Below are 288,358 nucleotides of genomic sequence, written 5' to 3' on the forward strand. Positions count from 1 at the left end.
TCTTTGTCTGGTCACATAACTTTATTACACTGATGTGAAGAGGGTCTACTAAGTGCCGGGCACTGGGGATAGAGAGAGCTTGCAGGCAGGATCAGACCCAGGAGCCCTGCTTCCTAGTTCTATGTTATCCTATAGGGATGCTAGAACTTAAAACTGCAATGAACTTTCTTTTTTCCCCTTGTGAATTTGTTTTTCTTGAGATATAGGGGATGGGTTGGGGAATATCTCCATGAGTTATGCCCCATCAGTGAAATGTCCATTCTAGTCTCCTTGGGATAGCTTTTGGAACTTTCTCTTGGAGCTGCTGATCTTGCTACTGTTAGCGAGTTCAAGTTCACTCTGCTTGCTGCATGGCAGGCCAAGGACTCAGAGACAAGATGTTGAGGCAAGGAATTTTATTTGGAAAACTGGTTGACCCAGAAGATGGCAACATCTCAAAATAACCATATTGTCCTGGGTCTGGATACCAGGTTCTTTTATGGATCAGAGATAGGGGGCGGTAGTAGGTGAGGAAACAAAGTAAAAAAAAGGCCATTAATGTTGCAAATATCTCCTAGAATGGCAAGCCTCAGGCAAGGGGATGTGTTAATTTCTTTCTTCCTGTAATCTACATGTGGACAGGGTTATGAGCAAAGGCACTTTTGCTTAACAGTGAGGCAGAGAAGCAGAATTCTCTGAAGTAGGGCTTTATATATGATTATAATAACAAAAACAACGGAAAGCAAGTCAAAGAAACAGTTCCAACATGGAGTCAGAATTGACTTCTCCCTGCAACACTACCAGCAACCTCTTCAAGTCCATTGCTGAGCAGCTCCTCCTCGGAAGAGCGTTTCCACTTTTTCTTGGGGATTCAAATTAACTATTATAGGAGATCCCTCCTTTATTAAATTACTAGCAATCAAGGTGAGGTTGACTTTTTTCCTTTATATTTTTACAGCTTTACTGAGGTATAACTGACATACAATAAGCTGCACGTAAAGTGTACAGTTTGATCAATTTTGACATATTTATTATAAAGTCATAAGGGGCTTCCCTGGTAGCTCAGCCAGTAAAGAATTCGCCTGCTATGCCGGAGACCCCAGTTCGATTCCTGGGTCAGGAGGATGCCCTGGAGAAGGGATAGGCTATCCACCCCAGTATTCTTGGGCTTCCCTGGTGGCTCAGACAGTAAAGAATCTACCTGCAATTCAGGAGACCTGGGTTTGATCAATGGGCTGGGAAGATCCCCTGGAGGGCATGGCAACCCACTCCAGTATTCTTGCCTGCAGAATCCCCATAGACAGAGGAGCCTGGTGGGCTGTAGTCCATGGGGTCATAAAGAGTCTGACACAACTGAGTGACGAAGCACAGCACATACACCCATAAAACCATCACACCATCAAGATGATGAACATACCCATCACTTCCAAAGACTTTCCCCATCTCTCTTTTTTTTAATCTTTCCTATTCTTCCCCTGAAACCACTGAAAATTCTAGAAGATATAAACTAGTCCACAGTAACTTTTGATATGTTGCTGTTGTTCGGTTGCTCAGTCCTGTCCAACTCTTTGCAAACCCATGGACTGCAGCAGGCCAGGTTTCTATGTCCTGCACCATCTCCCGGTGCTTGCTCAAACTCATGTCCATTGAGTCGGTGATGCCATCCAACCATCTCATCCTCTGTTGTCCCCTTCTCCTCCTTTGATATAGAGGACTTAACAAAAAAATGAGCTCAGGGTTTGATGAAAACTCAAGTGTTGGAGGGAGCAGGTGGGGTTTAGAACCAAATATTTGAGCTTGAGGTTCCACTACTGCTGGCAGCAGAGCAGCAAGGAAAGAACCTGAATGTCAGGAGAGGGTAGGCATCCTCTCTAGGGACAAAATCCACAAAGTAGTTGGGCAGGGTCCAGTTCAGCAGGTACCGGGGGATGTTGGTAGGCTGGCTTCAATCTTACAGTTTTGGGGTCTCATGGGAAGGGTTATATTGAAAGTAAGCAAAATGAGAGGATTATTCATACTATTTACTAAAGTACTCTTTCTGTATGCCAATTATTGGTTTAACCATCTGGCTGCTGCTAGACTGGAAACTCCTGCAAGGATTTTATGTCCTCACCACCTAACAATCTTTGAACAGTAATCAAATATTTGTTGAAAAAATGACATTATCACTTAGGTCCCAACCAACTAAGTACAAAATGCTGTGTATTTTTCCAATACCTAGTTTGGGTAAACCGCTCTCATATTTTCAAGGGAACTGTCTGCGAGTGATTAGCTTAGTTGAGAAGGTCTATGGCTTCGGAGGAAGGAGAGTAGGCAGTTCACAGAGAGGCAGAAAAAGCGCCCTTACTCGGTAAGAAAACCTCCCCTCAAGACCCAGAGGAATCGGGTGGAGAGGGAGGTGGGAGGGGGGATCGGGATGGGGGAATAAGTGTAAATCTATGGCTGATTCATATCAATGTATGACAAAACCCACTGAAATGTTGTGAAGTAATTAGCCTCCAACTAATAAAAAAATTAAAAAAAAAAAAAAGAAAACCTCCCCTCCATTCACCTTCAACTACATTAAAGCTCTTAAGTCTCTGGTGACAGTCTGTGTATTTGAGGTAGGAAGTAGGGGACCACAGGTGGAGGTAGGGTTTAGGTACACTTCGGATTTTAGCAGCTCATGTTTTCTTTCCCGTAGGGAGAGACTCACTGTAAGTAGGTACCTCTTTAAGCGATCGGATTTCTGGCCCACACCGTCTTATTTGCAGCGTACTTCCACTCAAAACGCATACAAGGGTTTGCTTGCAGAACAGTAGTGAGAATGATGAGATCCAAGAACGTCTCTCCCATCCGCTCCCTGGAGGAGTTAATCTCTCCTCCGCAGACTCAGAGTCCCGCCCTCTCCCGTCTCAGACTCCGCCCCCTCCCCACTTCTCCGCTGTCCTGGCGGGCTCATCCAGGAGGGGGCGGCCCCAGCCCCAGCGCTGGGCCGGGCTGAGCTCCCGCCCGGGCGGAGCTGCGGCTGCAACGTCCAGCTGCCGGACCGACCTCCAGCCGTGCAGACCTTGGGAGCGGCGCCGGGCCCCCTCCCCCCCCATCTCCCCAGCCCACCCTCTGAGCGTCCCGAGCCCCCTCCCCGCTCCCTGCAACTGTGCTGGTAAGTCCCACTCTCCGCACGAAACTTTTTTGCTGGCGAATTTGAGTCCTACCGCGGGACCAGGAGATACAATGTAACCGGTGGGGGGGGGGGAGGGGGTGAAGAATTGAGAATAGCCGTCTTGAAACAAACTATTTACGACTCCATAGAGTCCCTAAAATGGATTAGATCTCAGCCATTTCCCGAGTTCGTGGAACTCTTGAATTTGGCTGGTTAAATTTATAGATAGGGAGATGAGGGGGTTTGCTCCAACTTCGCTCTCCCCTCCCCCATTTCTCTGAGATTAAGCCCTTCTCGAGACTTTTCCCTCCATATCCCAAGTATCTTTGGCTTTCTCAAAGCTCATCCCTTCCCGACTCCGGCGTGGCAAGGCCCCCCTCCCCCAGGCACTTCGGGTTCACCTCCTCTCCCATGCCACCGGGGACCCCGCGATCCTTCGGACTGCACACTCCCTCAGGGTCTATGGGTCTGGCACCGCGGCCAAAGACGTGCAGCGGCTGGGTCCGGCTGTGGAGGGAGGGGCTGAGGCTGGGGTTCGTCCGAAACCCGGCGGGCGGGGCCGGGAAGGGGAGGTGTAGGGGGCCGGACGGGGCGGAGCAGGCGGCATTTGCGGCCGGCGCCGGGGTGGAGAGTTGTGCGCCGGTCCCTGGGCCTGAGCTCCGGCTCGGGCTCGGGCGCCTGCGATGTCTCAAGATGGCGGAGCTGGGCGAATTAAAGGTACCGGCCCCCTCCCCCATCCCCATCTGGACTGAGCCCGGCTGTACGCCGAGTCTGGGAAGCGACCGAGACTGGGTGCTGAGGGCTCGGGTGTGGGCCGGAGACGTGGTGGGGACTGGCTGCTGGGGATGGTGAGAAGTGGCTGTGGGCGAGGAAGGGGCTGCGCTGGGCTCCGGGGGCGGGGCCGCGGGGCAGATGTAGGGGTGGGGCCGAGGGGAATTGCAGCTGCTGGGGGCCGAGGCTCAGGGGGCGGGGACGCGGGGTAGAAGTCGGATTTGGTAGTAGGGGCAGATGTAGGGGCCGGGCGGGGAGGAAAAGCTGCTGTAGAGGCTAAGCGGGCGAGTCGATCGAGGCCTAGAGATGTGACCGTAGGGGGCAGATGATGGGAATGGGGCTGGGGGGCCGATTACCGGGAGGCTCCTGGGGGAAAGGCGCTGAGAGGATAGGGACTTTGGGGCTGCTGTTGGGATCCGAGCCTTGGGAAGTACCAGTAGGTGGCTGAGATCTAGGGGGCGGGGCTGTACGGATAGATCGAAGGGGTGGGGCAGAAGCATCCTGAAGGCTGAGAGGAAGGTCCTCTCTTAGTGAGTCGGTATCTCTGGGCAGAGAGAGAGAAGTGTGAGACTATGGGATTGAAAAGGAGAATTTCTTGACAAAGCTAATGGAGAAATAAAGACAGGACCAAGGAGATAAGGATGGGGATAAAGGTAGAGGAGCAAGTTTTTAATCCTATTCCTCAAAAGGGGCCCAAAGCCATAATGCCTCCATAAGAATTGCAGATGACTAGTTAGATCAGCCCGTGGCAGGGTCTCCTGGAGATTCACAGAAGTGAGTCCTGTAAGCGGAGAGCTTACCACTACCAGAATCTTGAGGATAACCATCTCGCAGAATCTTTAAAAACCACGGGGTTCACCCCCTTGCCTCCTGGCTTTATTCTGCCTTTTGAAATGGAACCAGAGTCATGGGAAGGCCTGAGGAGGTCTAGTCACTGGTTCCAGCTTCCTAGGAGAGCGTGCAGTTCTGCAGTCTGGCTCAGGGGCTGCTTACCTTCTCCCCATTCTTCCAGGGGCTCTCTTTAGAGCTTTCTCCTTGTTTCTCCCACCCCTGGGGAGGAAGGGAAGGATCACTTACTTTCTCTGGGTAGGAGAAGCAGGTTATTAGTTCCTGGCAGATGAAATAAACAGGTAAACAGGAAGAATACCTGGACTCCACAATTCACTGTTAACCCCTCACCCCAAGATTTGGTCCTGTTTCTCTCCCAGAAAAAATAGGACTGAGGGGTGAGTGGTTATGTAAATAACACCAAGAAAAGGTTTGGGAAGTTATGAGCATTGAACCCTGACCTGGCCACAAAAGCTTGGGGAAAATAGCTGATGTAGATTGAGGTGTGGAGAGGAGTTGACTTTGAGGCACAATCCTCCAGCCACCTGGCCCCTTTCTTCCCTGCGGGGCTGTCTGGCCTGAATCCTCTTCTCCCTCTCCTCCCTATCTCCTGTCCTCTTCCCAGGAGGCTAGGATGGGTCTGAGAGTCTAAGAAAGAGCAGGAGAGGAGATAAGCGGCTTAGAGGAGGGTCCAGGCTCAAGGCAGGGAGGTGGGAGGAGGCTGTAGTGGGCTCAGAGGTGTGGTGTAGGGTGGCATGCACCCTGCCCCCACCTGGTCAACTCACGGGATGGGGAGACAGGATTGCTCAAGCCTGGGGTTAGTGGAGAGGTGACCTGAGGGTTGCTAGAATGGGACTTAGATGTCCTTTTGGCTCGGTAGGCAGTGTGGCAGTAATCCACTGGCTGCAGAGCATTTTTCAGATCCGTGCTGGAGGGAAAGTGCGTTGCCCACCGAATAGCTCAGCCCGTGTCTTTGGCAGGACAGGCCTGTGCAAGGTAGGATCCTCAAGCTTCTCTGATCTCCACAGCACATGGTGATGAGTTTCCGGGTGTCTGAGCTCCAGGTGCTCCTCGGCTTTGCTGGCCGGAACAAGAGTGGACGGAAACACGAGCTCCTGGCCAAGGCCCTACACCTCCTCAAGTCCAGCTGTGCCCCCAGCGTCCAGATGAAGATCAAAGAGCTTTACCGCCGACGCTTTCCCCGCAAGACCCTGGGGCCCTCTGATCTTTCCCTGCTCTCCTTGCCCCCTGGAACCCCTCCTGTAGGCTCTCCCGGTCCTCTGGCTCCCATCCCCCCGGCCCTCTTGGCCCCTGGTACCCTGCTGGGCCCCAAGCGTGAAGTGGACATGCACCCTCCTCTGCCCCAGCCTGTGCATCCTGACGTTACCATGAAACCATTGCCCTTCTATGAAATCTACGGGGAGCTCATCCGGCCCACCACCCTCGGTATGGCTCTTTGTGGTCCCTGGGTCTTCCTGGCCTCCCTGCCTCTTCCTTAAGCCTTTCTAAGGCTTTCGTCCTGTGGGATCAGCACGCTGGGATAGGGGCCACTTCTGTGGCCACCTGGGCATGGGCTTGGGAGTAACTGCCCCTTTGTGTCCTCAGCATCCACTTCTAGCCAGCGGTTCGAGGAAGCGCACTTCACCTTTGCCCTCACCCCCCAGCAAGTGCAGCAGATTCTCACTTCCAGGTATGTCTCTTTGAGTCCTCCTGGCACATCCTTGGGTGGTTACCCTGAGACTCTGCTCTCTGACTTTCTTCTTTTCTTTTTTGCCCTCCTCACCATCTTCCTGCACCTGTTTTTTCCCTCATTCTCTTGTATGTCTCATCTCTATCCCCTGGACATGTAACTCTCTGTTTATCTGTTCACCCCTGTGCTACCCGCCAGGGGCCACATACTGACATCTCTCCTCCCTCCCTGTTTCAGAGAGGTTCTGCCAGGAGCCAAATGTGATTATACCATACAGGTGCAGTTAAGGTGAGTTGATGCTGTCTCCCAGCAGGACTCCCACTGAGGGTGGGAACAAAGTGAGGCTGTGAGTGTTCCTATTAGGAGATATCCCTGCTCCGTCCACATCCGCCCTAGCCCTGGAGTTCTTGTTTGGAAGCTAAAGGCTACAGATATCCTTGACTGATTTTCTGAGATTGCCTACCTCTCTCTGTCAGATTTTGTTCCAGAAACTGCCTCCCACACTTTCATCTTCTCTTATCTGTTACCAGGTTCTGTCTCTGTGAGACCAGCTGCCCCCAGGAAGATTACTTCCCCCCCAACCTCTTTGTCAAGGTCAATGGGAAACTGTGCCCCCTGCCGGTAAATGCTCTTCTTCTTCTCACAGTCACCCTGTCCTTGTTTCAGTTCTTCAATGTTAGCTACACATCTGTTAGAGACATGCCTAGCACAGTGCCTGACACATAGTAGGTGCTCAGTTTACTGCCTGAATCAATATAGTCTAGTGACAACTAGGATAGGGCTGAACAAAGGTTCTCTTAGAACTCAGAGGAGGGACATTGTTGTTCTTGTTCAGTCACTAAGTTGTGTCCAACTCTTTGCGACCCCATGGACTATAGCATGCAAGTCCTCTGTGTCCTTCACCGTCTCCCAGAATTCACCCAAGTTCATGTCCATTGAATCAGTGTTGGTATTCAATCATCTCATCCTCTGCTACCCTTTTCTCCTTTTGCCTTCAATCTTTCCCAGCATCAGGAGGGATATTAGTTCAACCCAAAGACTCAGAAGATTCTCAGAAGTGATGATCCTAGAGTTGAGGGTTAGAAGAAATCAGGTATCCCTACTCTTCCTTTTTAAGAAGGCAGTGAGCAGTTTCCTTTATCTTTGGTCAGTGAATAAGCTCTCCTTTTCCCCCAGGAATGAACCTCACTCCCAACCCTAGATAGTGCCCCAGTTTTTTGAGTCACTGAATGGGCCCCCATCTCCTTGGTCAGAGAGTGAGCTGACCTTTTCTCTGGAAAGGGAGTAACCTAAGACAAGATGTGTTGACCAGTCTGTCCCCCATCTCCTCCAGGGTTACCTTCCCCCTACTAAGAACGGGGCTGAACCCAAGAGACCCAGCCGCCCCATCAACATCACACCCCTGGCTCGTCTCTCGGCCACTGTTCCCAACACCATCGTGGTCAACTGGTCGTCTGAGTTTGGACGGGTGAGCATGGTTGAGGCAGGGAGCCTGGAGAAGCCCGCAGGGAATGAGAGGGAACCATTAAGTGTCTTGGGCTGGGGAAACATCCATCTCTTTGTGGGTCTCTCTCCCTTAACTTGCTGTCTGTGGCCCTCGTGTGACAAAGTGGAGGTGGTGGTAGTCGTGTACAATGCAGAGGCTAATTGTTTCCCCCACCTCCAAGTAGAATTACTCCTTGTCTGTGTACCTGGTGAGGCAGCTGACGGCAGGGACCCTGCTACAAAAACTCAGAGCAAAGGGCATCCGGAACCCAGACCACTCCCGGGCACTGAGTGAGTAACATCTTGTCCCTCTTCCTTCAACCCAGATCCAGTTTTTCATGGCCCCCTGGTCTTTATAGTTAAACTTACACCCTTCTTGTGACAACTTACTTTGTTACCTTTTACATGAACTCTCACCCTTGTGGTACCCCCTCTTAACCAGTCTTTGTGGTTGAAAAGTGGGGCCATTCCAGGCATTGAGTGACACTCTTGCATTCCCAGTTATACATCTGCTTTGTACCTCACAGACCCTAACTGTTGGAATATGGGTTCTCCATACCAGAAAGAGTCTTTTTTAAACTTAAAATTTTAATTATTTATGGCATGCAGGTTTAGTTCCCTGACCAGGGATTGAACCCGTGCCCCTTGCAGTAACATGAAGTATTAACCACTGATCACCAGGGAAGTCCCTAGAAAGTCTTAAGTATCATCTACTCTAACCCTCTTGGCGATACTTCAGTTCCCTCTAGCTTGTCTCTGCTGAGTGTCTAGGTCGTCTCTGCCAAAGATGCTAAAGATTAAGCATCTGTAGGGACTGGGAGATGCCCTTCCCCCACAGCCTTCATAATGCAGGTCCCAGGCCACCCCCATATGATATCCCATGGGCCCCCAAAGGCGCTCTCCCCAGCTACTTCTCAGCCAGGGCCATCTGCTTCTGGCTTCAGCATCTCCCAGGCCTCTCCAGCCTTGCTGACCCTGCGGCTCTGGCCCCACTCTTGTTTCAGTCAAGGAGAAGTTGACTGCTGACCCGGACAGTGAGGTGGCTACTACGAGTCTCCGGGTGTCACTCATGTGCCCGGTGGGTACCAGGGACAGGAGAAGGAGGAGAAGGGGGAGGAGAGGTGGGATGAACTTCTGGATGCAGATGAGGGTTTGTAGGGCAGTTAGCAGAAAGCTTTCTGGGACATGGGGACTCTGACCAGAGAACTTGTCTCTCTCAGCTGGGGAAGATGCGCTTGACTGTCCCTTGTCGTGCCCTCACCTGCGCCCACCTGCAGAGCTTCGATGCTGCCCTTTATCTACAGATGAATGAGAAGAAGCCAACGTGGACATGTCCTGTGTGTGACAAGAAAGCTCCCTATGAATCTCTTATCATTGACGGGTAGGACCATTCTACATTCTGCTTCCTTTTACTGAGAATATCTGCTAGGAGTGCCCCCCCGCCCCATATATAAATCCGTATCTTTAAATTACTTCCCCTCCCTTGAACCCGCTTACTGGTCTATTTTATATAAATATTATGTATCTTCCCAACATTGAGGACTCACTACACATTGTGCTGAGAACTTTGCATGCCTCATCTCATTGAATCCTGTGAGATGCCAATAACCCTGTCATTATAGGTGAGGGAAGCTGAAGCTTAGAAAGATGGAGTATCTTGCTCAAAGTTATACTGTAAATAAGTGGCAGAGCCAAGTATATGAACTGTTACATAGAACAATCCCCTGACGTCTTACTGTACATAGCAGTCAGGTTCTTTTGAGGGCCTGGATGTGCTGATCTAGCAAGTTTTAACTCTCTTTCAGATCCTCTGTTATGGTTCTTGTTACCAGTGCCTTTTTTGAGGTGGTTTATAGAGTTCTGTACAGAGGGCTTCCCTGGTGGCTCTGAATGGTAAAGAATCTGCCTGCAATGCAGGACACCCGGGTTCAATCCCTGGGTCAGGAAGATCCCCTGGAGAAGGGAATGGCTACCCACTCCAGTATTCTTGCCTGGGAAATCCCATGGACAGAGGAACCTGGCAGGCTACAGTCACATGGGGTCACAAAGAGTGGGACACGACTGAGTGGCTAACACTTTCGTAGTGTTCTGTACCTCTGCGCCTTCTGTCTTGTCCCTAGTAGCACACGAAACAGATTTCTTAGAATGTATTTCTTTTAAAACTTAGCATTTAAAGTTTTCACAGCTCTCTTGTACACCTTGGGCTTCCCTCATAGCTCAGTTGGTAAAGAATCCACCTGCAATGCAGGAGACCCTGGTTTGATTCCTGGGTCGAGAAGATCCCCTGGAGAAGGGATAGGCCACCCACTCCAGTATTCTTGGGCTTCCCTTGTGGCTCAGCTGGTAAAGAATCCACCTGCAATGTGGGAGACCTGGGTTTGATCCCTGGGTTGGGAACATTTCCTGGAGAAGGGAAAGGCTACCCACTCCAGTATTCTGGCCTGGAGAATTCCATGGACTCTATAGTCCATGGGGTTGCAAAGAGGCAGACACAGCTGAGCGACTTCACTTTCACTTTCTTTATATACCTTACTTTGATTCCAACAACCCAGAGAGGTCAGGAGAGTGGATAACAGCCCTAATTTACAGATGAGGAAACAGGTTCAGGAAGGTGAGTCCTAGAACTCCATGGCCACTGTTCCAGCCACCTCCCAACCACATGAATTCCCATCTTTCCTCTCCCCCAGTTTATTCATGGAGATTCTTAATTCCTGCTCGGATTGTGATGAGATCCAGTTCATGGAAGATGGATCCTGGTGCCCAATGAAACCCAAGAAGGAGGCATCTGAGGTTTGCCCCCCGCCAGGGTATGGGCTGGATGGTGAGTGACCCCCTGTCTCCCAGTTGAGCTAAGTCTTGTGTGGCTTCTTCTCTGAGACACAGTCTTCTTACCACCCACAGGCCTCCAGTATAGCCCAGTCCAAGAGGGCAATCCATCGGAGAGTAAGAAGAAGGTTGAAGTTATTGACCTGACAGTAGAAAGCTCCTCAGACGAGGAGGACCTGCCCCCGACGAAGAAGCACTGTCCTGTCACCTCAGCTGCCATCCCGGCTCTACCTGGAAGCAAAGGGTATGAAGAAACAGACTGAATCTACAGCACAGGGCACAGAGGGAGAAATCAGGAATGCGCAAACCCTGGGGCAGAGAGGGGACTTGGGATGCTGAACTGGGTGAGGGCACCTGTGATTCCACCTCTTCCCTCACAGAGTCCTAACATCTGGTCACCAGCCCTCTTCGGTGCTGCGGAGCCCTGCTGTGGGCACGCTGGGCGGGGATTTCCTGTCCAGTCTCCCCCTACATGAGTACCCGCCTGCCTTCCCTCTCGGGGCTGATATCCAAGGTATGACCTGGGTCACAGCATGGGGCCCTGCACTACCACGTCCTCCCCCAAACCTGTTCAGAATCCTTGCTCCTTTTCAAAGGTTTTTGGCTCTTTTGCAAAGGGCTACAATCCAGGGAACTTTGAGAGAGAGAGAGAGAGAGAGAGAGTGAGTGTGTGTGTGTGTGTGTGTCTGTGTCTGTGTGATGTTTAGATAGGAGGCTGATTTTAATTTTTCTTTTCCTACCAGGTTTAGATTTATTTTCTTTCCTTCAGACTGAGAGTCAGGTAAGCAGTCCCTTCTCCACCTCAGATCTCTGAAGCTTCCTCTCTAGGCACTGATGGGGCTCCTCATTTTCCAGGGAGACCTAAATCGGCTTCTTCATGAAGGAAGGGTGGGGTGGTACGGGCAGTTTATTTCCCTCGGAGGCCCCGCCTGGGACGTCCTCAGATTCTCACCCATGTCTTCCTCTGTCGCGTTACTTACTGTTTGTCTCTAGTTTTTGGGTAGTTCTGCTCTTGTCTGCTCACCCCCTACCCTGCCCCCAACCCATGTGCACTTGAGCACCGTGACTGCCCTAGCCGGACATTCCACACATTTCAGACGCCCACAGGGCCAAGCTGGTGGGGCTGTCTCAGGGCAGGGAAGAGGGATGGGGTGTGGGGATGTGGGGGAAGGAGTCAGAGGAGCGCTCTCCTGCTTCTCAGAGAACTCTTCGGGATTCTGAGGGGTTGATTTATCCCATATGATATTTGTGAGATAAGTGACTGGGAAGCGGGTAAGGAAGGTCCGGATAAAATCTTACACCACACTCTTGCTTCCTCCCAGCACTATGGTCCCTCCGTCATCACCTCACTAGATGAACAGGATGCCCTGGGCCACTTCTTCCAGTACCGAGGGACCCCTTCCCACTTCCTGGGCCCGCTCACCCCCACGTTGGGGAGCTCTCACCGCAGCGCCACGCCGGCACCCCCTCCTGGCCGTGTCAGTAGCATTGTGGCCCCTGGGGGGACCTTAAGGGAGGGGCATGGAGGACCCCTGCCCTCAGGTCCCTCTTTGACTGGCTGTCGGTCAGACATCATTTCCCTGGACTGAGTCTCCCAACACTGAACAAGTATGCTGTGGAGTCTAGACTCCTGGCCGCTCTGACCCCTTGGGGTGGGGAGGGGGCTTTGGTCAAAGGCCAGAAATACCTTCATGGACACTGGTTTTTTGGCCTTATCTCTGCCTGATGAGGCTAGCACCCAAAGGGTTAATATTTAACCTCTTTTTAAGGACATTTGGAAACGTTTTTGGAAACGTTCTTTGACATCCAGCACATTCCTTTGGGTCCGTTAACCTAGGCAGTGGGAGGCAGATGGGATGGGACGTGAGTTGGGGAAACGGCTGAGTCCTCAGCCTTGACTGTCTTGAGCCTTGTGGGGAGGGGGCTTTTCTCGTGTCCTCCAGATGCCCTCTCTTCCCAGCCCCCACAGCCGGCTCTGTTCCTTCCCCACTCCATTGTCTCTTCACGTCCATTCCGTTTTCTTTGGCCAAACAGACAGGTAGAGTAACTGAGATAGGCAGACACGTGGAGGGAGAATTCTATTTTGGGTTGCAGATATTTTGTGCGTAAACAAGAAAAACCAAAATATTCCAAAGATGACTTTCCTTGCCTCCTACTGCCCAGTATTACTGAGGAGGAGATAAGGCCTTAGCCCAGATCCCCAGGCGTTTGGGAGAAGGGCCTGGCTGACTGCCTGGGTCTCTATTTATATATTTAAGTTCACAACGTTGCTTACGCTGACCAGCCTGGGGCCTGAGCTTCTCAAGGCTGGTGGCCCTGGGGTTAGGTCTGGCTCATTCTGCACCTTTCCTGGGAGGGGGGAGCATCCTTGTGCTCTCTCCTGTCTCCCTTTTCAGGCTCCTCTGGGGCCTAGGATCTATGTTGTAATTTTACTTTTTATTTTCACAGTTGTAGCAAAGTTCTTACTCATAATAAAGGTTGTGAATGTTCTGAGTGTCACGGAGGTGGGCTGGGGAGGGGATTAAGCACTCGGCTTTCCAGATCCCTCGTGTGGGGAGGTGGGGAGGGAGGTCCACGCTCTGTTCTTCCCTTGCTGGCCCTGGGTCCAGGTGAGCTCCACTTCCTCATGGTAGGGATGTTACACTGAGGACTTCCCAGGGCAGTTGCTCTTTCTTCCCTTCTTTTCCCCAAGCCCATAAGCACACTAGCCCCTTCAGCCCAACACCGTGGAGTCCTTATGTCCTTCCTCATCCTTACCTGCCCAGATGTTGCAGCCAGAGCGTGAGGGCAAACTTGGTCCCAGAGCTGACCCTCTCTCTGCGGTCTGCCGTGGCTGGCGTTGTCCGCAGCAGGGTGGATGTGGGTAAGGCCAGAGGTTGGGCTCCTCCATTCTCTGCTAGTTCCACTGCACTGCAGAATGACGGCTCCTGTCTGGGCTGGGCCTTGTGGCTTAGCCAGGCCCGCTTCCATATCCATTAGGTCATGTGATCCTCCAACCACCACAGGAGAGGGGTGGGTGGGGGGGTTAACCTCATTTTACAGAAAGGAGGGTAAAATGACTTGCCCCCAATGAGAGTGTGGGACTGAAACCCAGGGAGGTCTTCAATGCTAGCCAGTTAGACAGGAACCCCTGGGAGTAGCATAGGCAGTGTCTTTGATCTATGTGCTTTCTTCATTATCAGCTGACCAACTCCCTCCCTAAATCTCCCCCCACAACACGTATCTTCCCCTGAGGAGGAGACAGAAGGTGAACTTCTCAATGTCTATGTGTTGGAGGGATAGGGAGAAGTTCCTACTTACGGGACAGAAGATGGTAGGTCCTGGGGAAGATGTTTGGGGGTCTCTGTCCCATCCTCTGTGGCAGCCACTGCAGCTGCTATGTCTGGTCCCAGCCACATGAAGGCACTCACCTCTCCTGCATTTGGCTGAATCCGGGCCTGGGGCCAGACATGTTGATCCTTTAGTCATGGCCTCTCTCGGAAGACCTGTTCTTGATCACAGCCTACCCACAGGTGGAATGGAGAGACTTGGAGCAGGGACAGGGGAGAGGCTATTGTATTTCGTGGTTATCTCTGACTTTCCCCCCACCTTAGTCATCGTTGGAACCAGTCTGGGCCTCCTCAGCCCCGTTTCCTTTTTGCCAGCCCTACCTGGAGCTGCTGCTGTGACTCCTGGGAGATGACAAGTAGGTAGAGAACGATGTGATGGTATTTGGGGAGACCCCAGCTCAGCTTAGGGGGGTAGGCAGACTAAGAAGAAAAATAAAAAAGAGAACTTTCTGTCCCTTTTTGAGACTGAAAATGCAGCTGAGGAAGTGGAGAGTAGAAATGGTATAGGAGGGACGTGGGTAAGAGTCATGGGATTGGGGACTCCAAACCACCCACACTCCATCAGTTCCCCTGTGGTCAAGGCAAGTCGGGCTGTTCTGTGGGCTTTGGTGGGTTAGTAGTTATTATGTGCTCTTGGTTAGATAGGAAGGAACCACTCCCAGGCCCCTGTCTCACCTCCCATAACCCCAGAGGGACCCAGGAGAACTGGCCCTGGGGCAGCTGGAGTCCACTTTCCTCCCAAAGCTCTCGAAGCCCCCCATCCAGCAGCTGGAGGGTGAGAGGATAGGAGGTCAGAGAGGCCAATGCCTGGCTCCTACAAGTCCTGTGTTTGCCCTTCCCCCAGCCCACACTCCAGCCTGGTCCCAGACAGGGTCTCTCCTTCAGCAGAGGGTGCAGGTTGGCTGGGTTGATTGGTTACCTCTTCATCAGGTTCCACATGCCCACCTGCAACAACAGTGGGACCAGTAGGTGAAAGGTAGTGTTCCTGTCCAGGGACCCCCACTCACTACGCTTGCCCCCTCCTCCAGTGGGCACAGGTGCAGTTGTAGCCCCTTGTGATTCAGGGACCTGCCACACTTCTGGGCCTACTTCTGTCATTCTGAGACTGGGAAGAGCACTGTGGGGTAGAGGCAGACTTCTTTCCTGGACATTGGGCCTTCTCCAGTCACTCACCTGGCGGTACCCAGAGGTTGGGCGAAACTTTGAGGGTGCTTGTCCTTCGCGTCAACAAGACAGTCTGATCGCTGGACTGCAGAATGACCGCCACACCCAGATCCACACCTCGACTATTCGGGGGCAGCTCGACCCCTGGAGCCCTGGGCTGTTGGTCCAGGGCCGCAAAAGGGCAGAAAGGGGGTCGCTGGCGGGAGGGAGCCACTGGGGTTAACATCGCAGAAGAGACAAGGAACTGGAGGAGCCCGAGGCAGGTGACCGGCCCAGGCCTCTCGCCTCCAGCTCCCGCCGGCTCCCGGTCCCTTCCTTCGGCCCTTCACCCGCCCCATCGCGTCCCCTCCGCCCCACCTGGAGCGGAAGCCTGGCCGACGCGCCTGGGAAAGGCTTGTCCGAGAGGACCAGTTGTCCGCGCTTCAGGCCGCAGTGCGTGGGCCACGGCCCGAGCCCCGACCCGGCGCCCAGGAGGCCGCACACACTCTGCGCGAAGCTCACCGACTCCGGGCGCCCGGAGAGGAGTAGCAGCACCCGTGCCGCCGCCATCACGGGCTCCGGCGCGCTGGGCGCCCTCTGGTGGCCCAGTAGCGCTTCCCCTCAGAGCCTTCCGCCGGCTAGGAAGGAAGCCGGGCTTCCGGAACGGCCCAGGGGGAAATTTAGGGAAGAGCCTTGGGGATGATCCAGGAGTGTAATAAATAAATGACAAAGTGGAACGCCTCTAAATCCTCAGCTCCTCTTGTCCTCCCATCTTCTGTTTAGGAAAATGATCCCCAGACTGAGTGATTTCTGGACTCACGTGTCATTTCCCACCAGTCAAGGGTGGAACTATGTAAGTATCTCTCCAGGGCACTCTGCACACCTGTGCTAGCAGGTAACACCTCGGATTAATTACATCTCTTAGCCAGACACCCAGGAAACATTCTTGACACCTTCTCTTTCTTTTCACTCAAATGGCAGCCAAGTCCACCAGATTCTACCTCCTTAAATGTTCTCAAATCCGTGTCTTAATCTCTAGCCTCCAGTGCCCTAGTTCAAGTCTTCCTCATATTCTGCCCGAGATATTATTACAAGTCTGTAAGTAGTCCATCCTAAAGGAAATCAGCCCTGAATGTTCTTTGGAAGGACTGATGCTGAAGCTGACACTCCAATACTTTGGCCACCTGATGCAAAGAACTGATTCATTTGAAAAGACCCCGATGCTGGGAAAAACTGAAGGCAGGAGGAGGGGACGACAGGGGATGAGATGGTTGGATGGCATCACCGACTCAGTGGACATGAGTTTGGGTAAACCCTGGGAGTTGGTGATGGACAGGGAGGCCTGGCGTGCAGCAGTCCATGGGGTCACAGAGTCGGACATGACTGAGTGACTGAACTGAAATAGTCCTGCCCCCACCAATTCATTCTCTACAGTTCAGAGTGATCTTTCCAAAATACAAGTCGGCTCATCTTGCTTCTCAGTGCTCTCAGGATAAGCTAAGCTACTTACCGCAGCACAGCAAGGACCCACCAGTCCTTGCTCCTGCCTGCCAATTCTGGCAGGACTTAGGCCGTTTTCTAGTCATATCCTATTTATGGTTCCCCTAAAAAACGCTCTACTTCCCTCTGGGGTCTTTCCCCCTTTCACCTGGTAAATCCCTATCTTTCAAAATACAGATTGTGTCACTTCTCTTTGCTTCCTTTCTTGCCTAGCCCTTTCCCCCTTTACTTCTATACTACAGTCCCCCAACACATCCTTGAACTTATTTGTCTCCTTTCATTATGTTTGTGCTCGAGGCTATTCATCATTGCATCCTAGTACTGGGGACGTAACTTGTGCTGAAAAATGATGCTAAGTGTCTTGAAAGCAGAGATGGTATTTTATTAAGAGTTATCTTTGTATATTCTATCTACAGTTAATTGGCATTTCAATGTTTAATGAATCAGGACTAACACTGGTAGGAGCAAACTGCAGTGATTATGAAACAACACCTAACTGCTTTAAATGAAATGAAGCTGCTGGGACAAATTATACCAACTAGAATAGTCATCTATCCACAGTACTGAGAGAGGGAAGTTACAATTGCCAGTTTTTAGGAATAATGGTGAAGAGAAAGGCAGTGATTTATTGAGTGCTTATCATATGCCAAGCACTGTGCTAAGTGTTTCATACACATAATTTCAGATGTGTTAGAAGCCCAGAGCTGGCAAATGTGACATTTATCCATAGATTCTAGTATGGCTGCTTGGGCCAATCCACCTGCTAGCCCTAAAAATAGCTTTTATCCCCCTCTCCATGGTAGTCTTTCACATTCTCTACACTGTGTGTGTTTAATACTACAGTTTAACAAAGTAAAGAGCAGGTGCAGCTTTTTGAAAATGGAATAAAAAGCTTAGGAAGAAGTTTTTCTCATTGTCAGAGATGTTCAAACACAGCTTTAGCTGTGTTCTCGGTGGGAACTGATGCATCTAACAGATGATTAATCTAGTTGATTTAAGGTTCTTTCTCCTGCCAAGATTTGATGAGGGTAGAATATAATGATGGTTCTAAAACAGGATTAGCAAACTTGAAAAAAAGACAGGTCACACTCTTTCTGGTGTACTCTGGGTGGTAGGGAGAGGGAATGTCAGTACAGAATCTGGATCCTCTCCTACTCCTTTATTCTTCCTTCCAATCCCCTCAGATCTTTGGAGGAAAACTTTTCTTCTGGGTCACTGTCTCTTCATGGTGCTCTCGATGTATGACTCCAGCAGGAAGATGGTTTCATCCACCTGGATCTCACAGGCATCCAACCTGAATGAAAAAAATGAGAGCATTTGTCCAGACTGAACATTTATCAGCACATTTAAGATTAGAGGCTGGACTGGTTACTGGGCAGAAAGCAGGAGAACTAATAGCTCATTCTCCCATTGACCAAGCATCTCGTATGTGCTAGGCACTGTGGAAATTGCTGAGGGTTCAAAAAACAACGCCTCTGTCCCAGGAGAAGTTATAGTCTAATTTGCAAGGAGGAAAAAGCACATGTTAAGGGCACAGGTGTAAAAGGACCCAGTGTCTTTTAAAATAGAAGCTGAGAGTGGCTGAGGCTGAAAGTGATTAGGAATAGAAGGGAGTACTGCTTCTACTGATATACTGATAAAAATCATCTATGAAAAACCCATACTGAGCATCATACTTAGTGGAGAATGACTGAAAACTTTCCCCCTATGATTAGGAACAAGACAAGGATGCTTTTTACTTCCATTCAACAGTTCACTGGAAGTTCTAGTCTGGAAATTAGGCAAGAAAAACAGACAAAAGGCATCTGGATTGAAAAGGAAGAAGTAAAGCTATTTCTAATTCACAGATGACATAATCCTATGGACAGAAAAATCTCAAAGGATCCACAAAAAACTTACATCTAGTAAATGAATTGGCAAAATTGCAGGATGTAAAATCAAAACACAAAAATCAGTTCTATTTCCACACACTGGCAATGAACAATTCAAGAATGAAATTTAAGAAAACACTAAAACAGCATCAAAAAAGAATAAACAGGAATAAATTTAACCAAAAAAACTATAAGACTTGAATAATGAAAACATCATTGCAAGAGATTAAGGAAGAACTAAGTAAATGGAAGAAGACCTTTCATATTCATGGATTGGAAGATTTAGTATCATTAAGATGGCAATCTTCCCCAGAGTAATCTACAGATTCAAAGCAATCCCTATGAAGGTCTATGGTGAGGAGCGAAAGGAAATGAGGATGAAGGGACAGGCTAGTATGAAACCATGAAAGGACTTGTATGTTACGCCAAGGAGGCTGGTCTTTTTGTTGTAAACAAGAAGTCAATAAAGCATTTAAAGTAGAAGAGTGATGTTATCAATCCCTTTAAAGAAACTAACTTTGAAAGCATTATAAGAAATGGTTTGAAGGGGGAGGTGACTGCAGAGGTCTGGGAAAAAGGTGAGAAGGGCATGCATGGAGAGCAAGATAAAGGCCAGATTTGGGACACACAGCTGAAGTAACATCAACAGTTGTGGTGAACATGAGACAGAGAGAGACAGAGAGGAGAGAGAAAAGAGATGAGAGGAGAGAGAGAGAGGTGAGGGACGAGAAGCTGAGAATATCTTCAGAAATTTGAGCTTAGGAAAATAGGTGGATTAAATTCTGTTAATTGAGGTGAGGAAGAAGATACTGAGTTTCAGTTTGCTCATGTTAAGTAGGAGGGGCGGCAGGACATCAAAGTGGATTTGTTTGGAGGGTACTTTGAAACACAGCTTTGAAGTTTGTGAGGCTTACTTGTTGACGTTACGTTTCAGGGTCTCTAGCTGCTGGCGTTCGGGGGCTGTGATCATCTCCTCTATTTCTTGTAGTTGTGCCTCCTCTGCACCTGTAGCCTGCATAGATGCAATGATGGCTTCTACCCTCTGAGACTTTTCTAGTAGACGCCTGTCAGAACAACACAACTCTGAAGCATGTCCCCTAGCCTTGGAAATTCTTTTATCCCATAGACCTGGGGCGTAACTCCCCCTTTACTATGTTCCTGGTCAAAGTGGACAGTGTCACTCTCTAAGGATGTTTTCTACGAGTTTAATTAGAAATGTGACTATTCCTGAAACTCTTGCTGCTTCTCCCTTGTACTTAAAGTTTGGTGCCAGTTTATATGTTGCTCATAAATTCAATCTGCAAAACTATTTCACTGGGGATATATGAGAAAAGTGTATATGAATGCATGATTATGCCAAACTAAGCCAATAATTCAGTGCAACCAGACAGGTTATTATCTCTATTGGTTTCCATTCCTATAGGAAATTTCCCCATAAGCTTTTTGGCCTTGAAAAATGTAATTACTCAGTTGAAAAATGTTACTCACTTGTTTTCTTTGGTTTCAAATTGTCTCCTTTCTATTAAGTTGGCTACACTCTGAGGGGAGAGAAGAAATGCACATTTCTATATAAGCAGCTCAGGCAAAACAACTAAAGGGGGTGTGAGGGTGAGACATCTCTGTAGAGGGAGTGGGGAGGAGTTACCTTGTAGCACCTATGCAGCAGCATCCGGGCAGCTGACAGGATGTTCACAGTGTATAAATAGAAGGTCCGGGATGGGGCATGGTCTGGTGTTTTGGGAATTTCCTGTTTGTCCACAGAAAGAAAAATAAGGGACATTATACTTTCCTTCAGAACTGGCAAAGTAAATACCTGTGCCATCTGGAGTTACTAAGCCCTCTCTTTCACCTATATTCCCTCTCCCCCAGGCATATAGCATCTGTGTTTATAGCATAATCGGCCATATGGAGCACTGGGATGTCCTGTTTTTCCCTTTGATTGTCAACATCCTGAGTGGGGAAGAAAGAGAAGGGACTTAACATTTACTGAGCAACTCTTATGTGCCAAGTAGACTGTATTTGATTTTTACAACAAACTATATTATTTCTGTTACCTCCACCTATCACCATTTTGTAGGTGGGAAGAAGGGCGGTAGGTAATTTGCTTAGTGTAACTGGGTGATAGGCAGAGCTGTGATTCTGATTCCAAAATCCATTCTATCTTACTTCCTTTTAGGGTAGAGTACATAGCTCTGCATGCAGTGAGGACCCAACAGGTGCTATTGATAGACTGACCGGTAATAAACTTAAGGCTTGAGGAAAGGATAAGTCACAGGAACAAGGAGCTAAAGAAAAAAAGGTAGGGTGATTCTGGGGTGATTTCTTGGCTGTGCCTCTTTTTTACAATTCCAGATAAAGCTCCACAGTTATTTTGCAAGTGCTTGCTATGTCTTTGTCAATCTTTTTTTTTTTATTCTGTCTCAAAGATGGATACAGAGTTTGTTTGAGGTTCAGAATATTTGCTTCAGGAATTTCTCTCATCCGTCACCTCTGCTGGTTGGCAATTATTGTTACCTGCAGTGATATGAAATTTTCTGAGAGCATCTTATAAAGCATATCCTTTGCCTCCTTTGCTGGAATCATTGCAAAATCTTCTACTTGCTTCTGCTCCAGGTGTTTCTTTTGTAAAACTAGACGGAATATCCTGGCACAGCGAGATCCAAATCTGGAAAGGAATAAAGAAAGCAAATGGCATGCCAACATAAATTAGCTTTAGTTCTTAGTCACAGGGGGTTGTTTAGTGTCTTATGTGTGGAGCAAGGACCTGAGAGGAATAGCAATCAGAGAATCCTTCCTAACTCCACAGATCAATGACAATACTGCTTATCATAAGAGCGTCACCAACTGCTGACTCGAATGCCTCAGTTCCCCCATTTGTAAGGAAAGGTGTTAGGAAGGATGATGAATTGGCATCCCTGGGAATTAAGCAGCAGGGTATTTAGGGTAAAGAGCAGTAATAGATGGGATCCATAGCAGTCCAATAGAAAATGGGGCAAGATGTGCCAAGGTGTGCCTATACTGGTTGCTTACCTAATGATCAAATCACTTGTTCAAATGGGGTGTGAAAGGAAGTACCTGACCCCCAACCCTTTCAGGGTAACCGTCTTACCTCTCTTGTACGACGGACTCCAGAGTGGCCGTGGCTAGAGATCCTAGAGCCTTATGCAGGTCTTTATGTAGAGGGTAAAGGTCACTCCATAATGTTTTGGCCTGAATATTGTGCTCTTAGTTTCATTCCAGAGTCGTTAATTTAAAATTTAAATACTCTTTTGTTTTTCACATTAGTCTCATTTATGTTATGTAAGTATTTCAAAACCTTAATTAACTAAAGGTGCTTAAGTCAGGGTTTTGCTTAACTAAAATTTAGTTAGTTAACAGTCTGTTTTACTTCTTTATCATCAGTGTCTTAGTTCAATTTTCTAACTTACTTAGTATACTGTATGTGTATGTTAGTTGCTCAGTCGTGTCCAACTCTGCGACCCCATGGACTGTAGCCTGCCAGGCTCTTCTGACCGTGGAATTCTCCAGGCAAGAATACTGGAGTGGGTTGCCATTCCCTTCCCCACTTAGTATACTAAATATCAAATCTTTCCTAAAGTCACCCTTCTGTTTCATAGTTCAGGCTGCCTGACTATTAAGGAAATAACCACCCATAAGGATACTGATGACATACATTCCTCCACCACTGTCGCCAGACTTTCCAACAAACTCTAGCTATTAAAAAAAGAGGGAGAGAGAACATGTGTTATCTGAATGGAAAGTCTAGTGATTCTGTTTCCAGAAGAGCAAATCCGCTAGAGTCGGTAGCAGGAGGCTCTCCCATCAGGCAATGGTAGAGAAATTGTCTGAGCTGGCTAGGTAGAGAATGAAGCCGCAGAAGACTGCTACCAGTTATCAGCGGCAGAAATTAATCCTAAACACAATAGAAAAAAGAAAGAAAAGAAAAAAAAAGAAAAAAAAAAGACTTACTGGATCATCTGCCAGCAGAGTGAGATATTGATCAAGAACTTGCTTAGAGATGTTATAGCCAACAGGTAGGGATCTGAAGATCTATGGAGCAAAAAGAGACAGTGAAAATGGGTTTGGGAACTTAGAACTGGTGACATTGCTGAAATAAAGATGTTTTAATTTTAGATATCACAAGTATAAAAATGTCCCAAAGCACAGCAGCATTGTTGATAAGAGTAAAAAACTAGAAAGAATTCACATGTCCAATAATAAGAAATTCATTAAAATATAGTACAGTGTGGCCACATTAAGTGGAATGTGATATGGCCATTATAAAGAATGAGATAGATCATGAAAAGGAAGTTTATGTATACTGTCATATGAGAGAAGCAAGTTTAGAATAGTATGCAGAGTATAATCCCTTTTAAAATTTTTATTAAAAAATATACATATACCCACATTTGAATGAGACTATATATAAGATGTCTGAATAAAGATATGTACCAAACTACTGACAAAGATCTCTGGGGTTGGGATTAGGCAAAACTACATATGTATTTAAACTAGAGTATGTTACACACAAGAAGCGCAGATTGTCAGGATTCAGTCTGATGAGTGCTGATAATTGTATACACCCATGTAACTACCATCTACAAGATACAGCACTTGCCTGCCATTTCTGAAAGTTTGGGGAACTACAACTTTGAAAAACTATACATTTCTAGGGACTTCCCTGGGGGTCCAGTGGCTGAGACTCTGTGCTCCCAAAGCAGGGTGCCCACGTTCAATCCCTGGTCAGGGAACTAGACCCCACATGCTGCAACTAAGAGTCTGCATGCTACAGTGAAAGATAATGCATGCTGCAACAAAGATCAAAGATCCCACGTGTAGCAACTAAGACCCAGTGCAGCTAAATAAATAAATAAATATTAAAAAAGAACTATAGATCTCTAAATACAGGTCCATATAATTATTTTTGTCATCGGAAAAACATTTGTATTTAAATTTTTGTTATATGATAACTTAAAAAAAATCTAAACACTGTAAAAATACAACTATATTTAACATGGGTAAATATTGGTATGATTATAAACAGTAACAGAATATAAAGTATTTGATATATTAAATATTTTTTCAATCAACAAAACTTAATAAACAAAATATTAAAACATTAAAAAATATATAATATACTGAAAAAAAATACAAGCAGCCAAATAATATAATATCACTTTGCTGTAGAGCAGAAATTAACATTGTAAATCAACTATACTTCAATAAAATATATTAAAAATGAAAAAAAAAAAGAATTACTTGTACTTTGACTAAAATAGTGGTTTAGGTTTTTAAAGGCTGAATTCCTAAGAGGCCAAATGTTTCAGTACGTACCACCTGGGGATAATCACTGTCCCACCTCAAACGGCAAAAACCCTTTCTTTCAAGGTCTGGACCTTAACCTAATCCCAGGCTCTACGTATAATAATTATAACATCCAAGAATATGTCAGAAAACTAGTATAAGAAGCATGAAGCTCACCTCATTGGAAGACAATGGCTGGGTGAAGGGGGCACCAGAGGGAGTGGTGACCTCACTCATCCGGAGCATGGTCCTCACGATCTCACTACTGGTCTAGGTTTGAACAGTGAACTGGAATTCAGAATTCACTCTGCTGCGTGGGCTCTGGCTATATGCCAATGGCCACATCCAGTAAACAGTGTCATGTTCCTGACAGCCACTGTCCCACCCATTTAGATATCACCTGGTCCATCCTGTTGGCAACTGCGCTGACAATGGCTTGGTCACGGAAGTGCTGGTGGAATCTGTCAAGGTTGGCCTGCCAATAAATCCCATCATCTGGAATGGGCTGAGGAGGAGAAAAGTATCAGAAAGAAACATTTAGATACAGTGAAGTTTTCAGGGGAGGGGTTTGGATTTCACTGTTCCTTTTCCTATACAATAGTGACTAAATTGGTTGGAGAAAAAAAGCATTCAGTTGTGTGAATTTAGTGAAGTGAAAGTTGCTCAGTTGTGTCCGACTCTTTGTGATCCCATGGACTATACAGTCCATGGAATTCTCCAGGCCAGAATACTGGAGTGGGTAGCCTTTCCCTTCTCCAGGGGATGTTCCCAACCCAGGGATCAAACCCAGGTCTCCCACATTGCAGGCGGATTCTTTACCAGCCAAGCCACAAGGGAAGCCCAATCAGAGGTCTACTTTTCTTTATCCTGTCATTACCTTATTTTAGGCTCTAATCTTGACTCACCTGAATGACTATAAGTAGCCTCCTAACTAATTTTCTTTTTTTTTAATGAACACTATAAAAGAGGATAACTTGGTTTTCTGTTTTTAATCTTTTTCTTTTTGCACTGTCCTCCCTGTTTCTCATAGAGCTGTGCTTTTTCAGCTGAGGTACAGTTCCCCTGAAGAATCTGAAAAAAGCTATGAGTACTCTATAGAAAAATGTACATATGAACAAGTACAGGTGGACTCTCTGAAATGCATCCATGAAATTGTACAAGTTATGAACCACTGTACTATAGTAACATTTCTAAAACTTAAATCTAGCTACTTCATTCACCTGTCTATGACTCCCCCTTATCTTCAGGGTGAAGTGTAAACCTCTTTAGTCAATCAAAAAATACTTATTGATATTATGCTAGTATTCCAGGTACCAGGGACAAGATATTGTCCTCAAAGAGTTAGTCTATTGGGAGCACAAATAATACATAATTTCATCTACCTTTAAATGCTGTGAAGATGAAATAGGAAAATGTGGTAGAGAATGGAATAGAGAGTGGGCAAAGGTGCGCGAGCTCTTAAAAAACAGCATTTGAACTGAGATCGGAATGAAGAAAAAGAGGCAACTACATGAAGATCTGAGGAAGAAATCCTAGGGATGAAAGCCAAAAGACTAGAAAGAGCATGTATGACACATTTGAGGGACGGAAGGAAGAGCTGAGATTGGAAAGCCTTGTCTCCAGCAGATCATGCAAAGACTTAGTTCATGTAAAGGATAATCCATGGTAAAGATCTAGATTGCTTCTAAGAGTAATGGGAAGTTTTAAAGGAGTCAAATATCAGTAATGGTTTTTTGTTTTCTTTTTAAAGAACAATTTAGGAAGTCATTTTGGCTCTTATGTAGGTATGAATGTAGGCAGGGAGACTGCTTAGGAGAGCGTTGGTGAGGTCTTGACTACAGTGATAGTGGTTTGGATTAAGGTGACTGGTAAGAAATAGTCAGATTTGAATTAATTTTAGAAATTGGGTTGACAGGTTTTACTGTGAGGTCAGATGGCTCCCAGGACTTTGGTTTAAGCAAATGGTATCCTAGGTGGTTTGTCTTGGTGATGTCCCTAAGATGAGGAAAGCTTAGGAGGGAATAGATAGCTAGGAATGAGAAATCAATTACTCTGTTCTAGTCATACTACTTTTGGGATGCTTATTAGACATCTTTATAGGGATGCTGAGAAGGCATTTGAATGTAAGAGCTCAGGCCTACTTATATCTTTCTAGACTCATTTGTGTCCACTTATCCCTGTGGTCTCTATAGTCCAGCCACAGTGATCAATTTAAACTTTTTCTAGGCCCTTTATTTTTGCATAAGCTACTACCTCTGTCCAATGAGGTTAAGACTCAGAAGGGAGACAGTAATGGACAGTAGAGAGACAGTAATGGGGTGCCCTCTTTGTTAGTCTGTCCCTGGCCAACATTTGATGAAGTTCATAATCCTACTACTTCTCAACTCAAGAACCTTGAAGCTCTTTCGGGGCTTGTTATCTCAGTGTTCTTCCTGGCTGGCCTCAGGGTGAAGACTCCAAGTCCAGAAGCATCATTACCTCTTTGTTATCTGTGGTCTGTTTTGGTCTCTTGGCCTTGGGCTCCCCAGTAGCATCTTCGTCAGACGATCTCCTCCTTTTACCTTTCCCTGCCAAACAGAACAGTTGCACTGATAGGCTACATCTCCTATGATGACAGGAAACGGCGGAAGGTGACAGCAGGTGTCGCTATCCCAAAGACATCTGTAGTGGCCTCTAGCTAAGAGATGTTGAGGAGACGGAGGAACTACCAGAAATTCAAGTTAATGATGAAATCATCTGAAACTCAACATGTTCAAAAAGAAACTCATAGTCTCTCTCCCTCAAACTGCTTCTGTTCCAAGGCTTCCTTTCACAGTGAACGGTATGCTCATCCTTCCATGTATGCCAGCCAGATGTCATTCTTGATTTCTGTTTTCCTCACCCCTTCTATGCCTGATTATCCATTGGTTTGTCTACATTTACCTTTGCCCCATCCTTTCTGCAGACAGAAACATATTTTTAAAATGCAAATTAGACCAGGTTACTTCCTCTAAAATCCTTTAGTAGTTTTCCTTCGCATCTAGGATAAAGAACAAATGCTCCATGAGGTCTTGCATGATCTATTCCCTGCCTATCTCTCTAACCTTATTGTATGGCTCTCTTTCCTTTGCTCTCTATGCTTTAACTACACTGATCTTCTTTTAATTCCTCAAATATACTGTTTTTTTCCCTCACTACATACAATTCCTTTTGCCAAGAATGCTTATCCTCTACCTCTTCACACCTTACCTCACTGACTGGCTCCTACTTCTGCTTCAAATCTTGGTTCAAATGCCATTTTCTCAAAGAAGCATGTGTCCTCAACTCCCAGGTAAATCTGGTCCCCTGTTATATATTTTCCTAACACTGCTAACACACTTTTCATACTTTTTCTTCACAGTACTAATCACAGTTTGTTAGTTACATATCCATGAGACTATCTGATTAATGTAAGCTTCCTACACTAGACTCAAGCTCCATAAGGGCAGGGACCATAATGTTTTTTTTCATCACTTTATACCACAGTATCTGGCATAGAGCAAATCCTTGGTAACTGCTTCATTGATTAAGTCATTCATTTAACAATCACTATGAAACTTTCATGAAAGAATCTACAATTAGGGCAAGTCACAGATCTCGGGGTCAAAATTCCTTACCTATCAAGCTCAGTTTAGGAACCAGGTACATGTCCTTTTCACTGATGACAAGAGTGGGGGCAGGTGGTGGCGGCCCAGTATCTGAATTCTCAGTGGCAGGCACCAAGGGGCAACGCTGCACAAAGTGTGTGTCCACTAGTCGCACAAATGTGTTTGACACCTCAGCATAGTCCATGGTCTTGCCATCTGTATGACAGGAGGAAACAGGCATGAGACGGCCTCAGAGAGCTAAGGGTTCACTCCTGCAGCCAGTCAATCTATGCTTTTGTTAACAGCCGTGGACACAGTACTGACCCTCCATAGTCTCTGTGAGCCTATCCGCTACTTTCTTCACAACAGCTGACATTGTCATTTTGCCATTCAACAACAGCTCCTCAACAATCAGCTCTCCCGTGTCACTGTACAGTGTTTTGGCGGTATAGATGTACCGGGGATACCTAAGCATTCGCAACACCCGGTGGCACTGGGCTTCATACTCCACCACGCCACGTTTGTGCACTTGATATATCACCAAGTTGTGCTGGATGAGGACACAAAGAGCTTTTTTTACCTAGAGAGGATATAAAAGAAAGAGAAGAAAAATCTGAAGATGCAGTTCATTATTGCTGGCAAGTTTTGTCCAACAGTTTCCTAAATATCAAGAGACAGCTGCAAATTGCTCCCTCTCTCCACTGGAATAGTTAGTAAGAATCATGAGTGGAAAAAATCAGGAAGATTCCTTACTATGATGTTCATATTTCCTCCAATCTTTATCTTTCAAAGTACAGTTTACTTCCCCTCTATTATTCTCATTCCTAAGATGTAGTACTGAGATTAACAGACTCATTATGAATAAATGAAGTATGGGATAGAGGGGGAAAGATTTGCTTAAGAAGATACAAGGAGCCAGAACTCTTTGAGAAGCAGAACCTTGGGCCCTATGTCTCATTCTCTCTCTCCTATCAAATAACACCATTCTGATCCTAGGGCAGACTTTGTTCTTTTCCATTTCGTGGGGTTATCCAGTCTCTTACTCATGTCTGACTCTTTGCAACCCTATGAACTGCAGCACAGCAGGCTCCTCTGTCCTTGTGGGGCAGGCAGTAACAACATTCAAGGGTAGGTAAAAGAAATTAATGAAATGAAAGCAAATTGACGTGATCCAAACATACCTGATCCAGCGAAGTTCCTGTGTCATGGGCAATAACTCTTAGGGGCTGGCTGCCAGTTCTGATTAGGTGGACTCCAATTTTTTCTACAATCTCTCCAAAATGCTCTTGCAGCAACAAAGAACACAGTTTAATTTCTGCTTGAGTCATTATGCTGAGGAGTCTCAGAGCTAGGAAAAAAATAAAAGACAGTATGATGGGAAGTTTTTCTTTTATGTTGGGAGCAGAATTGCTGAATGTAAATTCATGTTCTTCCTAGATGGCAATTTGACAGCAGATATACCAAAAGCCTTAAAATCCTGCATATCTTTGACCTAATGCTTTTGTTTTGGATATTCTGTTCCAAGGGAATGATAAAAACATGTCACTTTAGAATACTGATATTCTGGGAACCTAATAAGTGATTATTTCAATAAATTATGGTATATGCATACAATGGAATTCTATGCCAACATTCATAATACAATATGTATTAGTGTAGAAAATTATTCATTAAGTGAAAGATGCAGGTTACAAAGCAAAATGTAGAGGAAAGTTTAATTACTGTGAAAAAACCCCCACACACATGCATCGAAAAAGAAGACTGGAAACCTATGTATATGAGATTTATCTTTATGGGATCATGTATGGTTCTAATTTTCTTGAAAGATTGGGTGTAGATGGTTTTGTGACCTATCACAGACCTTAGATTCTATACTTCATTGTTTCACTCCTATTGGAAGTGAACAGGCAATGACAACTTTGCAAAGTAAGTTAGGAGGTAAATGATAGCTTTTCAACAGGGTGTTTCAGATAGGAGATGAAGTATGTTGTTAGCAGGGCAGTATTTAATTCTGAAATTTCGATTTCTTCACTAAGTAGACACAAAAAGAAACAGACATGGTTGACTACACAATCACAAGTGCTATTAAATACTGGTTTGTTCATTTATTTCTCCCAATTCCTCAGAAGCCAACCCAGACTTTGCCTTTCAGCTTCATTATTCCCATCCACAGGTCTTTCGGGACACATCCCCAGACCCTCTGCCATCCTCGAAAAGGATTTCTAGAGAGCCTGGGTCCTGGCTCTTCACTCCCTTCCCGCTGGTTCCGGTTCCGGATTGGATCCCCGGGTCCAGGGACAGGGCTGCCTCGTTCAGACCGCATTTTCCACTAACCTCTGGGTCAAATGCAATGTAGCGCCGCTGAGCTCCCCACGACTGCTCTGTGAGGTTCCCGCTGACCGCCGGGGCAGAGGGGGAGCCCAAGGTCCTTTCGCGCAGGAGCACGGCAACCGAGGAGGACCGGCGAAGAGGAAAAACGTGTGCCGCTCTACCCCAGCGTTTCGGTGGTTTCCGGGGACGCTCTTTCTTTCTTCTCGCTGGGAGTTTGGAGGACCGGCGAGGGGCTGTTTGAGAAGCCGGCAGGCGGGCGGCGGCGGGCGGACTCTCCTTCCTGCGCCTCTTTGGTTCTGGGAGGCGGGCCGCGGGGTCAGCAGCCGCGCCACCGCCTCTGTGGGCTGGGCGGACTCACGTGACTCACGCGGGCTCTGGAGAGGCTGGCAGCACTGAGGAAGCGGCGGCGGCGGCCGAGGAGGCGACAGCAGCCGGGAGGTAGCGGCCTGGCGAAAGACCGGCCGGCTGCCCTCTCGGACAGCCGTGGCGAAAGAGAAAAATGGCGGAGGCTTCGGCGGCCGGGGCCGGCGCGGGCTCTGCGGTTGCCGCGCACCGGTTTTTCTGCCACTTTTGCAAGGGCGAGGTCAGCCCCAAACTACCGGTAAGAGCCCGGTTTCTCTGCGCTCGGGCATCGGCCCGGATTCCTCTCCCAGATGTCCTGGAGTGGGGGTTAAGCTTCCCATACAACCCCGATTCACCTGACATCGGTCTCTCCAGTACCCTGCTGCCCGGGCGTCTCGGCCCAGGCTCCGCAACTCTCGCTCGGATGTTCCACCTGCCCCTCACTTTCTCTCCCCTCTTGACCAGCTCCTCCCTCCCCCCTCCCGCGCTCCATTTTTAATTTTTTTGACCTTCTTTAGCAAGTTCTCTTCTGACATGTCCCCTGTTTTCATGCACTCTTCTTCACCTTGTCTCCTTCCCACGATGACCTCTGTTTTCCTGCAATTCGATATTCTTTCCGCTGTTGCCTCTCACCTTTATTCCTTTTCCACTTTTTACCAGACCCTCCCCCTTCCCCCTCCTCATTAAAGCAAAATAGCGGATTGCCGAGAATTGTCCTTATTCGGTCGTCCCTAGGAAAGGAAGCAAGAAAACGCGGAGAGAAAGAGAGGGTTGGAAGGTAACTGGGATGGAGATGGGGATTTTGCTCTTCAGGGGTTTCCAGTGTTCTTCTGAAAGTGAAAACAGCAGTGTGCTAATGACTTGCAGACTGCCTGCGCTCCCTATCACTATTGAAGGAAATGGCTTTAGGAAGAAGGCAGAACATATTGTTTCAACTTGCTTATTTTGATTGTCATGCTGCCAGTGTCTTTCGCACCACCTGCCTTACTCACCCTTCCTCCTCTGGTTCTCTCTTCGCTTAATAAAAAAGATCTAGGACAGAATGCTGGGGACTGCATCATCTAATGTAAAATTGGTTTTCACTACTCTCTGCCAGATTTTGTTAGTCCCTAGAGAGGTAGTGCTATGGCTGTGAAAAAAAGTGCTTCTGCAGCAAGCTCGCCAGCTACAACACCGAAACCACACAGGCTTTTTTGGCTTGGGCTATAGACCCACCAGGATGAATGTTAATCCTGCCTTTGGCCAACCATCGTTAGCTAGTTATGATTGTTTTTCTCCTTAGAAGTATCTGTGTTCAGCCTTAAGTCAGGGTGCCTAACAACTTCCTTTGGTGTTTACAGCGTCTCTGATAAAATCTGTAAGAAAGCCTACTAAAGTGTGTCTGTATATCTTATTTCTTAGAAACACCAATGGAGGCCAGGCAGAAAGTGCCTAAAGGTAGAGCCTTTTTGCCTAAAGGTTGTGCTTTTTCAGGCTCTTAAAGCATTTTCTTTCTTCACTATTTGCCCCACCCCCAATTTTGTAGTCATAGTTTCATCTACATGCTGTTTTAGTTTTGCTTGCTGGTTTTTGGCTGTGTTTGTGTCTGTCTGCTTTTTGCCATACTGCTCCTTACTGCTAATCTTGATCTGTCTATCTCAACGTCGTGTGTTTTTGATTTGGATCCTTTCAGATAAGAAGACAAATTTCTTTTAGAAAGGAGGTACTAAGAAATGAGGGGGAAATCGTGAAGGGAATTTTATTTTTTATTTTTTCCTGGAGAAAAAAGTATAACAACATGTATACCTCCTGTATACAGGGGAGATGCCAAGGAAAACTGAATCTCTCCCTGAAATGACTATAAAGCCATCTCATTAAATAACATCTTCAGCTAGAAACAGAATACTTTGGGGAAGAGGGGAGACCAGTTTTGGCAGATTATCATGCAAAACACGGTGAACAAGCATGATTGCAGATTTAAGTCAGGACTTCTCCATTGATAAGAATTGAGATTTCACTATCCTTCTGTTTCTGGTGCAAAGAGGGACAAACCCTTACAAATGGAGATTTCTGTGTTATAAGTGTTCTTCACAAAAGGGCAATGGCTACTCAGTTTTTTTGAGATTTTAGAATGAAAATATTATTCAGTGGTATTGTTGTTAGGTTTCAAAGAAGTCTTCATTTTAGAAGTGAATAATGATTCAGGAATTTTCTTTTTTATTAAAAATGTTTCCCTGTTTGCAGTGAAAATAGTTTTAGTAAAATTTAGTGAATATTAAACTTGGATTTTATTTTTAAATTAATTAAATTTTTTGGAGAAGGAAAGAGTGGCTTTATTACTTTACCAGGCAAAGGGGGATAGTAGGCTAGTGCCTCAAGAACTGTGCCCTCCTCCCTGGTGAGTTGTTATTCAGTCACTAAGTCACTGAGTCAACTGTTTGCGACCGTGTTGACTGCAGCACTCCAGGCTTCCCTGTCCTTCACCATGTCCCGGAGTTTGCTCAAATTCAGGTCCATTGAGTCAGTGATGCCATCCTACCATCTCATCCTCTGTTGTCCCCTTCTTGTCTTGCTCTCAGTTTTTCCTAGCATCAGGGTCTTTTCCAGTGAGTTGGCTGTTTTCATCAGGTAGCCAAAGTATTGGAGTGTCAGTTTCAGCATCAGTCCTTCCAAGGATATTCAGGGTTGATTTCCTTTATGATTGACTGGTTTGATCTTGCTGTCCAGGGGATTCTTAAGAGTCTTCTCTAGCACCACAGTGTGAAAGCATCAGTTCTTCCCTCTCTTAACCTTCTTTATGGTCCAACTCTCACATTCGTACATGACTACTGGAAAAACCGTAGCTTTAATTATATGGACCTTTGTCGGCAAAGTGATTTCTCTGCTTTTTAATACGCTGTGTTTTTCTTCCGTATGAAAGACAGAAGTCTTTCTTCTGTCACAGCTTTTCTTCTAAGGAGCAACCGTCTTTTAATTTCATGGCTGAAGTCACCATCTGCAGTGATTTTGGAGCCCAAGAAAATAAAGTCTGTCACTGTTTCCATTGTTTCCCCATCTGTTTGCCATGAAATGATGGGACTGGATGCCTTGATCTTCGTTTTTTGAATTTTGAGTTTCAAGCCAACTTTTTCCCTGGTGAGTAGGGAGAGGTTATATAGTTGGTGCTGCTGTTGCTAAGTCGCTTCAGTTGTGTCTGACTCTGTGCAACCCCATAGACGGCAGCCCACCAGGCTCCTCCGTCCCTGGGATTTTCCAGGCAAGAATACTGGAGTGGGTTGCCGTTGCCTTCTCCGTTATATAGTTAGGCAGGGGTATATGATAAAGATCAAGGCAGTAACAGTCTTGCACTCTTCTGCAAGATTTCAAGAGGGTGGGGTTGTGTGCAGGGTCCTAGGTGGTAGGTGTTGGGGTTTCCTAATCTTGATGAGCCTTTCTGGTCCCTTCATCTTGCCTCAGGTGGTTCATTGGCTGCTCCTCCTTTGATTAGCAATTGTTTTGCCCTGTGGAACTCAAGAGAAGGTCATGGAGGCTGGAGTCTTCCCTATAAGAAACTGGGCACAAAACAGCCTCCATGTGTAGGAGCCCCACAGGACCCTGCTTGGCATCAAGCTGAGAGTGAACAGAGAAGGGTCCAGAGGCCTCTAAACAAGTGCATCCAGGAAGCCACTGATAGCTTAAGAGGAAAGGAGAGGCAGATCACTTAGGCTGGGGTCTGAGTCAGGGAAGGTTTCTTGGAGGCATTCCCGCCTAGAAGAATCAAGACAAGTGGACAAAGATAGGTCAGCATATTCCAAGTGGCCAGCATGGTTGGCGCTTAGGCAAAAGCAGAGCAATGCATGAGCTCTATCCTTCATTCAGGTGTGCCCCCTCTTGCCAATTTTCCTCTGATTGGCATTGGGTGAATCGGGCCTTACAGCTGTCTTCTTTGCCGGCTCCAGATGAGTTAGGAAGGGAGAGGGTGAGTCCTCCTCTAAACTTGGATTTTAAAATAAAGGATTTTGATTATATGGTCTGAAGCCCTAGTATTTCAAGTTTATATTAAGTATCATTGGGTAAATTGGTATTATATGTTTTTTGATCATCAGATGACAGCGGAAATACTTAAATAACTTAAAGTTATTTTCAGAATATAGCAGAAGCTTCTGCCTCACCTGTCTATCCATTGAGAGACACTGTGAAGCCAAGACTGATGGAGTTAAGTATGCAACACTGAGAGACGCCCCTCAGGGATGACTGGGTGGTGCCACAGAGGACTGTGTCATGCAACTACACTCCATACTATCCTCTCCCCTTTTAAAATCAAGGTCAGGGAATATTACCTTACGAGATTAAATTCTGTAGAGTCATTGAACAGGTGAGATAAATCATGCAGAGTAAACAACTTTTAGTATTGATGAAACTAGGGTGGTTCCTAAGTGTTTTATGGAGATCAGAGTATCTAGACTCAGAGAGGAGACCAGTCTCCTTAAGACTGCAAGTGTATTACTCACCTCTGAGGCTTTGCCTGAAGAAAGTAGCCAACTTTTCTCCCTCTTCCGTCTCTTTATTATATCACCTTTGGACTAATAAAATGTCGTCCTTATCAATAAGTAATATTACCTAGTTTGTTTCTTTGTTTTCCAGGTGCTATACAAATCCCTTGTAGCTCAGTTGGTAAAGAATCTGCCTGCAATGCAGGAGACCCAGGTTTGTTTTCTGGGTCAGGAAGATCTCCTGGAGAATGAAATGGCAGCCCACTCCAGTATTCTTGCCTAGAGAATCCCATGAACAGAGGAGCCTGGCAGGTTACAGTCCATGGGATTGCAAGAGTCGGACACGACTTAGTGACTAAACAACAATACAAATCATTGTTATTGTGCTATACTTGTAATGACTCTAATACAGGAAAACTTTCTAACCACCCCATAAGAGAAGCTAGAAAGTAGACTTCTTAAAGACTTTGTGATTCTTAAAACTCTAAGCTCCCTGTCCTTGCTTTTTATTTTTTTTAAATTTACTTATTTATTTTTGGTTGCAATGGTCTTTGTTGCTGTGTGTGGGCATTCTCTAGTTGTGGTGAGCGGGGCCTACTATTCGTTGGGGTGCATGGACATCTCATTGTAGTGGCTTGTTGCAGAGCACAGGCTCTAGGCATATGGGCCTGGTAGTTGTGACCCAGGGGCTCAGTAGTTGTGGCGAACGGACTTTTGTTGCCCTGTGACATAGAATCTTCTTGGACCAGGGATCTAACCTGTGTCCCCTGCCGTGGCAGGCAAATTCCTATCTACTGTACCACCAGGGAAATCTGACCTAGAGTTTTAAAGGTGCATGACTCTTAGGAAGATCCTAGAATGGTGTCTTAAGTAATATTAGTAGTTTTGTTGAACTGAAGGAAGGAATTAGTGATTTGAACTGGATTTTAGAGGTTTTAATTATTTAGATTTCTTAAATTCTGCTATTGGTGACTTACCATCTAAAAAGTCTGCTTGATAATCTAGCATCTTTCTGTGCTTTATAGCAGTTGCTTATTAAATGTCTCTTGAAATATTCTGAGTTGAATTGTTGTAGAGCTGGTAAGTTGTGTCTGACTCTTTTGCGACCCCACGGACTATAGCCCGCCAGGCTCCTCTGTCCATGGGATTTCCCAGACAAGAATACTGACGTGGGTTTTTCCTTCTTGAGGGGATCTTCCCGACCCAGGGATGGAACCTGCAGCTTCTGCACTGGCAGACAGTCTTTACTGCTGAACCACCAAGCTGAGCCATCAGGAAGCAAGCCCTTGAGTTGAATACCCAACAGTTATTTTTAAAAAGTAGTGGTGTTAACGGTATGAGATCTTTACCTAAAAGGCTTCGGTGGAACAAAATGCAACCACTATCATGTGAAGTTTGAATATAACAGTGTCAGTAATTATATTCCCTGCAAGGAGCTAGAAGAAAGATATGCATGTTCTTATGGGTAGAAGGCTAGTTCTGGTATTGAGATTCTGCTGATAAGTTGACTTTTATGTATATCTTGGGGAAATCTTGGGATTTTTTTCAATATGAGGAAGAACAAAAACCTTAGACTCACCACAGGTGAAATTCCTTGTATTTTTAAGGGGAAGTAACACTTTTTGGTTGCTAATACTTTTTGTTTCTTTATGTTTACTTGGCTTTTTATGACCTTTGCTTACATTAAGGGAGAGGATGCTGAGGTCTCTCAGACAGCCATCATATCCGAAGAGGAAAAACCATGTGGATTGTTTCTTAGTCTCTCTAGTCAAATTAGAAGGGTCTGAGAATAAGCCTGTGAATGCTGACTTCTTTTCATCTCCCCACAGCTTAATGCTGATTAATAAAGGAGATAATGTAGAGCAGTGGTTCTCAACTGGGGGCAGTTTTACTTTTTAGGAGGAAATTTGGCAATGTCTGTAGACCTTTTCTACAGCAGGGTTGTTGTCGCAGCTACGGGAAAGGGAGGGTTGTGGCTGGCCCCTGGTGGATAGAGGCTGGGGATGCTGCTAAACCTGCTTCAATGACCAGGACAGCCCCGACTGCAAAAAGTTATTGGGCCCAAAATGTCCAGAGCACTGTGGTTCAGGAACCCAGGTGTAGAAGGATAAAAGGATAGTCATTGTCTTGTGTCACTGGTGCTGAAGGTTTTGTCCTGGGGTAGCTTTGATTTCTAATTCTGGAATCCTGTTGAGAGTTTTCTGTGAGATAAAATTGAGATAATTTTAACTAAAGCCCTGATGGTAAGGATTGTTTAGAAAGTAGTTAAGTGGCATTCTATTATAGCAGTATCGCTTGGGGTCACTTTCTCACCTTGTGGTTACTGAGACCAGAGGAATTGGATCATGCCTCTCAAGTTACACACTGTGGGGCAACTTCTAAAAGTATGAAGATTTTTTGTCAGTTGGAAATTAATTGAAGTAGTAACACAACATGTAACTTAGTAAGACATCTGGAAATTCCAGTTTGAAAACAAAGTAAAAAGCAGACACCAAGTCTAACTTTTAGTTTTTCTATAGCTCATCTTTACATTAATTAAGCATTACTTTCTCTGTTTCTCTTAATGTTCTTGAGAGTTTTCATGAGCTTAGGAGATTTTGTGCTTAAACTTTTAGTTTCCCCAAATTCTTGGTCGAGTTGGTGAATTGAAGTTATCAAGCCTTGTTTTAATACTGTTTGTTCATAGGATTGAAGTTGAGTCATCTGACCCTCTCAGTTTGTCTTGGTGTATCCCACTGTAAAATAATACTGAGGTGTGCCCATTGAAAGCTTGAGTGGGCGTTCAGAGCAATGGAGCTATGTAACCTTTGATTGAAAGGTTGTGTAGGAACTAGCAGTCCTTATTTGTAGAGAAATAAGACCTTTACCATAATAGAAACATTTTAGGTGGTTCTTACAGTTTCACATAAAAAAGTTTAGGTTAGATCCTGAAAGATTTTTTTGAAGCCTTTTTTTTTTTTTTTAAGTTCAGTTGTTATTTCAGAGTTCCTTAAAGGTATACAGATACATGTATAATAAATAGAAGTGACTGGTGATTTTAAACCAGGCACACTTTTCTTGTATGTTAAATCGATTGCCCAGCCTCTTTCCCCAAAACAGGCCAGTTAGTTTTGTTTTCCTTGAAAATCTGTTAAGGTACTGATCTCTTTCCTTGATGAGTTCAACAAGTATCACAGGAACTAGGCAAGGTATCCTATATTCACCTACTTGCCACTCACTTTGATGCTGTGCAGATCTGAACCTAAACTACTGTTTTGATTGCTGATATAGTGTGAAAACTATAATGGTGCATTTACTTTTTGTTTAATAACATGTAATAGGTAAATTCAGCAAATTAGCTTTTACTGCTGTTTTTAATTTGCGTATTTATGATTAAAAAGTGTTTGGAAGTAATATTCACCAATAAGAATAATGAAAGTGTTTAATTCTCTAAATTTTTCAACCTTATTTTACTAATCACTAAAATTATTGGCTTATTATTATTCTGTGCCAAGTGTAGGTGCTAATTCAGTTAGGGAGACTTGTTTTAATAATATACTAGCATTTTGGTTCTTTTTTGTTTGTTTTTGAAATGGAAAATTTTATTTGGGCCAAACTGAGGATTTTAACCCTGGAACAGTCTCTTAGAAAGCTTTGAGAACTGTTCTTTACTAGCATTCTCTTTTAGCATACAATCTGTATTCGATGAGCAAATTCAGAGTTCCCAAGGTTTTTAATAAGGTTAGCAATGTAACATTGGTCTTTCTCATCTTGCAACACTCCTGCCATAAAAGGATTTCAGAAATCTGTTACTGAGTGTGAATTAGTTCTCTGAACTTAAGTATTAAGTGATTGTCCCCCTGGCTGTTATTCAGGAAGAAAACCAGTTTACAAAAACACAAGTCTACCATCAGGCCACAGTTTTTTAGTGTTATACAAAGATACCTATACAATTTAAATATTTGGAGAGCTGTGATTGAGTTCCAGGCCATTAGAACTGCCTTTGTTCCCTAAGAATAGTAACATTCACAACCTTCATCATTTTGTTCCTTCATTCCAGACCTGAAAGGTTGACATTATCAGGGATTCCAAACAGGAATATATAGTCAACCAACTTTCTTTGGTTCATTGTGTAACAAGGCAGAAAATCAGGTCAGGAGACAAAGTGTCATTTGATATAATTTGATCAGATGGTCAAGAAGCCAGATTTTCTAAGGAAAAAATAAATTGACTAAATTACAAGAATTATCAGAGTTAAAGTTAATACAGTGTAGCCAGAAAGGGTTTAGTTATAGTGTTCTTTGCTTGCTTACAGTAAAGGCAGCAAGAAGGGGAACAACTCGGTGGCATAGATATAAAATGGTAAGTGATCCTAAAAGTTTGCCCGTAGTTCTGTTGTGTGCCGTCATAGTCTGAGGGAAAAGTTTGTCTTCCTATGTTCAGTTTAGGCTGATAGACTCTTCTTACTTAAATTGACAACCTTCATTCATTCAGCAATTATATTCTAAGCTCTACATTCTAAGCATTGTGCAGAAAGAAAAGCATACTTGGTGGGGAAAGAAAAATAACCTGGGATTAAAAGTCACTGAAATAATGTACAAAGTTTATGTTCTAATAATAAAATTCCACTTAGGGAAGTAAAGACATATAAAACAAACTTCTGTGAATATCCTAATCTTAAGTGTGGTTGTTGTTCAGTTGCTAGGTTGTGTTCTTCTCTTTCACAGCCCCATGGACTGTAGCCAGTAAGGCTTCTCTGTCCGTGGGATTTCTGAGGCAGGAACACTGGAGTGGTTGCCATTTCCTTCTTGAGGGGATCTTCCCAGCCCAGGGATAAAACTGGCATCTCCTGCTTGGCAGGTGGATTCTTTACCACTGAGCCACCTGGGAACCCCCCAAATCTTCAGTATTATTTAACCTCAAAATAAAAATTGAATGAATGAGACTTCGTGTTTTCCTGAAGGAGAGTTAGAGGAGACAAGTAAATGAAGACAACATTGTTGTCTAGAACAAACTGTGTTCTAGTTTTACAGATAGAGAAACAGGTCTTCCCAAAGACCGTGAACTGGTGGAACTGGGAATAGAACCCAGAAGTTCTGTTACCGACCTGGGTCTGTGGACTCATTAATCAACAGAAATTGATGAGAGGCCAGATGAGAAGTTCAGGCAAGGCTTTATCGGGACTTGTGCTTCAAGTAAGAAACAGGTGCTCTTGCTCATTTTCTGAGGTGAGGTGAGCTAGTGGTTCCTTAAATGAGGTAAGGGTAGGGGTGGATGGGTGGGTTGGGCAGGAAACATAGTTTAGGTGGTCTGCCCACCTCAGGTGATGCTGTGTGCAGGTACCATGTGCTTTTGTTCCCAACACCGCCTGCATCTCCGAAAAGTCAGTCAGTTTGTGGCCTTTTTGTATCTTACTATTCATAATTGCCCCAACTACACGTATATGCAGTTACTGTTCAATTTAGTTCAGTCGCTTAGCTGTGTCTGACTCTTTGCGACCCCATGGACTGTGGCACCCCAGGCCTTCCTGTCCATCACCAACTCCCAGAACTTGCTCAAACTCATGTCCATTGAGTTGGTGGTGCCATCCAACCATCTCATCCTCTGTTGTCCCCTTCTCCTCCTGCCTTCAGTCTTTCCCAGCATCATGCTCTTTTCCAATGAGTCAGTTCTTTGCATTAGGTGGCTTCAGCATCAGTCCTTCCAATGAATATTCAGGAATGATTTTCTTTAGGATCGACTGGTTGGATCTCCTTGCAGTCCAAGGGACTCTCAAGAGTCTTTGCCAACCCCACAGTTCAAAAGCATCAATTCTTTGGTGCTCAGCTTTCTTTATAGTCCAACTCTCACATCCATACATGACTGCTGGAAAAACCATAGTTTTGACAAGACAAACCTTTGTCAGCAAAGTAATGTCTCTGCTTTTTAATACACTGTCTAGGTTTGTCATAACTTTTCTTCCAAGGAGCAAGCATCTTTTAATTTCATGGCTGCAGTCACCATCTGCAGTGATTTTGGAGCCTAAAAAAATAAAGTCTCTCACTGTTTCCGTTGTTTCCCCAGCTATTTGCCATGAAGTGAGGGCATGATGATAGTTTTTTTAATGTTGAGTTTTAAGCCACCTTTTTCACTCTTTCACTTTCATCAAGAGGCTCTTCAGTTCCTCTTCACTTTCTGCCATAAGGGTGGTATCATCTGCATATCTGAGGTTATTGATATTTCTCCCGGCAATCTTGATTCCAGCTTGTGCTTCATCTAGGCTGATATTTCGCGTGATGATTTCTGCATATGTTAAATAAGCAGGGTGACAGTATACAGCCTTGACATACTTCTTTCCCAATTTGGAACCAGTCTGTTGTTCCATGTCCAGTTCTAACTGTTGCTTCTTGACCTGTATATAGATTTCTCAGGAGACAGGTAAGATGGTCTGGTATTCCCATCTCTTGAAAAATTTTCCAGTTTTTGTGATTCACACAGTCAGAGGCTTTGTCGTAATCAGTAAAGCAGATGTTTTTCTGAAACTCTTGCTTTTAGTTGCTTAGTTTGTCCAGGTGCAAGCACTCCAGTAAAGGGTCCCAAGTCCCAGCCTATTTCAGATCTATTAACTTTGTTTTGGGGTTCACTTGATGCTTTTAAAAAGGCAGAAAGTGTAACCTGGATTGTAAAAGAATAATCATAGGAGATTATGGAAAACTTAAGGGCTTCCCTGGTAGTTCAGCTGGTAAAGAATCCGCCTGCTGTGCAGGAGACCCCATTTCGATTCCTGGGTTGGGAAGATCCACTGGAGAAGGGATAGGCTACCCGCTCCAGTATTCTTGGGCTTTCCTGGTGGCTCAGATGGTAAAGAATCCGCCTGCAATGCGGGAGACCTGGGTTTGGTTCTGCGTTGGGAAGATCCCCTGGAGAAGCGAATGGCCATCTTCTCCAGTATTCTGGTCTGAAGAATTCCATGGACTACATATAGTACATGGGGTCGCAGAGTCAGACAAGACTGAGAAACTTTCACTTTCTCTAGGAGAAAAGCAGTGTGGTTGATGTTAGAGATGTAAGTTGACATGAAATTCATGGTATGGTGGGTTCTAGCCTAGGTAGGAACTGTGGTGTGTTTCAGTTTGTTCCTAATCCTTCTAATTAGGAGTCCCAGTAATTTGCCTTGTGATACTCTGGAGAATATGAACAATAGAACATGAATGACTTAATATTGTGATCTTAGATTTGGATTCTGTCAAATGACACAGAAAATAGGCTTTTCTTTTATCTAAAATAAAAAACTGACTTTGATTGTGAACACATAGAAAAACAAAGCTGTGGAATTAGAAAATAAGTAGTAAGTTTTTATATTGTATCTCATATTATGAATAAACATTGGACATAAATTTGCATAAGGTTCAAGGGTATATAAATTTCACAGTATGGGATTTAATATAAATAAGTCTTGGCTTGTAGGTTATTGTTTTACCAAGACCTCACATTTTGTGATGTTAGCCCATGAAATATAAGAAGGAAAATAAAATAATGTATTAAAACCATCCTTTCCCCCTAAAAACCACACACAGAAAAAGAAAAACCGCAAAAGTCCCTTTTCAGTTACATTCTGAGTGCTTTGTGTCTTCTAGGACTATTCTTCTAAGTGAGTAAACATCAGGGCTAAGCTGTACTTAGGGAGTTGTCCCTGATTCAGATTATTAATGGTGAAAAATACTTCTCCTTGTGGATATTTTTAGATGAAACTGGCAGTGGATCATCCAAAGTAGTTCATTCAAGTGAACCTGCCACTGAGTGTCTTCACTGGAGTTGTATATAATAAATATTCAGACCCTGAAGGAAAGCAGTTTAGTTTGGAGACATGCATAGTGCCAGACCTATAGTGAGCCTTTAATTCACTTTTATCCTTGCTTTTGCCCTCCCCTCCAAAACCTATTATGCTTAAAATTTAAAACTCTGTTATCTGGATATATCAGGATGATATACTAGGACCAAGGCTTGGGTGTGGGAAGAGTGTAGAGTCAGAGACTGGGTTTGGTTCTTGTTTGATCTTCTTAGAAATTCTCCTTAATTCATGGATGTTCCCCCAAAGTGAACTTAACATTACTTCTGAAAAAAAATTAGGAAAAATTAAAATGCCAAGTTAGCCATCTTTAGAAGTGACCCAAGAGATAAATACTTAAAATCTAGTCTGGTTGTAATATCAGTGTAGGGCAGGACTGAATTGTGATTGTAAGTAAGAAAATATAGCCAAGTAATTGTATTATATTCTTTTTTTTTTTGTATTATATTCTAACAGGAGAAAGAATGTACTTGTTCGAGGAAGATGTGGAAATTGTAGATCAGCAGTGAAAGAATAGAAAAAAGAGTCAGAGGCAAACATACGCTGTTTTCTTCCTGCTCAGAGGGAGAAGAAACACAGATAATTGATTTTGAGAATCTGGTTTTATGCTGATAGTGGAAATGGATATATTAGGCTATCTTAGCCTGATGACATAGGCTATATATTCAGTTGCCTACTGCTCTGAGTCTCTGCTTTTTTAACAGGTGATTATAATCTGGAATAACTATAATAGCTATATTATATGTCTAATGTGGCAATCATTGAATTAGGTAATTTGCAAATAGCTTAACCTTTATAATAATACAACTAATAAATAGAGACTTGAGTTTAGAATTCAGGTCTTGATTCCAAAACTCCTCTATTCATGTGTCTTTCCTCTGTTCAGGTAGAATTATTTATTGAGGAAGACTGTGCTGAATAGTAAAAGTAAATGAGCCACTCGGTAACACTTTTTCATTGAAATTAAATTGGCATTCTGGTTTTTATATACATGGCCTCTTAATTTGTTTTTATGTGAATCTTCCTCTTAAGAGACAGGTCTTCTCTAGGTGCTAGATTAAATTTCTGATCTTGTAAGATAGAAGGTTTCAGACCCTGGAATGTGTGTTCATCAGGGTAATGCTCTCCTGTTAAGGAGAGGAGGGGGCTGGAAGGTTGCTGAATCTCCCAAGTCCTCATTTGGCCTTGACATAAACTTTTCCATTCAATCATCAGCAAATTATAGTTCCTATTCCTTTCTTTTAAAGGGTAATTATTGTCAATCAGTGAGGTGTAATGAAAAGAATATGTGGTTTTAAATTCAAAAAAGAGCAGGATTCAAAGCTCTTCATCCCTTGGTCAATATTCTGGTTTTCTCTTACTGCCTAAACAGTCACCCCAAACTTTAGTGACTTGAAACAGTATTATCTTTCATGTTCCTGTGGATTTATAGAGTTGAGCTGGTTAGTTCTCATTTGAGATCTTTCATATGTTTGTAGTCCTCAAAACTAGAGGGAGCCGTCTGAAGGCCCTACTGGGATGGACCTCCAAGGTAGTTTTTCCCTCTTACAATCCAGTCCTTCTCTGATGTCTCAGTGCTTGTCTGTGTGACCTTTCTGTCCAGCAGAGTTGTTGTTTAATTGCTAAGTCGTGTCTGACTCTTTGTGACCCCGTTGATTGCAGCATGTCAGGTTTCCCTGTCCTTCACTATCTCTCGTAGTTTCCTGAACTCGTCTGTTGAGTTGATGATGCCATCCAACCATCTCATCTTCTGTTGCCCCCTTCTCCTGCTCTCAATCTTTCTCCACATCAGGGGCTTTTCCAGTGAGTCGACTCTTTGCTTCAGGTGGCCAAAGTATTGGAGCTTCAGCATCAGTCCCTGCAATGAATATTCAGGGTTTGATTTCCGTTAGAATTGACTGGTTTGATCTCCTTGCTGTCCAAGGGACTCTCAAGAGTTTTCTCCAGCACCATAATTCAAAAGCATCAATCCTTTGGCACTCAACTTTATGGTCCAACTCTTATATCCTTATATGATTACTGAAAAAAACCATAGCTTTGACTATACAGACTTTTGTCGACAAAGTTAATGTCTCTGCTTTTTAATATGCTGTCTAGGTTTGTCATAGCTTTTCTTCCAAGGAGCTAGTATCTTTTTATTTCTTGGCTGCAGTCATTGATTGGAGTGATTTTGGAGCCCAAGAAAGTAAAATCTGTCACTGTTTCCACTTTTTCCTCTTCTGTTTACCATGGAGTGATGGGACTGGATGTCATAATGATCTTTTTTTGACTGTTGAGTTTTAAGCCAGGCTTTTCACTCTCTTCTTTCACCCTCATCAAGAGGTTCTTTAGTTCCTCTTTGCTTGCTGTCCAGCAGAGTAGCCCAGACTTGTGTTGCTGCTCAGGGCTTTAACACTCAGAAAGCAGAAACTGTTAGGCAGTTAAGAGCATTGTCTGGAATTAGCTCAGTATTCTATAGGTAAAGAAGTCACAGGGCTCTCCAGATTCAGTGATCTGGTTCTTAGAACTATGTCTGGGATCACGAAGAGAGAACTTCTCCATTTCTCTACTCTAAATCAGTGTGATTCTTGCTTCAAGTCTCTCTTCTGTCTTCCCAATTATGATATCTACCTTCTGAAATTATTTTCTTTTTATCACAGTTCTAAACATCATTGAAAGCTCAGGATTAGGGTAGATGACCCTTTAAAGACCTTACTTACTCCATGGTGGGAATGTAAATTGATACTGTCACTAGGGAGAACATAATGGATAGTGCTTAAAAAACTAGGAGTAGGATTGCCATATGACGCAATAATCCCACCACTGGGCGTATACCCTGAGAAAACCGTAACCGAAGAGCCACACACACCCCAGCTTTCGCTGTAGCACTGTTACAATAGCTGGGACATGCAAGCAACCTAGATGTCCATCGACAGATGAAGTAATAAAAAAGTGGTGGTACATATACACAATAGAATATTACTCAGCCATGAAAAAGAACACATTCAGTCCTAATGAGGTGGATGAACCTAGAGCCTGTTATACAGAATAAAGTAAGTCAGAAAGAGAAAAACAAATAACGTGTATTAACACCTATATATGGAATCAAGGAGCCTATTCGCAGGGCAGCAGTGGAGATGCAGACATAAAGAACAGACTGTGGACACAGTGAGGAAAGAAGTGGATGGGGTGAATGGAGAGAGTGGCGTGGAACATAACTTAGCATATGTAAAATAGATAGTGAAAATTTGTTGCATGATGCACCAAGCTCAAATCAGGTGCTCTGTGACAACCTAGAGGGGTGGGGAGGGTTAGGAGGTGGGAGGGAGATTTGAGAGGGAGGGGACATATGTGTACCTATGGCTGATTCATGTTGGTGTATGGTAGAAACCAACACAATATTGTACAGCAGTTATCCTCCAATTAAAAATTTAAAAAATACATGTATAATATTTCTATACATGCTTAATGTTGATTATGAAATAAATGTGATTATACAATGATAATTGTATAATTATTACACCACCTACTCTCATAGCTATATCTTGGACTTTGTGATCATCCAAAACATTGCTTCTTTTGAAATCTTAGGCTTCACTATCCCCTGAGCAGGCCCCAACTTCTTAAACTTCCAGCTCTTTTAATTGTTTACTTTCACTCTAACCATTCTCTGATTGTATTAGATTCTGGTACTTTGACTCCTAGTTGTGAGGTGTGTGGCAAGTAATTTCAGGTTTGTTTATTCAGTAAGTATTTATTGAGTACCAGACTGTCTTAGAGATATAATGGTAAACAAAATTGATCTGAACCCTGCCTTTATGAGACTTAAAGCTTTCTGAATGGTTACAGATATTAAGAAAGCATTAAACAAATATATAATTACAAACTGTGATAAGTGCTATAAAGGAATGAATTAGGTGCCATAGGAGAAAATAAGAAGAGGAGGGGACTTCCCTGGTGTTACAGGTGGGTAGGAATCTGCCTGTGAATGCAGGGGACACAGGTTCAATCCCTGGTCCGGGGGAATCCACACGCTGCAGAATGGCTGCGCCTCCTGCACCACCGCTCCTGACGCCTGTGTGCCTGGAGCCTGTGCTCTGCAACCAGAGAAGCCACTGCAGTGGGAAGCCCATGCACCTCAACGATGAGGAGCCCCTGCTTGTTGCAACTAGAGAAAGCTCACACACAGCAACAAAGACTCAGTGCAACCAAAAATAAATAAATTCTTTTCGAAAAAGAGGAAGGCACTTTAGACTGAATGGTGAAAGAGGGGTTTCTGACATGACCTCAAAATGGAGCCCTAAAAGACTGGAAGTCCCTTGCCATGCAAAGAGTTAGGGGAATAATGTTTTCAGTTGTAGGAGCAGAATGTGTGAAAGCTTGAGGCAGGGATCAGCTTGATGAATTAGAATGATTGAAAGAAGGTCTTTGTGGCTGGAATTCACTGAGGCAGCGTAGCCTAAAATGAGGTTGGCAAGTTAAACAGGGACCAGCTGAATCAAGGCCTTGCAAGTCATTTTTAAGAGTTTAATTTTATTCTTAGTGTTTCTGGAAATAGTTGAATGGTTTTAAGATGGGATGATATGGTCTGTTTTATGTTTTAGAAAGATCATTCTGACTTTATCACGCAGAACAGATGGGAAGAGCCTGGAAGAGAAGCAGGACAGCACTTAAGAGGGAACTTATTCATTGTTTAGAGCCAGTGCTGGCTTGGGTTATGATAGTGTGGCAAAAAGGCAAGGAGTAGATTTGAGAAATGTGTTCCTCAGTAGAAGTCCCAGGATTTGGTGGTTGGATGTGGAAGATGACAGAGAGGGAGGAGTCGGGAGTGGCTCCCGACTTTTCTAGTATGAACAAATTTGATATGCCACCTCTTGATAAGTGTGTGTGTGTAAGAGAGAAAGAGCATGAGAGAGAATACATTTGAGGATAAATGAATCTGGAGTCCAGAAGAGTGACGTGGGTTGGAGATAACACATTTGGGAGTTGTTGCACGTAGAGGATATTTATTTATTTTTATTTTTTTATTTTTCATGTAAAACAATGGGAATGAATGAGAGAGGAAGAGAAAAGAAAGAGGAGGACCTGACACTGGGATGCAAATCACAAATCACAACATTTTTTAATTGATTTTTTTTCTTTTTAACTTTAAACATTAAAATAGATTTAAGGTAGCCTTCTGTAGGCCATCTCACTTGCTTTCAGATAACTTTCTTTGTGGGAGAGAAAGGAATATAGTTACTGCTACCTGGGAGGATAGGGGATGAAGAAGCAGAGGGAGGGGCTCAGGAATTTATATGTTCTCCAGATTATTTTCTGCCTGGGGTAATTCACAGTATGCCCATTATTAGTGTTTCTCATCTTTCATGTGTGTAGAGAAGAAAAAAGGTTGAGAGTTTCTGCTCTACAGGATAAATTTCATGGTAATCTAAGTTTTCCATAGTCTGGTTTCAGCCTGCCTATTCACACTCATCATACCATTCCCCTCCAACCACCATGCATGCTATATTCTATTATGATTTTTAACTCATAATTTCCTTTTTTATTGAGCAAATAGACTAATATTTTAAGTCTCTGTTTCAGATAAAGCTTTCCCTGATTCCCTCAGGAGAACTTCGGTATTTGTTTATATTCCCAGTGTGCATTGCTTAAAGCAATTGTTTTATTAAATTTAAATGTTTTTCTTACATTGACTGCTCACCAAACTAATCTTCTTGACAGAAGGGATTGATTTTTTTCTTTATGCCTCTTTTAAGAAAGCATTTGAATGTTTGAGTTACATTTCTAACTCTGTTTGAGTAGGCAAATACAGCTTACTTTTCCTTCTGATAAGACGAACTTTGGGGTTTAGAAAATATAGCGAGCAAGAAAATAGTTGAAGATGTCTTTTCCAGATCTATTTTAATAGGTATTAATAGTTAAAATATACTTTTTAAAATTGTGGTAAAGCAACCTCTGAAGTATATTCTTTCTTATCAGCCCCAATGTTGTTCAGTCACGTCCAACTCTTTGTGACCCCATGGACTGTAGCCCGCCAGGCTCCCCTGTCCATGGGATTCTCCAGGCCAGAATTCTGGAGTGGGTAGCCATTTCCTTCTCCTGGGGATCTTCCTGACCCAGGGATCGGACCCCCGTCTCCCGCATTGCAGGCAGATTCTTTACTGTCTGAGCCACCCAGTTAGAGCCTTGGAGTGGAGAAATCCATCAAGTTAACCCAGAAGTTCTATACTCAGATAATTGGCCCAAAAGCTTGATATTTAATTAAAAGAAAGATTCCTGGTAATGAAGGAAATAGAAGCTGATCTAATGGAATTATTCTGGTTAGTTGAATTAACATGTCTATAGAATACCTGAGAATATTTAAGTTTTATTTGGAACCATTGATAATCAAAAAATAGGTTAGAAGTACTGTAAAACTTCACTGTAAATTCCCTGTCTACAAATTGATTTATTCTGTGATTCAGTTTATGTCTCCTGTCATTGTTTAGAGCCAGTACTAGCTTGGGTTATGATAGTGTGGCAAAAAGGCAAGGAGTAGATAAAGGAAAAAAACAGCATAGCAGGAAAAAAAATAGCAATGTCTATGCCCATTGAATGTTATAATCTTTTACTGCTCTGATACATCTCTTGGAGCTTTTTCACTAGATTTGAAGAGAAAATTAGATAATGAACTCAGTACAGTTAAAAAAAAATTTAAGTTAAAAAAACAAACTTTGACATTCTTCCTTTTAGCTTTCAATGGGAATCACTTATGAAGCCATTCTCTAATTATCACATGGAATTCATTACTTGCTGGAGTATAACAGAAAAAACTATCCTGAGAGTCAGCAAGTACAAACAGCATTTCACAGCATCAGCTTATGTACTGCATATTGTTCTGTAACTGTATACTTAGCTTTCTGGTGAAAGACTCTCATTTTTGTCTTCCTTTCTTTTATAGGAATATACTTGTCCCAGATGTGAATCAGGTTTTATTGAAGAAGTGACAGATGATTCCAGGTACAGTACAAGCCCATGAATAAATCAGGCATTCTGTTATCAAAATTATGTTTTTTAGCATCAACTGAATGAATAGAAAAATTTGTTTTATAACTTACACTCTCTGCTGAGAGAGAGAAGAAAAGGAGCAGAGCAAAGGGGAAGAAAAATGGGAAAATTAGGAAAATGTGATAGTAGGTGTCTTGAGCTCTACTGTGGTGTTCTTGGGAAACCTCTGTATCCCTATCAGAGTAAATTTGATGAGTTTTCATATATTTTCTGAGACTTTGGGGTTTCTCTTGGATTATTGGTTGGTTTTTAGTGACTCCTCTGTTGCCTGAAGGTAGATTGCTCTTACACCCCTTTGGTGGGCTGGGGAGCAACTTGTGACAAAGATTACCTAGTAAGATAAACAGGCTGTTCTAGCCAGGGAAACTGAGTTGTTATTCTTGAGGAAGCCTTGGGTCCTTTGTGCTTATTAGGATTATTGTGGTCAAACATACCATCTTGCCAAAGTAGTATTAGTGTATTGGTAATGCTTGAAATTGGCTCTTGTTGCTCTTACTGATGGTATAAAACCTATAAAAGGGGGAAGTTATTTCTGAAAGTGACAATGTTATATATTCCTTATTGATTAATATGATTAAAACTATGAAAGCTTAATAAAAAGTAGAATAGTGTTGATAGGAGGGCTTCTTTTAATCTTGGAGTGACTTTGGGGGTTTTAATGGCAGTAAATAATTCCTTTACTGTTGCTGTTGGCAGAATATAAAGTTGAAGTTCCCTTCCACAATCAGGAAAAACTACACATTTTACAGTATGTACAATTAGTTTAACTTTATTAATGATCAGTGATTATATGTATAATCTGACCTGGAGCTTCTGGGGCAACATATGGCATGAGGATCTAGTTTGCTACAAACACTTGATGTAATAATCTTGGTTTTAAATAACACAATACCAGCTCAATCTACAAGATTCGCATGATGGCAAAATTAGCAATTTTGTGTGGATGGCATGCTAACTTGGGATAGCTTTTTATTTGTGCTGTTATAATTGCATCATATACTTGTTTCAAGCAGGGTATGCTCTGCATGTGTTATAGAGCATGTTAGTTGTTTTCGGGGGGAGCATTTTTTCAAAGGTTTTGAATACTAATTTTGGTTTCTTTAGCCATGAGGTTGGTGATTAACTACAAGATGAATCTTTTCTAGAAGAAAACTGAATTCTATGGCTCCTGCTCTCACTTGAGTTAGTTTTTTATTTGTGCTTTTGTGAGTCAAAGGTTGGCTTGTACAGGTGCTATTGGTAGCAGATATTCAAATGCAAATATCATGTCTTTTGAAAGATCAGTGTTTTAAATAGCTGAAGAAATCTTTGCTTAGAATCAGTGTCTTAGACGTAGCAGGGTATTTTTTCCTTCTATAAAGTTTATGAACATTTGCTGGTTTGAATACTTAGCAATTACAGTGTTAAGTAGTGGATGGTAAAAATTAATGAGAGCATGTCCTTATGTGAACATTGGATAATGGGTTCCATTTGTTGTTAGACATTCATCTGGAGGAGCATCTTGTACATTTTCTTAAGCTTTGTAACATTTCTCAGAAAAATGTGTTTGTTTTTATTATCCCTTCTCTATGATTAGCCCTATCATTCTTTTTTAAAAAATTATTTATTTATTTATTTTTGGCTGTGCTGGGCCTTTGTTGCTGTGCATGGGCTTTTTACTAGGTGCTGCGAGCAGGGGCTACTCTCTAGTTGTGGTGCTCAGGCTTCTCATTGTGGTGGCTTCTCTTGTGGACCAAGGGCTCTGTGGCCTGTGAGCGTCAATGGTTGAGGCGCGAGGACTCTAGAGTGGGGCTCAGTAGTGGGCTCGGTAGTTGCAGCTCCCGGGCTCTACAGCACGGGCTCAAGGGTTGTGGTGTACAGACTTGGCTGCCATGCTGCAGGTGGGCTCTTCCTGGATCAGGGATTGAACCCGTCTCTCCTGCATTGGCAGGTGGATTCTTCGCCATTGAGCCACCAAGGAACCCCAGCTCTGTCATTCTTAATATACAAAGGAATTTAAGGAAAGGGAAGGCTGGGGGAGTTGCAGGGATAGAAGAACCCTAAAAGAAAGAGTTAATAGCTTTAATTACCAAAGATACCTGAATCCTTGAAGCTGTCAATATATGGTAAAGGCAGTAGAGCCCTGGAAGCCTGTCTGCTGCTGCTAAGTCGCTTCAGTCGTGTCTGACTCTGTGTGACCCCATAGACAGCAGCTCACCAGGCTCCCCCGTCCCTGGGATTCTCCAGGCAAGAACACTGGAGTGGGTTGCCATTTCCTTCTCCAATGCATGAAAGTGAAAAATGAAAGTGAAGTCGCTCAGTCATGTCTGACTCTTAGTGACCCCATGGAATGCAGCCTCCCAGGCTCCTCCGTCCATGGGATTTTCCAGGCAAGAGTACTGGAGTGGGGTGCCATTGCCTTCTCCGGGAAGCCTGTCTAGGCTTGAGCAATAAAATGGATACAGTGGTAATTTAATTATTTGTAGAGGCACTGGTAATTTGGGGCTTGTTCTACATAGGAAGTGTTTTTTACAAAAGACATTTAAACTTTTGAAACAAAGAACAGTTGTTAAATGGTTTCTAATCAGAGAATAAGGCTTGAGAATGATGCCATAGATAGAGAATGGCGTTAGCTTTCGTTTTTTCACTTTTGGTTCCAGACTAACCAGGGTGTGTGTGTTTTCTCAATGAGCTGAGTGCAGTGCCTGGATTGCTATTGTAATTCTGAAAATGAAAGCTGCTATAGTAATTTGTGGACTTTATAGCATTGGGGTGAGTGTGTGCATGCTTGTGTGCTAACGTGTGTACTTTTGTGCCCTTGTATGTCTCTTGAAGTAAAAGTGATATCCAGCAGTTCTTGGTATTCTTTCCATCCCCTTTCTGTCAAAGTGTTTTAGCCAGTTTTCTCTCTTTGCAAATTTCGTGAGGACAATGGGATCTAATATTTTTTCCTAGTCTTTGGGAATTGGTTTACACATGCAGTATTAATTCAATAATGTCTACTTTTGAGTTATCAATGCAGGATATAGTAAAGCAGCATTATCAAAAGTGGTGAGTGCTGTGTATAATGGCTGATATATAATAAATACATATATTTGTGGTATTAATAAAATACAGTATTTATCCTCTGAATTTTATGTTTCTGAAAGAAGGGTAAGAAGTAGAAATGGATGAAACAAGTTCTAGATATGTATAATATAAGGTCAAATTTAGAATCACAGTCAAGAGTGCAGAGGGCTGTGGATGAGTCTTGTCTGGTGAGTTTCAGTTCAGTTCAGTTCAGTCGCTCAGTCATGTCCGACTCTTTGCGACCCCATTAATCGCATTACGCCAGGCCTCCCTGTCCATCACCAACTCCCGGAGTTTACTCAAACTCTCATGTCCATCGAGCCGGTGATGCCATCCAGCCATCTCATCCTCTGTCGTCCCCTTCTCCTCCTGCCCCCAATCCCTCCCAGCATCAGGGTCTTTTCCAATGAATCAACTCTTCGCATGAGGTGGCCAAAGTATTGGAGTTTCAGCTTCAGCATCAGTCCTTCCAAAGGTGAGTTTAGTAAAGTCTTAATGGAGGATGGCTCTGAGGGGTGGGTAAGATAATCATCATCAGAAGAAAAAAAATATTTATTGAGCCCTTTTATAAGATGCTAAATATTGTACCAGACCCCTTGCATTACTACATTTAATCATTTCTAGTAGTTTCAAATGTTGTGTGTTCATCTGATGGTTAGTGGTTTTTTAGTGAAATATTATTTGGAGAATCTAGTTTTATTTTTTAGCTTCTGAGAATAAATATTTTTCTTCCTTTGCTCAGGTTTGAGTTGCATTGCTGGCTGTGGGTCCTTCTTCCTTCTCTGTGATGGCCCCTCTCTCTAATTTTTCACTTGGTTTTCCCTTGATTTTGTAGTTTGTTATAGTATTTTTCATAGATTAATTCACATGCAAGTTCTTCATAATTTCCTTTGTAGGTGTCACATTGGAATGAGCTATTTTTCCTTATTGGGATTTGTTCTCATTGTACCATTCTATATTTAGGTTCTGGGAGGGAAGCTTATTCCTGGGAATAGAAAATAGAATCACTTCTCATTGCTTTTTCTCTTCAGTTTTTTAGGTGGTGGCAGCAGCACATCAACACAGTTTTCAGAGGTAAGTTTTTCTTTGGCTCTATGGATTCTTTAGGTAGTGGGCTCGTGCTAAAATGGTGACAGATTTTCACTTGCCAGTGCAGCAAAACCTCAGAATGTTTAAGGAAAATGTAGGCAAGAGTAGTCTTAGAAAGATTTGTGTTCAATAGTTGGGGCTTTGGTATGTTATTTTTAGTAAACCTTTGATTAGGTGGTGTTTTCGGTTATTTTCTGCTTCTGTATTGTGTATGTAGTGTGAGATTGTAAAGCTTGTGTTTTTTTTTTTTAATAACTGTGTTGCAGACTCAGTGGTGTGACTGTCAAGTAAAGAGCAGGGGATGAGTTATAATTGAAGTCACAGTGAGGCACAGCCTACAGTTTTACACAGAGGTACTGGTTTCTAGAGATTACCTTGAATGAATGTGGTAGTTTGGTATATGTATTGGAATTTGGGTGCCAGATTAAGGATAAGATATTTACTTGCCTTCCAAGTCTCAAGATAGGACCTGTAGTTAATTTCCAGTTCTTTATATAATGTGGGTTCTCTTCCTGCGAAGCAAACACTCTGGGGCGTGTGGGCTTCAGTGGTTGTGACAGGTGGACTCAGTAGACGTGGCTGTTGAGCCTCTGGAGCATGGGCTCAATAGTTGTGGTGCACAAGCTTAGTTGCCATGTGACATGTGGGATCTTTCTGAATCAGTGAGCAAACCCATTTCTACTGCATTGGCAGGTGGCTTCCTTACCCCAGAGCCACCAGGGAAGCCCTAAGGTGCACAGTTTTAAGTGACATTAAGTACTTTTTGTTTATAAGCATTAAGAGACTGTATCTCACAAGGGTAGGCCCCCCTCTGCCTACGGAAAACACTGGTTTGCTTTTGCTCCTACTGCCATATAGTTTGGTTAGCCCTAGAAAGCTAACAGATGCTAAAAGAAAAAAAAATTAAATCCCATAATCGGAATTTGTCTGTATTTCAGGATCACATTAACCTTTTTTGGAAACAGTTCAAGTTTTGAGAACAAGCAAAAGTTTTTAGTGTTTATTTGTGTATAAATTAAAACTGTATTTGCAGGTGTTTCTGAAAACTGGTATTCAGTAAGAAGCCCATAAAACCCTAAGCTTCTCTCCTTTATCCTCTGAAAATTATTTTTAAGACTTGCAGCTCCCAGACTTTTTTTTGGCCACACTGTGCACCTTGTAGGTCTTAGTTCCCATCCTGGTTAGTTCCTCGACCAGGGATTGAACCCAGGCCCCAGTAGTGAAAGCACCAAGTCCTCACCACTGGGCCACCAGGAAATTCTCAGCTCCCCAGATTTTTTATGTTATTAGATTTATAGTCAAGAAACTTAATGTTTGGGTAACAATCCTGTTTTATTAAGGGTATTTTCTTTTACTTATGGTCTGTGGTACTTCCCAATATCCGGTATTAAACTTTTTACTTAACTCTGAACTGACTTGATACGTGGGTTGGTTAGTGTGATTCAAGATAGATTATGTCTTTGAACTCCCATTTTATTGTTTTGATGGATGAAAAAACATTACTTAAAATTGATTGTGCTCACCAGGCCTGGAAGCCTTTCCAGTTTTAGTATGTTTTTTCCCTGTGTGAGCTATTCCTGATAACACAGATTGTCACTTAACTGGTTATACATATGCAGAGGAAAAACTTCATCTGATTATCCTTAAGTGTTCTCTTTTAGGAGATAGAAATACAGGTTTTGTATTTATGACTCACTAGGAGAAGATGCATTCAGAAGAAAAATAAATATATATATTTAGTCAGTTTCCTAACTTTAGTAACGCTAAATCTGACACTGCGTGAGTTATCCTTCAGGTGTTGAAGTAATTTTGCCTAATCATAGCCTGTGACATCATGTTCTTCAGGATTTGTAGCAAGGGCATGATTACACCCAGTTTTCCCTTGTCATCAAGGGGAATATTTCAGTTTTCTCCTTTTAAAATATTTTGCACTTATATAGAAAAAAATCTGTCTTTTAGTATTGTAGAAGTTGTCAAGGATTAAAATCAGCTAAGAAGTATGTTGAGTGCACTTCCAGCACTCTGCTAGAAGTTGGGGCAAGAAACAAATGTTACAGTTGCCTTGAGTGTGAGGAACTTATAATTTAGTTGGGGAGCAAGTGCAAACATATGAAACAAGTATGAATACGAGAAAGAATGTACAGAGGGTATACTAAACTTATTGTGGGGTGTATATGACAGACAGCAGAAAGGACAGGTTAGGTGGGCTGCAGTCTTTGAAAAGACTAAGATGTTTAGGAATAAAGAGGTCAAATGATGTAGTGATATGCCCAGATCAGATTGCCTGAGTTTAAATCCTGGGTCTACTGCTTACTGACTGTGTAACCTGGGCAAAATTACTTAGAATTTTTCAGTGCCTCTGTTTCCTCCTTTGTAAATTGGGGAAAATAATAATACCTACCTCAGAGAGTTGTTCTGAGGATTGAGTCGATATATGCCAGGTATGTGGGCCAGTGTACCTGCCGTATAGTGAGTGCTTAATAAATTTTAGCTGTTATTAATACTTCATGGAGAAGGTTAAACAAGGCTTCAAGTACTAGAGCCTTAAAGGGTAGGTGGAATTTAGATAAGCAAAGAGATGAGAAAACACTAACACTTTTCCTCTAGACAGTGTTCATAGGCTTTAAGTTCATAATTTTACCCATATCCCTAGAGGAAAAGCTTAGAAAGAAAATATGTTTGGAAACAAGAGTTGTTTTTCTTTTCTATATTTCAGTTTATAATTCCAGCAAATGCTTATGCTCAGTTTTGCTCTATTTTTCTTCAGATTTGCTTGTACAATGAAGAGATTATTTTCTTAATTAGTATTTATTAATGCTGGATTCTTAAAACACTAGATATATTAGAAGAGGCTTAATCCAAGCATGTGTGTGTGTGTGTGTGTGTGTGTGTGTGTGTATTTTTTTTTTTCTAAATGAGATCTGGGGTGGGGGAAACAGAAAGAGTGGATGAGGATGGAGAAGAGTTGCCAGTGAAATGGGAATGATGTTTTGAGTAATGTGTGAGGGTTGGTGGAGAGTGAATTTAGAAATGTTGCTAACAGATTGTAGAGAGAGAGGACATAGCTATACTGAGGTCCCTGTTGATAATCTGGGGAATTGAACCCATTGCTATCTGAGCATTTCATTGATTACTTGAAAGCTTCTGACCATGACCTGGTGCCAATGAGACATCTGATCTGAAAGTTTCAGCTTTCCTGAGCATATCACTTCAGTGCAAGAGTGGCTATGGCTTCTGCCTCGGATTAGCAGAAAATAAGATAGATGGTTTTCTAGAAAAAGAACTCCCAGGTGTGCAAGAAGGCAAGGTACTCTGAGCAGCCTGATTTATATTTATTTAAATAAAATTTGTTTTGGTACATATGCAGCACTGCATTGGGCAATAAAAAAGGTGTTAAAATACATCTGGAGTTCCACTGTTCTAAGAGCCTCCTTTCTTTATATATTTCCTTTCAGGTTTTGTCCTGAGGCATAGATACTGAAAGATATTATAACAACATGAAGAAGATTTTTAAAAAGTCTTCCATATTATCATTACGTTATTTTTTATTTCGTCCTTTCCTTCCCTCCCTTTCTCATTTTCTTTCTTTCTTTCTCGTACTTTCCATTTCTCACATTCACGCTTCATAACCGTTTTCAGATGTATCATAGAATATGCTGTGTTGTATTTCTGATTTTTAAAATTTACTTAGGATTATAGCATAAATTTTTTTCTTGACTCTTCCTAATTATGAGTTATCTATTTTATGGCTTCATATTCTTTCATGCCTTCTCTATAATAAACTTATCCTGTGTTAAAACATGTCTGGCTATACATGATGGTTGATCATTGATCATACCTCTCCACTTCATCTCAGAGTCTAGAACATGTTGAGAAGTATAGATGCTAGAGAGATGGAAATAAAGATTTAATTTTTGTTCAGTGAAGTTGGAAACCACATTTGATCTGTGGCCAAATGGACATCCTAAGTCTGCACAGGATGTCCCTCCTGAGAATTAGAGGCAGCAGAGCAGGCACAAATACTCAGAATCACTTTTTTGGCCTTTGTGCAGAGTCCTTATACATGAACTCCACCAACTGGAGAAATGTGACTTAGCAGATGTTAGGTTTTTGCTACTTACTAATCAGATGCATCATTCCCCTGGTAGGAAAGAGTAATGAGGAATGAATAAAGAGATTAGACGTGGACGTGGAAGCTCTTGAGTCTTCCCTTCTCTCCTTTGAGTTTAGTAATTGAAGTCTGTAGTCTGTAGTTAGCAAGGATCTGGGACTAGTACCTCTGGCAGCTAGGCGAGGAGATGAGTGGTCTGGGAGGGCGATATTATGTCTGCCTTCATGAAGTGTCTCTCCAGTACCCACTACGCTCTTTTGTGTGTGCTCCTGGGACCTGTGGAGAAGGCTCTGAAGTAATCAAGAACAACAGTAAATTAAGCTGAGCTAAATAAAATTGTTGATATTCTATTGTTCTTGACCTAAAAAGATGGTAATTTTAAATGATTAAACCTAGTAAAGACAGTAAAGATTTCAAATCTTTAACTTTCTTTTCCCAAGTAAGTTTTCCTTTTAGCTGTTTGCTGTTGTTCTCAGTCTCAGCCAGAGGGCTTGTACTCAAATGCCAGGTAGAGTTTGGATTCTTTTGAGTAGCTGCACCCTGGATGTGATCTTAAAGGATGAATTAATTCAAGCAAGTCTTTCATCTGTCTCACTTTTTAGTATAAAGAGTTAAAAGAGCTCATTTCACAGTGCTGCCTGCTTTACATCCAGTCCATTTGGAAATACCAACTCCAGAACTCTTCAGCAGTTGTTCAAAGAATAACTGTGTTTCTCTAATTCAGTACTAAGTTCACACCAGTAATTCTGTTGCCAAGCAAAGAACGTAATGTAAACTCAATGGTAACTGAAGGAACAAGAATGAAACAGAAAATAGGTTTGGTGTCAGCCCTGCCAGTTTTTTGTTCAGTGACTGCCAGTTGACCACATCTATAGCCTGTAAGCTTAAACTCATTTGAAAAAAGGTGCTTTCAAGACATAATTTATGGCACAGTGTTTAGATTTTAAGGGGTGGGTGGGCACTGGACATCGTATTTTTTTTTCTTTGTGAATAGCATTTGAATACTCTTTATTTTTATAAAATTTAAGAATTTTATATTTGATTGAAAACTTGTATCCAGGCTATGTAGAGACCTCTTAAAATGGAATAATGAGAAAACAACCCATTTTTAGAAAATTGCAAAAGATTTAAACAATCTCCTTTACCAAAGAAGGTGTACAGATGGCAAAAGAAATCTCAACATTGTTAGTTGTTGTTTGTTGTTGTTCAGTTGTTTAGTTGTGTCTGATTCTTTGTGACTGCATGGACTGAAGCATGCCAGGCTCCTCTGTCCCCCACTGTCTCCTAGAGTTTGCTCAAATTCATGTCCATTGAGTGCTTAGGAAAATGCCCATTAAAACCACAATGAGGGAATTCCCTGGTGGCCCAGTCATTAGGACTCTCGGATTTCCACTGGAGAGGGCATGGTTCAATCCCTGGGTGGGAAACTAAGATCCCACATGCTGTGTGGTATGGCCAAAAAAACAAACAAACAAACAAACGAAAACAACTCACCAAAGTGAGCTACTACATAGTTATCAGGATGGCTAAACTTTAAAAGACTGACGATATTAACTTTTGGTAAGGCTGTGGAGCAACTGAAATTGATTGTAAAAATGGTCCAACCACTTTAGCAAACAGCTTTTTTTTTTTAGAAATATTAGCCATATGATTTAACCATTGTACTCCCCTAAGATATGTACATAATTGTGCATAGCAACTATTGTAATAATAAAAATTAGAAACATTCCAAGTGCCCATCAACAGGTGAATGGATAAACAAATTGTGGTATATCCATAGTATGGAAATACTACTCAGCAATATAAAGTATGTGGAATGCGACTCAACATAAACCCTTGGTTCATGTAAAAGTTAGAATGAATCTCAAAATAATTAAGCTGAGTGAAAGAATCCAAAGAATACATTTAGTATGATTCCCTTTACATGAACTCCTAGAAAGTATAAAATTCGAGAAAATGCAAATCACAGTGTGATCAGTGGCTGCTTGAGGGCAGGGAAGGGCAGGAGGAGGGGATTACCAAGATGCATTAGGAAACATTTGGAGGTGATGAAAATGTTCTGTATCTTGATTTAGTGCTTTCGTAAGATTGCTTGTGAACTTTTTTCAAAATTGCATTTCTAAAGTCAGTAATTTAGAAATCACCCTCAGCTGACTCATCTCTGTAGATCATAATTTTTTTTTTTTGGAGATATAATTCAAATCCTGTGTAAAGTATACATTTTGTGGTTTTGGTGTATTCACAAACTTACATCACCATCACCACTGTCTAATTCTAGAACTTTTTCATCACCCCTGGAAGAAACCCTATATCCGTTAGTAGTCACTCTGTTTTCTCCGCGATTCCCCCAGCTCTAGGAAACCATGAGTTTGTTTTCTGTTTCTGTGCTTTTGCCTGTTTAGGACATTTGATATAAATGGAATGAATGATACAGTATGTGACCTTTGTGACTGGCTCACTTAACATAATGTTTTCTTGACACATCTATGTTTTATAGCATGTATCAGTACTTAATTCTTTTTTATGGCTGCATGACCTGCTGTATGGATATACTACATTTTGTTTATCTGCTCATCAGTTGATGGACATTTCCATTATTTACACCTTTTAACCACTTTAGATAACATTGCTGTGAATATGTATAATTTTTTTCTGTATGTATTTTGTGTGTTCTTAAGTATATAAGTAGGAGGGAAATTGCTGGGCCATATAGTAACTCTTTAACTTTTCAAAGAATTGACCATAGTATTTGAGGTGCTCATATAATCATGGTTCAGTTCAGTTGCTCAGTCGTGTCCCACTCTTTGCGACCTCATGGACTGCAGCACGCCAGGCCACCCTGTCCATCACCAACTCCTGAAACTTGCTGAAGCTCATGTCCATCAAGTTGGTGCTGCCATCCAACCATCTCATCTTCTGTCGTCCCCTTCTCTTCCTGCCTTCAATCTTTCCCAGCATCAGGGTCTTTTCCAAGGAGTGAGTTCTTCTACATCAGGTGGCCAAAGTATTGGAGCCTCAGCTTCAGCATCAGTCCTTCCAATGAATATTCAGGACTGATTTTCTTTACAATTGACTGGTTTGATCTCCTTGCTGTCCAAGGGACTCTCAAGAGTCTTCTCCAAAAAAAAAAAAAAAAAAAAAAGAGTCTTCTCCAACACCACAGTTCAAAAGCATCAGTTCTTCAGAGCTCAGCTTCCTTTATGATCCCAACTCTCACATCCATACATGACTACTGGAAAAACCATAGTTTGACTAGACAGAACTTTGTTGACAAAGTAATGTCTCTGCTTTTTAATTTGCTTTTATGTCTAGGTTGGTCATAGCTTTTCTTTCAAGGAGCAGGCGTCTTTTAATTTCATGGCTGCAGTCACCACCTGCAGTGATTTTGGAGCCCAGGAGAATTAAAGTCTGTTACTGTTTCCATTGTTTCCCCATTTATTTGCCATGAAGTGATGGGACTGGATGCGTGCCATGATGATAATTTTTTGAATGTTGAGTTTAAGCCAGCTTATTCACTCTCCTCTTTCACTTTCATCAGGAGGCTCTTTAGTCCCTCTTTGCTTTCTGCCATAAGGGTGGTGTCATATGCATATCGGAAGTTACTGATATTTCTCCCTGCAGTCTTGATTCTGGCTTGTGCTTCATCCAGCCTGGCATTTCGAATGATGTACTCTGCATATAAGTTAAATAAGCAAGGTGACAATATATACAGCCTTGAAGTACTCCTTTCCTAATTTGGAACCAATCTGTTGTTCCATGTTCGGTTCTAACTGTTGCTTCTTGACCTGCATACAGATTTCTCAGGAGGCAGATAAGGTGATCTGGTATTCCCATCTCTTTAAGAATGTTCCACAGTTTGTTGTGATCCACACAGTCAAAGGCTTTGGCGTAGTCAGTAAAGCAGAAGTAGATATTTTTCTGGAATTTTCTTGCTTTTTCGATGATCCAACGGATGTTAGCAATTTGATCTCTGGTTCCTTTGTGTTTTCTAAATCCAGCTTGAACATCTGGAAGTTCATGGTTCATGTACTTTTTAAGTCTTGCCTGGAGAATTTTGAGCATTACTTTGCTAGCACCTAATTGACAAGTTCTGTCTTGAAAAACTGAAAATGTTACTCTGCATTGGAGGTAAAAAGATGATGCTTCAAAAAATATGTGGGCTGAAATACTTACATGTTTCAATATAAAAAAGATGGAGTGACTTCCCCAGTGGTCCAGTGGCTAAGACTGTGTTCCCAATGCAGGGGGCCTGAGTTGGCTCCCTGGTCAGGGAACTAGATCCCATATACAGCATACATCCTCGATTGGAGGATTTTGAGCATTACTTTGCTAGCATGTGAGATGAGTGCAACTTCTGTAGTTTGAACATTCTTTAGCATTGCCTTTTTTTGGGATTAAAATAAAAACTGACCTTTTCCAGTCCTGTGGCCACTGCTGAGTTTTCCAAATTTGCCTTCATATTGAGTACAGCACTTTCACAGCATCATCTTTTAGGACTTTGAAATAGCTCAGCTGGAATTTCATCACCTCCATTAGGTTTGTTTGTAGTAATGCTTCCTAAGGCCCACTTGACTTCGGACTCCAGGATGTCTGGCTCTAGGTGAGTGATCACACCATCATGGTTATCTGGGTCATTAACATCTTTTTTGTATAGTTCTTCTGGTTAGCTTATATAATCGTGGTTAGTGTATAGCAAATTTTGCTAATTCTCCATATTATTTATTTATTTCGCTGCACCAGGTCTTAGTTGCAGCATGCGGGCACTCTTAGTTGCATGTGGGATCTAGTTCCCTGACTAGGATAACCTATGTGAGTAAAGAATCTAAAATAAACTGAATATCTGTTTTTAACTTGTCTTGAATACCCAGTTTTGTTGTATGAGCTATTTTTTTCTCTTAGGTTTGTCTTAAGTCTGCTCAGAGGCAAATGACCTGAAGCTATTGTTATCCTTAGTGTTGATTTGGTGTAAACTTGTGTGGTGTGCTCTTTTTATCAGGTGCTGTATGGTCAACATACAGTAGTATCTTGGGACAAATACATTGACTACTACTGTCTGTTTGCACTAATTTGCAGTTCCAAACAAGTAGAAAATGCCTTATGCTGATGTTGAAGCTGCTTCTAAGCTTGGGTTCCTTCAGAATTTTTACAAATGTTAGATGCCAATAACTCATGTGTAATTATCAATGCAGATTATTGATATTATGAGTTTGGTGCTTAATTTTTCTTCTAATCAAAAATTTCAAATATTTATCCAAAGAAGACATATATATATAGATGACCAGTAGGCATATGAAAAGATGTTCAGCATTACTAATTATTACAGAAATGCAAATCGAAACCACAGTGATAGCTATCACGAACAAGTCTACAAATAATAAATGCTGAAAAGGGTGTAGAGAAAAGGGAACACTCCCATACTGTTGATGGGAATGTAAATTGGTGCAACCACTTTGGAGAACAGTATAGAGATTCCTTAAAAAACTAAAAGTAGGGCTTCCCTGGTGGTCTAGGGGTTAAGAATCTGCCTGCCAGTGCAGGGGACATGGGTTTGATCCCTGTTCAGGAAGATCCCACATGCCATGGGCCGATCAAGCCCGTGCACCACAACTACTAAGCCAGCCCTCTAGGACCTGTGAGCCACAACTACTGAGCTCATGCTTCATAACTACTGAAACCTGCGTACCCTAGAGCCTGTGCTCCTCCGTAATGAGAAGCCCACCTACTGCAACTAGAGAGTAGCCCCTGCTATCCGCAACTAGAGAAAGCCTGTGCATAGCAATGAAGACCCAGCACAACCAAGAGGAAATAGTCTTAAAAAAAAAACCAAAAAAACTAAAAATAGAATTACCATATGATCCAGCAATCTCATTCCTGGGCATATATCTGAAAAAGACAAAAAGTCTAATTTGAAAAGATGTATGCACTCCAGTGTTCATAGCAGCACTACTTAACAGTAGCCAAGACATGAAAGCAACCTAAATGTCCACTGACAGATGAAAGGATAAAGAAGATGTGAGGTACACACGCACATATACATATGCACAATGTAAAATACTACCCAGCCATTAAAAAATAATAATACATTTGTACCAACATAGATGGACCTAGACATTTTCATGTGAAGTAAGTTAGACAGAGAAAGACAAATATCATATAATATCACTTATATGCAGAATCTAAAAAAAGATATGAGTGAACTTATTTACAAAACACAGACCCACATAGAAAACAAACTATCAAAGGGAAAAGGATAAATTAGGAGTTTGGGATTAACTGATAACAAAGCTATATATAAAATAGATAAAAAACAAGGAGATATATGTCTATATATACACACATACATATATTACACACATACACATATATAAACATATATAACTGAATCACTTTGCTTATACCTGAAAGTAACACAACATTGCAAATCAGCTATACTTCAATAAATTTTTAAAAAAATATTTAGTTTTTATATTAACACAGCTCCACCCATCAACAGAAAATTGGATTAATGATTTACTGAGCATGGCCCCACCCATCAGAACAAGACCCTGTTTCCCCCTCTGTCAGTCTCTCCCATCAGGAAACTTCCATAAGCCTCTTATCCTTCTCCATCAGAGGACAGGTAGACTGAAAACCATAATCATAGAAAACTAACCAATCTGATCACATGAACCACAGCCTTGTCTAACTCAGTGAAACTATGAGCCATGCCTTGTAGGGCCACCCAAGACAGATGGGTCATGATGGAGAGTACTGACAAAATGTGGTCCACTGAAAAACGGAATGGCAAACCACTTCAGTATTGTTGCCTTGAGAATCCCATGAACAGTATGAAATGGCAAAAAGATAGGACACTGAAAGATGAACTCCCCAGGTCAGTAGGTGCCCAATATGCTACTGGAGATCAGTGGAAAAATAACACCAGAAAGAAAGAAGAGGTGGAGCCAAAGCAAAAACAGTACCCAGTTGTGGATGTGACTGGTGATAGAAGCAAGGTCCGATGCTGTAAAGAGCAAAATTGCATAGGAACCTGGAATGTCAGGTCCATGAATCAACGTAAATTGGAAGAGGTCAAACAGGAGATAGCAAGAGTAAAAGTCGACATTTTAGGAATCAGCGAATTAAAATGGACTGGAATGGGTGACTTTAACTCAGATGACAACTATATCTACTACTGTGGGGAAGAATCCCTTAGAAGAAATGGAGTAGCCATCATAGTCAACAGAAGACTCCGAAATGCAGTACTTGGATGCAGTCTCAAAAACAACAGACTAATCTCTGTTCATTTCCAAGGTAAATCATTCAGTCTCACAGTAATCCAAGTCTATGCCCCGACCAGTAATGCTGAAGAAGCTGAACAGTTCTATGAAGACCTACAAGACCTTCTAGAACTAACACCCCAAAACCATGTCTTTTTCACTATAGGGGACTGGAATGCTAAAGTAGGAAATCAAGAAACACCTGGAGTAACAGGCAGATTTGGCCTTGGAGTACAGAATGAAGCAGGGCAAAGACTAATAGAGTTTTGCCAAGAGAATGCACTGGTCACAGCAAACACCCTCTTCCAACAACACAAGAGAAGACTCTACACTTGGACATCACCAGGTCGTCAACACTGAAATCAGATTGATTATATTCTTTGCAGCCAGAGATGGAGAAGCTCTGTACAGTCAGCAAAAACAAGACCAGGAGCTGACTGTGGCTCAGATCATGAACTCCTTATTGCCAAATTCAGACTTAAATTGAAGAAAGTACGGAAAACCACTAGACCATTCAGGTAGGACCTAAATCAAATCCTTAATGATTACACAGTGGAAGTGAGAAATAGATTTAAGGGACTAGATCTGATAGACAGAGTGCCTGATGAACTATGGATAGAGGTTCGTGACATTGTACAGGAGACAGGGAACAAGACCATCCCCAATAAAAAGAAATGCAAAAAAGCAAAATGGCTGTCTGAGGAGGCCTTACAAATAGCTGTGAAAAGAAGAGAAACAAAAAGCAAAGGAGAAAAGGAAAGATACACCCATTTGAATGCAGAGTTCCAAAGAATAGCAAGGAGAGATAAGAAAGCCTTCCTCAGTGATCAGTGTACAGAAATAGAGGAAAACAACAGAATGGGAAAGACTAGAGATCTCTTCAAGAAAATGAGAGATACCAAGGGAACATTTCATGCAAAGATGGGCTCAATAAAGGACAGAAATGGTATGGACCTAACAGAAGCAGAAGATATTAAGAAGAGGTGGCAAGAAAACACAGAACAACTGTACAAAAAAGATCTTCACGACCCAGATAATCACGATGGTATGATCACTCACCTAGAGCCGGACATCATGGAGTGTGAAGTCAAGTGGGCCTTAGGAAGCATCACTACGAACAAAGCTAGTGGAGGTGATGAAATTCCAGCTGAGCTATTTCAAATCCTAAAAGATAATGCTGTGAAAGTGTTGCACTCAATATGCCAGCAAATTTGGAAAGCTCAGCAGTGGCCACAGGACTGGAAAAGGTCAGTTTTCATTCCAATCCCAAAGAAAGACAGTGCCAAAGGATTCTCAAACTACCGCACAATTGCACTCATCTCACACCCTAGTAAAGTAATGCTCAAAATTCTCCAAGCCAGGCTTCAACAATACGTGAACCGTGAACTTCCAGATGTTCAAGCTGGTTTTAGAAAAGGCAGAGGAACCAGAGATCAAATTGCCAACATCCGCTGGATCATCGAAACAGCGAGAGAATTCCAGAAAAATATCTATTTCTGCTTTATTGACTATGCCAAAGCCTTTGACTGTGTGGATCACAGTAAACTGTGGAAAATTCTGAAGGAGATGGGAATACCAGACCACCTGACCTGCTTCTTGAGAAATCTGTATGCAGGTCAGGAAGCAACAGTTAGAACTAGACATAGAACAACAGACTGGTTCCAAATAGGAAAAGGAGTACGTCAAGGCTGTATATTGTCACTGTGCTTATTTAACTTATATGCAGAGTACATCATGAGAAACGCTGGGCTGGATGAAGCACAAGCTGGAATCAGGATTGCCTGGAGAAATATCAGTAACCTCAGATATGCATATGACACCACCCTTATGGCAGAAAGTGAAGAGGAACCAAAGAACCTCTTGATGAAAGTGAACGAGGAGAGTGAAAAAGCTGGCATAAAGCTCAACATTCAGAAAACAAAGATCATGGCATTTGGTCCCATCACTTCATGGCAAATAGATGGGGAAACAATGGCAGACTTAGTTTTTTGGGCTCCAAAATCACTGCAGATGGTGACTGCAGTCATGAAATTAAAAGACGCTTACTCCTTGGAAGAAAAGTTATGACCAAACTAGACAGCATATTAAAAAGCAGAGACATTACTTTGCCAACAAAGGTCCATCTCGTCAGAGCTATGGTTTTTACAGTAGTCATGTGTGGATGTGAGAGGATAGTATAGTATAGATGAACTGTAAAGAAAGCTGAGTGCCGAAGAATTCATGCTTTTGAACTGTGGTGTTGGAGAAGACTCTTGAGAGTCCCTTGGACTGCAAGGAGATCCAACCAGTCTATCCTAAAGGAGATCAGTCCTGGGTGTTCACTGGAGGGACTGATGTTGAAGCTGAAACTCAAACCCTTTGGCCACCTGATGTGAAGAACTGACTCATTTGAAAAGACCCTTATGCTGGGAAAGATTGAAGGCAGAAGGAGAAGGGTATGACAGAGAATGAGATGATTGAATGTCATCACCAACTCAATGGACATGAGTTTGAGTAAACTCCGGGAGTTGGTAATGGACAGGGAGGCCTGGCGTGCTGCAGTGCATGGGATCGCAAAGAGTTGGACACTAGTGAGCGACTGAACTGAACTCCACTGAGAAGGCAGTGAGATAACATATTTAAAGTGTTGAAAGAAAAAAATGGCCACCTTGAAATTCTAAATCCAACAAAACTGTCTTCAAGAATGAAGGAGATATTAAGGCATTCCCAGATAAACAATAGCTGAGGTAGTTCATTACTATATGGTTTATACCGTCTATACAAGAAATGCTGAAGGGAGTCTTTCAGGCTTACTATAGTCCTGTTGAGTTTACTTTCTGCAGTAGGACAGAAGAATACACATTTTAAAAATCAACCCCCTGTAGATTCTTATACACAGAAAACAAAACAAGAAACCTCTAGGTGATACAGTTGTTTTCTGTCTTGAAGACTGGTAAAAACTATTTTTAAAAAAAGCCCTATTATCAAGTGTTCACCAGGATTTGATACAGTGGAAACCCTTCAACTCTCATGGTGGATGTGTAAATTGGTTCAACCACTTTGGAAAACAATTTGGCATTAATATAGACCATATATAAAGTTGTATAGACCACTAACAGAAACTCCCTATCTCTATAGCAGAAAACATATATAAGAATGTTCACACTGGCTGTTTGTAATGGCAAAAAACTGGGAACAGTATGTCCTTACGTTTATTGAGGGAAGAAAAGATTTTAAAAAGTGTGGCGTAAAGTGTGTGCAAAAATAAATGTATCAACGTGGAGACAGAAAAGCAAGCGCTTTCATTAGGCACTTTCATATTAATTCATAAGGCACATTTTATTTATGGATGTGTATATTTGTGGTAAAGCTATTTAAGGAATGGTAAAGAAAAAATTGAGGGTAGTGGTTATCCCTGGAGGTAGGAGGAGGGAGGGAGAAAGGGTTTCAGTGGTTTTGGTCATATGAACTAAGAGATGGTTACATGACCATATGTTTTCTTTTTTAAAAATTTTAATTTATTTATTTTTACTTTTTTTGTTTGCGCTGGGCCTTCATTGCTGTGTGCAGGCTTTCTCTAGTTGACGGAGAACTGGGGCTACTCTTTGTTGCGGTGCATAGGCTTCTCATTGTGTTGGCTTCTCTTGTGGAGCACAGGCTCTAGGGCGTGTGGGCCTCGGTGGTTGTGGCACACGGACCTTGTTGGTCCACAGCATGTGGGATCTGCTCAGACCAGGGATGGAACCCATGTTCCTTGCATTGGTAGGTCAATTCTTATCACCACCAGGGAAGTCCTGTTTTATTTTCTTATACCTCATTTATTGTGTCATTTTACATGTGTCAAATACTATATATTATAATAAGAAATGTTAAAGACTATATAAAACATAAAACATCCATACTGTGCTATTGTTGAAAAGAATGATATGCCTTTGTGTGTTCTGAGTTATTCATTGGAAGCCTTTTTTTCCTTTCATGGCATTGTTTTTTTTGAAGGGAGGGAGAGTGTTGCTCTTTCCACTTGAAAATGAAATCTGTTAGGGCACAAGTTCTTATTTGTTTTTTGACATCTTGTTAACTGCTGTATTCTAATCATTCCCAGAAAGTGATTGGGACATAGTACATGCTCAGTAAGTATTTGCTGAATAAATGTGTGTGTATGTTTATAAAACCTGGTGAATGTATGTACACATAGATATTTAAAGATCTGAAATTCTAAAGCTTTACCAGTGAGAATAGGGGAGTGTCACCATTGCTCTGCTGGCCCGCCGTGAAAGCGCATGCTGTCAGATGTCACAGACTGGGTGTTCCACTGCCCCGTTTAACCCCCCCCTCAACCCCCCCATCATTTGGGGCAAGGGCTTTAGGCCATAATTTTAAAAGGAGGACCTGAATCCAAAGAAAGATACAGTCACAGCCTTTTATTGACTGAAAGGCTAGAAAGTGACTTAAATTTGTCATACCATTTTTTTGCACTGTATTTTAATGTTTTGAAGTTTTATTTGCTTTCGTTTCATTTGGGTTTGTTTAGTTTTTGCAGTTGTTAATATAGGACCTATTTTGGGGGATGATTTCTCAGAGGTAAACTAAGTCTTTTCATAAACTAAGGTAAACTTTTCATAAACTAAGTCTCTTAATATTTCTTTTCTAGTCATTGTGTGTATTCATCAGATAGTTCTGTCTCTATGTTCTGTCAGTTTCTATTAGTGGAATGGTGCCTATGTTCTAGAACTATAACAAGCAACAACAACAAAGTCATAAAATATAAAAAGGAAAACAAAAGATAAAAATTTAACAATTCCCTCTCAAGAAAAAAAAACAAAACTGGAATTCTGCATACCAAATTAACCTCTAAGTAGTTCTTTGGAATTAGGGGTAGGGTTTGGTCACAGATGAGAGAATGGAAGCTATATTGTACTTTGTATTTTATATTCTGCACTTGCATTTTTATAATTTATATTTATTGTGTATTTTTAACTAAAACGGGAGAAAGCATCTTTGAAAATAAAGCAGAAATTATAAATTGGAAAAATTAGCAAAAAATAACATTATTGACAAACCTAAACAAACCCCTTAACTTCAAGAATTGATGTGACAAATTATTGGAAGGTAGATTGAGACTAGAAATGGTCCTGGAATCAGCTTAGCTTAATGTGCAACTGAGCTGCTAACCCTTCTCTGAGTATTTCTAAAGGAGGCTGTTGCTAGTATGGGTCTCTGGAAGAAAGATCAGTCTGGGGTGGAGGAGCTGTGAGGATTTTAGGATCTAAGGCCATGTACTGAGTAGTTCAATATTTTAGTAACATACTAAAATACAATAAATAATGAGGTTCTTTTTATTTGATTTAAAACTTCAAAACAACATGAAAAGACCAGGATGTGACTAGAGTTACGTACTTGGTTGGATGGAGTGCAGTAAGTTGTGTTCTGTGGAACTCTTGAAATATCTGATGCCCAAATAAATAAAATTTAAATTATTTTAGAGGTAACTTGGATTTTTCCCTCTTACTCTTTGTTTAGTGATTCCTTGGCAAAACCCAACAAACCCCTTCCCCCTTGCCCCTAGACATGCCTATCCCATGCCAATGCACTTTTAGTAAAAAGTGTGTACAATAGAATGGCCTTATCAGACCTTCTTGCACTGCTTTGGCACAGCTTTGACACAGATTTCTCATGCACCTTCTATAAGTTAAGTATTTTTATAGACATCTGTCTTCACTTTGTAGTGTTGATGCTTTTTTTTCCCCCACAAGTGTATACATTCATTTTATTTAATCTTAGGTTATTCTGTGGTAGAAATGTGGATGTCATTGTTACAATACACAAGGTTATAATGTTGATCTAGATGATTGATTGTACTTAGGACAGAAGTTCATGATCAACCTTTGGTTCATGTTTTTTATTTTAGTGTGGGAAACTGGTCAGAGCCATGTGGCTGTGAGCTCAGTATTAAGGTCTGGCCATTGGCTTCTTTCTATATGAAGGGAATTATTTCTTGGTATACAAAATTTTCCCCCTGTGCATACACTTGAAGGACTTCTCTTTTTTCCTCCATGAAATTGGGAAGCATACATTTTCAAAATTTGGAACTGCTGAATTTTGAAGTCTTAAAAATTAATCCTATCTTTTTTTCAATATTTTTTTCATCCTGTTTCCTCTGTCACCCTTTCTTGAAACAAGTAACATGTTGTTTATTTTTGGTTTTTGCTAGTTCTGGGACCGTTTGGACCCCACGATGTTTTTCCAAGATTTTAGACCCTTTCTAAGTAGCAGTCTACTGGACCAAGATAACAGAGCCAATGAGAGGAGTCACCAAACTCACACTGACTTCTGGGGTCCAAGTCGGCCTCCACGGCTGTCAATGACTCAGAGATACAGATCTCGAGGAAGTACTCGTCCCGAGAGATCCCCAGCTTTTGAAAGGTGAGTACTAAGTTGTTATTTAAATTCTTTTTAAGGGTAGTTTCAGTGAAGGACATATTGACATAATCTAATTGACATAATAAGATTTTTATACTTACTATCTTTGTGGACAAGATGAGAATATATATGCAGAATGAAAATGAAGCCAAATTGAGTGTCTATACTCAACTAGTACCAGTTTAGCAATGATGATAAACTGAAGGATGATAAAACTAATGACATAGGTCTCTAGTTAACATTTTTATTAATATTTCAGATAAATATCTAGGTGATATGTTTATCAAAGTTTCAGAAGATACTGAAAGAGATAGCAGATATATTGGATAACATTAGGATTCAAAAAGACCTCAATAGATTGGAGTGATGGAGTTAATATGAAATTTAATAGGAATATAGAGTCTTGTGACCACAAAACATTCACTCAACAAATACTTATTGAGTGTCTTATGTTGGGACACTTTACTGGGTACTGGGGATATGATGGTGAGCAAAACGGATAGTGGTGCTTGATCTCATGGATGCCATTTAGTAGGAATGATAAACACTAAATTTTTAAGTGTTTGCTATGTGCATAGCATTGTGCTTTGTGCTTTTTCTACTTATTTAATCCATGTAAAATGGTAGGTGTTGTTCCTGTGCTCATTTTGTTATTGTTCAATGGCTAAATCATGTTCGACTCTTTGCAACTCCATGAACTATATAGCATGTCAGTCTTCTCTGTGCTTCTCCTGGAGTTTGCTCAAACTCAGGTCCATTGAGTCTGTAATGACATCCAACCATCTCATTCTCTGTCACCACCTTCTCCTGCCCTCAGTCTTTCCCAGCATCAGGATCTTTCCCAGAGTCGACTCTTCGTATCAGGTGGCCATGTGTTGGAGCTTCAACTTCAGCATCAGTCCTTGCAATGAATATTCATGGTTGATTTCCTTTAGGATTGACCGGTTTGATCTCCTTGCTGTCCAAGGGACTCTCGAGAGTATTCTCCAACACCACAGTTCAAAAGCATCGATTCTTTGGCGCTCAGCCTTCTTTATGGTCCAGCTCTCACATCTGTACAGACCTTTGTCACCTAAGTGATGTCTTTGCTTTTTAATATGCTGTCTAAGTTTGTCATAACTTTTCTTCCAGGGAGTGTTTTTTAATTTCTTGGCTGCAGTCACCATCCACAGTGATTTTGGAGCCCAAGAAAATAAAATCTGTCACTGTTCACTGTTTCCACTTTTCCCCCATCTATTTGCCATGAAGTGATGGGACCAGACGCCATGATTTTAGTTTTTTGAATGTTGAGTTTTAAGCCAGTTTTTTTGGCTTAAAGCCAGAAAAAGTTTTTAAGCCAACTGTCCTCTTTCACCTTCATCAAGAGGCTCTTTAGTTCTTCTTCATTTTCTGCCATTAAGGTGGTATCATCTGCATATCTGAGTTTGTTGATATTTCTCCCAGCAATCTTGAGTCCAGCTTGTGATTCATCCAGCTCAGCATTTCGCATAATGTACTCTCCATATAAGTTAAAAAAGCCTGATGACAATACACAGCCTGATGTACTCCTTTCCCAATTTTTGAACTAATCTGTTGTTCCATGTCTGGTTCTGTTACTTCTCGACCTGCATGCAGGTTTCTCAGGAAACATGTAAGATGGTCTGGTATTCCAGTCTCTAAGAATTTTCCAGTTTTTTGTGATCCATGCAGTCAAAGGCTTTTGCGTAGTCAGTGAAGCAGAAGTAGATGATTTTCTGAAATTCTCTTGCTGGAGTATAAAATTCTAAGAGAGAAATAGCTGGGTCAAAGGATATGACTATTTGAAAATTGATACTGTCAAATTGCTCTTCTGAAAGACTATAGCATTATATTCTTACCAACAGTATTTGAAATGTACGGAACATCCTTATCAAACTGTTATCAGTCTTTATCTTTCATGATCTGATAGACAAAAATATGCCAGTAATATGCTAAATATTACTTTTTATGTCTTTTTAATTTTTTTCATTTGATTAAGCTTATTTTCATATTATTAGGTATTTATATTTTTTCTTTAATGAATTGTTTATTAATATTCTTTGCTTGGTTTTCCTATTACAGAATTAAAAAATTGTTTTATATGAGTTCTCTCTATGTAGCAAAGATCTTAATCTTTTATATATTGTTTACATATTACATATTTTAGATTTCATACTATACTTAGAAAGTCTCTCTCCTTATTTCGTGATTTTAAAATATTCCCAAAAAATAAAAAATAAAAAAATAAAATATTCCCATATTTTCTCCCAGTATTTTCTTATCTAGTGCTTTTTGGTTATAATGGTCAGAACTCTTGTTATAAGCAATAGAAATTCACTTTAATATAATTTGAAAAAATTAGAATGTGTTGGTTCATATAACTCAAGTGGTTCTTGGCCGTATCAGCATATGTACCAACATCTCTCCTTTTTTAGCAAATATGATATCATTTCTTATTATCCTGATTTATAATTTATTCATAATATAACCTATAAAATATATTAAAACATTTATGCCTATATTATTATTCTCCAACTAATATACAAGAGAACTAAAAGTAATACATAAAAATATGTTTTTAAATTTATAAATACTTGGCTGTGACTGATTTGGGAGGCTGTGAAATACCAGATGCTTGCTTCTATGTGTAGAATCACTAAGAAAGTGATAGTGCCTTTCTGTCTGGCAGCAGCCATTAGGTAAGCCAAGATGGGTATTTGTATTGATACAAGTATTAATACATCCAGGAGCTATAGAGGAAGAAGCAGTAGATGTAATGCACTTTCTTCTCAGGGTACAGTATTGCCAGCTCTCAGAGCTCTGTGAGACTGCCTGCCCCACTTGGCTTGATAAAGTGCATAGACTGGGATACAAGGCCAAGTGAGATTATGTTGTATATTGGGTTTGTGTGTATTTTAGTGGCTGTAAATGCACATTTCCTAAGGATGCATCCTATGGCAGGCCTGTCCATCAGGATGTTAAGCAGTGAAAATTTGCTCAAAGCCTTCAGTCTGTTGCTGAGGAGAAAGCTAGATGCCGTTGTGGGGCTGAGAGTCACCACGTGCAAAAGAATGAAACTGTCTTATACCATCCACAGACATTAACTCAAGATAGATTAAAGACTTGTTACGTAAGAACTGAAACCATAAAATCCCTATGAGGTAACATAGGCAGTAAGCTCCTTGACATTGATCTTGGTGATGATTTTTTGGATCTGACTCCAAAAGCAAAAATGAACAGTGGGACTACATCAAAGGATAAAAAGCTTCTGCACAGCAAAGGAAATCATCTACAAAATGAAAGGCAAATAGCCTAACAGTCTGTTTAAAAAATGGGCAGAAGACCTGAACAGACATTTTTCCAAAGAAGACATACAGATGGCCAGAAAGGACATGAAAGGATGCCAGGCGTCGCTAATCATCAGAGGAACACAAATCAGAACCACAGTGAGATACCACCTCACACCTGTTAGAACGGCTGCTGTCAAAAAGACAAGAAATGGTAAGTGTTGATGAGGTTGCGGAGGAAAGGGAGCAAACCCCTTTACACTGTTGGTAGGAATGTAAATTGATGTAGCCACTGTGGGAAACAATATGGAGGTTTCTCAAAAAAATTAACAATAGGAGGACTACTTTATGATCTAGCAGTTCCTGGGTATTTATCTGAAGAAAACAAAAACACAAATATGAAAAGATAAATGGCATCCCATGTTTGTTGCAGCGTTGTTTTCCATAGCCAAGACATGGAAACAACCTAAGGAGCCATTGATGGATGAATAGATAAAAAAAAAATTGTGATATACAGATATATGTGTGTGTATGTTATTCAGCCATGAAAAAGGATGAAATTCTGCCATTTGCAACAACATGGATGGACCTTGCAGGCATTATGCTACATGAAATAAATCAAAGAAAGACAAATACTGTATGATCTTATAGGTGGAATCTTAAAAAAAAAAAATTTCATTAACCAGGTTCATAGATACAGAGAACAGATTGGTGGTTGCCAGAGGGATTTTAGGGTGGGAGGTGGGTGAAATGGGTGAAGGGTGTCAAAAAGGACAGATTTTCAGTTATATTAGAAATTAAGTTGTGGGAATATAATGTACAGTGTGGCTGCTATAGTTAATAATGTTATTGCATATTTGAAAATTGCTAAGAGAGTAGGTCTTAAAAGTTCTCATGTTAAAAAAATTTTAAATTGTATGGTGACGAATATTAACTAGACTTATGTGATAATCATTTCACAAATACATACAAATATCAGATTTAAAAAGCTCTTTAATTTGTTAAAACATTTTCTGCAGATTGCTTCATGAATGCATTGGGAAATTTTGAAAATTAAAGTGCAATAATATTAGAAGACTCTTAAGTGATAGTGTGTTTAATAAGATAAAGTTTTATCTTTTACACCCCTTTATGTATTTTAAAATACATTTTCATGGAAATAGTTCTAAGGAGTAGGCCAGGAAACGGGGCCTGGGGGTGACATTAACATCATCCATACAGTATTTAACATGAATCAAAGCCTGACTGACAGCTTAATCCTGAGACTCTAAAGAATTAAAAATCATGTGGAAGCTGCTCATCCCTGGCTTTATAAACACTTTCATCTTTGCTTTATCTTATTAGGGAGTTATATGTCAGTGTTTAAAGTGCTGTGTGGTATGAGAGGTGTGAGATAAAGTCTTCAAAAGAGGGGTGTAGAAACTACCCCTGTAGATTTGTTGGTGCATATGAGGAAATCTACAGCTTTACTGAGGTGATGCAGTGCTCTTCTGGTTTATTTTTAAGTAACTGTTTTATAGTTTGGCAAGGACAAACTTTCAAATTATATTTTAATTAGAAATGTGTAGAGTGGGAAGAGGGATCTCCTAACCTTTTGCCATGATTATATGTAGAAAAATAATGAAAGTTGACCAGTGCCTCTATTTTTAGGTTTAATCAGCATCCCATTTATATACCTGCTGCTTCTGAAAGGAGAAAAGTTTAAAAAAGAGTGCCACCATTTTTAGGAGGATTAAATAGAACTGTTGCAGAAGGGTTCTCTTAAAAATGAAACAAATCCTAGTTAACCTAGTTAGCTCAGTTGACCTCAGTCTTCATAATGCCTTTGAATTTCACATAAAAGATGAAGGCTTCTCATTGAATTCCATGTCTCCATGGGGTCTATGGAATCCTGAATTATATGCAAAGTAGTCAGTAGTGGTCTTCACAATGCTATGTATTGAAACTGATGGAAATTGGACATTAGGTAAATGAGGTCCATGTTTGTTTAAAGGTATATCATTGCTCAGTTCAGTTATCAATATAAGTTCTTACCTGCAGTCTTACTTTTTCTATAGCTATTTTTCTCATCCCCACTCTCAAAATCCTTACCATTCCATAAACTTGCCACAGGCCATCAATTGTGTCTTCCTTAAAAGCATACCACCAGGAGTTCCCTGGTGGCCTTACGGTTAGGATTCCGAGCTTTCACTGCTATGGCCTGCGCTCCATCCTTGGTCGGTGAACTGAAATCCCACAAGCCACATGTGTGGCCAAAAAGCATACCACCATCTTCTGTTTAATTTATTCTGTTTGCATTATGTCTTCCAGTAGAGCAGGCATCTCTTTGCTAGGGTAAATCTGAGCATGTTGGAAATATAGAAGAGGAATTGTTCCAGTTCTTTCCAGTTCTGGATGTTTAGAATTAAGAATAGGTAATTTGATTTCAAAATCTTAAATGCTGATTTTCTTGAACCAGTTTTTCTCCTGTTTTGTTCCAGAGTCTCAAAAGGCTCAGTTAAGTGATCTCCAGAAAATATGTTGCATGCTTATCAAAGCTCTTGAGACCTTGGATTCCTTTCCACTAAAAAGAAATCTTAAATTGTATATTCTGATTATGTGTATAGATTTTTCAACTAAAGAATAAATGTCTATAATTTTTTAAAGAAAGAATATGATAGGCAGATGGTATGAGAGTGTAATATCTACCATCTCCGTCTACCACAAACAGCATTGGTAGAGTTGTGTGCATGTGTACGTGCTCAGTCATGTCCGACTCTTTGCGACCCCCTGGACTGTAGCCTGCCAGACTCCTCTGTCCATGGGATTTCCCAGGCAAGAACACTGGAGTGGGTTGCCATTTCCTATTCCAAGAGATCTTCCCCACCCAAGGATCGAACCTGTGATTGCTAGTGTTAGGATTTTCCAAAGTGGTGAAAGTGCTGGGGGTGGGAATGTATAATTTTCCCTTGATTTTCACTGTAGATGTGTTACTAGAAAATACAGTTAATTCTTAACAGACATTCCCCAAATGAATGTCCAGGCAGGATGTTCACAAATTACGTTTGTTGGAAGACAGTTCTGTGTCGGTCCTGGCTGTCTTCCCATTTCTTGGCAGGATGACTCGTACTGCTCCTTCCTATCTATTGAGTATGAATGGTACTACCCCATTTATTGTATCTAGCAAAACCATCTCTTTGGATTTCTCAGTTGCTGTGTGGGGGCAGTATTGACCACTGATGTAAATTAGGTGTTCTTAGATGGATCTAAGTGGTTGGTCAGTATGTTATCATCGTCTGTCTCTGTCCTCTCTTTGTTGGCGTCATTATTAGATAGCTCTCCTGTGTAAAATGATTGACAGCTAATGGTAGTTCCAAGTTTATAAGAATATTAGAGCGTTCATCCCAGTGGATATGTGCCTCTATCCACTTCCAGGGAGGATTTCTGTGTTTTGTGCATACACTTCTGGTACTGAGTGGTATTATTCTTGTGCATTTTTTGAGTTAATATGTCCCCTCCAAATATGAGTATAAAGTTATTTCGCATTATCATTTATTGAATAATCCATCTGACTTGAAATGTTACCTTTGTTATGTATACAGTGTCATATTCATCTCTAGATTCTGTATTATGATCTAATATTTTTTTGGATGCCCCTATGCCTATGTCTTCCTGATTTACTTTCTATAGTTTTATAGTATGATTTGATACCTAGTAGTGAAAATCTATTTCATTATTACTCATTTTTAAAAACTGTTGAGTGCTTCTTTTATATTTACTCTTTCAAATGAATTTTAAATGTAATTTGTCAATCTCTGACCTCTCTTATCCCATTGGAATTTTGATTGGAATTTCATTTATTTGGGGACAGTTGATACTTTTTATAATATTGAAACTTCTCATCTGGACCCGCGACTCATGTCTCAATTTGTATGGTTCTTTTTTGATGTATTCAGTAAAATTTTATAGTTTCACTTAATTTTTAAACTGATTGTTAGATAGATTGCTACCCAACATCTTGCTCCTTAATTTAGTTGTCTTATTAGCTCTAATAGTTATTCATTTTATTTTCTAAGTTTTCTAGATTAACAGGTGTATCATTTACAAATATTGATCCTATTTTTTCCCTGTGTTTATGCCTCACTATTTTTATCTGTTGCATTGACTTTATTATCAAAACAAAGTTACCTAATAGTTATCTTTGTCTTCTTCCTGACTTCAGTAAGAGTGAATTAGTGTTTCTTTATTAAACATATTTGCTTTTGGTTCCTAATATGTGCACTATCACATTTATTTTATTCCTGATTTATTATGGGCTTTTAATTGAGGATGGTGAGTGATTTTATCAAGTGCTCTTTGCAGTCCTGTGAAGATGACCCTTGTAGTTTTTCTCCTTTAAACAATTAGTGCATTTTATTAATAGATTTTCTAACATTGAATGAACACTATGAATTCATCAGACTTTGATTAAAAACTACTTTGTAAAAGAAGCATTGATCTTTTAATGCATTGTTGGAGTTGATTTCTTCCTAATCTTTTTTAGGATTTTTGGGAAGCTGGTAGTTTTCTTGTATAATCTTTATCAGATTTTGGTATCAGGGTTATTTTAGTTTGGTAAAATAAACTGGGAAATCTTGCTTTGTTTTTATGGTTGAGAATAGTTTAAATCAGGAATTATCTATTTTTTAAAGGTTTGATAAAAGTTACCTGTAATTTTTATCTGGGCCTAGCATCTTTTGGGGGACCAGATCTGTTACAACCTTTTCAGTTATTTCTGGGATCAGAGGTTTAGGGTGGCATTTTATTCATATTTGTATTCCCAGCTTCTAGTTAGTGTCTGTTTTATAGTGAATACTGTATATATTTGTGTTGAATGAATCTTCTAGAGAAAGAAGTGGTAACCCACTCCAACATTCTTTCCTGGGAAATCCCATGGACAGAGGAGCCTGGCTGACTCCAGTCCATGAATTCACAAAGTCAGACACCACTGAGCACAAACACACAACACATACACTCTATGTTTGTGTTGAATGAATGAATAATTGTAATTATGTTTCTAAGAGGTAAATGGAACATATGAATTAGTAGTAATAATAGCTAAGACTTTGTGCCAGATAGTAGTTTGAGTGCTTTACAGTTATTTGTTTAATCTTCATTATAACTCTGGATAAGTTACTATGAATATTCCATTTTACAGTAGAAACTGAGGCACAGAGAGGTTAGGTAAATTGCCTGAAGATATGAAGCCAGTTAAATATTGGAGCCAGAATATGGCAAAAATGATGATATTTGTAGTTGGTGGCATTATGAATGTTTGAAAATACTTAAAGAAATTTTAATAGTGTTTTATAGTCTTCACAATTAGGGGAAAAAAAGAATTAAGCATTTGCCTAACTTTCTCAAAATTTTCCTTGTAAGGGACACATATCAGTGTGTCAGTAAGTAAAACTTAGGAAGGTTTAAGTTCAATTTATTTTTTCTTTTTGTTCATGTAAGTGTAAATAGAACACATCTTTGGGGCATATTGCTCTGCCTTCTTATTAGCAGGTCAACCCAGATTGTTCCACATAATTGTTATTACGTTACAGTAGTTATCATTACACTGTTACCCAGTGTTTTGAAAGTACTGTACAATTTCATATTTTATAAGTTTATTGATTAAATTTTGGCTTGGCTTCTTCCTGATAACAGTTTGTCCTGTTGATTTGAGAAGTAGTATAACTTTTTATCCTGCTTGTCAGGTTTTCAACCTAAAATATGTTCTCCTGAAGTTAACCCTAGGTTCTGGGACCATTGTTTACTGACCACTGCTCACACTCAAATTTTGAGAATTGACTTTTTTTGTTATTTAAAAATAGTAGGTTTATTTTGTTTTGTTTTTTGGCTTGGGTTGAAAAAACAGCATTACCCAGAAATTAGCCACAGTTGTTTCTTGATACATAATCATGTAGACCTTTTACATAAGTATATATGTGATACCTACATCTATACAGTTGAAGAGGAATCATACTATACCTATTTTATAATCTCTTTTTTAAATCTTCATAGATTGAATATATTTTTCAATGACTATCTGATTGGGCCCCATCTTGAGGTCTCTTAAGTCATTCAATAAGTGTTTGTGTATTACTGCCAAGTGCTATTCAGGATGTTGGGCATACATTAGTCAACAACACAGTAAAAAAAAAAAAAGATTGCCCTTGTGGAATTTAAATACTAATGGGAGATGACAGACAAGCAAAATAAACCTAATCAATAGAGTGTTAAACAGCAGTAAATGATATGGAAAAGAAAAAGGGGAGGGAGTTTGGGAGTGTGGGAGAAGTGAAGCTTCAAAAAGTATAGTCAGAGGGAGGTGGGAGAGGGGATCGGGATGGGGAATACGTGTAACTCTATGGCTGATTCATATCAATGTATGACAAAACCCACTGAAATGCTGTGAAGTAATTAGCCTCCAACTAATTAAAAAAAAAAAGAAAAAAAAAGTATAGTCAGCAAAGGCCTTATTCAGAACATATTTAAATAGACATAAAAGAAGTGAGGGAATGAGCCAGGAATGTGCCAACAAGGAGAGTCTGATGTAGAGAGAGCAGAATAAGTGAGGGGAATAGTAGGAGATGAGGTCACAGAGAACTTGTTGGGGCCAGAGATCAGGAGGTGAGTCTGAGATCATGTAGGGACTGGTAGGCTATTATAAAGGCTTTTATTCTGAGTGCAGTGGAAGTCCAGTAGGAATTTTACGGTAGAGGAATGACATGGTCTAACTTACACCTTTAAATGATCATTGTAACTGCTGTGTTGATAATAGAATGGCGAGTGGTATGTGTGTGTACAAGGGGCACGGGGGCAAAGACAGAAGCAGGGAAACCAGTTAGGAGGCTGTTGCATTAAAGTTAGACATGCCAGTGGCTTGGATGAGGGTTAGTTAAAAAAAAAAAAAAAAAAAGTTGGATTCTAGGTAAAGATTGACAATGGGCATGATAGGATTTACTGGCAGATTGGATATGAGGTGTAACAGAAAGAAGAGTTAAGGATGACGTAAAGGTTTTTGTCTGAACAACTAGAAAAATGGAGCCACCATCAGCCAAGATGGGGAATGCTAGAAGGGACAGGTTTAGGGGAGAAGATCTAAGAGTTCAGTTTTGGACATAATAAGTTTGAGGTGCTTACCACACATTCAGGTGATGAAGTTGAGTAGGAAGAGGTCTTGGCTGGAGATAAAACCTGGAAGTTGTTGCCTGTATATGGTACTTAAATATAAAACTGGATGAAATTGCCAAAAGAGTCAAGATAGAAAATAGAAGAGCTCAGGGAATTGAGCTCTGAGCCCTCCTTGATTAGAACTTTGGAAGGTAGGAAGAATAAGTAGAGGAGACTGAGAAGGGAGCTAGGAGGAAAACCTAGAGAGAATACAGCTCTGGAGACTTAAGTGAATACTCTTATCTGATTTTAGCGTGTATCTTCCCTTCCAGACCCTGTGGGTTTATTTTTCTCTTCTGTGGGTTGCTAAAATTAAATACATAAACCTCTTCCCCCACCGCTTTTAGCTATTACTTTAACAAGAAAGTATTTGTTTAAAAAAAGTTCACTGTAAGTACTGTGTATGTATCTGTTGAAGATAATTTCCTGACATCAGCTCATACACTTACTGGGGTCATCTTGAGCTGCTGAGATGGAACCTGCATCTCACTTCTGGAGAGCAAGCAGTCGATAAAGGCGAAATCAGCAGCTGATCCCCTGAGGTGTCCCTGGCAATTCCAAGTATTTATATAGGATCTGTTTTAGAGCCTCAGGGAATTAGAGTCTTTCTGTCTCTCTCTCAAACTAGATTATTACCACTTACTTATTGGTTAGTTCAAGTATGTGATTAACTGTTCTAGTCAGTCATCCCTCAGTATCTGTTGGAGGGATTGGTTCCAGGACACCCTGCGCCCCCTGCTGGTAGCCAACTCTGAGAACTCACATCCCTGATAGAAAACAGTATTTGCAGATAACTTATAGTACATCCTTCTGTATACTTTAAGTCATCTTTAGGTTACTGTAGCACTTAATACAGTGCTGTGTAAATAGCAACACTTTAAACAATGTAAATGCTATATAAATAGTTGATGGTGAACAGCAAATTCAAGTTTTGCATTTTGGAGCTTTCTTGAGTTTCCCCCCTCCCCTCAGTAGTTTGCAGATGCAGAACCTGTGGGTACAGAGGGCCAACTGTACAGCTCCCCAATTTTCATTGCACTTTGCTTTATTGCGCTTAGCAGATAGTGCATTTTTTACAAATTGGAGGTTTGTGGCAACCCTGTATCCAACAAATCTCTCGGTGCCATTTTTTCAACTGCATTTGCTCACTTCATGTCTCTGTCACATTTTGGTAATTCTCGTAATATTTTAAACTTTTTCATTATTGTATTTGATGTGGTGAGCTTTGATCAGTGGTCTTTGGTATTACTACTAACTTGCTGAAGGTTCAGATGATGGTTAGCATTTTTAAACAATAAAATATTTTAAAATTAAGGTATGTACATTGTTTTAGATGTAATTTTATCACACACTTAGTGGACAACAATAAAGTGTAAACGTAACTTTTATATGCACTGGGAAACCAAAAAATTCATATGAGTGATTTTATTGCAGCATTTGCTTTATTGCAGTGATCTGGAGAAGGAAATGGCAACCCACTCCAGTATTCTTGCCTGGAGAATCCCAGGGACAGAGGAGCTTGGTGGGCTGCCGTCTGTGGGATTACACAGAGTCAGACACGACTGAAGCGACTTAGCAGTAGCAGCAGCAGTGGTCTAGAACCACACCTGTGATATTGCTGAGATATGCCTTTACTAGCAAGCAAGGATATACTAGTCATTTGTTGCTGGGTAAACAGATTATACAAGAATTTAGCAATTTATGATAGATAGAGTTATTGCTCAGTCGTGTCCAGCTCTCTGCAACCCCATGGACTGTTAAGTCCATGGAATTCTCCAGGTCAGAATACTGGAGTGGGTAGCCTCTCCCTTCTCCAGGGGATCTTCCCAACCCAGGGATTGAACCCAGGTCTCTCACATTGTGGGTGGATTCTTCATCAACTGAGCCACAAGGGAAGCCCAAGAATATTGGAGTGGGTGACCTATCCCTTCTCCAGTGGATCTTCCTGACCCAGGAATTGAACCAGGGTCTCCTGCATTGCAGGAGGATTCTTTACCAACTGAGCTATCAGGGAACCCCATAGCAGCTTTTAGCAACAGACATTTATCATTTCACAGTTTCTGAGGGACAGGAATTTGGGAGCAGCTTAGCTAGGTGTTTTTGGTTAAGTTTTTCATGATGTTGTAATCAAAACGTCTGCAGTGGCAGCAGTATTCTGAATACTTACCTGGGACTGGTAAGATCCACTTCAAGATGGGTGAACTAACATTGCTGTTGGCAGGAGGCCTCAATTCCTCACTGTGGGGACTTCTCCATAGGACTCTTTGGTGTCTTCATGACTTGGCAGCTGGCTTCCCCTAGAGTAAGTGATCCAAGAGAGAAAAAGGAAGAAGGGGAAAACCATAATGCCTTTTATATCCTGATCTTAAAAGACAAATACTGTCACTTCAGCCATATTTTATCTGTAAGAAGTGAGTCACCAAGTCTAGCCCACTTTCATGAGGAGGACTATTAAAGAATTTGTGTACATGTTTTTATTTACAAAATTAAAAAAAATTTTTTTTTCCTTAATTTTTTGGCCATGCTGCATGGCGTGTGGGGGTCTTAGTTCTCTGACCAGGGACTGAAATCTGCGCTCCCTGCAGTGCAAGCAGAGTCTTAACCACTGGACTGCCAGGGAAGCCCTGGACATATTTTTTTAAAACTACCACAATTTAACCTTTGGCCAGAAATTTCTCCCATGTGAGAAATACATTCACCTCCTCCCAAGACCCACCAGAAGTCTTGTCCCTTTATAGCATCAACTTGAAATCCAGGTGTCATTTACTTAGGTCTGAGTATGGATGAGGCTCTTTGGGTATAGACAGAATTCCTTTTGATGTGGAGATCTAGAAACCAAAGACCCAAGTTTTCTACCCCTCACAAATACAACATATAGTGATGGGACAGGTATATAATAAACAGGTATAGAGATTTCTGTTTAGAAAGGGAGAAGATGTAAGGCACACAGAAGTTACTGATTCGTAGCAATTTTGATGTTGGTCTGGATAAATGTTGGACGGTCCTTGATTAGGACTTCATTCTACTTCTGCCCAGGAATGCTTCTCTGTGGCTCTTGTTTCCTCCTTCCTGGCTCTTGATTCCACCCTATGAGTCATTTTTTTCCATGAAAAGTAGTCCAGATTTGCAGCTCCATAGTTTTCTTAGCCTGCATCTTGCCAGTAGAATTTTGAGGGCCTAGAAGATCTCTTTTCATTTTGTACTGCCTCTGTACTTTTCAATTTAAGCTGGTAGTGTTTCTTTTTAAAACTTTGAGTCTCCTGTGAGTATTACTAAAGTTCATGCCATTAACAAAAGCTACGCTCACAAGTCTTTTTTAGATATTCCCCTTTTTACCATGGACTTCTGCCAATATTGCTGAAGGACAATACTTGTGGGTAGACCTGTATACTCCACCAGTGTTCAAGTCCTAACTTCCTAACTCAGCTGTGAATATGATCTTGTTTGGAAGTAAGGTCTTTTATGTGTGTGTGTGCTCAGATGCTTCAGTTGTGTCTGACTCTTTGCAACCCTATGGATTGTAGCCCGCCAGGCTCTTCTGTTCATGAAATTCTCTAGGCAAGAATATTGGGTTGCCATGCCCTCCTCCAGAGGAGTCTTTCTAACCCAAGGATCAAATCCACGTCTGTTATGTCTCCTGCACTGACAGGTGGATTCTTTACCACTGAATCACCAGGGAGGCCCCTGTCAGCATCTTGATTTCAGATTTCTGACTCCCAAAATTATGAGAGAATAAACTCCTGTTGTTTTAGCGACCCAGTTTGTGGGAATATGTTATGGCAGCCCCAGGAAACTATTAATAATACAATATCCACAGTTGTTTAATTGAATAGTTCTCTAGGCACTATCTTTCTGAGGTCTTCACAAAGAATTTTTATAGCCACACTCTTGTTTTCTTTTGGCAATGCCCATTTGATCTTTGCTTGAAAACCATTTCTTTCTTTCTTTTTTTAAAAAGCCATTTCTTAATTTTAGTATCATTTGCCATCTGGAGAGGCTGGGAATTTTCAGAATGATCCAGTCTTAACTCCTTTTTAAGTATTCTTCCTTTAATGTATTCCTCTTCTTTTGCATTTTAATGCAGCAAAATGAAACCAAAAGGGACCTTCAACATTCCTGTCTGGAAATCTTGTTCGCTAGATTATCATCCCGTTCATGAGCCATAACTTCTACTTCCCATCTGATGGCAGGCTTTTGCCACTACATAACAAGGATCTCTTTCCCTCCTGTTTTCCTCACTTTCCCTTAAATACTCACCCATAACTCTTCCTTCCACCTCTGCCCTCTCCTGTATTCCAGAGCTATTTCCACGTTTTAGGGGTTTTTTGGTTTTTTTTTTTACAGCAAGCTTCCCAGGTGGCCCAGTCGTAAGGAATCCACCTGCAGTGTGAGAGACATAAGAGACATCTGTTTGACCCCTGGGTCTGGTAGCTCCCCTGGAGGAGGAAATGGCAACCCTCCTGCAGTGTTCTTGCCTGGAAAACTCCATGGGCAGAGGAGCCTGGCAGGCTGCAGTCCCTGGGATTTCAAAGAGTCGGACACAACTTAGCATGCATGCACTCACTTCTGGGTATCAGAATCTGTGTTAGGTATCTATTGCTGTATAACAGTTACCCCAGAGCTTAGAGGCTTAAACAACAAACATTTCTTATCTCATAGATTCAGTGGGTCAGGAATTTGAGGGCAGCTTAGCTAGGTGGTTCTGGCCCAGAATCTCATAAGCTTACAGTCAGTTCACTGGCTGTTGCTGTAGTTTTCTGAAGAATCAATTGGGAATTACTCAGATTTTGGCAAGTTTGTTCTGGGTATTGCCAGGAAGCCTCAGTTCTTTATCATGTGGGCATTTCCACAGGATTGCTTGATATAGTACTTTGCCAGAGAAATTAATCCATGAGAGGGTGCAAGGAAGAAGCCATAATGCCTTTTATGACCTATCCTTGGAGAAGGAAATGGTGGCCCACTCCAGTACTCTTGCCTGGAAAATCCCATGGACGGAGGAGCCTGGTAGGCTGCAGTCCATGGGGTCGCAAAGAGTCGGACACGGCTGAGCGACTTCACTTCCACTTTGACTTTTGGAAGTCACGGTTATCCTGCCATATTCTATTGTTAAGAAGTAAGTCACAGCTGATACTGATATAACCAGAATCACTGAGCAGACTCTGTCTGGACAGGAAAGCAGAGTAGCTGGAGGACAGGATGAGATTGGAGTAATTAGCTTACAGAGCATTTGCTCATCTACTCCAAGAGGAGATCAGTAAATCAATAAGTGAATGACTGCAGCTGATTGATCAAGAGACAACTCAATCATGATAGTACTTAGGAACATGAATATTTAAGAATCCCAGAAGCAACCACAGAAAGTGACTCCCTCCCGGGAGCAGGAACAGGGGGTTGGATAAGACAGAGGATCTTTCGTAAGAATCTGTTTAAGTAGGCCTTTGTGTCTTATTTGACTTCCTTAACTTTGGTAATGAAATAAATTTAATTTTTAATAATAAAAAAAAAGTAAGTCACAGTATGGTATTGGTATGAAAATAGACATCTAAATCAAGGTAACAGAGGGCCAGAAATAAGTCTATGCATATGTGGTCAATTAGTTTATGACAGAGGAGCCAAGAATATACAGTGGAGAAAGAACAGTCTATTTAATAAATGGTGTTGGAAAAACTGGATAGCCACAAGGAAAAGAAAGAAATTGGATCAGTGTCTTATACCATACAAAAATTAACTCAAAATGGATTAAAGACTAGAACACATGACCTGAAACTGTAAAATGCCTATAAGAAAACAGGCAGGAAACTCCTTGACAGCAGTCTTGGTGATGATTTTTTTGGATGACTCCAAAAGCAGAGGCAATGAAAACAAAAATAAACAGACTATGAAAAGCTTCTGCATGGCTAAGGAAATCAACAGAATGAAAAGGAAACCAACTGAATTGGAGAAAGTATTTGCAAATGATATATCCAACAGGAGACTAATATCCAAAATGATACAAAGAACTCATGCAACTCAACAATAAAAGCGAACATCTGAATTAAAAAATGTGCAGAGGACTTGAATAGAAATTTTTCTGAAAAAGACATATAGGTGGCCAACAGGTACATGTAAAGATGCTCTGCCATCACTAATCATCAGAGAAATACAAACCGAAGCCACAGTGAGCTATCACCTCACACTGGTTAGAATGGCTATAATCAAAAAGATAAGAAATAACAAGTGATGAGGGTGTCAAGAAAAGAGAATGAGCCCCCTATATACTATTGTTGGGAATGTAAATTGGTATAGCCAATGTGAAAAACAGTATGGAGGTTCCTCAAAAAAAAAAAAAAAAAAACTGCCTTATGATCCAGCAATTCCTCTTCTGGATGTTCATCTGAAGAAAACAGAAGGACAAATTTGAAAAGATACATGCATCCCATGATCGTTGCAACATTGTTTACCATAGCCAAGACATGGAAGCAACCTAAGGGTCCCCTGATGGATGAATGGATAAAGAAACTGTGGTACATAGATACAGTGGAATATTATTCAGCTCTAAAACAGACTGAAAGCTTGCCATTTGCAACAACATGAATGGATCCTCAGGACATGCTAAGTGAAATAAATCAGAGAGAGAAAGACAAATACTATATAATCTTACAGGTAGAATCTTAAAAAAAAAAAAAAGAATTCAGTATCCAGGTTCATAGATAAAAGAGAACAGATTGGTGGGTTGCCATAGGCAGGGGTTGGGGGAGAAGTAAAATCGGTGAAGGGGGTCAAAAGATACAAATTTCCAGCTATAAAATAAATATTGGGGATATAACATATAGCACAATGACTGTATTATCAGGGAACTGTAAATGAAACCCACAATGAGATCAATTATAGTTCATTACTGTTAATTACATTACAGTATTATTTTAATACTGTATTGCATATTTGAAAGTTGCTAAGAGAGTAGATCATAAGAAAGTAAAATTTTATAACTATGTATGGTAATGAATGTGAATTAGTTTTATTATGATGATCATTTGTGATATATACAAACATCAAATCATGTTGTACCTGAAAAAAAAAATACAATGTTATATGTCAGTTGTACATCAAAAAAAAAAAGTAAAGTCACTAAGTCCAACCTACACCCAAAAGAGGAGTATGAAATAACTTGTGAACGTCTTAGTTAGCTATCATGGAATTTTTTTTAAAAAGGCTCTTTAGGGCTTCCCTGGTGGCTCAGTGGTAAAGAATCTGCCTGCCACTGCAGGAGATATGAGTTCAATCCCTGGTCTGGGAAGATCGCACACGCCATGGAGGAACTAAGCCCGTGTTCCACAACTACTGAGCCTGTGCTCTAGAGCCCTGGAGCCACGACTGCTGAAGCCTGCATGTCCTAGGGCCTGTGCTGTGCAATAAGAGAAGCCACAGGAATGAAGAACCTCTACAGACAGCACCACAACTAGAAAACAGCCTGAGCAGCAGAGACAACGCAGCACAGCCAAATAAGGGGTGGGCGGGGATGCCATACCTTTAAATAGTATTTTGCACAATGTATATAACACATAAAAATGGAACAACTCTTGTTGCAAGGAGGTGGGTCCAGAATCCCACTGGCCTAGCATCTCTTTAAGCTTTGCATGTTGCTGCCAAGGATCCAGGAATCATAGTTTGAACACTAACTATACAGTCAGAGTCCTTTCCTGCTTAATTCATAAAAATCTATTATTACATAAGGCAGCATAGCTCAGGAAGACTGCCATAATAGCAAAGTAGCAGTCTACCAGGTAGCAGACTGATTTCTGGTGCTATTGTATACAGTGAAAAGCCATTGTGTTTTGGGGAAGGAGTTGGTGATGAGTCAGCCATGGATATCTATAGAGTACTTTGATGAGTCTGTTGTCTTACCTAATTTTTTTTCTTCAACAGAGTACTACAACAGATCATTGCAGGATTCATTCCTGGATCCCCCTTTTCTTGGTAAGTAACTAGTTGCCTTCTGTCTTAGGCTCCTGGAGTAGCATAATTTCCATGTAGTTTCTGTGCCATAATGAGAGACAAAAGGAACTGCACAGGTGAGTGTACAGGTGTGATTGGCGGGCTGTTGCCTGCTGAGCCCAGACTTAATCAGAACTTACTTTTGTATAATTCAGGCTGGTGAGGACCATCCTGGTCCTGCAGGGTGTCTGATTCCATTCATACTCAGGTCTGAGGGTCGTGCTAAGGTAGGGAGTAAGGTGGTCCCTACCAGGTTTGGTGTCTGATTTGTGAGTTTCTCTTCGAGATTATATGGGAAGATTTTATTCCTTAAGAATTTCTGAAATTGAAAACATTGCTTCACTTCCTTTTCTCAAAGTAAGAAGGTTTTTTCAGAAGAAACAAAAGGCTTAAATTCAGTAACAGAGTGACAGGTTAAAGATGAAATGTCTTCTTGTCTGGACAATTATTTGCCACTTCTGACTCTACCCCAGAAGGCTTCTTTGCTCAGAGGGACCTTGGTCCTTCCACACAGTTACCCTGTTTTCCAGCCTCTAGTTTCTTTTTTTTTTTTCCAGCCTCTAGTTTCTTTAAGCATGTTCCAGCCAAAGAGTCTGGATATCTGTCATGCAGGGTAGTACACCCACAGCTCCAGAAAGAGGTGCTGCCAAATCCCCTTTGTAACTGCTCTAAGTTGTGATTCAGAGATACGCTGTGGCTGCTTCTCCACTTGAAAGCTGCTCATTGTGTAGGGCCACAGGCTGCCCCTTAGAATGAGGGAACTCTGCTGTCAATTTTGGCCACTCAGGAAGGGAAAAATCTCCTTAAAAAGCATCTCCATCTATGTTTAATTAAAATGGGCACAGAGGAGACAAACTTTTAACCAGCAGGCCATGAGTCACTCTTTTTGCTCTGGTTTGTCAGGTGGTATTTTAGGTAGCTTCACATTTTATGTTCCATACAGTTAAGCAGGAATTCCTCTAGAATGAGAGACTGCCTCTGGATAATCTGTTTGACCTTGAAATCACTGAGAAATTCTTTGCCACTTGGTTCTAGAGAACTAGTGACTTGCCAGCTCTGAGAGAGAGCAGGATTCCTCTGCCAGCTTTTTCTGCGGTGTAAGGCGGAGCCTGGTCACTCCATCTAATGCTGTCTGTCTCATCTCATGTATAGGAGCGGGATGCTGCACTCCAACCCCGGGGACTATGCCTGGGGTCAGACAGGGCTTGATGCCATTGTAACCCAGGTGAGGAGCTGCCTTTTGAGGGTGTCTGTTCAGTGTGTCTCACGGTTCCACAGGCTTCCTGCTTTCCTTCTGCTACTTTCTGGAATGGCAGTCACTCTGCTTTCCCTAATATTTTGAGCTTGTGGGTTTCTGTTTTGCTAAAGAGATAAATGGTTTATGGGTTTAGCTCAGCATCCATGTACTTTCTTGGTCCTAGGGACTTTCTAGAAGATAGCTTCAACTCCAAAGGAAAAAACTTCTATAACAAACAATATTTTCTGTTTTGGCCTCTTGTTCATTCCTATGAGGATTCTATTGACAAGTACTTCACAAAAAAGAAAGGTCTCCTCACATGTTGAAGCAGGAATTTCTGCTAGATGGAGCAAAGTAGGGGAAGGAAGCAGAGAAAAAGGTATTCCCATGCCATGAATAATTGCTTCCACTTGTTTATGTTTATTTTAATTTAATTGGTTTTTCATTTCCCTTGTGGATTGCTGAGACTAGAAAGCATGTCATTTATATCCAGGTCTTCTTGTAGGCAGTAATTTACCTGTTTCTTGGCTTACCTTATGCTACTTTCCATACTCTCACCTTTTTCTTTCTTTCAGCAAAACGAAGTTTTTGAACTGGTTAAGTATCATTTTCTGTTAAGGTGTAGTTTTATTTGTGACATCACAACCCTTTTGCTGCCTCCAAGCTGCTTTATGCCCAGAGGTGAGCCTTGCAATGATGGATCTGTCTGTAGGCTTATACTAATGTCACTCTGAAATTGTAAAACAATTATTCTGGCAGCAGGAAAGGGCAAACCCAAGCCTCTCAGAGCCTTGTGGAAGCCAAAGCAACTAACATTTCTAATGTCTGCACTGTTCTCAGATGGAGCAGCTCCCTCCCTAGGGATAGTTCGATGTCTGCCACTTCTTCTTTGCCTTTTTTTTTTTTGTAGCTTCTAGGACAACTGGAAAATACAGGGCCTCCCCCAGCTGACAAGGAAAAGATCACATCTCTTGCAACAGTGACAGTAACTCAGGAACAAGTTGGTAGGTTCATTTTCATATGTGTGTTTCATTTTATTATATCTGTTCAGAATCTGAGCCATGTACTGTATTAAAAATCTTCCATGAAACTGTAGCACTCCTAAAGTTCCTACCTGTGTGCCAAATAGGAAAGGTACTTATTCCTTCATTAGGGTTAGTCAACAGGTAATTCCTGATCAATTACCATGATATTTTTCTAGCTGCCATGCAGGAAATAAAGAAGTACAAAGGTATATAAAACTTGATTTCTTGAAGAACTTACTAGAGGAAGCAAAACTCACCAAATGATTAGACATTATTATAAAAAGTACTTGAGCAAATGATACTCTGGGGGAAAAGGAAGAGAAAAAAATAGGAGGCTAGGAATTTGTTTCACAAATTAGGTAGGTACTTAGGTACATTAGACATAGATATTATTTTGTTTATAAGCATGAAAAGAACTTAGTGATGAGGGACATTATTTTGGACTTGGAGTTTCTTTCCCCATGAATTCTACTTTAGAGAGTCAGAAGATTTTAAAAAGACAGGATGGGCCATCTTAGATTATTCTGTTTATGGCAAAGTATGAACCAGTGAAGAATGTCAGTATGGATATGGAGTCTGAATTAGGTATAAGGAGTGTAACCTCATTAGATCTGAAATAGAATCTAATTTGTGGAGTGATGGGAGGTATGTTTGAATCGGAGATGTAATTGGATACGTATGACTGGATAGGTCCTTGTTGTAGAGGACCCTGAAACTGGCAGAGGAGTTAGGGCTGGGTGTTTTAGGTAGTAGGTAAATTTTGTAGGTCCCTAACTGGAGGAATGAGGGAATTTGAGTGATCTTTGGGGAAGATTAGTTTGGAGGGTAGTATCTAAAATATTGGAAGAGGGAAGGAGCAGAAATATTCTTAATGGGCTATTGCAGCATTCTGATGGGGTTCAGGTGATGGTGGCAGTGCTACAAAGGAAAGGGTAGATTCAGATCATTTTTGAAGAAAGGCTTTCCTCTTTGATTACATAAGATAAGGAGGGGAAAGGGGGAAAGATGATTCTAAAGTTTTGCAACTCTGTAACTACAGAGGTTGTGCTGACATCATCAGGGATGGAAGAATTGTGAGCAGGCCCTGGTTTGGATAAGGAGGTGATGTGATGTTTTTAATTTTGAATCTGTTGATTTTGGGGATGCCAACTGAGAATCCAAGAAAAGATGAGCTGGGAATTGCTGTGGAGCTGGTAAAACTAACTGGTAGCAAAGTATAGGGTATATTTGGAAGGCTTGGAGTCAGCGTTGTTACCTAAGAGGCTATTGCAGTAAACTAGGCATGAGAAGTAAAAGCTGGAATTAGGGCAAACATCGTGGGAGTAGAGAGGAGGGAGTGAATCTTTTAAGTGGCATTTTACTCCAAATGCTGTGAATACTGTGGAGCATGTAGCATACATACCCCAGCTGCTGGAGAGATAGACTAGCTGGTGTTACTAGCCAAACTTGGGAAACTTGGAATTTGCTGCTTGGTAATCCTAGTTCAGTTTGTAGCCATTTTCTCTCAGAAGAAGGTTTCCTGTCTCTGGACTTGGAGCCTGAGTTACCCTTGGGCCTTGCAGTTCTGTAGCAGTACCTCCTGGTACAACTTTTAATAAACAACTTGTAGAAAGGGCTTTAGGTTAACCATGATGAAATAGGATGTGTAATGTCGAAAGTAGTAGAGTGAAAGTGGCTTGACACATTGAATGAGAACTGCTAAGATTGCTGAGATGAGTCCTTTGGTTGTGGTGGACAGATTGCTAGTGTTTCCTAAGTAGAAACTACCAGAAGACTTTCACACATTTGAGAAGACGTTTTTCCTGTTTTACTTAACAGATAATCTAAGCCCCAGTTCTTCTAACTCTTTATGTTGAAAAATAGGCCTCATAGAGTCTGGACCTTATTGGAACGGGCCCATTCATCAGTCCTTTTCATATCCCTGGCTCTGTCCCCATTTTGAAATAAAATTCTGCTTCTTCTCTGCCTCCACCTTAAACGCACTTTGTTTTTCTTTGTGTCCCTTTGGTTGGTAAAGACAATCGGCTGGGTTTTTTCCTTCTTTTTGCTTGTTTATTTTAAAAGGCATTTCCTCCTCTAACAGATAAGGGCTTAGAGTGTCCAGTATGCAAAGAGGATTACACAGTTGAGGAGGAAGTCCGGCAGTTACCTTGCAACCACTACTTTCACAGCAGTTGTATTGTGCCATGGTTAGAACTGGTAAGTACAGACAACTCTCATCTGTGATGGGGCCCCTGTGCCAGTCATGTCTTGGGGGGATCAGTAAGGGCATAATTAATGGTTAGTGGAGAGCCAAGCAAATCAGATTTTAGTTTCTGGCTAACTCCTAGTAGCACCATTACTATGTTTTAGGTTATTAATCTGTTCAGAACTTCTCTGACCGGGGGTTAGTAAACTATAGCCTACAGGTCTCTGTGGCCTGCCACCTATTTTTGTAAATGAAGTTTCATTGGAACACAGCTATGCTCATTTGTTTACAGATGGTCTATGGCTACTTTTGTGCTCCCTCAGCAGAATTGAGTAGTTAGAACATTGGTGGTGTGGCCTGCAGAGTCTGTAATATTTACTGTTTTTCCTTTTAACAGAGCAAGTTTGCTGACCCCTGCTCTAGACCATCTCAGGTCATTGTTTCTAGTTAGTTCTGTTTGATAGTATGTGTTAGCTATTGTTAAGTTGCTGCCTTGAATTCTTTGTCAGTTCTGTTAAAAGTTCTATTTGGGAGATGTCCTGGAGTTACAGTGGGTACTCTGTGAGAATGCATGCCCTTTTTGTTTATCTACCTGCTAACTGTCAAGGTTTCTTAAGTGTTTAGTTAGTTCTTCCAGCTTCTCGGGTCAGGCTGTTCACATGGACTTGTATCTTCCTTCTGTTTCAGCATGACGCATGTCCTGTATGTAGGAAGAGCTTAAATGGTGAGGACTCTACTCAGCAAACACACAGCTCGGGGGCTTCTGCAAGCAGCAGATTTAGCAGTGACAGCCAGCTCCATGACCGATGGACTTTCTGAGACTAAAGAGCACGTCTGAGCCAGGGCCATGGTAGACCTATCCCAGCTATTAATTGTATCAATGCAAAAAAAATAGTAGGTGGATTTAGGAATCACTTAAGAAACCCCAACCCATAATATTAATTCACTGAGTGTTTTTCTTCTCTAAATTTAAAGTTAGTGTCTGCAGATGGAATTGTATCTAGAACCAAATGCCTCTTATTCCTGAATTCAGAGTGATAATTTTGTTAAGTGTGAAACTTAATTATGTGGGTTTCCCCTGCTAGAATAGAATTGGTTAATTATGTGGGTTTCCCCTGCCAGAATAGAATTGGTTCCTTAAAGTCTGCCTAGGGTCCTGCTCTCTGTCATGTTACCTTGTGATGGTTGTTTCCACCTCTTTCTTCAACCTCCACCGTCTTCAGTGTACTTTATAGTAAATACAGTGGAACCAGAGCCCTAAAGTCCTGCTGATAAAGTGCTTCTGTTTTAATTTACAAAAGCATCTACTCTTGGCCACATTAGCCATGGAGTGAGGTAATGTTAAATTAGGAATATGAGACTAATGATTTTTTTTTCCTTAAATCTTTAGAGAGCAAATCAAAACAAAGTTACAGTGGAGAGGCTTCTAATTGTACTCTTTGGTTTTCTCATTTTTATTTTTGAAAACTACTTCGTAAGAGGCAGCTTCTGCAGAAACCAACATGACAAATGACAGGTCTTAAGAGTCTTGTGTTGGTAGGAATCTGATTCTGGTTCCTTTTTGGGAATAAGTTGGGCAGGATAAAGTCTCAGAAAGACAGATGTTTGAAATCTCTGGTTCTAATCTAAGGTTTTTTAGTGATTCTCAACTCATTGTTTATCCTGGGGACCTTAAAGTAATTTTCCTCACAGAAATAGGATTATTTTATTACTGCTTCTACAGCTAATTCATGTTTTTTTTTTTTTTATAATTCATTGGTCTTCAGGAATTGAGACTTTATGTTGTTTCATTTTAATTTTTAAAGTCCATTTATCATCTCTGAAACCTTTTTGTTTGCTTCGTTCTGGCTTTACTTGGAGTCATATTGATTTTTGTGATCATGCTGAAACAACTTAGCCTAGGAGAGATAGGCCGCCTTTTTTCAGCCTTTTTTCTCATGTACATGCACATGCTCTTTGGTGCATTTAAGTGTTTAAAGTTGAATAAATGAAGAAGCTTAAGAATGTTGTTGGAACTTCAAAGTCTTAAAAATAAATGATGGGAACATGTAACCCCAGTTGGTGCACCAAAAAGGGTGACAAGAGGGGCACCATTGGTGTGGTCTTATCAGCCCTTCATGGTTGGAATGATCAAAAGAAGAAGGTGAGTCTTTGGTGAGTCTCTTTCTTGGCTAGGAGTCTGTCACACACTGGTCTTGGGCATGAAGGGTGGGGTTAGAGATATCTGTGTAATTTAGTAGAGGATAGAGGAGTAGGGGAGGGAAGAGAGAAAGTGGGAGAATTTAATGCTGAATTAATAGCTTGCTTCTAAAAGTTGTGACCATAAGGTATGATTCAGGTTGGGCCCAGAGAGAATGAGATGTTTTCTCATATGCCTCTTATGTTATACCTCTGTAGAGAGAGTTTCTTTGGAGAATGTGAACTGTTCACTATGGTTATTGAAATGTAACCCAGAGATACACATTGGCTTTGAATGCGGACAGGTGATGAGTCAGAGGTGACAGAAGAGGTATATTGTGAACAGCCATTGCTTAGGTTGAGACAGGCTCAAACGAAGTTGAAGTATGTTATGGTTTTCAAGTAAAACAATATTGACAGTATCAGCTGTCTCAGAAAAATGATGTTAGCCTGGAAGTTTTGTTAGTATCTGGAGCTGCCAGGACAGGCAGGTATATTTTTACTTTCAACTAGAGAACTAGAATGATGCCAGTTAGATGATGATGCTGTTAAGGTGCTGCACTCAATATGCCAGCAGATTGGAAAACTCATCAGTAGCCACAGGATTGCAAAAGGTCAGTTTTCATTCCAATCCCAAAGAAAGGCAATGCCAAAGAATGTTCAAACTACCACACAAAGAGTGTTCAAACTACTGCACAATTGCACTCACCTCACACGTTAGCAAAGTAATGCTCAAAATTCTCCAAGCCATACTTCAATAGTACGTGAACCATGAACTCCAGATGTTCAAGCTGTATTTAGAAAAAGCAGAGGAACCAGAGATCAAGTTGCCAACATCTTTTGGATCACAGAAAAAGCAAGAAAGTTCCAGAAAAACATCTACTTCTGTTTTATTGACTATTCCAAAGCCTTTGACAGTGTGGCTTACAACAAACTGTGGAAGATTCTTCAAGAGATGGGAATACCAGACCACCTTACCTGCCTCCTGAGAAATCTGTGTGCAGGTCAAGAAGCAACAGTTAGAACCGGACATGGCACAAGAGACTGGTTCCAAATCAGGAACGGAGTACTTCAAGGCTATATATTGTCACCTTGCTTATTTAACTTATAGGCAGAGTACATTCATGCCAGGCTGGATGAAGCACAAGCTGGAATCAAGATTACTGGGAGAAATATCAATAGCCTCAGATACACAGATGACACCACCCTTATGGTAGAAAGTGAAGAACTAAAGAGCCTTTTGATGAAAGTGAAAGAGGAGAGTGAAAAAGGTGGCTTAAAACTCAACATTCAGAAAACTAAGATCATGACATCTGGTTCCATCCCTTCATGGCAAATAGATGGGGAAACAATGGAAACAGAGGCTTTATTTTCTTAGGCTCCAAAATCACTGCAGATGGTGACTGCAGCCATGAAATTAAAAGTCGCTTGCTCCTTGGAAGAAAAGCTGTGACCAACCTAGACAGCATATTAAAAAGCAGAGACATTACTTTGCCAACAAAAGTCCGTCTTGTCAGAGCTATGGTTTTTCAGTAGTCATGTATGGATGTGAGATTTGGACTATAAAGAAAGCTGAGCGCCAAAGAATTGATGCTTTTGAACTGTGGTGTTGGAGAAGACTCTTGAGAGTCCCTTGGACTGCAAGGAGATCCAACCAGTCAGTCCTCAAGGAAATCATTCCTGAATATTCATTGGAAGAACTGATGCTGAAGCTGAAACTCCAATACTTTGGCCACCTGATGCGAAGAACTGACTCATTGGAAAAGACCTGATGCTGGGAAAGATTGAAGGCAGGAAGAGCAGGGGACGACAGAGGATGAGATGGTTGGATGGCACCACCAACTCGATGGACGTGAGTTTGGGCAAGCCTCGGGAGTTGATGATGGACAGGGAAGCCTGGCGTGCTGCAGTGCATGGGGTTGCAAAGAGTCAGACATGACTGAGCAACTGAACTAATCTAAACTAGACAACTAGAAACACTCTTGAGTGGCTTTACAAAGGTATGCAAAGTGCTGGATAGGGATTTAACTTTTCAATATAAGAATAGCAGATAGCATCAATCTAGGTTATCTGAAATTTCCTTCACTTTTTTTTTTTATTCCTTTAGATAAAGGAGATAAATCTTTTTGCTGTTTCCAAGACCCCTCCTACTTAATGAATCTGTAGTGTTTCTTCAAAGAATAGGAAATGTGTCAGACTTCCAGGTTAATTTAGGTAAGGAGTGTTTAGGGTTCTCCAGAGAAGCTGAACCATAAGGTTGTGTGTGTACATGTGTATAGAGATTTAGTATAAAGAATTGGGCCACATGATTATGGATCCAAACACAGTTTGATATAGTGCCCAAAGCAGAAGACTTTTCAGATGTTCATTCCTTTACAGCCTGAAGGTTTACAGACTCAGGAAACTGGAACCTTACTTGGAGTCAGCCTTACTAGGAGAGATGATTCAGCTTTCCCTCATTATCAAAGCGAATAGAAGAAACTTGCAATTTCAAATCTTAGGCATTAGACTTGAGGCCTTTACATTTGTACTAAGTGACCTACCCTTTGAGTTCCATGCAGAGATAAGCAGATTGTTTTCTCATTCATAAATGTCTTTTTTTCCTTAATCTTTTTTCATTATAATTTGAAATAAGAGGAAATAAAACTTTGTTAGCACATAATTAGGAGAGACTTCCTAGAGATTGGTAGACTTGAAAGTTAAGAAGTTATGTGGGGGAAAAAAAAAAAAAGTTATGTGGGTCAGCTCCAGGCTGGCCTCCGAGTGATTACTGCTTCTTGGGTAGTTTTCAGATGAATTAGAATTGGGCAGTTGGGTGGGCAGGGCAAAGTGATGAACATTCAACAGAGAGAAGGAATAATTCTGGTACTAACAATTAATTTTCCCTCAAAATTCCTCTTATTGCCAGTTCTCTGAAAAGTTGGGAAACCTGGAGAGTCCAAATAGCTTCCTTAGTTGTGAACATTTGCTGCATAACAAATGAGCAGATACTTGTTAAATGTTTTCCTTAAGCAATACTCTGTCTGGTCCAATAGTTACTTCTCAAGTTAGAAGGAAGATTTGGTGAGAAGAATTTGTTTCCCCCTCAACAAGTCTCACTTGGATTAAATAATTATTAGAAAAATTCCTTGTTTATGTCTTTATATTGAACATGTGTGTGTGGTGTGTGTCCATAGGCACATGCATATATGCACATTTCACACTAGAGGAAGAAGGGATTTGGTGGGCACTGAAATAGATAAGTGAGCAGGGATGCAGCAGAGGGCTGGAGCCTCACAGTCTGATTCCCTCATTGTACCTGCCTTAGGCCCATGTGTCTCTGTACTTCTCTATTATGGGGCACCGTTGGCTTGGGCAGGCATCCTGTTACGTGGTATGTGGCAAAGGGTTTCACTGGAGCTACAAGTCTGGTTATCATTTTTGAAGGCTGAGAATAAATGGCTTCGAGGAAAGGGTGTTCATTACCTGTTTTTCCTGTATTATAATTAGGTGAACTCTAACACAGTTGTCTGTTGTTTTTAAAATTTCTTTCTTGATAAATTATTGATGACATTGACTTCTCACATGATCTTCGGTGTGCTTCACTTTCATTCTTCTTGGTGTCCAAGTGCTGTTTCTCAAGGAGTACAGGTATATGAGTACTTAACAAAAACTAATCAGGAAGGGATTGTAGTTTGTTTTGAACAGCAACAAAACAGCCTCTGGGGTTTAGAGAAGTGAGAGACACCACCTCAGAGTTGATTTTTTAGAGCTGATCTAAGAAGGCCACTGACGTCTGTGAAGGAAGATGGATTTAGGAGAAGGAGCAGGGCTGATGAATAGATATTTGATTGCTAGGGAAAATTACGTTGGTCTCTGTGGTAGAGAAATAGGAAGATAAAGGTGCTGTTTGTAAGAATTTACCAGTGGAGATTTGGGAGTTTGAGGGTACTAGCAGGGGAGAGTACTGTTACTGAAAATTTCCGAAATGAATCTAGCATAAGTTCTGATGTAGGGAGTTAGGGGAAATATTTGGTGGGGTAAACCAGGGGTTCTCAGCCCCTGGGCCATGGATCGGTACTAGTCCGTGGCCTGTTAGAAACTGTGCCACGCAGCAGGAGGTGAGTGTCAGGTGAGCAAGCGAAGCTTTGTCTGTATTGACAACTGGTCCCCCTCACATAGCCATCTGAGCTCCGCCTCCTGTCAGATCAATGGAGGCATAATAAATTGTACCACTCTTGAATCATACTGAAACCATTTCCCCACCCTTATCTGTGAAAAATTATCTTCCATGAAACTAGTCCCTTGTGCCAAAAAGGCTGGGGAACACTGAGGTGAACATATCACAGGTGTCCGTCCTGTTGGGGGCGGGGAATTGTAAGTTGCAGTAATGTCAGCATTCCAGCAGGCTGTGCCATGGGTTTTAAAATAGAATGTGTAGAATACAAAGTGTACAACCAGAAATCTTTTCCAGGATCAAGAGAGGATCAAAGTGTCTTATCCAGTGGACATTATTGAGATTTTGATCTCTCATATACTGCCAGATAAGTGGAATTATAGGCACTCAAGTTTCAAATTTTTTACATGTAAACTTTGTGTTTTGCCGAATTACACTTAAGGTGTCCCCAGAAGTAGAGTCCATATGTTACCTTTCCTCTTTCACCTGAAACACTTAATATCTATAAATCATGGAATGTAAGCTTATGATTCCTTTTCTAATAAGATGTATCATTTTTGAGGTCCAAAAATTATTAGATTCCCTCCCAACAAGATTGTAATTGTAGTTTTAGTATCTTTTGCTGGAAAAAACACACAGCAAAAAGCTGCTGTGCTTTCAGTAATGCTTTTAAATCAATTTGTCTTTATTAATCACACAAGAATCTACATCCAGTTGAAGAGAAGTATATACTTATTTGTAAGATATGCTAGAGATAATACTTATACAGATTTCTTATGTAACTGCATGGCCTTACAGAGGTTCAAATTCCTTCGGTTATGAATCACTCATATAGATTGAAGTTTAGATGTATGTCCAGAAAAGTACTTATTCATGCATGGAAATTTATAGGCTTATTTGAAATCAGTGGTATTAATACACTTTGAAAGTCAAGTTGTAAGTATTTCAAATTTCTGTTTAACTGTCTTGAAATAAGCAGAATAAATAAATTCTTTAGAAGCGGGACTCCTGACTTACTGTTGGCTTTGTTTATTCTGCTTAGTTCAAGTCAGAGTTAGTAGTCTAATGCTCTTGAATGTCTTGATAAACTTGGCCAGTAATCATGTGTCCTTTCTGCAGACTTTTTTTATGTAGGCTATAATTAGCACAGCACAATGGATAAAAACTTTTTCTATAGTTGGATATGGCTTCTTTGTGAGACTTCCAGTGATTGTATAATATGGAGTAGTTTCAGAAGAGTCTTTGAATAGTAAAAAAGTATAAGACATCTCCACTCATGTAAACTTAAAATTTAGTTAAAAGAACAGCACTAGTACATAAAACAGGTCAATAAAGATTAAAGTGAGTATACTATAGTGGAGAAAGCTTTGGAGACTTCAGAGTCAGAATTCCAGTGGTTCTGGGTTTAATTCCAGTGATTCTGGATTTAAAATCCAGAATCTCATTTGATTCTCAGAAGAATCCTATGGAAACAGAAGATAAAGTAGGAAATATGCCATTTTACAGATAAGTAGATACAAATAGTTAGAAATAGTATCTCAAAACTTCATTTGCCCAAGGACACATAGACACGTAGCTTGTATGTTGCGGAGTCAGAATTTGAATTCAGGCCTTTTGACTTCATGCCTAGTCTTTTTACCTCCATGAGACAACAAAATCCAAAATCCTTAGTTTGAGGTTCACTAATAAAGGTCTTAACCCATCTGTTTTCAGCCTTTCTCCCTCTGTTCCTATAAACTTTAGCTCTCCCATTTTGCAGGTCCTGGCCAAGGATCACAGGTAAGGTGTCTGTTTCCCTTTGATGGTTTGCCATTTAGCCCCAGTTGAATTGTGTTCCCACCTCTTTATTCATATAGTTCCTCCTATCAGGAATATCCTGCCCCCACCTCTCTGTTTAACTATGATAAGAGGTTATCTGTCCAAAGAGAGACAAGAGGATTTGTGAACTTAGGGAGAAAAGAAAAGGCTGCAAATACTGCTTTGATGTTTATTTAAAAAGAGAAATGATCAGAGAGGTTGACAAGTATACTTCATTGAAGCTGGACAATTAGGATCTGTGGTGCACCTGGCCTACACAAATAAATCTTTTTCTTTCTCCAGCACCACTACATGGATGCTGTTCAACACAAAGGTCTCTTTGTTTCCTCATTTTCTGCCGAGTCAGTTACTGAGTCTGGCGTTCTTTTCCTATCCTAACTGTGTTTGCTTGTTTCATCTACCTTCCCTTAACAGTGTCAAATAAAATTTCTTCCAAAAACAATGGTGTTCTCATTTTGTTTGACTTGCTAGTTTATTTGACTTTGTTCGGAAGGCATAGAGGAAAAGTTCTTCCAGGGTACAAAAACACAACATACTTAGCCAGTATTTGAGTGAGAACTGTATACCAACTGCTTTTGTGTGAGCTGCACTGTTTACTGGTGCCCAAGGTAGGAAGAAAGTTAGCTTTGTTCTGGTAGTGAGGAGGGGAGATGAAGGAATAGATTTACTTGCCCATCTTATATTTCCCATATTCTTGGCATATTTAGCCTCTCTTCACCTGTTCCCAGTTATTTCCTTCTCTGCATACTGTGATGTGAAAGATACCAAGCTAAAGAAAGTCAGTTTTCTCTTGCTGTAGCTTTTCAAAAAAATTTCTTCTGGCACAAAGCTTACAAAGCTGTAGAAAGAAAAAGGAAGGTTTGTATTATGCTACAAACTTAAGAATAGCAACAAAATACCTGATGTACTTCATCCTGGGATGTGTGTTTGATAGACCCTTAATGACTGGAGGGAATGGACAAGGAAAGGAGGGAAGAAAGTCTTACATGTGTTATGTCTTACTGCTTAAAGTTGCAATTGTGATCTTGTGAAATCTGCATGATCCTGATGGAAGTGGAGAAGCAGCCTACCTTTGATCTCTCCTTGCTGGAAGGTAGGACAATGAAAGAAGAAATAGATGCCATTCAATTTCAAGGTACGTTTTCCATGTATAGCAATGAATGCCTGGCACAGTGAAAGGACAGGGACACTTACTGAAATTAGCTTCATGAACTCCAGGAGGCATAGAGATCCAGGAAAGTTCCCTCATTTTTGTCACTTGTATACATGGTAACCTGACCTAGTCATTTCTCTGGGTCTGAGAAAATGTGTGTTTTTGTTTTACTGAACACTACCACATCCATAGTTCTGCTGAGTCTTGAGTTGGGAGAGGGATTAAAGGGATGAACTGTCAAAGTTCATTCTCTTCACTTGGCTGGAGAAAGGAAAAGAGCGTAGAGATTTTTTTTCCTCTAGCATAACTTGGGAGTCAGAGGTAGTAATAAATGGTAGTAGGTTGTATGGCTAAAACAAATTTCCTCTTTAAAGTTTTTAATCTGTATGAATAATTAAAATTTATTTTGTCAATGAAATAGCCACCTGAGAGGATTTGGAGTCAATAAAGAATTATGTCTGAAGGGTCAGACTGCGTGATATTCACTAGTTTCCTCCTGAAAACTGGCATAGACTTACATTTGGCAGATGCTTGCCAAGGAGCACACATTAGGTCTTTGTTTTCTTTTGATAGTTTAGCTTAAGGGGTGAAGTAAGAGTGTTAGGTGGTCCTGTTTCTGGAAATGGAAGGAGGCAGTCTCAGAATGGGGAGAGTGGTGATGGAGTTGAGAGAGAAATTGCATAGCATGTAGTAGGTGATCACTGAGTGCACAGATTTTAGAGTGAGACAGTCCTGTATTAATTCCTGTGCCCTGGGGCAACCTTTAACCTCCTTATACATATTTGCTGGTGAGTAATCAGGGAATCTTTACCTGAAAGGGTTGTGTGAGGTTAGAAGCACCTTGTAAAGCCTAGCCCATCATACAAATTCTTTAAACAAATTTATTAAGAGCCTGTTATGTGCCTAATACTTTTTTTGTTGGGGTAAAAAGGACAAAGTCCTTACCATATTTATAGAGCTTGCATTCTGGTAGCACTTGGAAAGTATTACTTACTGTAAGTAATACTTTAAGTAAGGAAGTATTACTTTCTACTGAGGAAGGCCTCAATAGGCTTGAAATTAAAAATGTCAAAGAGAGGCAAAAACCTGTATCAGTTACCGATTATGCAGACATGAAATGGTAAACCATTGTAAATGCCAGTGTCTTTTTTTATTTAATAGGGAAAACTGATTTACGTTGATGCTCAGAGGACTCAACTACAAGTGTTTTATGTACTCAGACTGGCCATCATCCTTTGCTTAAGAGCTGCATTGTTTAAAACCCACCTCCAGACCAAGTCTGTTTCTTGCCTTTCTTATCTTCACACTGTAGCCAAACATCTGTTGCCTCAACTTGTAGCCTTCTGTTCATCCAGTAAGTTAGGGGTGTTTGCTTGCCTCTCCCACAGGCTTTCTCTCATAGGTGTGACCTCCTACCCAATGGAAAGTCTGATTCGTCTACCTCCCCTAGTTAGTATGAAGTCACTAGTCCATTTGGACCAGTTTTGCCCTCATACTGTTTTGTGGACAGCCAGGGCCTGGGGAGCATTCCACTGTCCCATTCTGGACTTCCTTTCCACTCATCTCCTGGAGAGGAATCAAGATGTTCAAGGTATAGCACCCTCAGTTCTTGTGGCGCTTAAGGCCCTTCTGAACATACCTTGAAGGGTCACCAGGCTGGTGAACAGCATCATCCAGACTGTTCTCTCAGGAAACCTGAGCTGAGAACACATTTACTGTGGCCAAACTCAAGGTGTCCTCTATGTTTCAGTACCATTACTGCAGTTGAGAAGAGAATCAGTGGATCAGGAGAAAGTTTTGAAAATTAATACCTCCTTTTGTATAATCTCAGGACATCTTTTTCATGATCTCCAAGGATACCTCTCAGTATAATTAGTTGCCCACATAAGTATTTTTTAACGTTTGTGGGTGGTGATGATGACGTACTTAAGCAACAGTACATAAATATAGAATCTATGTGTGTCACAGTGGGGATGCAAATCGGCCTACCTTGAAGGAACTCTAAAGGCCAGAGAGACAGCTAAAATAGCTTAGTTACCTTAGATTTGAGTGTCCCCAAATCTCATTTGAAAACCATCTTCTGGAGTGAGTCAAGCAGTTTAGTCTAAGTTAAAATCTTGGGTTTTGTAATAGGTCTGGATTTTTATTTACCACTATTTACTAGCTGAGTGAACTTAACATGGATTACCTTTGAGCTTGATCTGTCACATGACAAGAATACTGCCTACCTCAAAAGGCCATGAAAGTTAAATGAAATAATATATCAGCACAATGCCTGGCACACAGTAAACACTCAGTACATGGTAGACATTGTTTATTGGTATTATCTGTTACCTCTTTGGCTTATTTCACCTTCCAAAAAGAACCTTATTTCCACATTTGGTGAGCATCCATGTTTACTGACTGTAGTACTTAAGTATGCTGAGAGGATGAGAAAGGCTTTCTATCTTAAGGAGAACCATCGCAAGTATTAATAGAGATACTTAAGGAGTATTGAAGTGAAGTGAAGTCGCTCAGTTGTGTCCAACTCTTTGCAACCTCGTGGACTGTAGCCTACCAGGCTCCTTCGTCCATGCGATTCTCCAGGCAAGAATACTGGAGTGGGTTGCCATTTCCTTCTCCAGGGGATCTTCCCGACCCAGGGGTCGAACCCAGGTCTCTCGCATTGCAGGCAGACGCTTTAACCTCTGAGCCGTATTAGGACAACACAAGTACTGGATTGTAAGGACAGTGACTTCCTTATACTCCCATTCTATTCTCCAAGGCTTAGCACTGTGCCTGGGATATGCAATCAATCTGTTCAGATGAATAAAAGAGGAGTTTCCATTAGGGAGATTAACCAGAACAGTATTCACTTAAGTAGTAGAATGAAATTTCTTAGAGCACCTCCAGGGCCAGGCTAAACTAATTCACTGCCGCATGACAGTGAAAAGCCATCAAAACTCTGAATGGTGTGTAGTTTGTACAGATTTACGTTTTAGATGTCTGGTGGCAGTATGGATTAGAGGTAGAGATCGTATTTAGAGATGATGGACTATTTATTAGGCAGTAGCTAAATGCCAGGCCCTGAGGTAGGTGTAGGAGGTTAAATATTGAAAAAGACATAAGCAGGTTTGAGATCTGAGGTTTACCACTTAGGAGACTATACTAACTGTGAGATGTTGAAGACCTGGAAAACACCTTTGGAAAGAAAGAAATGAATGTGGGAAAGAACTAGTACTTACTGACCGGATAGGGGAAGAGGAAAAAGGAGGAACCAAGGGTATGACTGAATCATGGACAAAAATATGGTCTCAGAGATAGGATTTTGAGTGAGGAAATGGGAGAGCATTCAAGAACAAGGAGTCCAGTTGTCAGGATTGATTTTTTAAATTGAAACTTAGGAAAGAGGTTAGAATTCATTTGTGGGTCAGTTACAGGGTGTTGCAGGTTTAAATCATGAGGGTGGATGAGAAATTGGGAGAGAGAGTAGAAAGGACTGAAGGAGTGGGGAGTGAGTCTTGAATGAATTTTCATGTTTGAGAGGCGGGAGGAGGAAACAGGCAGAGGAAAGAAAAGAACAGCCAGAAAGGTAGAAAAACCAGAAAATAGTCACAGAAGCCAGTAGAGATGAAAGTTTGATAAGGGAGAGAATGGAAGTGCTGAATGTTAAGCTAGTTAGGTCAGATGGGAGGACACCAGAAAGCTAGGAAGAAAACAAATTCCCTTAGGCTGAAGTAGAAAATTTGGATTAACTAGTAACTGTAGGTGATGATGAAAAAATTTGTTAAAAGGCTCTGGGATAGGTTTTTATTTGGGGTGAAGTGTTAGTCAACCAGTCATGTCTGACTCTTTGTGACCCCATGGACTGTAGCCCACCAGGCTTCTCTGTCCATGGACTTCTCCAGGCAAGGATACTGAAGTGGGTTGCCATTCCCTTCTCCAGAGGATCTTTCCAGGAGTCAAACCCAGGTTTCCTGCATTGTAGGTAGATTCTGTTTGGGGGTGGGTAGGTGTTTGAGTAAACTCCAGGAGTTGGTGATGGACAGGGAGGCCTGGCGTGCTGCGATTCATGGGGTCGCAAAGAGTTGGACACGACTGAGGGACTGAACTGAACTGAACTGAAGTGTAATTTAGATCTATTTTTCTTAAAGTCAAAAAGATAGTATGTGAAAGTTCATAAAAAATAATAGTGTGCTTTTATCCCCAGAGACAACCACTATCAACTCTTTTTTTTGTTTTTCATTTATTTTTATTAGTTGGAGGCTAATTACTTTACAATATTGTAGTGGTTTTTGCCATACTTTGACATGAATCAGCCATGGATTTACATGTGTTCCCCATCCTGAACCCCCCTCCCACCTCCCTCCCCATCCCATCCCTCTGGGTCATCCCAGTGCACCAGCCCTGACACTTGTCTCATGCATCCATCCTGGACTGGTGATCTGTTTCACACTTGATAATAGACACGTTTCAATGCTGTTCTCTCAGATCATCCCACCCTCGCCTTCTCCTATAGAGTCCAAAAGTCTGTTCTATACATTTGTGTCTCTTTTTCTGTCTTGCATATAGGGTTATCGTTACCATCTTTCTAAATTCCATATATATGTGTTAGTATACTGTATTGGTATTTATCTTTCTGGCTTACTTCACTCTGTATAATGAGCTCCAGTTTCATCCATCTCATTAGAACTGATTCAAATATATTCTTTTTAGTGGCTGAGTAATATTCCATTGTGTATATGTACCACAGCTTTCTTATCCATTCGTCTGCCAAGGGACATCTAGGTTGCTTCTGTATCCTGGCTATTGTAAACAGTGCTGCTATGAACATTGGGGTACACGTGTCTCTTTCAGTTCTGGTTTCCTCGGTGTGTACGCCCAGAAGTGGGATTGCTGGGTCATATGGCAGTTCTATTTCCAGTTTTTTAACAAATCTCCACACTGTTCTCCACAGTGGCTGTACTAGTTTGCATTCCCACCAACAGTGTAAGAGGGTTGCCTTTTCTCTGCACCTTCTCCAGCATTTATTGCTTATAGACTTTTGGATAGCAGCCATTCTGACTGGCATGTAATGGAACCTCATTGAGGTTTTGATTTGCATTTCTCTGATAATGAGTGATGTTGAGCATCTTTTCATGTGTTTGTTAGCCATCTCTATGTCTTCTTTGGAGAAATGTCTGTTTAGATCTTTGGCCCATTTTTTGATTGGGTCATTTATTTTTCTGGAATTGAGCTGCAGGAGTTGCTTGTATATTTTTGAGATTAATCCTTTGTCTGTTGCTTCATTTGCTATTCTTTTCTCCCATTCTGAAGGCTGTCTTTTCACCTTGCTTATAGTTTCCTTTGTTGTGCAAAAGCTTTTAAGTTTCATTAGGTCCCATTTGTTTATTTTTGCTTTTATTTCCAATATTCTGGGAGGTGGGTCACAGAGGATCTTGCTGTGATTTATGTCAGCGAGTGTTTTGCCTATGTTCTTCTCTAGGAGTTTTATAGTTTCTGGTCTTACATTTAGATCCTTAATCCATTTTGAGTTTATTTTTGTGTATGGTGTTAGAAAGTGTTCTAGTTTCATTCTTTTACAAGTGGTTGACCAGTTTTCCCAGCACCACTTGTTAAAGAGGTTGTCTTTTTTCCATTGTATATTCTTGCCTCCTTTGTTGAAGATAAGGTGTCCATAGATACGTGGATTTATCTCTGGGCTTTCTATTTTGTTCCATTGATTCTATATTTCTGTCTTTGTGCCAGTACCATACTGTCTTGATGACTGTGGCTTTGTAGTGGAGCCTGAAGTCAGGTAGGTTGATTCCTCCAGTTCCATTCTTCTTTCTCAAGATTGCTTTGGCTATTTGAGGTTTTTTGTATTTCCATACAAATTGTGAAATTGTTTGTTCTAGTTCTGTGAAAAATACTGTTGGTAGCTTGATAAGGATTGCATTGAATCTATAGATTACTTTGGGTAGTATTGTCATTTTCACAATATTGATTCTTCCAATCCATGAACATGGTATATTTCTCCATCTATTTGTGTCCTCTTTGATTTCTTTTCATCAGTGTTTTATAGTTTTCTATATATAGGTCTTTTGTTTCTTTAGGTAGATATACTCCTAAGTATTTTATTCTTTTGTTGCAATGGTGAATGGAATTGTGTCCTTAATTTCTCTTTTTGTTTTCTCATTGTTAGTGTATAGGAATGCAAGGGATTTCTGTGTGTTGATTTTATATCCTGCCACTTTACTATATTCATTGATTAGCTCTAGTAATTTTCTGGTAGAGTCTTTAGGGTTTTCTATGTAGAGGATCATGTTGTCTGCAAACAGTGAGAGTTTTACTTCTTCTTTTCCTATCTGGATTCCTTTTATTTCTTTTTCTGCTCTGATTGCTGTGGCCAAAACTTCCAAAACTATGTTGAATAGTAGTGGTGAGAGTGGGCACCCTTGTCTTGTTCCTGACTTTAGGGGAAATGCTCTCAATTTTCACCATTGAGGATAATGTTTGCTGTGGGTTTGTCATATATAGCTTTTATTATGTTGAGGTATGTTCCTTCTATTCCTTTTTTCTGGAGAGTTTTTACATTAATGATGTTGAATTTTGTCAAAGGCTTTTTCTGCATCTATTGAGATAATCATATGTTTTGTATCTTTCAATTTGTTAATGTGGTGTATTACATTGATTGATTTGCAGATGCTGAAGAATCCTTGCATCCCTGGGATAAAGCCCACTTGGTCATGATGTATAATCTTTTTAATATGTTGTTGGATTCTGTTTGCTAGAATTTTGTTAAGGATTTTTGTATCTATGTTCATCAGTGATATTGGCCTGTAGTTTCCTTTTTTTGTGGCATCTTTGTCTGATTTTGGAATTAGGGTGATGGTGACCTTATAGAATGATTTTGGAAGTTTACCACCTTCTGCAATTTTCTGGACGAATTTGAGTAAGATAGGTGTTAGCTCTTCTCTAAATTTTTGGTAGAATTCAGCTGTGAAGCCATCTGGTCCTGGGCTTTTGTTTGCTGGAAGATTTCTGATTACAGTTTTGATTTCCATGCTTGTGATGGCTCTGTTAAGATCTTCTATTCCTTCCTGGTTCAGTTTTGGAAAGTTATACTTTTCTAAGAATTTGTCCATTTCTTCCAAGTTGTCCATTTTATTGGCATATACACTGTCAACTCTTTGAGGTGTTTTACCACATTCCTAACCAGAGCCCTAAGACTGCCACTTCTTAATGATAAAGTTTAGACATTGTCTACTGACTTTGTGTTACAGAAAATGAGGGTATAGTTCTCTTAAACCTCTACCCTTCTCTGCGTCTTTCAAAAATCATTATATCACAAATTTTATTTTTACATAATTTGAATTCTGTAAATATTATTTATTACAGAGCCAAATTGTGAGCTATAATTGTGCTTCCTTTTGTGAAATTTCATGTTCCTGGAGATGATGATTATCTTGAACAGGCAGAGTTTTCCATATCCATATCTTTATCAGATCTCTCATAGACCTTCAGAAAGATGATCCGTCAATTCCATTTCACCCCCTAGAGATCTTTCTGAGCCCTCTATCATTTGTTTTCTTCACAACTAATTACCCTTTTTGGCCCTTTTTCATTCTAGAATTTCTTTTTCCCCTTCTCCATATTAATTTTCTCATTTTCTGGATCCCATTTTATCCGCTGTACTGATTCACTTTCTTGGTTTACTGAAGCACCTTTTTTTTTTTTTTTTTTGGAGTCATTGTGTGTCAAACTGAGTATTCTTTCCTCGTGTTTAACTGGTAGTTTGGTTGGGTATAGAATTCTAACTAGAACATAATTTACAGGTTTGAAGACTTGCTCCCTTGTCTGGGAATAGGAGGAAGTCATATATAAAGTTGAAGTTGGAGTGCCCATATTTAGGCTGTGCTAAAGCCTGGTGCCTCAGTGGTAAAGAATCTGCCTGCAGTGCAAAAGACGGTAGTTCCATCCCTGGGTTGGGAAGATCCCCTGGAGGAGGGCCTGGCAACCCACTCCAGTATTCTTGTTGGGAAAAATCTATGAACAGAGGAACCTGGCTGACTATGATCAGTGGGGTCGTGAAGAGTAGGACACGACTTAAACGACTGCACACATGCACACAAAGTAGTAACAAAGCAGGGGAACCTACACGCAGGAAATGTGCAGAGATGAGAGGGCTTGCCACCCTGAAAAGATTAAGGCAGTAACTCGGGTTCTGTTGGTTTTCTGGTTGCTGATTCCAGAACTCATGAGGGCTTGCTGTACTTATTATTATTCCCTGCCCCCCAAATCTGTGACAATTTGAGTGGGTTTCTGTTTCTTTTTTTTTTAATAGTTTTTTTTTTTTTTCTGATGAACGTTCTTAAGATTTATTCTTTTTTAAAAAAAACCAAAAATTTTTGTTGTGCTGGGTCTTTGTTGCTGCATGTGGGCTTTCCCTAGCTGTGATGAGCAGGGCTACTTTTTTTTTTTTCTTTTCTTCGGGGCTACTCTTGATTGTGGTGCACAGGCTTCTCATTGTGGCTTCTTGTTGCAAAGCACAGGCTCTAGGCACACCAGCTTCAGTAGTTGCAGCACACAGGCTCAGTAGTTGCAGCTTGCAGGCTCTAGATTGTGGGCTCAGTAGTTGATGCACATGGACTTAGTTGCCCTGCAGCATGTAGGATCTGCCTGGACCAAGGATCAAACCCATGTCCCCTGCATTGGCAGGTGGATTCCTAGCCACTGTGCCACTAGGCAAGTCCAGGTTTCTATTTCTTATGACTAAATGCTCTTCAAGACACCTATCCATTTATAAATTAAAGACCAAATGAGATACCTTTGTATCCATGCTTTGAGGAAAGGCAGTATTTGCCAATGGGAGTGATGGCAAAGGATCTAAGTAATGGGAAGGAGTCTTTTTGCAAGGTTACTGCCTAGCCAGGACCTGAAATAACTACTTCTGTCTCTAACTGTTGACCCTGCTCACTATCCCACCTGGTGGCATTGGGATGATATCAGAAGCTCAGCTATGACTCACATAGACAAAAATGGCCCTGAAGGTGGATATCCAGCTTGCGGCTTCTGGCACAACATTGGTAGGTCTCACTGTCCAATGGAATAGCTTGGTTTATGGTGAACACCAACTGAGATTATACTTCACTAATACCATCTCTCCCAGGATCCTATTTAAGTCTCAGTTGCTTCAAGCTTGTCTCAGGGGAACAATCTCAAAACTTGTCCTTGCACAAAAAACACTATTCCCACCTCAGTCTCTTCTTTCTTAAGCCTTAGAGTTGCTTTCCCTCCTGGGAAGTTGAGCTGAGGGTGTGCATTCATTCTGGAATAGGAAGGAAAGTGTTAGCTGTGGAAGACAGGTATATACATGGTTAACTAAATCCACTCACATAAAAATGTTGAGGCAGAGATGGGGCTGCTCCCTAGACACTGAATACCACCCTGTTAGAAGAGTAACCTATAGACTATACCTGTATCTGAGGGAGGTCTGCAATCCCAGTTCTTCATTCATTCTGAAGTGGTTTATATTTTATTTCTGTTCTTCAACTTGAACTTCTGTAGGCCCTTTAACTATTAAAAAGTTCTTTTGTATATATTTATGGTATAGGCCTAGAGACTGGTATTATTTTTCCCATTTTACAGATAAACTGAGGCACAGAGTAGTTAAGTAGTTGCTAAAGTTGACAAATACTGGAATATCTGGATATCAAACCTGGATTTTATAAATTTATAGTATATAAGAGCCTAAGGGCCAGATTACCAGGCTTTTTTGCAACATATAGCAGAGGCAGTTGTCTGATGGGAAGGGCAATAGTATTAGTTCTTAAAAAAAAAAAAGAAAAAAGAAAGGGAAAGGCAATAGTATTGCAACATATAGCAGAGACAGTTGTCTGATGGGAAGGGCAATAGTATTAGTTCTTAAAAAAGAAAAAAGAAAGGGAAGGGCAATAGTATTAGTTCTTAAAAAAAAAAAAGAAACATTAACTGTATTTTTCACCCTTTCATTAGTGTCATGAAAAATGGGTCCTTTTCTTCCCCACCAGGAAAAAAAAAAATCATGGGTCCCATCCCTCATGAACCCAGGATTCTCCCTGATGACTGTCTCTGCTCTGGGGATCTTTCGATGGGCTGTGATCACCATGAAGCTAGATGTCCACAATTGCCAGAAGAATGGGTAGGGCACAGCAGCCTCTCCATCAGCTTGTTGCATGTTGTCAGCAGCCCCAGGAATAGCAGATGTTGGCTCTGCTGGTGTCCTTGGCCTCACTTTTCCTGAAAGCACAAGGGGATCTCCTACGCTAGGCCTGACAGAGATCCAAGACCATCTCCCTGCTTCCAGCAGCAACCTCACTTGGTTAGTCTGATGTAGGTTTCCTAAACCCTACCTTGTACATGCATTATTTTGCTAACGATGAATCTGTAGAAATGGCATTGCTGGTCAAAGGGTATATGTATTTGCAATTTTGAGAAAGTTGCCATATTGTCCTCCACAGAGGTTGCACCAGCATACCTTTCCACCAGCAACATACGAAATGTTTCCTCATACCCATGCCAACAACATGATAATTTGAGAAGTGAGAAATGGTCTTCATACAGTTCCAATTTACAGTTATCTTATCATGACCTAGGTTAAACACATTTTATATGTTCAAGAGACATTTGTTTATCCCTTTCTGTGAAATTGCTCATCTCCTATAGGGTTGATGTCCTTGGTCCATCCATGTTGCTGTAAATGGCGTTATTTCATCCTTTTTAATGCCTGAATAATATTCCATTGTGTATACATATGACATTTTCTTTATCCATTCCTCTGTCGACGGACATCTAGGTTGCTTCCAGTGACACTGATTTTATTTCATCCAAGAGCATGATATTCCTTACCGTTTTTAAAAGTCTTGTGTTTTGATATGTGTGTCTGTCAGTCATGTTTAGAAGTTTTTAAAATAAAGGTCTTGTCCATTTCTTAAGTTTATTTCTTAGTATTTTATATTTTATGTCACTATTGAAAATGTATGTTCTTCCCATTGTATCCTTTATGTTTGTCATTTTAATTTTGTTATCATTCATTATATCTTTTATCTCTTCAGTGTTTTTCACACCTAAAAGACCAATGATGATTATATATTAATTTCATACCCAGTTACTGTCTCTTACTCAATTCTATTGTTTTTAATAATTTTTCATTGATTCTCTTGGATTTTCTAGTCATATAATCATCTTATGTGTAAACAGTGATAATTGCTTCATTTTCTATTTTTATATTTCTGATTTATTTTTCCTGTCTAATTGTGTTGGCTGATATCTTCAGAAAATATTAAATAATAGTGGTGATAATGAGTCCTGTCTTTTTCCTTAGTTTAATGGGGGATTCTTCAATTGTTTCCTTATTAAGCATTGTGCTAGCTATTTTATTATGTTAAGGAATATATGTTTATTTCTATTTTATTGAATTTTTAAGATATCAAGAATAAATATTGAATACTTTATTAATTGCCTTTAACCATCAAAAAAAAGTTCATTTGTACCATTTTTATTTTTAGATTCCACATACAAGTGATATCATATGGTATTTGTTTTTCTCTGTGTTGACTCAAAAAAAATACACAGTTGTGACAGTTGTGAGTTTACTTTATTTGGGGCAAAATGAGGACTGCAACCCAGGAAACTGCACCTCAGATAGCTCTTTGAGAACTACTCTATAAAGAGGCAGGGGGGAAGAGGCAGGGAAAATAAGTTATTTTGGTGAAGAGAATACATGCAATCAAGCACATGTTTTTCCAGAAGATTTCCGCTTGTCTCGTGAAGGTTTCTGCTAGTCATGAAGAATAGCTGTCACCATGAAGGATTTTAGTGCATTCCTAGATCTGAGGAGATACAAAAATTGGACTCATAAAATCGACTCCTGAAAATATCTTACTATCTGTTAAATAGTTAGGAAGACCAGTTTTCCCTTGAGTCTACAGTGTCTCATTTCTGTTCTCCTCCCTGAACCCCTTTCAGGGGGTGTTGAAAATCAGCAGCTGTAGCAGCACATGATTTAATCCTTGTAGAGGTAAATGGCAAGTACCAATTTGTGGTTGACATCTGTCTGACTTACTTCATTCAGTATGACAATCTCCAGATTCATCTGCACTGCTGCAGATGGCATTGTTTTTTTTTAAATTACTGTAATATTTCATTGTAAATATGTACCACATCTTCTATCCACTCCTCTGTCAGTGGACATTTAAGTTGCTTCCATGTCTTGGCTTTTGCATATAGTGCTGCCATGAACATTGAGTTGCATGTGTCTTTTTGAAGTATGTTTTTCTCCAGATATATGCCTGGGAGTGGGATTACTGGATCATAGGGTAGTTCAGTATTTCATGTTTTAAGGACTTTTCATGCTGTTGTCCATAACAATTGTACCAATTTATATTCCCACCAACCATGTAGGAGGGTTCCCTTTACTCCACACCCTCTCCAGCACTTATTTTTGTAGATTTTTTCATGATGGCCATTCTGACTGGTGTGGGTGATACCTCATTGTGGTTTTGATTTGCATTTCTCTACTAATTAGTAACACTGAGCATCTTTTCATGTGCTTTTTGGCCATCTGTATGTCTTCCTTGGAGAAATGTCTATTTAATTTTCCATCCATTTTTTGATGGGGTGTTTTGTTTGTTTTTTATATTGAGCTATGGCATCTGGTCCCATCACCTCATGGGAAATGGATGGGGAGACAGTGGAAACAGTGTCAGACTTTATTTTTAGGGGGCTCCAAAATCACTGCAGATGGTGACTGCAGCCATGAAATTAAAAGACGCTTACCCCTTGGAAGGAAAGTTATGACCAACCTAGATAGCATATTAAAAAGCAGAGACATTACTTTGCCAACAAAGGTCCGTCTGGTCAAGGCTATGGTTTTTCCAGTGGTCATGTATGGATGTGAGAGTTGGACTGTGAAGAAAGCTGAGCGCTGAAAAATTGATGCTTTTGAACTGTGGTGTTGGAGAAGACTCTTGAGAGTCCCTTGGACAGCAAGGAGATCCAACCAGTCTATCCTAAAGGAGATCAGTCCTGGGTGTTCATTGGAAGGACTGACGCTGAAGCTGAAACTCCAGTACTTTGGCCACCTCATGCAAAGAGTTGACTCATTGGAAAAGACCCTGATGGTGGGAGGGATTGGGGGCAGGAGGAGAAGGGGACGACAGAGAATGAGATGGCTGGATGGCATCACCAACTCGATGGACATGAGTTTGAATAGACTCCGGGAGTTGGTGATGGACTGGGAGGCCTGGAATGCTGTGATTCATGGGGTCGCAAAGAGTTGGACACGACTGAACGACTGAACTGAACTGATGTGAGTTGTTTGTATATTTTGGAGATGAATCTCTTGTCACATCATTTACAAATATTTTCTTTCATTCTATATGTTGTCTTTTCATGTTGTTTATGGTTTCCTGATTTCAACTCTTGATGAATGTTTGCTTGGCTTGTCTCAGGTCCTCCCCTGAACTTTATTTCCTCATTTGTAAGTGAGGAGGCTGCCTACTTCTAAATATTGAAAAAACAAACATACAGATTTGAACCTGGCTTTCTCCCCAGTTGAAAGATTTCAGTGACTCCATGTGGTGGGTGTTTGTCATTCTTGTGGCTACTCAATAGTATCTTTTGATGGAACCAGCTGCTCCTCCTTTCTCCCCTCATTATCTCCCTGTGAGAGTGTTGGTAGAAGGCAGAGCCCTGATTTCCTTCCAGGAGCCCAAAAGACCAGATACACCTTTTCCCCACCCTCTGAAAGATGGAATTGGACTAATAGGATGTTCCCATCAGGTCTTTGGCTCTTGAGGGTATGATGAAAAAATGAGGTGACAGTGGAATAATACTGGCGAGATTTCTTCCAAGTCTAGTACCTGCTCACTGTCCTACCCTTATCATGATGTTGTAGCCAAGTTCAGTTTAGTTCAGTCACTCAGTCATGTCCGACTCTTGGCGACCCCATGGACTGCAGCACACCAGGCCTCTCTGTCCATCACCAACTCCTGGAGTTTACCCAAACTCATGTCCGTTAAGTCCGTGATGCCATCCAACCATCTCATCCTCTGTCGTCCCCTTCAATACCCCGAAGATATTTTACAGCTGTATATTTCTATCCATGATGTTTACTTCTCCAGAGATACTTTCCTTTCTTTCTTTGCCTGTAAACTCTTAATTATCCTTTAAATTTCAGACCATGTCCCTAAGGGGGTGGGGAACACAATAAAATAAAGATAAACTAGTTGAATAAAAGGAAAAAGAAAGTAAAAATTAGGAATAAAAATAATCATAAATATCAAAGGAATTAAAAATTATAAAGGGTATTTTTCTAGCATTGTATGCTGACAAGTTAGAAAAACAGAAATTTCTATAAAATACAAATAACCAAAACTGAGTCAAAAAGAAAGAAAAAACCTAAAAGGCCAAATAACCATGGGAAAAACTGAGAGTATTATTTGGTACTATCTTTTCAGAAAGCACTACTTTGGATTCTGATGCTATTCAAATTGGCAGCATAGAAGAAGGAAGAAATCTCATTTCTTTTTACTAATACCTTCCTTGGTGGCTTAGACATTAAAGAATCCACCTGTAATGCAGGAGACCTGGGTTTGATTCCTGGGTGGTGAATATCCCCTGGAGAAGGAAATGGCAACCCATTCCAGTATTCTTGCCTGAAGGATTCCATGGATAGAGGAGCCTTGCAGGCTACAATCCATGGGATTGCAAAGAGCTGGACACAATTGAGTGACTAACACTTTGACTTTTCACTTTCTAATCCTAAAAGAAAGCATATAAAGGTCTACAGGCCAATCTCACTTATTCATGTGAAAGTACTAAATATTCACCTGGAAATACAAAAGAAAAAAATAACAAACCAATTCAGCAGGATATTAAAAATGTAATGTTGTTAGTCATTCACTTATGACTCTTTGGGACCCTATGGACTATAGTCCACCAGGCTCCTCTGTCCATAGAATTCTCCAGGCAAGAATACTGGAGTGGATAGCCATTCCCTTCTGGAGAGGATCTTCCTGAACCCAGGGATCAAAGTTGGGCCCACCTTACAGGTGGATTCTTTACTACTGAGCCACCAAGAAAGCCCATTGGGTCTCATTACCAAGCATTATCTGATTGGAAAAGAAAGATAAAAAGGACTGCAGTGATTCTTTCCACCAAAGGATGTGGTTAAGTCCAGCAGCTTGTGTCCAACTCTTGATCCCAAAATTTACTTGTGTGACAAGTAAGTTTCTTAGGCTCCTGGGACAGGCACTACACTAAGTCCTTAATAAATGAATATCTTTGACAAACCTGAACACCTATGATGTGTCAGGCAACATAGGGCACAGAAAGATAACTAAAATGCAAAGACAAACTATTTTAGTGGTTAAATGCAGCCTGTAGAATTAGGACAGGTTTGTGATCTAGCTTGGACAATTATCAGCTGTATAATGTTGGGCAAGTTTTTAAGTCTTTCTGAAAATCAGTTTATTGATCTATAAAATGGTGATGATAATATTCTCTTCCCAGATTTGTTGTTTGGGTTAAACAAAGCAACCTGTGTAAACCATATATTATAGCACCTGGCATAGAGTAAGGGCTCAAAAAATGTTAACCATGATTATGTTTTTAATGGTTCCTCACATTTGAGACAATTTACAGTGTCTCAAGCACATACACATACATGACTGGTGTTTAGTTCTTTTTTGTTAACTTTACATTTAAAGAATTTAAAAAGTTTTGGCTGTGCTGGGTCTTTGTTGCTTTATGTGGGCTTTCTCTAGTTGTGATGTGTGGGCTTCTCATTGTGGTGGCTTCTTTTGTTGCTGAGCACCGGCTCTAGGGTGTACAGGCTTTGGTAGTTGTGGCGAAGGGGCTTAGTTGCTCCGCAGCCTGTGGAATCTTCTTGAACCAGGAGTTGAACCCATGCCCCATGCGTTGGCAGGTGGGTTCTTAGCCTCTTAGACCACCAGGGAAGACCTGTGTTTGGTTCTTATCAAACACTGAGGTATTATGGTTATTTAAAAATTTGTCATTTGAGCTAAAGCACATGGAGGCTTAGGCATTGTGACCACTTTAAAATCACAGCTTCTAAGTAGGGGAGCAAGGATTCTAACTCCTAAATTATGAGGTCTTTCTCTTGGAATTTTATTTGCTTCTTTTCTCCCACCCATCCAGCCATTCAGGAACAGCTGCAACACAAGGGACTGATAACAATAATAAGGTTGTAAAGTGTATCAAGGAATAGGGATGGAGAAATTCTAGATGAGGGATCTGGAAAGGCTTCAAGGTGACAGTGGAATTAGGCCTTGATAGATGTTTGCTGGTGCCTTATGGGTGGTGAGTGGACTGGGGGAGATTTGGCTTCCAGACCTGGCTCTGCATTGGGCTTTCCTCATGACTCAGTGGTAAAGAACCTGCCTGCCAATGCAGGAGACACAGGTTCGATCCCTGGGTTGGGAAGATCCCCTGGAGAAGAAAATGGCAACCTACTGCAGTATTCTTGCCTGGGACAGGGAGAATACTGTCCCCTCCCCTCCCACAGACAAGGGAGCCTGGGAGGCTACCCTCCGTGAGGCCGCAAAAGAGTCCAACAGGACTTGATGAATAAACAACCTGGCTCTGCACTAGCTAGCTGTGAGATACTGAGGTCATATCCCTTTTCCAGGCACGTTCCCTAAGGGACTGGTGCAGCAGGACAGGAGGGGGCAGTGCAGGGACTGCTTCCAAGAAGAGAGCGGCAGACAAGTCTGGCAGGCTTGCCAGAGGTGATACAAGAGTCACCGGGCTTCGTGGTGCCTAGGGCCGAGCTGGAGCAGAGCGTGTAAGTCTGTCATGGGCCGTTATGGAGGGCTGTGGGGAGGCGGTGTCCATGGGACAAGGATGCTCTTGGAATAAGTCACCTTGGTGCTTGTGAGCATCCTGGTGTGATGCAGGCAGAGCCCTGCTGTTTCTGCACTCTGACCGCTAGAGGGCGCTGCCTTCCGGTTGAAGCCTGCCTGAGCCCAGGCTTTGGCCCCCTGAGCCGGGCGCGGGGTGGAGCTTGCGGGTTCACCCGGGAAAACCTAAACTAGGGGCAGAGGTCTAGGGTGGGGATATGCAGGCCTGATGGGTCCTGGGGTCACAGCCTGTACTAGAGTTGCAGCTGGCACTAAATAGCAGGAAAAGTGGTGGGGCGGGAAGTCTGGGGACATTCTGGGTCCACCACATGTGTGGGGACAAGTCTTATTTCCCTCACAGAGCAGAACGGGCAAAGACATGGATGCTGACTAGGTTGGCACCAGACTGGCACCCTCACCTTTTGGCCTTTTCCCGGGGTTTCCTGAACTCCCTTGGCTGCCTAGGGCCTGTGGACTCTCAGCATGGAGTGACCTCAGCCGCAGCCAGAGGGCATGGACTCCTTTCCCTGACCTTTTCAAATGGGAGATGGCTGAGTCCTGGTTTCAGATGCAAGCTTCCTGTGATGGAAGGCACGTTCCTAAATCAGGCTCACATTCCTCTTGTGTTTCAAGCTGCATCATGGGCATGTGATGATTAAATGGCACGTGAAGCTGTACCCGAGGTTTTCTGGTACATGTGGACTGTTACTGGTGGGGACAAGATTGTAAGGAAGAGACTCCATTCTCTCCTCTCCCAAAGCCCAGACCTAGCCTCTCAGAGGAGCTGGAAGGTTAGCAATCCACTTCACAAACACCTCTGTTTGCAGATCTCCCACAACATTGAAAATAATGCTTGAGACCCAGAGACAGGATTTCATCAGTCACCATAACTTCCTTAGGGTAGAGGCAGAGTTGTCAGTCAGGAGACCCTTGGATCACTTGTCTGCTTTCTCAGGCCTCCTATTCTGACCCCTCTCAACACACTAGAGCAGGGCTTCTCGACCTTAACATAAACGTGCTATCAACACTTCTGTTGTCTGGTGAAGCCTGTGGATCTTCTTCTCAAAATAACGTTTAAAAATTCATAAAATATATAGAATAACAAAGGAAACAAATTATATAAAAATAGTTGTCCAAACATTAGAAGAATGTGTGATAGAGTGGTGTATGGGTTTCTTTGGAAGTAGCATCAGTCTAAATAAACAATTGTAATTTAACAGAAGTGATGAGCGTATATGACATATTAAAAAATCTACAACAACTCTAAAGAGATTTGTAAATAACTAATTTCTATTGATGGCGAATTCTAATGTGGTTTGTTGCCTACATTCATAATGGAAGCAAATGCTAATTTTTAACTAGAGATTGGTGAAGATAAAAATGTAACATTTCTCCCTAATTCACGATCTCATGAGTGAATCCATGCACTCCCCAGTTAAAAGGTCCTGCAGGACTGGCTCCTTATTTTGCCTGTGGGGAAACTGAGGCAACCAGGTCTCCTGATTCCTAGGTGAAGGGTCTTCCCACTAAAGTGCAGAACTCTGGAACCTGGGGAGAACTATCTCCAAACCACTATCTTCACTCCGGAATTTCCAGGTTTACTCTGCCAGAAACATGCCAGTGGCCAAAGCCCCCCTTGTTTGCATCACCCCCAGAGCCTACATCTGGGATGTGAGCTCCCCTCAAGGCACTTCACAGGGCCAGCTCCAAGCTCCATGGAGCCTAGTGTCTTTTCCCAGGCTGGGCTTGGGATCCAGAGGAGAATTGATTCAAGCCGTGGTAACTTTCCTCTGCTATCTCCTTTTTATTGATAAGAACGACCCTTTGTCATTCATTCCTCAAGACTGAACAGAAGAAAGGAGCCTGGAGGACTTAGAACTGCATAAGCAATTTAGACTTTGTCAGGTACAGTTACTTCAAGGAGTTCACCTGGCTTTCCCTCCCATGCACACACAGTTTGGTTCCTTCCCATTTGAGGAAATTGTCAGGACAGGGTGTACCCCTGAATGCCTCCTGGGGAAGATTGAGCACGCCGGCTTCATGGGTGTGAGGGACACTTCTCTTCCCAGGCTCTTGAGGGCAAAGAACATTCAAGACCTTGCCTGACCAGTCCTGTCGACTGTCCCATCCCTGCTCCCAGACCCCAGGTCCCCAGTGGGCCTCTTTACCTCAGGACAGAAGTTCTTTCCTGCTCTCAGGCTGGGGGCTCTGGTGAAAGCTCTTTGAGCTCTCAGCCCTCAACTTGCTCTTCATTTTTGTTGAAACCCCATCCCCCTCTTCTGTCATTGCTGGTGCCCTCATTACTGCTATATATGGTCTTTTAACGCCAGAGAATGAGTTCTTTATTAGCAGTCACGGGTCTTTCTGTTTTTCTCCTCCTCCTCCACTCCCACTGTGAAATCTTTTCTTCTCTGTCTCCTCTACCTCCTTCTCTACCACTTTCTCTTTTTCCTGTCTTTTGTGTGTATGTGTGTGTGTGTGTGTGTGTTAGAAATAGACTAAGGTGCTGAAAAGGCTGAGAAAAAACACTCTATTTTCTTCACCTTGAGGGACAAAGATTTTTCACTTGGTAGCTTACTATAAGGATAAGACTGAAATTAGAATATCTTAATATCTTGAAGATATAAGGACAAAATGTGCCCTCAAGTATAAAGTAAGGTGCCTAGTCTTTTCTTGAGAGAAGACTTGTTTAGGAGTAGGACACCAAGGTCCTGATAAAGACATTGGGATCTGGGGTCAATCTCCTCTGGGAAGGCCCTTACCAGGTTATTCTTTCTTTTTCCTCAGCTGTGAAGGTGCCAAAAATTGATTCGTGGGTGCATCCTGACCCAGACTAAGTGATGGCATTTTTATGTCTTTATTCTCTATGCTTTTACTTTTTACTTTCCAGGTGGGCCTGTTAATCTATGTGGGCCTGCTTCTGCTGACTCCAAAAATCCTGAGTCTGCTGTTTGACTCTCCAGACAACGCCTTCCTGTCCTGGGCTCATTCCTTGGCCACATTCCACAATCAGTCTAATTACTGGGTCTTGGCTCAGATGGTAAAGAAACCACCTGCAATGTGAGACCCCTGGGTTCGATCCCTGGGTTGGGAAGATCCCCTGGAGGAGGGCATGGCAACCCACTCCAGTATTCTTGCCTGGAGAATTCCATGGACAGAGGAGCCTGGTGGGCTATAGTCCATAGGGTTGCAAAGAGTCAGACATGACTGAGCGACTAAGCACAGCACAGGACAGAGAACAGAGCTGCTTCAGGATGAAGGGGAAGATGGGCCAGGAGTGATGCAGGGAGGCTGGGGGAGCAAGGGCGATGAGGGGTGATGGCAGTCAAATGGTCCTATGCGTAGAGGTGAGGGGGTGGGCGACTGACCTTATTTCTTCACTCATGACCCCCTCACCCATTTCTATTCTGTTCTGTTCCTCCTTGGTTGTTGATGGCCGGGGAGACTGCGGCGATTATTCCTAAACTCTAGATTGTGTACTTTGGTAGAAAGAGCCTTGGTCTGAGAACGAGAAACTCTAACCTCTGCAAGACTGGGCCAGGCCCTGTGCCAGAAGGGACCCAGTATGACAGGAAGTCCCCTGGCTCTGCAGCAAACTCTACCATGATCGCCAACCAGTGCTGGGCTACCCAGGGGCCCTAATCGGGGTGGGGGAAGATTTTCATGACCAGAGTCCCTCTCCACTTGTGTGGACAGGCAATTCCTCTTTTGTAGTACTCTGTGCCCCACCCCCAAATAGTAACAGGACTTCTGGAGTTTGAGGTCCTTTCAATGGACAAGGAAACGATTGTCTGGGCATTGTCAGGTAAGACATACATCAGGAACATCTTGTTATTCCATCGAAGTATTCAGCTTTCAGTATTCCGAATGAATCAATTTCAGGAGCCTGTGGTATAGAAATCCTTGTTGAGAAGGGGGGTCTTTCATCCCCTTTCCATGTCTCTCACCAGCATCCTGGTCACAAGGCCAGTCCACCACGGCCCACAGGACACCTGACCCTGGTGACATAAACTCTTAAATTGGACCTGGTATCTGGTAACCCAGTATCCTTCTTTGCTGTCCTTACAATAGTGGTCAAATTTGTGACCTCCTTGTTCCCTAAAAAGGAGATTTGTCCATGCTTGTCTCTGTGGGGTACTTAGAGGGTTGGCTCTGAGGCATTTCTCATCACCCAGGGATTATATAACAAAGATTGTTATGAACATAAAGAGGAGTTGAACATAACAGGGCTGTAGATGCATGAAGGTGGCCCCCTTGAGCCCCAACAGCATAGATATGTATTCACACTGGTTACTGCAAAAACCTCAAAGTTCTGCAAAGACCTCAGGGCTAGAAACTGAATCATAGAGGGCTTGTTTCTCACAGTGAGGCGGCATCTGTGCATCTTGTAAATAGTTGCCTAAATCATTTTCCTAAGGTGCTGCTTCTGATCCCTCCACACTGAGCATCATTGTATGGTAGGCACTGGGGGGTTGACGTGCCTGAGTGCCGGCCTCCTCTCAGGAGAACACACTCTGCTGAGGCCCCACCCCTGGGAGCCAAAGCCAACCGACTGCTCCAGGTTCTGCAAGTCACCCAGAAGTGAGAGGACACCCAGGAAGGAAAGCGGGAAGAGGGACTAACCCATGCACCAGATACTGCTGGGCACTTTCATGAACGGTGACATTTGAATTGAGCTTTTAAAGAAGAGACGATTTCAAAAGGTAAGTGCTTTTCAGATAGAACAACAATAGGAATGAACAAGGAGTGGGGACACTTGGGGCTTGTTTGGAAACCAGTGAAGTGGCTGAGGTGGCTAGAACATAGGTTGCTTGCTGGCTGGGGGGCAGCCCCATTGCCCACAGTCTCCCAGATATTTATCTTGTCAGCCTTCACGTGTCTGAGGTACCTGAGTCCAGTCACACAATTTAACAGCTGATATATTGTTTCCAAGATATTTCTATAAAGGGCTCCATGTTAAAAGAAAATCTGGTTAGTTGTTAAATCATACTTGTATCTCACTTTTGTAGAACTGTGAGGTCTTAGAGATGGAAGGGATGAACACAGTCATCTAGTCCAGTCCCTGGCAGGATGTAGAAGCTTCCTTGTCAGTGGTTCTCAAAATTGAGTGTGTATCAGAATCACCTGCATGGTTTGGTAAAATACACATGTCTGGGCCCAGCCGCAAAGTTTCTGATTCAGTAGGGTTGCGGTGGAGTCCAAGGATCTGGGCTCCTAATAAGTTCCCAGGTGCTGCTGTTGCTGTAATTCCTGACAACTGTGTTATTTAATACTTCTTGAATCCTCAGCTTTCATCTCTAGTTGTGTGTGGCTCATGACCACTCACAGCACCCACCTACTATTCTTTGTTGAACCCTCCAATTGTTTGAAAATTCTCCCTTCTGTTGCCTTCAGAACTGCCTTCCTTTTACTTCCACCCAACAATTGCTCCTAATTCTGCTGAAAATGCCACACAGAACATGTCTGTGGATGGTGGTTGAGTCACAGGCCTCCTTACTCTCCCACTAGGTATGTGACCTTGGGCAAGTCTCTCAGCTTTTCTGAATTTTCCTGACCTGTAGAATGGAAGTAATAGGTTTCTAAAATATCTAAATAAGATGTTTAGAGTAAATGAGAAAATTTGTATAAAATAATTAGCTTGTTTTTTGGCACATAGTAAGTACTCAACAAATGCTGAGTTTTAGCATTACCCGGATTTCCTTCTCCATGTGTGTGTGCGCTCAGTCTCTCAGTCATGTCTGACTCTTTGTGACCCGATAGACTGTAGCCCACCAGGCACCTCTGTCCATGGGGATTCTCCAGGCAAGAATACTGGAGTGGATTGCCATTTCCTTCTGCAAGGTATCTTCCCAACCCAGGGATTGAACCCAGGTCTCCCACATTGCAGGTGGATTCTTTACTGTCTGAGCCACCAGGGAAACCCTTCTCTATGTGGGATCTCATCAAATCACTGAAGAAAGTTAATCATTTTAGCTCACACTTCTGCTTTCTGGGGCAAATATCCTTTGTTTCTTCACCTATTCCTTATGGCACAGAGTCAATATTTCCTCCGTTTTTGTTACTCTCCTCCAAACAGTCTGGTTTGTAAAGTTCCCTTGTCAAGTGTGCATGGGGCTCAGACCTGTCACTGGCCTCAGCATAGTTGGAGCCTAGTATACTCACTGCCGCCAAAGATCACTTTAGCTTTTATGGCTAATTGCCACATTTCACTTGACCCCATCAGACTTTTTGGCAATGAAATGCCTGAGGCCACATCTGCACATAAGGAAAAATTTGTTATTCTGTCACATTTCCCCTTGAAGCTCCCCTGGCTGCCTCCACGTGGGGCTCTTACTGTGTGTGGGGTGTTGGCTAGGGAGATCACTCTGATCCTAGGTCTGACCTGGGGCTTACACTTGCTTTGTGACTGCTGTGAGAGCAACCTGGGCAACAGGCCATGTGAAGAAGCAGTCAGAGGCTGACAGAGAAAAGGGATCTACTTCTTTTCTCTGTCTTGGCCTCTGCCTCTCCTGGCTCCTTGGGCCTGGTGGGAGACCCGGCATCTCCCCTGGGGAAGGGTGAACTGACCCCTTTGGTACAGCCAATAGTTTTCTGGAAGGAAACCAAACTTCAGGGCCAGAGGGCATTTAGAGCAAAGCTGTGTAGGCATTTCAGTCCCCACCCCCTGCCTCTGTATCTACTGGCCTCTTGCCCAGAGTCCTTGGTAACATCATGAGGAGAGAGTCAGGGCTGTTTTTTATGGGGATGGCGTGGCAGCTTCGGGGGTGTAGGTATTAGGATGACAAGGCAGGCTCTGGGAGCAATGCCTCTCACAGTTTCAATCCTAATTTCCAGTCTGTAGTGAATGGCTTACTGGGAATAATGTCCTCAAGTTTTAAACTGAAGGCAGAAAAAATCTGTCTGCCTAAGTCACTGGTGTTCAGGAGAGTGTCTTACCTCTTCCTGGTCACAGAGGACACCAGTTCCTTTGCAGCCAGGCCTCCCTCCTGCAGAACTGCTGGCTCGGCAGCCTGAACACCGCCACCTGCTCCACATGCTGAGCCATATGGCGATGTACCAGGTCTTTTCAGGATACAGCAGCCTGGTGGCAGAAATGGCTGCAGTCACAGCTCACTGTCACCACAAAGCCACACTGTGCTGTGTGAGCAAATAGGAAGACGGCTCCTTTCTGCAGTTCACTGCCTCCTAGACAGCAAAGTCACACAGCACGTGGCTTTGAAGCTGCAGATCCCCATCTTTCTCTGCTTATGACCTTTTGACAGCTGCCCCTCAAGAGGCAGGTGTGAGTCCCAGTCCTGAGCTCTGTTGTAAGGCTGCTGCCGAGCTCTGTCTCTGGCCAAAGGAGTCGAGGAAACTAGCCTCCTGTGTTTTGTGACATCTGCACTTCTTCAGCCTTCCTACAGCCCCTAGGAATCCCAGGCCTCCTGATGCCCAAGTCTTTGAGTCAGGGACTTAACATTTTGTCCTTCAGAAGATTTCCAGGCTGATCTAGGGGAAAGGAAAACAATACTGTTTAGCAAGGGATTCACTGCTGAGGGTAGGATTTCAGCACTCCTGTAGCTGGGGGCATAAAAACTGTATACCACCTTATGGCATATCAGATGGGATCATCTTTAATCTGACTGGGGCTTCTGAGAAGAGGTACTTTCTTCAGTGGATAACGCAGGTGAGTATTGTATGTGCGTGTGTGTTTCCGACATGTTAGAATTCTAAGCAATGGGGAAAAACAGCATGCACACGACTTAGTTGGTTCTCTTAATTAGAGCGTCAAGGAGTCCTGAGACCATCCTGAAGGAGGCAGTACTTTGAGGCAGGGGTGTCTTTTAAATCATGCCATAGACTTGGGTCCATTAATCTGTTCCTTGTCTTAATTCTCTCTCACTGGCCTTTCACTCCTGAATGGGATGGTCCTCAGTCTCCCTGTGAAGGCTGGAGTCAGGCTGAGGCTGTGGCCTTGAAGTCCCTGGCACCTTCCTTGTTTTCCTGTCCCTAAGCTTGTCCCTTTGGGGCCCCAGAGAAGCTGGCTCTTTTAGACAGAATTGAAACTTCCCAAGGACCACTGATCCTCCATTTCTGTGTCTTTCAGAAATAGGTAAGGATAGACCCTAATCGGTATTCCAAGAGTGCCCAGACTTTGATACATTCAGGAAGGGAGGACATGGCCTGTTCTTGCTCTGCACCTCAGTTTCCTGCCCCCGCCTCCACCAGTGGAAAAGTACTGTGTATTCTGACCCCTCAGCTGGGAAAAGGAAGAGGGAGGGAATAACTACTAAAGTATCCTTTGTAGCCAACTTGCAAGTATTAATAAGTCACAGCTCTCTCGGGGTTCTCAGACCTGCCTTGACCTGCTACCTGGTTGCTGAAAAAACACTAGGAAGTTTAACTCAGCAATCATGTGGGGCCACAGCGTGTAAACCAGCTGAGGACCATGACTTTGCCCTTCCTCCTGCCCATTGCCTGGTACTGCTGTAAAACATTTATCTCAATTCTGTATCTGGACCCTGGCCTAATAAATTCCTCCAAAGGTATGCAGACTAAACAGAATGTCTCTTCAGGTGTTGGATGAGGCCAGAATAATCTAGGGAATAACAGAGAAGACTGTCATAAACATTGACTCAGTCAGGGGCAGAAAACTGCTGGAGCTTAAAATATCAGGCTCCGGGTAAGTTAATGAGCTACTAAAAAGACAAGGATAATCAGGTCTGAAGTTGGGGTAAAAATATGAACATATCACAGATATATCTGAACTGTAAAGGGTGGAGGCTAGAATCTTGTACTAAACCAGGCAGACTGGTGTAGTAGAAGGACATTAGCCTTGGATTTACTTTTTATTGAACTATAGTTGATTTGCAATATTAGTTTCAGGTATACAATATAGTGATTCAATATGTTTTTAGATTATATGCCATTTAAAGTTATTGAAAAATAATGGCTATATTTCCCTGTGCTGTACAATATATTCTTATTGCTTACCTATTTTATACATAGTACTTTTTTTCTTATACACAGTACTTTTTAACTTTTAATCCCATACCCTGCTTTGCCCCTCCCCCCTTTCCTCTCCCACCTGTAACCACTAGTTACAGTTTGTTTCTATATCTGTGAGTCTGTTTCTGTTTTATTATATTTATTTGTTTGTTTTAATGTTTAGATTCCACATATAAGTGATAACACACACAATTTGTCTCTCTCTGTCTGACTTATTCCACTAAGCATAATGCTTTCTAGGTCCATCTACACTGTTGCAAATGGCAGAATTTCATTCATTTTTATGGCTAGTATTCCATTTTATATACCACATTTTCTTCATTTATTCATCTGTTGGTGGATACTTAAGTTGATTCCATATCTTGGTTATTATAAACAATGCTGTAAGGAACATTGGGGTACATGAATTTTTCAAATTAATGTTTTCATTTTTTCCAAATGTATGCCTAACAGTAGAATTGCTGTATCATATGGTAGTTCTATTTTTAGTTTTTTGAGAAATTGCCTATTGTTCTCCATAGTGGCTGCACCAGTTTACATTCCTACCAACAGTTGAAGGGTCTCCTTTCTTAACACCTTTTCCAGCATTTATTATTTGTAGAATTTCTGATGATAATCATTTTAACAGGTGTGAGGTGGGATTTCATTATTATTTTGATTTACATTTCTCTGATAATTAGTGTTGAGTATGTTTTCATATGCCTGTTGGCCATCCATATTTCTTCTTTTTTCAAAAATGTCTATTCAGGTCTTTCGCCCTTTTTTTTTCCATTTATTTTTATTAGTTGGAGGCTAATTACTTTACAATATTGTAGTGGTTTTTGCCATACATTGACATGAATAAGCCATGGATTTACATGTGTTCCCCATCCTGATCCCCCCTCCCACCTCCCTCCATTTTTGCCCATTTTTGAATCAGGTTGTTTATTTTGATATTGAATTGTATGAGTTGTTTATCTATTTTGGGTATTAATCCCTTATCAGTCATATCATTTGCAAATACTTTCTTCCATTCAACAGATTATTTTTTCATTCTGTTGATAGTTTCCTTTACTGTGCAAAGCTTTTAAGCTTTATTAGGTCTAATTTTTAAAAATTTTTTCTTTTCTTTTACTTTAGGAGATAGATCAAAAAAATATTCCTACAATTTATGTCAAAGAGTATTCAGCCTATGTTATCTTCTACAAGTTTTATGGTTTTATGGTTTCGGGTCTTACAATTAGGCCTTTAGTTCATTTTGAGTTTATTTTTCTATAAGGTATGAGAAAATGTTATAATCTCATTCTTGTGCATGTAGCGCTCCAGTTTTCCTAGCACTGCGTATTGTGGAGACTGTCTCTTCCTCACTGTGTGTCCTAGATTAACTGCCTTCGTGTGTGGACTTATTCCTGGGCTCTCTGCTCTGCTCCAGTGTGTGTCTTGTGCTGGTACCATACTGTTTTGATTACTGTGGCTTTGTAGTACAGTCTATAGTCTGAAGTTAGGGAGTGATACTTTCAGCTTTGTTCTTTTTCCTCAAGATTGCTTTGGCAATTCAGGATACTTTGTGGTTCTGTATAGATTTTAGGATTATTTGTTCTAGTTCTGTGAAAAAGGTCATGGGTATTTTGATATGGATTGCATTAAATGTGTAGATTACTTTGGGTAGTATGGACATTTCAACAATATTAATTCTTCCAATACAAAAGCATGAGATAACTTTCTATTTATTTGTATCATTAATTTCCTTCATCAGTGTTTTGTAGTTTCCAGTTATTTCACCTTCTTCATTAAGTTTACTCCTTGGTACTTTATTCTTTTTGATGCAATTTTGAACAAGATTGTTTTCTTATTTTCTCTTTTGGATAGTTCATTATTAGTGTATAGAAAAAATAGCAAATTTCTATATATTTACCTTGTATCCTGTAACTTTACTGAATTCATTTATTAGTTCTAACAACTTTCTGTGGAGACTTTAGGGTTTTCTAGTGTCATTTGTTGTCATTGTTGTTCAGTCTCTCAGTCGTGTACCACTCTTTGCAACCCCATGGACTGTAGCACGCCAGGTTTCCCTGTCCTTCGCTATCTCCTGGAGTTTGCTCAAACTTATGTCCATTGAGTCAATGATGCCATCCAAATGTCTCATCCTCTGTCACCCCCTTCTCCTCCTGCCCTCAATCTTTCCCAGCATCAGGGTCTTTTCCAATGAGTTGGATCTTCACATCAGGTAGCCAAAGCATTGTCGAAGTATTATCTAAGTGTAATGTCATCTGCAAATAGTGAATTCTACTTCTTCCCTTCTAATTTGGATGCCTTTTATTTCTTTTTCTTTTCTGATTGCTGTAGCTAGGACTTCCAATACTATGTTAAATAGAAGTGAGAGTGAGCATCCTTGTCTTATTCTTGATCTTAGAGGAAAGGCTTTCAGCTTTTCACCATTCAGTATAATGTTAGTTGTGGGTCTGTCATAAATGTCCTTTATTATGTTGAGATATATTCCCTCTATACCAACTTTGATGCGACTTTAAAATGAATGGATGTTGAATTTTGTCAAAAGTTTTTTCTGTGTCAATTGAGATGATCATATGATTTTTATCCTTCCTTTTGTTAATGTGTTTTATCACACTGGTTGATTTGTAGATATTAAACCATCTTTGTATCCCTAAAATCACAAGTTTTTTATCCATGGCTCTGTTCTGAACTTGGGGTTGAGTGACTTGGTTAAGTCACTTCACCTCTTTGAGTCATTTTGCATAGTAAAAAAACTGAAAAAAAAAAAAAGAAAAAAGAAAAAAAAATTGAGTTGGTACAACTCAAGAACAGAAAATCAAGCAATTTGATTAAAAAATGGGCAAAAGACTTGAATACACATTTCTCCAAAGAAGATATACAAAAGTTTAATAAGCACATTTCTAATATTTTGGGAAATGCAGATCGAAACCATAATGAGATGTCATTTCACACTCATTAGGATGACTATTATTTAAAAAATACAGAAAATATCAAGTGTTGGTGAAGATACAGAGAAATTGGAAGCTTTGTGCATTGTTGATGATAATGCAAATAGAGCAGCTGCTGTGGAAAAACAGTATGGCAGTTCCTTAAAAAATTAAACATAAAATGGCCATATAATCTAGCGATTACACTTCTGGGTATATACACAAAAGCACTGAAAGCAGGAACTCTAACAGATGTCTGTACACTCATTTTCATAGCAACATTATTCACAATAGTCAAAAGTAATCCACTCAACACTGAGTGAATGAATACATAAAATATGGTGTATACACACAATGGAATATTATTCAGTCTTGAAAAGGAAAATTCTAATACATGCTAAACATGGATAAACCTTGAAGATAGTTGCTAAGTGAAATAGGCCAGTCACAAAAAGACAAATACTGTGTGATTCCACTTGTACAAGGTACCTAGAGTAGTCAAATTCATAAAGACAGAGAGTAGAATGGTGGTTGCCAGAGCCCCAGGGGATGACAGTGGGCAGTTGTTGTTTAATAGACGTGTAGTTTCAGTTTGGGAAGATAAAGAGATTCTGGAGATGGACGGTGGTGATTGTTGGACAACAGTGTGAAAGTACATAATGCCTCTGACACTAAAAAATGGTTAAAATGGTAAATTTTATGTTATATATACTTTTACCACAATAAAAACAATTGAGGTGAGAGATCCAAGATTCTCGAAGTATGCCAGTGCCAAGATATAGGTCCCTTCCGGTTGTGGACACGGTGTTGCCACCTGAGCGGGCATCACCCCAAGTTCTGACTGCTGTTTGGACGTTACATAACAGAACCCCAGAATGAAGACAAACGAACTACGACTACACACAACAACATGGGTAAATCTCACAAATATCATAGTGAATGACATAAACCAGACCCCAAAGGAATACACCAGAGCAATTTATTGAAAAAAGGCTTGCCTTTTCCTCTGTTGTTGTCATATTGCTTCTATTTCTATGAGTTGGTCTGGGGGCTTTTTAGTCTATTCCATTGTTACAGTTTACCTTGAGCCAATGCCATATTGTAGTAGTCATTGTCTCTCTAGTATCTTGCCACCCAGGAGAACAACTCCTTCCTTATTCTTATTTTTCAGAATGAGCTTGTTGAGTTTCACCAAAAAAACCCCAAACATATAACCAAACAATCCCTGTGGGAAATTTGATTAGAAATACAATAATCTGTAGATCAGTTTGGAGAACTATCTTCGTGCTGAAGTTTCAATCAATGGATATGGTAAAATCTTCATTTATTTAATTTTATTTAGTTGCTCTCAATGATTTTTAAAAATATTTTTACTTATTTTTCAGCTGTGCTGGGTCTTCATTACTGCCTGAGCTTTTCTCGTTTGCAGAGTGCAGGGCTACTGTTCAGTTGTGGTGCACAGACTTCTTGTTGCGGCGGCTTCTCTCGTTGTGGAGCACAGGTTCCAGAGGGTGGGCTTCAGTAGCTGTGGTGTGTGGGCTCAGTTGTCGGCAGTCCCCGGGCTCTAGAGCAGAGGTGCAACAATTGTGGCACATGGGCTTAGCTCTGCGCCAAGTGGGATCTTCCCAGATCAGGGATCCAATCTATGTTTCCCATATCGGCAGGCAGATTCTTTACCACTGAGCCATCAGGGAAGCCCTCAATGATGTTTTCTAGTTTTCTACAAGCATACCCAAATATTGATCCCCTCACCCTCTGGGGAGTCTGGGCAGAGCTTGGGACAGTTGGCCCTACGCAGGTCACTCCAGCCTTAAAAAACCTCATCTGTTTACTTTAGGGATAAGCCATGTAACTGTTACCAATTTCTCCATGTGAACATGATAGGAAAAAAAATGGAAAGCATTGGGATGTCTTTTTAGTTTTCTGTTCCTGATCACTTGCACAAAATGCTGTGTTGTGTGTGGGCAAAAATGCCATCCATGATGCTTGCTTGTACAACGTGTGCCCATAAATTAAGAAGTCTTGTTCTTGCAAAAACAACAATAATGTTATTTTCTATTGAGGGTTCATCAGGTTCTGGGTGATCTACAAATGTCTTTTTAAGTCTCCAAGAAATACTCTAAGGTTGTTAGTATCTGTACTTCATAGAAGAAGAAGCTGGAGTTTTTTTTTTAATGAATTTTTAAGAATTGAAATATAGTTGATTTACAGTGTTGTGTTAGTTTCTGGTATACAGTGATTCAGTTATATATGTCTATCTCTATATAGTTATACATATATAATTTTCACATTCTTTTTCCTTATAGGTGATTATAAGATATTGATTATAATTCCCTGTGCTATACAGTAGGACCTTGTTGTTAATTTTATATATAGTAGTGTACTCCCAACCTCTTAATTTTTCCTTCTCACCTTTCCCTTTTGGTAACTATAAGTTTGTTTTCTATGTCTGTGGGTCTGTTTCTGTTTTGTAAATAATTTAATCTGCATCATTCTTTTTTAAATTTCATATTCAAGTCATATATTTGTCTTTGTCTGACTTACTTCACTTAGTATGATAATCTCTAGGTCCATCCTTGTTGCTGCATGTAGCATTATATCATTTTTACTTTATGACTGAGTAATATTCTATTGGATATATGTACTACATCTTTATCCATTCATCTGTTGATGGATATTTAGGTTGCTTTCATGCCTTGGCTATGTAAGTAGTGCTGCTATGAATATTGGGGTATATGTTTCTTTTTCGGGGGGGGGGGGTGTATGTATCTTTTTTAATTAGAATTTTTTGTCTTTTCTGGAGTCAATGCCCAAGAGTGGGATTGCTGGATCATATGGTAACTATATTTTTAGTTTCTTTCTGACAGCACTGAGTCCTTGCTGTTGCTTGTAAGCATTCTCTAGCTGTGGTGAAAGGTGGCGACTCGCTGATTGTGGTGTGTGGGTTTCTCACTGTGGTGGCTTCTTTAGTTGCAGAGCATGGGCTTCAGTGGTTGTGGCACATGGGCTCCAGAGCATGGACTTATTTACCTCATGGCATGTGGAATCTTCCTGGACCAGAGATCAAACCCATGTCCCTTGCATTGGCAGGCAGATTCCTAACCACTGGAGTACCAGGGAAGTCCTATTTTTAGTTTTTCAAGGAACCTTCAAAATGTTCTCCATAGTGGCTATACCAATTTACATTCCTCCCAACAGTGTAGGAGGGTTCCCTATTCTCCATACCCTCTTCAGCTTTTATCATTTGTAGACTTTTTGATGATGGCCATTCTGATTAGTATGAGGTGAAACCTCATTGTAATTTTGATTTGCATTTCTCTAATAATTAGTGATGTTGATCATTTTTTTTATGTGCTTTTTAGCTATCTTTATGTCTTCTTTGGAGAAATGTCTATTTAGGTCTTTTGCCCCCAGCTATATAAGCTATTTGTATATTTTGAAGATTAAGCCCTTGTTGTTTGCATTCTTTGCAATTATTTTCTCCCAGTCCATAGGTTGTCTTTTCACTTTGTTTATGGTTTCCTTTGCTGTGCAGAAGTTTATAAGTTTGATTAGGTCCTATTTGTTTATTTTTACTTTTATTTCTTTTGCCTTGGGAGACTGACCTGAGAAAACATTGCTATGATTTATGTCCAAGAATATTTTGCCTGTGTTGTCTTCTAGGAGTTTTATGATATCATATCTTATATTGCAGTCTTTAAGCCATTTTATTTTTGTGTAAGGTGTGAAGAAGTGTTCTAACTTCATTGATTCAGCTGCCTGGCTTTCCAAATACCACTTGCTGAACAGACTGTCTTTTCTCCATTGTATAGTCTTGTCTCCTTTGTTGAAGACTAATTGACCATCAGTGTGTGGGTTATTTCTGGGCTCTCTAGGCTGTTCCTTTGATCCATATGTCTGTTTTTGCGTCAATACCACACTGTTTTGATTATTGTATGTTTGCAGCATTGTCTAAAGCTGACGTTTTGAGAGGCAAAGTAATGCTAAGTGATAGAATCATTTCTGGAAACATGGCAGACTAGAAAATCTGAAATCCATTTCTCTACAAAGTTCATGGAAATACTGGGTAAAATATATTTTAAAAATTGTTTTCCACTAGATAGTTGAACTTGGAAAAGAGGAAAGAAATTGCTAAGGTCCAGAAGAGAAAGTGAAGTGAAAGAAAGTGAGGAGAAAGCTGAAAACCAGTAACCAAGTAGTCTGTTTTCCCAGGGTCACTTTGGGACAGGAGTTAAGACCTAGGAACTGAGACCCTGCTTGGAGCCCAGAATCTCAGAACAGTCTCAGTGAAAGGGTGGGGTAAAAACCAATCCTGTTGGCAAAAGGAGATTCATTTATTCACTTACTCATTCATTTTTGGAAAGCTTGCTATAAGCTAGGTTTATATTCTAGGCTCTTGGAATACAGTGACAAAACAATGACAAATCTCTATTCCTGGGGAGATAATATTCTGGTGGGGAAGGGACATAATATAATTAATAAACATTATATAAACATGATAAAAGGAGATAGGTTTATGGAAAAAACAGAACAGAGTAAAATGGATCAGGAATAAGAAGGAAACCGACAGTTGGCGGCCGCGCGCAGGACGCTCGGGGCCGGGATGGCAGCGGTGGCGCCTGGAAGCGGGGCTTCCCGGGAGGAGGAGGGTACCAGTGGGGACGCAGCCACTCCGCAACCCCCAGCCCCGACGAATGCGCCCGGAGCTCGTCTCTCGAGGCTGCCTCTGGCTCGAGTGAAGGCCTTGGTGAAGGTGGACCCCGACGTGACTCTCGCGGGACAGGAAGCCATCTTCATTCTGGCACGCGCCGCGGAACTGTTTGTGGAAACCATTGCAAAAAGATGCCTACTGTTGTGCTCAACAAGGGAAGCGGAAAACTCTTCAGAGGAGAGATTTGGATAATGCAATAGAAGCTGTGGATGAATTTGCTTTTCTGGAAGGTACTTTGGATTGATTGCTGAGCTGGGCAGTTTTGTGAGCCTGTACCTGCATCCTTCAGCTAGACCCTCTGCAGGCCTCAGCTTTGAAGAAGAGTCTTTGAAATGTTGAACTTACACATTTTTTTCTGTTCTATGCTCACCTAAGCCTGAATAAGCCTGTTAGCTTTAATCTACAAGGTCTTCCACTACTTGGGTCTTCCATTTCTGGCCTGGATGCAGCTGCTTGTGGTAGAAATATAGAAAGTGGTTTGTGTAGGTTGGTTAATAAAGGATAAGGACCAAATAAAGGTTTCTGATCAACTTTAAAAAAAAAAAAAAAAAAAAAAAAGAAGGAAACCATCTGTCTTGGCCTGGACTCTGAGAAGAAAAAGAATCTTCTCTTGCAAGATCCTGACCATGGATCTGCTTTCAGGAGTTGCTGGTGCTGTAACTGACATTCATTATTTGCATGATCTAGAAGCACTACAGCAAGTAACCAACATAAATTGAACCAAGGTTTTTCGTGTCTTTCTTCACCATTCTATGTGTATGGAGAAGATCTGCTTGACAAAAACAAAACAGAAAACGCTCCACCCAAGATGCCAGGTGTTCATAGATAAAGCCCAGGCAAACTTAAGCTCACAATAAAAAATATAAAACTGCTAATGGCAGATTTAAGATTCAATTTAGCATCTGTTTGATGCCAAATTTCATGCTCATAACTCTTGCCCCTACACACACCAGGGCAGGACTCCACTATATCCTCATGGGCAGGATCCACAGCATTTAGATTCACAGAATCTTGGAGTTGGAAGCAACCCAAGAAATCACCTACTCCAATCCCCTAACAATGCAGGACTTCTTTCTGTAACATGACACAGGTTATTGTCAGCCTCTTCTTGAGTACCTCTAGGGAAGAAGAGCACATTCCCTGGATGGTGGGAGGCCTTATTGTAGAGGAAAAACAATTCTACCTAAGGAGACAGACAGGCTCTGTAAGCCTTCTGAGCCAGGAGATCTGATAGGATAATTAACCAGATAGATTTAAAGGCTTCTTATCTGTAAAATGGGGATATTGTCTCATAAGATCATGCTGAGGGTTAACAATAATGGATATAAAGGCTTACCAGGCACACACAATAGACAATGTTATTTTCCCTTGTCTTTAATGTCTAGATCTAAGTAATTGATTTAAATAATCAGCAAAAAGACCTACTCTGCTTTGCATTAACCAGATCACAGCCACTTATTGCCATGAGATTTTTTGAAATCCAAATTTTAGTGAGGGCAAACCTCATTCAGTTCCACATAACAGTGGGGAAGAGTTTTGTCATTAAAACAAACAATTGCTTGTTTCTATTTAATTTTGAATCAATAGTGTATCTGTATATCAAGGCCTCTTCTATTTCCAGTTTCCAGGCTATTGCTATTTATCCCATTTGGCCTGGGGTGAAGAGTAAGTCTAAGAAGTCTCTGAATACAGACCAAGGGTAAACTGCACTGTGAAGTTGCCTTTTCTTTTAATCATCCAATTTTTTTTTTTAATTTTAGGAATTTCAAGAATAATTCTGCTGACTTTGGCTACTTTAAAAATTAAAGAATTATTTCAATGCAACACAATTCATCCACTTGTAGGTGTATAGTTTGGTTGGTCATTGTAGGCAAAACCCACACTCGAGATAAAGAACTAATTCCCTCACCTCCAAGTTTCCCCTTTTGACCTTTGATTTTAAGAGGAATGTTGACAGGCTGGGATCCAGGGCAAGAAGTATTGAAGTTATGGCAAAGGCAGACCACCTGAAGGAATGAAGGGACCCATTGACTCCCAGAGGAATAAAGGCTTATGGGGGATACGGCTTCCCTGGTTGCTCAGTGGTAAAGAATCTGCCTGCAATTCAGGAGACTGGGGTTTGATCACTATCGGGAAGATCCCCTGGAGAAAGAAATGGCAACCCACTCCAGTATTCTTGCCTGGAGAATTCCACAGACAGAGGGGCCTGGCGGACTATATTCCATAGGGTCGCAAAGAGTTGGACACGACTGAGCAACTAACACACACATGAGGAATACATCAGCCTTCAAATATTTGAAGAGCTGCTATGCAGAATAAAGAGTAGACTTAATGTGTAGCTCAGAGGGAGCCGTGAGGGCTCAGGGACAGAAGTGAGAGATGTTTTGATTCAATATAAAATGACTTCTAAAAATAATGTTATAACAACCACTTACCTGATGAAAGTAAGTGAGACTCAGAGTTAAAAATGAATTCCTCAAGGTTTCTTGGTGGTCCAGTGGTTAAGAATCCACCTGCTAATGCAGGGGACATGGGTTCAATCCCTAGTCCAGGAAGATCCCACATGCTGCAGGGCAACTAAGCCTGTGTGCCACAATTACTGAAGTCCACACACCCTAGAGCCTGAATTCCATAACAAGATGAGAGAAGCCACCTCAACGAGAAGCCCATGTATCGCAACTAGAGAGTAGCCCCAGATCACTGCAACTAGAGAAAGTCTGACTGCAGCAATGAAGACTCGGGGCAGTCAAAATAAATAAATTCCTCTAGATCAAACACTTGGTAAGCGATGGAGTCAGAATTTGAATCCAGGTGTTCTGATCTTACATCCAGATCTTTCCCCTTCTACTGTCTACTTTGGAAGACATGTAGGAGGCCCAGGTAGATGTGAAGGTGGAGATGACCTGATATGAGCTAGCTGCTCAGATGTTTGTCATTGTTGACCATTTACCCTCTGGCTCCTGCCATGCCTTCACCCGAGAGCAGCCAAGACCCAGCAAAGACAGGAGGCCCTTGGAACGTAGGTGGAGGAGGGCGAGGCCACCCTGTCCTCAGCCTGTGGTTCTCTTTGCTTCACTGCTCGGAGCAATCTCTTGCCCTGATTTCCAGTGTGGGCTGAGGATCCAGGTCAGTAAGAAGCCCAGCACTGGGTCTGCCTGTGTGGGTGCTGCTGATAGGGATCAGCTGCTCGGGGCTGGGGGCTGAGCTCAAGACGCCACTGGGCTTCCCAGGCGCCGGCCCAGGAGCTTGTGGAAGTGCCTCCACCTGCCCACTTGGGCTTGCCTGAGAGGTTCTGGGTGTGGACGGGGAAACCAGTTGTCGGAGAAGAGAAACAGAGCACCCTCAGGTAAGACAGAGAAAGGGAAAAGAGAGAGAGGAGAGAGTGTATGAGAGCAAAGGAGTTGGGAAATAAGAGCAGGGGCTTTACTGGCTCAGCTTCTAGGGAGCCTGAAAGTAAGAATGCCAGGTGGAGAGGAGGCAGGATGGGCGTACACGGAGCTTTGCTCCTTTTACCAGGACTTCTTGGCCTGTGGCCTCCTGCGGGTGAGGTGGCACAGGTACTGCTCCCCAGCAAGACCTCAGGGTGCTCAGGTGCTGGTGATCAGTGCTGCCCTTGGCCTGGGGGACAGTGGTGGCTCTGAGGCTTGGGTATTGCTTGGGTGTGACTGAGGCATCTGCCGAGCAGAAGGCCCCTCCCCCCGGCGGGCCTCCCCTCCCCTCTCTGCTCCCCTCTCTAGGCAGGTGGGCCCGAGCCTTGGGTTTGCTGAGGGTTTTCCAGGTTTGCCCAGACAGCTGACAGCAAGCTGGACAGAGGTCATTTGAACTCAGACCACACATCCCTGTTAAATATATCAGCTTTTAAATCAACCTTTGTTCAAAGTCCAGTGAGTTCCAACTAGAGCTCACCAGCAGAGAGAACTGCCTGGTGAAGCCAGTGGCGCTTCTTCCTCCAGGACCTAGGTAAGAACTGACTCAGGGTCCCCGTGACTGAGGGTCCTGACCACCTAGGCCCAGACCCCCTTCTTTCTATTTCTTTTTCCATTTCTACGTAGTAGCTGGCCGTCCAGGGCAGAAGAGAGCCTGGTGGGGAAGAAGGCAGGCAGGCCCCTTTGGTGATGGTGGGACTGGGGGGTGAGGGATTCTCCACACTCTGAGGTTCTCTGTGCATGAGACACCCGGACCTTACAGGCTGGGGTCTGCTTCACAAGGGAATAGGTAATCTGACTCTCAGAGCAAGGTTTCCCAGGGTCGCACGGGCGTTTGATGTGTAGCCAGAGCGGGGGAGATGACAGACTTCACAGATTTCCAGGGAGGTTCTCTCTCACAGGACCTTCTCACTGTTCAAGGCCTTTGGGTAGTAGAGATTTTCTTTTGGAAGCAGCCGTTAAAAGGTACAACCTAACAACTTTCTCTCTGGATAATAAAAACACCTTTTATCATGTTATAGCGCTCAGAAATAAAAGTCGGTGGATTTTTAGGCTGACCGAATTTTAAAACAGATCCCCAGACTTTACCCCCTGGAGTGTCTAGTTCTTTGGATCTTGTGAGGCCATGAAAAATCTTTTTTTTTTCTTCTGCAACATCCCTTCAGACGATTCTTGTGGGAAGGGACATTTGGGAGCCACTACTTAGTAACTTATTTCCTAAGCGGAAGTGGTCAAGGGACTTAAGTGTGACTGTCATCTCGGGGCTCCCCAATGGAGGAGATTCCTGGTCTGGGCTGGCTCTGCAGGAACATACACTCCTCAGTTACAGTTCTTGCAACGTTGTACCCATGAGCAAACTCTCAGTCCTATTTCCAAAAGGCACAGGGGCTCTTTGTCTCAGGCCATGGTTGTCTAGTCACCTGGAGTCACATGTTCTTCCCTGCAGCAAATAACTCAGGGACTTTGAGTCTCTGTGTTATGACAAAGTAAATTGTTCTTATCTTTGACTATTTTGTTTGTTCTTTGCACCATAAACTATGAAGTTGCTAGTAATGATGTCTTATGTTCATAGACCACTGGTTAGACAACTCTTTCTCATCCCAGGGAAGGAACATGGGACTGGAATACAGATAACTTGGGCTTTGATTCAGTTGTTAGTGACAGGCCATTAGACAAGTCCCTTTGCCAACTGGAGCCTCAAGTTTATTGCCTATCAAAGCCTCTCATCTTTTCCCCAAGGCTGTATTGAAAATAAAATTAGAAATATGTGTTCAAGCATAACCACACATGTGCTTACTTTTCAAATATGTGTCTCCAGAGGCCCTGTGGAACAGTGGGGCAGCCTTGTGGTCAGCTGGGAGATCTTGTGTTTTAATCTCGTTGAAAGTGAAAGTGTTAGTCGCTCAGTGTGTCTCACTCTTTGCGATCCCATGAACTGTAGCCCGCCAGGCTCCTCCATCCATGGGATTTTCCAGGCAAGAATCCTGGAGAGGGTTGCCATTTCCTTCTCCAGGGGATCTTCCCAATCCCGGGATCAAACCCGGGTCTCACTCATTGCAGGCAGACTCTTTACCATCTGAGCCAAAAGGGAAGTCCTTAAGAAATGTGGAACGAATTTGTGTTCATCTCATTGAGTCTCTGTTTACTCATCTACCAGTAAGGGGCTGAGACTAGATGATTGCTGGTGTCCTACCCCCAACCCCCGCCCCCTCCAAATATGATAGATACTGGAGCTTTGAACGCTGGCTCCTGCTTGTCATTTGGGTAGGAATGGAAATGTTACCTTCCCCGGAATGGCTTTTAAATTCAGCTTCCTCCTTCCACCTCACCACTGGATCTCATCATTTGTAGACTTTATCATCAGAAATCATCTTGTTTACTTTTTGTCACCTTTGGCAGATGTTAAGCTCCAGAGAGCAGCAGTCTTGACTTTTGTGTTACCTGCTCTTAGAACAATACCTGGCATAGAGTAGATGCTTAGCTTCGCCAATAAATGGAATTTAGTGTGGCAGGGAGAGAGCTGCAAGCATAGAGTCAGTATGTTTGGATAACGCTTTAATCAAGGAGGAGGCTGAAGAACTCTGATACTCTCTCAGGCACTTAAGGTCCTTGCCTGCGAGTATGCTAAGTCACTTCAGTCATATCCAACTCTGTGTGACCCATGGACCGTAGCCCGCCAGGCTCCTCTGCCCATGGGATTCTCCAGGCAAGAATACTGGTGTGGGTTGCCATGCCCTCCTCCAGGGGATCTTCCCGACCTAGGGATTGAACCTGTGACTCCTTTGGCTCTTGAATTGGCAGGCGGGTTCTTTGCCACTAGTGCCACTTGGGAGGCCCTTAAAGTCCTAAGTCTGATGGAGTGGGAATGGACATCTCTGGACATCTTGGTTAAATGATTTTCACATTTGTTGCACAGGAACTTGATGAGAGTGGCAAGGCAGAGCTAGAACTAGACGTATTTTCCTAAAGAGTTCAGCATCTCCTTTCCTTGGCCCTTCATGATAATCTCTTTGCCTGGTGAGCATCATCACTAAATGATTAAGTATTAGAAACCTGAATTACAGAGCAGATGTATTCTTACTCTCATGAGGAAATGAGGAAATTGCTTATTTCCTCATCCGTCAAATGGGCATCATAGAACCTAATTCCTAATGTTATGAGAAGGAGACTGGAGAAGCGCATAGTGCCTCTTGCACCTTAAGTGCTACTATTCTGGTGATCATCAGACAGCTTTATGACGGGCATGACCCCAAGGAAGGAAGGAACCCAGGCAGTGGGGAGGATTTTTGATAAATATGAAAGGTAGCTCCTACTCAACTCCATGGCAACTGTGGTCCAAGATTCACCATTAATGAACATGTGTGCTTGCTTAGTCACTAAATCGCGTCCAACTCTTTTTGCTGCCCTATGGACTGTAGCCCTCCAGGCTCCTCTGTCCATAGGATTTCCTAGGCAAGAACACTGGAGTGGGTTGCCCATTCCTCCTCCAGGGGGTCTTCCCTGCCCAGGGATTGAACTCACATCTCCTGCATTGGCAGGCAGACTCTTTACTGCTGAGCTAGCAAGGACGTACCCTGCCCCCCCACCCATTCCCCATTCGTGAACATGCCTCTGCTATTCCTTTTGCCTGGAATGCCTTCCTCCTCCCAGTCTAACTACTTGGGTTCCCTAACACAGCCCTCATGGTTGGGAGGCTGGGCAGATGGTGGGAGGAACCCAGATTCAACTGAGTTTAAATCCAGGTTCTGCTGCTTATCCAAACAGTCATGGAAAACCAGCTTACATTTTCTCTTGTGAAGCGGACCATTAGGATTAAGTAAGAACTCATAAAATGTAACCTCGGCTGGTGCTTGGAGCCTAGTAGGAGCTCAATAAATATGCATAAAATAACAAACATTTTCTTTTCTAGTTGAAATTTAGAGGCTGGAGTGATTCCTTCAGAATCATTGTAGGGGTCAGGCAAGGATTTGCATATGACCTAAAATTTGAACTGAGCCTTGAATATAGTTAGGTCTTTAATTCATCCACTTGGAAAAAAATATGACCTACTATAAATAAATAGTTGGGGGTGGGGGCTGGAGGTGTTTCAGGCAGAGCATGTGGAGTGAGCAAAGGGCGGGCTGGGTGTGGGTGACCACATGTGTGCCAAAAGGTGACACTGAGGAGCAGAGGGGGATAAAGTTGGGCTTGCTTATGTTGTGCCTCAAAGCCTGATCAAGGAGTTTGGACTTTTAGGTTCTTTTCTTTTTAACTTTTTATTTTGTATTGGAGTATAACCAGTTAACAATATTGTGATATTTTCAGGTGAACAGCAAAAGAATTCTGCCATATATATACATGTTTCCATTCTCCCCTAAACCCTCCTCCCATCCAGACTGCCACATAACACTGAGCAGAGTTCCATGTGCTATACAGTGTGTCTTTTTTGGTTATCCATTTTAAATATATCAGTGTGTGCACAACCTTTCCAAACTCCCTAACTATCCCTTCCCCCTATCCTTCCCCACTTCCTTGCAACCATAAATTTGTTCTGTTTTGTAAGTAAGTTCATTTTTGTCACTTCTTTTTGAATTCCACATATAAGGGATGTCAAATGCTATTTCTCCTTCTCTGTCTGACTTACTTCTCTCAGTATGACAATCTGTAGTGGATTTTAGGTTCTTAAGTGGTATTTTTAGAGACTAACATGATGAAAGAAAGACCAGGCAATTTGTCTGGAGGCAGTGTCTGGGAGAGGCCAGAGGACTTTAAGTTATAGGGAAAAAAGCCAGGGGGCAGAAATGCAGTTTCAAAAGGTATTGAAAAGCAAGATACTTTGCTTGGGAGACACTATTTTTGGAGATACTCTCGTTCTGGCCAATCCTCAGGCTAGTTTGGCTGTTTTCAGGGCCCAGTTCTGTCAGCACCACAAAGTATCCTTTCTCCAAGGGCGACTCTTGTTTTCACATGATATTGACTTTCTGTCTCTCCCAACTTGCAGCACTCTTAGATCAGCAAGTAGAGTGGGGAAGCCCTTGAACTCCAACCAGGAGTCCTGTCTTCTGGGACAAAGTATCGTTCATGATGGGTGGGTGGGGGGAGGGGCATTCAGTATCAGCAGGCCAAATAAATTTCAAGATAAGCAGATTCCATTCCTTATCATAAAAGAGAAACAAGAATCACTCACCAGGCCTGTGAGCACTCTTCTCTACTGGAAAACATTTCATTAATTTCCCATACTTGAAATTTATGGCTGCCGAAGACCAAACAGTAATCTTTACAGTGGGAAAGTACAGTTAGCAAAAACATATCTTGAGGCCCCACTTATTTTTCTATTTTTGATACTAATTTAAAACTAATACACTTGAGTGTTTTGAATTTCCACATCTCTTGCTTTTTAAAGGAGGAATCCAGCTGGCTTAAATATAATCTGCAGCAAAGATACTGGGTCTGCTCTAGGTAAAATATTTTTGAAGGATGAAATTGAATTTCATTTATCTCCTCCTTGCTTGAGACATCTGTCAATACCAACTGAGATACAATAGGATTTCTTTTATGTTGTTGGAAGAAACAGTGTCTCCCAAGGCTCTTAGGCAGGCTGTGAAAGAAGGCAGACACACCTGGCCCAGCACGGAGGCCCTTGATCGGGGCTGTCAGCTATAGAGGATTCTCTGATGGTCTATAGGTGCTGACATAACATCACCAGTCTTTACCAGTTGTAGTTTTTCAACAAAAGTCTGTGTTAGTCACTCAGTTGTGTCCAACTCTTTGTGACCCCATGGCCTGTCAGGCTCCTCTGAGCATGGAAGTCTCCAGGCAAGAAATCTGGAATGAGTTGCCACTTTCTTCTCCAGGGGATCTTCCCGATCCAGGGATAGAACCAGGTCTCCTAGCATTGCAGGGAGATTCTTTACCAACCAAGCCACCAGGGAAGCCCAACAAAAGTCTAGTGATTTCTTTGTTTAACTCATTACACAGCAATGCTGAAGAGGCAGCATTTCTCACAAGGGCATGATATGTGCATATGCCTGGCTGAGCTTCTTGGGAAGGTTGCTTTCTTCTTACTGAAGTTCAAAGTGTTTTATAGACCAGCATGGAGTTTTATGGTAAAGTGAGTAACATTCAGTTTGAATGTTAGCCAAGAGTTCCTGCCCTCTCTTCCCCTCATGCCTCAATGAAACGGATATCATTTACTCTCTGGTTACATCCTAGGTTATACAAACAGCCTCCTATAGTTGCAGTAACTAGGATTAAACATTATTGCCCACTATCTTGCTCAGTTTTTGTTCTTTGAGTTTTTCATGCCTTGGGTGTTGGTTACATAAGCACCTTGTAAGGAGAGGTTGTGTTTTCTTTGCAGTCTGACACTGTCTGCACCATTGATTCCTAACCATTTTCCTCTTATCTAAAATAGATGGACATAAATAAAGAACATTACAGCATACTAACACATATATATGGAATTTAGAAAGATGGTAACGATAACTCTATATGCAAAACAGAAAAAGAGACACAGAAATACAGAACAGACTTTTGAACTCTGTGGGAGAAGGTGAGGGTGGGATGTTTTGAAAGAACAGCATGTATATTATCTATGGTGAAACAGATCACCAGCCCAGGTGGGATGCATGAGACAAGTGCTCCGACCTGGTGCACTGGGAAGACCCAGAGCAATCGGGTGGAGAGGGAGGTGGAAGGGGGGATCGGGATGGGGAATACGTGTAAATCTATGGCTGATTCATATCAATGTATGACAAAACCCACTGAAATGTTGTGAAGTAATTAGCCTCCAACTAATAAAAAAAATAAAAAATAAAAAAATAAAGATGCCAAATCCAAAAATAAAATAAAATAAAATAAAATAGATGGAGTATCTATTTTATAAGATGGTGGTTGATCCAAAGCACTCCTGACTGATGGTAGTAGATAACTGTATTGATAGAATGATCCACTACATCCTAGATTTGAGGAGAAAGACAAAGAAGACAGCACTGGGTGTTTTCTTTCCTGACAGTAGTCATTGCACCTGGCTGTCTCTGATCACAGCCCCTTTCTGATTTCCCCCTCCAAGCAGAATGCTGTTTATCCCACATCCTTTCTCTAATCTTTTGGGAATCCAGTGAGTGGACCTGTTCCCTAGTTACTCCCTGGTAACCATGATCCATCCACACCTCAGCATGTCGGGTGAAACTTCCCTCACTCCATCTTCTCCACCCTTGTATGTGGGTCCCTTGGCTGCTCTATCTTGTTCTCATATCTGTTAGAACTCATTTTCTTCAGATGTTTGAACTCTCTGGCCAGCTTAGTTCTGTAAAGGCTCCCCAGAATCTTTTACCTCCTTAACACATGGCATTTGGTTCCATTTTGGTAATTCCCTAGCTTTCAGTCTTACATGGTAGTTCTCAGGAAAATCTGAGTTCATTATTTGAGCTTGATTTCATGGGGGAACAAAATCTTCAGCCGACTTTTCAGCAGCTAAAACTAACTTTGCAGAGGTGGTCCAGAGTGAGGAGACAGAGAATCTCTGACCTGACAATCAAGATGCCTGCTTATCCCTAGTCCATCACTCAATCTCTTGTCGGCTTCACAAGGAAAATCAGAAACACCACTCAAATGTCATCACAGGGAATGGGGTTCCCATGGACTCAGGACTTCCACCAGAGAGCAGGGAATATGGTTCACCTGGAGTGGGCTTCTCTGCTCCAGACACTGTACTTAGATTGCTCTACACCATCCATCTTCAGTGATCTTGGCCTGGTGGGTTGACCCACGTGCATTTCCTATTTCTGGTGTATTTCTATCTCCAGGTCAAAATTAAGGAAGCCACACATGTTCTCATAGCTAGCAAGTGGTAACAGTGGAATTAAAAAGCGGGTTTGGCTTTAAGACTCTGGTTCTTTCTAATGTACTTTATCCAGACTAGAATGCTCAGGGAAAATGGAAATAAAAACAAACTCCCTTCACATCAGCCACATACCTATGTTTAGACTTTTTGTTACTGGAAACTACTCTGTTGTAAACATTGTTTAAGATGACTTTTCCTATGTCAGCTGCTTAATTTTCAAAACTGTTCTCTCAGTCCCCTCATCCTCCCTCTCCCCATTCATCCTGCCCAGTCAGAACTAGAACTAGCACTAGAACTAGAACAGAAGCTAGAACACTTCGTCTTTTCCATCACTCCATCTTTGTAGCTCAGTGCTGCATGCATGCTCAGTTGTGTCCGACTCTTTGTGGCTCCATGGACTGTAGCCCAACAGGCTCCTCTGTCCACAGAATTTTCCAGGTAAGAATACTGGAGTGCTTGCCATTTCCTACTCCATTGGATCTTCCTGACCCAGGGATCAAACCTGAGTCTCTTGTGTCTCCTGCATTGGCAGGTGGATTCTTGACCATTAGCACCACCTGGGAAGCCCTCATGCAGTTTCTCTTCCTCACAATTCAGACCAGCCTCAGAGTCTCATGTTTTAATGAACTCTGGGCTCATTGCAAACATAGAAACCCTCACCTCCTAGCTGTTTGTTTTTAACATGTCATGCTCCAACCTGGGGTAAAAGTGACCACTTTCTTCTTCTATTCTTGATTTCTTAGGTAGGCCAAAAAGTTTGTTTGAGTTTTCCCATAGGCTCTTATGGAAAATCCTGAACGAACTTTTTGATCAACCTAATACATAGTGAGAAAAAGGCATGAGAAATCATGTTGATTGGTCTTGTATAAATTCATGAGATCTATATTTATCTGTCTAATGAAAAAAATATATTTTGGCCTAAGTTTTTACTTAGAAATTTTTATTCAACGTGTTGCCTGTTTATAGTGAAACAATGCTGAGGCTTTGGAGAGCCGTTTTGCCAAGATTATAAACTGCCAGCCCAGGGGTCCAATTCTGTTTACTTTACATGAAGTTTTTTTTTTTTTAACTTTGAAATCACTGCTTGTTTTTAAATATGGGGACATTTCACATAAATCTGGACTTTTAAGTTCTCTGAGAGATTGGAAGATCCAGCACACTCGGCTCTTATTTCCTCATAGCAGTGGCCTTTGGAGGTAAATACTGCTAATCCACATTCCTCTCCTAGCCACCTTCACTGATTTATCAGTTTGGGGCCCAATGGAGAATGTGGAGAATGTGGAGAATGTGGAATGGCCCACATTCTCAAAGTTCCTCATTTGTCTCAGTAAGTTGACCTTATCTTCCTCTTTGTCTCATTTTCCCCACTTGTCTCCTGCCTCAGTAGAAGTATTCCATTCTCATCAAGGCCAAACCCATTTTCTATGCTGTCTGTATCATCCCTTGATATACAAATGTTAAAAATAAACCCATCCACTAACCCTACTTCCCCCTCAAACTGCTATCCCAATGCTCTCATGTATCTGTTTCAGGATGTATCTCTATTCCTTGCCTCTGTTATTTACTAGGGTTCACTTGCTTCTTAGTCCCTTATCTGCCTTGAACTTCCATTTTCTAAACTTAGTGGTGTTTTCTGTTTTTATTCTCTTTATCCCCTAGCAGGGTTTTGCATTGTTAACTATGTTGTCTAGAAATTCCTCTTTTAGATTGGACTGTAAAATCTTGGCCATCTGATTATTCCTTCTCAGCTTCCTCTTCTTGTCACCTAGATATCAGTATTACCCAAGGCTTTATCTTTGGCTCCCCTCCTTTCATGTTCTTACTCCCGGGCGTCACATAAGCATTGCTGTGAGGATTCTAGGCCACCACTGCCCGAGCTCCAGGTCCACACTTCTGTCTACCTGCAGGATGTTCTGCCAAGTCCTCTGATTTTTAAAAGTTTTTAACTTTTGAAGATTTATCCCCATATTTTCTTCTAAGAGTTTAGAAGAAACAGTTCTAGCTCTTAATTTTTTCTTTGATGTTGAATTAATTTTTGCGTGTAAAGTGAAGTAGATATTCAATTCCTTTTTTTCTTCTTTAGTCCTTTTATTTAAAACCATCTCAAACTGACTTTGCCATATCATTCTTCATGACTATACCATCTTTTAACGGTACAACTTGTCTGCCAGTCACCAAGGCATGAACCTGTGGGTCTTTTTCTTTATTTTTTTGACTTCTTCCTTTCTAACACCCAGCCCAAGTAGGCAATGTTACTTGGAAGATGCATTAGTCTCCTAGCTGTCATAACAGAATACCACGTAACAGAATCCCTTGTTGCTTAAGCAGAAATTTCTTTCTTCACAGTTCTGGAGGCTAGAAATCCAAAGTCAAGGTGCCAGCAGGCCTCTGTTGTTGGTTTGCAGATGGCAGCCTTCTTACTGTGTCTTCACGTGGCCCTTGCAGAGAAAGAGCCAGACCCACATTTTTGGACCTCTTTTAACCTTAATTATCTCTTTACAAGGCTCTATCTCCAAATAGTCATAAGATTTCAACATATGAATTTTGGGAGTGAAACAATTGAGTCCATAACAGACGGGGAGTCTAAGGCTTGAAGTAGAAAAAGTATCAAGGGTGAAGTGTTAGTCACTCAGTTGTGCCCAACTCTGGGACCCCACGGACTTCAGCCCACCAGGCTCCTCTGTCCATGGGATTTTCCAGGCAAGGATACTGGAGTGGGTTGCCACGTCCTTCTTCAGGGGATCTTCCCAACCCAGGTCTCTTGCACTGCAGGCAGATGCTTTACTGACTGAGCTACGCAGGAAGCCCAGGAAAAAACTGAGCAAGGGTGATAAGTCCAGGGAAAGTATACCACTTGTGGGGGAGCAGACAGGATGGGAAAACGACCACAGAATTAGGGTGTTCTGGCAACTCAGAGCTGAGAGCAGTCAGAAGCACAGCTGTGTTCACATTGGGCAGTGACCTCAGAAGACAGAATTGTGCATGTACCACTCTGTGCCACCTCTGAAGGAGAGGATTTCGATCCGGGGCCAGAGACCAGGCTTGACCACTGGAGCTTTTTGTGTCACAGAATTTTATTAAAGTATAAGAAAGAGAGAGAAAGCTTCTGACATAGACATCAGAAGGGGGCAGAAAGAATGCCCCCTTGCTAGTTTTTAGCAAGGTGTTTTATGTCTGTTAGAAAGCTGTTGATCAGATAAGAGAGACACCTCTAGGCTGAGGGAGTTTCATCAGGCCCCTCTCCCACAATATGAGTTTTATCTCCCGGTCATAAAACAATTGATATGAATACTGGTTTGTTAAGCCATTATTAGCTCAAGGTTTGAGAAAAGGAAAAAAAAGTTAGTCTTAGGCAGAACCATTTTGAAGAAAGGCAGATTCCAAAGTAAATACATAGTTTCATTAACATAGCTTAAGAAAAATATTTCCATAAGAAAAATGCATTGGTTAGCTCAAGGCAGAATCAGGTGTAGTCCACACAGAATTAAAAGAAGCCTCTTTTAATTTTGTGTAGAGAAGGAATAAAACCGTCACTTGCAATTTATTTCCTCCTGCCCCTTGGGGACCTCTGGCCTTCCCACCTGTTACCCTCTCAAATCCACAACAAAACTGTGTGTGAGTGAGGTAGGCAGTAATTAGGGAGATCACAGGGACCTGGTGTATCTCATGGTCAGTGTAAATAAATGTTTTGTACACCTGTGTTGTTGTACCTGTCCTGTCTGAGGCCGCCTCTGTGTGGAGAAATCTGAGAGGACAGGAGTGAAGCCTTAATACCACATGTGGCTGAGTCCTCTCTGGTTCCTCCAGCTCTTTCACCTCTCTTCTCACGTAGAGGTGCGGGCTCAGGCTGCACGTGAGGAGGATTAGCACAACAGCCTGCCTTACCTCCAGGGTGTCTTTGCTTCAGGCCATCCCTCCTACCACTAGCGGAGCCCAACTCTGATCCTGTCCTTCCTCTGCTTATAAGCCTTGCTTATAACATGCCTGAGTGCGTGCTAAGTCGCTTCAGTTGTGTCTGACTCTTTGCGACCCTATGGACTGTAGCCTGCCAGGCTCCTCTGTCCATGGGATTCTCCAGGCAAGAATACCAGAGTGGGTTGCCTTGCCCTCCTCCAGGGAATCTTTCTGACCCAGGGATTGAACCAGGCATCTCTTATGACTCCTGCATTGGCAGGTGGATTCCTTACCAATAGCGCCACCATGGAAGCCTCTGCTTGGTCCCTGCTGACCACCAAACTAAGGCCAGATCCCTTGGACTGTTATTAGAGGCCTTTACAGTCTAAGTTGTCACCCATGACAAAAGGATGTGTTGGCTGTCCTCCTGTTGGCTGTTCTTCAGTCACTTTGGGTTTTAGCTCTTCTTTGACCATCCCCAAGAACTTTGCCACTTCCATGCCTGAGGTTCATACTATTCTTTGTGGCTAGAATATTCTTTTCCTACTTCTGTCCTATTGAAGTCCTACCCATCTGTTGTCAATGTCTACATCAAATCCTATATAAATTGCGAAGCTTTCCTTGATTTGTCTCATGTTGTAGGTCTCATGGCATTTATACTCTGCTCACAGTGGTTGCTCATTCTGTACTAAAACTTTTCTTCACCCCTATTTAACTATAAAGTCCATGAGGATAGAGGTGTTGTTTTACTTTATTCCTTCAACTACTTAACAGTGTTCTGCATATCAGTTCAGTTTAATTCAGTTGCTCAGTTGTGTCCAACTCTTTGCAGCCCCATGAACCGCAGCACGCCAGGCCTCCCTGTCCATCACCAACTCCCAGAGTCCACCCAAACCCATATCCATCGAGTTGTTGATGCCATCCAACCATCTCATCCTCTGTCGTCCCCTTCTCCTCCTGCCCTCAATCTTTCCCAGCATCAGGGTCTTTTCAAATGAATCAGCTCTCTGCATCAGGTGGCCAAAGTATTGGAGTTTCAGTTTCAACATCAGTCCCTAATCAGTCCTTCCAATGAACACCCAGGACTGATCTCCTTTAGGATGGACTGGTTGGATCTCCTTGCAGACCAAGGGAGTCTCCAGTCTTCTCCAACACCACAGTTCAAAAGCATCAATTCTTTATAGTCCAACTCTCACATCCATACATGACTATTGGAAAAACCATAGCCTTGACAAGACAGACCTTTGTTGGCAAAGTAATGTCTCTGCTTTTTAATATGCTGTCTATTATGGTCATAGCTTTTCTTCCAAGGAGCAAGCATCTTTTAATTTCATGGATGCAATCACCATCCGCAGTAGAGGCAAATATTTGTGGCATGGACAAATGAAATCAGATTTGGGCCAATATGTCTTCTTGATGTTCAGCAGAATTTTGAGGGATCTTTGTTCATGATTCCAAACAAGTTGCATATACTCCAGGATGCTCATTGGAGAATCTAGTTGTTTGGCCTCAGACAGGAATGGAACTTGGGTTTCCACCCATCGGATGATAGAGGAGGAGAAATGGCCTCAACTCTTTTTAAAAAAAATTATTTATTTTGTCTGTACTGGGTCTTTGTTGCTGCGTGCGGGCTTTTTCTAGTTGAGGTGAGTGGGAGCTACTCTTTGCTGTGGTGCTCAGGTTTCTCATGGTGCTGTCTTCTCTTGTCATGGCGCACAGGCTCTAAGGCATGCAGGCTTCCACAGGTGTGCCATCACAGCACGTGGAATCTTCCTGCACCAGGGGTTGAACCCCTGACCCCTGCATTGGCAGGCAGATTCTTAACCACTGAACCATCAGGGAAGTCCCAGCCTCAACTCTTAAGGTGGTTAGGTTTAGGGGGACTGGAAAAGGTCCCCTCAGACTTAATTCACAGAACAAAGAGCCTGTGGGGGCTATTAAAGTTTGCTTTCATCTGCTGGATTCTGTTTGCCCGGGTCAGAACTAGAATGTGGTGGGAAGCAGAGGCACAGGCTTTAGGTTGCCACACACTCCTGTGCTGCAGGTCAGGAGGGACCGTGGGCAGAGCGGGATCCTGAGAACCTCTCCTAACCAGGCTGCCACCTTGGTTTCTCAAGTGGAGTAAAGGTGAGCTCAAGGTAGCTGTTAATAGTTCACCCAGCCTTGACATTCTTCTCTGACCCGTGAGGGTGTTATCCCAAGGCCGAGGGGCAGAGAAGGGGAGCTGGGAGCAGAAAGAGTGCTTTTGAGCATGAGTTTGTTAAACTCGTGGGGATTTTAAACATGCCCATGTTCCGTTTCAAGCCTGGACTGAGTCAGTAGATCTGAGGTGGGGCCTAACTGAGCATCTAAGTTTTTATAAGTCTCTGTTAGTGATTCTGAGGGCCAGCTAGGATTGAGATTAAACATGTAAGGTGACTGTGAGGATTAAATGAGATCATGTAGCATGCCTGAATATAGCATGGTGAGTTTTAAATGGTAATGTGATTTACTATTACTTGCATTACCTGATGGTCTATAGATTTATGCTAACCACTGAGAAAATCTGTTCTGTCAGAGGAAACCAGCTGCCTTTGGGCAGACAACTCCCAGGACTGAGGAGATGAATGAAGATCCTCTAATTCTTGCTGACTTCACTTTTCCAGGAGTTATCTTTTTCTTCCTCAGAAAAATTTGCTCTTCCCTGACTTGTGTTTGATCTGATCTGTAGCGGTTTGGGGATTCTTTTTTTTTAAACTTTTATTGGAGTAGAGTTGATTTATAATGTCTTGTTTCAGATGTATAGCAAAGTGAATCTTATATACGTGTATATATAATACACATATCTGTTTATATATATATAAAGTATATAATATATTCATTCATTATTTTATATATATATATAATATACCCATCCATATATATATATATATATAATAACCCATTAGGTTATTACAAAATATTGAGTGGAATTCCTTGTGCTATACAGTAGGTCCTTATTAGTTATCTATTTTATATAAATATGTATATATATTTATATATAGTAGTGTGTATCTGTCAGTCCCAATCTCCTCATTCATCACTTTCCTCCTTTGTAACCAAAAGTTTGATTTCAAGATCTGTGAGTCTGTTTCTGTTTTTCTTTCATAAAATAACACCTGGAAACTAACAGGAGTTAGATAACTGCTTTAGAGCAGGAAGTAGTTTGGAAAACCCTGTGTTTCCTTTTGTTTTGGGAGATGCTTTGTGTTCTTGTCAGGTTCCCACTGATCTTGAGATGCTCAAATATTTCTCAGGAGACAAGAGCTTTTGATAGACTAAGTACCTTTAAAATCCCCTCACTTCTAGTCCTCCCCTGCACTGAGTGGAAGTGGGGGGCTTAGGAGCATTTCCGCCCATGGTATTTTTTAACTGGACCTTTCCACTTACAGCAACTATCACGGAACAGAGGGCTTTTTGAGGTGCCAGTGACAAGGCAGTGGCGCTTCACTGCTGGGGATCCCACTGACCTGGGGATCAGTTAAAATGGAATCTCACTATTTTCACAAACTAGCCTTGTTGGGGGAAGTCCTGCAGGTTCTAGACCCAAACACATGAACTGAGGGGAAAATGAGGCTTCCTCCTAGCCTTGGCCAGCTAAGCTGAACCCTTCTGGTGGTTAAGTCTCACTTTTGTGGTCATGATCCTCTCAGGAGCAGCTCCTGCTCAGACTTGTGGTCCACCCAGCCCTGCTGGGAGGGTGGGTGTCCCCTGGCACTGGGTATGAGCCCATGTTGATGGACCTGGGAGACCTTTGCCTGCCTTGGCCTTGGAAGAGTCTCCTGGATCCTACCAGACATTTCTCTCCTGCGGAAAATCATGTGGTGGCTTCAGTCCTTTCTCTGGCCAGCTTCATAGGTCCTACCTGCCCTCCTCCCTAACTTCTAAGATGTACCTGCATTTTCTCCTTGACCAGGGACATATTATTCCCTTTCCTGGTAGCAATGCTCTAATCCTTTTAGAAGGTGGGGTCTAAAGGTTCGATTAATAATTAAGTTTGATTTTAAAAAATCTCTTTGGCTCATACCTGGAGTCTTTCCTACCTACCAGCTGGCACTTTGTTCTCCTTCCCACACACAAGCAACTTTGTTGCCAAGAACTGACTCTTCTCAGAGCTCAGAAATGGTTAGAGCTTTCTTTCATTTCCAGTATTTTATTTTGGCTATTTTAACTGGGGAATAAAGCTGACTGAGGGTTTGATGGACTCCAGTTTCAGACTGCTCATATGATGTTGTAGAAATCTATGGGCCTTCATTAATTACATATCTATCTGCCATAGGGTTCTGATCCCTGTATTCTCAGGAAGTGGAAGATGGGGATGGGGGCTAAAGAAACAAGATCTTTTTTTTTTAAATCATTACCTTCACTTGTTTTTAATTTTTAAACATTGAAGTATAATGATTTACACTATTCTGTTTCAGGTGTACAACATACTGATTCAAAATTTTTATAGACTATACTCCATTTAATGGAGTAGGAAATGGTAATCCACTCTAGTATTTCTTGCCTGGGGAATTCCATGGATGGAGGAGCCTGGTGGACTACGGTCCATGGGGTCTCAAAGAGTCAGACATGACTGAGCAACTGAGCACATACATACTCCACTTAAAGTTATTATAAAATATTGGCTATATTCCCTGTGCTGTACAATATATCCTTGTAGCTAATTTATTTTATTCACAGTAGTTTGTATCTCTTAATCCCTGACCCATGTCTTGCCCCTCTCCCCTTCCCTCCCACCACTGGTAACTACTAGTTTGTTTTTTATATCTGTGAGTCTATTTTTGTTTTGTTATATACATTTTATTTTTTAGATTCCACATATAAGTGATAACATATAGTATTTGTCTTTCTCTGTCTGATTTATTTCACGAAGCATAGAACCCTCCAGGTCCAGCCGTGTTGTTGCAACGTTTCATTCTTTTTTGTGGCTAAGTAGTTTTCCATTGTATATATGTACCATATCTTCTTTATCTGTTCATCCGTCCGTGGACACTTGGGTTGCTTCTGTATCTTGGCTATTGTAAATAATAGTGCTATGAACATTGGGGTGTGTATCTTTTCAAATTAGTGTTCATTTTCTTTGGATATATACCTAGGAGTGGAATTGCTGGGTCATATGATAATTCTATTTTTAATTTTTTGAGGAATCTTTGTACTGTCTTCCATGCACCCATTTACATTCCCACCAGCAAGTGTATGAGGGTTTCCTTTTCTCCACATACTCATCAACACTTGTTAGTTGTGGTCTTTTTGATGACAGCCATTCTGATGAATGTGAGGTGATATCTCACTGTGGTTTTGATTTGCAAGAAAAGGAAGAAGAAACAGGAAACAGTATTTTAAAAAATGTATTTCTTAATTAGGGGAGAATTGCTTTACACTGTTGTGTTGGTTTCTGTCATACATCAACACGAATCAACCACAGGTTGAGTCTCCCTCCCACCCCTGACCCCACCCCTCTCCCAGGTTGTCACTGAGCCCCAGGCTGGGCTCCCTGAGCCATACGGCAAACTCCCACCGGGTCTGCTCCACATGTGGTAATGGCTGTGTTTCAGTGCTACCCTCTCAATTCTTCCCGCCCTCTCCTTCCCCCACCGTGACCACAAGTCTGTTCTCTATGTTTGTGTCTCCACTGCTGCCCTACAAATAGGTTCATTAGTACCATTCTTCTAGATTCCAGATATATGCATTAATATCTGATATTTGAGGAAACAGCACTCTTAAATACAAAGGTCCTTCCCAGCTCAGCCCCAGGTTCCAGAGTCCCAGGCATCCTCATCATGGAGCAGACAGTCTTGCTAAAGTGACGGATTCCAGCCCTGCTTTAGGGGCCAGTGTAACACCAGGACGTGGACTAGACCCACAAGGACTGACCTGTACCAGAGCCCAGTCCTCTTGACTCCTAGCTGAACCATCTCTATACAAGATGGCAAAGGAGACAAACAGTTTTAGGGCTCTATGTAAGTCCAGGCTTTGAAGGTTTGATTGGCTTTCTGCACTGATTGAAAGTGTTAAATATTTCATCAATTTGAGGTGGGCACCAGCATTAATCCTTTAGTGGTTGAATTGTGGGGAGGGCAAACAGGGTGGAAGGATGTAACCCGGGGCTTGGAGCAGTGGCTGTTTCCCCATCAATGTGGTAGCATTTCTATCAGTATTTTCATCATTGTGAACTGGCTCTAATTCTCTGGGCTTCAACCATAGATGTTGAAAAGAAACTCTGACCTTGAACACCTGACCCTTCAAAGACATAAGTGCAGATCTGAGTGATTACTCTCTGGCTGTTTCAAACTTGAAACAAACAAAACAACTTGAGATTTTGCCCAGAAATGCATTTGTGTTTCCTTTTATTTCAGACTTTCAGGTCTCTATTTAGATACAGGAAAGCTTTGCTCTTCTCCTCTCCCCAAACACTAGACTGTCCTGCTATCAAGGAGGTTTCATTTTCCATCCTTGAGAGTAAGACCCTGTGGTTGCCACTGCAGAGTGTGAGATGGCTGAATTTTATGGGTGGGTACCTTATCATTTTTTTGGGCTCCAAGATCACTGTAGATGGTGATTGCAGCCATGAAATTAAAAGATGCTTACTCCTTGGAAGGAAATTTATAACCAACCTAGACAGCATATTAAAAAGCAGAGACATTACTTTGCCAACAAAGGTCCGTCTAGTCAAGGCTATGGTTTTTCCAGTGGTCATGTATGGATGTGAGAGTTGGACTGTGAAGAAAGCTGAGTGTCGAAGAATTGATGCTTTTGAACTGTGGTGTTGGAGAAGACTCTTGAGTGTCCCTTGGACTGCAAGGAGATCCAACCAGTCCATCCTAAAGGAGATCAGTCCTGGGTGTTCATTGGAAGGACTGATGCTGAAGCTGAAACTCCAGTACTTTGGCCACCTCATGCGAAGAATTGACTCATTGGAAAAGACCCTGATGCTGGGAGGGATTGGGGGCAGGAGGAGAAGGGGACGACAGAGAATGAGATGGCTGGATGGCATCACCGACTCGATGGACATGAGTTTGAGTAAACTCTGGGAGTTGGTGATGGACAGGTAGCCTGGCGTGCTGTGATTCATGGGGTTGCAAAGAGTCGGACATGACTGAGCAACTGAACTGAACTGACCTTAGAAATGCGTGGATTCCCTGATGGCTTAGTGGTAAAGAATCTGCCTGCAATGCAGGAGACTCCGGTTTGATCCCTGGGTTGGGAAGATCCCCTGGAGAAGGAAAAGGCAACCCACTCCAGTATTCTTGCCTGGGAAATCCCATGGACAGAGGAACCTGATGGGCTACAGTTCAGGGGGTTGCAAAGAGTTGGACATGACTTAATGACTAAACAACAACTTTATTACTTTAAAAAAATTAATTTATTTTAATTGGAGGCTAATTACTTTACAATATTGTAGTGGTTTTACCATACATTGACATGAATCAGCCATTCTGAACCCCCCTCCCATCTCCCTCCCCATCCCATCTCTCAGGGTCATCCCAGTGCACCAGCCCTGAGCATCCTGTCTCATGCATCGAACCTGGACTGGCAATCTATTTCACATATGTTAATATACATGTTTCAATGCTATTCTCTCAAATCATCCCACCTTACCTTCTCCCACAGAGTCCAGAAGTCTGTTCTTTACATCTGTGTCTCTCTTGCTGTCTTGCATATATGGTCATCGTTACCATCTTTCTAAATTCCATATATATGTATTAATATACTGTATTGGTGTTTTTCTTTCTGACTTACTTCACTCTGTGTAATAGGCTCCAGTTTCATCCACTTCATTAGAACTGATTCAAATGCATTCTTTTTAATAGCTGAGTAATATTCCATTGTGTATATGTACCACAGCTTTCTTATCCATTTGTCTGCTGATGGACATCTAGGTTGCTTCCATGTCCTAGCTATTGTAAACAGTGCTGCGATGAACATTGGGGTACACATGTCTCTTTCAATTCTGGTTTCCTCGGTGTGTATGCCCAGCAGTGGGATTGCTGGGTCGTATGGCAGTTCTATTTTCAGTTTTTTAACGAATCTCCATACTGTTCTTCATAGTGGCTGTACTAGTTTGCATTCCCACCAACAGTGTAAGAGGGTTGCCTTTTCTCTGCACCCTCTCCAGCATTTATTGTTTAAACAAACAACTGTAGGAATGAGCATTCATATGATGATTATAAACAGCCTCATCTCTCTTTTTTTTTTTTTTTAAGCCTCATCTCTTGATGAAAATATCTAATGGTCTTTATTTTGAATAATTATAAGGACATGTTTAGAATTTTGTAGGATTTGGATGAAGAGTCTCTATAATTACCTCCAAATTTCAGAGGGATTTTTTTTTTCCTTCAAGAGTTTTCAGGCCTATGAAATTGAGAGCTGATAGGAATCTAGGAGTAGGTTTGGACATAGATGTGGATTAAAGTTGGAAAATGGAATTGATGCTTGTGGATAGATGATCAGCAGAAAGAGAAGCCAAAGAGAAGTCAGAAGGACCACACACAGATGCCTCTGTGTGAGAAGCCCCACTCTGGTGCTTCCCTCTTCTCCCCTAACTGCCTACTTCCCCCCGTTCCCCCCAAAGCAGCATCTTCCTGGTGGCTGGTCCTGATACAGTAGAGCGGCTAACACTCTCCCAAGTGTGGGTGGCAACCTTGGTGATTGTGTCTTCACTTTTCTCTGCCCTTGGTCCTCAGTGGGGTGAACTCAGCCTTAGGTTCTTGTCAGGCCCTGGTAAGACATTACTTGAAACACTGTTTCTTGTTTCCTTGGCTGCTTAGTCATCCACGCCCCTGGTGGCTTGTCTGCCAGACTCTGCAGAGACCAAGTGAAGTAGCCACAGGGTCAGGCCATGGGAGGCTTTCTGCCCCATGTGTACTGGGCACGGAGGTAGGAGGATGGCCATCTGGAAACACCATGCGTGGCTTCCAGGGAGCCTATTCACCCTCCCCACCCCTGTGCAGTTTTCTGCTCCTGTCCTTCCAGGAGAGATGAATGGTTTATTCTGAGTTACTGGTGGGGAGCTGTGATGAGGGGAACATGAGGGTTTGCCCGGCAGGCAGTTGACCCAGCAGAGTCTAGCCTCTGCTTTACACACACCAGCAGTTCTGGCCTCTGTTCTCAATCCCCCATGGAAAAAAAATTGCTTCCACCAGGAGGGGTTGGGGACCCCTGGCCGGAAATTTTTTTTTTTTTAATTTTATTGATGTATAGTTGATATACAACTTTGTGTTCTTTCTGCTGTAAAGCAAAGTGATTCACTTATACATATTTTTCATATTATCTTCCTTTATGGTTGATCACAGGATAGTGACTATAGTTTCCTGTGCCTGGCAGGAATCTTACACTTAATGACTGGGTGACAGGGCTCCAAGCTTTTACACTTTTCCTTTCCTCATCCTGTGGCCCAGGACCTCGATCCTACAATGGGGTGAAAGAAGTAGCAAGGTGGGTGGAAAAAGAAGGGGCTTCAGGAGGGATAAATCTGACCCGGCAGTGGGAACCCTCTCTCTGTGGGGGAATCCCTATTCCTCTCTGACTAGAACTTCACGGTCCTGGAAACTACTTTTCTGTTTCCAGTGTGTCATGTCAGCTCTTAGGTCTGGCTTCTCTGATTTTTAATTATTTGAGGTCTTCCTTAACTTGTCCCATCTCACCACTCTAATTTTTCAGGTCTTGGAAAAGTCATTTCTCTAGGAAGCCGTACTTTATTCTTCCCACCCCATTCCTTGCTCCCAAGACTCTGTTATGTTCTCCCTCATCACTCTGTTCTTCCCTAGAAGATCATTCACCACATGTTTCTGTAAAAACATGTTCTCCCTGACATGAGAGGAAAAGTATAGATTTGTCTTGTCACAGATTTATCTTCAACACCTTGAACTTGGCAAGCCCTTCAGATATTTAAATGAAAGTGGACTTGGATTTTCTTAAAAATTTTAAGTAATATATTTGGAACTAATTTTTTTTGGTCAGGGGACAAAAGGGAATTTGGTTTTGGAACTACTGAAATTGAAGCATCTGTGTCCAGTACCTAGCTGAATACATGGGTCTGAAACTCAAGTGAAAGGTCATCTTTGGGGAGGAACAGATTTGGAAATCACTACCAAGTCCTGGAAGGTGACCTCCCATACCCCAAATGTTGCTACCTGAACAGCTGGGAGCTGGTGTGATTAGAAGAAAAGATGTATAGGAGATGGAGTACAGATTTCTCACCCCAGTTAGACTCTTTCTCAAGGATTTACCCATTCACTTTTCATCACAGAAATGGCCTCCACCTTCCACCCCCGAGAATGTAAGCTAACCAAACAGGAAGGGAAAAGCTATGGCTTCTTCCTGCGAATTGAGAAGGACACTGACGGCCACCTGGTCCGGGTGATTGAGAAGGGTAGCCCAGCAGAGAAGGCGGGTCTCCAGGATGGAGACAGAGTTCTTAGGATCAATGGTGTCTTCGTGGACAAGGAAGAGCATATGCAGGTAAGCGGGACATTTGGAGTTCTTGAAGGATCTCTTTAGCCCCTATATCTCTGATGACTTTAGTTCTGGGTGTTAGTGGAGCTTTCCTTGCTGCCACTGGTAGGGCAGGACACCTTTACAGCTCTACTCTGCCAGCTAATCAACTCTCCTATGATTAACCAAGAACTGTAAAAGTTATTCCTAGGTTTGAATAGTGTCAGGTCTAATGTGCATTGCATATTTGCTATGTGAACGGGACTATACTAAGCAATTTCACATTCATTATTTTGTTAAATCCTTGGCACAACCCATGAGGTACCATTTGACAGTCGAGGAAGTGGAAGCTTAGATACCTTAGCTTGCTAATGTGTTCACACAGTGAACATATGGGAGTGTCTGACCTCACCCCAATTCTATCTGCCTCTAAGTGGGTGCTCTTTCACTGTACTATGCTGTCTCTGTAGACTCAGAACATGCTGTGCTTCGGGACAGCATTCATCCCGGGAGAAGACCAGTCCTAGTAGAAGTTCCCTGGGCTGGGCTTGGGCTGCACTCTATAGAGTCCAGTGGTGCTAAAGGCCCAGCCTAATCTGTCCCTGGATCTTGGTGGGGCCCAGGTGCAGATGGCTGGGGGATGATCTACTGACTACTCAAATGTCAGGGGTCAGGTGATAGAATCTCCAGAGTCAGATGGTGAGCACTGCTCTCTCACCCACAACCCTGGTGGTTGATAGAGGGTTACTGGTTAAAGTTAATCTTTTTCTTTCTTCCTCTTAGGTTGTGGATCTGGTCAGAAAGAGTGGGAATTCAGTGACTTTACTAGTTCTGGATGGGGATTCCTATGAGAAAGCCATGAAAAAGCAAGTAGACTTGAAAGCATTGGGTCAAAGTCAGGAGTCGAGTTTGAACGATAAGAAGCCGCCCTCTGTGATGAACGGAGGAGCACAGATGTGGACGCAGCCACGGCTCTGCTACCTAGTGAAGGAGGGGGGTAGCTATGGCTTCTCTCTGAAAACTGTCCAAGGTGAGCTTGAAGGTGGGGCAGGGACAAACAGCTTTCTGGAAGAGAGAGACTGGTATCTGTTAACGACTTCGTTGACTAACTCATCAATTGCTATGGAGATTCAACAGCAGCCTCTCTCTCCCTGGCCCTTCCTTGGCACAGCTGTGCACAGAGGGATCAGGATGTTGGACAACAGCACTGTGGAGGGACACTGGGCACCCCTGTCTCCCTGTGTTTGTTAAGCTGAGCCCTCGAGGCCAGAGGGTTAGAGGGTTGATGCTTCTTTGGGGGTAAAGATGGAGGAGAGAATGGAGAATAAGAGGCAAGAAAAAGGAGGTTCTCCGTGAACTACTTTTGAATTAGAATGATACCTCTTTTCATCTCTGAGTGTCCAGGTGGTCACTTATTCAAAAAATCCTTGCACACCTATTTATGTATCAGCTGCTGTTACAGTTGCCGCAGGCACGGCCAAGATCCCCACCCTCCTGTGGCATCAAGATAGTACCCTCAGCTGTGGCTATGCTCTGAGATGTCTCCCTGACCTCTAGCTGAGAGGTACAGTGATTTGAGAAACCCCAACCATCAGAAAGTACTAGAGGTTCTGTTCCTAGCATTTCAGAGTTGCAGGCTGACCCATGAACAGTTGACCGTGGTTTTCTAATGGTTTCACTGGGATTGAGGTTGGAACCATAGCTGAATTAGGGTTTTGGTTCCACCTCTAACGTTGCTCCTTCCCTGTTCTTTCTGTACTAGAGAGGCACTGGTGGCGGGTCATAATTTGGTTAAGTGATAAAGAGCTTCCTAGGTGGCTCTATTGGTAAAGAACCTGCCTGCCAGTGCAGGAAATGTAAGAGATGTATGTTTGATCCCTGGGTTGGGAAGATCCCCTGAAGAAGGAAATGGCAACCCACTCCAGTATTCTTGCCTAGAGAATACCATGGACAGAGGAGCCTGGTAGGCTATACATAGCCCATGGAGTTGCAAAGAGTCAGACATGACTGAGCAACTAATGCTTGGCTTGGAAAGAGTGGACTAATACTAAACATGGTTTCTAAGGCTTATTTAACCTGTTAGCAAGAGAAATAAACTAGCTATAAGAGATATCTCTTGAGTTTGTCAGTTGTTAAAACACAGTGATATAGGTGGTCAGGGGAAGCCTGGCATTTCTCAGAGGTTTATTATCAGTAATATGGTAAAAAAAGAAAAGAAAGAAAGAAAAAAAGAAATTGCAATTCAGACTCTATTCATTTGGCCTCTGTGTAATGTCTGTGGTGAAAAGTTTAAATTAGCTTTATGAAGAAAATGTTTCCTTCATGACAAACATAAAAAGGTAACAGGAGAAATGCCAAGTATTTAAGGAAGCAGAGTTTAAACTATTATTTTTCTTTACAAATGGTTTATGTAGTCATAATGAAGGTACCCTTTGCCTAGGCTGAAATATTAATATCTTGAAAGAACTGATAGCATTTCTCTAGGAAGCACCTAAATCATACTTCCTGCTAATCCAGACTGACCGTGTGTGTGTATGCTTTCCTCTCTTCCCATGCCTGTTTTCTTTAGCCTGCATCAGTGAGATTCATTCAGTCCACTGCGATGTGGTAGTTGGACAGAACAGAGCAGATGCCATCTAATTCTACAAATGCAAAGGAGAGGGAGTATGACCCAGTGATGCAGAGTGGGCATGATTTGCTACTTTCTGGTTCAAGAGGCCAGTGCCACTTGAGATTCTTTCTGTGTACTTAGTTGGGCTCAGAAATCCTATTCAAATCAATGAAAACCAACTGAGTAATGGCTGTGTCAAGTTTGTGCTATGAGTTCTAATTGTCCTTCTGTATCAAAGTCTATTTGAATTAGCCCTAAAATGCGAAGTTCTAATTTTATATTATTGGGAGAAAACCCTTTGCTGTTAGACTTTCAGTGTAATGGAGTTGTGACACTTGTCTACCCCCTACTCTCCTTCAGGTAAAAACGGAGTGTACATGACTGATATAAAACCTCAAGGTGTGGCTATGAAAGCTGGAGTCCTGGTTGATGACCACTTGATTGAAGTGAATGGAGAGAATGTAGAGGATGCCAGCCATGAGGAGGTAGTTGAAAAGGTATATCCCAAAGGAGTACTTTTCTCACCCTTAACTTTCACTCTGCTCTCATCAGAAGCGACAGGAAGACAGGAATGGTAGTTTATGATGGGAAGACTATGAAAATGGGAAGCTAAACCTTTGTATTAACAGCAAACAGACTCACTAGTGGTGTAAGCAGTGTTAACATAGGGTTTTGGAATGAGGCCTTTGCTAGTTTCATGTTGTCTTGAAAAGTGTTCTAAAAAACCATTATCTTCTGGATCTTATGTGTAACTGACTGGAATCACTCTCTAAACTTGTAATAAATTCGATGTTGAACCAATGTTACTAAAGTGTTTTAATACAAGCTGGAAGATGACCAGTGTGGGTGATGAATCTCGAGTTACACATGGGGAGTATTTGATGTGTTATACCCCAAATCTTACGCCCCAGCATGATTCCAGGATGCATGAAAAACACTCAGAGTTTTTCCTTTGGGGTCACATGGAACCTTGAAAATTGAACAACTTTATCTTTTCTTGGTAGAATGATATTTCAAAGTAGACCTTTACTTTCTTTTCCAAATTCCTTTCCTAGTCTTCACCTAAGTACCTTTCTGGGTTTTCTGAATTCCAGCTTTCACTTGGGTTCAGTTAGCATCTGTGTGGGTGACATCATACTTAACAAAGGGAGAAACAACTGTATAAGGGAAGATAAATAAATACCAGTGAAGTAGTACAAAACAGTGTTATAGCTTAAGCTCAGGACTTACATCCCATATATCCTGTTTAATCTATAGACTGTGTGCCTCAACACAGAAACTTTTCTATTTCCCAGCATCTTTCTTGGAGACTGATGGTGGTCCTCACCTGTGAGTGTTGTTGCAGGTGAAGAAGTCTGGAAGCCGCATCACGTTCCTGCTTGTGGACAAGGAAACTGACAAGCACCATAGCGAGCAGAAGATAAAAGTCAAGAGAGAAACAGCCAGTCTGAAACTGCTACCCTGCCAGCCCCGTGTAGTAGAAATGAAGAAGGGAAGCAATGGCTATGGTTTCTACCTGAGGGAAAGCCCAGAACAGAAAGGTAAGGCACTTGAAGAGCAGAAAACTTGGCAGTGTAACCATCCAATTCTTCATCCCAGTGTGACTCCAGAGTTCATTAGGCCCCCACAGCCCCCCCATCAGGGTATCCTTAGGTTTTCATAGCAGAATTATAAGGCAGAATTTTGGATCTGAGCAGTAGCATGCTAGTAAATTGGCTCTCTGGGAAAAATAAAAAGCCCTAATCTGTAGCATGTGTTGTTTCGTTGTGGTGTAAATACTCCCACCATGTCTGATTTCAAGCTACAACATGCTGTCATAGAATGCAAAGTTGAGAAGTATTCTCATGAGCTGGTTTGAGACAGCGCCAACACACCACTAGATCTGAGGCAGGGGTGTGGGTGGGGATCTGGGACATGAATAGAACCAGGAGTCTTTCTGATTCCCTGTAATTCAGTAAGAATTAAGGTCCTCCTACACAAGCTGAATACATTAGGAAAAAAAAAATGTAGGTTCAGGCCATGAAAACTGTTATTCACCCAGAAGTTGCCATTTTCTTTCCATCATATATATTTACATTAATTTATGAAACATTAGTTTGACTCATATGGTATAAAAACATCCTCAGGATCTTTGAGAATATCGAATGAATGCAATGAGAATTCTTCAGTCAAGAAGACCCCTATTTACTAGAGGAGATAAGACACATATGTCCATAACTGAAGGTAGATGGTGAGAAACATCTTAAAACAGGGCAGTTAAGATACTATGGAAATTCAATGTTGGAGCAAGTTTTTCTCACTAAAAAGGTATTGGGAGGCCTCATAGTAAAGGTAGCACTTGAACTCTGGCTTTGTAGTATGAACAGAATTTGGGCAAGCTGATGGGGTAGAGACAAGTTAAGTCCAATTCATGAACATAGGATTGTGTGAATAAAGCAGGAAGAAACAGGTTCAGTTTGATGGCCATTTAAAGTACAGCACAGAAAATCAAGTTAGAAAGGTCAGTTGAAGAGACATATGATGGACTATGAGTGCATGGTGAGGAGTTTAGACTTATTTCCAGAGTTAGTGGGGAGTTATTCTCTCTCAGTGTGAGAGAGAAGAAAAATTAAGCCTACATTGGCTTGGGGGCTTTACACATCTCAATTACTCCTAATAATTTTGCAAGAATTGCTGAAATTGGGGACTTGAAGAAGATACAACAATTTTTACATGGTCAAATAGTTCTAGTACAGCTAGAATCAAAATTAGGTCTATTTAGTTCCAAAGCTCACACTCATGCTGTCGTGCTTGGGAGTGACTTGCTCAGACGTTGCATCAAGATGAAACTGAAGGCAGGTCTGTACTGGAGAAGGCAAACAAGGAGGGGAGAACAACTGATAAGGTAGCAGTTTAGCAAGAATTCAAGGCAGGAATACAAACTGCATTTCAGGCAGAAGAACTAGGGCTCCAGAAGAGATGTGTAAAAATATTAAGGTAGCACTGAAGGACTTGGCTGATTAGACACAGGGAGTGGATGCTGAGGAAGAATCATGCTACGTGTCAGTGACAGGAGGATGGTGCTCCCACTAACAGGTGACCAAGAGATGCCAAGCAACTAGCTGGAAAAGTGAAATTGGAGCTTGTTAAAACTGTATGAGGGGCAAAAAAAAAAAAAGGTGAGAGATCTGAAGGCTTCTAGTGAAGATGGTTCAATTCCTGAAGACTCAACACCCAACAAGGCAGATGACACTTTAGAAGGCCCCCGAATGTCTGCTAAGCTAGAGTGAACCTCAATTCTTGTGTTTATTCCTGGAATGAGTTCTGATCGAGGTGGATAGGATGCGTATAGATATCCTAGTGGGAAGGACAGGAGTTGTATTCAGCATGCCTTTTATATCTATTTTATAAGGGCTTTAGGCCCCAGCAGAAATCCCTCCATTTGTTTTCTAGGGATCTTTCTGATAATTTTATTTAAATTTTATTAAAATTTTTTTTTTGGCGGGGGTAGGTCAAATCATCAAGGACATAGATTCCAAAAGTCCAGCAGAAAAGGCTGGCTTGAAGAACAATGACCTGGTTGTTGCTGTCAATGGCACGTCTGTGGAGTCCCTTGATCATGACAGTGTGGTGGAAATGATTAGAAAGGGCGGAGATCAGACCTCTCTGTTGGTGGTAGACAAAGAGACAGACAACATATATAAACTGGTAAGTAATACAAGGTCACATATTCATGAATTAAGGTTGGGTCCATTCACTCATGCCCTCAAATTCTGGTTAAGCTACCACTTTGATCTTCATACTGGAAGAGGCATAACAATCATCATTAACGCTGCACTGAAGCTCAAATTGGTAGATAAGAGAATGTGATGGGTTCATGAGGTTTAAGTCCTTGGAAATAAGATTTTTGAAAGAATTTGCAAATATAACTGCAGAATTTCTCCTGGTGACCTGGGAAAAATCTATGAAAAACAGCCTGGAAATAAGCAGATGTAGTCCTAACTTTCCCAAATAGAGAATGACTGGATTTTAACCTATAGACCAATGTGTTCTATCAATCCCATGTAAAAGCCTAGAAGGGATTATTAGTTTATAAACCCTTAGCAAGGGAGTAGAAACACAGATTCATCAAGACCAAGCTGTGTCAAACTAACCTTATTTCCTTTTATCTTTTAGTCACAATACCTATTGTCTGCATATTTTAAGGTCTTTTATAACACTTTTATCACAAGAATTGAGGTTCACTCTAGCTTAGCAGACATTCAGGGGCCTTCTAAAGTGTCATCTGTCTTGTTGGGTGTTGGTCACAAAAATGAACAAAGATGAACTTGTTCTATGTGATATACAATAGAAGCATCCAAAGGTATATAAATGATATAGAGGGAGGAATATTTTGGGTGGTAGAATTAGCCTCCTTCAGATTAGAAAAACCTGAAGCTTAGACAGACTAAATGATTGGCTAAAATCACCCATTTTATCAAAGACTGAAGTCAGTATTTGAAAGCAAGTTTTAATTTATTATGCCATACTCCCTCCCAGCACATTTTGAATAGACATTTCAAGACATTTGTGTAAAGAAGACTAAAGAGTGAACTGGATGATAGAAAAATTAATGGGTTTTTAGCTAGTTGAACCACCATTCCTAAGAGTACTTGATACTGGACCAAATGTCAACCCGAACAGATGTCTAATAGCATGCTGTTTGTTCCTAAGCTAGTATATTATTAAATGTGGATGGAGACATGGAAAACCTATTTAATATACTTAAGTCAACAGTTCAGTTCAGTTCAGTCGTTCAGTCGTGTCCGACTCTTTGTGACCCCATGAATCACAGCACACCAGGCCTCCCTGTCCATCACCAACTCCTGGAGTCTACTCAAACTCATGCCCATCGAGTCAGTGATGCCATCCAGCCATCTCATCCTCTGTCATCCCCTTCTCCTCCTGCCCCCAATCCCTCCCAGCATCAGGGTCTTTTCCAATGAGTCAACTCTTGGAATGAGGTGGCCAAAGTACTGGAGTTTCAGCTTCAGCATCAGTCCTTCCAATGAACACCCAGGACTGATCTCCTTTAGGATGGACTGGTTGGATCTCCTTGCAGTCCCAGGGACTCTCAAGAGTCTTCTCCAACACCACAGTTCAAAAGCATCAATTTTTCAGCGCTCAGCTTTCTTCACAGTCCAACTCTCACATCCATACATGACCACTGGAAAAACCATAGCCTTGACCAGATGTACCTTTGTTGGCAAAGTAATGTCTCTGCTTTTTAATATGCTGTCTAGGTTGGTCATAACTTTCCTTCCAAGGAGTAAGAGTCTTTTTATTTCATGGCTGCAGTCACCATCTGCAGTGATCTTGGAGCCCCCCAAAATAAAGTTTGACACTGTTTCCACTGTTTCCCCATCTATTTCCCATGAAGTGATGGGACCAGATGCCATGATCTTAATTTTCTGAATGTTGAACTTTAAGGCAAGTTTTTCACTCTCCTCTTTCACTTTCATCAAGAGGCTTTTTAGTTCCTCTTCAATTTCTGCCATAAGGGTGGTGTCATTTGCAAATGTGAGGTTATTGATACTTCTCCCAGCAATCTTGATTCCAGCTTGTACTTCATCCAGCCCAGCGTTTCTCATGATGTACTCTGCATATAAGTTAAGTAAGCAGGGTGACAATATACAGCCTTGACGTACTCCTTTTCCTATTTGGAACCAGTCTGTTGTTCCATGTCCAGTTCTAACTGTTGCTTCCTGACCTGCATACAGGTTTCTCAAGAGGCAGGTCAGGTGGTCTGGTATTCCCATCTCTTTTAGAATTTTCCACAGTTTATTGTGATCCACACAGTCAAAGGCTTTGGCATAGTCAATAAAGCAGAAATAGATGTTTTTCTGGAACTCTCTTGCTTTTTCAATGATCCTGATGAACTATGGACAGAGGTTCGTGACATTGTACAGGAGACAGGGATCAAGATCATCCCCATGAAAAGAGATGCAAAAAAGCAAAATGGCTGTCTGAGGAGGCCTTACAAATAGCTATGAAAAGAAGAAAAGCGAAAAGCAAAGGAGAAAAGGAAAGATATTCCCATTTGAATGCAGAGTTCCAAGAGTACAAGGAGAGATAAGAAAGCCTTCCTCAGCAATCAATGCAAAGAGTTAGAGGAAAACAACAGAATGGGAAAGACTTAAGTCATACAGATGACTTAATGTGTTGATGAATAGTTACTAGAGACTAATATTTAAAATATCTAGTCAAGATAGAAGAATAAAAACTAGTAAGTTTTAAGTTTAATCAGGAATATATTTCAAGTACTAAACTAACTTAAAAGTAAATTGTATAAATACCAAATGGTGAGGCCTGAACTGATGACTATAGAAAAAAGTGCAGAAAACTTGATGACACTCTGAGTAGCTGCCCCTACCCAAAAAACTCAATTTAGGGTTACATTAATTGACATTCGGCTTTTGAAGGTGATAGTATTACTGTTCTGAGTTGATCAGACTACACCTGAAATTACCAGTAATGTAATTTTGGGTAAATTACCCTCCCTGTGCCTGTTTCCTTCCTTGTAAGGTGGGTGTATCTATGGCGAAGGGTGGTTATTAAGCGTTAAATGAGTTAATCAACAATGTGTCCAGTCCTGACAACCTCACTTTAGGCCAGTGTCAAGAAAGGTAACCAGGGTATAGGTTTTGTAAGACATTATGTGAATATTTAGTTTGAATAACCATAGGTTTTAGGGAAGAAAGGAAAACATTGTCAAGAATTTAAAAGGCTAAATGGTAACTATGTAAGGTAATGGATCTGTGTTAATTAACTTGATCATGGTAATGATTTCACAATGTATATGTCTAGCAAATCATGATGTGTACACCTCAAACATATACAACTGTAACTGTCAATTACACATGTTAGAGCTGGGAAGATACATGAAGCAAAAATTGATGAAATTGAAAAGAGAAATACAATTCTACAATAATAGTTGGAGACTTCAATAGCCCATTCTCAATACTGGATAGAACAATCAGACAGAAGTAAGGAACTAGAGTACTTGAACAATGCAAACCAGTTAGATCTAACAGTCATACAAAGAACACTCTACCCAACAATATAATACACATTCTTCTCAACTGCACATGGGATAGTCTCCAGAATAGACCATGTGCTAGGCCACAAATCAAGTCACAAGAGTCAAAAGATGGAATCAACCCAAGTGTCCATTGACAGATAAATGGATTTAAAACAAATAACACACGCACACACACACACGAATTTGAAAGGCTATTACATGTGGGAAGTAGACTTATTTTTGAGGTGTCCTACGGGGCACAGCTTCACCAAATAGAGAAGGCAAAAGGAGCTAGCTTTTGGCTTAAAGACAACCAAAGCTACCAGGAACAAGCTCTGCAGAGTGGGGAGCTCCCAGTTGGAGGAAAAAAATCAAACAAGTCAGAAGGTCACTGCAGTAGCTGCTGTAAAGGGAATTCAGGCATCAAGTCCTCTTCATGCATGCGTGCTTGTGTGCTTGCTGAGTAGCATCGGCCTCTTTGCAACCCCATGATGGACTGTAGCCTGCCAGGATCTTCTGTCCATGGTATTTTCCAGTCAAGAAAACGAGTGAGTTGCCATTTCCTCCTCCAGGGCATCTTCCCAACCGAGGGATCAAGCCTGCATCTTCTTTGTCTCCTGTGCTGGCAGGCAGGTTCTCTACCACTAGCACCACCTGGGAAGTCCCAAGTCCTTTTCAATGCCTCCTAATCTTATGACAGAGTGACTTAACTATAATTTTAATGTTTTGATTAGTATGAGAGAAATTGGATCTAAGAAGATGCCTGTCTCCATCCTCTTCCTCCCTCTTCTCTCCCAAAGTTAAGTTCCATAGATGGGTAGGTGCATGATGGTTGGATCTTTGATATATATATATACCAGTGACTAAAACAAAACACTTAGACCAGTTCTTGGCACATACCAGACACCCAAATATTTGAATGAAGATGAGTAAAGACTCATTACCGTCCTCTGCCTGAAGACTAGCTGCTATTGTCAGATACAGTTGATCTGTAGTGATAGCAGAAGTATTTTCGCATGTGATGAGTCACTCTGACAATTTCCCACATTTTAAAGAGAAAGAAATGTGGGAAGATTTGCAAGTATAGCATTGAAAGATCTGAGGTTCATTGAATTGGGTAAGTAGGAGGTTCTGTGCTGGTGCTACTCTTTTAAAAAAATTTTTATTTTAGGTTGTGCTGGGTCTTTGTTGCTTCAAGAGAACCTTCTCTAGTTGTGTGCGGGCTTCTCATTGTGGTGGCCTCTCTTGTTGTGGAGCACAGGTGTAGCACACGGGCTTCAGTAGCTGCAGCTTGGGGATTCTAGAGGGCACAGACTTGAGTAGTGATCAACAGGTTTAGCTGCCCAGAGGCAGGTAGGATCTTCCCAGACCAGGGATCAAGCCCATGTCCCCTGCAATGGCAGGATTCTTATCCACTGTATCATCAGGGAAGTCCTGTGCCGGTGCTACTCTTGTTTAGAAAGGAAGACGCGGTCTTGGGGTAAAACAGATGATACTAGGACCCCAAATCCAGTTTTAGTCAGGTTGTTGAACAAGAAGTAGGAGATCATAAACCCAAACTCTGCAGGCTGGCTAAAGGTGAAGATGGCTATGGCTTTCACTTAAACGCGGTTCGGGGTCAGCCAGGCTTAGCATCAATTGCTTGATTTTCTACTCTAACAAATGTCCTGCACACCTGTGGGCAGTAATTAAACTGCTGATCCAAAATCTTACCATATCCAAATATACAGCTATATAAAATATACAACTAAAAATTCTCTTAACTAAAACCCACAGTCAGCTAAACTTTTCATTCTGTAACAAAAACTAGTCCTATGTTTCCTGTTTCTCTGCCTTTTTATATTTAAGACCATCACTGCCTTCTTCACATGGACAGTCTGGGAGTTGAGATGGATTAGAAGTATTTAAAGATAGTGAGGAGTCTGGATGGGAGGGAGTTTGGGAGAGAATGGGTACATGTATATGTACGGCTAAGTCCCTCTGCTGTCCACCTGAAACTCTCTCAACACTGTTAACCGGCTATACTTCAATGCAAAATAAAAAGCTTAAAAAAAAAAAAAAAAAGGAGTCTAGCATAGCAGAGTGTCAGCTAATGGTTATAGCAGCAAATAGTAAAACAGAGTACAACAGACAGGACTGGAGCGGGGAGTGGGAGAAGCAAGTAGTAAATGACTGGAATCGACTTTTGTTACCATATGTGACTGTGTGATTGCCAACTTCCTCTACCGACTCCCCCAAATGATCACTGTAATTCAAATAGTGACAAAAATATCATCTTATGTTTCACTTTCTCTAATGTGTTTGAGGGGCTCTGAACAGTTCTGAAGACCATCTCACTGAGGGAAAGGGCCAAGTGAACCTCCTCTGCATGAGGTATTGGGCAAGTCACTCAATGTCTTATAATCTCCCAACAGGGAGACTGCTGACAATTTGTTCAGTGACTTGCTCACTATCATGGAATCAGAATAAACTAGCAGTTCTGTTAGATTTGGATCCTTGTACAACATTCTATACTGCTTTTATTTTATGTGTATGTACATTTGCTTACACAAATGTATGTATGTTTGTTTATGCTCATTATTCGGTAACTAAGCTCAATCTTCCTTCATACCTTTTCCGTTTGGGGTAGTAGAGATATTTTACAGCCCACAACCAGATGTATCTGGAAGAGGAGTGGAACATAGTGGATACCTTATAAATTAAACCAGCACATTTAATAAAGTGTAAATTCTCATACTTATCATTAATGTTTTTTTCCACTTTATTTTCAAAAGGCTGGCTTTTCTCCATTTTTCTACTATCAAAGTGAAGAGCTGCCTAATGGTTCTGTCAAGGAGGCTCCAGCTCCTACTCCTGCTCCTCTGGAGGTCTCAAGCCCAGAAACTACAGAGGAAGTAGGAGATCATAAGCCTAAACTCTGCAGGCTGACTAGAGGTGAAGATGGCTATGGCTTTCACTTAAACGCGGTTCGGGGTCAACCAGGCTCATTCGTCAAAGAGGTATGGTGAGCTGGTGCCAGCAGCCCAGTGAACACAGCCACAGTAAGGAGAGTCTCAGTTCCTCCCACTCACTAATGGCTCAGTAAAAAGATTACACCAAAGGCCTACACTGAGTGTCTCACTTGGGTTCAAGTAAATACTGATCTCATACCCTTTAAGATAGCTATGAGTACATCAAAGTTCACATCCTTTTTTCTGAAACATCTGTGTGTCTCTTTAGACATTTCAAATCAAATAAACAGAGTGAGTTGACATGACTGTAGTTGATAGTCACTACTAACAACTCTTGTCTGGGAGTAGTACTTGTTTGCTTCTGTGTGTCTGGCATAATGCCATTACCCTGCAGATACTGACAGTTAGAAGACTATCTCTGTAGCTCTCAAGTTGGGAATGAAGACGGGGGACCTATGGAATCTAATGCCTTCACCCTGGAAAGCACCATATGAAAGATATACAATAGGATATTCAACCACTGTGAACACTATTCTTTTGAGTAGCACTTATGAAATTGTAGCTTTCATAAGCAGAAAGCATTAGGGCACAATTTTAAACTTCTGTACCTCAAGGAGAAATGTCTGTATTCTCAACATGACTGAGAATAAATTATCAAAGCCCTCATCTCTCCTCTGCAGAACTGCTAGTCTAACACTCTGTGGTCTCTGTTTGGAAGTGGTAACTCAGAACTCTGCTCACAGGTGCAGAAGGGCGGCCCTGCTGACCTGGCTGGGCTGGAGGATGAGGACGTCATCATTGAGGTGAACGGAGTAAACATGCTGGATGAGCCCTATGAGAAGGTGGTGGACAGAATCCAGAGCAGTGGCAAGACTATCACACTCTTAGTCTGTGGAAAGAAGGCCTATGATTATTTCCAGGCTAAGAAAATCCCTATCGTTTCCTCCATGGCTGATCCGCTGGATGACGACCCTGATCCTGATGAAGGAAGGCTGGAAGAATCAGAGCAAGACTCACACACGGCAGAAGAACGAGAACGAGTGAGTGGTGACACATTGCTTTTAGTGATCTAACTAACCAGAGTACGGTAAAGTCCTTAACAAGTGCACCATGTATCTACGGTTACCACAGTTCTCCTAAAACACTAGAAAATTACAGTGTAAAGAGAACTAGCAAATTCAGTTACCGTGGGTGAGAGGAGGTAGTTTAAGAATAAACTTATTTTTCATAGCATGGAGTTGACAGTAACTTATCAAAATTACAATGAAAACACCTGAAGAACCCAAATCAGACTATTTACATACAAATTCTGGAATTGCCATTTATCACTCTTGGGTAATAGGCTGGGTAATTTACCAGCCTTGGGTAACAAGTAACAGAAAACAATGGATTTATTCTCTGTGCCTCAGTTTCCCCACCTATAAAACAGAGATAATCTGTAGGATTGTTATCAGGATATATTAAGACTGTTAAAGTCTTTGAACAGTGCCTGGTTCATGGTGAGCATGAAAATGAATGGTGGTGGTTAGAGACAATATTCTTTTTAAAATAACTGGCAGGTATTCAAGTTTCATTACTGGGGAAGAATAAACATTATTCTGTTTGTATTTCATTTAGATAAATTCCTTGACAAGTCTCAATTTCTCTTCATAGATGAACTTGAGGTCCAAAAGTAAACTATCCAAGTTCATAAAGGAAACGTATGACAAAGCCAAGACTCTAAATAAAAGTTTTACATTTTTTTCATTACATTATTTCTGCAGATTGGTAATCTAAAAAGCAAATACTCATTTTTAATGAATATAAGCTGTCTTAGTCTGTTTGGGCTGCTAAACAACATACCATAGACTTGGTGGCTTATATACAACAAACATTTATTTCTCACAGTCGTGGAGGCTCAGAACCCCAAGATCACGGCACTGGCAGATTCAGGGTCTAGTGAAGGCCCTCTTCCGGGTTGCAGACTGCTGACTTCTGGCTTGCCTTCATATGGTAGAAGGAGCTAAGGAATTCTGGGAGGCCACTTATAAAGGCCTAATCTGAGTCATGAGAGCTCGCCCTCCTGACCTAATCACCTCCTCATCACCTTGGGAAACAGGATTTCAACCTCTGCACTTTGGGGAGATACAAACATGCAGATCATAGCATACATGTTGCCATTGACCTTGTTTCCTATATTGTTTCACAAAGAAAGTATTCTAGATGTCTTTAAAAAAATTCTATAAGAACTCTATAGAAAGTCAATTATAGTACTATGCTAGTTTATAGAAAAGAAATATGTATATATAGATATTAAAAGGAATGTGTCAGGGTCGAACAGCAAGCTGGAAATGAAGCCAAGTGCAGAATTCTGGTCACCAAGCTTCTAGTGAGTGACTCTTCTTCCTGACTCAAGAGGTGCAAATCTAAAACAGACCATCCATCTCCTTAAGTTCACACTCTTCTCACTTACACATCTCTGTTTTCTTTTGCACAGGCCCACAGTACAGCCTCTCATTCTTCTTCCAATTCTGAAGACACACAGATGTGAAGAGAACAAGCACTGGCTTTGGCTGACAGCTGTTTCTGGGTATTTAATAGGAATCCTTTCCCAAGGAATGAGCTGACATCCGTTTACTGTCTTTGTTAGAGAAGAACTCCTTGGAAACCAGTTCATCACATGTGATTGTCTTCTGCTGTCATCTGTCTCAGGGGTGGCTACTGCAGAAAGCTTATTTATGGCCAACTTAGGAAAAGTTAATATATGAGCCAGATGCTTTTCATGAGATCTCTTTCAACCTTCAACTTAACTGCTCTTCTCTGTTTGATGTTATTTCTTCTATAGGTTCCCAGGGCACCAAAGATGATTCATAAATCTGTATATGTGAGAACTGCTAATTAAGGTATCTGAGCAGATAAGCCTATTAAAACCATGCTATTGTAAGAATGTTGTTGTTGCTGAAATAAATGCCATTAAAAATGCCTTTTGAGGGACATCCCTGGTAGTCAGGTGGTTAGAACTCGGTGCTCCCAACGCCGAGGGCACAGGTTCAATCCCTGGTCAGGGAACTAAGATCCCACATGCCAAAAAAAAAAAAAAAAATGCCTTTTGAGTATGCTTGAATTTTCCCTGTTGGCTGATAGAACCTTAATGGTGCTTTTGTTTCTGGTAAACTTTTTATGTTTTAACCTTCATTTTGCCTCTAGACACCCCCAACACAACAAAACTCAGAATAAGATCTCAGTAACAAAGAGAGACTTCCTGGTAATAAAATTCAAGATTTCCTTAAATTGCATTTCTGAGTGTCCTACAAATTTTCCAAAAGCTTCCTATTACAGATGAAGACTGAGTCCTAGGATAGGAAAGTGACCTATTCCAGTTAAGTTATTCATTGTTTTACCCCACAACCCCACAAATGTCAGATGAAAAGAAAAAATGAAATATCACCAGTGACTTTAGAGTAATTCACTCTTAAATATTACTAGTTTAAAGTGAAAGTGAAAGTTGCTCAGTCGTGTCCGACTCTTTGTGACCCTATGGACTATACAGTCTGTGGAATTCTCCAGGCCAGAATACTGGAGTGGGTAGCCTTTCCCTTCTCCAGGGGATCTTCCCAACCCAGGGATTGAAATAAGTTGAAAGGAAATCAAGAATAATGTCATACTCTGCAGTCTCTCTTGATACACTCTATTTCAGTTGCATACCACTCCTTCCCCAGCATAGATGAACTTTTGGTTATTTGAAGGGGGAAGGGGATGGGGAGGAGGGCTGGGATGCTGACTTAGATCACACAAGCATGATACCAAGCTATCCCTGATAGAATGACAGTAAGGCCCAAGTGTTAACAATCTCTGCTTTTAATGATAGTCAATCTCAAGGGAAAGTCATAACCTCCTCCATGGGATCCTTGATTAAACAGAATCTCATGTGTTTAAGCAGCTACCTTACATTTCTCTTACCCCAGAGTTCCAGTGTATTTTCTCCCTTTAGTTTCTTGGCTCCTTTTAGCCCCACCACCTGGCATACTCCACCAGCCTCAAACCAAACAGGGTACTCTTGGTTGAGTGCTAGCTTGAGTTACTTCTCTCTCTCATATAAACGAGAAACTGAAGCTACTCATGATTACAGTGTCATCTGAGGACGAAGGCGTAAGCTGCAGGTAGAATATGCTACCACAGCACTGTGTTGTTTTAAAAATGTTAGGCCCTGGCCCCTCCAGTTTTTCCCTCTTATATCCAAATTCTGACACCACTGGCCTGTAGCAGTCTGTAATAGGCATGAGTTCAAGGTGCCATATGCTTCTCTGGTGCCTGTTTGTGGGCCAGATAGAGGAAGAGTATGCTGGAGAGAGCACTGACCAGGAAGATGACATCAAACCAACGGTGATAGAAGTTGAATTGCAGCTCTCCAAGAACTTCGGTGATGATGGTGCGGTACTCCAGAGGCATGCTCATTCGGATCAGCAGCACAGATGAGACGAAGTACATGCCCTATAGGTCAAATGAATCCAGAAGGGGCTTGAATGCAGTGACAGACAAAGGAAATTGTTAAAATATTAAAAAGTATGAAACATTTCTGGTATTTTATGGCTCTAGACATAAAGCTAGTTCATTAAACTTACCATTATCTGTGCTAATAGCAGGACAATGACATTGGAGGACTTACTGCTGGAGATGGCATAAAAGAACTGTCAAGAAAGGGAGGAGAGATGATTATACAGTACTTCTAGATTCCTGTGTCAAAAACATTTAGTATAGTTAGCATGTAAATAAAAGTGTTTTTTCCATGCCACCATCTTGTATAGAACCGTTCATAAGATTAAGGCTATAAATAAGACATTTAAACAGGCTGCCCCAAAAGGATCCACTTATAGTTTTCCCATATGGGTAAGTATGGGAAAATATCACTACAAATTAGTAGCATCACTACTAGTGATGCTTTGAAGGAAGCATCACTATGAACAAAGCTAGTGGAGGTGATGGAATTCCAGTTAAGCTATTTTAAATTCTAAAAGATGATGCTATTAAAGTGCTGCACTCAATATGCCAGCAAATTTGGAAAACTCAGCAGTTGCCACAGGACTGGAAAAGGTCAGTTATCATTCCAATCCCAAAGAAAGGCAATACCAAAGGATGCTCAGACTACTGCACAGTTGTACTCATCTCACATGCCAGCAAAGTAGTGCTCAAAATTCTCCAAGTGAGGCTTCAACAGTATGTGAACCAAGAACTTCCAAATGTTCAAGCTGGATTTAGAAAACACAGAGGAACCAGAGATCAAATGGCCAACATCTGTCGGATCATAGAAAAAGCAAGAGAGTTCCAGAAAAACATCTGATTTATTGGCTACACCAAAGCCTTTGACTGTGTGGATCACACCAAACTGTAGAAAATTCTTCAAGAGATGGGAATACCAGAACACTACCTGCCTCCTAAGAAATCTATATGCAGGTCAAGAAGCAACAGTTACAACCAAATATGGAAAAAGAGACTGGCTCCAAATCGGGAAAGGAGTACGTCAAGGCTGTATATTGTCACCCTGCTTATTTAACTTATATGCAGAGGACATCATGAGAAACGCTGGGCTGGATGAAACACAAGCTGGAATCAAGACTGCCGGGAGAAGTATCAATCACCTCAGATATGCAGATGACACAATCCTTACGGCAGAAAGAGGAACTAAAGAGCCTCTTGATGAAAGTGGAAGAGGAGAGTGAAAAAACTGGCTTAAAACTCAACATTCAAAAAACTAAGGCCATGGCATCCAGTCCCATCACTTCATGGCAAATAGATGGGGAAACAACGGAAATAAGATCCAAAATCACTGCAGAGAGTGACTGCAGCCATGAAATTAAAAGACGCTTCTTCCTAGGAAGAAAAGTTATGACCAACCTAGACAGCATATTAAAAAGCAGAGACATTACTTTGCCAAAAAAGGTTCATCTAGTCAAAGCTATGGTTTTTCCAATAGTGATATATGGATGTGAGAGTGGGACCATAAAGAAAGCTGAGCACTGAAGAATTGATGCTTTTGAACTGTGGTGTTGGAGAAGACTCTTGAGAGTCCCTTGGACTGCAAGGAGATCAAACCAGTCAATCCTAAACAAAATCATTCCTGAATATTCACTGGAAGGACCGATGCTGAAACTGAAGCTCTGATACCTTGGCCACTTGATGCGAAGAGCCGACTCATTAGAGAAGACCCTGATGCTGGGGAAGACTGAGGGCAGGAGAAGGGGGCGACAGAGAACGAGATGGTTGGATGACATCACTGACTCAATGGACATGAATCTGAGCAAACTCCAGGAGATAGTAAAAGACAGGGAAGCCTGGTGTGCTGCAGTCCATGGGGTTGTAATGAGTCAGGCACGAATTAGCAACTGAACTGAACTGATATGGGTTAAGTTGGTGGTTTTAAGTATTATAATGTGAAAAGATTCCTACTTACCAGAAACCATGTGATACATATGATTTTAGCATCATTATATAACATTAAAGCAAATTACACCAGACCACTCCAAGCCCCTGTAATTGTTTCTGGGTTCTTGAGCTCTTCCTAAAATTGTGCTGAATGCTTGCAGAGCCCTTTCCCCCTTCCAATCTCTTTGCTCCTTTCATTTCAACAGCTCTTGGATTTTGAAATCCCACCTCTTCTACCAGAGAATTTACCTTTCAGTTCCATGAAACCTTCCTATGTTGATCAGAAAACAGCCCAACACTCAGCTTCTCCTGCTTCCATATTCTCTTTACAAGTGACTCTCCCAGTTATTAGTCTCCCCTCAAATACCACCTCCTTTATTCATTCCAACTGTCTGCTGCTCAGTGTCTACCTGCACCAGTTTCTGTTCTAGATGCTGGTGACACATCAGTGAATGAAACGCACTGTGATCTCATCCTATGACCTTTGGTAACTGTACTTATCTGCCTGGTGTATGACGTAAATACATTATCATCAATTTATGTGCTAGTCCAACTTTTTCTTTTATTCTGTGGCATGTCTTTTACAAATTTGTAGTTGTTGTTTAAGATCTCAGAAGGCAGAAATCTTAATTAGGTAAAGTTATCTCACAGTGCCACATGTAATTAAGTACTTTTCAACTCTGTGATACAACCTACCTTGGTAAGAGTGATCAGCAGTCCTCTGATAGATGTGACTATGATTATTCCAACCAGAATGAAGGAAATGTGTTGGGACCAGAACTTCACCTGTCAAGACAAGAGGACAAAAAAGTATTTGTTAAATCTCTGTTCAGAGAGATGGGAAAGCTAAGATGATACATTATTATCACTTAAGCGACTGTGAGAGGGAACTTCATTAGTAAGTAAGTGGCAATAAAAACATGTATACAAAGACTTCAGTGGGTATCTTAACTAGCAGACCTAAAACTTAAGGACAGAAGATAGCAAATGCAGTGAAGTGATGAAAATAATACTAATAAATCAGAAGAAACACAAAGCAAATAACATAGCTTCAAGTAAAAAGCACGAATTAAAAAGAAACTAAATAGCAGCCTGATAATGTTTAATATTTGTGAATGACAGTTCTCTGATCACCCAAAACTTAAATAATAAAAGAGTATGTAGACATTCTCAGCTATGGTCTAGGAAGTAGTTGACCTTTATTTGAATCACAGGATGATACCTTTTCCGTCTCTTGGATTGCTTCAGAGTGAGAGGCAGCTGTGATACCCTGTGTTTGATTCAAGGCCAAAAAGCATCAGAGGGGAGCTGTATTGCCAACATCTGAGAGATGTTATTCAGATTTATGAAATGTGGAGTGGTGTGTAGATGAGTTACAGATGGAACACATATATATACACAGCAACTAGCCCTAGAAAAGCACTAACAAGGAACGGCATTTCTAAAAATTCACCCCAGTAAAAAAATTTTAAAAGAAAAATACATATAAAATATGAGTGAAGCATGCTTTACCACATAATTTATATACTAGTTGAAGGAAAGAAACCATGCTCCTTCACATGAAAAAGGATACACTGTTGATTTATCGTCTAAGAAATGTGTGCCTTGAATTGTTTCTCAAGGACTGGAGCTCAATTTGCTCTGGTGTATTTTCATTTTATCCAGCTACCGGGGGCACGTCCAGCTGAGGGTATCATGCAAACTACGGCCAGGATCATAGAACAACTAAACGGCACTCATAAGGACTAAGAATGTGACACTGGTTTTATCACCAAAGTGCCAACCAGCTGGAATCACCGGCCATATAAATACCTGGAAAATGCACTATTCTACAAAAAAAGACATTAAACTCAAATTGGGACAAGACTGTCCCAATTATAAAACAGGTAGAAAGAAGATTAAAAAAAAATTTGTGCACAGGGGACAGTTAACCATTTTTAGCTCAAAGCCCATATGAATTATACAGATAATTTTTTATAGCAGAAATCATTTTAGTTCTAACACAAAAACACTAATTAGTAGTTAATTTTCTACCAGAGGAATCAAAGGTGAGTTATATGTTTGAAGATATCATCAAGTATCACAGACAGAAGTATTTGAATATTTTGGTAGGGAGAAGCTGGAGAGTGGTAGCTGTGACTAAGAAGAGAAGGAACTGTAGAAATGATTACTACCCATGAAAATAATAATTGCCAGTCATTAGTTATGGTTTTAGGCCCTTTACGAATCTGCCATGTGAATATGCCAAAACAGAAGAATGAAAGCAGAAACAAGTACCTAGAGTAAGGACATAGAATCTTAACATAAACAAAGATTTTGATACATCTCTTACATCAAATTGGATCCCCAGATAATTCACAGTGATTTCAATGCCTCTTGTGACTGGATCAGTTTTCCCAACTCGGTCAAAAACGATATTGATGGTTGCCTACAGAGACACAGACCTTTACATTAGAGTATCTCAAAAATCAGTTTCAAAAAATGATTCAAAATAATGAATCACCAAGTGTTTCCTATAGGTGGATATTCCTAAAAATGCAATTCTACTTTCAGTCTAAATCATACATAAGAAATCTATTTTGGCTATTCATACATCGGCAAACAAAAGTCCGTATCTACCCTATCTTTCTTTTCTGTAGAGTGTAAAGGGGGATAAGGCTATGACATACACACCTCAATTTATCAGGATCCAGAAAGGTAACATTCTGGTAAAACACAAGGTCAGAGAATCAAGGGATTCCAGGGTCATTCCCTATGGTTATTTTCTGAAAGCTCTAATAGCAATCACTAAAACAACAAGGAGAGTTATTATAGCCGACGAGACAACAAAGATCAAATGGAATTATGAAAAATAATCGATTAATCCAAAAGAAGAAAAAGGAAAAAATAACACAAGACAAATAAAAACATACAGCAACACTGTTGCTCAACCATAACAATAACACATTGAATATAAATGGTTTACTACTGTATAGCACATGGAACTCAGTGTTATGTGGCCTGGATGGAAGGGGAGTTTGGAGAGAATGGACACATGTATATGTATGGCTGAGTCTCTTTGCTGCTCACCTGAAATTATCACAACATTGTTTATTAACTGGCTATACTCCAATACAAAATAAAAAGTTTAAAAAATATATAAATGGTCTAAACCAGAGGTTGGCAAACTCTGCCATGGTCATATGACTGTGTAGATAAATGGACTTGGCTGTGTTCCAATCAAACTTTTTAAATAAAAGCAGGTGGTGGCTGGATTTGGCCTAGGGGCTGCAGATGGCTGACTCCTGGTCCAAATATGACAAATAAATGGCAGAGACCATTAGATTAGATATAAAAGCAAGTTGTTTACAAGAAGCCCACTTTAAATATAAAGATACAAATAGGTTAAAACTAAAAGCATGTAAAAAGATATATTATGCTAATGATAATCAAAAGAAAGCTGGAATGTCTATATTAATATCAGACAAAGTAGATTTCATAGCAAAATAATGTTGCCAGAGACTAAAAGGGTCATTTCATAATGATAAAAGAATCATTTCATCAAGGGGTACATAGTGACCCTACATGACATACATGAAGGAAAAAAAATGATATAATTAAAAAAAGAAATAGGCAAATCCACAATAGGGGAAATTTCAATACCCCTCTCTCAATAATTAAGCAGTCAGAAAAGCAGTAAGAATATAGAAAAACTTAACAATATTATCAATCAACTTGACCTAAGTGAGACCTGTAGGCTATTCCACCCAAACAGAGTAGAATACACTTTCCATTCAAGTGCACAAAGAACTTAATTAACCATGGTTGACCATATTCTGGGCCAGAAAACAAGCCTCAATAGACTTAAAAAGATTCAAATCATACAAAATATGTTCTCAGACCACATGAAATTAAATTAGAAAGTAGTTACAGAAAGATATTCAGAAGATGCCCAATATTTTATAACATACTTCTAAATAACTGATGAGTCAAAGAAAAAATCAAAAAGTAAATCAGAAAGTATTTTGAACCGGATGAAAATAAACATATCAAAAAAGTTGCATGTGTGAGATACAAATAAAATAGTGCTTACTAAGAAATTTGTAGCATTAAAATGCCTATATTTAAAAAAAGTTTCAAGTCAGTGATCTTAGCTTCCTCTTTAAGAAATCAGAAAAAGATACCCAAAAGAGCAGCAGAAGAAAATAAAGATAAGAGCAGAAATCAATGAAGTAGAAACCAGAAAAATAGAGAAAATCAATTAACCCAGATGCTAGTTCTTTGAAAAGTTCAATAAAATCGATAAACTTCTATCTAGATTGATCAGGAAAAAAAAGAATGAGAGATATCAATTCACATCCACCAAAATATTGAAAGATATACCCAATTGAAGGCAGAGTTCCAAAGAATAGCAAGGAGAGATAAGAAAGCCTTCTTAAGTGAACAATGCAAAGAAACAGAGGAAAACAACAGAATGGGAAAGACTAGAGATCTCTTCAAGAAAATCAGAGACACCAAGGGGACATTTCATGCAAAGATGGGCACGATAAAGGACAGAAATGGTATGGACCTAAGAGAAGTAGAAGATATTAAGAAAAGGTAGCAAGAATACACAGAAGAACTATACAAGAAAGATATTAATGACCTGGATAACCACTATGGTGTGGTCACTTACCTAGAGCCAGACATCCTGGAGTACGAAGTCAAGTGGGCCTTAGGAAGCATCACTACAAAGCTAGTGGGTGTGATGGAATTTCAGCTGAGTTATTTCAAATCTTAAAAGATAATGCTGTTAAAGTGCTGCATTCAATATGCCAGCAAATTTGGAAAACTCAGCAGTGGCCACAGGACTGAAAAAGGTCAGTTTCATTACAATCCCAAAGAAAGGCAATGCTAAAGAATGTTCAAACTACTGCACAGTTGCACTCATTTCATATGCTAGCAAGGTAATGCTCAAAATCCTTCAAGCTAGGTTTCAATAGTACATGAACCAAGAAATTCCAGATGTACAAGCTGGGGTTAGAAAAGTCAGAAGAATCAGAGATCAAATTGCTAACATCTATTGGATCATAGAAAAAGCAAGGGAATTCCAGAAAAACATCGACTTCATTGATCATGCTAAAACCTTTGACTGTATGGATCACAAGAAACTAGAAAATTCTTAAAGAGATGGGAATACCAGACTACCTGACCTGCCTCCTGTAAGGAGAAACCTGTATGTAGGTCAAAAAGCAACAGTTATAACTGGACATGGAACAACAAACTGGTTCCAAATTGGGAAAGGAGTATGTCAAGGCTGTGTATTGTCACCCTGCTTATTTAACTTATATGCAGAGTACATCATGAGAAACGCTGGGCTTGAGGAAGTACAAGCTGGAATCAAGATTGCTGGGAGAAATATCAATAACCTCAGATATGCAGATGACACCACCCTTATGGCAGAAAGCAAAGAGGAACTAAAGACCCTCTTGATGAAGGTGAAAGAGGACAGTGAAAAAGCTGGCTTAAAACTCAGCATTCAAAAAACTGAGATCATGGATGGCATCTGGTCCCATTACTTTATGGCAAATAGATGGGAAACAATGGAAACAGTTGACAGACTTTATTTTTGGGGACTCTAAAATCACTGTAGACAGTGACTGCTGCCATGAAATTCAAAGACGCTTGCTCCTTGGAAGAAAAGCTATGACAAACCTAGACAGAGTATTAAAAAACAGAGACATTATTTTGCTGACAAAGGTCCATCTAGTCAAAGCTATGGTTTTTCCAGTAGTCATGTATGGATGTGAGAGCTGGACCATAAAGAAGGCTGGGCACTGAAGAATTGATGCTTTTGAATTGTGGTGTTGGAGAAGACTCTTGGGAGTCCCTTGGACTGCAAGGAGATCAAACCAAACTAATCCTAAAGGAAATAAACCCTAAATATTTATTGGGATAATGATGCTGAAGTTGAAGTTCCAATACTCTGGCCATCTGATGTGAGGAGCTCACTTACTGGAAAAGACCCTTATGCTGGGAAAGGCTGAGGGTAGGAAGAGAAATGGGCAACAGAGGATAAGATGGTTGGATGGCATCATCAACTCAGTGGACATGAGTTTGAGCCAACACCGGAGATAGTGAAGGATAGGCAAGCCTGGCGTGCTGCAGTTCATGGGGTTGCAAAGAGTTGGAAATGACTCAGCGACTAAGCAACAACAAAATGACTATAATTAAAAAGATAGATAATAAGTATTGGAGAGGATGTGGAGAAATTGCAACCGTCACACATTGCTGGCAGGAATATAAATGGTGCAGATGCTTTGGAAAACAGCCTGGTAGTTAGGCAGTTTATTAGAAGGTTAAACATATAGTAAGCATATAACCCAGCAATTCTACTTCTACAGATATATACCTAAGAGAAATGAAACACATGTCCACATAAAAACTTCTACATGGGGTTTCCCTGATGGCTTAGAGGTAAAGAATCCACCTGCCAACGCAGGAAACACAGCTTTGATCCCTAGTCCAGGAAGGTCCCAAATGTCACAGAGCAGCTAAGTCCACGTGCTGCAACTCCTGAGTCCACACATCCCCGAGCCTGTGCTCTGCAACAAGGGAAGCCAGCACAACGAGAGACTGCACTGCAACAGCAGAGTAGCCCCTGCTCGCGGCAACTAGAGAAAAGCCTGCACAGCAGTGAGGACCCAGCACAGCCCACAAAACAAACAAACATGAATGCTCAACAGCATTATTTACAGCGGCCAGAATGTCACAATAAAACAACTCAAATGTTCACCAACTAATGAGCGGATAATTTAATGTGGCATATCCATATAATGGAACAAATATTATTCAGTCATAAAAAGGAATGAAGTATTTATTGATAGAGGCTACAATATAGATAAACCTTGAAAACATTATGTTAGGAAGCCAACCACAAAAGATCACATCACATGACTCCATTTAATAAAGTTGTTAATATGTTTATATATTAACATTCAATTATAGAATTTAATTATATATCACATTCATTAATTTATTAATATATTAATATTCCATGCAAACCCTTCTACTAATTGGAAGAGAAAGAAATACTTCTCAACTTATTCTTTAAGGTTAGACACCTAAACCAAAGACATTAACAAGAAAACTATACTCTGAAATTCTTCATAAACATAGATGCAAAAACTCTTTAACAAAACATTAGTAAATTAAATCTAACAAAACATTAAAAGGATAATACACTTGGCCAAGTAAGGTTACTCCAGGAATGTGAGTTCAGTTTAATGTTCAAAAATTAATTTTACTGTATTAGCAGACTAAAAAAGAAAAACCATATGATCATCTCCATAGATGCAGAAGTAACAAAATCAAACATGCTTTCACGATTAAAAACACTTAAGAAACTATCAATAAAAGAAAATTCCTCAATCTGATAAAGGGCACCTAGGAAAAACCAATAGCTAACACCATACTTAATGGTGTAAGACTGGATGCTTTCCCCCTAAGATCAGGAACAAGAGCAGGGTGACTGCTTTACTTAATTCTGTTACTGGAGGATTTGGTCAGTGCAGTAAGGCTTGAAGAGGAAGAAAAGATAGGATGAAATTGTCTATGTAGGAAATCCTATGAAATTTATAAAAAGCTTCTAGAAACAATAAGAGAGTTTAGCAAGGTAACAGAATACAAGATCAATATACAAGAATCAGTTGTATATCTATATACTATTAACACTTGAAAATGAAAATTATAAAAACACTGTCATTTATAATAGCATCTAAAAATCAAATACTTAGATAAATCTGATGAAAGATGAGAAAGATCTGTACACCAAAAACTATAAAACACTGCTGAGAAAAACTAAGAAAATCTAAATAGATGAAGAGTTGTACCATGTTCATCGATTGGAAGACATATTGATCAAGACAGTGTGGTACTGGCAGAAGTAAATATATAAGATACACATAAATCTCAATAGAAAAAAGAGAACAGAAACAGACCCATATACATAAGGTCAATTCGTTTTTGACAAAATTGCAAAATTGCCTCAATGGAGAAAGGATACTCTTTTCAATGAATGGTGCTAGAACACCTGGATATCTATGTGAAAAAAGTGAACTTGGATTTATACTCCAATATCATATTAGAAATTTAACTTAAGATGGCTCACAGACCTAAATGTAAAACCTAAAACTATAAAATTTCTATTTTATATTTTTCATATTAAGAAAACATGAAAAAAAATCTTTGTGACCCCAGGTTAGACAAAGATTTCTTAGATACAACACAAAAGCATAATCTATAATAAAAAAAGAATAGATTGGACATCATTGAAATTAAGACCTTCTGATTTTTGAAGGATACTAACAGAATGAAAAGCCAAGTCACTGATGGGAGAAAATATTTTAAAATCACATATTTGATAAAAGGTTACCAGAATATACTGAAAAACTCTCAAGCCCAACAAAAAGAAAACAATCAACCTATTTAAAAAATGGGCTTCCCAGGTGGCCCAATGGTAAAGAATCTGCCTGCCAAAGCAGGAGATGTCAGAGATGTGGGTTCGATCACTGGGTTGGGAAGATCCCCTGGAGGAGGAAATGGCACCCCACTCCAGTATTCTTGCCTGGAAAATTCTATGGACAGAGGATCCTGGCGGTCTACAGTCCATGGGACTGCAAAGAGTCAGACATAACTGAACGACTGAGCACAATTAAAAAACTGGCAAAAAATCTGAATAGATACATCACCAGAGAGGATACACAGGTGGCAAAAAAGCACATAAAAGTTGTTCAACATCATTAGGCATTAGGAAAATGCAAATTAAAATGATTTAGTACCACCTCCTAGCTATTAAAACATCTAAGATTTAAAAGACTGACTACATAGCCTTAGCAAGGATGTGGAATAATTGAAACTCCCAAATACTGCAGGTAGGAATGTAAAATGGTACAACCTCTTTGGAAAAGTTTGGCCATTTCTTCAAAAGTTAACCATATGTCTGCCATATGATCCAGCCATTCTACACGCAAATGCTTTCTCCCAAGAGAAAAGAGAACACATGTCCAAACACAGACTTGTAGACAAATATTCACAGCCATTTTATTTGTAATATTCCCAAATGGGAAACAAACAAATATTGATCAGCAGGTGAACAGATAAAACAAATTGTGGTGCATCCATACAGTGGAATACTACAAAGTATAGAGAGACAAAGGGGCCTGAGGAAACATTCACAAGTGATGGATGGATATGTTCTCTATGTTGATTGGGTGATGGCCATTGCACAGGTATACGCATGTATCAAAACTTACCAAATTGTATATGTTAAATATGTACAGTTTGTTGAACGTCAACCACATCTCAATAAAGCTGTTAAAAAATGTTACACTCTCCTAAAGGCTGCATCTCAGGGAAACCTTTAGTAGCTTAATAATATGAATACTTGATAACTGAACACACTATCTTCATTTATCCTCTCCTGCTGAAGAAGTCAAGATTTTAAAATGTCATGTGAATGGGTATTAACATCAATTTTTTATAACATTTAAATCTGTTAAATCTAGAATCCTCCATTCATCTACACTGATCAAAATTAACTAACAAGCTGACAAAGCTCCTCTTTGTGCAAGCACAGCCTCAGTGGGAAAGTCATCAAACCAGAAAGTCAAATCAGCCTTTTTTATAATCACACTGAAATCCATTAATACCTGCAGATGGGTCACAAGTAAAGACAAATAAAGCACTGCATAAAATGCACATAAAGAATAGAGTGGGAGGGCAAGCCACAAAAGAGTAAGAGCTGGAAGCACAGAAGATGAATTTATCTGTAGGAATGTGTTTTAGAATTTACTTTTTTGGGTATATACAGATTATTAAAAAGGACAGGTGGTTTCTGTTCTGAGCTGAAGGTTGGAGTAGTGTTAATATAGTCATGTACTCATGGGTAATATGAAGAGTAAGGTGTAAAACAGGAAACCTCTATAGGCACTTCATATATTTCACAACCTAAGAACTTACTAATGATTTCTGACAGAAGAAAAATGCAACCTCCCGTTTCTAGGTAACCTAAAAAGAAGAGGGGGAAGAGGCTCAGATATGTGAAAGATGACATGCTCTGTTGATGCAGTTGGATTTGGAACTTAGTTCACGGCCTCAACCAAACCCAATTTTCTCTCTGCCATTACTAGAGAAAATCATCTAAACCCTAACAATTAAAAAAATATACTTACCATGAAAATTTTCCAAACACAGTAAATAGAGAAGAAGTAACCCAGAAAATTAAAGTATTTCCCTTTGAAAGTTTTGGAGTATTCTATTCTCTCCTGAGGGAGAATAAACATAAAACACGGTTAGTCCTGGCAAAATGTATATTTACATTCTACAAAAATATTTCTGCCTCTATGAATCACTGTTCAGGCTAAGGATTAAAACCTTAATATGATAGTAATATTAAAATAACACATGATAATAATATTAAAATAACAATAATAGTAGTAGTGGGAAAATTTATTGAATGATTACTTTAAACCAAAAATTAGGATAAACATCTTACATGCAGTATCTACTTTAATCTTCATAACAACTCTTATGAGATATGTCCTTTTTAATTTTACAGATGAGAAAATGAAGGCTTGGAAAGGTTAAATAACTTGCTTAAGGACACACAGCTAGTGAGTAAGGGAAGTTAGGCTCAGGTCTACCTGCCTCCAAAGCCTATGTTTCTCTCTATCCTATACAGCTATTCCTGTGAAGTGATCCTCAAAAAGGATTAAAATAGTCTGAACAACCTTAAATAATAGATTTTGCATGTTTAAATTATATTGCATTTTAGGTGTACATAGGAAAGTTTCTTCTTGTAGTTAGGTTCCTTCTTAATCTGGCTCCTTTAAAATAGAGCTAGACCACAGCAGGGGCTTCCACAGTGGCCCAGAATCCACCTGCCAGTGCAAGAGACTTGGGTTTGATCTCTGGGTCAGGAAGATACCCTGGAGAAGGAAACGGCAATCCAGTCCAGTATTCTTCCCCGGGAAATCCCATGGACAGAGGAGCCTGGCGGTCTATAGTCTATGGGATCACAAAAGAGTCAGACATAACTTGGGGACTAACAATAACAATAGACCACAGCAGATGGATGTCTTACTGCTCTTCCAATATTACTAACTTGCAAGAGAATAAAAAACAATCACAAGAGCTACCATAGGAGCCAGCCTCTTGATCTTGGCCATTAGTAGGAAGTGATGTGTGCAACCTTCCTAGATGATTAAAAGCTTCTTCTGACTATTCCAGTAATTTCCATTTTTGAGAGTGTTCCATTAAGGGTTTTGCTACTGGTAGGAGTAATGTCACAAAGAGTCCAGGTATCAGTGCTTCATGACTGATACTGAAGCTACTGAGGTGCCTCTTACATGGCTTGGCCATAGAGGATGCTACAAAGCTTATTTAGTCTTGCTCTCTCTTCAATCAACATTGGTAAAAACCATACTGCAGCTTCCTTGCTCTGTACCTTGGTAGCATATAGATCAGCTGTTTCCAGAAAAAGTTGCCTGCTTAGTTCTTCCAAAGCATCCACTTCCTGTTGAATAAGAGTAAGATCTGGCACAAAATGGGCATCAAGGTTTAAATCACACAGAAGTTTCAAGGAATAGCAATGAAGAAAGCACATGCTTTTGGTTTCTTCTATAGCAGGTCCTAGGAACTGCCCATATTTTCAATTTCCTGCTTCAATAGCCAGCAGTACTATTTCAGAACTATTTTTCCAATCTCAGACACAGGTGTATAAAAGCTTTACCATTAACAGCACCACCACCAAACACCTACCACTCAGTTTTACACTAGCTTGAGAGTGGCTCAGGTAGGTACTTCTGTTTATTTTTGCTTTATCTAGTTAGCTTAAGTCAAATGTCATTTTTGAAATCTCAAAAGGTTACATAGTAAGAAAAACACCTACAATATACAGCAAAGTTTTCTCTTGCATTATCTTGAATAAATATGATGTTAGGAAAAGGGATCTAATATTTACTGTGTTCTAATACAGGCTGGGATTTATAGACATTACCTTCTTCAGTTCTTTACAGATCTTATCTTCTATCATTCACAACAATCCCATGGGATAGGTGTCATTATCCATTTTGCAGATAAGGAAAGTAAAGCTCAGAGAGTCAAATATCTTGCTCAAAGTCACACAGCTAATAGGCGTGGAAGCAAAGTCAGAGCTGCCTTACTCCAAGGTCTGCTCTTTCCATTACTCTATGCCACCTTCTAAGAACTCAGTGAGGCTGTGTGATTATCCTCTCCATTTAGGAAAGGACTCAGAGAGGTTCAATAATCCTGATACTTTTTTGACTTGGTTTAGTGTTGCTGAGATAGCTTAAACCTAAAGTTTGGCTTTTATGAATTTTTAAGTCATAAAAATAGTAAAGATAGCCCTTTCTAAAACAGAAGTTTAATTGGTTTTAATCCAAATCCTCCCTCCTCTCTGTGACTTTTCCCACTATTACCCAAATCAGCAAGTGCCCTCCAGCTCCCTCCTCAGTAGTGGCTGCTATTGGCACAGTTCAGGCCACTGAATACATGGCTCAGTTACATGTCTGGCTCCCTCATGATTAGGCACTAAGTTCCTTGAGGAGAGAGGCTATCTTCTGCTCACCAGTTTAGCACACTGTTTGGAAATAGGAGACATGAAATTAATGTTTAAATAAATTTAAAGTCACCTTTTTTCCCCCCTCTCTCCTGTGGTCATCCCATTTTGTTTGTTCTAATTCCTACCTGCATTTCACACCAGAAAGGTATATCATAATTTATAGCAAGAACAGGTTACATTCTTTTCCTTCAACTGAGGCAAAAGGAAATTTGTTCTTCCTCAGGCCAGAGAAGGGAGGAATACGCATAAGCTATCTCACCTCTAGTCTCTCACACCAAATTTTGGCTTGACAGCATGGCAGCCACAAAGAGATGTGGTTACTCAATTTGGGAATTAGTTTAACACTGCAACCACCCGGGCCAAGACAAATTTATTAACACAATCTCCTTGATTCTTTAAACCAAAAAGTTACTGGAGATAAAAAGCTGCTTAAAATTTGTTTCTAAAACTGACTTTAGAAATGGGCCCTTACAATCCATATACAAACCAGTCATTTTAGGGAGCCACTGTTTTGTGGTGGTTTTTTGAAGTTGTGAAATATAATAGTGTAGTGGAAAGAACTAAGGAGACCACAGTTCTGGTCTTACATTTGCCACAAGTCACTGTGTGACTTAACTTCTCTGGGTCTATTTTCTCATCTGTAAAATGGAAAGACTGACTTGTTTGGATCCCTTCAGCTCAAAGACAATGGTTTTATTATTTTAGGATTATCTATGGCTTTCTTTTTCCTAAGCCCAGTCCTGACCAGCTGAACTCTGATGCAGTCAGGTATCTTAGAAGAGAATGTCTCTGTCCCAACACTAATTTTTCTTCTGCCTTTGGTTCACAGTTGAGAAAAAGAAACAAGCCAATGGATAAAGGATACTTTCACTTCCTGGTGCTGAAGTGGTAACGCTCTTTATCATCCCCCAGAATCCTGATGGTTTGTTATGCACCTCCCCCTTCTGGAACATAGTCCTCCGTGTCATTGCCATCCTGAAATAAAAGAAAATGTAAAGACTTAGAGAATGAACTTATGGTTGCCAGGGGTGGGGAATGGTGGTGGTAAGGATGGGGGAAAGGGATAGTTAGGGAGTTTGGGATGGACATAGACACACAGCTATAATTAAAATAGATAACCAACAAGGACCTATTGTTAAAAAAAGAAAATGTAAAACCTCAGCAAGGGAGCATGGACCCTCAAAGTCCATTCTTGTCATCTCATAGCTGCTCCTTTCATTTGCTGAGCTGTTCAGGAAAGGAATAAATTCTGGAGTCCCACTTTTCTACTGCTTACAACGGAGGGAAAACTATACACTCCCAGAAGGAATGTGGAATAGGTGAAGGAGCACAGAATTGGAGTTGGCAATAAATCTGAAGATTCGATCTGCCATTGGAAACTGTAAGGCTTTAGAGTTTTCATGTCCTCATCTCTAGATGATTATGAAGATCAATGAAACAATATATTTACTTTTTACCATTATCATTTAAGAACAAAATAAAATAACAGCTAACATGCCTAGATAAAGGATCAGGTACAGGGTAGGAACTCAATAAATGTTTCTTTCCTTCCTTTTCAGAAGCTAACAAAAGAAAAAAAAAATCAGAAAATCACACAAACCTGGCCTCTTCTAAAGCACCATTCTCTCTCTAATGTTAATCTCTTCCTACTACTGAATAAATCAGTGGGACATTTGTCCTTCCTATCAGTTTATGGAAGGACATACCACGTCAGTGGTGGCTGCTGGCATGTTCCAGCCTATCACACAGATATTAAGAACAGGGTCCTTGTGAGGAAAAATAGACCATTTGTTCATTAATGGTTACTTGAAGGATACAACAGGCCAAGGCTTACAGGCTTAAAAAAAAAAAAAACACAAGACGAGTTTAATAAAAGTAGATTTGTAGAACTAAAGAAGAGTTTAATTCAACGTTAACCTCAAAAGGGTGACAAGAGATAGAAGCGGTAAGGATAAAGAAGCAGCACCGGTGTTCATGGTTAGGACCAACACAAATGGTACCAAATACCACATGGTATTTCTGTAGGCTAAATTAAGCCATTGGCTAAAATAATACAATAAAGAAGACTGCCCTGGTGGTCCAGTGGTTAAAAATCTGCTTGACAATGCAGGGGACATGGGTTTGATCACTGGTCTGGGGAGATTTCATATGCCTCGGGGCAACTAAATCCATTTGCCACAACTACTAAAGCCCGTGTGCCCTAGAGCCAGCCCATGCTCCACAAGAGAAGTCACTGCAATGAGAAGCCTTTGCACCACAACAAAGAGTGGCTCCTGCTTGCTGCAACTAAAGTAAGCCTACGCACAGCAACCAAAGACCCAGTGCAACCAAAAATAAATAAATAAATAAAAACTTAAAAATAAACAAAAAATTTTAAAAAGCATTAAAAAAAAAAAAGAATGTTAAGTGTATTGGCCACATTGACTTAACTGTTTCCTGTTAAAATGACCTTTACCTGGATACTGAGTGAATGGAATATAGTTTCCAAGTTGTATTACTTTCTTCATGGTTCCCCTAGATTTATTACTTCATGGCAAACAGATGGGGGAAAAGTGGAAACAGTGACAGATTTTATTTTCCTGGGCTCCAAAATCACTGCAGACAGTGACTGCAGCCATGAAACTAAAAGATGCTTGCTTTTTGGAAGGAAAGCTATGACAAACCTAGACAGCATATTAAAAAGCAAAGACATCACTTTGCTGACAAAGTTATTCAAAGTTATGGCTTTTCCAGCAGTCATGTACAGATGTGAGAATTGGACCAGAAAGAAGGTTGAGGATCAAAGAATTGATGCTTTTGAACTGTGCTGGAGAAGACTCTTGAGGGTCCCTTGAACTGCAAGATCAAACTAGTCAATACTAAAAGAAATCAGTACTGAATATTCATTGGAAGGACTGATGCTGAAGCTGAAACACCAATAATTTGGCCACCTGATGCGAAGAACAGACTCATTAGAAAAGACCCTGATGCAGAGAAAGATTGAAGGCAGGAGAAGGGGGTGACAGAGGATGAGATGGTTGGATGGCATCACTGACTCAATGGACATGAGTTTGAGCAAACTCCAGGAGATAGCGAAGGACAAGAAAGCCTGGCATGCTGCAGTTTATGGGGTTGCAAAGAGTTGGTCATGACTCAGTGACTGAACAACAAACAACTATATCTATTCATCATTTTTCTCTTGATGCTTTCAAGATTTTTTATTTGCCTTTTAGCAATCTGACTATATAAAACTAGTCAAACTTGTGTTTGACTTAAGCCTCTTAGATCTGTAAATTAATGTTTTCCACCAAATTTGGGAGGCCTTTGGCCGTTATTTCTTTAAGTACTTTTTTTTGCTTCTTAGTCCTAGAGGACTCCAACTACAGGTACCTGTTGGACTGCTTGATAGTGCTTCATCCTGAGATTTTCATTCATTTTTCTTTCATCTTTTATTTCTCTATTCTTCAGACTGAATAATTTCTATTGACCTACTTTCAAGTTCACTAATTAATTCTTCTGCTATCTTAACTCTGCTAAGCCTACCTAGTAAAATTTTCATTTTAGTTACTGTTGTTTTCAGCTTTTGAATTTCCTTTTGCTTCTTTTTAAAAATATAGTTTCTATTTCTCTTTTGAGACTCCTTTTCTGTTCACTAATTAATATTGTATATTCTTTCATTTTTTAAAATGTATTTATAATAGCTGTTTTCAAGTCTTTGTTAAAGCTGTTATCTGCGCCCACCTGGAGTTAAGTGTCTATTAGTTCCTTTTTATCTTGAATATGGGTTGCACAGTTCTGTTTCTTTGTATGCCCAGCAAGCTTTGACTGAAGACTTGACTTTGTAGATATTATGTTTCAGTGACTTTGGAATCTGTTTTATTTTTCTGAGGACTGTTATTTTTTTGTTCTACCAAGCAGTTTATCTAGCTGTATTTGAACTGTTAGCTCCACCAGGTAAAGAACTGTAATAATTAGGTCAAATTGGGAGGCTGATTCTTCTGAGAGCCACTCAAATTATGAAGACATGCTGCAGGACCACAAGCCATCCCAGATCCTGACTTAACAAGGTCTATAGGGGTTCATGTATAGATCAGAGCCAACTGCTAAGAAAGATTATTGATGAAATGGCTTATAAGTGCACATCTGCATTTGATGTGGGTCATGACTTTATATTCATCGCTCTATATGAATAAAGTAAATATAGTAAAAGGGAGAATAATCCCGGGAATCCAAACAGTATGTTTCTATATAAAACAGTATGTTTTAATACTGAATAACATGGCAACCCACTCCAGTACTCTTGCCTAGAAAGTCCCATGGACGGATGCTACAGTCCATGGGGTCGCTAAGAGTTGGACACGACTGAGCGACTTCACTTTCACTTTTCACTTTCATGCATTGGAGAAGTAAATGGCAGCCCACTCCAGTGTTCTTGCCTGGAGAACCTCAAGGACGGGGGAGCCTGGTGGGCTGCCATCTATGGGGTCGCACAGAGTCGGACACGACTGAAGCGACTGAGCAGAGCAGCAGCAACACTGCTCTTATTGCTGTATTCTAAAAGTCGACAATCATATTCATTCATGTAAAATAAACTGTCGAGTTTGAATATTAACAAAACATATATAAGTAAATAAATGTATACACATGTGTATCTACTTCCAGTACCCTAGTGAAGATGTATAGAAATGGAGATAAGAATTAGTTGGTGAATCTGGACCTCTTTATCATTCCAATATCTATTGTTCTCTCTTACATTAAGTCTTCTGACTTGATTATGTATCTTACTATAGGAAAGTGTGGAAAGAAGACACATGAAATGGAAAAACACTCAACTTAGAACTTCTATGACATTTCTATATGAGTAATACTAACTCTAATAAAAACAGTAGACTAATAAGTTTCACGAAGGTAGGAATTGATTACCTTGCTCATCATTCTATCTCCATGTACTATTCAGCATTTATTACAGTGTTCAACATAAACTAGGCTTTCTATAATTAAGTGAATGATTCATTCATATGAATGAATAAAGGCAAAATATTAAAACCAAATGACTGTCCTGCCAAGATTATTAATAAATAGTTTCCCTTAGCTATTTATAGTTCACTATTCTAAGAAGTCTGCATGTCAGTCAACTCATTATTATTATTACCATTTTACAGATAAGTAAATCAGGACATAAGGAAATAAAGCAACTACCTTAAAGTCACACCGAGTTGTAGGCCAAAGATTCAGATCCAGATAGTCTGAATCTAGCATCTGTGCTTTTACCCACTGAGACACAAGTTTCTAGAAATGCCACTTTGAAAACATACATTTTAAAAGTACTTTTAAAATAATAAAAACAACAATAGTTGGGAGACTGAAGGATTTTATAAAGTAGTTGGAGAAAAGGAAGTTGAAACAAAGTATGAAAAAGTTTATAAAAAGGCAGGACAATAGACTGTTAAAACACTCAATGGAGAATCCCTTCAAATATTAAAAGATATTCTAAAATTTATCTAAGAGAATTTATATTTGAAGTTAGGAAGTAAGGTTGATTTGAAAATTTTCCTTCACACAAGATTAGACACTAAAGTCTCTGGTGGTTCCCTAACTTAAAAATAAGTGAGATGAAATTCCCTGTTAGCACCAGTCATGTCAAATTTCCTTGTTGAGAAATTTGAACAGCACAAGTTTTTACCATGCTGACAGCTTACCTTTTCTTTTTGCTTATGATCATATCCATAGTTTGGAGCAGTCGCCGTTCCAGGGCTAGAATATCTGTGTCAGTCACATTCCTGTAATAAGCATAAGCTGTTAGCAGAGTCTGGGGTTCCATCTTTGGGCATAATACAGGGCAGCTGGAGAAACACAGGAACCTCAGTCATTACCGAGTAATTTAAGGAACTGTACTTTTCCTGGGGAATATTAAAATAAGTATAATAAGCAAAAAAAAATGCCTTTATTGTCACTTTTTAATAGCCAATACTCCTGGGGCCTCAGGGGAGCAGAAAGTAATTAGCTATCTTATAGATTTCCTTAGACTTGATCCAGTGACATTTAGGATATATGTGTATCTACACTTTTGACTCGGCATTGTCATCTACTGTTTTACTTTTGGGAGGAACCAATTTGCTGAAGTCAGGACTGGCTCACATTGTTGTCCATTAGAAATGTGCTTTAAAAAGTGGGAGTGAAAGGGGCTGAAGAAGGTCAGATTGAAACTGCCATTTTAAAAATAAATGTAGGATAAATAACAAGGGCAAGCAATATATAAGTAATAAAACTCATTTAGAAAGATTCCTAGGCCAATATCCAAAAGGACAGAGAAGAATAAAAAGGCAGTATCATAGACCTAATATTTAAGTATTAATGATGGGGGCATGATGTGACATATGTATTCAAGAAGTAATGGGAAGAAAAGAAAAAGACAAAATTCTCGTTACCTGAGGAAGTAGGACATGTAAGTGTACGGACAGTTGACAGCACCAAATCCAGAAAGAAGAGCCATGAGAGTCACCCCAATCACACCTACCCGGCTGATGAGTTGTTCTATGGATAAGATCCCTAAAAATATGAAAGCACATTAATGCTAGGTGATACAGATAAACCGGCTTTCATCTCACAGCAAAAGGAAACATCACTGAAAACAGCAACCATTACTTTTAGCCAACTTACATGAGCTAAATTATTAATATGTGGATTTTTCTCTAATAAATATAAAAGTCTATTGATTTTCTTCTTATCCCAAATGCTTCCAGAATCATCTCTATTCTTGGGCAATGGTAAAATAACAATAACATTTGCTGACTATTTACTCAAGGTAACGTGAACTCTAACAAAGTAGTACTTTTAGGAAAGCAAATCTGCTGGAAAAGTATAAATAGGAGATAATACTTTCCACTATAGTTACCTTCAGTCTACATATTTTCCCCTAATGTCATCAGTTCTTTAGCTATTATGTCTTATTCATTTTTTCCACCAATAAGCACATAATGCATCTAATAAATGGGTTGAATTTATAGAATGAGTAAGTATGTGAGTTTTAGATACTCAATTTTATTCCAATTATCAATTGTTTCCTATTCTTTGAGAATGCTGAAAATCAGTGTGGTAGTTAAATCCTACTTTTTATGTATTTGGAATAAGTAAAAGAAAGCAACGCTAAGAGTAACTCAGGAAGTCTGGTGTCACAGGAAAAAACTAGTTCAAATTTGGTCTCACTTCCTATTTCTAGGATAGAGTCGACTTCAGCCATCCACTCCTGTGGCCTAACACCAGAGGGATCATTCAGGAATTCTATGGGCTCTGAAGCTGCACTTCCAATATTTAAGTCCTCTTGTGCCTGTGTTTCCACTACTCCATTTTAGAGCTCATTGTGACCTCTGGTCTCTAGTCTTTTGCATCCCCTGACCTTCTAATTCCTTCTTTGCTGAACCTGGACTTCAAGCTCGTTTAACTTCTCTTGTCAGGACCCTCAGCCCCTACTCTCCTCCTAAAGCATTGATCCTGCAAACTCCTAACCTTAGATCAACCTGACACTCTGCTTTCCCAGTGCCCATGCCTGAGCTGCCCAAAGCTACTAGAATGCATGCTGACATTGATGCCATTATAAGAGTATGGTCTCCAGTCTTAACAGAAATCATTCACTACTAAGGAATCCTTTTCTTGCCCTTGGTCAGTCATCTCTCCCTCTACCCCTTAGCAGATATACTTTAGCCCCCTTTTTCCCAATCTTTGTTCTTTTAAGCTAATGTGCTTATCATGTAAGAAAGAAGTTATTAGACATCAACTACCTTCAAACATTTACATCTGCTATCATCCTTCTAACTTGCCCCCTTCAGAACAAGATGGTGTCCACAGCTAAGGCTTCTCTTCCTGTGCTTTTGATCTTATGCCCCTTTCCCCTCTAAAATTTGTTCTACTGTCTGTCCTCTCTCTCTCTTTTATCTTCAATCTTTCCTTCTTTGCCGATTTTTTCCTTTCAGTTTCAAGTTTCTTTCCTAAGAAAAAGTCTGTCCTTGGCCTTGAGTGTACATCTAGTTACCAACCCACTCTATTGACCCCTTAAATAGAGGCGCTTCTTTCATGTCCATTTATTCTTCAACTGGCTGCAAATCAGCTTTCATCCCGCTGTTCTACACTGAATGAAAGTGCTTTCACTAAAAATCACAATGGCAATATAATAGGTAATATTCACCAAGCACCTGTTATATATTACGTACTGTTTTAAGTATTCTGCTGCTACTGCTGCTAAGTCGCTTCAGTCGTGTCCGACTCTGTGCGACCCCATAGACGACAGCCCACCAGGCTCTGCCGTCCCTGGGATTCTCCAGGCAAGAACACTGGAGTGGGCTGCCATTTCCGTCTCCAATGCACGAAAGTGAAAAGTGAAATTAATTCATTTAATTCTCATAACAACTCTGAGGTGGATATTACTGAAGATCTCATTTTACAGATGATGAAATGGAGGCACAGAGAAGTTAGGTAACTTGGTCAAGCTAACATAGCTAAAAAGGGGCAGAGTCAGGATTTAAACCCAAACAGCCCAGCTCCAGAGACTGGACTCTTAGTCATTATCATAATATGGTCAGGAATTTCCTTCTGATTGCAAAATTCAACATTTTCCAATCCTTGTTTTATTTAATCATTTATGACATTGAATTATTCCTATTTTACATTATTTTCCTTTCTTGGCTTTTATATGACCATTTCTGTTTTCCTTCTCTACTTGCTTTTTCTTGGTCTGTTTTTGCTCTCCATGGACCAGAACTCCCTCTTTCATCTCAGTCTATACATTTTCCTTGGGTGATCTTGTCTGTTTCCCCAGTTTCACCTAACAGCATTTAGCTGATGATATCTAATTTTTTAGATTCCTGGAATTATCTCCAAGAGGACAGATAAATCTATACTTTTAAGTTCCTGATTTGTGTATCTAATTACCTACTGAATATCACTTAGATGCACACAGGCAACACAAATTCTACATATCCTAAACTAAAATCATCTTCCTTCTTCTGTATTACTTTTCTTAGCAAATGACATTATCAACTATCTGGTCACCCAATAAAAAAAATCTATACCATTAGTTTCTATTCGGTCTCTTACTTGGTCTTGAATACACCTCAGGGCTTTACATGATGTCTCTTGTGACTTCCTGTTGAATATACCTTTCATTTTGTCCTTTAAATCTCAGCTTGAATATCACTTTGAAAGAAAGATTGATGCTAAGGGCTTGCAATAAATTTTATATCCTATCTGCATTATTTTCTATGATAGCTTTTGTTCATGGTTGTATCTCTAGCAGTTAATATAAACTAGGTGCTCAACAAATATTTGTAGAATTTTAAATGAATGAATAAATCCAAATTCTGTTGAAGGTACTCTTCACATATCTCTTGAATTTGTATCCTTTTTACAGGAAGGATTCATATCTTATTACTGCCTGGCACATGAAAGGTGTTCAACAAATGTTTGTTGACTGTGGATACATAATTATCGCCAAGTTACATTAAAAAAAAAGAAAACCCCAAGGGATTAATACAGGTTATATAAAAAACTGGAAAAATGTCCCCTCTCTTTTATTCTCTTTAAGGTACTGTCCCTTTATTAAGTATCTTTTTCTGGCTTAAAGTACTTTTAATACTATCTAGTTAATCTCAGTATTTCTATGAAGTAAAGGTTAACCATTATAACTCTTGTTTTCTAGCTCATAAATGGAAAGTCAGATGGATTAAGTGATTTGCAGAAGACTATCTCACTGATGTTATTTGCTCATACAGATTCCTTCTAGCTGCATATGACTTCTTAGTTTCTCTTACTCTTTCCTACTATGGAATATCTTCCAACCTTCCTAGGGGCAGGCACTGCACAAGGAATACTTTTACAGACATTTTTTCTTTCTTTAAAATTTAATTTAATTTTATTTTTTTCAGACACTTTTTTCATATAAGTAAAGATCGAATCTTATAGTTTTTTCCATGGTGTCCATAGCAACAAACCACACTGGTTGCTGGGACAGTCTGGTGAAAGCTCTAAAAGGCAGTGTAAGCCTGGCTGCTTCTTAGCTATTGCCTAAACTTTTCTTCCTCCTTATTTCTCTTACAGGGTCAAATTAATTAGATACTTGAACATTCAGAAATAAAACCAAAATGCTTATTTACTGGAGCACAAAGGAAAGACTAACACTGAAACTATTTGTTAGCTCTTCCTCTGGGTGTATTCTTCAGGATATCCCTACAGAATTTAAAAAAGGGATGGATGAAGTTACAATAGATGTGATAGTCTTGATCCCTCTCAGGCACTGTCTGGCTGCACTGGTCACGTGACTTGACTGCTCTCCAGAAAGCTGGAAAAAGGCATCAGTCACACCTTTGAACTACACGTGAGCTTGCACCATCACTGTTAGCAGCTCTGGGGTCCTCTTACCACTACTGTCCCTCCTTTCTAGTATCACAGACAAATCTCTCTCTGGGCATTCATTTGAAACAGTTTATATGAGAAGCATATCATCAGGGCCTCTCTACTCCAAATTTTTCCATACAATGACATGGGCATGCTGATCACATTAGCAAATCTTAAATTCCTACCCAGAGTGTTACATTCTTGAACTCATCTACCACCTTGGAGAACCAATTTTTTTTCATTCACTAGTTCAATAAATATGTATTAAACACTTATTATGTGCTAGGTTCCATGACAGGCACTAAGGATAAAATGATAAATAAGACTTAGTCTCTGACCTCAGGGAGCTCACAGGTTAATGAGGAAGTTGGATAAGGAAACAAGTAATCACAAGTTTTAAAGGTGATATAAGTGTACTGAAGCAGGAGAAACTGACATCTCCTAATGACCGCCAGGAAAGTCTTCTTAGAGGAATTGACAAGAGTTGAATACTGAATGAATAAATAGATATTTTCCAGGCAGAACAGAGGTGAAGGACTATCCAGGCTGATAGAACATTCTAGAAACTTTAATTTGGCAGGACTGGAGGACAGATAGAGAAAGACAACAGTTGTCAGGACGTGGAAAGTATTTTATAACACAAGAATATGAAGGATTTTAGTATGCTGGTGTTTCTTAACTTTTGGGGACTTATTTGATATTACATGAAATTTCAAAATAATAATTTTTGTTTAAAAAGTACACAGTTATTTATAACATTGCACATGCTTTTATTTTTTCTTTTCTTCCCAATTATTTTTATTAGTTGGAGGCTAATTACTTTACAATATTGTAGTGGTTTTTGCCATATATTGACATGAATCAGTCATGGATTTACATGTGTTCCCCATCCTGTACCCCCCTCCCCAACCCATCCCTCTGGGTCATCCCAGTGCACCAGCCCCAAGCACTTGTCTCATGCATCCAACCTGGACTGGCAATCTGTTTCACACTTGATAACATACATGTTTCAATGCTATTCTCTCAGATTATCCCACCCTCGCCTTCTCCCACAGAGTCCAAAAGTCTGTTCTATACATCTGTCTCTTTTTCTGTCTTGCATATAGGGTTATCGTTACCATCTTTCTAAATTCCATATATATGCGTTAGTATACTGTATTGGTGTTTATCTTTCTGGCTTACTTCACTCTGTATAATGGGCTCCAGTTTCATCCATCTCATTAGAACTGATTCAAATGAATTCTTTTTAATGGCTGAGTAATATTCCATTGTGTATATGTACCACAGCTTCCTTATGCATTCGTCTGCTGATGGGCATCTAGGTTGCTGTTATGTCCTGGCTATTATAAACAGTGCTGCAATGAACATTGGGGTACACGTGTCTCTTTCAGTTCTGGTTTCCTCTCCACACCCTCTCCAGCATTTATTGCTTGTAGACTTTTGGATAGCAGCCATTCTGATTGGCGTGTAATGGTATCTCATTGTGGTTTTGATTTGCATTTCTCTGATAATGAGTGATGTTGAGCATCTTTTCATGTGTTTGTTAGCCATCTGTATGTCTTCTTTGGAGAAATGTCTGTTGAGTTCTTTGGCCCATTTTTTGATTGGGTCATTTATTTTTCTGGAATTGAGCTGCAGGAGTTGCTTGTATATTTTTGAGATTAATCCTTTGTCTGTTGCTTCATTTGCTATTCTTTTCTCCCATTCTGAAGGCTGTCTTTTCACCTTGCTTATAGTTTCCTTTGTTGTGCAAAAGCTTTTAAGTTTAATTAGGTCCCATTTGTTTATTTTTGCTTTTATTTCCAATATTCTGGGAGGTGGGTCATAGAGGATCTTGCTGTGATTTATGTCAGAGAGTGTTTTGCCTATGTTCTCCTCTAGGAGTTTTATAGTTTCTGGTCTTACATTTAGATCTGAAGCTAAGATTCTGAATGTCACCTGGGTTGCCTCATATCCACTTGCTCATTTGAGACCTCAAACACAGACGTGAATAATGTGGGAGTGATGACAATACTTGGGAACTGGAGCAGCTGGAGCCATTTCTAATGTCTGGTCCCCAGTCATAGGTCCTAAGTGGCAGGTGACAACTTCTATGGTTTTCTTTTTCCTCCAAATTTAGTACTATGTGGTTGGGTGTTTCTCTTTACTATGTAGCACTCAAGTTTGACACCCTGCTTTACCAAAATTTCTAAAAACTCCCAATACCCTGTAATAAACCACTTCCTGCTTTAAACTAGTTAGAGTAGAACCTGTTTTCTGCTATAAGAACCTTGACAGGTACAGCAGGACAGTAAAATGAAAAGATGTGCATTTAAATTAAAAAAAAAAAAAAAGCTTCAGTATATGCAAGTCCCAGTATATCCATTACAGATAGGTGCTCTAATGTAACATACATATATATGTATATATATTCTGGAGGAGTATTTATTTCTGAAGTAGTTCTAGAAGAACTAGCTTGTTGAGGGATTTTGCCCATTGATTAGCATAGAAAGCAGGCTCTGTCCACGACCGCTTGTTGTATTTAAAATGAACTTTTTTGTGTGGAGAGACACTAACTCCTAAAAAGCTTATCATCGACTAATAGAGTTTTATGTGATTGCTCTTTTCCAGACTACAAACACTCCCTAGAGACGATCTTTGTTATCACTTGAGCACTGACCATTTACCTCTGGGTCACAGACCACTTTGGGAATCTCATAAGAGCTTATGGATACCTCACTTCCAAATATACATATACATTCCCATCATTCTGCATAAAAACCAGGAGGCTAAAGTTAAAAGATACCTTTCTCAATCCATTATTCCCTTAAAGTTCATCCACTAACCTAAAGTCAAAACTCCTGCTCTAAAATGATACGTCTGTTCCCAAACCAGCATCTGATACCTCCTAGAATGAAAGAAAAATTCAGTTCAAAACCAGACATTTTTTTTAGAGAAATAACTTGCTGTGTTTCCCATAAAAAGTAATCTATAAAAATTGATTTTTTGCAAAGTAGAAAATGATAACCCTTTTCCCCTCCCCACCACATACACTCACCATGTTTGGGGCTGAGAATGGGAAATGGATCTCCTAGTTTCCAGAAGAAATACATAAAGGTCAACCATAAGAGACAGGAAAAAAGCAGTCGCTGTTTATGTACTAAGAAAGAGGAGATAAGGAGAAATAAGTATATGTAAAAGAGTTTCCTGTACATAAGTTTATGGGATCATCCTAATTAATATTTGGCTGCCTTGCTGACTTGGTAAATGAATGGTGGAACAACATAAATTTTAGAAATTGTTTTCTAAACCTCTTACCATTATAAGAGAAATCTAGTTGAGTTAGGCGAGACTTTTTTTTAAGAATGAAGAAGTCTTTTAAAACGACAGTTGAAGAGGGGGAAAAGGTCATTTTCATAAAGTACTAATAACAAGCCCCAGTACAAATCAAAAAGTAGAAATAGTACCCTGAATTGGAAAAATGAAAGGGAAGACATTATAGTAGAAAGAGAAATAAAGTTGTGGCAGGACAAATAACCTAATCATTCATTTAATATTTATTTTGGGCTAACCTTTTAAAGATGCTGTGTATGAGGTGCCCCCAAATAACATTAGCTACTGAAAGTAAAACAGAAACGAAGCTCTCTGCAGCCTCAGTCCCTAAGAACACTCATGTTAATCATGTGCTGATATGAGGGTAAAATACTCACGTAGTCGGATGTTGCTCACAATAAAATAGCCGATGTAAAAAGGCACCATGAAAACCAGGATCAACAAAATCACGCACAGGTTCATCTTCCAGTGAAAATAACGGGAACTGCAACAGACGGCAAAGAATGATCACTAGGAGGGAAGAGGGCAGCTATTTTCACTCTCTTTAGTCTTCCAAAGGATCTCTTGCTCTTTGAACTCAATACTGAATATTTTTCATCTCATTAGTCAACTAGGCTGTTACTATCTACTCATTTATAGAGATTAAAAAATATAAAGTTTTGAAAGGTATATATGGCCATTGTAACCTCTTAAGAATTTCATTTTTTAAATTGAGACTGTTAATGCTCTGGTTATATTCATATGCAATATATAATAACATATATCAATATATATTATTACTGGTAGATGACTATTGTTTCACTTAACACTGGGAGTCATATTTCAGTATAAGAGTTAAAAGAAAATAAATGTTAATAAAATGCATTATAAAGACACATAAATAGTTCTTCTGTAACCGCAATATAACTAAACATCTGATCTGCATGATTGCTTTCACTACTGCTTATAAAATATGTTATTTATTGATTTTTAGGATTTTTTATAACAATTTACTGAGACATAATTCACATATTTAAAGTGTACAATATAAGGATTTCAGTATATTCACATTGTGCAACCATTACTACAATCAATTTTAGAACATTTTCATCAGTCCACGATGAAACCCAGTACCCATTAGCAATCACTCCCCTTTCCTTTCAACCTCCCCAGTCCTAGGAAGAAGAGCCTTCCATGTAGCTCAGTCAGTAATCTGCCTGCATCAGGAGACCTGGGTTCGATTCCTGGGTCAGGAAGATTCCCTGGAGAAGGAAATGGCAACCCACTCCAGTATTCTTGCCTGGAGAATCCCATAGACAGAGGAGCCTAGCAGGACTTCTGCCAGGGGGTTGCAAGAATCAGACACAACTTAGCAAGTAAACCACCACCACCACCAGTCCTAGGAAAGTGCCAATATACTCTGTCTCTATGGACTTGCACATTCTGGACACTTCATGTACATGGAATCATGTAATATATGATCTTTTCTGACTGACTTCTTTAACTTAGCATTAAGTTTTCAAGGTTTATCCATGTGCAGCCTCTATCAATGTTTCACTCCTTTTTATGGCTGAATAATATTCATACCACTGTAAGGATATACCACATTTTGTTTATCCATTCATTAGTTGGTGGACAATTGGGGTTTGTTCCACTTTTTAGCTTTTCTACCATTTGTATATCTTATTTGGAGAAATGCCTACTCAGATCCTTTGTCCATTTTTCCCCCTTTGTTTAATTTTTGACTGTGTTATTTGTCTTCTTATCATTGAGTTGTTAGAGTTCTTTACATATTTGAGATAGAAGTCTTATAACAGATTCATGGTTTACAAAACTCTTCTCCCATTTCTGGGGTATCTGTAAACTTTCTTGATGGTGTCCTTTGTATTTATTGATTTTAAACTTACTTAAAACTAGGCCTGGTTTCAAAGAAGGTTAAGTAGTTAAATGGCTTATGAGTATATATTAAATACAAGATGATGAAAAAAACTATAAGGTAATATGAAAGGAAGGAAAAACAATGGCAAAATATAGGTAGAATATCAGGCTAGGCCTGATGGCTATTGTGAAAATTCACACCTTAGAGTTCTAGAAACTTGCTACCTATAGCAATAAAATTTAGCTTTACCTTTTCTAATGGTCAATGTAAAATAGAAAAATCAATCAGTTTGATATATATAGTGTATGTAAGAAAAACAAATTTTAAGGGAAGCATGCTGCTGCTGCTAAGTCACTTCAGTCATGTCCGACTCTGTGCGAACCCACAGACGGCAGCCTACCAGGTTCCCCCGTCCCTGGGATTCTCCAGGCAAGAACACTGGAGTGGATTGCCATTTCCTTCTCCAATGCATGAAAGTGAAAAGTGAAAGCGAAGTCGCTCAGTCGTGCCTGACTCCTAGCAACGCCATGGACTGCAGCCTACCAGGCTCCTCCGTCCATGGGATTTTCAGGCAAGAATACTGGAGTGGGTTGCCACTGCCTTCTCCGGAAGGGAAGCATAATTATTACTAATTATAACTGAATTATTACCATGATCATATTGAAATTTCTCCAAAGATTTCTTAAAGAAGAAAATATGAGGGCAATTAACAATGTTCTTCACACCATCCTTTCAAGAGAAACATAAGTGAGTTTCAGAGGGCTATTTCTTACTGTTTACTTCTTAGTGCATATGGCAGGAATCATAAAACACAGAGCTACTTAGCAAAGGCTATCCTACAGAGAGCCAATACCATTTAGTTTAGATAAACTGACAGCTTTTGCTCATCTGGATTACCCACTTTTGAGCATTGAGAGAAACAACATGCACATCCTCCAGGCAATTGTACTCAGTATTTCAGCTAAGTTTCTGAAAGATACTGGGATGCAGTGGGTTTGAAATGACAAGTGTAATCCATATTGCCCATTAAAAGCAAACCATATATTTTAACTCTAATTTGAGCTGAGGGTAAAGTGACAGTCTCTTGAGAAAATTAAGGATACCAACAAGATTGCATATTTGAATAGGAGGCTATAGCACTTCTGCTTAGAGATGAGCCAAAAGAATACTCTTGTTCAGGTCGAAGATTTTCCTTTGAAAACTATTCTGAATAGTCAATGCACAGGTAATAATATATGATCACAATCCATAATTCTGTTACATTGTAGGACCAACTGTTAGTATGAAAAAACAGGTATAACTGAAGATATATCTTAGCCTACCCAATCCTCAAAAAGGACCTACAGAAGAACCAGATTTAGCAATGCTACTTACATAATCTTTAAGACAAGCTATTTGAAGAATATATAAATCTAAGTAACTGAGTGACATATCTTACTATATGGGATTATTAACAATAAATGAGACAAAAGTTGGGGGACATCAGCTACCAAAAACAATAACTTTTGTTTTAGACTGAGTCAAAGTCCTTTCTAAACTACCTAGACATTACTCATGGCCAGTCAGTACCTGTTTTTATAAATGAAGTTTTACCGGAACACAGTCACACCCATTTGATTACATATTGCCTCTGGCTGCTTTGGCTCTGCAACAGCAAGGTTGAGTAGTCACAATAGAAATAGTGTGGCCCACAGAGCCTAAAATATTTACTCTCTGGCTCTTTATAGGAATGGTTGCTGACCTCTGGTTAGATAGCAGTAAAACTTTCAGGTTGTGATAGTAAAAATTTTTTTTTAACTTTATTGAGAAATAACTGACATAGACCACTAAATAAGCTTTAGGATTCCACAATGATGGTTTGATTTATATACTGTGAAATGATTAAAAAAGGTTTAGTTAACATCATTCTCTCATTTAGATACAGTAAAAAAAAAAACCAAAAAAAACCCCAAAAAAACTCTCGTGATGAGAACTCTTAGGATTTACTCTTAACTTTTCCACATATCACACAGCAAATTAGCCACCTTCCTTCAATTTCCCCTCCTCCAAACTCCCACCTCTAGCAACCACTAATCTGATCTCTTTTTCTATGAGTTTGGTGTTCTTATTTTTGTTTTTGCTTTTAGGTTCCACATATAAGTGGAACCATATAGTATTTGTCTTCCTCTGTCTGACTTGTTTCACTTAGCATAATGTCTTCAAGGTCCAGCCATGTTGTCACAAATGGAAGGATTTCTTTATTCTATACATTGTATATACATTTCATACTTTCTCCATTCATCTCTCCAGGGACACTGAGGTTGTTTTATGTCTTGGTTACTGTAAATAATGCTGCAATGAACATGAGGTGTTTTGAGTTAGTGCTTTCATTTTCTTTGGACATACTTTAAGAAGTGGAATTGCTGGATCATATGGTAGTTCTATTTTTACTTTTTTGAGGAGCCGCCACAGTTTTCCATAGCAGCTGTATCAATTTACAATCCCAGCAACAGTGCACAAAGGTTCCCTTTTCTCAACATCAAGACCACTATTTGTTATTTTTTGTCTTTCTGATGATAGCCACTCTAACAGATAAGAGGTGTCATCTCTCTAATGACTAGTAATGTTGAGCATTTTTTCATGTACCTGTGGCCTGATAAATCTTTGGAAAATGTCTACCCAGGTCCTTTGTCCATTTTAAAATTGGATTATTTGGGTTTTTTTGCTACTGAGTTACAAGTTCTTCATATGCTTTGGATATTAACTCCATATCAGATACATGATTTGCAAATGTTTTTTCCCTTCTGTAGGTTCTTTTCACTTTGTTGACGGTTCATTTTGCTGTGCAGAAGCTTTTTAGTTTGATATAATCCCACCTGTTTGTTTTTGATGTTGCTGTTTGTGCTTTAAGTGTGATTTCCAAAAAATTCATTTTCAAGGAGTTTTTCTGCTATATTTTCTTCTAAGAGCTTCATGGTTTCAAGTTTTACATTTAAGTCTTCAATCCATTTCAAGATCTCTTCAAGAAAATTAGCGATATCAGGGGAACATTTCATGCAAAGATGGGCTCAATAAAGGACAGAAATGGTATGGACCTAACAGAACCAGAAAATATTAAGAAGAGGTGGCAAGAATACACAGATCTATACAAAAAAGATCTTCACGACCCAGATAATTACGATGGTATGATCAGTCACCTAGAGCCAGATATCCTGGAATGTGAAGTCAAGTGGGCCTTAGGAATGACCACTACAAACAAAGCTAGTGGAGGTGATGGAATTCCAGTTGAGCTATCTCAAATCCTAAAAGATGAGGCTGTGAAAGTACTGCACTTAATATGACAGCAAATCTGGAAAACTCAGCAGTGGCCACAGGACTGGAAAAGGGCAGTTTTCATTTCAATCCCACAGAAAGGCAATGCCAAAGAATGCTCAAACTACCGCACAATTGCCCTCGTCTCACACTCTAGTAAAGTAATGCTCAAAATTCTCCAAGCCGGGCTCCAACAGTATGTGAACCATGAACTTCCACATGTTCAAGCTGGATTTAGAAAAGGCACAGGAACCAAATTGCCAAAATCCATTGGATTATCAAAAAAGCAAGAAAGTTCCAGAAAAACATCTATTTCTGCTTTATTGACTATGCCAAAGCCTTTGACTATGTGAATCACCACAAACTGTGGAAAATTCTTAAAGAGATGGGAATACCAGACCACCTGGCCTGCCTCTTGATAAATCTGTATGCAGGTCAGGAAGCAACAGTTAGAACTGGACGTGGAACAACAGACTGATTCAAAACAGGGAAAGGAGTATGTCAAGGTTGTATATTGTCACCCTGCTTATTTAACTTATAAGCAAAGTACATCATGAGAAACGCTGGGCTGGATGAAGCACAAGCTGGAATCAAGATTGCCAGGAGAAATATCAATAACCTCAGATATGCAGATGACACCACCCTTATGGCAGAAAGTGAAGAACTAAAGAGTCAAAGAGGAGAGTGAAAAGTTGACTTAAAGCTCAACATTCAGAAAACTAAGATCATGGCATCTGATCCCATCACCTCATGGCAAATAGACGGGGAAAGAGTGGAAACAGTGAGAGACTTTATTTTTTTGGTCTCCAAAATCACTGCAGATGGTGACTGCAGCCATGAAATTAAAAGACGTTTACTCCTTGGAATAAGGACCAACCTAGATGGCATATTAAAAAGCAGAGACATTACTTTGTCAACAAAGGTCCATCTAGTCAAGGCTATGGTTTTTCTAGTACTCATGTATGGATGTGAGAGTTGGACTATAAAGAAAGCTGAGTATCGAAGAACTGATGTTTTTGAACTGTGGTGTTGGAGAAGACTCTTGAAAGTCCTCTGGACTACAAGGAGATCCAACGAGTCCATCCTAAAGGAAATCAGTTCTGAATATTCATTGGAAGGACTGACGTTGAAGCTGGAACTCCAATACTTTGGCCACCTGATTTGAAGAACTGACTCATCAGAAAAGACCCTGATACTGTTAAAGATTGAAGGTGGGAGAAGGGGATGACAGAGTATGAGATGGTTGGATGGCATCACCAACTGGATGGACATGAGTTTGAGTAAACTCCAGGAGTTGGTGATGGACAGGGAGGCCTGGTGTGCTGCAGTCCATGGGGTTGTAGAGTTGGACATGACTGAGCGACTAGACTGAACTGAATCCATTTCCAGTTAATTTTTCTGAGTAATATAAGATGGGGGTCAAGTTTCACTCTATTACATGTGAATATCTAATTTTCCCTCCATCTTTTATTGAAGATCTTTTCTTCAATATTGAAAAGATACTGAAGTCTTTTGTCTATTGAGTATTCTTGGCTCCCTTGTCAAACAGTTGACTGTATATGCTTTGGTTTATTTCTGGACCCTTACATAAAATTTAATAATTAGCATGTAAAATAACACTTGCCTAGTCTCGATAGTCATAGGATCTATATTTAGCTCACCCAAGAAAGGTTTGGATTATTAAGTAAAGTTGCTCAGTCGTGTTTGACTCTTTGCCACCCCATGGACTGTAGCCTACCAGGCTCTTCCCATGGGATTTTCCAGGCAAGGATACTGGAGTGGGTTGCCATTTCCTTCTCCAGAGGATCTTCCCTACCCAGGGATTGAACCCGGGTCTCCCACATTGTAGGCAGACGCTTTACCATCTGAGCCACCAGGGAAGTCTAAAGTACAAGTTTAAAAACCACAAAGTCAGAACATATTCCTGTTTTACCATACAAGTTCTTAATTTATCCATCGAGAGACTATAATCATCAACTCTGATTCTCAAAACAGGAATTTGAGAATATAATCTCTTTATAAGTCTCAAGAGTCAGGGGTCTATATATAATGAGTTACACAGCTTAGCTCAGCATTGATTCCTGACTACAGAGCCAATGCCACTTTATTCTTAAGACTTTTCCATGTAGTGATTAAAAAAAAGTACAACAAAACTCTACACAGAATAGCTGATGTACTCTAAATACGAATACTGGCCCCTAAAAAAAGGAAGCTTGCAGATTAACAAGCAAGAAATATTTTGGATAGACTGTTCAATAAACTAACAGGTCTATTTTTTGGAGGAGGACAGGAGTTACTTTTTAAAAATGCTTTAAAGAACACTCTTAAGTTCAATCAGACTTGAACATGCCTATGAAATAAACAAAATTAAGTAGATTGGTAAGAACTGGAGTTCAATCTTCATAGAAGCCCTTAACTAGCTCTGAGGAATTCGGATATTTTCAGGTAGAGATTTGTCTGTCAGCAGGACAATGTGAAGGGCTCTTCCTGGGATTCAATCAGAGAGCAGCTTGAGAAAAATAAAGCTTCTTGTAGTAAAGGCTGGGACCTAGGTTCTCATAGCCCAGTCTCAATTAGTACTTCAGAACTAATGTTCAGACTTGTTTTCCTGCTATTTCACAATCTTTGTCAAGCCAGTTACTAGGTGCCTGGAACCCATATTTGCTATGATTATTACAGTTACTGGGACTAAACTCACTACACAGTGGATTTTTTTCAGCTACTGGATTCTAGTAAATCTTCCACCATAAAGAAAGTAACATAGGTCTCTTTAAGAGGAAACCTAATTAGTACTCTTACTCACCTGCTATTCAATACTCCTAAGATTTCAAAGATGATGAGCTCAAACATGGTGCAAGAAAATGCGAAAGTCACAGAGAAGATCACCTGTACCACATACTGACGCACCTGTTAAAAGTCAAATAGAGACTAAAAGTCATTTCCTTGTGTGAAATATTGAGTTGATGATTACATGTTTCTGATTACAAGTCAGAAAACTTATTGTGAAGAAATTCTCAAGTTATTAGAAACAGGACCATGACAGTAACCTGTCTAGAGCTAAAAGAATAGATGAAAATAGGTTGTACTTCTAATTCATAGGTCACTATTACCATCATCCTCTTGTGGATGAAAAATTTAAAGCACAAGAAGATGAAGTGACAAGGTCAGAAGTAGCACTTAGAATTCCTGATGTACACTGACAAAAAATGACAGATTTAGATATACAGGTTAGTTCTAAAAGGGTTTCAACATTCTGCACAGACCTTGAAACAGTTTTAGGAGGCAGTAGTGAGCAGAACAGAATCCCTAGAATTCTGGGCTCTTTTAGACAACAACTCAAACTCCCTGGGGAAGTTTAATGGAGAACATACTAGAAACGACCCCAAATAGTCCATGAGTGTTGAGCTTATTACTAAATGAGGAAGATTAATCAGGAAATGTACAGTGTAGGCTGTCGTCTTTCTGAATTCAAACCCTAAGATATGAATCAGACTAGCCTTAGGGTTAACCTAGGATGTCAGACTGGTAATTAACACTGAATGCCAGATACCGAAATGAATGAGTACATTTATGAGACATTACAAGTTAAATTCTCTCCCAAAGAACTATTTGCTATTGGTGCATATACTAATATGACTAAACCATGATATTTCTTGATCCTGGCTTCTGGGCTATATATGACTAGCATTAAAAAAAAAAAATCAACTAAGCTTAATTATATTCTCCAATTTAAGAATTATATAGTAGAGTAGCAAAAGCTTCCCATCTTGGGAGTGAATATGATTATCTTTAAAAAAATTTTTTTTTGACCATCACAGGTCATGAAAGTTCAAGCATAAATGGTTTTTTAATTGAAGTATAGCTGATTTAAAATGTTTCAGGTGTACAGCAAAGTGATTCATACACACACACACACACACACACACACACACTTCAGACTTTTTCCATTATAGGTTATTAGAAGATACTGATACAATTCCTTGTGCTATACAGTAGACCCTTGTTACTTATCTATTTTATATGTAGTAGTGTATATCTGTAAACCCAAAGTCCCAATTTATCCCCTTCCCCCCTTCCTCCACTTTTCCCATGGTAACCATGAGTTTGTTTTCTATGTCTGTGAGTGGACTTCTATGTTGTAAGTAAGTTCACTTGTATCATTTTTTTAGATTTCACATATAAGTGATATAATATGATAATTGTCTTTCTCAAACATGATTTTTTCTTTAATGGAGGTATTTTTCTTTTCCCATTTAAAACAATAAATTCATATAATATTAGCATAATCAAAATGATCTCTTCTTACCTCGTAGTCCTTAAACAGCTGTCGCATGAAAAAAAGCCACCCAAATCCAAAGAAAAGTATCTGGAGGAGAAAAGATAGAAGATCAACATGTCAATACATAATCTTTTGAGGAATGTCTTTTACAGACTATTTTATGATAAAAGGTTGCCTAACTAAATAGCTTATTTTAGAGATTAAAGGTGACATCCACTCATATAATACCTACTTATTAAAGTCCTCAACAGTGGACCAGATGTTGAAATGCTCTTCAATTTTTGAAATTATCCTTGTTTTAGAACATGTTTTAAGTTGGGCACAAATTAAGATAGTAGCCACATGACAGCTCTGTTCATTGTTCTAAAGCTCATTTATTTTTCACTGGTAAATACCTTCTCCACATACACATACTCTGACACAACTCCTCTTCTTGTATTGCCTAGGAATGTTATCAAAGAATAAAATTCTTTTTAAAAATTATAGTTGCTTTAAAGGTTGTGTTAGTTTCTGGTGTATTCAGTTATACATATACATATATATATACACACACACACACATACATACATATTGTTTTTCATATTCTTTTCCATTATGGTTTGTTACAGGATATTGGATATGGTTTCCAATAGTGTGCTATACAGTAGGAACTTGTTGCTTATTTTATATATAACAATTTGCATCTGCTGAAAACTCTGAAATTTATCCCTCCTCCACCCCTTTTCCCCTTTGGTAGCCATAAGTGTATTGTCATGTCTGTGAATCTGTTTCTATTTCATAAGTAAGTTCGTGTCATACTTTAGATTCCAAATATAAGTGATATCATATGATATTTGTCTTTCTCTCTGATTTACTTAGTTTGATAATCTCTAGGTCCATCCATGTTGCTGCGAGTGGCATTATTTCAGAATAAAATTCTTTGATGCCTTCCAACTCACTTCAGGAGCAAGTGTGAACCCTCGAGTATGGTTTAGCGGATTCTTCCTCCTCTTACTGTGTCCCTCCTGTCCACCAAATTCATGTTTTCAGCCATATGGAACTGCCTGTGCTTCTTTAGATATAACATTCCCTCATACCAAGACCTTTGCAGATGTTATCCTTTGACAGGAGCTTCTCTCCAGTCCCCTCCTTACTTATCCTGCAAATCTTAACTATTATTACCTCTAGAATGCCTTCTCTGGCCTCCGAAATACAGATAACTTGCTCTTTTTACATAATCCCATTATCCTACCTTGTATTTCCCTTACCAAGGCACTTGCCACATAGTTTTTTAATGTCTAATTTAAATATATTCTTTTTAAAAGGACTTTAAGTTCTGTGAGGATAAGGGTCACATTTGTCTTGTCAATCTTTGTATTTCAGCACCCAGCACAATGCCCAGCACATAGCAGGCTCCCCATAAATGTTTGCTGAATGGATAAATGGTGCACAATGAAAGATGGCTTATTCTTCAGGAACATTCAATCTCAATTCTTTGGTAACAACTTCTATGTACTGTGCTAAGTGATGAGGACACAAAGATGAGTAAGATTGTTACTACTCTCAAGGAGGTATAGTATAGTGGTGAAGACACTAAATAATTATAGTGTAATATGGGACATGCAATGATAGAGACATGCACATGATATTGTTAAAGAATATGAAAGAGGGAGACTAAACAAATCTGGTATGGGGTTAGGACAGATTTTTCTGGGGAAGATAATACCTTGGCTGAAGGAGGTTTTAATTTAGAGTTAAAACCTGGTATCATGTGCAAATCTGAGGATTATATGCATTTTTGTAGAGAGAGACTTCAAGGTATTCCCATACACTCAAAGGTTCCCACCGTCCCTAAAATATTTTAAAACAAACAAAAGAACCAAACACTCTCTTAAAGTGTTGGAAAAGAACTAGGCAGGTAAAAGACAGGCAGTGGGAGTGGACAGGTCTTCTTTTTCAGACAGCACAGAGCATGAGTAAAGGCACAGAGGTGGGAAATAGCATGGTATACTGGTAACTGCACATGGTTTGGTGATGCTGGGAGACAAAATTCAAAGGAAAAAGTGGTTAAAAATGAGGCAAAGAGGGGAGGAACAGAGGACCAATGACGGAAAGCCCCAAAGGTCACTGTAAAGAGCTTGAATCACAGTCTGTAGGTGATGAGTTATTTAAGGATGGAAAAGACATGGCCAGGTTTACTTTACAGTGAAACTATGGAGGCAACAACACTGTAGAGAAAGAAACATAACAGGAGGTCGCTGCAGCAGTTCAGATGAGAGATAATAAAGGCCTGAATTAAAACAGTAAAAATGGTTTTTCCAGTGGTCATGTATGGATGTGAGAGTTGGACTATAAAAAAAGCTGAGCACAGAAGAATTGATGCTTTTGAACTGTGGTGTTGGAGAAGACTCTTGAAAGTCCCTTGGACTGCAAGGAGAGCCAACCAGTCCATCCTAAAGGAAATCAGTCCTGGGTGTTCATTGGAAGGACTGATGTTGAAGCTGAAACTCCAATATTTTGGCCACCTGATGCAAAAAGTTGACTCATTTGAAAAAACCCTGATGTTAGGAAAGATTGAAGGCAGGAGGAGAAGGGGACGACAGAGGATGAGATGGTTGGATGGCATCACCGACTCAATGGACATGAGTTTGGGTAAACTCTGGGAGTTGGTGATGGACAGGGAGGCCTGGTGTGCTGCAGTTCATGGGGTTGCAGAGTCGGACATGACTGAGCAACTGAACTGAACTGAATTAAAACATTAGTGGTTGGAGAGGAGGCAATGGATTTGAGTACTTCGAAGGTAAAATCAGCAGGGAGGAATTAAGGATGACTAGTTTGGAATATTGGAGAAGGCAATGGCAACCCACTCCAGTATTCTTGCCTGGAAAGTCCCATGGACAGAGGAGCCTGGTAGGCAGCAGTCCGTGGGGTTGTGAAGAGTCGGACACGACTGAGCGACTTCACTTTCATTTTTCACTTTCATGCATTGGAGAAGGAAATGGCAATGCACTCCAGTGTTCCTGCCTGGAGAATCCCAGGGACGGAGGAGCCTGGTGGACTGCCGTCTAAGGGGTCGCACAGAGTCGGACACGACTGAAGCGACTTAGCAGCAGCAGCAGTTTGGAATATAGGATGAAGATGGAGGCCATCCACTTTATATAAAGACTACTGGAGGAAAAAAATTGGGGGAATGTGGATGAGAGACAGGAAGATGATGGGTTCACTTGTAGAGATGCTAAGTGCTTGAGGGCCATCCAGGTTGACATAAAAGATTATGAAGGGAGGGCTGAGATCCACCTGAGAGTTGAAACCGTCAAAGAATATGAGATCATTCAGGAATAGTATATAGAGTGAAGACAGCAATATGCCAAGAAGAAAATAGTAGAGAGTTGGAATGGGAAGAAGAGACCGGGAAGGAGACAGAGAAGGAATGGTCAGAGAAATAATAGGCGCCAGAACAGTGTGGTATCCTGAAACTAAAGGGAATAGAGTTTAAAGACATGTTAAAAAAGCAGATGGACAACAGAACCAGGATTGAAAAATGTTCAAAGGATTTGGTAACTGAGAAGTCAATGCTGACCTTAAGGAAAACAGTTTGAGTAGTGAGGTGGAGGCAGGAACTAGACTTCACTGGGTCGGGGGTGCATGGGGGGGGGGTAACGCAGTAGAGACAATAAACACAGATTACTCAAGGGACAGCCAAGAATGAGAAAGACAGAAAACATCAGACTGTAGCCTAAAGAAAAATGTGGGTAAAGAGAAAAATTTATAGGCCAAGGGGAAGAAAGCGGTAAAGAGATAAACTAATATGAGAAGAAACTGGATGTGAGTTATTATTAGCAACAGCTATCTTTTACTGACCATTTAGTATATTCCAGGAACTCTAAGTGCTTAGCCTTGCAATCACATTAAATCATAAAAACTTGACAAAGTAGGTTTGATTGTCCTCATTACAGAGATAGGAGAAGGCAATGGCACCCCACTCCAGTACTCTTGCCTGGAAAATTCCATGTACAGAGGAGCCTGGTAGGCTGCAGTCCATGGGGTCACTAAGAGTCAGACACACCTGAGCGACTTCACTTTCACTTTCACTTTTCACTTTCATGCATTGGAGAAGGAAATGGCAACCCACTCCAGGGTTCTTGCCTGGAGAATCCCAGCTGTCAGGGAAAGTTTGACAGGAGGATTCCTACATGCTGTCTCTCACGAGTCCTTTGTCCCTCTTCAAGCGGAACAGCACGCTGCTCCCAGGGACTGAGGTCATTGTGTGAGGCAAGCATGAGTCTCCTTTAGTAAACATTCTCCTTAGGACAAAACAGCTTAATCTCCTTCCCCTTTCTTGAGATATGGATTGTCTCCTGACCTTGTGACTAACATTACCCCTTGTTCCCTTGGTAACAGTTGCTGTACATTTGGTTTTCTGATCTCTATCATTCCCGAAAGAAGTTTCTTGTACTGCAGCCTATATATACTCATAGAAAAATCATTAAAGCACCTTTGCTCCATCAGAGCTTAGGTCCCTGGGTCTTTTTTTGTCTCTCTCTCTCTTTCTCTCTCTCTCTCCTTTTCTGACTGACTCTCTGGAGCGTGGAGACCCCCGTCGTGCTCACTTTTCTGCCCGGGCTTCTAAGACCCCCTCGAGAGGGCGCCTGGTGCCTTCGTGAGCGATGCAAGTCCTGTGTCAAGGACTTTATTGGTCCTCTGCGTAAACCAAGGGATCTCAGCCTCTCTCTCTTTCACTTTCTTATCGTCGACTCCGTACCACAAGGTTCCGGTTCATTAAAGGACCCCAACACCAGGGACGGGGGAGCCTGGTGGGCTGCCATCTCTGCGGTCGCACAGAGTTGGACACAACTGAAGCGACTTAGCAGCAGCATTACAGAAATAGCCGAGGTTTAACAGAAGTTAACTCATTTATAGTGGGTGTCAGAATCAAGATCAAGCTGAAGTCTGTGTGGCTGACTCCAAAGCTTCTGCTTATAATCACTTCACAATAAGCTGCTCCACAATCAAAGGCACATGTGGAAAGCATGGCTTTAAACAGGAGTAAAGGGCACCTTATCTTCTGACATGGGAGGAAAGGAGTTGGGAATGGTTATGGACATAGACAACTGCTTAGATTAAGATGTAGAAGGAGCACACACCTTTTGGCTTCACTTTTGTTGATCAAGTAGGAGGTGAGGGCATCTGCTAAGGGCAGGAGAGGTGAAATTGAAAAAGGGGCTTTGAAAAGAGTGATTAAAAACTCAGAGAACTTATGAAGGGCAGGGAACAGGAGCTGATTAAAGTCAAGGAAAAAAAAAAAGAGTCAATGACCTGATGGTGTCCATAAACTCAAGGCATCAGCAATCTGCACATATGTGATTTTCTACGAAAGCCTTCAGGCTCCTGAGTTCAGTTCAGTTGCTTAGCCGTGTTCGACTCTTTGAGACCCCATGGACTGCAGCACACCAGGCTTCCCTGTCCACCACCAACTCCTAGAGCTTACACAAACTCATGTCCATCGAGTTGGTGACGTCATCCAACCATCTCATCCTCTGTCGTCCCCTTCTCCTCCTGCCTTCAATCTTTCCCAGCATCAGGGTCTTTTTCAATGAGTCAGCTCTTTGCATCAGGTGGCCAAAGTATTGGCTCCTGAGTTAGCAGTAGACAAACTACAGCAGTGATCCAATTGTCAACTTTACATGTAGGCAAAGAAACAAGTGAATATGAAGGAGCTTGGATCCATGATTTCAGACTGAGTAGAAAAGGAAGAGGGTGAATAGTTTAGGACAAAACACCCCTAGACTACTTATGAGATCCCTTGGCTATTTTAAATCATCACCAGTGGAGACATTTAAATTCTAGTTTACAGTGAGTGAAGTTGCTCAGTCATGTCCAACTCTTTGCGACCCCATGGACTACATTAGCCCACCAGGCCCCTCCATCCATGGGATTCTCCAGGCAAGAATACTGGAGTGGGTTGCCATTTCCTTCTCCAGGGGATCTTCCCTACCCAGGGATTGAACCCAAGTCTCCCGCATTGCAGGCAGATGCTTTAACCTCTGAGCCACCAGGGAAGCCCATATTTAAATGATTTCTGAAGTCATGACTGCAGTTGAAGTTAGGCATTTAAAGAGTAGTGTATATGGTGAGATGGATAATAAAAAATAAAATATTTCACCAAGATCACTCTGAAATGGGACTTTAGACAAGGAAAAGAAAACAAATGAAATTGATAAGTCTATATGAGGTGGTGGGAAATGGGAGAAAAAGAGAAAAGAGATATGCACCTTTGTATTTCATTGTGGGTTCCTTTCAGATTGACAAAAAAAGTTTAAAAAGACTTTTACACAACTAATATAAAAAAATACCAGAAAAATTCAAGAAGTCCAAGATTAATACAAATTCTGGCAAGATTATACAGGATCTAAAAAGCACACAAAAGGGAAAAGAAATTTTAAACATTTTGCAAATAAAATAAGAATGTGCACTGCATTTATTCAAAAAAGAGAATATTTTTGAAAATGTGCAGTCTTGACCTTGAGACTTAGAGTGTACTTTGGAACTGGTAAGTCTTATAACTGTAGAGAAGGCTGAAAACAGAGGTTAAATAACAGTTGCTTTCACAAAAGATAACTCCTAAATTGAAAATTAGCTACAGATTAAAAAAAAAAAAAAGGTCTTTAGGAGGATAGTTTAAAGAACTGACTAGAAAAAGATTCCTTTCTTGGATCATTTATTTACACTTTTATTTAACAAATATTTATTGGTGTCTAATATGTACCAAGTCTTAAGGGTAGAAGGGTGAACAAGATAGCATGGACACTGCTCTCAAGGTTTGTAATCTATGGAGGAGATATACAAGGAATTATGAAACAATGCGATAGTGCTACTATAGTGCTAGTATAAGGGAAGTGGGCAAAGGGTACTAGGAAAACATGTCAAGGGATATCTAGTCCAGTCTGGAAGAGGTTTTTTGGATATCCATGTTGAGAAACAAAGGCTGAGTAGGAGTCAGTCAGGAGAAAGAAGGAGTATGGGGAAAAGGTCCAGAAAGAGAACAGACTGGCGGAAACCTGGAGGCATGATAGCATGGCCAGGTTAAGGGACTAAAAGAAGTTCAGTAAGGCTAGTGTATAAACTTAAGTGAGAAATGGTGAAGGCCAAGGCTGAAGAGGTTAAGAGCTGAGTCTCATCATAAGAGACCACACAAGGCAATTAAGGATGTGAACTTCATCCTGTGGAACGATGAACAATCTCTATACCAAGATGTTGCCTGGGGTGAACCAGCTTCAATATATGACCTCTGATTTCAGATTTCCTTTAAAATAAATCATTCAGTTCATATAAAACATGAAAAATGAGGGGGAGATGTTTCTAAGGCAATCACATCTCTCCAGAAAGGTGCTTTTTATTAAATATTTATTAGGCTTCTACTATAGGGCTTCTCAGGTGGCTCAGTGGTAAAGAATCTACCTGCAATGCAGGAGACATGGGTTCCATCTCTGGATTGGGAAGATCCCCTGGAGAAGAAAATGACAACCCACTCCAGTATTCTTAACTGGGAAATCCCACGGACAGAGGAGCCTGGTGGGCTACAGTCCATGGGGTTGCAAAGAGTCAGACACAATTTAGCAACTCAACAACAACAAAAAGGCCTCTACTATGTGCCAGAAACTGATCTAGATGCTGGGAAGTACAGCAGAAACAAGACAGAGAGTATCCTGGAACTCATGGAGTTCACCTCTAACAAACACAAAGAGTAGTGACAGATATGAAGAAGAAACTAAAACAAGGACATGAGACAGAAGGTGGCTGGAATGGATGTTAACCTTGACTAGGAGTAGGGAGTCAGGTAAAGCCTCCCTGAAGTGACATTTTTACTGATATCTAAATGATGATGAAGTAGCCACATAAATATATGGACAGAGAACATACTACACAAAGGATTCTTTTGGGTCTTAGTTCCTCCTTTGTAAAGAGCAGCTTTGAGAATTAAATTTAATACTGCACGTTAATGCATGTGTGAAAGTTAAAATATTATATGGCACATAAGATCAGAAAGCCACTTTCTTGGCTTAACTTATCAATTATATCCATGCTATAAATCTTAAAGGTTACAATACAATACCAATTTTCTCAATGACATTCTTATTTTTATTCTAAATGAAAAAATGCTACTTAAAAATTGTCATTTTTCCTGGGGGGATACTAGGGCTAAAAATAACCCTGAGTTGTCATAAAAAGCAAACAGGAAGCCTTAGAAAAGTTAGAAAAGCAAGAGAATTACATGTCCAGATTTTTGTACATTGATACATTCTAATATTATGTACCCAATAAAAGCAATAGTTATGAAAACTTACAAAAGGTGGTAAATTTAAAAATAAAAAAAATTATTATTATCGGGATGTTACTTGTTTTACACTCTGTAAAGTATTTCAATAAAACTTTTTCAAGAAACAAGGACAATGCTCCACTCCAAAGACAGAAGCATTAGGATAAAGTAACACAAACACAGAAAAAAAACCCCAGAAAACCTAAGATTTAGTTTACTTTAAACTCCTAGAAGGAACGGTTTCTGTCATGTGCCACTTGAAAAAAAAAGAGCAATTAAAGAAAAATACCTTGTTAGTGGAGAAATGAAGTGGGGGGAGATCAGTAATTAGGTAGTCTGAGCTTCTACAAATTTTAACAGTTGGCCAATAAATACTTATTGAGAGTTTGCACCTGGAGGGAGGATAGAGCTATTAAAAAGATAGGATCTCAAAAAAAATAAGTTCATAAATAAATGAATACATAAATGATATCAGTGCTATGATAAATGCTGTGGAGAAAATAAGAGTAACTCAAAAAATGTACATAGTAAAAACAAAAAGCTCACTAGACGAAGTTTCTATAGAGCAGGGACAAGTCAGTGTCTTACTTAGGTGTGTATCCTCAGAACTTTATATAATGCTCCATAAACGTGTTTGTTGACTGTACGAATGAATAAAGATGGCTAGTCTGGAAGGAAAGAGGGTCAGAAAATGATCCGAAAGCGTGGCCGCAAACAGAGGACACACATTGTAGGTACTACTGTACAAACGAAAACTGATACTTAGAAGATCTCTGAAGTGACGGCGGCAAATCTCTCCGCATCCGCATTCAGAATTTGACAACTAACCAACAAAGCCCTCACGTGTCCCCAGGAGCCAGCCGGATTGGCGAGTGGCGCACTCCGCACCCGGAACTACACTCTTCCCTAACCCATGGATCAGTCGCGTAGCCCAGAGCTTCGGGGCGCTTTGGGGACAGCTCCCTTCTCGCGGCACCGTCTCTGAGCCCTAAGGCAACCTGACCGCTCCCCAAAGTGGAAAGGAAACCAGGAGGTGGGGTAGGATGGAGTGAGGAGGAATGGAGTATGAGTGGGAGCGCGGACGGCCGCGGGACTCCTCCTGACAGCGAGGGAGCAAGGAGCCGGACGCAGCAAATCCCACACCCTCTCGGAGCTCTAAGCATGGGTGAGGCAGGCACTAGCCGCAGGCGAGAAGGGCGAGACTCCGAGCCAGCCCGCAACATCGAGGCCTGGAGAAGACGACTCTGGAGAGAAGTTGAGGAGTCCTGAGGTGGGACGCGGTGGCTCACCTGGGAAGTAATCATGATGCTGGAGTCGATCAGGAAACTCATGGCGAAGAGTAAGGAGGGCTCGTGCCTCCACTTTCCCCGAAGCCACAACACGCTAGGTCACGGGCCCCCTCACACAGGCGGCAGTCGCCCGGGGGCCTGGACTCGCCAGCCCGACGCCATCAAGCTGCGCCCCAGCCAGCCAATCAGCAACTACGTTCAGCGCTTCCCGCCTCGGACTACGAGTGGGAGGGACGCTGAGGAGCTGAGAGCGGGGGGCGGGGCCCGGGGACCTTCTGGGGGCGGGGCTTAACTAGAGGGGGCCTGGCCAAAAGGAGCAAAGTGCAGCAACGAGGTCTGAAAATTCAAAAGCAGAGGTAATGCAGGATAGCATTTCCACTTCTGAGGTTAACGGAGGTGGGGCCTGAGATAACATTTTAATTCTGTTTTATAATGGAGTTATAAAGTGAAGTTGCTCACTCTTGTCCGACTCTGCGACCCCATGGACTGTAGCCTACCAGGCTCCTCCGTCCATGGGATTTTCCAGGCAGGAATACTGGAGTTGGTTGCCATTTCCTTCTCCAGGGCATCTTCCCGACCCAGGGATAGAACCCGGGTCTCCCGCATTGTAAGCAGACACTTTACCATCTGAGCCACCAGGGAAGTCCTTATAATGGTAAAGTTAATAATAATGCATTATACCACAAATCAGGCATTGTGTTCTACATGTCACAACTTAACTTGGGTCCACAAACAATGGCATAAAGAGGGAAGAATATAAACGCAGGTTTTAGCACATATAGCTAATCAAGTAAATTTCTGATTCTTTTACCACACTTGAGAGGCAAATAGATGTATTGGAGCATGCTCAGAGGTGAGTGACCAGATAAGGACAGATGAAAGGAATTGAAGAAAGAAGGCTCAGGAGCATTGACAGTTGTCTTCATTTGAAAGAATGGATAGAATTGATATGGCCTCAAAAGATATTTGTAGGGCAAAGAACTGGGAGTTAAATGAAGATAGATTTAATTCAAAACAAGGAATAATTCTTTAAAAGTCTGAAGATGAGTTATTTTAGGAAATAGTTGCCCCCACCCCCCACCCATGTTGGAATTGCTCAAATGTAGACAGAATCACTACTTCAGCCATTCAATACTCATTTCGTGAAGGCTTAATGCACTGCTGTGGGGCTTATCCTTTCCTACCAGGCCTCTACCTAGTCCATGAAGTCCCTATAATCTCATCCTGAAGCTGGCCCCAGCTGAGAGCCATCACCCATTGTGAGACTGGCTGCATTCAAGGCTTCAGTCAATACCTGGAAATCAATACCTGCAACTTGGACTAGAGTGTTTAGTCTACTACAGTCTGAATAACTGACTCAGATTTATTCCACACAAGGAAATGTATCTTTCTTTCTTAGACTTGAGTTCTACTCATACTAAGCAGCCCAAACACTCTCAGATGTCCTGTCCCCAATCCAGAAGGCCAGGGGGCAGTGGAGACATCCCTACTAAGGGAGAGTCTTTGCCAGAGAACTTTGTGTCCCTGGCTACATCTATCAGGGAAGAAGTAGCATCTGTGTAAGCAGATGATGAGTTAGACTCTCACCTATCAAGGCTGTGTGATACTGCAGAATGCTGTGTTAGCCTACCAAGGCAAACAGTTTACCTTAGTGGCTTACTGGGATGCATGGTGGGGATCAGGGTCTCAGTGAAGCTGGCAGCAGAAAAAGGTATACAATCCCACTGGCCCCAGGGCTGTATAAAGCTTTGAAAGACACCATTCAAAATTCTATGATAAACCTTGACAGCATATAAAAAAGAGACATTACTTCGCCAACAGGTTCATCTAGTCAAAGCTATGGTTTTTCCAGTAGTCAGGTATGGGTGTGAGAGTTAGACCATAAAGAAGGCTGAGTGCCAAAGAATTGATGGTTTTGAACTGTGGTGTTGGGGAAGACTTTTGAGAGTCCCTTGGAGTGCAAGGAGATCAAACTAGTCAATCCTAAAGGAAATCAACCCTGAATATTCACTGAAAGGACTGATGCTGAAGCTCCAATACTTCCACCGTCTGATGCAAAGAGCTGACTCACTGGAAAAGACCCTGATGATGGGAAAGATTGAAGGCAGGAGGAGAAGGGGATGACAGAGGATGAGATGATTGGATGGCATCACCAACTCAATGGACATCAGTTTGAGCAAGCTCCGGGAGATGATGAAGGACAGGGAAGCCTGGTGTGCTGCAGTCCATGGGGTCACAAAGAGTTAGACATGACTGAGTGACTGAAGAACAACAACAGTTCAAAATTCTCCCTACTGTTAACACCTGTGTCCAGGTCAAGGACTGATGCGGGTGACCCAAGGAACTGCTACCCCCTGCTTTTGATTTTAGAATGTCTCCAAAACTCTTCACCCTAGATTAACATCCATGTGACTGAACTTCTTTACAAGTTGGTCACCACTCTTCCAAACCTTCTTGGCTATGCATATTAGTTCTTTCTTCTTATCTAGCCTCATTTTGGATGTGTTGACCCTGGTGTTGACCTAGTGTGCACTTAGGATGCCTTGTCCAGGGCTTTGATCGGTTCAGGTGAGTCAGAGGTAGTTCTGAATCAAATGGCATCTTTACCTCAAATCTTGCTCCTCTCTAGTTTATTCTCTGCACAGTAGATGGAGCAATCTGAGAGAATGTGACTAAAAATGCAATGAAAGTGATGGTATGTGATTTCCAAACCTAGGTCATAAAAGACATTGAAGCATCTGCCTTGATCTCTTGATTCACTTGTTCTAGGGGGAACCAGCCACTGTTTCTTGAGGACACTCAAGTAGACCCATGGAGTGGCCCAAGTAGAGAGATACTAACTTGCCAGCATCAACCTTCTGGTTACATAACCATGTGAATGGGTGGATCTTACCTCTTCAGTCAAGCCTCAGATGACTGCAGACTTTGTCAATATCTGACTGCAACCCCATGAGAGACCCCAAGCTGCTCCAGAGTTCCTGACCCTCAGAAGCTATAAGAGATAATACATATTGTTGTTTCAGGGGCTCCCAGGTGGCACTAGTGGTAAAGAACCCACCTGCCAATGCAGGAGATGTAAGAGATATGGGCTTGATCCCTGATTGGGAAAATCCCCCTGAAGAAGGGCATGGCAAACCATTCTAGCATTCTTGCTTGGAAAATCCCATAGACAGAGGGGCCTGATGGGCTACAGTCCATGGGGGTGCAAAGAGTTGGACACAACAGAAGCAACTTAGCTGGCACACATGCACATTGTTATTTCAAGCCATGAAGTTTTGGAGTGATATGTTACAAAGCAATAAATAACTAATACATGAATCATCACAGACTACATTTTTTACTAAATATTTGCATGGCATAGTCTGAGTCTCTATCTTTGTAACCTTTTTTTTTTTTTTTTAAAAGTTATTTATTTATTGGTTTGCATGTGCCAGGTCTTAGTTGCGGTATATGGGTGCGGCATGTAGACCCCATGCACTGGGAGCTCGGACTCTTAACCATGGGGCTGCTAGGGAAGCCCTCAATCATTGTAACCTTTGATTTTCATCTCTTCACCAACTCACTGTTCAACTGTCAAGCTAAAGCCGCATATCTTAGGGTTTTGTTATAGCCACATCTAACCTCAATTTCTATAAAGATACTGCTAGGCCTGATAACAGATAAACTTGAGATCTCAGAGAATTAATACAACACAAGTTTATTTTTTGTTTCATGTGAAATCCAAAAGTCCAATTCATGGGAATTGGAAGAGGTGTTGGTGGGGGTGGTAGTGATCCTCTAGTCTACAGTCATTTGAAGACTGACTGCCATTGTCGACATATGGCTTCTAAGGCTGCTCTGGGTGATGACAGCCAGCAATTCGTCCAAAAATTTCTCTTTTTTCCTGTAATTATGATAAAACAAGCCCAGTGCCTTAAACCTGGAATTCCTGGGACCTTCAGGGAAGTTCTTCCTCAGATACATTCCTTATAGTGTCAGCCTGCTCTGGTGCTGGGGCATACTTGGCCAATTATTTCTTTTCTTCCCTGGGAGTAGTATTCATTCATCCCCCAGATGTTACTATGTTCCAGTCACTGTGCTAAGTACTGAATATTCAGAGATTATATAATAATATGAAGTCTCTTTTTGAAATCACTTTTGATAAGTGCTATGATCAAGTGTACACAAATATTAAGGGATCAAAAAGGAGGGAGCAACTCACTTTGTATAGGGAATTTTGTGAAATTTCATAGAGAAGGAGACAATTGAGTTGAATCTTGAAGAATGAGAAGGAGCTGATTACAGAAAAAAGGCTGGACAGGGCAGTGTCCTGAAATACTATGAAATTCCTTCATCGCTAAATGTCAGGCTTGTCCATACTGGGGACTAGCCAATGGCTCTGTAAGACTGGGGCATATGCATGAGTGGATGGATGTGGGAGAAGAGGTTAGAAATGAGGCTAGAAATGTGGGAGATGAGGCTAGGATGTGGTGTACCTACCAGTCAGAAGCTTGTAAGCAACAGGAATAATTTTGGCAACATTAAATTAAAAAAAAAAAAAGGAACTCTGGAGTAGCTTAGCAAACTGAAGAAAGGTTGGTGAACCATGATCTGTAAAAAGAGGAACTGAGCATTTGCCAGAAATCTAGGTAAGCAGGAACTAACGGTGAATCTCTTCAAGGGGTTCTGTCAAGATAAATGAATCCCAACTACTGTTTCAGTCTCTGTTACTACACTCAAGTTTCACATTCCAGGGAGAGAGTGTATGGTTGGCCCATTTGAGTTCAAACAAACAAAACTTGACCCATGATGGATTGAGGGCTCTCCTTTGGGGTCGGTTTGCCCTCCCGCCTCAAGGGTGTACTATCTTTGGTTTGCTGAATAAAACTCTGAGCTGTAACCAGAAAAAAAAATGTTACTAAGAATCCCACCAAGATTATGTCCAATTGAGGAAGCATAAATCCCAATAGAGATGTTATTAGAGCAGAAGGGAGAATAGATTCTGGGCAAGTAAAAACAGAGGTCTTCTCTAAGTGGGCTGTAGTCACTTACAAAGGCTTTGTAAGTCATGTTAAGGAATTTAGAATCTGGGGTAAGCAATTGAGTCACTGAAGGATTTTAGGCAGAGAAGTGACGTGATAAATCTCAGGCAGAATATTTTGGCTAATTTTATTTGATGTATTTTTATCTGTAATGAATAACTTTACTTCTTCCTATAGTTCTCAATGACATAAGAGTGAACAAATCCTATTCTTTTGTCTCTTCCCAAATGGTCAAAGAAATATACTTTTATTTTTCCTGAGATTTGTGTACAGTGAGGGAGGGGACAGACTGACCAACCTTCGACTAATAAAGAGGGTGTTCATGGTCTTTCTGAATCAGATTCTCCTCCATTCCACCTAGTGGTGTGCTGGAGCTACTTGTACTGGTTTGTAAGAATCATTTGCTAAATTTCTTGGAATTTTGTGCACCAGTTCTAAGTACAGTCATTACTGACAATTAAATTACATGAGTTTAAAAATGATACAAAGGTAATACTCAAAGCTTATCACTTCTTAATTATTTTGCTATTATTTATGCTCTTGATATTATTTATATCTATTGCATGACAGAAATATTTATAATATTGTGCTATTATACATCTCATCTTTATGTTCAGTGGCATTATGTTGGTGAGTTGAAATTGGAGATGGTGGGAGAATTTACACCAAGGAAATTGACAAACACTACAAACCAGGGCCTCTTTACCCTGGAAAAGAGCTGGTTGTTACACATTTACAAACTTAGCACTGCCTCCCTCCCTTTTCCCCAGCGCTCTTGTTCCTCAACCCCTTAATTTCTAAGGAAGAACACCAGAAACTGAAGTCTGTTGACAGGGTAGCATGGCTGACAGGGCAAAAGAAAACACAAAGACAGTGAAAAGTCAAGTTAGTTTTATTGTTTTGTAACCGTCTAACATGTGACTATTAGCCCAACATAAAGATGTGGAAGGTTGGAGAATTCAGGACACAATCCCAGTAATGCCTTTGCCAGAGGTTTTCCCTAGGAAGTTTGTTTTGAATATGTTTCTTAGCTGAGTCTTTACTAATCCTGTTTCATAGATGGAAATTTGCAGAAAAAGGCAGTGAAACTATCTGCTTTTCTCTCCAGGTGACTATGGATTCTTCCAGAATATCCTTTGTTCTGGAGAACTTCCAGAATGCCTTGGCTGGAGACTGCAATGTATCCCACTGCTCCCTCATTGGTCGTATTGAGTACCACTCTCTCCAGACTTTGGGAGCAACAATGTCTAGGATAGTGGAGATGACTTGTCTTTCATAAAAATCTTTCCTGTTATTTAACTATTGAACCTAGAATTTTATGTCCTTTTTCTTTCTCCCTCAATTACATATTTAGTTATAACACAATAATTACAAGAAGGGACAGTCTCCCTGCCTATTTCACTATCACTTCTAGGTACATACTTCCTTCGCTTTACACGTAATATTTATGCTTAGAAGAGTTTCCATCCAACCAGGCAAATGTTTTTCATCTACACTTTGCTACCTTGGATTGTGTGATCATTTGCACACAATGCACATGGTCGGGGGTAACTCAAGGTTAGGGAAAGGAGTGAGAAGGAGTTGGGGGTGGGTGGGAGGTGCTGTCTGAGTGGTACCCGAGCTGCCTCAGGGACCCTCCTTAGGAACTCAGGAAAAGCAGCTGTCCATACATCTCACTCCAGGCCTTCCTCATGGCTTGGACTAAGAGCTACTATATGCAGCTCTTTTGATTCCCAGGGCTGGTACATCTCTCCACAGGGGCCCTAGTGAGCTGAATCCTTCAGCACCACTTTCAGCAATGAATTTCATGCATGATCAAAGATGTTCTTTTTTGCGCTATAATTCTCAGGAATTCAAAACTACAGAAAAATTGACCCCCCCATCACCCTCATTTTCTTCTTTCATTTTTACTCATTGGCTCACTTTTAACCAGTTGCTTAGTTAACAATCTGCAGCATTTGGAAGTGGTGACTGTTATTTCTTCAGTCAACATTTTAGAATAAAGACTTATGACCATCCCCGCTTTCATTTCCAAATAAGTGAATTAAAAAACCCCACTTATTTCTGTTAGTATGCTCCTAGTATTTCTTGCATATCAATTCACTGGCTCTATCTCATGGAGGAGGGGGCAGAACTTATTACCCACAATTTACCTAAGGAAAATTGTAATATGGAGCGGGTAAATGACATCTTGGGGTTCCCAGAGTCAGAAAGGTACAGCCCACACTTCTGATTTGACTTTCAGTGTTCCTTGTGGGAAAATCTGATCCCCAGGTTGCACTGACCTTCAGGAATATTTGTCCAACTCTGTGTTGCAAGCTTCATGTGGGTGCCAAGTAACAGAGTCATGATGAAAAGCAGACAGGCCTTTCTACGATGACCCAAATATGAGACCCAGGGATTACCAGAGCCAAGCTTGAAACGTTCTCACTGAGCTTTGAGGAACTCTATCCTTCCTGGTCACAGATCTCACTTAATGAAGGTGTTATAACTGCTTTTGGGCAGTTAGTCCTTTGCCTCTGGAGAGAGCTGCACTTTTGATGGCCTGCTGTCCAATGCTTCTTTTTTTTGGTAGTTCCATGTACCGTAAAGGTTTAGTCTAACAAAGGCAGGACCAGGATTAGGATTGAAAGCTTGGCCTTAATGGAGCCCAGGGATGGTGATAATCCTGAGTCAGTCATAATTATTTGCCTCAGAATAGATGCTGAGGGATCCAGATGTACTGGGTAAGGTCCTCCACAGACACACTGCTGCCTCTGAATGGAACCTGACAGCAGTTGTGTGGCAGCTTAAGATGGAGCATAAAAGAACACTTTCCCCAGGTAGAACAGCATGTATATTATCTATGGTGAAACAGATCACCAGCCCAGGTGGGATGCATGAGACAAGTGCTCCGGCCTGGTGCACTGGGAAGACCCAGAGGAATCGGGTGGAGAGGGAGGTGGGAGGGGGGATTGGGATGGGGAATACGTGTAAATCTATGGCTGATTCATATCAATGTATGACAAAACCCACTGAAATGTTGTGAAGTAATTAGCCTCCAACTAATAAAACAAAAACAAAAAAAGATTGAAATTAAAAAAAAAAAAAAAAAAGAAAGTAATTGCCCTTCTGTCCCCAGCTGTGTCTCAAGGTCAGATAGGTTCCTACCAAACATATGGGGTCAAGATTCTGTTTTGAGTCTTTTCTGAGAAAACATCGCTAGAGTGTCCAGTCCACACTGAAAAGCTCTCACCAGAAAACTGTCAGGCAGGTCAGCAGGGTCAGATAGAAGCTACCCACCTGTCCTTCTCAGTCTCCCTGCTGTTCAAGGAATCAGTCAGGCACCACTCAGCAGGGTCTAGAGTTGGCAGCCAGCTCATTAATCCTTCTGATACCCCTGGAGGTAGGTTGGTGGCAAATGCTATCTCTAGTTTGCAGACAGAAAACTGAGGTACAGAGAGGTTAAGAGATGACAATAACACAACTACTAAGTGGCAGAGAGAGAAAAAAAAAAATTCGTGGTCCCTTGATGCCTGGGTCTGTTTCTTCCAAAATAGGCTTCCTTGCTTGTTGGGAAGGCTGAGAGGGACGTTGGCAACTTCCACGATGGTGGGGTAGGGACAGACTCTGAAGCAGGATGCCACTTTACTCAAGGAAATACACACACACACACTTAGGTCTCAGCCAAGACAAGGAGAAAAGACCCTGATGCTGGGAGAGATTGAAGGCAGGAGGAGAAGGGGTTGACAGAGGATGAGATGGTTGGATGGCATCACTGACTCAATGGACATGAGTTTGAGCAAGCTCTGGGAGATTGTGAAGAACAGGGAAGCCTGGCATGCTGCAGTCCATGGGGTCGCAAAGAGTCAGACACTACTGAGCAACTGAACAAACAAGAAGACAAGGAGACCAGCAGCCTTCACCTACACATCTGCTGCTGGTCCCAAAGAGCACCAGAACTTTTCACTTAGAAGAGGATGCAATTTTTTTCTTTTCTCTTCTGGATTAGGTCCTAGTTGAGATAGACACTTTATTCTGGTAGTGATCGAGCTATTCTCAGGCTCTGAGTTTACCCATCTTCTTAAAATGGGTCTTCAGGAGCAAAACTGTAGGAGCAATAGTGCAGCCACTGGGGGTGGAGGAGTGTGATGATGTCCAGTTCTCAGGCGTGGGATTTTGTTATTTCTTTCACAATCCAGAAGAAGGTCTGTCTGGAATAGCGTTGATGGAAAGGGGAAGGAAGACTCAGGTGGTAGCCAGAAAGCCACAGGTCCACAAGATAAATACACCTGTTCAACTGTCCACTGCCTGATATACTCTTTCATTGAAAGTTTGTCACTTTGAGTTAACCTAGGTAAAATACATTTTAGGCTTTCTCTTTTAAAATGTAAATTTTCCCTGGAGTAATTATAAAAAAAATCATATCTTAGAATGAATTTAATTTTTAGATCATTTTGCTTTAGGATGGAGCACCAAGGAGTGGGAATACTGTCACAGGGGAGGAATAGTTTTTGAGGAGGCTTTGGTCTGGAGAGCATATCTAGAATGAATATCTCAAAAGGAAGGTGGTAACCAGAGGTCAGCACAAGGGATTTGCCTTTTTGGGGGGTGGTGCTGGATGGGGGGGGATACAATGAAGGCTGTTTTTCTGGGTCTTTGGGTTTCTCCTGTCCAGTTCCCTGTGATGTCAACTTGGTTTCTATCTCTCCTACCTTAGCCTTGGTACTGCAACCCAAGAAGCATAGCTTTGGTTTAGATGAACCATCTTGGTTGTCAATTTCTCCCTCTGCTTTGGGAACTGGTTGGCTCTAGATAAAATTATTATGTGTGTGAAATACCTGAGGATTTCCTCTGATTGGCCTCTAGATTTGCAGAGTGTTGGTTGGGGGCACAAAGGGTAGAAGATCTTCTTTTCCCTTCAGCCTCTAGGTCCCTTCCGGGGAAGAAGTCTGACCTGGGACTAGACAGGGACCCTGGCTGTTTGTGTTCCCAGTTTGTAACAGGCTTTCCCTGGTGGCCCTCTGGTGACTCTTTTGGTACACATCTTGTGCCCGAGCAAGGCCTGAGGGCTGATTCTCCTCAAGACAAGCCAGTAGGAGGTATCGTCTGGCCCAGAGCTAGGTTTGTTCCCAGTCCCTGATAAAAGGAGGTGTAGATTTCAGGCTGAGTGTTGAAGCTGTAAGAGGACAGGAAAGAAAGGGACCTTTTCTGCTCTAGGGAAGAAAACGGCAACCAGGATTTTTAAAACCTTTTCAGTTCAGGGAGAGAGTATGGCGTCTTGTTCTCCTTTTCTGATGGTGCCCAGTGCAGAATTCCCACTAATACAAGGGATGTAATTGCATCAGAACCCAGGGCTACTGTGACCCAAAAGAAAGGCCAGTGAGAACTCTGGACATCTCCTGCACTGATGATTTAAACCAAACACTCCAAAATGGTAAAATGAGGTTTGGAAGCCACAGAAATGAGTTAAGACCATAAATAATATGACCAACTCCATAGGGAAGCTGGGCTCACAAGTATCAGCTGAACTTGCAAATCGGTGCCCTGCAGGTTAAATTTGGCTTGTACATTTTTTGGGGGCGGGGGGGGGGCTCACACGGCATATTTAAAATTTGGTTGGCAATGTTAAAAATGTGGAAAACTTCACTTGAACATTTGGATTTCTGGCTTTTCTTGAAAAATCAGATGGCCAGATAACACTGTCTGGTAATCGCTGCCTGAAAACGAGCAGGTGCCCTCTGCTCTCCAAATTTCACTGCCCCAGCCGTCGCATGGTATTAGAACAGGTGCACTTCACCAATTTAAACCACTTCACCAATTAAACCGCCTGCATCCTGTAGGCGGTTAAGTTTGGAACCGCTGATATATGCCACACGGTGTTTGCTAGGGAAGTGCTGAGTTGGTAAAGTTCAGCTGAGTTTGTCAAGTTGCCACAAGGCTGGTAAAAAGCTCTGAGGCAATCAGTTCTGATTGAAAGGCTTTCTATGGGGAAATGAGGATGAAAGCAGAATTGCCCGTGGCTGTGGAGAGGGGTAGGGCAGTCACGAGACTGGGAACTTTGATGGGACAATGGGTTTATCTGGGTAGCCTTTGTACCCGGGAAAGGCAGTTTCCTGGTTGTAGGGCATGCACAGTTCTACCACGGTGCCCGTCCAACCAGGGTGGGTGTGAGGGGAGGGAGAGAAGACTCAAATCGTGTCGGCAACTTTAGGTTTCATCTTGCCGTGTGTTAGCTAGCTCAGGCGTTTTCTTTCTCTCTTTGGCACCGCTTCACACGGTGAGATCGTCTGACCTGGCCCGGCTGCTGGCTTTGCTCAGCCTGCTCAGGGGTCTGGTGTCTTCCCCCGGCAGCTCCGCACACAGCGAAGGCGCCTTCTCAGGCGTCAGCTCTTGCTTTGATACCTTCTCAGGCGGCGGCTCTTCTTTCTCAACCTCCTCCTCCACTTCGGGGGGCTCCACTTTCTCCGCTTCCAGCACGGCCAGGGTCTCTTGGCCTTCTGTGCTCACTCTCTCTGCCTCCTGACTCTTCTCACCCACCTCTAGTTCCGCGGCCGCCTCTACCGGCTGCCCCTCCGCGACTGCCTCCTGGGCGCCCACCTGAGCGTAGGAAGGCAGTGTCTCCTGGTAGGCCCTGGACAAGTCTCCCAGGGGCCCCGGGCCCACCTTCTCCTCGAACTGACTGAAAGGCTTGGCAGAAAGGGGGGTGGCCTCCACCATCCCCACCTCCGTCAAAGGGAAATAATGGGACACGATTTTCTCTTCTTCGAGGAGCTGGTAGCCCTTGGCCTTCTGGATGGAGGAGACGGCAATGGAGTGGAGGGACTTTTCAGGAATCTCCCCCAGTGGCTGCTCCACCGGCCTCTTGAAGGCGGATCGGATTTTCTTCAGGCTCAGGTGGCTCAGCTCCAGAATATTGAGAAAGAGGGACACGGAGGCCACGGAGAGCATGAAGAGGATGAAGATGGTTTTCTCGGTGGGTCGTGACACAAAGCAGTCCACCACGTTGGGGCAGGGCCACCGGCTGCAGCGGTAGAGGGGCAGGATCCGGAAACCATACAGGAAGTAGTGGCCCACGATGAAGCCCACCTCAAAGAGGGTCTTGAAGATGATGTGGCAGACGTAGGTCCTCAGCAGGGTCCCCTCCAGCCGGAACTTCTTGGTGCCTTTGCTGCTGCTGCTGCTCTTCTTGACGCTGCCCTGGTCCGCCGCTAGGGGCGCCCTCTCGCCGCCGTTGCCCGGCGACTGCTGGCTCAGCTCCTCGGCCTCGCGCTCCTTGCGCTTCTCCTCCATGCGGACGTGGTGCACCGCGTGCCCCACGTACACCAGCGACGGCGTGGAGACGAAGATGATCTGCAGGACCCAGAGACGGATGTGGGAGATGGGGAAGGCCTCGTCGTAGCAGACGTTCTCGCAACCTGGCTGCTGGGTGTTGCACACGAAGTCAGACTGCTCATCCCCCCACACGAACTCTGCTGCAGTGCCGAGGATGAGGATCCGAAAGATGAAAAGCACCGTGAGCCATACGCGGCCGATGACCGTGGAGTGCTCATTAACCTCCTCCAAGATGTTCCCCAGGAAACTCCAGTCCCCCATGATTCACCTACCTGCAGGAAGGAGAAGGCAAAGCTGAGCGGCCACAGTGCAATCCGGAATCCACCTCTTTTTGCTAACTCTCAGGGTACCTCCCCTTCATGGGTGGCTGAAACGGTCAGTGGGTTAACAGTATCTTTTGAGTGTTTCCTCTGTGCAGACTAGTACTAGTTCAGTTCAGTTCAGTTCTGTCGCTCAGTCGTGTCCGACTCTTTGCGACCCCATGAACCGCAGCACCCCAGGCCTCCCTGTCCATCACCAACTCCAGGGAACAAAAGAGGCCTAAAAGAATCTGCTTCCACTGGCTTTCTCATCTGTAAAATGGGTTCTCATTCACTTCACAAGCTGCCTGAAAGGATAAATGAGACAGCGTCTGTATAAGCCTTGAACTGCCTATCAAATAAGAAATCACTGTTGATCATAAATAGAAACTCATGGTTTCATGGGTTTAAGTCAAGACCACAAGCTGAACTGAGGTTCATGAAGCAAAATGCTGAAAAAATATTCTAATCCATTGGTGTCTACCTCCCCCCCCACCAAATTTTTTCCTATGTATGAAATTGCCTGTAGTAACCTTACTTGTGACTGTGTTGGGGTATACAATGATCGTATGTTGAAAGGGAAGTGGAAGGAAACATATTTTTTGAATATCTGCTTTGTTGCCGACCTTTGACGTTACATTTTTTTCATTCACTTTGATACTGCGAGACCTACCCAACGCCTGTCGCAGAGCCCAGCACATAATGAAAGCTTGATAAATGTTTAACTAATTTGATTCTATCACATGAGAAAACTGAGGCTCTGAGAGTTTAAATAAGTTGTCCAAGATCAGAGAGCTAGCAGCAGTTCTTTCTGCTAGGTTATTTTTGCCACCCCTTTGGGACTCATTGCCTGTGATTGGAGCTGTACAGTTCTATGACTCCTGTGCTCCTCATTTATGTTTTCTCTTCTCTAGGTTGAAACCTGGAAACCTTTCTTAATAGCTTTTCAAATTGAGAGTGATATATATGTGTACATATATATTTGTATTCATTTATTAAAATAAATCCAAATCTTTTAAATCCAAAGAATGGGGAGAGTGCTTTGGGAAGAAATCATGTCACAGGGTGAGAAAAGTCCATTAAGATGGTTTTAATGTCCCACAGAGTGAAAAGGATTTAGGGTCTGTAACATGTGGCTGCTTTAATAGAGTTAAAATTTCATCTGTCAGAAAAAAAATACCATTAAACATGATAGTATACAATGCCCCTAGCAATGGTGATGACTAATGGACATGGGATTGAACTGATGGGGGTGATGTGTGCAAACTGGGTCATTTGTCCAGTGCAAACCTGTGGTGCAAGCTGGTAATCTCTGAAAGACTCTGGTCAAAACCTCCACTTTGGCTATGTTCCTCCAGCTTGAACATCTTTAGAGTTGTGGGGTTTACTCATTACTGCCCTCAGGCCAGGGCAAGAGCCTATGCTAGAGATGCTGGTCTGGGCTTCTCCAGCCGAGCCCTACGTTATAGGATCAGAAGTCCATGGCGCCAGAGGATATGCCCATCACATTTAATGACAGTGATATTTGCTAAACATTTGGATGAGTGATGAAATGTGGTATCTTAAATTAAGTCAGATTGTCATCTTTAGAAGAGGGTAAACAAAATGACATCTGAAAGCTTTCTTCCACCCTGTGGTTTGGAGCCTGGCCAGACAGAACTTGGTGGCAGATACTGATGGCAGGGGTGAACAGTGCCAACCTAGGCTCTCGGCTATCTATTTTTTGGTGAAGAGTAGAGAGAGTTTCTTCTCTTGGAGCCACAGAAACTTCCAGTTAGGCCAGGCATCTGACAGCAGCTTTTCTCCTCGTGGAAAGGTGAGAGCAGCTGTGGCACCCCTAGCCATGACTCTGGCTTTGGGAAGAGTTCCTTTCGGGAATGGGGAATTGAGAGTGGGCAAGGGTTCTTGACTCAAAACCAGCTGTTCAGAATCCCAGTCACATGTATCTAGTTATACTACTGCCTTTAACACTACTCAGATGGCAATTAAATTTATTTTTTGCCCTATGAAGAGTGGCAGCCATTCCCATTGTCTTCTGGAAGAAGGTGGGAAACACCACAATCATGTAAACTGTCCATGCATAAATCCTATTGGTGACAGAGCCAGAAAAATCCAATATTTTTTAATCAACTAGTTCAATCTAAAATTCATGTCAAAACAATAATTTATGTAATTTATTCCTGGGAGATCAAGTCTGGCTTTAATGAAATGTCATGTTGCTAATGTCTTATCCCCATTGATATATCAACTCAGTTTACAAGCTTACTTGTATTGTACCATATTGGTCCCTTTGAAATTTTGTATGTTTTTCACATGTACCCACATGAATGTGCGTGGTGAGCACCAACTCTCAGGACTGTATGTCTACTAGTCTTGTTTCCCCCTTTTAGAATCAAAAGCTTTTGGAGGACAGGGACCATTTTGTCTTTATCCTCTGTGAACCATCATGACACAGAACAAAGACCTTACAGAGTGGGAGCTCCATAGCTACCAGTGGATAGGCTCAATGGTAATCACTTGAAATCTGAAATTCTCAATCCCTGAGTGCATGTCATGCTAGTCTTACCTACAGGGAGTTCCAGTTCCTAAGAAACTTCGATCCTTTTTGCTGTGGCTAGCAGAGGGGACATTGAAAACTAGCAAATAAATGGTAAATTCAAAAAAAGGATGATAAATGGATCCAGAACTAGTTGTTTTGAGGTATTGTTTTGTATAAAATTAAAGATATAAGCTGGAAAGCCAATAATTCTTGACATGTATCAAGACACACATTCATAATATATGAAGACCCTCCTGACTACCCCATTCGTAATTTCCACACTAAAACCAGACAGAGCTGTGTCCTTCCACACCTCACCCTGCAATGCTAGGATTGTTTGACTGGTTTTCTTTCTTTTTTAAATGTCTATGTTACAGAATTTCTTATAATAATGAAAAAAGAGAAACTACAATTGAGGACAAAATCTTTCCAATCCCATGCTATTGAAACAGGCCAACAATACCATTAAGGAGAAAAGATTTAGAAGTGCTAAGGAAAGGTGCCCTGGGTTCTTGACTTCTAAAAGTGAAAATTATAATTAAAGGAAGTCAGATAAGAGTAAATCTGGGCAAACTGTTTCATTGGAACGGCAAAATCTAAAGCAAAGGATTTCCCTTTTCTTCAAGGAGGCAATTTGCTGGTTTATTTTGCTTGCTAAAACCTATTGCAGGTGGAAAATAAACTGACAGAGTTCGAGCCTCCACCCTCAAGGTATCCATCATAGCACCCCACCAGAGGATTATGGTTTTAGGTAATGATTAAAATAACACCTTATGTTTGGGTAGCCCTTATCTATTTATAAATGATACATTTTAGCATGTCTTATTTCAGTTTTCATAACAACCTGTGAACTAAGCCAGTGGTCATCAGACTAGGATTTCAGAGACTAGTACAATAACAACAAAATAGGGTACTGACTCCAACATATGGCTACTGACTCCTTATTTTGCCAAAAAACTTTAAAAATTACTATGACTGCAGTCTTTTTTCACCATCGTCTCATAAAAGGGGAATTTTAATACTACAGACCTAGATAGGACATAATTTTGGAATAAAAGACAGGCCTTGAAATCGAACACATTTAACTTGGTGAACAATTTACTCCATTGTTTACTACATCACTGTCACATTTTTGTCACAGGCAGCTGAGTAATTCACCTTGGACCAGAGCTGACAGATCTACAGATGGATGGTTGAGAACCAGGGAACCTGGCATTATCAGCCCCATTTACCAGGATGAGAGATGGAGTGGGAGGTTAAGAAAGTCTCCCAAGGGAGCTCAGCTAATGAAGGCAGAGCCGGGACGTGAGCCGTGGTTTTCGACTTCAAGCCCAGGGTGATTTTCAGGATAGCATAGCCTTCTTCTGGCTTTGAAGAGGCAGAACAACACATATACATCCGCGTTAACTAGTTCTATAAAAAGGATTAGAGGCCACTTACCACTGGAGTAGGAAACGGAAACCCACTGCAGTATTCCTGCCTAGAAAATTCCATGGACATAGGAGCCTGGTGGGCTACAGTCCACGGGGTTGCAGAGTTGGACAGGACTGAGCAACTGAGCAACCAAGCAAGCAAGCACCACTCCGGTGGGTGAGGCAGTGTAAATGTGCCACCACATTTCTCGAGCAGCCCCTTTAACCACCAGCTCTCAGAACCTGCCCCCAGGAAGATCTTAGCGGCCCTTAACAAACCCGTTCCTGTGCTCCAGTAAATACTCCAACATCGAAAATGCTGAGCATGAAGCCTCTCCTACCCCCATGGCATTCGACAGTTGTTAATATCACTGCTGCTTCTATGGCAGAGTTTGAGTGAAAAAGTAATGAAAACTTTCATAACCTCAAATACATGGTTTAGATCCTTCGGGCTACCTGGGGGCATGTTAATTCATTTTGATAAAGGAAAGGCCTTAGAAAGTCAAGTTGTAGTTAAAATTTGGACATCTCTGCCACCACCCCACCTTGTCCCTCCAACCTTGCATTTCTTTCCCTTCCAAACCTCTGCCAACTCTTAGACCAATTCCAAGGTTTTGGGAATTGAACTCTAAATCCAGCCATCCTAATCCAAGACTGAACATTAGTGGCAACCTTTCTCCTTTTGGAGAATTCCAGAGGTAGCCCTTAGATTAGGTTGGGAAAGAAGTGGGGGATGGGAGGGGTTTGGAAGCCTACAAGCTAATATCACCCAGGGAAAACTTGCCAATAGGAGTAGGGTCTCCCGGAGAGATATGTGCTCTCTTCTTCTCTTGGCGCTCAGCAGTAAAATGGCAACTTTGGCCTCTTTCCTTTGGCACCTAAAAGCCCACCTCCCACTTCTCTACCCCGCCCCTACTGTGCTGCACGACTGAGCAGATATGACTGGATTGACCCTGATGGGTAGGTTTTACTGTCCAGCAATATTTTAAGCTCCCAGCCAGACAGCTTTTATGAAAGGAGGGATGTTTGGAAAACAATAGGCAAGAGAGAATGGGAGAGCTGTGTTAGGCAATGAGGGGAGGAGAGTGGGGAAAAGCTGATGTGGGAAAGCTTAGCTCGGGCTTCTGCAGCCGCCAAAAGTTTCTTTTAGCAGCAGACTGGCCCTCCACAACAGGAGATCTTTGACTTCTCTCCAGAGGACATTAGCCCTGGGCGTATTTTCCCAGCACCTTATCGTGTGCTTAGAGAATCTTAGGGACGTAGGGACGGTCAGAAGTCACTGAGTCAGATGGGGCCAAAACCGCTCCAGAAAGAGTAAACTTGATCCCTTTAAAGGATGATATTTCATCTTCCATTGGTGGTTTGTTCTTGTGTCTCATAACTTTCATCAGGGCAGTCTCCCTCATTGGAAAAAATCTTAATACTCCAAATAATTCTGGCACCATTTGTCAAGGTAATGACATTTCCCGCTTTGTTTCACTCCTAACTATAAATACTTTTGAGAAGCTGAAGAATCAAGGGGAAGAAAGTTGAAGAAACGTCAGTGAGAGTTTTAGACTTTAGTGCCTCCATCTGTGAAATGGGGGTTTGATAGTTTTGCCCACCAAGAGGCTGTTGGATGAAACACGAGTATGACTGAATGAGGAATGATGTTTGGGAAGCTAGCACGGAGGGCAGGAGTACATGTTCTATGCCTCTCTGCGCCTGCTCCCTTTCCACTATTGGACTGATATAATGGTAAAATGGTTGTTGTGACCACATTTTCCAAAACAAAAATTGGGGCACTTTATTCTACAAACTTACTTGTGGAAAAATGGAGCAAAATAGTTGAAACTGGAATTGTTTTAGGAAATCTGCAATGTGTGATTACTAAATTGAAGGCAACTTTGAGATTAAGCCAAGGGAAAAAAGGGCACTGCCTCAGCCACACCCCTTATTTCCTGTCCTTTCTGGTGTCATGGGCATATTGCATTTTTTTTTTTTCAAGTCCTAGGCATACTTTATTTTTAATCTCACAACAAACCACTGCAGTAGGTATGCTTAGTTTGGTGGTGTTTAGTTTCTAAGTTGTGTCCAACTCATTGTGACCCCATGAACTATAGCCCTCCAGGCTCCTCTGTCCAGGGGATTTCCTAGGCAAGAATACTGGAATGGATTGCCATTTCCTTCTTCAGCATATTGCATTTTGATGGTGGCAGTTTAAAAGAGGAGAGTACCAAGGTTGTGGGTCTCAACTTCTATTTTTATTAAAGTGTTCACTAGTCCACAGCCTTATTTTCTCTAGAATTCTGATTTCTTTTCAACTTATAGGTTTAAGGGCCCATGGTAATTGAGATGATGCCCTCCAGGGAATCCCTCTGTTGAAAACAGCCAGTCATGGTTGTTCCCAATATCAGTAAGGCAAGAAGATAGAGGAAAGAGGGAAAGAAACCCAATCATTCTTTCTTTTGAAAACATTCAGTAACTGTTGATTCCTGATGCTTGTGTTTTCCCTGAGACATCCCAGAACTTTCAAAATGAACTTCACTCACTCAGGGCATCCCAGCCCAGTTTGGCTACGTGCTGGGGTGACCCCATCTCCTGACATCATTGTGTGAGAGATGATAGTAGAGCATGTGCTTGCGTCTGGAAAAACAGAGAATGTCCGCATCACTCTGAACCAGTCCGTCTCTCAGGTTTGGAGGAATCTAGTTTCCTAGTTGAGAGCTTTCTTTGCTTATTTATTCTGTTGACACTGAAGACACTCTACTTAAAGTGCCCAGTTGATTAAAATATATTTGTTCGCAGCTGCAAAGTCCTTGAAAATATAAACACTTAATCCCAAACCTCTTGAGGAATGTTTTGAAAGATGTGGGGAGACTCATCTTAGCTGTTGCTGAGAGATGGGAGGCCTATTCCTACAGGAATCAGAGTCAGTTTCTCAGGTCTTTCAGAGAGATGTCTTCTCACAATGGTCCTATTATCTTACTGTATGTAAATAAATCTTTAAAACGTGGCACATAACCACATTCAAATACAAGTTCCAATTTTTTTTATATTCTGTAATTATTTAGAATAGATTATTAACATTTTAAATAATTCAAGGGTGGCATTTTTCTACCAGGGTGCATTTGGGAAACAGTGAAGCAGTTACATGTGTGCAAAGATTATGGGCTTTGTAGTTAGGAGAGCTGGCTCTGGGTGTGGCTCTTCTGCTTCCTGTTTGTGGGCAGTTTACTTGGCCTTTCCAAGTCTCAGTTTTCTCATTTGTGAAATAGACAGGATAATACCTGCCTTTTTGTTTGGTAAAAAGAACCTTTTATAATGATGGCGGCTACTTATCTAGCCCATGCAATGCTGTGAATCCCTGTTCACTTGTTGGTCATGTTTGCTGTGATCTTCTCTTGCTCCGAGTGTGGCTGTGTCCTGCACTCCTGGGACCTGAGCTGGTTTGTTTCAAAGTGTACCTTGATCAAGGCCCAACACTCCCCTCTTCCCGAAGGAAGTGTCAGAACTGGGAAAGACCAGAAGAGATCACTGACTCCAACTGCCTTCATTTTATAGATGAGGAAACTCAGGCTTGGTGTGAAAGTGACACTCATGTTTTGTTGCAGCTCTGAGGTTCAGGCACTGTCCATGGCTCTGGTGCCTCCATGTCTCATATAAGCAGAGGGTTCTTCAGGGAGAAGCAGGTGAGCTTGGGCATGAGTAGAAGGGCAGGTGGTTACATGGGCCAGAGGAGATCGTCCTCAGTCAATCCCAGTGACTGCAACTGGGGGACATGTATCTCCCCCCTTCTGGGCTTTCCTGGTGGCTCAGATGGTAAAGAATCCGCCTGCAGTACAGGAGACTCAAATTCCATCTCTGGTTTGGGACGATTTCCCTGGAGAAGGAAACGGCTACCCGCTCCAGTATTCTTGCCTGGAGAATTCCACAGACTACAGTGGAATGGACTACAGTCCATGGGGTCTCAAACAGTTGAACACGACTGAGCAACTAACATACACACACATCTATTCCCTTCCAGCTGCTGAGGTGTGAGGGGGAATGAGCCTCTAAGAAACCTAGGACCAGACCTTGTGGGTAAATTGGGTCCTTTTCCTGAGTGTCTCAGGCCTGGCTCTGAGTGAGTGGGCAATATTCGGAGATTCATTCAACAAATATTTGTTAAGCTCCCACCCTCTGAGATGTTCGGGACACATTGGTGAATAAAACAAAGATCCCTGTCCCAGCAGAGTTAATATTTTGTGGGGGAGGCAGATAATACTCATTAAATACAACAAGCCAGGGAATCACATAGTAGATTAGAAGCTGATAAGTGCTACCAAATATGAAAAAAATATGACAGGGTCGGGGGAATTGGGAGAGCCAGAGGAGGGGAGGTGGTACTGACACAGACCTTACTGAGAACATGAGGTTTGAGCAGACTATAAAGAAGGTCTGCTTTGAAGGGATAGAGCCGTGGGGTATTGAGGGAAGGCTGTCAGCCATAGCAACAGGCCCGAGGGACTGAATCAGAGCAGGCGAGGACAGAAATTGTTGGGAAATGTAATTTTTGTCTCTTGATTATTTGTCCACATATGGTTTGTTCACTTGCATGTCTTTAAAACTACAATACCACCAAGAGACGAGATCCCACACAGCATCCAATGTGCAAATTTGCCCTTCCTTTCCATTACACACGTAAAAAAATTTTTTTTAATTTCAATTTTTTAAAGATTTTAGTATAGTTGGTTTACAATGTTGTATTAGTTTCAGATATACTACAGCAAAGTGATTCAGTCATAGTCATACATACATATAAATCTATTTTTTTGCAAATTATTTTCCCTTATAGATTTTTTAAAAACTTTTTTATTTTATATTGGAATGTAGTTGATTTATGCGGTTGTGTTGGTTTTAGATGTATAGCAAAATGATTCGGTCATACATACATATAAATAAAATTTTTTTGAAGATTATTTTTCCTTACAGATTTTTAAAAAACTTTTAAAATTTTATATTGGAATATAGTTGATTTACACAGTTGTGTTGGTTTTAGGTATATAGCACAGTGATTCAGTCACACATACATATGAATCTATTTTTTTCTGATTATCTTCTCTTATAGGTTTTAAGAAATTTAAAAAATTTTATATTATAGTCGATTTACAATGTTGTGTTAGTGTCAGAAGTACAGCAAAGTGATTCAGCCGTCATACTTTTTGCTCAGCTGTCACTCTGTGCCTGGAGCTGTGCTGGGAACACAAAGATGCATAAGGCACAGGCCCCGATGGGATGCTACCACGTGTACCTCTGCTCAAGGAGACAGGGGACCATGGGAGCCCGGTCTCCCAGCCCCCACACTGCAGACAGGCCTTAGGGTGGGGCCTGCATCTTGTAGGAGGCTGGACAGCCACGATGCCAGGCTTTGGAATGAGACTGCCTAAACTTGTGTCAGTGAGTTCCATGTCTCCGCCTCAGTTTTTTCTTATGAAAAATGAGAACCCATATCCATTGAAAAAGAGTTGCAGTGATCAAACAAAGCAACATGTGTAAAACTGAGTTCAGTATTTGGTGTTCAGGAAGCTCTTGATAAATGTGTATATTAGTTGCTCAGTCGTGTCTGATTCTTTACGACCCCATGGACTGCAGCCCGCCAGGCTTCTCTGTTCATGGAATTCCCCAGGAAAGAACACTGTAGTGGGTTGCCATTTCCTGCTCCATGGGATTTTCCTGAACCAGGGATGGAACCCGGGTCTCCTGCATTGCTGGCAGATTCTTTACCATCTGAGCTATCAGGATACATATTCCCACTGTTAAGAAGAAGGTTTGGATACTGTTGGAATGAGGTCAAGGGACCCTTGCTTCACCAGCCCTGGGATCAATACTTGCTGCTTCTTGTTTTCTACATGGCTCCCTCTGTGCCTCCTCCCTGGCGAGCTTGGTTGTCAGACAGAAATTCTTCTTCATCACAGCTATTAAGCTGAAGTTCAAGGGCTCCTGTGCCCTGAGGGGCAAAGGGTTGGGTGGAGGGTGGATCGGGGGCACTTTCACTTGGGAGAGGATTTCCCGCACAGACACACAGATGAGCTGTCAGGACAAGGCCAGGCTCTCTATTGAGCAGAGCAGCTCATGCATGAGAGCAGATTGTGCCAGTTCTGTAGAGCACGACCCCTCAGACGGGCTTCTCCTGCTAACAAAGTTATCTTTCCCAATCTGCTTAGGCAGAAGAGGGACACACTTCTGGTCCTTGTACTGAGCACACAGCGCGGACAGGACCCGGGCCAGGGCCGGGGCTGGGCCTGGCTCTGAGCGTTTCTCCTCATCTCCTCCCCTCTCCGTGGTCCAAGTCTTGGGTTCTCCTCGGCTGCCCCATCACCTTGGCCGTGGAAAGTGGCCACTGGCTGGCCAGGGGTGAGCCTAGAGAGTGTCCTGGCCTTCTAGGTACCTGAGAGAGGCTCTCAGAGACATCTCAGCAGAGGGGTAGGGAAAGAGGCTGCTGCCACCTAAAATTCACTAGTGTGGGAGCAGTTATTGAAATTCTAGGGCAGTGGGCCTGAAACTGTAGTTTCAGCACTATAGTTTAAGCATGCAACATCAGCATTGCCTGAGAACTTTCTGGAAAGCAGACTCTCAAGCCTGGACCAAGCCTGGACCTACCGAATCAGAATCTCTGGGATGAGAGTCCAACAAACTGTTTTAACAAGCCCTCCAGGTGATTCCGAGACTGCTGGAGGTAGCCCCCGCTACTAGAATTGATCATCCCAGCCCTAGTTCCCCAAACTTTCTTTGTATACACTTCTCCCATATCCACTGCCTTTCCTGACACTCTGCTGCCAAGACAAAGCCCTAGAAACCTTTCTTTGGATCTATCCAGAAAACACAACTCTTGTGATTTCCCTGATGGCTCTCAGCTACCATATTAGCCCATCCTCCATCTGTAATATGGGCTTCTCTGTTGGCTCAGTGGTAAAGAATCTGCCTGCAGTGCAGGAGATGTGGGTTCGATCCCTGAGTCGGGAAGAGCCCCTGGAGAAGGAAGTGGCAACCTACTCCAGTATTCTTGCCTGGAGAATCCCATGGACATAGGAACCTGGCGGCCTACAATCCATCGGGTTGCAAGAGTTGGACACGACTGAGCGACTAAGCAGCAACAACAACCGTCTGTGATACCGTAAATCAGAAGGGGATAAAAAACATTTTTATACATTTTATCTCCATTTTATCAAGCCCCGGTGAGGTTAAGTAATTTGCTCATGGTCACAGAAAGAAAGGGGCAGGGCAAGAACAGAAATCACATCTGCTTGACTCCAAAGCCTGTGTTTGCTCTGGCTGCTCATCTTGTCTCCTTTAATTAGGAGATTCAGTGCTACAGTGCTGACCTTTCAGAGCATTTGGGGTCTCTATTCTTTGTTCTATCCAGTTAACATCTGGGTATTTAACTTTTTTTCTTTTTTTTGCTTGTTCTGGGCAAACAACATAGCTGCAAATATTTTCTAAATAGATGAATTCTCTTGCCATATATCCATATTAAAAAACTACAAATGTATTGCACGAATACTTGCACATTGAAAAAAATTAAACAATATAGGAGCCTAAAAGATAAAAAGTAAAGATCTCTTTTTACCCCCTTCTTCCCCATGAGCACTGTAACCATGCTTGACAATTCACTGTGTGTTCTTTCAGACACTTTTTGCTTTTTTCACTTAGTATATCTTGATATATTTGAAGTATACATATAAAGTAATGGCATCCTTTTAATGTCTGCAGTAGTATTCCATAAAAAGGACATCCTATAAATTTGTTCAGTATGTTCTCTATTGAAGGACACTTAGGTTGCTTCCTCTTCTTTTTTTTTTTTTTGCTATTACAAATTTTTAAAATAAATACCCACGTATAGATATTTTTGGAATGTATATATTACAATATTCCAGCACGTGCTGGAATATTTTTGAAGGATGTCTTCTTAGAGGTTAGAATTGGTTATTCAAAAGATAGGTAAAATTTTTAAGTTGATGGGATCCTACCAATTACTCTCAAACCAGACTGCACCAGACGGTGTTCTCGATACAGATTGTGAGAGGGCTCTTCATGACATATTCTTACCATCACTTACTATTGTCTGTCTTTACATTTTTTGACAATAGGCTGGGCAGAAAGTATTTTTTGATTTGCATTTTTCTGCTTACTAGATAGATGGAGTGACTCATTACATGTTTACTAGCCATTTGCATTTTTTCCCTCTGAGTTGCCTACTCATATCCTTTGTCCATTTTTGACAGGTTATTTGCCTTTTCCCCATTGATTCATAAGGTCTTTTTATAGATTATGGTTATTATTTCTCTATCATGTATGTTGTAACATTTTTTTCAAACTATCACTTGTAATTTCTGTAACTTCGCTTTTAGCATGTTTTGCTATACAGAGGATTTATATTTTTACCTAATTGAATCTCTCATTTAAAAATGTATGGTTCCTGACTTTGTGCCTGGCTTGGAAAGACCTCTATGTCTCATTAAAATTCAGGAAATCAGTTAGAAAAAAAAGTCGCCAGAGTAGACTGTTTTAGTTCAGCATTTAAGCCCGGACCCTTGAAAAAACTGAATTGTCAGAGCAATATGAGTACTGTCTATTCTCCTCCTAGTTTTTAGCCTCTTTTTCTACTGGCTTTTTTTTTTTTTAACTAATAAAGAAATTATACAATTTTTATTCATCAACTTGGTGTAAGTGGCAACAAATTTCATCATCATCATCACCATTTTCAAGGACCTATTCTGATTTGCAAATCAGAAAACCAAACGTAGGAATCATCTGTGTCCTTTTGCTTCTTATAGGTGTTTTTATCTTGCCTCCTTATCATTCTGAATGCCTGATTTTTTCCTTATATTCAGATATTATGGATGGGTGGAGAAAGAGAGAGCAAGAATGTTATTATTTTCTATTTTACAGTCATATTTTCTACCCTCTTATGAGGAGGAACTTTTATCTTTATCTTTTTGCCTCTCCTCGCACCCCCTATTTTGGTGGCAGATAAAATAGCTATAGTCTGGGTCAGTTACCCAGAATTCCAAAAAAATCCCTGTCTCTTACTTATTCCTTTACTAATACTTGATTTCTTTTTGACTTAAGTAAGGGGTTTGAATCTGACTAGATTAATTAGAAAGAGTATGGTTATGGCAGCAGAAAAATTTCATTGTCTATGGCTTAATATAGTAGATCTCACAATCACTAAGGACTTAGATCTTCATCCTTGAAGTAGGGATAATGCCAATCTCTTGTAAATCATCTAACATGGCTCCTAATCCAAAGAAGACTCAAAAGAAACATTCAGTTCAGTTCAGTTCAGTTGCTCAGTCACGTCCAACTTTTTGTGACCCCATGAACTGCAGCACGCCAGTCCTCCCTGTCCATCACCAACTCCCGGAGTCCACCCAAACCCATGTCCATTGAGTCGGTGATGCTATCCAACCATCTCATCCTCTGTTGTCCCCGTCTCCTCCTGCCCTCAATCTTTCCCAGCATCAGGGTCTTTTCCAATGAGTCAGCTCTTTGCATCAGGTGGCCAAAGTATTGGAGTTTCAGCTTCAACATCAGTCCTTCCAATGCACACCCAGGACTGATCTCCTTTAGGATGGACTGGTTGGATCTCCTTGCAGTCCAAGGGGCTCTCAAGAGTCTTCTCCAACATCACAGTTCAAAAGCATCCATTCTTCTGTGCTCAGCTTTCTTTATAGTCCAACTCTCACATCCATACATGACCACTGGAAAAACCACAGCCTTGACTAGATGGACCTTTGTTGGCAAAGTAATGTCTCTGCTTTTTAATATGCTGTCTAGGTTGGTCATAACTTTCCTTCCAAGGAGTAAGCGTCTTTTAATTTCATGGCTGCAATCACCATCTGCAGTGATTTTGGAGCCCAGAAAAATAAAGTCAGCCACTGTTTCCCCATCTATTTGCCATGAAGTGATGGGACCGGATGCCACAATCTTAGTTTTCTGAATGTTGAGCTTTAAGCCAACTTTTTCACTCTCCTCTTTCACTTTCAGCAAGAGGCTCTTTAGTTCTTCTTCACTTTCTGCCATAAAGGTGGTGTCATCTCCACCTCTCAGAATATTGGAAATAAAAGCAAAAATAAACAAATGGGACCTAATTAAACTTAAAAGCTTTTGCACAACAAAGGAAACTATAAGCAAGGTGAAAAGACAGTCTTTGGAGTGGGAGAAAATAATAGCAAATGAAGAAACAGACAAAGGATTAATCTCAAAAATATACAAGCAACTCCTGTAGCTCAATTCCAGAAAAATAAATGACCCAATCAAAAATGGGCCAAAGATCTAAATATACATTTCTCCAAAGAAGACATACAGATGGCTAACAAACACATGAAAAGATGCTCAACATCACTCATTATCAGAGAAATGCAAATCAAAACCTCAACGAGGTACCATTACACGCCAGTCAGAATGGCTGCTATCCAAAAGTCTACAAGCAATAAATGCTGGAGAGGGTGTGGAGAAAAGGGAACCCTCTTACACTGTTGGTGGGAATGCAAACTAGTACAGCCACTGTGGAGAACAGTGTGGAGATTCGTTAAAAAACTGGAAATAGAACTGCCATATGACCCAGCAATCCCACTCCTGGGCATACACACCGAGGAAACCAGAACTGAAAGAGACACGTGCACCCCAATGTTCATCGCAGCACTGTTTATAATAGCCAGGACATGGAAGCAACCTAGATGCCCATCAGCAGATGAATGGATAAGGAAGCTGTGGTACATATACACCATGGAATATTACTCAGCCATTAAAAAGAATTCATTTGAATCAGTTCTAATGAGATGGATGAATCTGGAGCCCATTATACAGAGTGAAGTAAGCCAGAAAGATAAAGAACATTACAGCATACTAACACATATATATGGAATTTAGAAAGATGGTAATGATAACCCTATATGCAAGACAGAAAAAGAGACACAGATGTACAGAACAGACTTTGGGACTCTGTGGGAGAAGGCGAGGGTGGGACGTTTCGAGAGAACAGCATCGAAACATGTATATTATCTATAGTGAAACAGATCACCAGCCCAGGCTGGATGCATGAGACAAATGCTCGGGCCTGGTGCACTGGGAAGACCCAGAGGAATCGGGTGGAGAGGGAGGTGGGAGGGGGGATTGGGATGGGGAATACATGTAACTCCATGGCTGATTCATGTCAATGTATGACAAAACCCACTACAATATTGTAAAGTAATTAGCCTCCAACTAATAAAAATAAATGGAAAAAAAAAAACCTGGAAATAGAACTGCCATATGACCCAGCAATCCCACTCCTGGGCATACACACCGAGGAAACCAGAATTGAAAGAGACATGTGTACCCCAGTGTTCGTCGCAGCACTGTTTATAACAGCCAGGACATGGAAGCAACCTAGATGCCCATCAGCAGACGAATGGATAAGAAAGCTATGGTACATATACACAATGGAATATTACTCAGCCATTAAAAAGAATTCATTTGAATCAGTTCTAATGAGATGGATGAAACTGGAGCCCATTATACAGAGTGAAGTAAGCCAGAAAGATAAACACCAATACAGTACACTAACGCATATATATGGGGTTTAGAAAGATGGTAATAATAACCCTATATGCAAGACAGAAAAAGAGACACAGATGTACAGAACAGACTTCTGGACTCTCTGGGAGAAGGCGAGGGTGGGATGATCTGAGAGAATAGCATTGAAATATGTATATTATCAAGTGTGAAACAGATCGCCAGTCCAGGTTGGATGCATGAGACAGGTGTCAGGGCTGGTGCACTGGGATGACCCAGAGGGATGGGATGGGGAGGGAGGTGGGAGGGGGGTACAGGATGGGGAACACATGTAAATCCATGGCTGATTCATGACAAAGTATGGCAAAAACCACTATAATATTGTAATTAGCCTCCAACCAATAAAAATAAATGAAAAAAATAAACAGCAGAGAAAAATAAAATAAAATTGCATTAAAAAAAAGGGTGGTGTCATCTGCATATCTGAGGTTATTGGTACTTCTCCCAGCAATCTTGATTCCAGCTTATGCTTCCTCCATCCCAGCATTTCTCATGATATACTCTGCATATAAGTTAAATAAGCAGGGTGACAATATACAGCCTTGACGTACTCCTTTTCCTATTTGGAACCAGTCTGTTGTTCCATGTCCAGTTCTAACTGTTGCTTCCTGACCTGCATACAAATTTCTCAAGAGGCAGGTCAGGTGGTCTGGTATTCCCATCTCCTTCAGAATTTTCCACAGTTTATTGTGATCCACACAGTCAAAGGCTTTGGCATAGTCAATAAAGCAGAAATAGATGTTTTTCTGGAACCCTCTTCTTGACCTGTAACATGGATGAAAAATGGGACATACCTTACTGAGATATTTTGAGGATTAAAGAAGAAAATAGGGAATTTTACAAATGTGACACCAAGGTTCTTAGGAAGCAATTTTGGTTCCTTTTAGGGTAATGTATACTCACACCACTAGATGGCGGCATCAACACAGCGAGCTGACGAAGATGATTCTGTCAGCCGTCCAAGGAAACAGGGGATCCCTATTTCATTTTCTTCTGAATGTAATAAGTTTGACAACAGTTATCACAGTTTAGCTTTCATTTTTGCTTCAACTAATTTATTACTGTCAAAGTTTAAACCATAGACTTTCCCTAAGGAATGGTTGGAAGTGGGACCCAGAGGCCAGAGAGGTCTTTCTGAAACACAAACTTGGCCTGCCCTATACTAAAAACCCTTCCATAGGTTGCACATAGAGGTGTTGTTCAATATTTTTATTTCAAATTAAACCTTATTGTGTAGTTGAGTCACTTGGGTCGGGGCTGATGAGCCCCAAGTCCTGCCTCTCAGGAGCTCCAGGAAACAAGTTTCAAAAACCACTTCAGGATGAAGCTTGTGCCTTTTAACAAAGCAAATAGGGCCCTCTGCTGCCTGGCTATTTGAAACAGCCAAGATATGGGAGTAACCTAAGTGTCCATCAACAGATGAATGGTTAAAGAAGATGTGGTACATATATACACTGGAATATTTCTCAGTCATAAAAAGAAAAAAAAAATTGGGGTCATTTGTAGTGATGTAGATGGAGATAGAGTCTGTCATACAGAGTGAAGTAAGTCAGAAAGAGGAAAAACAAGTATCATATATGAACGCATATATATGGAATCTTGAAAAATGCTACAGATGAGCCTATTTGCAAGCCAGGAACAGAGATGCAGAGGTAGAGAACAGACGTATGGACACAGTGTGGGGGTGCGAAGGGAAGGGTGGGACAAACTGGGACAGTAGTGCTGACATATCTATGCTACCACGTGTGAAACGGACAGCCAGTGGGAATATCATGGCGAGCTCAACTGGTGCTCTGTGATGACTGGGGGTGGGGGGGAGGGTGGTGGGAGGAGATTCAAGGGGAGGGAGAACAGGTATACATACAGCTGATTCAGTGTGTTAGCAGAAACTAACACAACAGTGTAAAGCAATTACGCTCCAATAATCAAATAAAATAAACTGAAACCTGGAATTGTTGAAACAAAAAAGAAAAGAACCATTGCAGGATGAAACTTGTGCCCTTTAACAAGGCTTACAGGGCCCTCTGCTGTCTGAAGCCTGCCTATTACTCCAGCCCATCTTTTTCGCAGCTCATAGCTTTGCACTTGACCTTCAGTGTCTATGATCTACATGTTTCCTGTACATGTCACTCTGATTCTTGCCTACATTCCTTTGCCCATGCAGTCCCTTCTACTTCATCCTCCCTCCCCCAACTCTGACTCGTCTGTTAAGGCTCAGTTTGGGCTTTACCTCCTCCAGGAATTCGTCTCTGACCTTATCTACTTTGTTTTTCAATAATTCATTTATGTTTCTGTCTCCCCCACTAGTCTATGAGGTTTCTGAGTGGCAGGAACTGTGTCTTCCTTGTGTCTAATTTAGGAAGGCCAGGCAAATGAAAGAACTCAATGTGGTTTTTTGGTAAACGGATATATGAATAAGTGTAAAGCAGAGGGAGAGTCAGTCAGTCCGGTAGATGAGGTGATAGGAGATGAAGACGTAGAAGTGGGAAAGGGAAGGAGTGCTTCAGGGAGTGGATGCTTTGTATCTGGGAGTAAGACGAGTTTCTCAGGCTTCAGGCTGAGCCACCCACAGGACGCCAGGGTGAAATCTCTCCTCTCACAGCTCCCAGAGTAGCCTTCACGATGGGTCACTAGGGTTTGGGGGACTGTTAACTCCTTCAGACCCGTGGCAGCTGTAAGAGAAGCCTCAGCCGTGGTCTGCTCCTAAGAATCATTTTGACTATGACCTGGGCTTCACTGATAGCTCAGTTGGTAAAGAATCCGCCGGCAATGCAGGAGACCCTGGTTCAATTCCTGGGTCAGGAAGATCCCCTGGAGGAGGGATAGGCTACCCACTCCATTATTCTTGGGCTTCCCTAGTGGCTCAGCTGGTAAAGAATCCACCTGCAATTCGGGAGACCTGAGTTTGATCCCTGGATTGGGAAGATCCCCTGGAGAAGGGAAGGGCTACCCACTCCAGTATTCTGGCCTGGAGAATTTCATGGATTATATAGTCCATGGGGTCCCAAAGAGTCAGACACAACTGAGTGACTTCACTTTCACTCTGGGATGGAGGGTGTGGAGTGATAGAGGCTGTACTAAAGGCAAGGATCCTGCCAGGGATGACCCCTTGCCGGAATCCTCTTTTTCCTTCCTCTTCTGGGAGAAGAAGATACCTGAGAATGTCCACTGAGGGTACCTGAGAAGGATAGAACAGGATCCCTTGGGGTTAATGAAAGTGACCTTCCTATGATCGGCTGATGTAGGTTTCAGATATGGGGCTCAGTCCTGAGCTAGCACTGTGTGTGGGGACAAGAGAGCTGACCACAAAGCTATCACCTTCTCTGGACCTACAGGGCATGAAGTTTTCAGAATGTTGGGAGACTTGTGTTCCCTCTGAAAACAGCAATGGAATTGCTGTACTCACTGGGGCTTCCTAGGTGATACTAGTGGTAAAGAACCCGCCTGCCAATGCAGGAGATGTAAAACATATGAGTTTGATCCCTGAATTGGGAAGATTCCCTGGAGGAGAGCATGGCAACCCCCTCCAGTATTCATGCCTGGGGAATCCCATGGACAGAGGAGCCTGGTGGACTGCAGTCCATGGGGTCGCAAAGAGTCAGACATGACTGAAGTGACTTAGCATGCACGTACACACTGCCTTGGTACTCCCTAAGCAGCAGACTCACTCTGCTGAATGGCTCCAGGTCAGCCTTTTGAGGTATTATGTCGCCTTCCCATTGCCTCATCCTGAGCCTCTCCCATGAGGATGGCACCACAGTGTCCTGTCATCTGGAACCTGGCATCTTTACTTTCTCACTTTGTGAGGTTATAAAGACCTGAGAAAGTTTAGTTCGAAGGTCTCTGGCCAATTAATACCCTACCCCACTCTCCCAGGTAATGTTGGGAAAGAGGCTGCTGCTGCTGCTGCTAAGTCGCTTCAGTCGTGTCCAATTCTGTGTGACCCCAGACGGCAGCCCACCAGGCTCCCCTGTCCCTGGGATTCTCCAGGCAAGAACACTGGAGTGGGTTACTATTTCCTTCTCCAGTGCATGAAAGTGAAAAGTGAAAGTGAAGTCCCTCAGTTGTGTCCTACTGTTAGCGACCCCGTGGACTGCAGCCTACCAGGCTCCTCTGTCCATGAGATTTTCCAGGCAAGAGTACTGGAGTGGGGAAGAGTACTGTCCTGGGAAAGAGGCTACCCATTTCCAAAACACTGGCTACTTGGGTCTCTATACTTCCTCAGATATTCTGTGGCTTCTGAGGAAGTTGGGGTTTCCCTTAACTTCTGTGCTTCTGACATGACTTGCTGAGGCCAGTCTGTGCAGGCACCCGGCCCTTTCTTCCCAGGCTGTCCATCAAAATAGGTCAGAGCCAGGTTATAGTCTCACAGGCATGAAGGGACTCTGGGCACATAACAAGCAGGCTTGTGGGAGCCCCAGAGGAGGGACCTGTAACCGCCCCCCAATCCCGGCATTCCCATGGTCAGAGGGCCTCACATATGCCCCTGGGACACACAGAGGCATCTTTGTTACACCGTCTGGGGGAACATTCTGGTAACAGGTCCTATTTTACCTTATTCGTGAGAGCTGGCAAAGGATAGAGAAGAGTGTTCAGAAAGCAGAGATGGAGTTCTAAATCATCCAAAAGGAGAAATTCCGCTGGTGGGTAAGTGCAGATCATGACCAGCTTTGCTCACATAACCCAGGGCTCCAGGGAGGCAAATGACTTCCCCTCTTAATTTCAAATAGGAACCTCCCTGGAGGGCATAGGGGGCTCTTGGCCTGAATCTGGGAGGGAAGCCACTTGGAATTTATTTTTTGTTGAACTGTTTCTTCATTTTTCCTTCTGAGCGGGTCCCCAGGCATCCAAACGCGATGCCTCTCCACGCAGCAGGGGCACGGCTGTCATAAAATGCAACTGCAATCCGTATCTATGGAAACGGGCTGGCTCCTTTGCCTCTCTCACTCCCCGCTTCTGCGTTGGCCAGGATGGGTCTAGACTGCGCTCTGATGGAGCTCTGCGCTCTGATGGAGGGGCGGCTCCAGTCGCTCCCCAACTGTCCTCTGGTGTCCGCCTTCCACTTATCTCCTCCTATCAGAGGCAGAGGAGGTCCTGGGAGGACGGTGACCTCAGTATGGTGGCAAAGCCTCCGATGGTCTCAGAGAGACCTGCAGCAGGAAGAGCGTCTGTCTGCAGCGGGGACAGCACAGACCTGGGGGCCCAGAGCTCGATGCCCCTAGACTGGCTTCTGAGCTCAAGATCCAGACCTTTCCCTAGTCAACACAATTTATTCCCTGCCTCCTTCCACTCACCCCAGGCTTGGCTGGGATTCTCTGGGCCTTTCTTTCCCTTGCCTAAAAAGGTAATTCATTATTCTTTAGGAGTAATATGTGATGGTGTTTGATTTGAGAGTTTTATTTATTTATTTGGACTTAAGACAAATGAAAGGGAGTCTGCTTCATCCTGGCTAAATGGACTGAAATGGAAACAAAGACACCAGAATTCCTTTTTTCTTTCCAGTCCTGATCTGCTGACTTACCAACCCACAAGCTTTCTTACAGAAGCAATGTACATAAAAAAATGAATCAAATGAATTTATATACTAAACAGAAATAGACTCAGACATAGAAGACAAACTTATGGTTACCAAAGGGGAAGAAGAGGGGATAAATTAGGAGTCTGGGATTAAAATATACATACTACTATATATGGGCTTCTCTGGTGGCTCAGTGGTAAAGAATCCGCCTGCCAATGCAGGAGAAACGTTTTCAATCCCTGGGTCGGGAAGATCTCCTAGAGGTGGAAATGGCAACCCACTCCAGTATTCTTGCCTGGGAAATCCCATGGACAGAGAAGCCTGGCAGGCTATAGTCCATGGGATCACAAAGAGTTGGTCACAAAGTGTCAGCCACAACTTAGTGACTAAACAAAAACAGCTATGACTATATATAAAACAGATAACCTATAAGGACCTACAGTATAGACTAGGAAATAGACTGAATATCTTGTAATAATCTATAATGGAAGAGAATATTAAAAACAGCATATATTTATGTGCTAAGTTGTTTCAATTGTATCCAACTCTTAGCGACCCTATGGACCAAAGCCTGCCAGGCTCCTCTGTCCATGGGATTCTCCAGGCACGAATACTGGAGTGGGTTGCCATGCCCTTCTCCAGGGGATCTTCCTGACCCAGGGGTTGAACCCGCATCTCTTACATCTCTTGCATTGGCAGGCGGGTTCTTTACCACTAGTCACCTAGAAAGCCTATACAACGGAAACCAATACAACATTGCAAATCAACTTGAAATATAGTTAAAAGAAAAAAGAGCTAGACACTGCAGACAGTCCTCATTTGTCTGTATAGGAAACTGGCTGGCAGGATAGGGGGAGCAGGGTGATATGTGGAGACCTCACCACTTGGGCAAAAGGACTGTTAAAGCCATTTAACAGTCAGAGGTTCTAAGGGAGGTATTTCCATTCTGGCGATGTGCTTCTGCCTAGCTGTCCAGGAAAGCTTCCAGAGCACCACAGGGGTTGGCCTTGAGTCACTAGAGGGCGATGCTGTCTCTCTTTTGCTCCAGGCACGGTTTTTAGGACAACTTCAGAGGGCCGGCCAAAAAATAATCCAATACAAGGTCTGCGAGGGAAGAGGGAGTCAAGTGAGCTCTTTTTAATCACACCAGAATAGATGGACTTGGTCTCAGTGGGAAGGGCTGAGATGATAGGAAATGCAAAGGAGAAAGACCCGGGCTGGCCACATTTGGGGAACTGTTTACTGTGTGACCACATCTTCTGGGCCACCTTCTGGTGCCCTTCCTGGTGGAGCTGGAAATTGCAGAGGATAGCCACCAGTTGCCCCCCTTGTCCCCTTCCTACTCACTAGCCCCTTTCATCACTGAAATATTTGTCCCTGCGTCTCCCACAGCCCCCAAATTCCAAACCACCAAACCTAAGAGTTTCTTTTCTGCATCTCTCTCTTCCCTCTCCCAGGCCTGTCTTTGCTTCCACTGGTCCTGCACAATTCTGCTGTATTCCTTGTTACACTGGGGGCAATATTTGATCATAAAAAGGCAAATGTATGCACAACATGGATGGGCCTAGAGATTGTCGTAATGAGTGAATTTAGAGCAAGAGAAACATCGTATGACATCCCTATATAAGGGATGGAATCTAAAAACGAACTTACAAAACAGAAAGAGACTCACAGACTTAGACAACAAACTTGTGGTTGCCTGTATACACTGCTATATTTAAGATGGATAGCCAACAAGGACCTACTGTAGAGCACAGAGAACTCTACTCAATGTTATGTAGCAGCCTGGATGGGAGGGGAGTTTAAGGGAGAATAGATACATGTATTATGTGTGGCTGAGTCCCTTCTCTATTCACCTGAAACTATCATAACATTGTTAGTTGGCTATGTTGTTGTTGTTCAGTTGCTAAGTCATGTCCGACTCTTTGTGACCCCATGGACTGCAGGGCGCCACGCTTCCCTCTCCTTCACTATCTCCGGAGTTAGCTTAAACTCATGTCCATTGAGTCAGTGATGCTATCCAACCATCTCTTCCTCTGTCTCCCTCTTCTCCTCCTGCCTTCAGTCTTTCCCAATATCAGGTCTCTTCCAATGAATCGGCTCTTTGCATCAGGTAGCCAAAGTACTGGAGATTCAGCTTCAGTATCAATCCTTCCAATGAATATTCAGGGTTGATTTCCTTTAGGATTGACTGGTTTGATGTCCTTGCTATCCAAGGGATTCTCAAGAATCTTCTAAAAAAACCACAATTTGAAAGCATCAGTTCTTTGGTGCTCAGCCTTCTTTATGGTCCAACTCTTACATCCATACATGACTGCTGGAAAAAACCATAGTTTTGACTATTCGGACCTTTGTGGGCAAAGTGATGTCTCTGCTTTTCAATACGCTTTTTAGGTTTGTCATAGCCTTCCTTCCAAGGAGCAAGCATCTTTCAATTTCATGGCTGCAGTCACTGTCCATGATTTTGGGTCCCAAGAAAATAAAATCTGTCACTGCTTCCACTTTCCTCCCTTCTATTTGCCATGATGTGGTGATGCCAGGGCTTCCTGGGTGGCTCAGTGGTAAAGAATTCACCTGTGATGCAGAAGATGCAGGAGACACCACGGGTTCGATCCCTGGGTTGGGAAGGTCCCCTGGAGGAGGGCATGGCAACCCACTCCAGTATTTTCACCTTGGAGAATCCCATGGACAGAAGAGCCTGGCAGGTGAAAATCTATAGCGTCGCACAGAGTCGGACATGACTGAAGCGACTGAGCATGCATGCACGACTTGATGCCATGAAGTAATTGGCTATACTCCAATACAAAATAAAAAGTTAAAAAAATTTTTTTAAAAGGCAAATGTGGATTGAATAGAGTGTTGCTTCATGTGATGGCAAAGGATAAACTTCAGCAAATGGAAGACTGATCTCAGAGATTAGATTCACAGGAGACAGAAACATTCTGGGGCCATCCTGCTTAGAACAGCAGAGTGTCCATTTTAAGAGTTAAGGCTGAGGTTGTGTGAATCTAACCCATCCACCTGAATGCTGCACGAAGCCTCTGTTGCTGGGGCAGGGTGGGTGGGGCTGCTGGGGCCATGTGGAAGGTGGTTGGGAGGGGGCTTCCTCGGCTGTGGGCTACCCACCCTTAGCCTGGCCCTCCAAGAGCCTGCTGGCTGATCACAGGTGAAAGCCTGCCTCAGTAGACTCCAGGAGCCTATGTGGAAGTTCATTCTCCCCTTGGTTTGTCTGCACATCCCTTAGAGTGAAGACTCCTGAGGAATCTCCCTCCTCACCAGATCCAGCAAGCACATTTGCATGACCTTTTGAAGGATGAGGGTGTCTTGCATGGAAGACCCTGTAGTTAGAGTTCATCACTGACTTTTCTCAACATGATCTAGTATTTCCTTTGCTCTCAGACACTATAATCAGACAGCCTGTCTCTGAGCCTCCCACTCTCTAGCTCTGTGATATTTGGCAGATTAATTCTTTGAAGTCTCACTGTTATCATCTGTAGATGGGGATGACTGCTATGGGGATTTAATAAGATAATCTCTGTAGAGTACTTGGCCCGATGGCTGGCACATGAATGGCTGCTCTCATTATCTGGAAATGCAGTACAGTGTGACGGCTAAGCCAGCTGGCTCAAATCTGGACTCTGCCACATACTAGATGTGTGATATCAAGGAAACCATTTAATCTCTCTGTGCCTCAGTTTCCTGATCTATACAATGAAGTTTAATAATAGCACCTATGTAATATGGTAATTGTTAGGACTGAATAGCTAATGCAGGTAAAGTACTAAACACAGTTCCTGGCACAGAGTAAGTACCCAAAGGAGGCCAGCCTTCATTGCCTGTGGAGCTGTGTGTTAGACCATCCAAACTCTTTTGAATGCCATGATGTATGTTTTAGGGGAATTCCTTTGGCTTCATTTGCACTAAGATGGATCTGTGTTTGCTGCTTATACAATTACTAAAAGGCTGGGGCTGGGGACTCAGTACACAGCCGAGGGAACCTTGCTAAAGATACAAGGTGTGACACAGAGAGTTCAGAAGACATCCTTTTGAGCTGTTCGGATGGCACTTTTCATGGTCAAACTATCAGTGGGCCTGGATAGTTCATGTCTTACCATATATCAATGTGGAAAGACAAGTCTCATTGCCGTGCCAGTTTTGCAAGTGGACAAAGAGGTGAAAGAGACAGATTATGTGCCCTGCTCCAAACTTGCAGAGGCAGGATCTATGCCCCACCCACACAGCAATTGCATTTAAAAATAAAATTAATCAAAGCAGCTTTCGGCATTGGCTGACAGGACTGGTCATGGACAGTGTGTATGACATGTCATTCAGCCGTGTTGGCAGCCTCGGGCACAACCACAGTGCATCTGGGGCAAGGCCAGAAATGAAGCACATCTCAGGGCTTCTATCACACCTCCCTCAATACTTACTTATTTTGAGAGTGTCTAACAGGAAAATGCTAAAAAAAAAAAAAAAAGAAAGAAAGAAAGAAAGAAAGAAAAAGCTATGGGTGGGAATCAGAAAAGACCACTCTAGAGAAATCTAAGAATTTCTTAAAATTAAAAAAAATATGTATAATGAATTTTAGGATGCTTCATAAGTCCTGGACCACTTTGATAAGACAGTCTCTAAATGATATTGCTGTCTTCTAGAAGGAAGATCTTGAAGAATAGAAAGATCAGAATGGGGGTGAAGTGTCATCAGTCATTCTAAAAAAATGAGCAGAATATTTAAAATGGATAACCAACGAGGACTTACTGTACAGCGCGGGGAGCACTGCTCAATGTTATGTGGCAACCTGGATGAGAGGGGGTTTGGGGAAGAATGGATACATGTATGTGTATGGCTGAATCCCTTTGCTGTCTACCTGAAACTATCACAGCAATGTTAATCTGCTATACTTCCAATATAAAATAAAAAAATTTTTAAAGTGAGCAGAATTAATCTGGAGAAACAACCGATTAGGGTTGACAGCTGTTTAAGTAAAACTGATGAAATGGAATTGGGAAGAAAATACTCAGCTGGCTTCTTAAATGAGATGATGATTCATTACCACAGAGAGTTAAGGGTGTCTACAGTCCTTTTCTGATGATCTGTGGAGCAGTAGCCGGGATTATCCAAAAAGATACTTACTTTTAGCTTTGGGAAATGTCATGACATTTGCCTTGGCCGTAGATTAATTTTCCAACTAAACTTGTTAGCCTGATGAAAAATATTTTATTAGAGACTGATGGGCATATGGGTGTTGTAACTTCTTTTCATTCACCAAATATTTATTGAGTACCCACTTTGTACCAGGCACTGGGCTAGAGGCTGGAAATACAATGCTACATCAGTTACATGTGGTGTCAGTCCTCTTGGAGATCGACATGGACCGAATAATACGTATAAGTAACGGACTAATTAGTATTTTCTCAATGGAGGAGACATGGGGAGAGTTGAATATGCAAATAATTAATAATTGGCCTTCCCAGAAGGTTAGAAACATGAAAGCCCTTTGAAAACTGTGAAGTGTTAACTGAAAGATAAAGCAGTTCCCTGCTCTGTCTTTGTCTGGACTCATGATAAGTCTCTGAATGGTCACCAGGTTGTTCCTGGTTAAATTCTGGGCCACTGTTTCTGCTGGAACTTTCTCTCTTGAAGGATGCCAACTTTCTTCTCCAAACTCTACATGGTGAATAAGAAAGACCCCAGGATTGGGTGGGATTAGGTTGAGAAATGATTCCGTCCATTACTGGAGCAGAGATACGGGTTCAGCTCTGCGAATTCATCACCTGGTTTGGTTGGAAATCTGACACACAAAAAGAAAAGACTTCTTGACCAAAGTTATAAGTAAGAAGGTCTGCTACTGTCCATCACTCATGCTATCAGGAACTGACACAATGTAGGTCTCAATTGCCGTAACATGCTAAGAGTTAGACATCTGTGGATGTGAACCTCAATGTTATTGTGAGGATGAAAAAAGTATATACCTAAAATTGAAGAGTCTTTTTTTTTTCTCTAATAGTTAGCACTTACTAAATACACATTATATGGCTTGTGCCTTTGCATTTATCATTTCATTTAATCATGTAAGCTTATTCCCATTGTACAGATGGGGGGAATGAAGGTTAAATATATTGATTCACTTGTCCAAGGTCACAATGCGAAGAGGTGGCAGAATCTGGATTTATACCCAAGTCCCCCTGAACTTTAAAGCTTGTTTTTTTTTCCATCACGTGGTACTTTGGAGAATGCAGAGATAGAGATAAGAGCTGGAGTTCAAGACTCTGGTAACATTATTTGCTTTCCCTTGTTAAAGAGACAAGCAGGGGAGGGGAAGGAAGAGTCTACAACTGAGCTTTAAACTGGGCGTTCGTGGAAGCAGATCCTACATCATTTTAAGCTCAGCATGTTTTATTGGGTGGGCCCTGGAATGAAAGACTAGGAAATAAGATGTCTGCTCTGACATAAGGGTGGAAGATCCTGTACTCTCACATGCCCATTAAAGCTAGAGATAAAATATAATCAGTCAGGAGAGGGCTTGGATAAAAGAAACCGAGACACATAACTGGGCAAGTATACAAGAGCATAAAAGGGACCAAGGCCCAGAGGATCACAGAAAGAAGGGACACATAGCTCATCGCCAAGCTGGAGTTATTTCTGTTTAGAGAGACACCAAAGTCCTCCCATTCCCCTTGTCCCTTAGTCTTGGGAATGTGAAACTCTGGGGGTCATTCACGCTAACTCCATCTCCTTTATGTCTCCCTGTATAATTAGATCCAACCTTTTAAGGAAGAGAGCCCTGGCAGATATGTCTCATGGTTTATGCATAACCCGATTCCTTTCATGTTTCCTGCTGTAAATTTTTGCTTATAAATTGCATTTTTGAAACCCTATTGTAGCCATTCTTGGGGGTGGGGAATTCCTTTGTAACCAGACCAGTCGGCTGCTATTTGGCTGACTGCTAACGCAGATTGGAAGAAGAGGCTGTAGAAGAACTGTGCAGGGAGAGCAAGGTAAGAACCTTGAGAAGATTATAGTGTCTGGGGATTTCTGGTCTCCAGTCTTCCTTCATTTTGTACTGTCCATAAGAAATGAACCTTGGACTGCCTTCTCTTCTGACTTCTCTCCAGATGCCTTATAAAATGTTAAACTTCCAACTGTATGATTTTGCCTGTTGCCTTTTCTTTTATTCTTAGAAATAAAAAAGCTTTTGCCCCAAAGGGATCTTTTTTCTCCCTCATGTTAGTTTTAAGTTTAATAATTTTTATAACCTCTTAAACTGGCCTTTTTTTCCACTAGCACAGTCAAATAGAGTTCATGATTATACCTGCTTAGGAGTTAATTAGCTTAGTTTAAGAGTGGACTTAATGTGGCTCTAACTTTAAGAACCACTGAAATAATAACCACAGTGATGATAACATTGAATATAATCAATGAAAGAAAATTTCAATAAGGGATAGTGGTGATACATTTGTAGTATTTAGTTTAGTACACTTAGCTGTTGCTCTGACAAAGATCTAAAATTCATCATTCTTAACAATCTATTCAAAGTCTAAAAGTGTTTACAATGAAGATGATCATCCTGGTCATCCTCTTGAAAAACTTGATAAAAGAAAAACAGTCAATTATCCCCTTGTTTGGTTGGTTGGGATAACCTCATCCTATCCATATCTCTATTATGGAATTTATTAAATTGGATTATAATTATTGATTAGTTTAGCTAGCCCCTCCAATAAAATGCAAGTTCCTTGAGGGCGTATTAATTAAAATTCATATCAATAAAATTTCACTAATCTTTGATTAAGTGGTGTCCAAAAATTCACTAACCAAAGACAAGGGGTCAAATTAATAAGGTTAATGAAATAATTGGGGCTAACCAGTTCAGCTAGCCAGCAGAGAGTTCACATCCAAATTTATCAACACCTGGCTGAGTTTTGGCAACCCCTGGTGTCAGTTATCTTTTTTATCTTAAATATTGCTGGGGATGCTTCTGTGATCTATTGTTGTAATTTCTAGGGCAAAAACAGTAATTCTAGCAATCTCGGGGTGAGTAGTACCCATTTATTGGCCTTATTCAAGAAAATATATCCAGAAGATACTGGGGATGTTGAGATTCACCCTCCCTTCTCTGCTTCCAAAGGCATATATATAAATACACTATATATACTGGATAAGGAAATGGCAACCCACTCCAGTATTCTTGCCTGGAGAACCCCATGGACATAGGAGTCTGGCAGGCTACAGTCCATAGGGTTGCAAAGAGTCGGACACAACTTAGCAACTAAAACAAACAGACTACCACATGTGAGAATGGGGACTGGATAGAGGATAGAAGCCATGTTCAATTGTCTTAACTCCAGTTTATGTCATTGCGGGAATCTTGTTGTATTGAGTGCTCAAAAATTGTTTGTTGAATGAATGAATATAGTTTTTCTCACTTAACATCACCAGGCAGTAACTTGAACTTCTTTGAAACTTAGATTTAAAATAAAAAAAGCAGTATAAGTAACCAATAGAAGGGCTTCCCTGGTGGTCAGTGGTAAAGAATCTGCCCCTAATGTAGGAGACATGGGTTCGATCACTGGATTGTGGAGATCCCCTGGGGAAGGAAATGGCAACCCTCTCTAGTACTCTTGCCTGGAGAATCTGGTGGACAGAGGAGCCTGGTGGGCTACAGTCCGTGAGTCACAAAAGAGGCGGGCATGACTTATTGACTAAATAACAACCAGTAGAAGGAATCAACATTTGGACCCATTACATCTTGAGTATCTATAGAGTACAGACTAGTCAATAATGTACAATGATATACTAGCAAGTCTAAATTTAAAAACCTGAAAGAGCTGCACTGCATATATACCTGATTAGCCTAAATTCCATACTCAAAACTGTGCTTAATTCTAGCTTAAAGAGAGGTTTGCATTTGGGTGAAACTGAAGATAGCTGTGGTTGTGACTCTGAATTGAATAATTGGTGCTGGCATAGAGCAAAGTGTACTAAAGCTTCCAACATTGCTGGTGGCAGAAGCAGAAAATAAATGGCAATGAAGGAGAAGGTAGACCTTTACTTTTTAAATATATATTATTAGATCCTGGGGCCAAGAATTCATCAGATTATCTTGGCAAAGACTGTACAGGCGTTTGTACATAGTGTATTGAAGAAGACATGCTCAGATGTACTGGAAGAGCATTATCATAACAGATCAACTCATCCTGGCCAAAGACGAACTAATCTAACAAATGATAATGAAACTTAGTATTAATGATTAGCAGATAAATTGTCTGTGGCTTAAGAAGAAAAGTGAGAAAAAAATGCGATGGTTGATAAATGTGGAAGGATTTCTAATTATCACCTGAGTGACTACGGTGGTTTTGCCTGCATCAGGCGAGCAGTTTTGGGAACTAGGGTTTCATTACATGATACTATCAATTTATACAATATTCCTTTAGAATCATCCACATATTTATCATTTCTATTTCCTCTTTTCCTTTTTGCATCTCCAATATACTATCTGGGATAATTTTATTTCTCCCTAAAAAACTACGTTTATTTTTTCTCTCAGTGCTAGCCTACTTTTGACGAAATCTCTCTTTTGTTTGTTTGAAAACGGGTGAACTTAAACTTCACCAATGATAATTTTTTCTGATGGGTTATCAAATTCTAGACTGCAGTTATTTTCTTCAGCGCTTTAAAATATGTCATTGCTTTCTGGTTTCTATTGGGAAGTCATCTGTCAATTTTATTTTGCTGCTTTGTAGGTAATGTGATTCCATTTTCCCCTTCCCTTGCCCCCTGCCCCTTATTTTTTTAGTTTTTCCTTGATCTGGATTTTCAACAGTTTTGCGATAATATGCCTAGTTGTGGGGTTGTTTGTTTGTTTGGTTTTTGTATTTTGTTGCTTGGATTCACAGATATTCTCAGTGTGGGGCTTGATGCCTTTAATGAGTTGTGGAAAATTCTCAGCTGATATCTCTTCAAATATTGCTTCTTCCCCATTCACTCTCTCACTTCCTTAAAGATAAATATTGTGTCTGTTGGACCTTTCACCGTGTCCATATGTCTCATGCTCTTTTCTGTACTTCTCTCTCTCTTTCTCTGTGTCTGGATATTTTCTATTGATTTTTTTTTTCTGGTTTGCGAATCTACTTTTCAACTGTCTAATGTGCTGTCAAATCTATCTGTTGAATTCTGAATTTAAGTTATTGTATTTCTTTCAGTTTTAGAATTTCCATTTGATTCTTTAAAAAATATTTTCCAGTTCTCTGAGGAAACTTTTCCATCTTATCTATTTTTGAGTATATTATTCACAATTATTTTAATTTGATAATGTCAGGATCTGAATCTCTCATGGATCTGGGTCTCTCATTTTCTGTTTTCTTCCCCCTCTTGTTTTTCACACATTCAGTCTTGTCTCCTGTTGCTTCCGTAACTTTTGTTTGAATCTTGGGCATTGTGTATAAACTATCAGAAGCTCTTACTGACATTCCTTTGCTTCAGAGAATAAATACATTTGCTTCTCGCAGAAGTCTAGAGGGAAATTATCCCAATCCAATTGATGACTGAATTCATTGAGAACTGAGATTTATCCTTTTTGAGATTTATCCTTTTTTGTCTATTTCAGGTTGACATTCACTCCTAAAATGTAACCTTTTAGAGGTCTTAAGTGAAAGCCTAGGGTGGACCCTGACTCCAGTTTTTGTTCTCCCAGTGTTTAAGGCTGCCAGTGGCTCTGCTCAGTCTCCTAGCCTCATAGTCCCCACTTTTAAATCAACAAATGTGTCTAAGATAGTAAAGTTGAAAGTTGTGCTCATCTCTTTATTGTCAAAGTCTTTGTCCTCAAGTGTTTGACGTCTTGGTAGCCCTCTGAACCTTCAAATTGATGCCTTTACTTCAAATATTTTATCTGGATTTTCTAACTGGAAGAATTAATCTGTACAGATTTCAGTCACAGCAGGAAATCTCAATTATGTAAATTTTAAATATGTATTTTCCAGAAACCTCTGATGTGGTCAGTCTGTATTAGTTAAACTTGGCTTATAATACTCATATTATATTAAGAATAAACAACAACAACAGTAACAACTGAGTTTAGATTAGGTGCCCAGGGTAGCATGAGGATGATTTTTCATGATGCACTGATGCAGTGATCCCCCTACCCCTGGTCCAAGGCAATACTGCAAGGAAAGAGAAATCCATCTTCCTTTCTCTAAGATTTTCTCAGAAAATCTCTAATCTCTCCATCAGGGTAGAATCCCCGCTTGAATTATTCTTGTATCTGCAGCACGTATAGTATCGTGCACAAGGTTTGTGCACCTGTTCAAGGTCTTGTCCTTCCATTGCTTTCAGTTAGTTGGTAGCTTCAGCAAAATCTCATTATCCAGTACAAAAACGGTCTGGTGGTTTGCAGACTTGTGTTCTTGTCACTATGAGACATGGGGAAAACCATTTCCTCTCTCTGGGACTCAGTTTCCTTATCCACAAAATGAGGGGTGTGGACCAGATGCTTTCAAAGGGTTCCACCAGCTTAAATTATAAATATTTATAAATATAACCAACATAGCAGTATGTCAATCTTTAAGGTAATTTTTAAATATGAATTTCTAAGTGACAGAATATGTGTGGAATGATTCTGAAATAATGAGCCTTTCCCCTAGGAAGTTGCTCCCGTCGTCACCACTTCTACTACTTCTACCTGGAAGGAAGAACACTTAACTGGGTGCTTGCTGTTTATCAGACACGTGCTAGTGATTTTCAGCCTTCATTCTCCACTAGAAGCTCCTGTAGAAATTTATACATTACCAAGACCCCATCCCTAGAGACTTCTTTTTCATGACTTAGGTGGGGTTAGTGAAGTGAAGTCGCTCAGTCGTGTCCGACTCTTTGCAACCCCATGGACTCTAGCCTACCAGGCTCCTCTGTCCATGGGATTCTCCAGGCAAGAATACTGGAGTGGGTTGCCATTTCTTTCTCCAGGGGATCTTCCAGACCCAGGGATTGAACCAAGGGATCGAACCAAGGGATCGAACCCAGGGATCGAACCCGGGTCTCCTGTATTGGAGGCAGACGCTTGAACCTCTGAGCCACCAGGGAAGCCCTAGGTAGGGTTAGGGATTAGTATTTTTCAAAAGCTCCCGCATTCTAATTTTAATGTATAGTTTAGAAGCACTGAGCTTGGCACAGTGATGCTTACTGCATCCTTACAACAACCAGATGAGATAAATGGTATCAACTCTATGTTACCAGTAAGAAAGTTGAGTTTCATCAAAGGGAAGCATATGGTTCACAGCTACACAGGCAGTAAGTATGACCCTTTGGTTGCAAGTTCAGAGTGCTTTCCTCATTCAGCAAACAGAGACTGAACATTTTGGAAGTTCAAGCATCTAAGTTAAGTACTTGGAGGGATGCAAAGATGACAAAGGTGTGGCCTCTGCTCTCCAGGTAGAAAGAACCCTGGGCCAAATGTCTATTAGTTAACTAGCTAGGTGTTTTTATACACATTGTCTATTTTAATTCTAAGAATTATTCTCTAATGGGGAATATTGTCAACCCAAATTTAATATGTGGAAACAGAGAGTCAGAGAAATTCAGCAATTCAACAATCTGCCTAACTCCAAATAGAAGTGGTATGTGATAGAGACTGAATTTGAATCCAGATCTATCTGTTTCCAAAAGTTGTTTCACCAGGACTTGTATGTAGTAAAGTGGATGGGAAACATACACTAATAACGGTGCTATGAACTGTCATATGATTAAGTGTAATAATGGAGTACACAACCTGGGTTTGAAAAGGCTTCTTGAGGGATATAGCAGTGCTTTGGTATTTGACTTCTGAGGGATTACCTATGCCTTCTCTTATAAAATATCTTCCAGGATGTTTTGAAGAGTATGATAAATGTAATCATGTCAGTGGTTTCCTACAGAATTGGTAAGAAGGATAACACTTTGGTATCCAATTAGCAAATGGAAAAAAATTTTCCCCAGTATATCAGAGGGTGATTCTGGCATCAGAAAGCAAGTCAGTGTCACCTGGATTAGAGGCTTAATCTGTACTGCCTCTGGCCCTGGAAGGAGGCTGGACCCAGCTCAAATGAAGACTTTAATTAGCAGTAGATCCATCTCCTCATCAGGAGCATTGTCTCCCAGCCATTAGGAGATATGTTGCTTGGCCCTGAAGGCTCAGGGTCCTGCTATTCTCTAACCTGTGTAGCTAGGACCCTCCACGTTCTGGGGCAAGATGTGTCTTCCCTGAGTGAGAGGGCATGCCATGGATGTCTCCTGGCCCGCAGAGCCTAGAGAATTACAAGCTCAATTACTATATACACTTTGCGTATGATCGTACTACAGTACAGAGGGCAAGAGCAGAGGTCTTAGAATCAGACCTGGGCTTGAATCCTGATCTTGTTCCTTACTAGCAAATTATATTTACTTTCTGGGCTTCAGTTTTCTCATTTTAAAGTGCTAATAACAATACATAGCCTTAAGATTGTTGGAAGGAATGAATAATATAATGTACTTAAGATACCTAGGCTGGTAGGTGCATAACACATAGTAGATATTCAGTAAATATCAATGGTAATAAAGGATACTTTTCTAAGTTGGCTTTTGGTCCTGGGAGATCATTTTATCTCACTCAGTTTCCCTTTTAAATAGAAGGATAAAGAGATTTGTCCATCTTGTAAACTTTGCTTACTTGAGATTAGGAAGTAGCATGAAGATTTTGAATGAAATATTCTAAGTTGACATAGTCCCAAATGTGTTCAGATGATAATTGGTTCACAAGAATAGAAAAGATTTCAAGTGACTAGATGGTTCATTCCTCTGTATACAAGAATTCCCTGATTACATTTTAAAATGTCCCAGGTAGATGAGAATCTATCCTATATTAAAAGATTTACAGGAGCGGGATACAAATTACAAAACTGCTGTGTTTAACGACTAAGCAAACTTTCTTAGAGCTTATCTACATCCTTAGTGCTAGAGCCCAGAATTATTTCTTCTTGTCCCTTTGCTGATGGGTAAATTCCTTAAGGACAGAAACTGTGTTATTTTGCTCACTATGGTATTCCCAGCACTCTGCACATCATAGGCATTTGGTATTTGTTAAACGAATGAATGAAAGAGTACCCCAAAATTCTGAAATTGAATTATAGAATACTACAATTTGATGAAAACATAGATGTTGACTGGCTCATTCCCAGCCCAAGACAGAACCATCTTTTCCAGCTTCTAGACAAGGACTCTTACTGCTCCTATTTGAATACTTCAGTGACCATTATTAACTCACTTCTTTGAGACAGCCTATTTCATTATTAAACAACTCTGATATTAAAATGAATTTTTACTTAGGAAGAGCTCAACATTTATGTAGTTATTATTAGGTATCTGTGCATTTTCTCTTCATGAGTCCCTCCAGACTTCTTATCTTCTAGTTAACCTTTTCTCATGGCTTTATTTTTCTACCTCCTTGTTCTGGGCATCTAATCTCTATCCTCTTCAAGGTCTTTAATGCCTTCTTAGCTGGGAAACTGTGAAGTAGACTAAAGTATACTAAGAAATGTTTCCAGAGATTTAATCTGCAGTCTGAATATGCTGGTCCAGTTTCAGTGTTCATCAATTCAATTGCTGTTCAGGAAATTACAGTCAATTTTTTGAAAATCCAAAATAAATAGAAAATCTTAAAGCAGCCAGAAGTGGGGAGGGGGGAAATTAGATATAGGAGAACAAAGAAACAAACTAGAGCTGACCTCTCATAAGAAACAAAAGAGGCTAGAAGAAAACGAATGACACGTGGAGAAAAAAACCATTCCTGTCAACACAGAGTTCAATATTTTGTGATAATATCCCTCAAATCTTAGGTGGGATAAAGCACTTTTAGATAAAGAAAAGCTGAGAGAATTTGTTGCCAGCAGATCTGTATTATAAGAAATGTTGCAGAATACTTATTAGGCTAAAGGAAAATGATACCAGATGAAAACTCAGATCAACTGAAATGAATGACGAAATAAATATGTATTTAAATCAGAGGACTGTCTTATTTTTAATATTTATTTTATTTTAGTTACTTTGTTTATTTGACTGTGCTGGGTCTTAGTTGTGACACACGGAATCTTCCATCTTCATTGTAGTATGTGGGTTGTTGTTATATCTAGAGCAACTGCTAAGAGAAAAAACTCAAACGGGTATAATTTAAAAGCCAGTAGAGGAAACAAATGGGAATACTGAAGATGTTCCATTAATAAAAAAAAAACAAAAACTAAACTAAAAGGCTGAAAAGGAGAAATACAGGGGAAAAAAATCTAGATGAGACAAATAGAAAAGAAATAGCAAGATGATAGGCTTAAACCCAATGATCTTAATAGTTACATTAAATGAATATGGACTAAATATTTAAAAGATAGATTTTTCAGATGAGTAAAAAAATATCAAGACTCAAGTATATATGATATCTAGAGGAGACACAGTATAAATACAAAAAACACACATCGGGGTTTACAGTCAAAGGATGGGAAAAAAGATACACAATTAAACAATAGTACAAGCAATTTGACATGGTTATATTAATATTAGCAGACTTAAGTCAAAGAGTATTTTCAGAGATTAAGAGGGCTCTTTAAAAAAAAAAGACGGCTGTTTCATAATGATAAAAGGGTCAGTTCATCAGGAAAACATAACATCTTTAAATACACATCTAATAACAGAAGGAAAATGTGACAGAACTAAAAGGACAGACAAATATCCAATTATAGTGGGAGGTTTTTCTGTTTTAGGCTGCACCACATGTCATGTGGGATCTTAGTTCCCTGACCAAGGATCCAATCTGTACCCTCTGCAGTTGAAGTGTGGAGTCTTAATGACTAGGCCACCAGGGAAATCTCCATAATGGGAGATTTTAATAACATTCTCTAAGTAATTTATAGGACAAGTAAATTTTAAAAATCAGTAAGGATAAAAAGCTTAGAACAACACAGTCAATAACTTGACTTAGTGACATTTATAGAACACTTCACCCTATGTTAGCAGAATAAACATTCTTTTCAAGAGCCCAGGGAATATTCACCAAGTTGGACCATAAGCTGAACCATAAAATAACTCAGTACTTTCAAAAGATTACTATCTCACAAAATATATTCTCTGACTATAATAAAATTAAATTAAAAACCAATAACAAAAAGGTATCAAGAAAAATTCTCAAATATTTGAAAATTAAACAATGCATTTATAAATAAACTGTGTCTCAAAGAAGAATTCACAAGAGATATCAGAAAGTAGTTTTCACTGAATGAAACAAAATGTTGGTATACATCTAAAGAAAGGCTTGAAGGAAAATTTAAAGCTTTAAATATTTTTTTTAAGAAAAGAAGAAATGTTTAAAATCAGTGATTTCCACATTCACCTAAAGAAGCTAGAAAAAGAGTAAATTAAATACAAAGGAAATAGAAGGCATGAAATAATGAAGAACTAAAGTTAATTAAATAGAAGAAAAGACAAACAATGGAAAATTAATAAAGCTAAAAGTTGGTTCTTGGAAAAGATTAATAAAATCCATAAATTCCTAGTAAGGCTCATCAATGAAGAAAACTCCAAAATCAAGAATGAAAGAAAGAATATAAGTATAGATGCTACAGATATTAAAAGGACAATAAGAAAAATTTTATAAATAATTTTATGCCAATAAATATGATAATTGAGATTAAAATAGACAAATCCATTAAAAACATAAGAAAATTGACTCAGGAAAAACAAAAAATTGGAAAAAAAGAAAAAAGTTCTAATATTTAAGCCTTTTCATGAAGAAAACAGCCCATCCATATTGTTTTATGGTGAATTTTGTCAATTATCTAAACAGAAAAAATACTATTCCCTATATAAATTCTTTCTGAAAACAGAGGAGGAGAGAGAGCTTCCCAAATAATTTTATGAAATCAGCATTATACTGATTCCAAAACCAGAAAAAAGGACTTTATGAGAAAACTGAAGACTATTTCTTTCAAGAACATAGATATAGATATAAAAAAAACTTCTCAACAAATTACTGTCATACTTAATCTAACAATGCATGAAAGAAATAATTTAAAAAATTTTATTAAGGATAATTTATTAAGACCAAGTGGAGTTTATCACAAATAATACAAGGATAATTTAATGTTTGAAAATCAATCAGTGTAATTCACCACATTTAGAGAATAAAGAAGAAAAGCCATATGATCAACTCCATAAATACAGGGGAAAAAAAATTGGAAAAAATCCAACACCGATTCCTGATTAAAATGCTCACCAGAGAGGAACATAACCTTTTCAATCTGATAATAGACATCAATGAAAAATTCTACAACTAATATCATATTTAATAGTAAAACATTGAATGCTTTTCTCTTTAGATCAGGAAAATGCTCTAATTCTATTCAGTAATGTATTAAAGGCCCTAGACAATACAGTATTGCAAGCAAAAGAAATAAACTTTGTAAAAGAAGTAAAACTACCTTTATTATCCAATGGCATTATTACTATGTATTCTGTGGAATCTAAACAAACAAAGAAAAAACTCTATTGGAACTAATAAGTGCACTTAAAAAGTTATGGACAACAAAATCAATATGCAAAGATCAGTTATATGTGCCTATACTAGCACCAAAAATTTGGACAATAAAATGTAAAAGTATTATTGTAATAGTGTTAAAAACATCAAATACTTAAGAATAAATTTAATATAAGTGCAAAATATCTACACTGAGAAGTACAAAACATCATTGAAAGAAATTAATGAAGATCTAAACAGAGAACTAATTGTAATGTTCATGGATTCGAAGAATCAGTATTGCTAAGGTGCTCATTCTTTGCAAATTCATCTATAGACTTACTGTAATCCTAATCAAAATTCCAGTGGGTTTTTAAAAAATGCAAATTGGTATGTTAATTCTAAAACTTATGTAGAAATACAGAAGACTAGAGCAATCAAGATAATCTAAAAAAAAAGAACAAATTTGGTGAATTCCCATTATCTGATTAAATAAATGTTTTACAATTATAGTATTTAACACAGTGAATTGATATAAACATAGAAAAATAGATCAATGGAACAGAATATAGAGTTCTGAAAGAGATCCATACATATATGTTCAATTGATTTTTGACAAATAAGTTCAGTAGAGGAAAGAAAAACCTTTTCCAACATAGTGCTGGAACAACTGGATAAACATATGAAAAAGAAATTTACTCTTATCTCATATTACATACAAAATTAATCTGAGATGTATCATAGACCTCAACATGAAATTTAAAACTGCAAAAATTCTAGAAGAAAACCTGAGAGGATATTTTTTGTGACCTTGGAGTGGAGAATATTTCTTAGTTCAGTTCAGTTCAGTTGCTCAGTCGTGTCCAACTCTTTGCGATGCCATGAATTGCAGCACGCCAGGCCTCCCTGTCCATCACCAACTCCCAGAGTTTACTCAAACTCATGTCCATCGAGTCGGTGACGCCATCCAGCCATCTCATCCTCTGTCGGCCCCTTCTCCTCCTGCCCCCAATCCCTCCCAGCATCAGGGTCTTTTCCAATGAGTCAACTCTTTGCATGAGGTGGCCAAAGTATCGGAGTTTCAGCTTCAGCATCAGTCTTTCTAATGAACACCCAGGACTGATCTCCTTTAGGATGGACTGGTTGGATCTCCTTTCAGTCCAAGGGACTCTCAATATTTCTTAGAGAGGTTACAAAAAGCACTAACCAAGTAGAAACAAACTGTTGATAAATCAGATTTATCAGAATTCAAAGCTACTTATCAAAAGACACCATTGAAATGAAAAGGTAAGCAATCTAGGGAAAAATATTTGAAAAACATATCTGACAAAGAATTTCTTTCCAATATATATAAAGAACTCTTAAAAATCAATCATAAAAAGACAATCTAACAAGTAGAGTGGGGAAAAGACACTTCAGAAAAAAAGGTATAAATGGCTAACATACACATGAAAATGTGCTAAATATCATTAGTCATTAGTAAAAGGCAAGTTAAAACTGCAGTGAAACATCACTACATACTGACCAGAATGGCTAAAATGATAAAGACTGACAACACCAAATGTTGGCAAGAATGTGGAGCAACTGGAACTCACATACACTGGTGGTGGGAGTGTCAGATGGTACCACCACTTTGAATTAGTGTTTGGAAGTTTTTTAAGAACTTAAACATACTCTATAAGCCAGCAGTTTAATGCTTAGGTATTAACCGAAGAAAAATAAAATCATGTTGGCAAAAAGACTTTTGCAAGATTGCTCATAGTAGCTTTATTCATAAAAGCGCAAACCCATTAACAACCCAAGTGTCCATCAACAGGAGAATGACTAAATGGTTGTATTCCCATACAATGGAATTCTATTAATACTTCCCATGTGGCTCAGTGATAAAGTATCTTCCTGCCAATGCAGGAGACACCGATTTGATCCCTGGGTTTGGAAGATCTCCTGAAAAAGGAAATGGCAACCCACTCCAGTATTCTTGCCTGGGAAATCCCTTGGACAGAGGAGCCTGGTGGGATTGTCCATAAGGTTGCAGAGTTGGACACAACTGAGTGACTGAGCACACACACAATAAAAACTAGGTATATGCAATATAATTGAATTGCAAAAGCATTATCCTAAGTCAAAGAAGCCAGGCACAAAAGGCTATGATCGTATGATTCTGCTTATATGAAAATTATTAATAGACAGGCCAAATTATAGTGATGGAAATCAGATTCACGATTGTCAGGGGTCTGAGTATATGGTAGAAGGAGGGGATTGACTGTGAAGAGGCTGTAGGAACTCTTTGAGGTGATGGAAATGTTTCATATTTTGATTGTAGTAGTGAATATATGACAGCATACCCTTTTCGAAACTTAGAGAATTATATTCTTTAGTGGGTGAAATTTATTGTGTGTAAATTATATCTCACTTAGAGATGATTTAAAAACTCATTCTTGTGAGGATAAGAATGTTATCCCTATTTTACAGATGGGAAAAGTAAGATCAGAGAGGTATTAATTTGCTTAAGTTCATACAGCAGATAAGTAGTAAAGCCAGAGTTTAAGCTTCTATATGTCTCTTATGCCAAGGTCAAGATCTTTATGTCCATAAAGAACTTAAAAATGATTTTTTGTGTGTATGTTTGTGTTTATACATGCAGGCATCTTCTGCTTCTTCAACTAGCATGCAAGCTCTTCAAAGGCAGGGGATTTCCTATATTCCTTTTTTCTGGGTCTAGCGTGCAGACTGCTCTGTAGCAAAGTCAGGCTGTCTATAGACCTGAGCCTACCCATCACTCCTGTGTGCAGTGACTTTGAATGGATTACAGGTGTGTCTGAGGAACTGCTCCCCTTTCCCTATGGGCATCTGGAGTTCCTGGGCTAGTTGCCCCGGCTGAGATCAACTTCATGTATTTAACCCTGGGTGCATTGGAAATATTTTTTTCTTTTATTCCATGAAAAAGATTAAGAAGCACTGACTTAGGAAGTGCTGCTGGGGTTTATGGAGAAGGCAATGGCACCCCACTCCAGTACTCTTGCCTGGAAACTCCCATGGATGGAGGAGCCTGGTAGGCTACAGTCCATGGGGTTGCTAAGAGTCGGACATGACTGAGACACTTCACTTTCACTTTTCACTTTCATGCATTGGAGAAGGAAATGGCAACCCACTCCGGTGTTCTTGCCTGGAGAATCCCAGGGATGGGGGAGCCTGGTAGGCTGCCATCTCTGGGGTCGCACAGAGTCGGACACGACTGAAGCGACTTAGCAGCTGGGATTTAAAAGTAACTCTGACTGAGATGCTCTGGGTCAAGGACCCATGGGGAAAAGCTTACTAATCAGAGAGGAAGGGGAGAGAAGGGTAGAAGGTAGAAGGCGAAGAGAAGGTTGGATTGGAGTAAGACTGTGTTTGACACATCGTTGGGGACAGTGAGCAGAGCTGCCAGGTTAGAGCTGGGTTAACAGAGATGTGTTTGAATGAGCTAGATGGATGCCTATCTGGTGAGAGTCTAGCATTGGGTTTAAGGAATTGGAATGTACCAGAAGTACAAGCTCCTTGTTCAGCTTTCGCATGAGATTTAATATGTGAGGCTGGGGGTAGGGAAGGAAAAGTGTGTTTTTAAGAATAACATGCTGTTCCTGGACTTTGTGGCTGAGGGTCCTGCCGGCTGCTGGGACGAGCCAGCCCCTCAACCTGGAGCCTCTTATGTAGTCCAGCTTTCCTTTCACACAGCGTTTGTTCCCAGCCCCTGGCTGCCACCCCCCTGGGGAGGACATCCGTGGGGACAGTTCCTGTTTCCCTGCCTTTGCAGCCCTTGCCTTCCTGAATGCGATATGATTGTTTCTCTGGGCATAGTGAAAAGATGCCAGTGGAGAACGGAAGTATCTCATGCTTCAGCAATTTTTTTTTTTAAGGCAAAAAAGAAAAGGCTATTGAACTTGGGAACCCTGGACCTGGAGTCCTCTCTTCCTGGTGTGGGAGCGGGAACATTGTACCGAGTCTATCAATCAGCTCTGTGGGCCAGATATCCAACATGGGAACGGTTTGACTCCCATCCATCAGCTAAGCAGTGACAATAGTATTAAATTCCTTCTTGCTCTCAAACTGCTATATTTATGCTTTTCCCCTTGGGGATCTTGGGGCATGGAAATGGAGGACTTCATCCTCTGAGCCCTCCCCCCTCCTCACTTTCCACATCTTTATCCCCTGTAAATATTCTTTTTTTTTTTTTAGCTTTATTTAAAGGAATTTTAAAAATAATTTTATTTAGTTTTGGCTGTGCTAGGACATTGTTGCTGCACAGGCTTTTCTCTAGTTGTGGTGAGTGGGGGCTACTTTCTAGTTGTGACATGCAGACTTCTATTGCAGTGTTTTCTCTTGCTGCGGAACACCGGCTCTAGGGGGGTGCGGGCTTCAGTAGTTGTGGCTCCAGGGCTCTAGAGGACAGGCTCAATAGTCGTGGCAGAAAGGCTCACTTACTCTGTGGTATATGGGATCTTCCCAGATCAGGGATCGAAATTGTGTCTCCTGCATTGGCAGGTGGATTCTTCACCACTGAGTCACAAGGGAAGCCCTAAAAAAATTCTTTTATTTTTGATTTTTTAAAATTAATTTTTATTGGAGTATGGTTGTTTTATAATGTTGTGTTAGTCTCTGCTGTATAGCAAAGTGAATCAGCTATTTGTTTACATATATCCCCTCTCTTTTGGATTTCCTTCCCATTTAGGTCACCATAGAGCATTGAGTAGAATTCCCTCTGCTATACAGCAGGTTCTTGCTAGTTGCCTATTTTATATGTGCATGCGTGCTAAGTTACTTCAGTCATGTCCAACTCTTTGTGACCCTAAGGACTGTAGCCCAACAGGCCCCACTGTCCATGGGATTTTTCAAGCAAGAATACTGAAATGGGTTGCCATGCCCTTCTCCAGGGGATCTTCCCGATCCAGGGATAGAGCCCAGGTCTCCTGCATTGGAGGCAGATTCTTTACCACTAGCGCCACCTGGGAAGCCCACCTATTTTATACATAGTATCGGTGGTATATATATGTCAATCCCAATCTCCCAATTCATTCCACCCGCCTTCCATCCGTTTTAAATATTCTTTCGTCCACTCTTTTATTCACTTGTTCAACAAATATTCTTGAATATCTATTATGCACGAGATACTGAGATAAATATTGAGAATAAAGAATTGCTTGAGACCCCCATCCTTGACCTCATGCATTTACAGTTCAGTAAACTGTGCATTTACAGTGCATTTACAGAGTTTCTACTGTATGAAGGTAGTTATCATAGACGTGGAAATACAGAAAATACAGAAAAAGAGATATCATATAGGAGTATATCTCAAAGCTTTTGAAGTCTGGGTTTCTGTCTAATTGATCTTTAGCTGTCTTACACTACATACTTGCATGGCACGTAGTAGGCACACTATGATTGTTTGCTGAATGTGAATCACTTTGTCTTTACTAATTCAGCAAACAATCATAGTTTTTTGAGAAGTCACACAGCATGAAAAGAACATAGGCTCTGAGTTTCACAGACCTGAATTTGATGTTCAGCTCTACCACTGCTGAGACCTTTAATATGTTACATAACCTCTCTGGGTCTTAATTTCCTCTTGTGAAAAATGAGGATAATACTATTGCTAATATAATATACTATTGCATAGTAATAATACCATTACTATGGGAATTTGGTAAGGATCAATGGGTATGTAAAGTATGTAAGGACAGAAAGTATCCGGCACATAGTGATTAATAAATAGCTTACACAATTCTTTGGTGTCATCAACAATGAGTAATTAAGGTGAAATGAACAGTAGAGATAAAAAAACTTACAGACCTATGGAGAAGGGTGTGGTTACAGAGGGCTGAGGCTCACATGGAGATGGGGAGCCCCTGAGCTGTGCCTGGAAGGTCACCCACATGTGGATAAGTGGAGAGGGGGCCGAGGCAGGGCAGAGGGCGTAAGCAGCAGTGAAGTGCTACCCTCCAGGACATGGCAGAGGAAGGGGTGGACTAGCAGGGAGGGTTCCTCCAGGACTTGGCTCCAGACCGGTGGAGTATTTAAGGTGGAGCTGGCATGCGCTAAGCGGTGCTTGGAATAATGAACCTGGAGCAGTATGTAGGGCGCTTAGAAGGGGAGGCAGGGGGAATAGTTAGGAGATGACACAATAATCCAAGGGGTGTGGGAGCCTGGATTCAGGGAACAACAGAATAAAAAGGAAAGTGTGGATGTGACAGCCCTTGTGGTAGAACAATTTGCAGGACCAGCTTTAGAGAAGTTTATCTAGGATCACAGTCAGGAGCGCCTTCTCCTAAAGATATGGAGTCCATCAGGACCCTTCAGAGGTCTTTTCCAAAATCTCTGCCATATTGAGTCTGGTTTTGGTACTTTTTAAAAAATTTTGTCTCTTCAGACAATGTTTTTCTACCTTTAAGTTTGCCTTGTAATTTTTTTTGTTGCTGAAATTGAGCATGATAAATCTAGGAAAAGGAACCAAGATAGACTGGTCTTTGGTGTGAGACTTTATGTTTATCTGGCAAGAGTTAGGCTGTGCTGACTGTTTATTGTAGCTTCCTGTCAGAGAATAAAATGTTCTCTAGTGCCCTTGCTTTTGTCTCCCTTGTTGTCTTTTGGTTTCTTTAGCATTTGTGTGCATGCTCAGTTGTGTCCAACTTTTTGTGACCCTGGACTGTAGCCTGCCAGGCTCCTCTGTCAATGGGATTTTCTAGGCAAGAATACTGGAAAGGGTAGCCATTTCCTTATCCAGGGTTTCCTTAGAGAGTCTTTCTTAAAAACAGTCATGGAAGTTTCTAGGGGGCAGGAGTTGAGCGTTTTCTTTCTCCAAGGTTAGGTAGGCTCTGGCAAAATAGTTTTCCTTGAGGGAAGGCTTTATTAAGGAGAACAGAGAGCTCTGGGCATATTGGAAAATGGCTAATTTCTCCACCCTCTACTCCCTTGCTGGAAGCATGAGATTATTCTCTAATTGTCCCAGTAAGAATCTAGTAAAACTCAGGAAAGTTTAGGGGACCCCCTAAGACTGCCCTTCCTTCAGTTTTCAACTCTTGCACTATTCCTCACTACACTTCCAGCAGTTTATCGTGATAATTTAAGTGTTGGCTTCATCTGCGGACTTCTGCTCCCAGTTAAGTATGTGCCTAGTGGTTTCTCCAGTTTTCAGGGCAGCAGTTTGCTCTATGACCTTATTCTCTGATGGATCTGAGAAGAGTGATGATTTTCCATTTGTTCCCCTTTTTTCTTGTCATGAGGAGGGGAGCGATGACATTCAAACTCTTTCCTTCTATTCCTGCTTTTTGGAGAGTTTTAATCATAAATGAGTGTTGAATTTTGTCAAAGGCTTTCTCTGCATCTATTGAGATAATCATATGGTTTTTATCTTTCAATTTGTTAATGTGGTGTATTACATTGATTGATTTGCGGATATTGAAGAATCCTTGCATTCCTGGGATAAAGCCCACTTGGTCGTGGTGTATGGTTTTTTTAATATGTTGTTGGATTCTGTTTGCTAGAATTTTGTTAAGGATTTTTGCATCTATGTTCATCAGTGATATTGGCCTGTAGTTTTCTTTTTTTGTGGCATCTTTGTCAGGTTTTGGAATTAGGGTGATGGTGGCCTCATAGAATGAGTTTGGAAGTTTACCTTCTTCTGCAATTTTCTGGAAGAGTTTGAGTAAGGTAGGTGTTAGCTCTTCTCTAAATTTTTGGTAGAATTCAGCTGTGAAGCCATCTGGTCCTGGGCTTTTGTTTGCTGGAAGATTTTTGATTACAGTTTCGATTTCCTTGCCTGTGATGGGTCTGTTAAGATCTTCTATTTCTTCCTGGTTCAGTTTTGGAAAGTTATACTTTTCTAAGAATTTGTCCATTTCATCCAAGTTGTCCATTTTATTGGCATAGAGCTGCTGGTAGTAGTCTCTTATGATCCTTTGTATTTCAGTGTTGTCTGTTGTGATCTCTCCATTTTCATTTCTAATTTTGTTAATTTGGTTCTTCTCTCTTTGTTTCTTAATGAGTCTTGCTAATGGTTTGTCAATTTTGTTTATTTTTTCAAAAAACCAGCTTTTAGCTTTGTTGATTTTTGCTATGGTCTCTTTAGTTTCTTTTGCATTTATTTCTGCCTTAATTTTTAGGATTTCTTTCCTTCTGCTAACCCTGGGGTTCTTCATTTCTTCCTTCTCTAATTGCTTTAGGTGTAGAGTTAGGTTATTTATTTGGCTTTTTTCTTGTTTCTTGATGTAAGCCTGTAATGCTATGAACCTTCCCCTTAACACTGCTTTTACAGTGTCCCATAGGTTTTGGGTTGTTGTGTTTTCATTTTCATTCATTTCTATACATATTTTGATTTCTTTTTTGATTTCTTCTATGATTTATTGGTTATTCAGAAGTGTGTTATTTAGCCTCCAGGTGTTTGAATTTTTAACAATTTTTTTCCTGTAATTGAGATCTAATCTTACTGCACTGTGGTCAGAAAAGATGACTGGAATGATTTCAATTTTTTTGAATTTTCCAAGACTAGATTTATGGCCCAGGATGTGATCTATTCTGGAGAAGGTTCAAACTCTTTCAATGTTGGACCAGAAACTGGAAGTCCCAGAGGTCTTTTGCATTTGAAATAAACTTACATTGGTTGGTCTGAAAGCCAGAGAAAAACAGTTACCTAAGTTTTTAGAGGCAAAGGGGAGGAATCACTTTGTTTTTTAATAATGATTATTCATCATTCACTTATTCATTCAAAAATATTTCTTGAAAGCCTCAGGGTGCAATTGCATTGTGCTGGGCTTTCTGGGAGTTATTAAAACAAACAAAAACCAGTAAGACATGGTTCCTGGTCTAAAACTCATGATATCCTTCTAATTTCATTCTTCCCACCTAAAGTTGTCTTCCACATCTGACAATTGTTCTTCTTCACTTCAATCAGTGTTGCATAGGAATTAGCACCCTACTGGAATCAGAGATCTCAGCCCAATGGTGACTCTGTTACTCATCAGCTGTGAATCTTGTGAACATGTTTTAGCCTCTCTCAGGATAATAGCCAATCTCAATGAATTTTCATAAGGATTACTTTATAACCACATGGCATGTAGGAGGTAGTTAGTAAATGGTAGCTATTTTAATTATTTTCTCTGATTGTACCAGAAGGCGATCAGGTAAAACACATGTAACATAAAATTTACCATCTTAACAATTTTCAAGTGTATTGTTCAGTATTGTTAGGCATATTCACATTGTTGTGCAACCAGCCTTCAGAACTTTTCACCCTGAGAAGCTGAAATGCTCTAGCCATTAAACAATCCCTCATTTCCCCCTGCCCCACTGTTACACTTTCTGTGTTTAAGAAATAGCCTCTTAAAAAAAACCAAAAACAACCATGAATATGAGTATTCATCTTGCATGGGCCTCTAGAATGAGACCTGAAGACTTTACATCACTCCCTGGGCTGGTCTTTGGTATATTCATGCAAGAAAACTATACACCTTTGTCAGGGCCCAGGTGAATCCTGGGCTGAGCCCTGGAGCTCTTAGCAGGATGCCAGGCTCCTGGGCATCATCAGCAATAAAACAGGGATTCCCCCACCTTGTAATTTTCACAGTTTCAAGATGAAGAGTGTGAATGTGAGCCCTGAGCTGCAACCTCAGCTTCTCAAGCTGTGTGTTAAGGTTGTTGTTGGGTGACTTGAGCTCTAACCTGTAACTCATGTGCCTGGTAGGAGTAGATTCTGACCTTCATGCAGGTGTCTCCCAAACTTCTGGCTTCTACTTCCTCTTGAGTATCACACTTTTTAGATGTTTCAGTGGCAGTCCAAACTCAACAGGTCCCAAGTGAACCCATTGTCTTCCCCTTACAACTTTCTGTGCTTTTCTGTCTGTGCTTTTCTTTTCTATAAATGATTTTTCCACATTCCTCTTTCTTATCCTCTGAAATTTTCTTTTAATTTCCTCCCTCTCGTTTACCCCTACATTCCATCAACAGCCAAGGCCAGATAAGTCTAATTCATTTCTTCCCTGTCCTCTCATTGCCATTATTACAAGTCTTTGCTTCTCATCAGGAGATCCTGTGCTCATCGAGAGTTCTGTATAAATTCTTTTTTTTTAAAGGAATTTGTTTTCTTATATAATTTACTTGGCTACACTGGGTCTTGGTTGCAGCATGCAGAATCCCTAGTTCCCTGACCAGGGACTGAATATATGCTCCCTGCATTGGGAATGCAGTCAATCACTGGACCACCAAGGACATCCCTATAAATTAACTTGGGAATCTCTTCATTTTCCAACTCCTCTTGTG

General features: G+C 41.1%; 8 protein-coding genes and 1 pseudogene across 15 annotated transcripts; 4 read left to right on the top strand and 5 right to left on the bottom strand.

Annotated features, from left to right (window-relative positions):
- The first annotated feature begins 2,937 nt into the window (after positions 1 to 2,937).
- On the top strand, positions 2,938 to 13,210 carry PIAS3 (protein inhibitor of activated STAT 3). Of its 3 annotated transcripts, none has more exons than XM_043875958.1 (14): positions 2,938 to 3,121; positions 5,749 to 6,166; positions 6,326 to 6,410; positions 6,648 to 6,698; positions 6,941 to 7,031; positions 7,744 to 7,878; positions 8,081 to 8,186; positions 8,900 to 8,973; positions 9,116 to 9,276; positions 10,583 to 10,716; positions 10,797 to 10,965; positions 11,102 to 11,235; positions 11,465 to 11,502; positions 12,044 to 13,210. In XM_043875958.1, the coding sequence occupies exons 2-14, from the start codon at positions 5,752 to 5,754 to the stop codon at positions 12,308 to 12,310; spliced, it is 1,860 nt and encodes a 619-aa protein (XP_043731893.1). In that variant the 5' UTR covers positions 2,938 to 3,121; positions 5,749 to 5,751; the 3' UTR covers positions 12,311 to 13,210. The 3 variants fall into 3 exon arrangements, with proteins under 3 accessions (XP_043731893.1, XP_043731891.1, XP_043731892.1); XM_043875956.1 differs by lacking the exon at positions 2,938 to 3,121 and adding an exon at positions 3,690 to 3,838; XM_043875957.1 differs by lacking the exon at positions 2,938 to 3,121 and adding an exon at positions 3,952 to 3,969.
- NUDT17 (nudix hydrolase 17) lies at positions 10,400 to 15,777 on the bottom strand. 2 transcript variants are annotated; one of them, XM_043875962.1, is made up of 8 exons: positions 15,572 to 15,777; positions 15,224 to 15,410; positions 14,970 to 14,995; positions 14,726 to 14,818; positions 14,372 to 14,470; positions 14,022 to 14,158; positions 13,479 to 13,626; positions 10,400 to 10,952 (listed from the first exon to the last, which is right to left on the bottom strand). In XM_043875962.1, exons 1-8 carry the CDS (start codon positions 15,761 to 15,763, stop codon positions 10,926 to 10,928), a joined length of 909 nt encoding a protein of 302 aa, XP_043731897.1. In that variant the 5' UTR covers positions 15,764 to 15,777; the 3' UTR covers positions 10,400 to 10,925. The 2 variants fall into 2 exon arrangements, with proteins under 2 accessions (XP_043731897.1, XP_043731898.1); XM_043875963.1 differs by having other exon boundaries at positions 13,479 to 13,631.
- A 1,499-nt stretch (positions 15,778 to 17,276) lies between these two features.
- On the bottom strand, positions 17,277 to 30,086 carry POLR3C (RNA polymerase III subunit C). Its single transcript, XM_043875960.1, has 15 exons — positions 29,808 to 30,086; positions 28,655 to 28,821; positions 27,798 to 28,053; positions 27,504 to 27,689; positions 26,347 to 26,435; positions 24,269 to 24,373; positions 24,046 to 24,138; positions 22,534 to 22,614; positions 22,227 to 22,278; positions 21,674 to 21,734; positions 21,079 to 21,229; positions 20,210 to 20,311; positions 20,053 to 20,102; positions 19,479 to 19,628; positions 17,277 to 17,987 (listed from the first exon to the last, which is right to left on the bottom strand). The coding sequence occupies exons 2-15, from the start codon at positions 28,799 to 28,801 to the stop codon at positions 17,906 to 17,908; spliced, it is 1,605 nt and encodes a 534-aa protein (XP_043731895.1). The 5' UTR covers positions 28,802 to 28,821; positions 29,808 to 30,086; the 3' UTR covers positions 17,277 to 17,905.
- Positions 30,087 to 30,153: 67 nt separating this feature from the next.
- RNF115 (ring finger protein 115) lies at positions 30,154 to 96,221 on the top strand. Of its 2 annotated transcripts, XM_043875965.1 has the most exons (10): positions 30,323 to 30,405; positions 49,324 to 49,382; positions 50,127 to 50,178; positions 53,510 to 53,552; positions 71,125 to 71,336; positions 89,702 to 89,752; positions 90,923 to 90,995; positions 91,918 to 92,011; positions 94,116 to 94,231; positions 94,908 to 96,221. In XM_043875965.1, the coding sequence occupies exons 2-10, from the start codon at positions 49,373 to 49,375 to the stop codon at positions 95,037 to 95,039; spliced, it is 783 nt and encodes a 260-aa protein (XP_043731900.1). In that variant the 5' UTR covers positions 30,323 to 30,405; positions 49,324 to 49,372; the 3' UTR covers positions 95,040 to 96,221. The 2 variants fall into 2 exon arrangements, with proteins under 2 accessions (XP_043731899.1, XP_043731900.1); XM_043875964.1 differs by lacking the exon at positions 50,127 to 50,178 and having other exon boundaries at positions 30,154 to 30,405.
- A 6,981-nt stretch (positions 96,222 to 103,202) lies between these two features.
- On the bottom strand, positions 103,203 to 123,992 carry CD160 (CD160 molecule). Its single transcript, XM_043876302.1, is given in 6 exon segments — positions 103,203 to 103,210; positions 105,165 to 105,206; positions 105,209 to 105,283; positions 112,515 to 112,731; positions 120,412 to 120,550; positions 123,910 to 123,992. Coding segments are annotated over 6 exon segments (564 nt in total).
- An 805-nt stretch (positions 123,993 to 124,797) lies between these two features.
- PDZK1 (PDZ domain containing 1) lies at positions 124,798 to 178,165 on the top strand. 3 transcript variants are annotated; one of them, XM_043876614.1, is made up of 9 exons: positions 124,798 to 125,090; positions 162,419 to 162,630; positions 163,387 to 163,633; positions 165,575 to 165,711; positions 166,560 to 166,755; positions 168,705 to 168,901; positions 175,028 to 175,252; positions 175,948 to 176,244; positions 177,681 to 178,165. In XM_043876614.1, exons 2-9 carry the CDS (start codon positions 162,421 to 162,423, stop codon positions 177,732 to 177,734), a joined length of 1,563 nt encoding a protein of 520 aa, XP_043732549.1. In that variant the 5' UTR covers positions 124,798 to 125,090; positions 162,419 to 162,420; the 3' UTR covers positions 177,735 to 178,165. The 3 variants fall into 3 exon arrangements, with proteins under 3 accessions (XP_043732549.1, XP_043732548.1, XP_043732546.1); XM_043876613.1 differs by lacking the exon at positions 124,798 to 125,090 and adding an exon at positions 140,137 to 140,350; XM_043876611.1 differs by lacking the exon at positions 124,798 to 125,090 and adding an exon at positions 140,813 to 140,964.
- Positions 136,882 to 137,534, top strand: LOC122676970 (annotated as a pseudogene).
- An 858-nt stretch (positions 178,166 to 179,023) lies between the features above and the next one.
- Positions 179,024 to 227,090, bottom strand: LOC122676969 (Golgi pH regulator). Of its 2 annotated transcripts, none has more exons than XM_043876615.1 (14): positions 226,895 to 227,089; positions 217,337 to 217,396; positions 215,834 to 215,937; positions 208,259 to 208,365; positions 207,607 to 207,708; positions 200,612 to 200,732; positions 199,883 to 199,963; positions 195,070 to 195,179; positions 193,068 to 193,156; positions 191,794 to 191,886; positions 183,936 to 184,031; positions 182,300 to 182,389; positions 179,806 to 179,871; positions 179,024 to 179,674 (listed from the first exon to the last, which is right to left on the bottom strand). In XM_043876615.1, exons 1-14 carry the CDS (start codon positions 226,934 to 226,936, stop codon positions 179,468 to 179,470), a joined length of 1,368 nt encoding a protein of 455 aa, XP_043732550.1. In that variant the 5' UTR covers positions 226,937 to 227,089; the 3' UTR covers positions 179,024 to 179,467. The 2 variants fall into 2 exon arrangements, with proteins under 2 accessions (XP_043732550.1, XP_043732551.1); XM_043876616.1 differs by having other exon boundaries at positions 179,560 to 179,701; positions 226,895 to 227,090.
- A 10,876-nt stretch (positions 227,091 to 237,966) lies between these two features.
- Positions 237,967 to 239,490, bottom strand: GJA8 (gap junction protein alpha 8). The gene has a single exon (XM_043878728.1). It carries the CDS (start codon positions 239,488 to 239,490, stop codon positions 238,168 to 238,170), a length of 1,323 nt encoding a protein of 440 aa, XP_043734663.1. The 3' UTR covers positions 237,967 to 238,167.
- Between the last annotated feature and the right edge of the window lie 48,868 nt (positions 239,491 to 288,358).

Source organism: Cervus elaphus, chromosome 20, assembly GCF_910594005.1.
Source record: "Cervus elaphus chromosome 20, mCerEla1.1, whole genome shotgun sequence".
In the NCBI taxonomy this organism is placed as follows: domain Eukaryota; kingdom Metazoa; phylum Chordata; class Mammalia; order Artiodactyla; family Cervidae; genus Cervus; species Cervus elaphus.

Coding starts and splice junctions, on each gene's coding strand:
- PIAS3 (XM_043875956.1), top strand. CDS start 3,815: ATGGCGGAGCTGGGCGAATTAAAG. Junction 6,699..6,940: donor ACCATACAGGTGCAGTTAAG/GTGAGTTGATGC, acceptor ATCTGTTACCAG/GTTCTGTCTCTGTGAGACCA. Junction 10,966..11,101: donor GCTCTACCTGGAAGCAAAGG/GTATGAAGAAAC, acceptor CTTCCCTCACAG/AGTCCTAACATCTGGTCACC.
- NUDT17 (XM_043875962.1), bottom strand. CDS start 15,763: ATGGCGGCGGCACGGGTGCTGCTACTCCTCTCCGGGCGCCCGGAGTCG. Junction 14,471..14,725: donor TCCCTCTGGGGTTATGGGAG/GTGAGACAGGGG, acceptor TTTTCTTCTTAG/TCTGCCTACCCCCCTAAGCT. Junction 13,627..14,021: donor GACCTACCATCTTCTGTCCC/GTAAGTAGGAAC, acceptor TCTGCAGTGCAG/TGGAACTAGCAGAGAATGGA.
- POLR3C (XM_043875960.1), bottom strand. CDS start 28,801: ATGACTCAAGCAGAAATTAAACTGTGTTCTTTGTTGCTGCAAGAGCAT. Junction 27,690..27,797: donor GCTCACAGAGACTATGGAGG/GTCAGTACTGTG, acceptor CCTGTCATACAG/ATGGCAAGACCATGGACTAT. Junction 20,103..20,209: donor TGCTGCATAGGTGCTACAAG/GTAACTCCTCCC, acceptor CTCTCCCCTCAG/AGTGTAGCCAACTTAATAGA.
- RNF115 (XM_043875964.1), top strand. CDS start 30,304: ATGGCGGAGGCTTCGGCGGCCGGGGCCGGCGCGGGCTCTGCGGTTGCC. Junction 89,753..90,922: donor CCTGGATCCCCCTTTTCTTG/GTAAGTAACTAG, acceptor TCTCATGTATAG/GAGCGGGATGCTGCACTCCA. Junction 90,996..91,917: donor TTGATGCCATTGTAACCCAG/GTGAGGAGCTGC, acceptor TTTTTTTTGTAG/CTTCTAGGACAACTGGAAAA.
- PDZK1 (XM_043876614.1), top strand. CDS start 162,421: ATGGCCTCCACCTTCCACCCCCGAGAATGTAAGCTAACCAAACAGGAA. Junction 162,631..163,386: donor ACAAGGAAGAGCATATGCAG/GTAAGCGGGACA, acceptor TCTTCCTCTTAG/GTTGTGGATCTGGTCAGAAA. Junction 165,712..166,559: donor ATGAGGAGGTAGTTGAAAAG/GTATATCCCAAA, acceptor GTGTTGTTGCAG/GTGAAGAAGTCTGGAAGCCG.
- LOC122676969 (XM_043876615.1), bottom strand. CDS start 226,936: ATGAGTTTCCTGATCGACTCCAGCATCATGATTACTTCCCAG. Junction 195,180..199,882: donor ATCATAAGCAAAAAGAAAAG/GTAAGCTGTCAG, acceptor CTTTTATTTCAG/GATGGCAATGACACGGAGGA. Junction 179,675..179,805: donor TGCTATTAGCACAGATAATG/GTAAGTTTAATG, acceptor TTTGACCTATAG/GGCATGTACTTCGTCTCATC.
- GJA8 (XM_043878728.1), bottom strand. CDS start 239,490: ATGGGGGACTGGAGTTTCCTGGGGAACATCTTGGAGGAGGTTAATGAG.